Raw genomic sequence first — 288,358 nt, forward strand, 5'->3', positions numbered from 1 at the left:
TTTACAGTTATTGGTACAGGTAAAGAATAAAGAGTTTTTGAACAGAACACTGATAACACAGGCACTAAGAGCAAATTAACAACTGGATCCCGTGAAACTGGAAAGCTTCTGGATGGCAAAGGACACCATCATTTGGACAAAGTGATGGGTACATGGGAAAACCACTGCAACATACTTGTAAAGCTCAAAAATAAAGAAAAACAAGTATTTAGGGGTATTTACTGAAATAAAAAATGATGGTTGATGATAATGATAATGACGAAAATTATGATGATGATGACAATGATGATGAGGACAATGATGATGAAGACAATGACAATGCTGACAATGACAATGGTTAAAAGCTTCATGTAAGAATAAAAACATCAGGAAAATGATTCTCACTTGTAATGGGAGGTCAAGGAAAAAGTCTTTAATTTTTAACAGCCTTGTGTTAAGGTGCAAGTGGAAGCGGAGGCAACTTGTATTGAAACTTCACTACTCCATGATCATCATTTACATTAAGATATGGTCCTATATATGCACATGATTTGGCAAAGGTATATAGGCATGAATGTATCTTTTACATTATCACTCACAATAGTTTGCAATGACTTAAAAATCATCTATCCCCACTTTTTCATCCTTTATTTTCTCCTAAGTCCTTGAAGCTACCAATATCTATACTATCTCTTTTTACCATTTTTAGAATGCCATGAAACTAAAACAACTTTTAAACCTTTAAAGGTTGACTTCTTTCAGTAGTAATATTTTTTCCATTATTTAAATATATCACAATGTGTTTACCTAGTTATCTACTGAATGACATCCTGGGTACCTCTAAATACTGGAAGTTATGAATAAAACATCTATACTCTGGTTTTATATGGCCTTGTCCAAATAAAAAGGAACATTATTTGATAATGTTCCTTTTTTGTAAGCATTTGGTAAGCATTTAGTTCTATAAGAAACAAATAAGCTGTCATTCAAAGATACTGAATAGCATGTTGTATCCTTAAAAAGGTGACTAAGTGTTCTTGTTACTCTGAACTGCCATTAGGTGTTGTCAGATTTTAGATTTGGGCATTCTAGTTGGCCCATTGTGGCATCTTATTGTTGTTTTCATTTGCATTTACATATGTGTGTGTGTGCTAGTCAGCTTCCTGTTCATATAATAAAACATCTGAGATGAATCAACTTAAAGAGAAAGAGGTTATTTGTAACTTCAGATTTCTTAATAGGAAGGCTCCAATTTCCCAAATCTTCCAGTGGAGAACAAACATAGACCACATTGGTTTTCATCTCCTTTAAGAGTCTGAATCTGTTTCCTCTGTCTCTTGAATCTCAGCTGACCCTGTGACTTATTTTGACCCACAATGTGTGGCAGAAATTATGTCAGACCCCATTCATCAGGAAGTGTTAAGATGCTCTGGTAGTTGACACTTACATTCTAAGGAACTATCTTGTAAGAAAATCAGTCAAAGCTGTTGGGAAATGAGAGGACAAGCTGGAGACTATAGTGCAGGTACTGAGGCCAATACCCAGCTCCAGCTGCTTCATCTGAGGAGGCTATTTTACACCTTGGGGAAGTTGGTTTTAACTCCATGAAGCAGATACACAACCCATTGTCTTTTGGTTTTTGTGGGATTTTTTGTTCTTGTTTGCATTTGTGCTGCTCCAGAAGAACTAAGTAATTGTAACAAACAGGGCAGCTCAGAGAGCCTAGTATCTGTTGTTACACTCATTTTTTTTTTTTGCAGGAGGAGTTTGTGGCTGAAAATTGTTTTTAATCCATTAGATTCACTTATCTTTATGCAGCAATATGTAACCTGTGTATGTATAGATTTCCAGGCTTATGTCAGTTTCTTTTGTTTTCCAGCTCTGACAATGTTATTTCTATTTACTCATTTAACTAGGTAGAAATATTAGAGATCATACAACCCTTTCATTATTGCCTTCCATAACTACTTCATTTATCACCAAATCTTATTAAACATGTGTTCTGCCTGTCATGTCTAGCTTTATACAATACTCATCTTCAACATTCCATAAATCCCATCTTTCCAAGATACAGTTGTCTCCTGTCTTCATCATTATAAGATAGTAGAGTGGAACAGATTAACCAAATTCCTGGTAATCATTAGTATAATAGTATAGTGAAAGAAGTTGATTGGTGATAAAGTTAATACATAAAAAAATGAAAATTACTCCGTGAAGGAACAAATCATTTCCTATAACTTAATTATATTTCCGAAAGAAACCTCCAGAGGACCAAATGCCATTGATTCAGAGCTAGTACAATGGATATTTAAGATGATATTAGATTAACAAATGAAGTCAGATATTTTCTAGAGAAACTAAAACTGAGTTGGATTACTAGGTTATCTGGCCTAGATTTGCCAATTGATTTATATGGGGTTCACTTTTCTTTCATTTTTATTACATCTGAGACAGGGTCTTATGTATCCCAGAGTAGTCTATATAGCCCCAAATGGTCTTGAACTTCAGTTCCTCCTGCCTCTACCACCCAAGTGACACCATGCCTCATTTAATTCAGTACTGGGGACTGAACCTAGAGGGATTTCTCAGAGCTAGGCAGGCACTCTATCAACCTAGCTACACAGTGACCATTTTCCAATTAGCTAAATCTGTACTTGTTCTGTTTTTAAAAAATAGAATTATAAAATGCAAAGCAATAAATATGCAGTATTATCAAATAGCAATATATATATATATATATAATTTGAATTTTTGGTAAAAGTTTTGGATAGACTTTCACAAAATTATGAAATTGAATGATTTCCAGGACTCTTTTATTACCACAGGACCCATTTCTACCACCCTACTCTATACCCAAACTTTGTACATTGTTTTCCAGGGTCTAACCTGGTGTGCACCCTCTACAACCCAATACTTGTTTTTCTGTAACCTACCGGGCATAGGCAGGTTCCCCAGTCAGTGCCCAAGCCTAGTCCAGCAATCAGATCCTCTCAATAGCCAACCTCTCTAAAGGGCCCTACATGCTGTGCCTTAGCCAGCAACTAGACTTCCACTTGTCCTCCCTGCATCTACCTACAGAACCCTCTACACTGCTTCCACCACCCCACACCATACACAGACAGCCCACGTACTCCTTCAGGGGTGAGGTACCACTTGGTGAGCACCTAAGAACTCTCCATCCATTCCTTTTCCACAACCTACAGGATTTGGCCTGGGTCCCACAACCAATTCACTATACTAGTCGGGCCTCCCCTGTTTTCAGTGCAAGGGAGCTCTAGGATTGGGCAAGTATTCTACATACCTACCTCACATACCACAGGACTCTCTCTCTCCCACATCATATAAAACCTTTCCACTCAGAACTATCTACCTCTACAATCCTGTCTTGGAACAGGAAGTATGTCCTGTACACCAACGGTGCCACTCCACCCACCTGTTTCATTTCGTCCAAACCGTCTCCAACCTCTAGACCAAACCTGCCCCCCACGTCTTCTCTTCTTTCCCAACTTGTTTTATCCATAACAAACTCAAACTTAACAAAGGAAGATCACATACTTGTAGGAGAAACTCCGACCAGCTCTGCCCCCAGTGCCCAGGCCAGCCCTCATCCGCTTGCGCATGTGCAGCAGGCACTTCCTTTCTCGTGAGCCAAGCCGCCAAGCCTGCCTCTACGCCCAGAGACTGCTGACTAAGAGACACCTGACCCAGAGACACCAATGAGGAAAGGACGTACAACAGAGTCAGCGCCTGAGCTAATAGGACCTTAAGAGTGGCAATAAAGACAGGCCTAACTTCCTTGATAAATAAGTCTGAAGCATAGTCTTCACTCTCGCTGTAGGCACCCCTGCTTTGGTCACTTGTTTGGTGAGTTGGCCCCTGCGTGTTTCATGTCCTTGGTCCTCACAAAGGTAAGTATGGGGACCTTCCTCCTTTTCTGTATTTTCCTTTGTGTCTGTCTGGTACCTCTGGTGCATTAGGTAGGAACATCTATTATACTTAGGTCTGACACACTTCCTGTTTTTGTTCTAGTCTGTCTTTGACTTTGTTCTTGTGTGTCTATGTCTCCTGCCATTAAAAGAATGGGGAACTTACCCTCCCACCTAGTAAGGAGCCTCTCATGAGGACATTAAAATCAATATTAGTTACCAGGGGCCTTAAGTTTAAGATTGCCGATCTGGAGGTTCTAGAGGGTTCTGGGATAAGGCTGTGGTGCTGGCACCCTGGATTTCTCCTGAAAACATGTGTGAGCCTGTCCTCTGGATGAGAGCATGAGGATGGCTCAGGAGTGACCCCCATTTCCTATGCTTTGGTTAGGGGGTATTGTCTTATTACTAATTCTCTTTAAGTGTTTCCTACAGTGTATTTCCACACTCCAGGTTCTACTGGCACTTCGAGACCCAGAACATGGCCCTCCTTGGGAGGTCTCTTGGGTCTGGCTCAGAGAAACTCCTGAGGCATTGTTTGACAGGTGTTCCTCCCACCCATTCATGCTTCCCAGAGATGTCATCCTTCAAGGGCCGGTAGTCAATGATGGGTAAGGACCTGTGAGGCAAGCCAACCTAAGACAGCATGGTCCATCATGCTGAATGTTTTCTGAGGTGGGCACAACAAGGTGGCAGCTAGAACTTCAACTCCGCCTAAGTCGAATGTGATCTGTCCCCATCCCAGAAGGGATTCTTAATAGAAATTGACAAGCTAATTTTAAACTATGTAGGGAAATGTAAGAGTCTAAAATACCCACCATAGTCCTGAAAAAGAAAATTATCCCAGTTGGAAGGCTTGTCCCATCTGACTTCCAAATTACTCTAAAACTATAGTAAGTAATCAATGTGACCCTGGTGTGTGGATAATTAAAATGAATTAATGGTGTCATGTTCCTATAACCCCAGCTAGTCAGGAGAACTCTGAGTCCAAGGCTAGGCTAGATAATATAATGAAACCTAGTGTTGTAAAAATAAAACATCATATGCCAGAACATGAAACATTTCAGAGATTAAACTAATTTATCCGGGGTTTGTTTTTATTTTCTTTGTGTGTGTGTGTGTGTGTGTGTGTGTGTGTGTGTGTGTGTGTGTGTGTGCTCATTATGAATGTGAGCACATGAGAATGTGAGGGTGTGTGTGCATACATTTATATATACATATATACATGTGTGTGTATGTGTGTGAGTGCACATGCTTGAGTGCAAGTCAGAGGCCAGTGTCATTCCTTGGGAGCCACCAACCTTGTTTTTTGAGACAGATTCTCTTTATTAATTCTAGAGTCACTGAATATGCCATGCTGACTGACCAGCAAACCCCCGGACCCTCCTGCCTCCTCTTCCCTCCCCAGTATTGAGACTGTAAGTGTGTGTCACCTTATCTGACATTTTAAATGAGCAGAGAAAGCATGCACTTGGAAGGGGAATTGTAGAAAGAGAAAGAGTTTGGGATTTAAATATTGGTGCTGCTACTATCTAAGAGGGAAAGCTTTCTTACTGTAGAGATAAGCATGCATGAACTATATTCAACACTTAGCACCATATCTGACACAGAGGATATCCTTGATGGGGAATGTACTTCTGTATATGTTTATCTTATTGATTATTGAATAAAGTAATCTTGGCCAATGAAGAAGCAAGTTAGGTGGGACTAGGAGTCAAGGAGGATTCTGGGAAATGTAGTAAAGAAGTGTTGTAATCCAGGCAGGAAGTGACATAGCAAGCAGACTCATATATAAGCAGGGACAAGCAGGAAGGCATCCCTTTTCTCTTGCTCTTCCTCCTGGTTACTGCTCTGGAGTGGCCATGTGATCCGACAGCAAGGGAAGCACCAGTGGAAGGCGTCCTCGATAAGATAAGTCTTATAAAATATAGAGACTTATGATAATTAAGACTGAGCTAGTATATAAGAAATCCTAGTCTTTGGCCAAGCAGCATTTGTACCTAATATAAGTCTCTGGATATTATTTGGGGCCCTAATGCAGAACTCAGGTGGATTGGCGGAAAGTGCCCACGTGGTAGCAGGGCTGGGATGGCTTCGTCGGAAAGACTTATAGTTACAGAATGGTGTCAATGAGTGGGATCACTCCACACTCCGAGGTTCACAGAAGAAGAGTGGAACCTTCCACCACAAGCTGCCAGTTGCTGCAAGCCACCAGGCGTGGTGAGTTGCCTTCCTGCAACTAGTCAAGTGGCAGCAGAACCTGGGCAACTGGCAGTAGTGTAACAAACTTCCATGTAAATGTCACAAAAGATTTAAAAGGGATTTTAGCAGCAAAAGAACAGAGACAAGCACAACTTCTTGGTAACAGCATTTTCTCTGTTGGGCTCTGTTTTGCTAGAGACAAGCAGAGACTCCAGAGGTTCCTTTAAGAGAGGTTTTCTGACTCAGCCTAAGCGGAAAAAACTACAGGGCTCCCTTTTAAGAGGCCTGACTAGCTAATCAGTAAACCATGAGACTTTTGATGTGGATTCCTGCCCCATGCAGCTGGAAGTGACAGTGACCACATCTCCAAGTCCACAGCATGCTCCTTGGTGCCAGTATGGACCAAGGCAATGAGCACAGCTCTCAGAGCTGATGGTAAACATACCTCTGCCATCTTTAAAAGACAGTGGCTAAGAAAGCCTCCACTTTAAATTTGTTGGTGTTGTTTAACAGGTAAAAGACTGAGTGGCCAGAAAAAGGTAAAGATTTACAATTAAGACAGATTCAGTTAAAGAAAAACCTCTAATAGTTTAGACTGTGTTTTAAAAAATGGAAATAGAGTAGCTAGGTGTGGTGGCACATGCTTTTAATCACAGTACTTGGGAGGCAGAAGCAAGGAGATCTCTGTGACTTCAAGGCCAGCCTGGTGTACAGAGTGAATTCAAGAGCAGCCAGAGTTACACAGAGAAACCCTGTCTCATAAAAGGAAAACATAAAAGTAAAAGGAATAGAATAATAAAAAGCAATGTAATACACAGAGAGTCTGGATACTATATGCTTTATTGTTGTCTTTAAATTGTTTGATTGCTGAGGAAAGAGTTACAGCTGCTAAAATACATTGGATTATAAGTGCTGCTGAATTAATCCAATTTCTACATTTTAAAAATGTTTTGACTTCAAAATTTAAGTCTAAGGACAGGCTACTTGGGAAAAGATATCTTACTTGTGTTTTCACAGAAAATGAAAAGCTGGGGGTTCTTTTCAGACTAATATGATTTGATCAAGCAAGACCCCCTGAAGCAGTGGCCCAACTGATCCTACATCAAAAATAGCTCAGATGATGCAGTCAAATAGATGATGACAGCCAGGATTTCTGTGTTTTTATCATGATCCCTATAGGATGGACATCGCCCCCAACCAGCAGGAAGCAGTTTGGAATGAACGACACCCAAATTCCCAAATATTGTTTATAAATGTTTTTCATTTAAATGGGGTTGGTTATAAGCGATAGTGATCACAGCCAATCTCTTTTTAAAGAGAAAAGAGGACGAATAGGATGTGGAGATGAATACTTTACATTGGTATGGATTTTCATTTATTGATACAACTTTAAGGTCAATTTTGTGATATGCATAATTAAATACATAATTAAATAGTCACCTATAATAGTCACAACCTACGGTTAGGTTAGTTAGTTTTTCTAGATATACAGAGATGTTTTTGAGGTAGATAGAGATTCTTCGAACCCTTCAAAGACTTATAGAATATATGACATTTAAATGGTTTAAGGTTTTTCTTGACAGTGAGACACAACTGCTCGTGGCAATCACACCAATTACATCAGAAAGAAGGATGGGCATCAAAGAAACTCGTTATGGAGCTTGCTTTCAATATTGTGAGACTAGCCATTTGGGCAAGAAACTACCCTTGCCTGGACTGTTTGTTGCTGTATAAACTGGATGTGCAGGACCCACAAGAAAGTGACGGCTGAACTTACAAAACAAGATGAACAGTCCTGAAGGGTTCCTGCTGAAATGGAGAGGTGTGCCAGACACACTATGGCCTATAGGCTGAAGTTGAATGCCCCAACATTACAGAGGAACTTTGGGTGACTGTCCAAGTAGTTAGATGTCTCTGTCAATTCTAGACAATATTATCCTTCTGTGGTCTTTGATGAGTTGAAGACCGATAGTTATGTTTATTATTTAGTTATCATAAAAGATAAGTTACCCTTTTTATTTAGACAGAAAAAGGAGATGATGGGGAATGTATTTCTGTGTATGTTTATCCTATTGATTATTGAATAAAGTATTGTTGGCCAATGAAGAAGCAAGTTGGGCAGGACTAGGAGTCAAGGAGGATTCTGGGAAATGTAGTAAAGAAGTGTTGTGATCCAGGCAGGAAGTGGCATAGCAGGTAGACTCATATATAAGCAGGGACAAACAAGAAGGCATTCCTTTTTTTCTGCTCTCTGCTCTTGAGCCACCATGTGATCCGCTGGCAACAGAGGGTGCTTACTGCTGGCGACCTCCATAAGATAAGTCTTATGATTATGGTTGAAAATTAAGACTGAGCTAGCACATAAGAAATCCTAGTCATTGGCCAACAACATTTGTAAACTAATATAAGACTGTGTGTTATTCTGGGCACCTACATGGCAGTGGGGGAAGATTTATCATTACATATCCTCAACTATTTACTCAGACTAAATGTGCTATTTTCTGAATATGAGAACTACAAAAGCAAAACAGACAAACAAAAACCTATAGGATATAGGAAACATCCAGGGACTTCTGAGAGAATTATGATTTAAAAGAAAAATTTTTTAAAAGCTATCAAAGTAATTATAATGATAATTGAGGTTAAGAAAACATTGATTTTAATGAAGATGGCAAGGATATTAACCAATTTTTTTTGGATGAATCTACCATAAATATCAATGCCCCATATCTAAAGTTCTCTAAATTTTATCTTCTAACAATAACTATGTACACCTGGAGCGCTTGCTAACAGATCCAGGGATTCTCTTGTCTCCACTTTCCTTCCCACTGCTGGAGTGCTGGGACTGCAGGTGCACATAAACATGTCTAGCTTTAAATGGGCTCTGCTGATTCAAACTTGGATCCTCAGCTTCTGTGGCTGGCGCTTTTACCTACTGAATTGTCTCTGCATAAGCATTTATCTTATACTATCTCTGAAATAAAGATTCTGTGTCTTTATAAAAATAAAACAAACTAGCCAATTAGTAAAGACAAAATAATTGCTGAAATAGTTTATGAGCTCTTGATTTTGAAAAACTTTGCAGAAATGTGGGAAAGTAAAAAGGATATTATAACAAATTGTACTCAAGACATCATCTAAACTTTGAAGTGAACTATTTTAAAGAACAAACAGGTCATTTGTTGCAGGATATTTCTCTTCCACCCTGTCCTGTAACTGTTTAGTTCCAGATAAACACACAGAGGCATGTGTGTTTATATTAATATCTTATATTAATTATAAGCCTTTTGGCTGATAGCTCAGGCTTCTTATTGGGTAGCTCTCTCTGAATTATGTATGTATGTATGTATGTATGTATGTATATCCAGAGAATGCTCAGGTGTCCAAATGTTGGTGATTATATTATTACAACCAGAATAATTTGGGTTATGATTTTTATAATATTGGACTCAGAACATAAGATAACTGCTGGAGAAATAAAATGTCATTTGGGTTTATTTTAGTTAAGGTTTATATTGCTGTGAAGAGACACCATGACCACAACAACTCTTATAAAAGAAAAGTACTTAATTGGGGTGGCTTGCATTTTCAGAGGTTCAATCTATTATCATCATGGTGGGACATGGCAGCATGCAGGCAGATATGGTGCTGGCTACATCCTGATCAGAAGACAACAGGAAATGACCTGAGACACTGGGAAGTATCTTGAGCATATATGAGATACCAAAGCCCATAATGACAGACACACTTCCTCCAAAAAGACCACACCTCCTCCAACAAGGCCACACCTGCCAATAGTTCCACTCACTTTGGGGACCATTTTCTTTCAAACCACAATAGTGTTCAAATACACTCATAGATTCATACTTCCATTCCCTGTGGATATGGAGGCTTGAATGCATAAAAATTATTTTTAGCATAACTGGAAGAGTTAAGCTTCTTAGCCAATTACTTTCATGTTTTAGGGTGAAGAATGAAAAACAATATGCTACAAAATGGAACCCATAACTAACACTTAATGGGTGATCAAGAACTAGAGGCTAGATAGCCCAGAGACCTGGGTAAAACTTAATACTACTACTGGTCTTAAGAAAATGTAATGTTAAAATTACTCCTAATGATATTCTGCTATACTCATAGAGTTGGCAAATTATGATAAATTCTTTCTCAGCCAAAATGTGCAAATGATTTTAACAAATACAAAACTATATGTATAAGCAAATGAGGTATGTTTATATAAGTCAACATAACAATGTCAAAGTAAAGATATCATATAAAATGTAAAGTAAGGAATATTATTGTACTTTATCAAGAGATGAAGATTAGAATTAACATTCCATAATAGTATATTAAGGAAGGTACCAAGAAGCAATCTGTCAAGAGACAAGGGAGAATAAATTGATCATGTTTCACTCAGGCTGTCTTTTCTTAGAATTTTGCAGAAATTACTGCAAGGTTTTCTTATCTACCCATAAAATAATCAAAATTGATCATTGGTAGCAACATGGAGTGAATGGGACAATGTTATGCTAAGTAGAATATGTCTAGCAAAGAAAGACAAGTGCTACATGTTCTCAAATACTTGTATGAGTCAAAATATTCATCACATACCAATATAGGTCATGATTAAAGGGTGCATTAAGGCTATAGCATTTGCTTCTAATATTTTATTGCACAGTGCAGAGCCATGATTGACCGAAATTACTTGACTACTTCAAAATAGCTCACAGGGAGGATTTTGAATGTTTCCAATACAAAGAAATTATAAATGTCATAGGTGATAGCTATGTTAATGACTTTGATCTTATTGTTACATAATATGCATGTATTCAAATATCACAACATACTCTCCATATATTATATACACATAATTACTGTGTCAAGTAAAAGTCAAGTAAAATAAAATTTATTTAAAATGAAGTTATAATTCTTATTCCTTAGGTGTAAATTTTTTATTGCTGTTTTTTCAAATGTTTAATCTACTGTTTCACATGAACATGGTGTTTTATCATGTGGTGATAATAATAACCCTGAATTGATAATACTACTTGCCATTCATAATATTTTGTATTCCTGATGAGTTCTATGTCTTAAAGTACCATTGCTCATGTTGTCTTTGTACAGGATGCATATATAGCTATAGCATGCACACACACACACACACACACACACACACACACACACACACACACACACACATATATATATATATATATATATATATATATATATATATATATATATATGCCATGTAACATGAATAATTCTATTTAGTATGTGGTATAAAAGCAGTTTGAAAAACCCCAGCAGAAGAGGGATAAAGAGACAGAAAGGAAGAATTAGACTCTAAGGTTATTTTTTGAGAGCAGCCCAATCCTGGCATATTTTATCATTCTTCCATATTCAAAGGCATCGCTACTGGTCCTGTACTCACTTATCACTTAGCCACAGGCTCTCCTGTATATGTTGAAAAATTTGATGTATGCCAGGGGAGAGAAAATAGTAAAAGTTATAACCACATTAGCCTTTTACTTTGTTCTGAGAAAAGTCTCATTCTTTGCTTCAGTGTAACCTGATCTCTATATAGTCCCACAGTCCTTGAACTTGCAACAATTCTCCTGCCTCATCTTCCTGGGTGTTGGGATTTCAGGTGAGAACCACCACACCTGACAGTCATGGCAACCTTTATAATGTCAAAGAAGGATGGAGTTACTATAAATTTGTTAGTTTTTATAGCTTTGCTATTGACTTCCACCCCCCTCCACACACACATACTGTGTGTTAACACTTTATCTTAGCCAACAGACCAAAAAGTAATGTGTGTGAAGCTATCTTCAGAACTCCAGGCAAGATTCCACCAAAAAGTCCTTGACTAGGGCTAAAACATGCAGCACTTTGTTTTGCTATCTGCTTGAGTCTGTAAGGACCTCAAGCCCTGCAAAGAAACCTTGAAGAAATGAACACACTGTCATTTATTCAAATAAAATATGCTTAAGTTCTAAATCAGCAGCAAAAAGAAAGTTACAAAGATGAAAAACATTTTCAAGAATTGTCAAACTATTAACTCCAACTTCACAGTGTAAGACTGTGCTTATGCATGTGTGCTTAAATATATAAATAAGTAAACATATGATAACTGATAATATAGGTAGACAGATGGAAGGATGATGGATGATAGATATTTTTGTCATGGAGTTACAAATACATTTATTTTTACCACATTTTCTTTTGTCATTTGAGTGTAGTGACAGGATGAATAAAATTTCAAACAAGCACTAGTAGAAATTTCAGTGGAAGGGAAAGAGTAGAGTACATAGAAACTCACCAAAAATAAACAATATGGCATGCCTTAAAGATAAGCACATGCTGTAGAGCTTAGTTGACAACTTTCAACCTTTACCCACATTTCTTCCTGTGATGCCATCAGAGAACCACCTCCACACTGTTAGCCTGAATATTTCCTCAGTGCACAGAGAAACATTCTTTTTATTTCCTTTTTTTTTTTTTTTTTGGTTTTTTGAGACATGATTTCTCTCTATAGCTTAGGATCCTATCCTGGCACTTGCTCTGTAGACCAGGGTGGCCTAGAAATCACAGAGATCCGCCTTCCTCTGCCTCCCAATTGCTGGGATTAAAGGGTGAAACGCCAGGTGAAACATTCTTTTTTTAAGTAATATTTTATTCTCCTGGTTTTATTGAAGGTTAATTGGAAAAGCTATAAATATATGGGTCTTATAATGTGATGATACAAAGTATGCATATATTGTGAAATGATTACCAAAGTCAACCTAATTGACACATCCATTACCTCATATAATTACTTTTTATGGTAAGAACAGTTTAGATTTATGCTCTTAGCAAGTTTCAATTATATATTAAAGTATTATTCATGACACTTACCATGTATACATTGGGTATCTAGAATTTACTCATCTTATAACAAAGTTATTATACTTTGAGCAACACCAACATCTCTCCATTTCTTCTAGCTCTCAAATTCCAAAACCTATCGTTCTATTTATTCCCTGCTTAGATATCACATGCACATGAGATCATAAGGTAATTTGTCTTTTTGTGTCAGGATTATTTCTGTTAGCAGAATGTCTTCCAGGGTAATTTGTGTTTCGCCAACGGTAATATTCCCCTCATTGTAACGGCTAAATAGCATTCTATTTTGTATACATACCATGCATTCGCTAATCATTTATCTGATGACAGACCTTAGGTTGATCCCATACTTTCAATGTTATGAATAGTGCTTCAGTGAGCATTGGTGTGTAGATATTTCTTTGCACATAATGATTTCAATTCTTTAGGATATATACTCAAAAGCAGAGTTTCTGGATTGTATGACAAAGGTATTTTTAATTTTTTGAATAACACCCATATTGATTTTCATAAATGTCACAGTAATTTACATTCCCATCATCAATGTACAAGGGGCCCCTTTTCCCCAGTACTTGGTTTCTTTTGTTTTTAAAGGCCATCTTAAAAGATGTAAGATTCATTGTGATTTAGTTTTTATTGATCTGCTCTGTTGATTGATGATGTTAAACACCTTTTCTTAAGTCTGTTGTCTATTTGTATACCTTTTTTTAAAATAGGCCTCTTCAGTTCCTTTGCCTGTTTTTAAATTGGATTTTTTGTGTGTTTTGCTGCAATAGTCACGGTTGTTTATTCTTGTTTTTGCACCTTTTGCCAAGACCAATTCCAAGGATCTTTTTTTCCCTATGCTTTCTTGTAGAATCTCCAGGCTTTATAGCTAATACTTTACTCTATTTCAAGTTATTGCTATGTGTAGTGTAAGTTATAGATAAATTTCCTTTTATTTTCTTCTCAGTGATAGATGTTGAATACATGCTGGGTGAGTACTCTGCCATGAAGATGTGCTTCCAGCGATAATTTCATTTTCTTGTTGGTGCATTTCTAGCTTTCCCAGCACCATTTACTGAAGAGATTTTCATTCCTAATTATGTATATTGTCAGAGTAGTTGACTGTATGTGTATGTGTGTATTTGTAGGCTCTCTATTCTGTTCCATTGGTCTGTGCATCTGGTTATATGCTGTTATCTTACTATTTTGGTTACTATAGATTTGTATTATAATTTGGAGACAGAAAGTTTGTTCTTTCTCAAGATTGTTTTAGCTATTTAAAATCTTTTATTCATAAATGTTCCTTCTATTGAGAATAGACTTTTCCTCATATAATATGGCCTGGTTATCATTTTCCCCTTCCTCTATTCCTCCCAATTCCTTCCCATACCCTCTCCCATCTGGATCCACCCCCTTTCTATGTCTCATTAGAAAACAAATAGGCTTCTAAGGGATACTAATAAAATAAAATATAATACAATAAAACAAAAGCTAACTCATCAGAATAGGACAATACAAATAAACAGAAAGGAAAAAAAAATCCCAAGAGTTTGTAAGGTAAGAAAAGAGATAAATATGAATAAAATAAAAAGATAAAATTGAAAAAAATCCATAAAACAATATTATTATACAAGCAACTTTCAAAGATGACAATGAGTTTATTTTCAATTTCTAGCTATTATGGATACAGCAGCAATGAACATGGATGAGCAAGTATTTCTGTGATAGGGTGAAGTGTCTTTTGGGTATATGTTTAAGAGTAGTATAACTGAATCTTAAAGTAGATCAATTCCCCGTCTTCCTGAGAAACTACGATACTGACTGCTATAGTAAATGCAGAAGTTTGCTGTCTCACCAGCAATGGATGAGCATTCCCCTTACTCAGCATCCTGGCCAGCATGAGCTCTAATTTGTTTTATTGATTTTTGCTACTCTGACAGGTGTAAGATGAAATCTCAAAGTAGTTTTCATTTGCATTTCCTTGATGATTAAGGATGTTGAGCATTTCTTTAAGTGCAAGAAACATTCCTACATCTTTTCCACAACTGGAAAAAAGCAGATTTTTTTCTATCTTATTATATTTTATAGGATATTTTCCTTATAAGTTACTTGTTGTGATAAAATGATCAATGGCAGTTACAGAAAAATGGCATTTTAAAAATTTACTCAGGAAAAAAGAAAAATATCAAGTTTTAAGACTAAACAATCCCTTCTCCACACTTGAAATGGATCGAAGACTGAGGCTTTGTAGAACATTGCATCATACTTTTAAATCATTATATGTGGTGACTTGAACGATGGCTTAGTGGTTAAGAGAGATCTCTGCTTTTCCAGAGGACCAGAGTTCAGTGTTCATTACCCACATTGGGCAAGTCATGACCACCTGTAACTCCAACTCTAGGGGATCCAACACTATCTCTCAGCTCTCTCTCTCTCTCTCTCTCTCTCTCTCTCTCTCTCTCTCTCTCTCTCTCTTTGTCATACACACACACACACACACACACACACACACACACACACACACTTAAAAATTTATATGCAGGCAAAAGACTACATTATTGGTGAAATGCAGATTTAGGGATGCTCTCAATTTAATTTTACATGTCATTCAAAAGAAAGAGTTCTTTTTACCTGTGGTCAGAAAGATATAGGAAGGGTGATAGCAGATGCTGTGAGGAGAAACATGATAAGGACTTAATCCACCATGATTAGTTTTGGTAATGGAGGAAGAAAGGAAAAGCCAAACAAGGCAGGGGGAAAGGTGAGGAAGTAAGTTCTGCCTGAGAGCCTCAGAAATGGCTGGGTCACTACTAATATCTTGATTTGTATTTCAGTACAATATCTTTTGAACTTCTGACTAATAAAATGGTAATAATATATTCTGCTATTTTGTAACTCTGTAGCCACTTATAGGATTAATAAAGAACTAACTCATATTTAATAAATCCTGTGATCAATTCCTTAGTGCCCCAGTTTGGTAAAAAATCACAGTTGTGCTGAAAATAATTTTCACAATAGAAAATTTATCAACATTTTGTGGAAGTTTATAATTTTATATGCAAGAAATATTCACTCAAAAGAAGCCACACAATTATCTTCATAAAAACTCCTAAAATTCAACAGAAAGTTATTTTATAATATCAAAGAATAACCCTCTATGTAAGAGACTAATACCATAAGGTTTTCAAAAATTATGCAAACCTTCATGCCAAAAAAGAACTATTATTTTTATTTTTGTCCATGTCTCAAGAGTCCTAGCCAAATTCCAAAAGGTAAAGCATTTTTAACAGGCTTTAAGATGTCATTGAAATAATGCTTTGATATCTGCTAAATGTATTCAGTTCCAAGGCTTTGCTATACGCAAAGCCTCAAATATTAGTTTCACTGACGGATGTTCAAGGAAATACAGCAACATCTGGAAGGCCACATCATGGGGAGACAGCGGAAACAAAGTATCAAAAATATAGTCTTCTGGGAATGTTTGCTTCCTGGAAACCAAACCCCTATAAAGTAAGAAATGTAAATTAAATCTAAAACCATTACACACACACACAAAAAAAAACCAAAAACTTAGAGTCAGAAGAAAACCCATAGAACTGAAGATAAATCTAATATTCTGTATGATAATGGGATGACATTTGGTATATTCAACTGGAATTCAGAATTAAGGTGCAAAGTATGTTTATATGTTTCCTCTGCAAAGCCAACTTTGAGACGATTTATAAAATGTTTTATATTTAGGAGCTTAAAGACTTTGCAGAAGCAAAGGGATGCAAGTGAGCCGGGAAAGGTAGACACTGCATTGCATGTTCAAGACAGACTGACTACTGCCTTAAAATAGTATGGCAGAAAGGAAGCTGTGAGTATGATTGAAAGTTATACCCAGAAATACCCGAGGTGGCCAACTATATGATACAAATAGAGACATAGTAAGAAAGCCACTTCAGAAAACAGATACATCCTTCACTAGTTCTCAAAGTTGACTTACATGTTGACCATGAACCCAACTCAGCAACTAATCATTTAACAGGAAATTATTGCTAAATGTCTCACCATTCATTTCAGTAAAGAGTTACAGAAGCCTTTATAGGTAGGGAGGGTACCTAGGAGGGGGCTGAAGTAAGAAAGTGATGAGGAAACAGGATGTGATTCCATTTCAATTAATAACATATTAAAATAAAAAATTAATGAAGTCTTTGACAAAAAAAAACCCTTTCAGGTAGTTTTCAATTATTTTTTCAATACAAGTCAAAACAGTTAAAATGAAAAATAAAAATTTAAAAAGCAACATTGGGACAAAGTGAGTAGGGGTTCATAAAATGACTGGAGTTTGATCATGTTAACTAACGCTCCCAGTTTTCTTTCTATTTCTTTGATAAAGATCATGACCAAAGGAGGCAGGAAACAAAGCAGAGACCGTGGAGAAATTCTGCTACAAGCTTGCTCTCTAGGGTCCAATTCTGCTGGACTGCCTGCTCGGGGGTAGCACTGCCCACTGCTTGCTGGATCCTCCCACATCAACCATTGATCAAGAAAATGCTCCACAGACTGGCCTAAAGGAGATTGTTTTCTTAGTTGATGCTCACTCTTCCCAGAAGACCCTAGCTTGTGTAAAGTTGACAAAAAGAGGAACCAGCAGATTAATTCTAAAAGTTCAAATGAGAGCTAGTTATAACAGAAAAGGAGACAATGAGAATATATTTCTTTTGAAATATGCTCTTGTCTTGGAAGAAAGATAAAAGTCCAATGTTTGGCATGGAAGATAAAATTTTTGTATTTGCTTTGAACATGACTAAAGCACGGACAGACAAGCAGACAGTTTGGAACTTAAGGCAGACATTTAGTGTCCTGCTCACACAAAGTGGACAGATTCACACAGGAATGGAAATGCTTTCCTAAAGTCGTGTTAAAAAGAAAAACAAGGAATCAGAAATTCAGTCCCATGGATTCCTGAAGGCTGTTAGAAAGCAGGAAGTCAGAGAAAAGATTAAACAGAGAAATGATAGCAGAACAAATGCCGTTATGAAGGCTTTTAAAACTTTTGTGTGTCCTGTGTAGCCAAGAGTTTAGGTGCAGCATGATGTAACTCAAAGTGGCCTGCCATGTTCTCCTGATTCGCTTGAGAATCAGTTGGGTTTTGATATTAAGCAGGCTAAAGGCTTCCAATTTTTCTTTTCTGGGAACTAAATAAACCAGAGCTGCCTTTTGACTGTTTATAAAAGGAGAAAATGAGCTGTCAAGACAGTTAATAATATGCTATATGTTTGAATTTACCATGAAGGAACTTTTACCAAGCCCCTATGTGACATCTTGTTTTTGCCAGCACTCAGCCAAATAACTCCCTCAATTTCTGATTCTGAAAATGGCTCATAAGAATAGGCTTGTAGCCAGATTGAAACATTAGCCAAGGACATACAGCTTATCTAGCTACTATGAAAAAAAAAAAAAAAAAAAAAAACACTAGTTGCTTTTTGCCTGTTCTCTAAAATGAAGAGCAATAATATAATCTTTTTTATTTAGTTGAAGTAGCTGACAGTACTTTAATATATCAACATGAATTTATATAGAACTTGACTACAAACAAAACCACTTTGAGATGTTATCCAATAGCACAGACCCCGAAGGAAGGGACAGGAGGCAAAGAATGAAAGAGCAAAAGAAGCCAGTTTATAGAGTCTTGAACCTCTTACAGTCCTTTATTTGTTTTAGAGGTTATGCCCAGGGAGAGCATTCACTGACACTCTTATCTCCTGCCCAGTGCCAGTTTTCACAGTCCTCCTTCCTGAATAAGGGTCTGTCAAACACAGACTCCAAGTAGCTATTAGCAATTGTTTTGCATTAGAATGGCAAATTAAGGGGAAGGTTGAGTCTAGTTCACAGTCAACCCACAGTCTATCAGGGCGGAGGAGTTAAGACAGTGGCAACTTGAAGCTACTTTTGATATCACATTTAAAATTACGAAGTGGTGAAGGAAGAATGCCTGTTGCTTCTTGGTTCCCTCTCTCCATTAAGGCAATCCAGCAGTCTCCCAACCAAGGAATAGTGTCAGCCACAGTGGACATGCCAATGGGTATATCCAGAGGCCTATCTCTCAGGTGAATCTAGATACTGAGAAGTGACAGTTAACACTAACAGTTATAATTAGCATGCTTAAATGAATTGCCATTTCCAGTGCATTCAAATTTTTCCAGAGGAAAAGTTTTGAAGGAAACTATTATAGTGTGTGTTCAGAAGCATGAATGATCATAGTTCCACAAATGTAAAATTAGGACACACACTATGCTCTGTTACCTATCATCAGTATTTATCAATCTATCCACACATATGTCCATTTTTGTTATATTTTTCCTTGTCCTGAGGGTTTTTTGTTTTTGAGGCTTAAATTTAAAATGTCTCAAAAGTTGTCATTGTGGATTCCCATCAAATCAATAATTACACTTTGTAAACTCTATGTGCAGAGAAAATCTAATTACGCTTGTCATGCTTGTACACTGGCTCTCTTGTGATGCTTTACAAATCTCTCTTTATCCACCTTGCCCTCAGCTTCTTTTAGTTTTATCATTTCATTTTTTGTTTAGAAACAATCATATATCAACCCACCCTCCCTGTCCCTTCCATCCTCCCATGCCCCCTACCAACCCTGCAACCCACCCCCCTCCCGCTCCCCAGTGATGATGAGGCCTTCCATCGGAGTGGGGTATCAAAGTCTGTCACAACATTTGGGGGAGGGCCTAGGCCCTCCTCAATGTATCTGGGCTGCAATAGTATCCCTCCATAGGGAAAGGGCTCCCAAAGTCCATTTGTGCACTAGGGATAAACACCGGTTCCACTGTTAGAGGTCCCATAGCCTACCCAGGCCTGCTAGCTGGCACCCACATTCAGAGGGTTTGGTTCAGTCCAATTTTGGTTCCCCAGCTTTATGACTAGGGTCTCTGTGCTCTCGCTAGCTAGGTCAGGTCAGCTGGTTCTGTAGGTTTCTCCAGCACAGTCTTTACTGCTTTGTTCATCCCTGCTCCCTCTACAACTGGATTCCAGGAATATGGCTTAGTGCTTAGCTGTCGGTGCCTGCTTCTGCTTCCATCAGCTACTGGATGATGGCTGTTCAGGGGGCCTGGTTTGGTCCTATATTGGTTCCCCAGCTATCAGACTGGTGTTGGCAAGTTCCCACTTTCTCAGGTCAGCTGTTTCTGCAGGTATTCCTAGCGTGGTCTTGACCCCTTTGCTGGTCACTCCTCCCTCTCTGAAACTGGATTCCAGGATTTGAGCTCAGTGCTTAGCTGTGGATCTCTGCTTCTGCTTCCAGCATCTACTGGATGAAGGCTTTAAGATGGCATTTACGGTAGTCATATTCTCATTACAGGCATTTAAGGTAATCTCTCTGCTATTGTTTAGGGTCCTAGTTCGGGTCATCTTTTTGGATCTCTGTATAATTCCCTAGTGCCAGATTTCTCTTTAAACCTATAGTGGCTCCCTCTATTGATGTGTCTCTTTTCTTGCTCTCCTCCGTTCCTCTCTCCACTCAATCTTCTAGATCCCTCATATTCTCTTCTCCCCTCCTCTTCTCCCCTCCTTTTCTCCCCTCCTCTTTCTCCTAACTCCCTTCCTCCTCCCCACATGCTCCCAATTTGTTCCGGGGCTCCTGTCTTTTCCACTTCACTGGGAGACTGTGTATGTCTCTCTTATGATCCTCCTTGTTTGCTTGCTTCTCTGGAGGTGTGGATTGTAGACTGGTAATCCTTTGCTCTATGTTTAATATCCATATATGAGTGAGTACATACCATGTTTGTCTTTCTATGACTGGGTTACCTCACTTAGGATGGTTTCTTCTAATTCCATCCATTTGCCTGCGAATTTCAAGATTCCACTGTTTTTGGTTTTTTGGGTTTTTTTTCTGCTGAGAAGTACTCCATTGTGTAAATGAACCACATATATGCCTAATAATGGAATTGCTGGATCTTGAGGTAGACTGGTTCCCATTTTCCTGAGAAACCGCCATACTGATTTCCAAAGTGACTGTACGAATTTGCACTCCCACCAGCAATGGAGACGCATTCCTCTTTCTCCACATCTTCCCCAGCATAAACTGTCATTGGTGTTTTTTATTTTGGCCATTCTGACAGGAGTAAGATGGTATCTCAGAGTTGTTTTGATTTGCATTTCCCTGATGGATAAAGAAGACACTTTCTTAAGTGTCTTTCAGCCATTTTAGATTCCTTTATTGAGAATTCTGTTTAGTTCTGTACTCCACTTCTTAATTGGATTAGTTGGTGTTTTGGGGACTAGCTTCTTGACTTCTTTGTATATTTTGGAGATCAGCCCTCTGTCTGATGTGGGGTTAGTGAATATCTTTTCCCATTCTGTGGGCTGCAGTTTTGTCTTGTTGACTGTGACCTTTGCCTTACAGAAGCTTCTCAGTTTCAGGAAGTCCATTTATTAATTGTTGATCTCAGTGTCTGTGCTGCTGGTGATATGTTCAGGAAGCGGTCTCCTGAGTGGGAGGTACCCGCAGCTTTTTCTATAGCCAAGTCCTCTGAGTGCCAAACAGGGAAAGTAGAGCTACCATGTGTGCTCCTTCTAGTGAATGCTTGCCCGGAGTAATAAAAACACATGGCTGGAGCAGGAGGTAAGAAGCAACTGGGGCACAACTGAGAGAAAAACTCAGAGAGCAGCAACTTTCTTAGCTGAATGGACATCCTTCATGGAAGAGGTGAGGGATTCCAGAAAGTTGTTGGCAGAGAAAAAGAAGCCTGGAATTTCCTCACAGTATCCCATGGGATATAGAAATAATGAAGTCAAGGCAGTACTTAAGACCAGATGTGAATAGACTCTAGAGGCCAAGATGGGTCTTTTATATTTTTATATATAAGGAAAAATGAGACAGTAGAGTTTTCTTAGGCTGAACATTTGAGATTTGGAGTAGGGGTGAGTATAATTTTATTCTCTGGTGAATTGTGTTTTCTCTACTAATTCTTCGTTTGACCATCAGGAAGTAATATTTATTCATATCTCAAGCAATAAAATATTGAGATGTGAAGTGAAAAATAAAAATCATTTGTAATTTAATTGGTTAAAATCAGTACTGGGAAATATTGGTGGCTAGTATAAAATTACTCTTTCCATGAATTGTAAAAAGTATAAATATGCACATGATATATACATAGACCTAGTGGCTATGTGATTTAAGAATCATAGTATGTATGCACATACTTGAAAAAAATCTGCCCATTTCTCTAAGAAACTTCCTTAATATAGTAAATTCATATCATTTTCTATTTTCAATATTGTGAATGCTGCTGAGCTAATGGTGCTGTATATTTCTCTTTGTAGCTCTTTCTCTGGGTTAGAGGTGACCATTGCTGCCTTGAATCAGGACTGAATGTTCACTCATGAGCCACTCATGAAACTATCTATAAACATTCCTTGGCAGGACCTGAGTATTCTGGAGATCTCTGGGAATTGCAGCGATCACCAGGCTCATAAGCTTTCACAGGTTCCTGTCCCTTACCGGGCCCCACTGCTTCTCAGGATTCATGGCAGGTAAATTGTTACTGTGGGATGCACTCTTCAGTTGTCTATCTGCCTATCAATTACCTAAGGGACGCTGGTGACACAGCTTTTGGGAGTCAATACCTATGCTGTGATGGGATATTTTGATGATATAACTGTTTTGGGGTCACCTATCAGCCTATAAGTAACTTCCCAAAACTCATGGGTTCACCAAGCTGGACTTGACGGATTAATTAATTACATAGATGTCCCCTGCAAAAAAGGAGGCAAAACACATATGCATATGTATTTATTTATAAATGTCTATGTGTAGCAGGTGTGGTGGTGCACACCTTTAATCCCAGCACTTGGGATCAGAAACTGGTGGACCTCTGTGGGTTTGAGGCTAGCCTGCTCTACATAGTGGATTGTAGGTCAGTCAGGGCGAAAGATAGAGATCATGTTTCGAAACAAAACACAACAAACAAAATATGTGTGTTAGTATATTTTTATTTATTTATTTCCTAGCTTAGCCTGAAGCTGTCAGTTAATGATCTATTTATTCTCCTCAATCTCTGTCCTGCATCTAAATTTAGGATACCCCAGAATTCTTCCATGTAGGCAGGAACAACAGATCTAGGAAGATTTATACAGTTTGTGCCACCAGAAAGACAGCATCTTCTCCATCTGCTGGGAAGTAGCTCTCTCATCATCATTCCCCATGCTGCCTAACTTGCAAATGTTCTTGTAGTCCAGCTACAACATGCCAAGTGGGCTTTAAAGGGGCTTGCTATTAATGTATCCTATCAGCAGTGAATAAAAATACATTTTATTATAAGTGCTTCTAAATCTAGTTGTAGTGGGAGGTATGTACATGTGAGGTGTTTATTAATACATCTTTTAGCAATGTTTATAGTTCTGTGTATGTAATGCATATGTATGCATGCATACACCCCGTGTGTGTGTGTGTGTGTGTGTGTGTGTGTGTGTGTGTGTGTGTGTGTGTGTGTAGGCCAGAGTTCTACATCAAGTGTTTTCCTTTTTAATTCTGTTAATTAATTACTTAGTTAATTTATATTTTGAGACAGGCCTCTCATTGAATCTGGAACTTATGGATTGGCTAGAACCTCCCAGAACCCACTTGTCTTCCTCTCCAGTGACAGAATTACAGGAGTGTGTTGCCACAATGGACTGTTTACATGGGATCTGAACTCAGGTTTCCATGATTGTGGAGCAAATATATTACCTGCTGAGCTTTCTCCTATTTCCACGTTCATAGTCTTCAATATAGTAGTCTTGTACAAGTTTTGTTCTACTTGTCAATGGATGTTTGATACTATTTCAGATTTTCCCAGTTCATTGTTAGTATGTAGGAATAACCCATTAGACATGTTATTAGCCTATTAATATTCATATATTTATGTAATATGTTTTATGTACAACACACTCTTTTAGTATTTTAGTGAGGTGTACTGACTGCCTTTAATTATTTATTGTCATCACTCATGAAAAACTTCATAGCCCTATAATTCCTTTCCTAGACTAGTCTGAGATTTTAATTACATGTAAATTATATTTCTCACATATGTAGTCATACTACATTAATTACAGCCAAAATTGATTTCTATTGGCATATCTACATCCTTCACTTCTTCCCATGACTCCACACTCCTATATAGCTCACTTTCTTTTCCTCTTGAGAGCTCTGCTTCCACTGTTAAGATCACTTGTTGCTTTTGGAAAGGAACTAGATCTGGTTCCCATCACCCATATGGTGTTCCACAACTGTCTGTCACTCCACTTCTAGGAGATCTGGTGGCCTCTTCTGGCCTCTGTGAGCACTAGGGACACAGGCATATTTACATACATGTAGGGAAATCATACACAAAGTATAAATTCAAAATCTTTAAAAAAGAACTGTGCTCTTTAATTTCTATGCTATTTCTATACTATATATTTCTATACTCTATACTATGGGGCAAATTTTCTAAAATAATTTATTTTGCCTTTATGACTAAAGCAAATTTTTATTTTTAATAGTAATTATTTTTATACAATATATTCTGATCAGTTTCCCCTCACTGATCTCCTCCAAGATCCTTTTCACCTCTCTACCCATCAAGCTCCATGCCTTCATTTTCTCTTTCTATCTCTCTAGAAACAAACAAGCAAATAAAACAAAACAAAAAATCAGAATTAAAAGAAAAACCCCAAAGAAAAAGCACAGGAAACAAATACCCTGAAGACATTTAAAACTAAAATCCAGAAAGACACAAAATCCGAAACCATAATATTCAAACAAAAGACAGGCAAGATAAAAAAATACCCAAAGAAATATGATACAAAAACATCTACAAAACTATCATTTGAGTTTGTGTTGGCCATCTTACTGCTGGGCATCGGGCCTGCTCTTAAGTGGTTTATATAGCCAGTGAGACTCCATTAAAGAAAGGAGATTTTTCCTTGGAAAACAGCTGTCAAGAAGCAAACAGCTTCTTGGCTAGGGATGGGAACTCCTGTCTACTTATCCACGTGTGACCCCACAAGGCTTGGACCTGTGCAGGCCCTGGGAATGTTACCATCAGTCACGAGGTACCTCCTTTTTTTCTTTTTCCTTTTTTTATTTAAATTAGAAACAAGTTTCATTTACATGTCAATCCCAGTTCCTCCTCCTCCTCTGTCCCCACCAACTCCCATCCCATCCCCTTTCTGCTCCCCAGAAATCTTAAAAGTCTGTCACAGTATTTGGAGCAGGGCCTAGATCCTCCACCATGTGTCTAGGCTGAGAGATCATCCCTCTATGTGGAATGGGTTCCCAAAGTGCATTCACATACTAGGGATAAATACTGATCCACTACCAGAGACCCCATAGATTAACCAGACCTCCAAACTGACATCCTCATTCAGGAGGCCTGGATTAGTCCTATGCTGGTTTCCCAACTATCAGTCTGTGGTCGATGAGCAACCCCTTGTTCAGGTCAGCTGTTTCTGTGGGTTTCACCAGCCTGGTCTTGACCCCTTTGCTCAACACTCCTCCCTCTTTGCAACTGGGTTCCAGCCTTCAGCTCACTGTTTAGTTGTGGGTATCTGCTTCTGCTTCCATCAGCTATTGGATGAAGGCTCTAGGATGGCATATAAGGCAGTCATCAATCTCATTATCAGAGAAGGGCTTTTAAGGTAGCCTCTCCACTATTGCTTAAATTGTTATTTGGGGTCAACCTTATAGATCTTTGGACATTTCCCTAGTGCCAGATTTCTCTTTAAACCTATAATGGCTCCCTCTGTGATGGTGTCTTTTCTTGCTCTCCTCTATTCTTTCCCTGACTCCATCTTCCTGCTCTCTCCTGTCCTCCTCTCCCCTACTCTTTTCCCCTTCTTTTTCTAAGTACCTCTCCCCTCCCCCCATACTCCCAATTGGCTCTGGAGATATTGTCCCTTTCCCCTTCTCCGGGGGACCATGTATGTCTCTCTTATGGTACTCCATGTTTCCTTGCTTCTCTGGAGGTGTGGATTCTAGGCTGCTACTTCTTTACTCTAGGTCTAAAATCCATATATGAGTAAGTACATACCATGTTTGTCATTTTGTGACTGGGTTACCTCACTCAGGATGGTTTCTTCTAGTTCCATCCATTTGCCTGGATATTTCAAGATTCTAGTGTGTGTGTGTGTGTGTGTGTGTGTGTGTGTGTGTGTGTGTGTGTGTGTGTGTGTGTGTGTGTGTGTGTGTGTGTGTTTTCAGGATGAGGAGTACTCCATTGTATAAATGTGCCACATTTTCTCCATCCATTATTCAGTTGAGGGGCATCTAGGTTGCTTCCAGGTTTTGGCTATTACAAACAATGCTGCTATGAACATAGTTGTTCAGATGTCCTTGTTGTATGAATGTGCATCTTTTGAGTATATGCCTAAGAGTGGAATTGCTGAATCTTGTGGTAGACTGATTCCTATTTTCCTGAGGAATCGCCATACTGATTTCCAAAGTGGCTGTAAGAGTTTGCACTCCCACCAGCAGTGGAGGAGTGTTCCCCTTTCTCCATGTCCTCTCCAGCATAAACTGTCATTGGTGTTTTTTTCATTTTAGCCATTCTGAAAGGAGAAAGATGGTATCTCAGAGTTGTTTTGATTTGCATTTCCCTGATGGCTAAGGATTTTGAGCACTTTCTTAAGTGTGTGTCAGCGATTTTAGATTCCTCTATTAAGAATTCTCTATTTAGTTCTGTACCCCACTTCTTAATTGGATTAGTTGGTGTTTTGAGGACTAACTTCTTGAGTTCTTTGTATATTTTGGAAATCAGCCCTCTGTCAGATGTGAGGTTGGTGAATATCTTTTCCCATTCTGTGGGCTGCCATTTTGTCTTGTTGACTGTGTCCTTTGCCTTACAAAAGCTTCTCAGTTTCAGGAAGTCCATTTATTAATTGTTGATTTCAGTGTCTGTGATACTGGTGTTATGTTGAGGAAGTGGTCTCCTGTACCAATTAGTTCAAGGGTACTACTTACCTCCTCTTCTAAGAGGTTTGGTCTGGATGGATTTATGTTGAGGTCTTTGAACCATTTGGACTTAAGTTTTGTGGATGGCAAAAGACATGGATCTATTCTACACACCATCATCCAGTTATGCCAGCACCAGTTGTTAAAGATGCTTTCTTTTTTCCATTGTATACTTTTAGCTTCTTTGTCAAAAATCAGGTGTTCGTAGGTGTGTGGGTTAATATTAGGGTTTTCAATTTGATTCCATTGGTCTGCCTGTCTATTTTTGTGCCGATACCAAGCTGTTTTCAGGACTATAGCTCTATAATAGAGCTTGAAGTCAGAGATGGTGATGCCTCCTGAAGTTCCTTTATTGTACAGGGTTGTTTCGGTTGTCCTGGGTCTTTTGTTTTTCCATATAAAGTTGAGATTTGTTCTTTCAAGGTCTGGGAAGAATTGTGCTGGGATTTTGATGGGTATTGCATTGAATCTGTAGATTGCTTTTGACAAGATTGCCATTTTTACTATGTTGACCCTACCTATCCAAGAGCATGGGAGATCCTTCGATTTTCTGCTATCTTCTTTAATTTCTTTTTTAGAGACTCCAAGTTCTTGCAATACAGGTCTTTCATTTGTTTGGTTAGCATTACCCCAAGGTATTTTATGTTGTTTGTGGCAATTGTAAAGCGTGATGTTTCTCTGATTTCTTTCTCAATCCTATTATCCTCAGTATATACTAGGGCTACTATTTTTTTTTTTTTTTTTAGTTAATCTTGTATCCTGGCACTTTTCTGTATGTGTTTGTCAGCTGTAGGAATTCCCTGGTAGAGTTTTTTAGGTCACTTATGTAAGCTATCATATCATATGCAAATAGTGAAAGTTTGACTTCTTCTTTTCCAATTTGTATCCCCTTGATCTCCCTTTGATCTCTTATTGCTCTAGCTAGAACTTCAAGTACAATATTGAAGAGGTATGGAGAGAGTAGATAGCCTTGTTTTATTCCTGATTTTAGAGGAATCTATTGAGTTTCTCTCCATTTAGTTTGATGCTAGGTGTTGGTTTACTGTATATTGCTTTTATTATGTTCCTGTATGTTCCTATTATCCCTGATCTCTCTAGGGCCTTTATCATGAAGGGGTGTTGGATTTTGTCAAAGGCTTTTTCAGCATCTAGTGAAATGATCATGAGTTTTTTCTTTTTCAGCTTTTTTTTATATGGTGGATTGCATTGATAGATTTTCATATGTTGAACCATCCCTGCATCCCTGAGATGAAGCCTACTTGATCATTGTGGATGATTTTTCTGATGTGTTATTGGATTCGATTTGCCAGTATTTTATTGAGTATTTTTGCATCAAAGTTGATGAGGTATATTGGTATATAGTCTCTTTCTTAGTTGTGTCTTTGTGTGGCTTGGGTACCAAGGTTATTGAAGCCTCATAAAAAGAGTTTGGGCAATGACCCTTCTGCTTCTATTGTGTGGATTACTTTGAGGAGAATTGGTAGTAGATGTTCTTTGAATTTCTGGTAGAATTCTGCACTGAAGCCATCTGGCCCTGGGCTTTGGTTGGGAGACTTTTGATGACTGCTTCTATTTCATTAGGGGTTATAGGTCTATTTAAATTGCTTATCTGTTCTTGATTCAATTTTGGTAAGTGATATCTATCCAGAAATTGTCCATTTACTTTAGAATTTCGAATTTTGAGGAGTACAGGTTTTCAAAGTATGACCTGATGATTCTCTGGATTTCCTCATTGTCTGTTGTTATGCCCCCTTTTCATTTCTGATTTTGTTAATTTGCATGTTCACTCTCTGCTGTTTGGTAAGTTTGGATAAAGGTTTGTCTATCTCGTTCATTTTCTCGAAGAACCATCTCTTTGTTACATTGATTCTTTGTATTGTTTTCGTAGTTTCTACTTTATTGATTTCAGCCCTTACTTTGATTATTTCCTGGCATTTACTCCTCTGAGTGAATTTGCTTCTATTCGTTTTAGAGCTTTCAGTTGTACTGTTAATTCTCTAGTGAGATTGTTCTCCACTTTCTTTATGTGGGCACTTAGTGCTATGAACTTTCCTCTTAGCACTGCTTTCAAAGTGTCCCATAGGTTTGGGTATGCTGTGTCTTCATTCTCATTAAGTTCTAGGAAGTCTTTTATTTCTTTTTTATTTCTTCCTTGACCCAATAGTGCAGTTACACATTATTCAATTTCCATGAGTTTGTAAGTTTTCTGCAATTTGTGTTGTTGTTGAATTCTAACTTTAAACCATGGTGGTCTGATAAGATACAGGGGGTTATTTTAATTTTTTTGTACCTGCTGAGATTTGCTATGTTGCCAAGTATGTGGTCAGTTTTAGAGAAGGTTCCATGTGGTGCTGAGAGGAAGGTATATTCTTTTGCGTTTGGATGGAATGTTCTATAGATGTCTGTTAAACCCATTTGGGTTATAACTTCTATTAGTTCCTTTGTTTCTTTGTTAAGTTTCTGTCTGCTGGTCCTGTCTAGTGGTGAGAGTGGGGTGTTGAAGTCTCCTACTCTAAGGGTGTGAGGTTTTATGTGTGATTTGTGTTTTAGTAATGTTTCTTTTATGAATGTGGATGCCTTTGTATTTGGGGCATCGATGTTCAGAATTGAGACTTCATCATGATGGGTTTCTCCTGTGATGAGTATGAAATGACCTCCTTAATTTCTTTTGATTCATTTTAGTTTAAAGTTTAATTTGTTAGATATTAGTATTGCTACCCCCACTTTTTTTCTTGCGTCTATTTGATTAGAAAATCTTTTCCCAACCCTTTACTCTGAGGTAGTGTCTGTCTTTGAAGTTGAAGTATGTTTCTTGTAAGAAGCAGAAGGATGGATTCTGTCTTCTTATCCATTCTGCTAGCCTATGTTTTTTTATAGGCAAGTTAAGACTATTAATATTGAGGGATATTGATGATCATTCATATTGTTTGTTTTGGATTTGTTGTTGTTGGAATTGTGTGTGGATTTTCACTCCCTTTTTCTTTTGGTTGTTGATAAAGTGGGATTATGTATTGCCTATGTTTTTCTGGTTGTAGTTAACTTCCTTGGGTTGGAGTTTTCCTTCCAGAACTTTCTGTAGGGCTGGATTTGTGGATATGTATTGTTTAAATCTGGTTTTGTCATGGGATTTCTTGTTATAACTATCTATAGTGATTGAAGCTGGGTATAGTAGTCTGGGCTGGCATCCGTGGTCTCTCAGTGTTTGTAGAATATTTATCCAGGACCTTCTGGCTTTTAGATTTTCCATGGAGAAGTCAGGTATAATTCTGATAGGTTTGCCTTTATATGTTACTTTACCTTTTTTCCTTAGCTGCTCTTAATATTCTTTCTTTATTCTGTATGTTTGTGATTTTGATTATTATGTGGTGAGGGAACATTTTTGTGGTTCACTCTATTTGGTATTCTGTAGGCTTGTACTTTCATTGGCATGTCTTTTTTTTAAGTTGGGAAAGTTTTCTTCTATGATCTTCTTGAATATGTTTTCTGCACCTTTGATGTGAATTTCTGTACCTTTTCCTATACCTATTATTCTTAGGTTTGGCCTTTTCATGGTGTCCCATATTTTTGGATATTTTGTTTTAGGGATTTGTTGGACTTTAGATTTTCTTTGGTCGATGAATCTATTTCTCCTAGTGTATCTTCAACATCTGAGATCCTCTCTACCATCTCTTGCATTATGTTAGTTAAGCTTGTATCTGCAGTTCCTGATCATTTATCCAGCTTTTCTATTTCTAGCATTCCCTCAGTTTGTGTTTTCTTTATTGTCTCTGTTTCAGTTTTCAGGTATTGAACTGTTTCCTTCATTTGTTTGACTGTATTTTCTTGGCTCTCTTTAAGAGATTTGTTGATTTCTTGTATTTTTTTGTTCCTGTGGGGGACTGAATAATTCTGTTATGGAATATTTTCAGGCCCAGTCTCTAGCTCCAGTAAACATGGAGCACATGGAGCACCGGAAAGCTCCAGCCCACTATTGTATTGTTAATGCCAGTAAGGCTACTACTGTTTACCATGGCCTCAGGGTAATATGCCTCTTATTTGCATATCTATGTACCTAAGCATCTGAATAGGCCTGCACCTGGGCAGGGAGATCAGAGGTGAGTAACTTGAGGATAGAAGGTTAGGAGGGAGAGAAGGGGCTAGCGCCAGAGCAGAGAGGGAACAAAGAGGGATGGTTTTCCTCATGGTATTGGCAGGACGGTTAAGAAACACCAGAAAACATGGCTAATAAAGAAATGACTCTAGTTCCACAACATGGAACTGAGAGCTTGCTGAAGATGACAAGATGCCTGTGTTTGGTCTTTATCGACGTTGGGTTGCTTGGACCTTCCAGGTCCACACACCCCCACTCAGGTAGAACCTCATGGACTAAGGCTGAGACATGCTGGGTCACGACATGTTCCATTTCTTTAAGGGATTTTCTCATATCCTCTTTGAGGGCCTCTATCATTTTCATGAAGCTGTTTTTAAGGTCATTCTCTTCTGCTTCATCTGTGTTGGGATGTTCAGGTCTTACTGGTGAAGAGTCCCTAGACTCTCATGGTGTCATATTGGGTTTTTGTTGTTGAATGTGTTTTCTTTTTCTTTTTTTTTCTTTTTTTCTTTTTTTTTTTTTTTGGTTTTTTCGAGACAGGGTTTCTCTGTGTTGCTTTGGAGCCTATCCTGGCAGTCGCTCTGGAGACCAGGCTGGCTTTGAACTCACAGAGATCCGCCTGCCTCTGTGAATGTGTTTTTATATTGTCTTCTTCCCATCACTTCTTCTGGTAGGTGTCAAAGGAATCTTTTCCTCTCCTGTTGGGTACAGGACCAAGGTTCCCTTCTAGTGGATGCAAACAGGTCCAATACTCTGATGGTTCTCCTCTTCCCATGGATGGAGGTGGGACTGGTACAAGGGACTTGGCAGTCTCTGGGTAGGCTGGATCCTCTGAGATGGGATCCCAAGTATGCAGTCTCCGGGCCTCAGGTGTCTCCCAGCAGGGCAGAGGAAGGTGGGCCAGAAACAGGCCCAAGCTTACCTAGTCCTGTGAGCAGAGAAAGGGACTAGGACCCTGGCAGTGTCAGGGTGGCCTGGATCCCGCATGTGGTACCTCTTTTAATCTTCCTCCCTTTCCAACCTTTTTTAATCTTTCCTCCCTTCCTCATGACTGTGGGGGGTAGTGGTTGTGATGAAAATACCTCATTTAGGTCTGAGCATTCCAGAGTCTCTCACTCTATAATTGTCCAGTTGTGGGTCTCTGTATTAGTTCCCATCTACCATAGGAAGAAGCTTCTTTGATGATGGCTGAGTGAAACACTGATCTATGGGTAACAAAATGTTGTTAGGAAACATTTCATTGCTATGTACTTTTAGCAGAAGGTATTTGTTTTTCAGCTATGCCCATGGCCTATCTAGTCTCAGGTTCTTGGCCATGAGCAGTGTAGTGTCAGGCAAGGGTTCCCTCTCAGGAAGTGAGTCTTAAATCCAGTCAGATATTGGTTGGTTACTCCCATGTTTGTGCCATTATTGCACCAGTATATAACACAGGCATGGTCACCATTGTAGATTTGAGGTTTTGTAGTTGGGCCTGTTTTTACCTTTCTCCTCTAGTAGCCTGCAAAATATCTTGCAGTACCATGAACACTATCATCACATTTTCATTATCCATTCATCTGATGATAGACAACTAGGCTATTTCCAACTTCAGGCTAGAATGAATAGAACAGCAATGATCATGAATGAACAAGTGTGTCTAGGATGTAGAGTCCTTTAGGTATATGCTGGTTCTTGAGGTAGATCTATTTCCAGCTTCCTAGGAAACTGACACAATCTTTACCATAGTGGCTGTAGAATTTTGAATTCCCACCAGCAATGGATGAGTGCTCCCCTTACTCCTCATCCTTGGCAGCAGGAGCTGTCATTTGTTGATCTTGGCCATTCTGTAAAATGAACTACCAAAGTAGTTTTGATTTGCACTTCAATGACTAGGGATATTGAACATTATTAAAGTGTTTTGAGCCATTTGTGTTTCATCTTTTGAGAATTGTTTAGTCTTGGACATCATTTTTGGTTTTTTTTAATATCCGGTTTTTTAAGTACCTTATAATGTCTTAGATGTACTGTCTGAGGTGTACTTGGTAAATACCTTTTCCCATACTGTAGCCTGTCATTTTTTTTTCCCCAAATGGTGTCTTTGCCATACAGAGCTTTTTAGTTTTATGAGGTCCCAGTTGTTCTTAGTGCCTGTGCTATCAGTGTTTTGTTCAGAAAGTCTTTCTGATTCCAATGAAGCAAACTTTTGTAGGTATTTAATTTTGATTTGACTGTGCCCTTTCTCTTCATTAGTTCTTATTCCTTCCATTGAATTCTGACTCCTGTGGCTTTTCTTTAAGAATATGGGACCAACCTAGGCTCTCTGCATATATGTGTTAGTTGTATAGCTTGGTCTATTTGTGGGACTCCTGGCAGTGGGCACAGGGATGTCCCTGGTGCTTTGGCTGACTCTTGGCAACCCATTCCTCTTGCTGGATTGCCTTGTCCAGCCTGAATTCAAGGGAAGGTGCTTGTTATTGTGGCAGCTTGATATGCCATGCTTTGCTGATGCCCATGGGAGGCCTGCCCCTTTCTGAGAGAATATGGTGGGGTGTATTAGGGGGCAGAGTGAAGGTGGGAGGAGGAAGTGTGAGGAGGAGAGGCTGTGGTTGGCATGTAAAATAAACAATTAAGAAACAATTAGGCTATCAATTTTATTGCTCTTCTTGGTTTATATCCCATTCCTATGGTAGCTTTTAAGATGATTTTCAATGTATTTGGTTGAAAACACATGGTCCTAGATATGCTAAACATTTGCATTAATGGATTGATGGAAGTTTTGGAAAGTATTTGGCAATTACCTCTTCAAATATTGTTTTTGACTATTCTCTTCTTCTGGAACTCCAATTAAGTGAATGCAACTTTGTTTCTGTATATTTTGTCCCATCTTTGCATTTTTCTCCAGTCCACCATGCCAGCTGGTACAGTTTGAGCAAGTAGTTAGTATGTCTGTTTACTAATTTTATCTTCTGCTCTATCCAGTCTAAAATTAAGTTTCTATTTTGCTTTTCAGTTCTAGAAGGTACATTTGAATCATTTTCATAGGGTTCAAATTTTAGATTTTCTCTTAATTCTTTTTTTCTAACTTCAGTAGGAAAGAATTGTGTTGACTTTTTATTCTATTGGTTACCTCCCCCCCCCATATCTTTGGATATCTAGCTCAGAAATTAGGTAAAGTATGTGGAAGAGATTACACCTAGGTTTCGAAGGTATCTTGATGGCAGGTATCTCCCTCTCTTTAGGGCTTTGTCACCAAAGCAACACTAAAACATGGGATATTTTAGTTTACTTTTCCAGGCAACCTCAGTAATCCGGGGTAGTGCAGAACTCAGATGATATAAGGGAAGAATCAATCAAGTTTAATCAATAACACACGAAGTTGATGACTTTGTCACTAGCTGCAGGTTCTGTCAGCATAGAATGAGTCAAATATGCACTCTATACAGAACTCAAAAATATTCCAAAGGAAAAAAATGTACCCCAAATTAGTTCTTCTAGGAAGGTCTCTACTCCGATCTGCATTGTAGTCTTTGATTCTCACTACATTCACAGGTTTTCAATCTATTTTTTAAGTCCTTTATCTGTAATAGTGAATATTTTGCCTCTGTACCTAATCCACATTTTGGATATTGATTTCTAATGATATGTTATGGATGTTCAAAGAACTTATCAGCTTTAGAATTTAGCAGTTTCCTTTAAGTTATATTATAGGTTGGCATTCATACATTCTTCATGGATATCCTCGTTACTCAACCAATATACATGGTTTCCTTTTCCCTCATTCACTGTGGCCTTGAAAATTTATTGTCATGAATATTGTTACAGTAGTTTGTTTTTTGTTCACATTTCCTGGTTATGTTGATGCTTTACCTCTTATTTCCTCCAATGTATTTTATAGGCAGACTGATGGAGCTGTATATTTTAAATTAAACATCTGAAGAGTAAATATTGTTAGAATGAAAAAAAAAAAACTAAACCTCTAGTAAGGTTTAATCTATATATTTTGTAACTTTGCTATATTAGCCATTATTTAACAACTTTGCAATATTCTTTTTGCTTGGCCTTCTCTTCATTACTAATTTTTTTTTTCTCCTGATGGACTAAAATGATACTTTCTTTGGCAATACTTGCTTTTAACATGAGATTCCTAATGTTTATTTCAGCAGATTAATATCTTAAACTTTGTCAATGTCTTGAGTAAATCATCAGCAAGTTTTCTTACCCCTCTGGATTTTCACTAACCCTGTGATGGCTAACCTTACCTACTTGATTGAGAAGTTAGATTAGGAAAGCATATAGATTTCCAGAGAGGATATTTTAAGGAAATAATTCTGAGATCCCTTGAATGTGAGTGACACTATGCTAGATTGACAAAATGGGGGAAAGAAAGTCCATAAAGTCTAAGCCTTCTCTCCCACTGCTTACTGGCCACCATGGTTTTGCGTAGGTATGGGCCCAAGCCTTGCCATGATGGGCTGAAACTTCTGAAATCCTAAACTAAGATCAATTCATTCTCTCTTGTTCTTCCTCAGGCATTTGTCTTAGGGGCAAAAAAGTGCCTAGCACCCTCCTTTCTGCTTCTCATTAACACTTAAAGATTCTTTATTCTTGTATTTAGCATTCTTAAATTTACGTATTGGCCATTGGTTTGGAAGAGGGTGTGCATGTGATTACCTGTTTAAGTGGTGTTCAGTAGACAACTGGATTCATTGATTGAAGACTTGAAACTTTGGTTCTCTCCCAAGGTCAGCCATCTAGCCTGTGACAATTCATCAGTATTTGCACCATGGTCATAAGTGGGTTTGTTGTAGCCAGAAAGCTTTCTGAGGCATTTCTTATTTGTTAGAGAATAACAAAAGAAACTCCTGATCACTGAAATAGTTCTCTGCTGTCTGTAATATACAAGATAATCAGCTCTTTGGACTTTTGAGATTTGTAGAAGAATCTACCACATCATTCACAGTTAAAGTTTTACTGAGTCACTTTTTTGATAACCCAAACCAAAGGCATGGAAAAGATAAAGGTAAAAGTTACTGAGTTCTGATCCCTGAAATCTTTAAGAAAAGATAAAGTACAATTATTTTTTGAGATCTACTTTATTTAAAGCAGAAATAGAAAGGCACCAAATCCTTATAGAACATAAATTCTGTTTGATGGGAAATTCCTACTTCGTTATAAACATAGATATGTTTTTGATGAAGTGTGTTTTAAAGAATTTTAGATAACAGTCTTGAGACTTTTTCAATTATCTTTTGTTATATACCTGATAGCAGTAAAAGAGCAAGGTAGTACAGTAGTGCAATTTTAAGCTTAGTTTTCATTTTAACTTATCCCAGAATGTCATTTTCTTTAGGTTATCTTTGCATAAGCATTACTGTTAAATCTAACTATCTATTTACTGTTAGGACATCACTGATATTTATGCTGGCAAGTTGCATTGACCCAACTGAGCTTAAGTTTTGCATTTATTCTAACAACTAAATCTACTTAACAAGCACTTGAACATTTTCTGTGCAATATAAGCATATCAACTCTTTAAAAAAAAAACCTTAAGAAATAATTTGCATACAAAGAGACTGAGGAAACCAGGTAAACAACCTACCCTATGTTATAATAAGGATGATAACTTGGATTTGAATCTGGATAAATGCAGAAGTCAACTTTATATAAAATTCCAAGTTTGACTTTAGTGTTTTTATTTTCTTATTTTGGCGTCTGTCACCAATGGTTCAAATTTATCATTATCAGGAATTTATACTGTGTAAATTTCAAAGGTTACTGCTAACAAATTACATGTCAGCTCATTCATTTCCTTCTGTAAACAGACCTGTTATATACAAAACTTTGTATTTCATTTTAACATCAAAAGGCAATCAGGTTGAAAGTTTTAAAGATTAACAATTTAATAATGAATATTTAGAAATGTGCTACACACAAACAGCATAGTAATACAAAATGCATACAATTTTAAACTACTTTTAAATGAACCCTTAATATGGATGGATGACAAGTTTTAATAGTTACCAGATATTTTGAGGGTTCATTTTAAATATCATTTGGTCATGCAAATAAAAAAATAAATATGACAAATATATGGATTTTTGAAGTATAAATTGACATACAAATCTATAGATTCTTAATAGTTTCCATTAAAGCATCTTTGAAGCATTCTATAACATGAAGTTGAGAACTCAGATGTAAAGAAAAGGCATGAGGTTTTATTAGAATTGTGTAATTCACATACCAAATACTTACATAACAGTAAACACAAAATTGTTAAACAAAGTGATATATTTATACTTTATTCTCTAAGTCATTGACTTCAGCAAGTCACACACTGGGACTGGGCAAGGGTATGCATGCCAGCGGTCCCAGTCACACAGGGAGTTGGGGCAGGATCCCTTGAGCCTTTTGCAAGACCTGTTTGGGCAACAGCCTCAAAGAGGAGGGGTTGGTAGGTGGGGCTACTTACTAGAAAAATTAGAAAATTCCCAATTTCAAATATTAACAGGGAAACAAAGAGAGTTATAGGAGCAATTCAGAATTGGACTCTATTTTCTGAGAAGTAGTGAAGGAGGGATAGGTCACTGCTCCCTGAAGATTGTCAAAGCTTTGCTAGGACTTCTGCACAGTAGATTTGTAAAACATAAAAAATTAAAACTCTATCCTTTTCCTAGCACACAAACCTGTGATAAGTCTTGTTTTCTTGATTCAGATGTCCCAAGTGCTAAACCATAGGATAGTAAATTGGCCTTAAAAATGTTCACATTCCCACTTCTTCAAAAAGACCTCTTTAAGGCAGCTGGGGGAGAGGGGGATTATCCATTACCTTTTCTTATTTGAATAGTTTAAATAAAATCCCATGCAAGTGAAAAATATTAATTTAACCATAAGCAAGCTTGATAGAATTTACTATTTAAATTTTCATGGAATAAATACTACTTAGAATATATTCTTTACTGGGATTTAAGCCATTTAAACTTAGTTGGGCTACATTGCAAATTTAAACTTTCCTGACCAGTAGCCCTTAACTCTAAGTACAAATCAGAATCACCTGAAGAAGTTGAAGAAAAACTGAAGTCTGGTTCAGTTTCCTAGAAGTTATATTTAATTGTTATGTGATGGGTGGGAAAGCTCCCATATGGTTCACTGATTGGTAATCATTAATTAATAATTGCTACTCAAGATAGATTTGATTTAAATAAATTAAAATTCAAGTAAGAGTACTTTTTTGTGACAGACATTATCATGAGTGTTAATAAAAGGATTTTCCCATAAAATTATTGGATAATATTAATATTTATCCTCATCATTCAACTAGCTATACAAATTTACTAAAATAATCCCCAACTTCTATTATGTTTGCTGTCATAAAGGTTTTCTTTTACCTTACTTACTTAATTGTCCACTTAGAATTTTAACTGTAGTGATTATAAGCAAAACCTTCTAGAGATATATAGAGCATAACAACTTCATTTTCAAGTCATAGCATATGAGGTATTCTCCACTTCATATGTGAAGTCACAAAGCTATACTCTAAGAACTGAAATGAGATATTGCTTTGATGTTTAACAAAATCTCCTGGGTCAAGAATTAATACCCACTGGCATCAGTGCTGGCATTAAATTATCTTTAAAAAAAAAAAATCTATGTCAGATCCTCTGGGAAACTAAAAGGAATGGGTGTTTAATGCAGAACATGTTTCTTGTGACCTATTTATAAAAGATTTCTTAGAAAACATCACAGAAGCCTGTTTCTAAGTCATCTATAATTAGAGATTAGTTAACTCGAGGGAACTAACAACTTAAACTAAAAGCTTAAAATTTTTATGAAAGATCAGTAGTTACAATAAATACTTAATAAAATATATACCACAACATAATTAAGAACTTAGTGTTTAGAAATAAATGTCACATTGTTTTGTGTTGTTAAACAAACTGACTGTAGTGGCTTAGGTATCTAAGAGTGATTAAGGTGTGACTTGAGAAACAGAAAATTGATTTAAGACCAGAAGAAACTAAGTAGAAAGAGATTACTATCATTACTCTAAAGCTTAGAGTTAGAATGACTGGGACTTTTCAGTATGACAATATGTCAAGAAGCAGAACACTTTAGGGAGCAAAAGTCAATGAGTAGTCATGATTATGTAGCTCATGTTAGAATACTCTGTGTGAAAGAGAAAATACAGCATTAGTAAGCACCACTAGGAATATGTATAAAACTTTACCTGCCTAATGACTGCATTTCAGAGTGACATTAAGGACAAATATGAAGTTATGGAAATGCATTCCTAAGCTAATTAGTCATAATGAGTAATGCATGATTATTTTAAAATGTTTTATCCACTATTCCTTCTAAACCTCAATTAAAGAACACAAACATTTGAGTTATAAAGTCCCATGGTTTAAGAAAAGAATTACTGAAGAAAAAAAGAATGTGTACAATGAATACCAATCCACTGCTGGATCCAAGAGGTAAAGAAAATAATGAGAGCTCCTAAATGGGAATTCACAAAACCTAAGACATACTGGATTAATCTCCTAGGGTTCATCCTTGACATCCCATATTATTTCAATTCAGGTTAGTAGACGGACCTGCCAGCCTCCCCCACTTCCCCCACCTCATAAAAAAAAAAAAAAATCCCACATCCTTTCTTTCTATAGCAAAAGTTTCAAATTTGTCACCTGGAATTTAAGATTTTGCCTACAGTCACCAAATTTGTGCCATCTCTTATAAAACAATATATCCTAGGGCAGATAGGTCTTCAATGAAAATCTTGTTTTGATCCTATGTAAGAGGATCTTATACAGTTTCTGAAAAACCAGTATGTATATGTATATATACATTCTTGATATTTTTCAGAGAATCCAGTACAAGCAAACACATGATATAGACTGAAGGTCTTTGACACCATTGTTACATGATAAAGAATAGTATTATTCTCCATTTAAAATACGTTCAATCTCTTCTAGTCTTTTCAAAGCTGCAACTCTTTTCTTCTCAATTTCCTTGATGTCTTTTGCTGTTTTATGGGGGGCCTCAATGTCTGCATTTTTTGTTGATTGCTTGATGGATTTCGAGTTTTTATGACCATTTGTTTTTATGGTTTGTGCTGGACTGGATTCACTTCTGATTTCTTTTACATCCTCAGAAGGGATTTCATCTCTTTCTTCTGCTGTACCTGATGTCTTATCAATTGGGAACACTGGCTGTTCCACAATACCAGAAGAGGAAATTTTATCCCTGACTATACTCAAATGGCGTTGAATATACTCCTCATGAGGTGCTAATGCCAATGTTTCCACCAAGCATCTTTCGGCTTTTAGTAAGTCCCTCTCTTCAAAGTACACCACACAAAGATTGTGCTTCCCTTGCACATTGTTTGGATCCATTTCCAGTATCTTTTCAAAACACTTTTTGGCTCCAGGTATATCTTTCTTCTGGTTCATCAGAATATCTCCTTTTAAAATGAGACCCTTGGTATGGTCAGGGTAGTATCTGAGCAGCTCTTCTAAAATTGGCAACGCCTTTAACTCCTTAGCAGTCTGTGAATACAGGAGAGCCAGGTTAAACAAAGCACTTCTAAAGTCAGCTTGTAATTTGATGGCTTTCTTCATCCAAGCTTCAGCTTCAGAATCCTTTTTGTCATCCATGGCAAGCATTCCCAAATTGAAATAGCCATTAGCATCTTGTGGCTCTTCATTTATGTAGCTCAGAAGCCGTTTTCTAGCTTCAGGTCTGAGTTTAACTTCACCTAAAAGTAATTTTTTTTTAAAAGAAATAAATTATCAATGAATGAACCATTTTCAGGTGTTTTGTTATATTACAAAATACAGCAACAAAGCAACTTATTTCTGTATCTAAATAAATAAGTAGAAATCAAACACATCTTTCCTCTATAGGAAAAACAATGAGCTTCAAATACTAAAATGTTTAGCTTGTTTTCTTGTCAGTCAGTACATTGGAAGCCAAGAGGAGAAATTTCTTTGGTTTGAAACCTAATAGGACATTACTAAGGAAGAACAGATAAGAGTTTAAAGACATGGGATTTCCAAAGATGTGCATTCAAGCACAGTTCTGTTAGTATTTTGCATTTATACACCAAACAAGTTCTTTGATTTCTCTTGGTTAATTTACTGAATTTCCTAAGAATTATAGGCATGCATGTACATGTGCATATGTACTATATTTAAAAACTTAACAAGTATTATAATAACTATAAATATCTCAGTCGAATTTTTGGTTGTAAGCTCAAAAAAATTTAGGAAGTTCCATGGTAAAAATACACCATAAAGTATAAACCTATAAAATGAAGTTTTAGAAATACTGAAATAATTTTAATTAGATTTTTAAAAGTTCTTTCATTTCATACATTTAGATGAGAACTTGTGTTGGATAATGAGCAATTTTCATAATTATTAAGATTCTAAAACTACCAGTTTTTAAATTTGTACTTTTAAATATCAAACATAAAAACCTCTTTATGTTGTTTTTAGTGTATTAGACAAGTTACTATCTACTAGCTATATGAATTTGGGGTATACATTAGGTCCTTTTGTCTTCATTCTCTAGCCTATCAAATGAAAGATTTGGGAAGGTAAGGTCTACTTAAGCTACAAAATATTTCTAATTTTATGTTTCTTTCACTTCTGCAAAGGTTTAAAGAAATGTTTTCAACACAAAACAACATTTTCAACATAAAAGTATTATAAATCATTTATGCTGTCTTATGAAGGAAAATATTTCTAGATAAAACATAGTTCAAAGACACAGATTTATTGTGATGGATCTTAGTTTATTAAACTATAGGAAATGGAAGAAATTACAATACTATTCAAGAACCAAACTAAATATATATAGATTGTGGATTGAAAAATGGTCCCCAAAGGAAGTGGCACTATTAGAAAGTGTGGCCTTGTTGGCGTGGGTGTGGTCTTGTTGGGGGTAGCTGGGGTGGGCTTTGAGATTTCTATGTTCAAACTATGCCCAGTTGTCATAGTTTACTTCCTGTTGCCTGTGGATCAAGATTTAGAACTCTCAGCTCCTTCTCCAGCACCATGTCTGCCTGCATGCCATCACGTTTCCTGTCATGATGATAATGGACTAAAACCTCTGAAACTGTGAGCTTCCAAATTAGATGCTTTCCTTTAAGAAGTTGCTGTGGTCACAGTGTCTCTTCACAGCAATTGAAACCCTAACTAAGGTAAAGATACACAAAGAATTTTATTGTAAGTGAAAGTTAACTAACATGAAATAAAATGTCCTGGGATCCTCAAACATGGTTACAAAATCCTACCCCCCTCCCCCAATTGCTGCACTATTTGGACTTTATACTTACTAAACAAGAAGTTTCATTATGTTTATATGAATAAAATGTATTTTTATTTACTGAATTGTATATGTATACTAGTTAGGTACTGGTTCCTAGAGTATTTAAAGAGTTTTAACACACTCTAGAAAAATGAGCAAGTAATACTGTCATGCATGCCTGTTTGTGGCACTTGCAAAGACTTTATGTCAAATATTTTGATATTCTTAAGGTAAGTTGTCTTATGTACACAATTTTGTTACAAGCAGCCTTTCCAAAAAATGTGTTATGGGTTTTTTGATATTCTGATTGACTAAATATAGACATAGTTTTAGGAAACTTACCTGACTCCTGCATTAAAATAGCAGAATTGAATAATGATAGCTTATGTTTGGGATTTAGTTCCAAAGCCCGATTAAAGTTCTTCAGAGCTTCATTAGGTTCTTTAAGTTCAATATACACAATTGCCAAGTTGTACCACAGGTCTGCATTGTTTCTGTCCAGCTCTAGGGCTTTAAGATATGCTTCCTTTGCCTTGAGAGGTTTATTCATTTTTAAAAGCAACTCTCCCCTGTGGGAAGGAAGAAAACAGACAAGGCTTACCTTACAATCTTACTATGCCACTTCATAAATACCACTTTGGACTAGATTTAGGCCTTCCTACACATTGGCTTTATTTTATTCTTTTACCTTTTATTTTTAAAAAGTCTCTTTTGAAAAATCACTTTGTGAAAAGAGCCTTAAATCTGAACTCTAGCTTGTATATTTTCAAATATTATATAAAAAGTGCATATCTGACTTTGGAAAGGTAACTGTAGAGAAGAAAACAAGATAAGGTGGCAGAAGATGTGTTCACGGATTTATCTTAAAAAGAGACAACCGGATAGGTGTTGGTGGCGCACACCTTTAATCCCAGCACTCGGGAGGCAGAAGCAGGTGGATCTCTGTGAGTTCGAGGCCAGCCTGGTCTCCAGAGCGAGTGCCAGGATAGGCTTCAAAGCTACACAGAGAAACCCTGTCTCAAAAAAAAAAAAAAAAAAAAAAAAAAAAAAAAAAGAGACAACCAACTGCATGACACCATGATAGCTAATTACAGTGCAGATCAGTGAGTCAGATGACATTTGGAACACTTGAAAAAATATGGTTGTTACTGGGAATTTTGGGTCTTTGAACCTAAGTCGCATTGTACAAATCAGCAGAGAGTTCAGAAATGTTAAATCTCTCTTCGTGTATGAACTCAGTCTCCCTGAAAATAGTCTAAATAAATGACTATTGTAAAAAGGGCATTCCCATTGGCTGGGTTAGAGTTCTTGTGCCACCTGCAGGCAGTTTTCAGGGACACACCAGAACCGACAAGCTTAAAAACCCAGCAGTTTTCCAGTATGGTTCCATTCTGAGTTTGAGAACCTAAAAGTCATTTTTGCTTAAAATCTGTGAAGTTGTTTTTTGCTAAGATAAACACAGCAATTCTAGGCATGAGACCAAGGTTATTATTTTAATGCAGAGATTACTGAGAGTCTTTATTGAATAATGCGACACACTGATAACTGGATATGGGGAAAAAAAAAAAAAAACAACAAACCAGTATCCAGCTTAGGAATAGATTTTAATCTTTTGACCTCAAAAAGTTAAAGTCAGAATATACTTTCCTCAGAAAACCAATGCTTCATGTTTAGTATATAAAACAAAGAGTGACACGCAGTGATAACATTTATATGAGAATATACAAAAATATTAACATGACATCAGACTTTTTTTTCTTTACTGTCAACCAATAAGTCTGCTTTGTGGCAAAGGTGACAGCAACAGAGAGACTGATTGAGATCAACTAACACTGTTTACCAGACACAAATGGATCTAATATGGAGCTGCTTCTAGAGCTCTTTTGGCTATTATAATATAATGATTCTCTTGTCAATTTCAAATTACTTATGTGATTGGTAATTTTGTTGAAACATACATGCAGATACAGCTTCAATTTTACAGTGGTAATTCTAAAGTAAACTATGATACCTGCTAATGTAAGCCTGCTTGAAGTCGGGCCTCATGCTTATTGCCTGTCGGTACAGCTGATCTGCTTCCTCCAGGCGGGACTCATTTGCTCGGATGAGGTTGGCTAGATTGATATAGACATTTAGATGATTTGGGGCAATTCTGGTTGCATATTTTTTACCAGGAATAATCTGTTTAGGAGAAAAATGTGTTTGTATGTTTAATAGTACAGTAGCAAATAAAAATAACAAGTAAGTTTTCCTAGTGGCTCATTTCAAATAACATAGAATCTAAGGTTTTGCTGATAGTTTTACTAATACAGCAAAATAAATCATAAAAATATGAAAAGTAAGCAGGGCATGGTTGCACAACTCTAATTCCAGCACTAAAGAGACACATGGAGTTCTGTGAGTTAGAAGACAGCTTGTCTACACAGAGTTCATCCAAAAAACAAAACAACCCCCCCCCCCAAAAAAAAACAAAGGAAAAGCAAGCAATTAGAAGCCCCTGAAGACTAGATAATTTTTTTTTTTTGACACTGAAAGACTTATATTGTTTTCATTCAGGCCAGCTCTGAATTTTTCTGGCTTTCTGTTTAAACTTCTCTTTGTATTAAGTCCGATAAACCAAAAACTTTTACAGGTCAAGGTCTCTTAGTCTCCAAAGCAAGATAAAAACTCATTTCAGCCCAACTCTGTTAGCTCTAATGCTATCAATAAAGTCATTTCTTGGCTACAACAGTAGAGCAGCTAGTTTTATTTCAGAGTCATGGTAAAACCTCATTTGTTTTGTAAATTTGAAAAACAAAATGCTCTAAATACTGAAATTCAAGTATTATATGTAATATAAATATGGATCTTTTGTACTATATATCTAATGACCGTATATCCATATCACTGCAACAACTGATTGTACAACAAAGCAGTAGAGGCAGGTGTACCTGCTGTTTTACCACTTGTTTTAATTTCTCTGATAGGAGTAATTCTGAACTTACTGTTTAAAGTACATAAATAAAATTCTCTTCATTTGGTCCTTTACGGTAATTTATAATCAGTACCAGATATTTAATGTTCTAAGACTCAGCATTTGCATGTGAACTATACAAGGTATTTAAAAAAATCAATTGAGCAAGAAATTATGCCTAGTGAGGAACAGATGGCTTGGGGATATATTATAGTTTACTACCAATGAATTAAGTAAAATTTTTCTAATTCTTGCTATGGACATGACAGTAAATAAGGCAACTTACTTGAGGCATCAGTGATTTAGCCAACATATAAGATTCTTCTGCTTCTCTAGTTCTGTTTAAATTTTTGTAAGTTCTTCCTACATTCATGTGAGCACCAATATCATCTAAAACAAAGCAACAAATTTAATGACAAATATACTAGGCAGTTTTCATTGTAACTATTGAGAAGGCAGGTTCTCAGAAATAAGAGAATGTAAGAGCAGACTGGCTCTGCTCTTTCTCTGAAGTTCTACAACAACTTGTTATAACTAACAACTGACAGGACTGATGGATGGAACACTACAAAACAACCTAGAGCATTATAAGGACACAAACTACATGAAACATGGAAACCTCCTGAGTGCATCTTTGAAGGCTAAGGAAAGAGAGATAAAGGCAATGGACTACTATCTTCACCACATTTTACTACCATACTACAATATGTTCCTATTTCCTTAATCTCACAATTCTGAAATTCACTACAAAATACAGCTCAACTCTACAAGTGAAAATGATGATGGTAATTAGGACATGGGTTTAACTAACAAATATGCACCATGGAAGAATTACAGATAAGAAAAGGAAAAGCTGATAATGAAGAGAAAATGTTGTGAATGTGATCAGAGTGGAGTGTTAGGTTGGTAGGTTGACATAGGATGTTGTAGTCATTCTTTTTTAAATGATGATTCATTCTATGTTACTTAAAGAAAATTTAAAGTTATGTCACTACCAGAATGTCAAGAATTTATCTCATTTCCTGATATGGAAAATAAAATGAACAGTAAATTTATTTAGGGGATGAATAAATACGCATCTTTAAGAAAAATGAGGACTAATTATACAATAGTTTTAAAAAGGTATGTCTAATAATTATTTCAAAAGTTTTGAATAAAGATGAATGGAAGGGAGATCTTAATTAAATCAGACATTTTTACGAAACATCAATATCTAACAGACATGACAGGGTTTCAGTTATGATTACTACTTGCCTGTAACACCGATGATTTTGCAATTGAGGAACAGTAGTTCTCTGAATGCAACTCCCAGGACTCATAGGGGCCAAGCATATATATCTTGGGCATTCCCCTAGGAGGAGAGCAACAGTCCTAAGATCTTGCTATGTGATGTTCATTATGTTTCAACTGAGTGCACTGCATAAAAACTGGCAGAGGAGGAAGTTTTGAGAACTGGATGTTCCTAACAATTTTGCTTCTAACAGTGCAAATAATCAACAGTCCGTGAATATATAAATGGATGGACAAAGAGGCATATCCACATGAAGAAGTGCTACTCAGCCAAACAAAAGTAGTTTTTAAAATTCAATGAACAACACTGATGAGTATCAAAATAATTATACACATCGAGAAATACAGGAAAAAATGAGTCCCTAGAAGATGATTTTGTCCATATACAATTTTAGATAAAAGCAAAGAAATATATAGTAATTGAAACAATTCTAATCTACTTGGTGGAAAGGATTATAAAAGGATAGACAGATTTGGGAGACTGATGGATATTTTTATTACCTTGGTGGCAATGGTCTTATGGGTACAAATACATGAGATGTTTAGATTTCTAAAAGGTCGTTTTTTTTTTTTTTTTTTTAAGATTTATTTATTTATTATGTATACAGTGTTTCGTCTGCATGTATGCCTGCAGGCCAAAAGAGGGCACCAGATCTCATTACAGGTGGTTGTGAGCCACCATGTGGTTGCTGGGAATTGAACTCAGGACCCCTGGAAGAGCAGTCACTGCTCTTAACTTCTGAGCCATCTCTCCAGCCCCCTGTTTGTTTTTTTATAACTACTCTTTGTACAGCTAGTGTTCTTCAAAATTACCTTCAATGATTTATACTTACAACGAATTTTAATTCCTCAAGAGCCATTGTTTCCTATTAGTTCTAATTTCTATGCTTTTTATTTTTATATTTTAACTATACATTTTAAGTATTTAAAAACACATGAATACACACACACACACATTTTTGTTGTGTATGTGTATTTTTTTACATATCTTCTACACCTTACAGCAAATATATTTTTTTGCTATATCCTGAGAGGGCTAATCAAAGCAACTAAGGACCCTAATAAACCAATTTATTCCTATTTGTATTAGTGAAGTAAAAAGCAAACACAGAAAAGTGTTTTCTGAAATCCTTCTACTTGTCTAGGGATATTCTTTCCAAATAGGGAGAAACTAGGAGGAGCCTGATATCTGGCACAGACTAAAAAATAAAGTCTCAAATGGTTGTTACTCAGGAAACTTCATTACACCTGGCTCCCCTCTTCCACAAAGCCCAATCCCCTATTCTGTAGTTACACCTATATAAGTGTAACTCCAACTATGTAAGTATAGCTTCAGTCATTGTTGAAGCTCATACTGTGTTATGACGCCCATCCTTAGACGTGTAATAAAACTTGCATTTTTCCTGTTATTTGTCTGTTGTCAGTTTATATGACCATCTAAAATTATCAAGTGTCAAATAAAATAGAACAAATTCTAAACTACATTTCTGATGGGAGCCTCAAGGCAACAGTAAAATTGCTTTACTCACTGCTGGTTTCCAGCAGTTAAAACAGCACCTGACACATGGTTTGATTTTCAATATGCAGGTGATGAAGAAACTCTTGGCGCCATCTCCTTTTAGCCTTCCTCCCCAGCGTAAATGGTTTTGGACTGTCAGCCAATGGTCATGCATATAGGCTTTATGCTCTTGTGAAGTGGTGGGACATTTAAGAGGTAACTAGTGGAAGAAGTTAGGTCAGTGCAGGTATGCCATGGAGGGAATATTTGAACACAAACCCTTTTCTGTTTCTCACTTTGCTTTCTGGTTGTCCTTAGGTGAGCAACCTCTTCTGCTGTATATCATCATGACTACTGTCTACCCAAAGGCTCAAGCAACTGATCAAGTCACCTAAAACTTTCCTTGTCTTCTTTTACGTTATCATCTCAAATATTTAATACAGCAATGGAAGCATGGATAGTCACTGTATTCCACACCTGTAAATTATCTCATCTCCTAGTTGCATCGAAAATAATGTATGTGTTTATGTAGCTTACATTTACCTACTACTATTATCATGGGTGAGACACTGGCCTAAGGCTTTTATAATGAATATTTAATCTATACAAAAAGAGACCCGACTACTTTTCAAAATGTACAAAATGTAATATATACAAAATTTGTGGTTGAACTCATTTTAATATCAGGCCTATCTGATTCTGAGACCAGGTTCTAAGCATTTTTTTTGTTTTTGTTGTTGTTTCTAAGGAAAAAAAAATGTTTAATGAACAAGTGCCTTTATCTGCTGAGGCCTCTCCTGACCTCAAAGTCTCAAATTCTTGAGCTTTCTGCCCCAGTCTCTCAAGTGCTAACATTATAGGCCCATGGTATCACAAGTGGTTTCAGAGTCCAAGCTTTTAACCACCAAACAGTTGCCTCCTTTAGCTTACCTTGATCATTCTGTTACTTTTGGCAATATCTAGTAATGTCATAATATAACATGCTATTCTACCTGCCAAGTGACTATGAACATACCCACATAGCAAGATGTCAAAAAGCACATCATAAATGTTGTATTCAGAGTTTCCAAGTCTACGTGCTTATCCAAAAGAAACTATAATGATGTTGATCATCTATCTTCTTAGACTATGGCTTATTAAAACCTACTTTTGAACATGATGGAGCAGTCACACATGAGCTATATGTAGGATGTATGCTTAAAATGGAAATAAGTGAAAACTGAGGGGGAGTGACTTCAGGCTGAGTGCTCACACCTGCAATATTCTGTGATACACTACACCATTCACATAAGAAAACTCATCACTCAAAAGTACATTTCACACATGCAACTTGATTTACTTGTTACAAAAATGCAGAAACAGAAATCACTATTCTAACACAGAAGTGAGAAAGACAAAAGTGAAGAGGTTTAAATCTTAAGTGTTTGATATAAAAGTGATAACCTGAGCTGGCAAGGGGGCTCATTTCTATTTTTTTTTTTCCCCCTTTAGAGGCAGGGTTTCTCTGTGTAAAAGCCCTGGCTGTGCTGGAACTCACTTTGTAGACCAGGTTGGCCTGGACCTCACAGAGACCTGCCTGCCTCTGTCTCCTGAGTGTTGGGATTAAAGGCGTGTACCACCACATTCCAACATGATGACTCACTTGTAAAGGCACCAAGCCTGGCAATCTGAATTCCTTCCCTTGGACAAGACTGAAGGAAAGAACTGACTCTCCTAGTTGTCTTGTGACCACCACAGCACATGCTCACACACACACAATGCAACCCAAGTTTTCAAAAAGATAAAAATTCTAGAATGAAAATCTAAGACTTTAAAAATAAATGAATTAGAATTACTATAATTAATGAATTTTGCTTGTGTACAGGACCAGTAAGATGATGCCAGTGTAAAATATGAATCAGATGTTTATGTTGCTACGAGGCAGCTCCACATTTTCAATAAACCAGTATTTCAAACAAAGTAAGAACTAAATTAGTAAATATAACACAAGAAATAAGTATGTGTGCGTATCTTGCAGGAAAGATACGAAAAGAAACTTAAGGGGTCTACAAATAAGTGCTCTTGCTTAACTAGAAGGGAAGATGTTTGGAAAAGAGGCCATATAAAACTGGTTATAAAGACAAGTAGGGTATGTAAAGAAGTATGCTATGGTAGAACAGAAGGGAAGAGAAAGGGAATACATTCTGTGCTCAAGAAGACACCCGCATCAAAGAGGAGATAAAGAACGCACACCCCATATTCCAAGAAAAACTAGCCTACATTAAAAGGTAAGGAAGACAGACTAGCAAGTTACATTTCTATAACCTTTTCACCATTTTCTAATTCAAATTTGTCTTTTTCTTAATGACACAGTTACTTTGTACCTCTTACTGTGGTGACTATGACCTTTTCTTATCCTTTCCAACACTGGGCCTGGAGAAGAGTAGGTATTACCATTAATCCCAGTTTTTAATTACAGATAATCATAAGTCCTTTTAAAAATACCTCTCAATCCTGATGATTATTAAACTGTTTATCCACATCTATTTTTACAGCTACCAATATTTGAATCAAAGATACTCTTGGGCTCTATCCAATATTACAACTGTCAAAATTCTTTAAATTCCTCTCTCTCTCTCTCTCTCTCTCTCTCTCTCTCTCTCTCTCTCTCTCTCTCTCTCTCTGTGTGTGTGTGTGTGTGTGTGTGTGTGTGTGTGTGTGTGTGTGTGTGTGCTTGAAAAGGGTTTCTCTATGAAGCTATGGCCATCCTGTAACTTACCATGTAGACCAGGCTGGCATCGAACTCAAGAGATCCACTTGCCTTTGTCTCCCAAGTGCTAGTAATAAAGTAGTGCCCCAGCACACCTGGCATATACCTGATATTTTCTAACACTGTGGCCTTGGTGTGCTTTCTTTCAATAAATTTTACCTCTCTCCTACCATAACACTTAATTTAAAGGGCACAATTTTACAAAGCAGGGAAAATGAGGCCGTGCCCACAACTACACCATTCATGGGATAGTTAGTATATGGTGATCATTTCGCCATATGGATTGATATCTGGTGGTACTGGTAGCTGGATACAACTTTTGGTAAAACAATTCTGCATACTTAAAATATCAGTAGCACTCTTTTGAAAAATAGTGCTGTTTCAGTTGTATGCTACTCAGATACCAACATTTCTTCAGATATATCTGATCCTGTCACTTTTCTCCCACCCCCTTAAAATCAATTTAGATTATAAATATCGATTCCTTAGCCTTTTCTTCTTTAGCAAAAGAAAAAAATTCTAATCCTTATTAACAGAGTAATTCATGCCTACAAGATCATCACCTTAGCTGGAAAGTTGGAGGAGAAAAACATTTAAATAGATCAACTGGTTTAATTTTGAGTTATTACTAATCTCAAGCAGGATACTAATGCTGTTGGGCAACTGTAATGTTTTTCCAGCTGCCTAGCTCTGCTTCATGTTGATAAATCATATGAGAGCTTATAAAAAATGTACAACTTCAGGCTATATCTAACCCTGCACCAGAGTATCACCAGAACAAGAGCTCTAGGAGACTGACATGCACACTGAAGTTGTGAAGCACTGTCTTCATGACCACTTTGCATTCTCTCCTGTTCATACATCTCAAACAGTCCTCTCCTTTGCTGTCTACTGGTGATTTTACTTTCTCACTGAGGAAACAGAAGCAAACAGAAGGCAACTTTAGGTTATTCCATATTGTTTACTCACCTCCTACCCACTGTCCACACTGTGCCTTCTTTGTTACCTCAACTTATTCTAGGTCCTACAAGTAATGTAGTCTGTATACCAGGTCCTGTCTACCTTCCCATAGCTGTATTACTACTTTTCTCAACTATACTGGATACAATTGACCTCTACCTTGTTTCTCCCACATAAATGAAGCTCTGTCATTCTGTCATCTTTTCACTTAGGACCAAAGCTTTTAGTTGACACACCCTTTATTTCCCCCCCACCCCCCATTGTGTCTTCAATAGTTCTTCCTCTACTCCCTTGAACTTAGCTTAATCAACTGTGTGCCGCTCACTCCACCTAATGTACACATTAGTGCCATCTAACAACTACAATTTTAGTAAAGCCTTAGAAAATAAGCTATTCATCAGTTTATTAATGAACAGGGTTTACCTGGCTGAACATAGGTAGCCTGCAAGAAGTATTTCAAAGCTCTCTCAAAGTTCTTCTCATTTTCCAGAGCATGACCCACATTATTCCATAATTTTGCATTGTTTTTATTCACCTTAAACACAAGTGAAAACAGAATGAGCTATACTCAGAAAACAACAACATCAAAAATTCAAAAAACCTCCAATTCATAGTCATTTGTTTGCCTAAGTATTGGGAAAGGAATATTTTATAGAAATACTCCTAGAATTGAGTCAGAAATCTATGCAATCTCCCTTTCCTCTAACATATTATAAAACCACAGCAGTTTGACTTCATTTATTTGGCTAGAGCATAATCCTGTCTGAAAACTACTGCAGTAGTATTTGTATTTTGTTTAGGAGAGATGGTACCAGAATACAAGAATGTACTTTAGATTGAACATATTTTTAGATTGGACATATTTAAAGCTATTTACATAGGTTACTATGGAAATAGAAATGCTGAGATTAAAGTTGTGAAATCCATGTGTGTGTGTTTGGAGTTCACAGATGGGTACAACATGATAAATAAACAAAGGAGGAGCTGTAGTGACTGGAATTATAGGCTTTATTCAGTCTTCTGAGAATAAAGGCAAGCAAAATTTCTAATAATCATGGGACACCAATAAAATACAAAATTTATGGATTCAGAGCACAGTAACAATGCTTCAATTATCTACACAACTAGGAGGGAAGAAAATTCTATGGTACAAGCATCATCACCCAATCTTAAGTGGGTTTATATAAAGATATCTCACAGGCTACTAGAATGAAGCAAGTAATTCAATAAAGCTAAGTAACTGAAAGAAGGTATTATAAGCAGGGACTGGAGCATGGACGGCACTCACAGAGGACTTGAGTTTGGTCTCTGCCACTGACATCAGGCAGCTATCAAGCCTCTGGCCTCCGTGAGGTCCTGAACTCACATGCACACCCCCACCCTCCGGCAGACATCTGCTCATATATACAATTTTAAAAAAGGAAAGACTCAAAAGGAATTATGGGTTTAGAGATTTGGAAAGGATAAGAGAGAAGAAGAGCTTGGGGGGAAAATTCCATTTTTAAATAAAATTCTTTCTACCAGCTCTCTTCCCAATAGTGCCGCACCAGTGATCGTCCTTCACATAGTAGGCTGACACTTCTGTTATGTATTTCATCTCACTGAATTAATAGTGCAGTGATTATAGAACTCATTATTTTATATACCATTAACTGTGAGATGTTATATCTTGTTATTAAGCCACCATTTAACTGTGAGATCTTGTTATTAAGAAATCAGTTCTTGTACCCAAAGAACTAATATATGTATAAGAAAAAAATTACCATACGTGAATTTAGTATACCAATCACAGAACTACTTTAAGTAGTACTTAGGGAGTTGTTTATGGTAGTATACTATATAAAAACAATTTATTGCTTCTTGGCTAAAATGGAATTAAAAGTCTGCCCAGAAATTTAGTAAAAATGGTTTCACAAAGACACTTTCCTGTCCTCTGAATATAATACTTTACCTTTAATGCTGACATAAACAATGTATATTCAGACTCCCAGTCCCAATTCCTATGGAGTGTTTTCAAGGCATGGGTTAATATCACCATGGACAGACAAATCCAAGAGAGTTTTTTCAATACACTGTCCAAAAATATAAGAAGAAAAAATACTGTCTTCATCACCAAAAGCATTTTATTTTTTAGAAGAGGTAACAAATAATGTTAGATATTTCCAAATTATCATTTTGAATTCATTCTACTGATTTCCACATTTAGAGAGCACGACACCCCCAAATTAAGTATTATGAATATGGCCTTCCAATTGAGGCTTCATTTATATTTTATCCATTCTTTGAGTATTGTAGATATATTACAAAATTCCCATAGGACATCAAAGTCTGAGGATGCTTAAGTCCTCCTCTAAGGTGGTAAATATTTGTATAGAGCCTACACAACTTTCCCATATATTTTAAGCAATAACATTATAAGGAACAATAAATGTAAATAAAGCCTACACACATTTGGTACAAATGCAAATTTTTCTAATATATCGCTCTTCTATTCTCTGAATATTTTTATTCATACTTTAAGTTCAGAACTGTCTTGTTAAAAACAAAAAACAAAAAAAACAGGAAAACCTATAAAACAGATGCAAATCCCAAAACTTTAGGCTACCAGTTGACATCTAATTCTTCATTTACATAGGATGATCACTTTAACCTCTATGATCTCACCTAGTTTATATTCTGAGTCTGTCTGCGCTTTGGGTCTCTAACACAATTCAATAAATTGCATTTCTACAGATGCCCTTATGAAGAACAAGACAATCATATCCCATCAGTGAAAGAATTACAATGTAAACTGTAATCAACACTGCTGTGTGACCTCAGGCAAGTCAGGTAACTTGTATGAGCTTCTATTTTCAGATTTGCAAAGGAGGGCAGGTATGTTAAAATTAAATGAGAAAATAATTCCAAATGTCTATCAGAGGTAATCCTTGGCACATTGTAGGCCCTAAAAATTAGGGGTGATAACAACTGGATACACTAGAAGAAATTACAAGAAAGGTTTGGTAGATGTGGATGCAAATTGTGAAACTAAATAAGATAAAGGCTACTGAGTACGTAGCTAGATGCAAAATGCAGAAAAAATGGAAATACTCAAAAAGTAGATACAGCAAGAAAATTCTGAAATAGAACTTATGAGACAATTAGGTGAAAAGTTTATAAAAACCATGGAAATGATTTTTAAATAAAAGTCCTGGGCAATATGTAAGAGATACTACTAGTGATGTAGACAGTCAACTGTAAATCAAAATGTAGTATCAATATTACTTGACTATTGGAAATTTGCTTGATTTGACAATTTTATTGATATAGTAAATGTACATAATTCCTATGATTAAGTCAGTTTCTAAGCATAGTGTTCCTTAACTGTTAAAGCAACATGAAAACCCACATTATTTCATAATGAAGAGGGTTATAGGAAGTTATGAATGCTTGCTAAAGGCATTTTATATATACTATGAACTCAATATGACTCTAATAGGATGACCATATCTTAGTCACTACATATCAAAGTGGAAATGGTCATCTGTGCTTGAGTTTCAATAATAGTGTCATTGTTTTCACTTGGGTCTGACTCAGTTTGTGGTCTTGGGCTGTAATATAAATTATATAGGGAACACAGAGTAAGCAGTGGTGAAGAGCGTTTCTAACTTGATTTATAGCTATCAAGATGAAAAAACTAAAAATATAACTTATAAAACTGAACTGCATAGACTAAAATACTAACACATTAAATTTGATAATCATTGGACAAACTAGCATTTAATTCACCTTTTATTTGAAATTTTTTGCCATCCATGAGCTACTAAAATACAGAAGCCCATGCTAGGAACATACAGCACTCGCTCAGCAACAACGAATCCAACAGGAAAGAAAAGATTTGATGCAGGAATAAATGGCAAAGCCATTAAACAAAGTGCCTAGAATGAAGAAGAAGACAGCATAGTAAATTTAAAAAGTATACAGATGACAAACGATAAAAGCTTTTCTAATTTGAGTAAATGAGTTTGTAGAATACTTTAGATAATACTATCATGAATAATGAGCATAAAGGCAACAGGGGTAGCAATAATAAACATCAGTGTGTACATAAGCAAGATAAGAAGGAAGGTTTTTGAATTCTAGAACTTTGTGAGACTGGCTACAGACTTTGAGTCATCATTTGAAAATAAACCCTGTACCTTTTATAGCATTGGAGACACGAAAAACATAATTAGTAATACTTCACTTGTTCTGTGAGGAATGCAACTTTTAGCAAAAGTTTACTACCAAGGCTCTCTTAGTCAAATTAAAAATCAGTTTTTAAAAGGATATTTCAAAAATAGCAAAAAATCCAATCAAAAAATGGGCAGAGAAGACATACAAGCAACCAAAAGCTATATGAAAAATGCTCTACATTACTAATCATAAGAGAAATACAACTGCTTTAGAATGCCATTGTCAGAAAGACAACAGAAAGCAAGTGCTGAGAAGAGTGTAGAGAAATGTTAACCAACGCATACTCAATGGTGGAAGCTGAATTAGTAATGTTATTATATGTGCAACAGTATGGGAATACCTCAACATATTAAAAACAGAAGTATACAATCTAGTGATCCCACTAGTATATATCTAAAAGAAAGGAAACCTATACATTGTAACATATTTGCACTTCCATTATTGCACTATGATTCATAATGGCCAGCAAATGAAACCAACTTATTGATGGGCAGATGGGTGAAAAGATAAAGTAGGGCATATATGGACAAGAAAATTCCATTTAGCCTTAAAAGGAGGAAGAAACTATGCCATTTGCAACATGGGTAAAAGTGATGGGCATTATGTAATATGCCATACACCTGATACTTTCATTTGTATATGGACTATAAAAAAAATAGTGGTATCAGAAACTGAGAACAGAATGGTGTTTATCAGAATGAGGCAGGAAAGTATGGGGAGATGTCGGTCAAGGGATATAAACTTTTGATACATAGGAAGAATGAAATAAAAAGAAGAAAAAAGAACCTTACACATCTAGCTTTTGAGCATGTGGCAACAAGAAGTTGAGAAAATGTCAGCAAAACAAAATATGAAAGTTTAGTAACAGACAAAAATGTTGGTTTCCAGAATATTACTACAAAAAACCAGTCTGAAAGAATGAAGTAAGGTATGATTTAGACACTGGTTCTATTAAGAAAGATTTTTCTATATGTTTTTTATTCTTATTTTTATTTCATGTGTATGGGTGCTTTGCTTGCATGTGCATGTATGTGTGCTGTGCCCACATAAGTCAGAAGAGGGCATCAAACGCCCTGAGCATGGAGGTACAAATGTTTGTGAACTGCAACATGGGTGCTGGAAATTGAATCTGGGTCTTCTTGAAGAGCAGCTAGTAACTGTTGAGCCATCTCTCCAGCCCCACCTTATAATTCTAATGGGTCACACAAGAAGAGGTTCATACTATGTATATAAAAATCAAACTGTCCCTTTAAATCAGTAGCTTATTCTTTAGAAGAATCACTAAAATGTTAACACTACATACTGAGAAAACTTTAAGGATATTCAGATTTCCTGTCCTTCAGAAAATGGGATGACATATGGCTTTTTGACTATAAAGTATATAATATATATAAAGCTAAGCATATAAGTTCCCTGGGCGGATTTAAGTTTGATAGTTTAGGACTTGTAGCTGTGAAAGAACATTTGCTTCTATATTGTTTCCCTTCTTGCTTTTTTTAGCCTTTTGTTTTTGAGACAGGATCTCTTGTAGCTTAGGCTGGCCTTGGAATTGCTGTGTTGTCAAGGATGACACTGAGTTTCTGGTCTTCCTGGCTGCACCTAGGGCCTCAGGCACATCAGTTGAGCAACATACCCAGTCAGCTACATCCCTAGGCCCCTTTGTTTTGTTTTATAGCACTTACTTGAATATGCAATTTAATGCTTCCGTTTCAGAAATCTGAAACTTTCCAAAGGACTTGGGGGAAAGACTGCCTCTTCTTAATATACTTCATTAATGAGATGGGGATGAAGATATATCACATCAATCTATGTGTCTGAAATTTCAGTATTTTTTTTAAAATGAAAGCATAAACCATTATGGATATTTTTGGTTACTTCTTATTTCTTAGATATGCATGATTAATTAAAAAAAAAACAGCTAGGGTAAAGCTATTTTGATACAGATAGTCCTAAATCTGTAGTTCACTGAAAAAAAAGTTGGGTGTCCACAAGCAAATTATATTTGAAGGAATAATAGTATTCATTCAGATACACCATAGGTTAATGACTCAATTACATAAACAAGGAAAATGACCAATCAGTTAAAGTCTACCCACTCTGTCTTTAATGATTAAGTACTGAGAAATCTTAATTACTGAATAATTAATGTATGCCATCTCATTAACTATAATTAGCCTATAGTTTTCTTCACCTAATAATAGGAAGTTCTTTTAAGGGTAGGGTTTTAAAAAAAGTCCTTTAAAGAGGAATGTTATAGGCTGGAGAGATAGGAGTTAAAAGCACTTGTTCTTCAAGAAGACCTGGGTTTAGTTTCTAGTACCCGAGGTGGCAGCTCAACCAATCTGTCTGCAACTCCAGTCTTAGGGGATTCAATGCTCTCTTCTGTCCCCTGCAAGCACCAGGCGCATGCATGGTACACAGACAGAGGCAAACCACTCATATGTAAAAAAGAAAAGAAAAAAAAAAAGGGAGGGTGTTAGTGGCAAGAGCCAAGAGTTTAAAGGTAAATGCTAAACTTAATTCTTTTGTAATATAAATTATTCAATCACCTTGAGAATACTTCCTTATAAACAAAGGGGACCAATAACTGTTTGCATTATGTTGTTGCTATATATTTAATAGCTTAACAGAGACCTATATGGAATCTGTCTTGCCCTGCTTCTTCAGAGATCTTCAGAAAAGTCAACATTTAAAAAATTATCATGACTTGAGAGTATATACAAACAGTTGTGTTCAAGGGCATAATTTTTCTTTTGCATATGTGAAATAATATATAACTTATGTAAATCCACATTTATTTCATTGCTTTTATTGTTTTAGATTATCTGCCTATCATTTTTTCATTTGCCAAACTTGGATTCTCCTATCTTTCCTTATTCAACTGTCCTTTTAACACAAGTTCAAAGGTAAATATATCATTTATCTATTTTGTGTGTGAATTTACTTAAGCAACAATAGACTCTCAGAAAAACTATGAAGTCTGGACTGACAAAAACTCATCTCAACATAAACTCAAGGTCACCAACTTTAGATCAATTCCCAGACGGCTCAGGATTTCTAACTTTCTCTGATATGTCTAATTCCATTCTCTTTGGCTGTTTTGAATCTTGACTGCTTTTATCAAACATCTCACCCATGTTTTTACCAGGAAATCATTGTTTTTTCTAATTGAGTGGAGGGTTATGACTAAAAAACAAAAGAAAAACAACTTTCTGCTGCCTTTACTAACCTTACCAACACTCACATTAATGTTCCCACACTTTTTCCATGTAATAGAACAACATAAACCAAATCTTTGCTAGGTGTTGTGCTGATCTTCACAAACCTATCAGTTAGCCCTTCATTTTCTTCCTTCCTTCCTTTCTTTTTTAAAAGTTTTATTTATTTATAATGTATAGTGTTCTGCCAGCATGTATGCCTGCATGCCAGAAGAGGGCGCCAAATCTCATTACAGATGGTTGTGAGCCACCATGTGGTTGCAGGGAACTGACCTCTGGAAGAGCAGTCAGTGCTCTTAACCTCTGAGCCATCTCTCCAGCCCTATCCCTTTTCTTTTTATTCAACCACTTTCTACAGAAATTTAAACGTTGCCTTTGGAACTTAGCATTTTGTATGCTATATTTTAATCTATTTCATCATTTATTACATCCCTCACACATAAAACAATTGAGGGATAAAACTTTTAAAAGTTGTGGTTAAAGTACTTGCTTTAAAGCCACTTAATATTTCAACCAAATAATTTTGAAATTACAAAGCCAATCCATTAGTGACATCTTTGTTTCTAAAAGGTCCCACAACACAAATGAAATGCATTTTAAATATAAATCAATGGTCTAGCTGATATAATCAGCTCTCATTTTCTCATGTTCCAATACAACTGCTTCAATATTTCATTACATCTAACTTCCAAATAGATCTCATTTTTACGTTTAACAACACCTGTTAATGTCAGCCACTAGCTCTTCCCTAAAACATTCACCTTTTTTTTTTTTTTTTGAGTCTGTCTCCTACCTAGATTGTTTTCTTCTCCATGAATGATTTAAATATGAGAGTTTCCAGAATGCAGTGGTAATTCAGCTTCTTTTACAATATCCAGCTACATTAACCAATTTCTAGGAGAGATTTAACATTAGGAACTCGACAGCATCCGGTAAGTTTGAGTGCCCCTCATGGCATGAAGCAGCGGCCTATAAAGAACTAGTAAAAGCCTGTTTGAGAAAGGCTTCATATGCACCTATCTATCCCCTGGTTTTAATTATGACTTCTGGACTAAGGAAAATTGTAAGTGTGGCCTAGGCGTTCTAAGTACTGTTCAAAAACTCCAGTAGGATGTTTTAAAGACACAAACTCACATATTTAAGAATAAAAGCCAACAGATCTTTTTCCCACACTCTGTGTTCTTTCAAATTTTTTCTATTATGTTAGCTATTTGTCACAAGTTTCTCAGACTGCTGTTTGAAAACAAGGACCTTAAAACTCTTCATCACAGAGCCTCAAATGCTACCAGGTAAATAGGTTGCCACTTTAAGTTTATACTGAACAAATGTGTTAATCTAGTGGTGCTAGCCAGAAATGATGTACTGGGCAAACATTAAAATATTTTCACCATACAGTAAATGCTGAAGAAAATACTACCTTCAACAATTAAAAAGGAATGAGGAAAAGTAATTCTTGCAGTCAAGGCTAAAGGAGTAAATTAATAAGACACACATAAACCTACATGAACACACACAAAAATTATTTTGAAATAATCAGAGGTCTCTGGACATAGTCCTACTCAGGGAATAATTAAAATCTTGTTAACAACTTAAGATCTTTATTACTTTCAGCTGCATTATTACATGGCATTATTCACAACGCTAGGGAAACAGGTATACAATATAATCATTTTTTAAATGTGAATAAGAAGTATAGAAAAAGAAAATGAATGATAAAGGGATTTGACTGAGATTTCATTGTTTCTATCAAATTAGAAAAAATATTAGCTCTGCTTTACATAGTTGATTGTACTCGTTAAAATACAACTGCAAATTAATTGTTATTAATTAATTTAATAATATTAGGACAATCTAACATGTTCATAAATTGGGAATGATTGACAAACACACTTCTAGAAGCAAACACTGGATAAATTACAGATAATGTCGCATGTAACTGACCAAATGCAACATTTGAAAAGTTAAGATTTCTTACCATTAGAACAGTCTTCGAGGAATCACCAGGGTATCGGAGACTGAATATTCCCAAAGCCCCCAAAAAGCTAAAGAAAGCAAAAGTGGCAAGATTTCGAATATCTAGAAATGACTCTATAAGTGGTATTGTCCCCATGGTCCAATCACAGCAGAGCTCTGAAGGATTCAAAAGAAGCCAGGCATTCACAGGAAGGAGGTAGTTAAAAGTCAGCTGTCGTGTAGGGGTTGGGCTTACAGCCGCTGGATTATCAAACCTGCATAAACAACAACAAAAAGGCATTAAAAATGCTTTCCCCCACTAAGACTGACTGGACAACAGGCCAGCACTCTATACCGAGCTGCACCTTAGCTGTTGGTTTTTTGAGACATGGTTATAGCTTATATAACTCAGCTAAGCTTAAACTCAGGATTTTTCTGTCTTAGTTTTTCAAGTATGGCAATTACATATGCATGTACTAAATAAATAGCAAATAACAGCTCTGATTCTGAATGTTTTGGGCTTTATTTTTTTTTAATTAGGAGAGGAAGGGAAAATGAATATGAATAAGGGTGTGTGCATGACAGTAAAACACATGGGGAAGTCAGAGGACAGCTCCTAACTCAGGTCTCTTCCCATCATGCGGTTTTGAGTTTTGCTGGTAAGGGCCTTTACCCACTGAGCAAACTCAGCAGTTCCAAACCCCATTTTTTAAATACAAATTTTACTTATTAACTATATAACATACACCATTATTTTATATGCAATGCTCAAACAAAATAATAAATACATTGGGAATCTGCAGTTAGGAGTTCTTGCTGCTCCTGTAGAGACCTAAGTTCGGTTCCCAGCGCCCATGTTGGCAGCTGCCTGCAACTACAACTCCAAGATATCTAACATGTTCTGTCCTCTACTCTTTTCAACACATATGTGGTATGTACATACACATAGTAAAAATAGATCTTTTTTTTTAAAGAATGAAAAATGCTATAGGTACGTCAGAATCTTGCTGTTTAATTAAAAATTTCAATCAAACTGTCTAACCTAAGTTAAATGTCTAGATGACAGAAATAGCATTTATGGAGAACCACTTGAAGAGAAATCAGGTCAGCTCATCTCAGTAATTATTAGAATAATTCAGACAGGAACATAACATTCTGACAGCCTGTAAAAGTACTTTCATTAAATCATGACCTTCGAATTAAGGGTCATAAACAAGTTATATGCAACTCAGATTTACTTGTTGTATAGAAGCTTCTAGAATAACTAGCAATGTTGTCCTGTATGAATCAAAAGTTTAGGGCTAAATACTAATAAAAATTATGGTACCCAGGGAAATGTTTCTTTGTCCTTTCACTACAGACAAAGCTGCATCACTTAGAGCTATCTTCTTGCTTTGGCACAAAACTGAAAGTCATGTTTGTAATACAAAGTATTTAGCATGTTAGCCCACTCAGCATTTTGTATTCTAATTGTTCTAGTAAATACTAACATGTTCATATTTAGTTTTCTCAGACTCATGATGTACTGACTATGAATTTAATTACTACAGTCTACATTAAGAAAATTAAGAAAAATTTTAAAAAATAAATATATGACAAAGGAATATGTTTATATATTTGGTTTTGAATCCAAATACTAAATTTAAATGATAATATTTACAATTAGTTGCTTAAAATGAATTAAGCATCTGTATTCTATTTTACTGGACTTATTGTGTAAAGTATCAAATGGTTGAGAAAAATATCAATACTGCTTGAACAGACACTATCATTTAGAGCTTTTATAGTTGACTGCACAAGAAAAGTAACGTCTTTAGAGTCAGAGCTTGAACTGTAGGTAAACTAGCAGAACTGAACTTGAAGCTTTCTCCTCTTTGAGGAAAACACTATTCATTTTTAAAAATCAACAGATTAGAGTACTTGATTTAAAGAATTCATGCTTTAAAAAAACAAACCATAAAATCAATTTCTCAGGGTAATATAATAAAATCTAATTTATAAGCACATTTATATTTTTTATATCTTTTATTTTGAAAATTTTATTTATATGCAATACATACCAAATAACCACATGCACAAATAATTTTCTAGAATGACTAATTACTGGAAAATACTACAAATGTTTTGGCTTAGATAATAATCTGAATATTTTTCTAATCCACACTTATAATGCAATATGAATCTGAATAAGAAAAAAATTTTTCCCAGCCAGAACCTGTAATGTACTACCATGGGCAAAAAGTCACTATTTGGTTGTCCCCTCTGAATCCCACTGTCCTCCAATTATTTCATGTAATACCAGTTACTTAAAATTTATGGGCGACTATTATAAATTTCATTTTGAATTTCAAGTATGATTGTTAAGTGGGAAAAAAGTAAATGTTAAGCAGGCCACCATAGAATGCAAATTTTAATTTAAGATAGTCACACTAGAGTGGGCCCTTTGATGAGGTGAAGAAAAACAGATACACAGGCAAGACTATATGAAAATGGAGAAAACTTGTATGAGGAAGCTACAAGTTAAGGAATGGATGCTAAAAACTACCAGCAACTACCAGAAGCTAGACAGTGGTATGTTGTTTCTTGTTTTTAGGTTATCTTGTTTGCAGTTATTTGCTTTAGCTGTTATAGCAAAGCTAATAGTCAGAAAAGAATGTCTTGAAGGAAATCGGAGAAAAAAATCTATTAATAAAAACTTAGTGGTTGGGTATTTTCATAGTTTAGTTCCAAGGTAGAGTAGCCAGAAAGCTCTGTCCTAAGCCTTACTATAGTTCCACAAATAAAATTTCAAAGCAAAAATTAAAAGAAAACACAACTTTCAAGAACTGAAATATACCCCAGAACAAACCTCAAGAATATTTATGGGAGTATATCAGTGTAGTCTTAATGCTTTACATACATTAAAAAACTACCAGTTATATGACTAATAAATATAATTCATATTGACAAGAAAATGTATACAACACAAATAGACCAAAAAGAATCAATAGAACGTACAATTAGACATCACAAGAGACAAAAGAACACGTAGAAATATGGGAGACATAAGAAAGGCTTGTCTGAATGCACATCTGTGCAGAAGAGCGTATCTATAAATAAAATGAAACAAAATACATTATTTCTTCAAATTTTGTGACAGTCTATGAAAGCAATGCATGCCAGATGATAGTAAAGCCAACTTTGGAGCAACTCATGGGAATAGCTGAGATAATGTTTTCTATTGAATAAAAGTATTTTCCATAAGCACAAGTGAAATAGATCTTTCTAGAAATAAAAGTTCAGGGAATTTGTTGCTAATAGACCGGGACATGTCAAATAAAATCCGTCATGAAAAGTAATAATGGCACAATAGGAAAATGTTGGTATAACAATGGCATAAAAAGCAGTATAAATAGTACTATAATTTAATATAAAAGATTTATTTTAAATTCTTCCAAAGATAAACATTCCAAGCAAAAATGTATGCCCAAGGAAGCTGTATGCAAACTGCAGAAGTTGAATCTTTAGAAGATAGACAAATAGAAGAGATGAACAAAGAGAAAATCATAACACTGTAGATTTGCATTACATATACCAACAACTATATTAAAAGCAAATGAAGAAAACACCCCATCTAGAAGATCTGAAAAGACAAAAAGACCCAATTATATATATTCTATAAGAAACCTTCATTAAGGCAGAGAGACAGGTAAACAGTGTGTGTGTGTGTGTGTGTGTGTGTGTGTGTGTGTGTGTGTGTATGACACAACAAAAAGATAGCTGGACAGCTATTAACAGAAAACAGTTAACTTCTAAACACACCATTACTAGGCATTTAAAAAGCCCACTTCATAGTGATAAAGGATTAATTCATCAAGATGCCATAATTTCAAATGTTTCAGAGCTTTAAAAACACATGAATTAAAAATGACCAGAGTTGCAAGGAGAAATGGACAAATTTGTAAGTCTAGCTGAGGCTTGAACATTTTTCTCTCAAATGTTACTTGATAAAGCAGACGAAAAGCACTCAGGATATGAAGACAATACTAGTGTGATCTTTGCTGTGGAGGTTTCACGCATGACTGTAAACATATATGCCAGAAATAATATGTCTGTTATAAATAGTATATGCAACTTTATGAGTACATTGATATTTCAGTAAAGCTGTTGAAAAATTTTAAGTATAAACCTAAGACCTACTGAAGCATTATGATGACCTAAAACTTAAGTAAAAGAACAAACCAGGAAAAAGCTAAAATGAAGAACTTCATACCTTGTAAACACTGGAAGTTGGGACTGAATAACTTGGACTCTAATCACGACAAGTAATAATGTACTGAACATCAAGACAATGAGTTTTATTAGTGTCTGCAGCATAGAAAAGGGAATACTACCCTTTCCACGGAGAAACTGTCCAGCAGCTGTACATAATAATGGCAAAGTATACTGAAAAGAAAAAAAGTTTCAGTAATAAATACCAATGCATGCCTTCAATAACACATTAATTCTAAATATACACAGTTAGAACCAAAGTGAGAATAAATTATAAAGTAACATACCACAATTTGTGGAACTGATAAGGAATGAGATCAATCTTGGTAACCCTGGCAAATCACAGGATCACTGGAACTGCCACAAACTCTTTAAAGGTTCCAGTTCTTAAAACATGAAGGTGTCATAATATTTTAATTTTTTGGTGGGTAAGAGTGCAAAAATTCACTTTTTATTATATATTTTGCTATTGTTATAGTAAGCAGAATATTTTATATGTAATGATATACGTAGAGAATAAGGTTATCAAAATCTGACTTAGCTAGGACAAAAAAAAGAAAATCAAAAATTACATTTTTCCTTACCCCTTGGGCAACAAATACTTCATATACACAACAAATTCCAATAACTGTGATTCCTTGTTCTTTACACAATGTTGCAACAGCCACTAAAAGCACTGTCAATGCAATCGGGGTCCACACTACAATTTAAAAATAGAAAAAATAAATCTATACAAAAGTTTTATAATATCAAAAGTATACATTCTTGAAACTTTCTATCAATTTTTTTTGTTTCTTGTTGACCAATACCTTATATATTATGATACATTTAAACTGTGCACCTTTTACACTGTATTGTTAAAGCAAAATATCAAGATGCATAATTTAACCTAAAGAATTTTGTGGAGATGAAAGTTGTCTAGGCTTGTACTAACTTTTAAAATAAAGGTAGCCGGGCGTTGGTTGCACACGCCTTTAATCCCAGCACTAGGGAGGCAGAGGCAGGTGGATCTCTGTGAGTTCAAGACCAGCCTGGTCTACAAGAGCTAGTTCCAGGACAGCCTCCAAAGCCACAGAGAAACCCTGTCTCGAAAAACCAACAAAAATAAATAAATAAATAAATAAATAGATAAATAAATAAATAAAGGTAAATTTGGATAAATTAACAGGGCAGAACACGGTGATTAGTGAACCATCAACCAGAAACGAAGACGAATTATCTGTGATTATACAGGTACTAGCAAGGATATGGAGGAAATGGTACACTTTCACTATTGGTGGTGAAATGTAAAGAAAATGGTATACAAGTTCTTTAAAAATTAGTTAACAGGGGCGACCTGACCCAGGCAGTGAGGGGAAGGCGTGACTTTGCCCAGTGCCATTATTGACTGAGCTTTTCTACTCATGACCACAGGTGGCGAGGGGGGAGCATCTTTCCCTCACCCACATCACCACATGGCAAATGAGGGGGGCCACGACCAGCTCTCCCTCTCTCATGCCCTCAGAGACCACATAGATAGCCAGAACTCCAGCCCCTAACGTGGGCAGCAATCCCCTGCTGGACCAGAGTCCATCCAGGCCATCAGAAGTCCAGTCCTCAACTTGGGCAGAGACCAGCTACTCAACCAGAGGCCATTATAGCCCCAAGACCAGAGAAGAAACAGAAACCAAGAAGAAAATACTGATCCAACAAAGACAAACCCAGATATAAGCACCCAGACCTATAATCACTCCAAATCCAGATGCCTAACTGTCAGTGTAAGAACACAATCAACAATTGCCAGGGCAATGTGTCACCACCAGAGCCTAGCCATCCCACTACAGCAAGCCCTGAATATTCCAACACAGCAGGGGATCAGGGGCTGTCTCTTACTCTTTTCCTGGTTTCTGGGACCCTATTCATCATACTGCCTTGCCTTGTCCAGCCTTAAAACAAGGGGAGGTGTCCAGTCTTACTGCTACTTGATATGCCATGTTTGCTGATATCCATGGGAGGCTTGCCCTTTTCTCAACAGAGGAGGAATAGATGGGGGGAGGGGGCAAACAGGAGAAGTAGGGGGAAGGGCTGGGAGGGGAAACTGTAGTCAAGATTTAAAAAACAGTAACAATAATAATTGAAAAATCATTTAAAAATAGAAAAAAAAACCTATAAGAAACTTTGAAACGTTTTCCACAAGGAAGTCATATTTAGGAAGATAGATTATGTTCACATTAAATATACATATATTGCTATATCATATTGTAACCTTGAGCTGCTGATCTTGCTTCCACCTCCCAAGTGCTGGGATTGAAAGTCTATGCTACTGTATTTAGTTTTATGAAATGCAGGGGACAGAATCCAGGGACTTGTAAATGCTCAGCAACCATCTTCAGGTCCCATTAAGTTCAATTAGATATAGAAATATTCAGTCATAGTACCTTGGTATTCTACATTGAGATGCTAACAGCCAAAAGAAAGCAGGGAAAAACTTGGGAATTTAACATTAACTAAATATAGGTTAAGATTATTTAGAAAGCTTTATTTTCTGTCCACTCTTGGGGGAAAAAAAGGCAAGCTAATGTTTAAATTATATTCTAGAGTAAGCTACATCATTAAGAAATATTCAACTACGATGACACATAATAACAGTTAAATACAATAGGCTTCAAACTTTGCCGGGGTCATTAGCTATTATTTCTCAAAGACAACTAAAGGGTTGGGACAATGTTTGAATGGGTAATGTACTTGCTGTACAAGCAAGAGGACCTCAGTTCAAATCCTCGGAACCCATGCATGCAAGGCACAGTTTTGTGTATGCGATCCCTTTGCTACTATAGCAAAATGGAAAGAGACAAGAAAATTCCCAGACGCTTGTGGCTCAGTACATGGCAGCGAACAAGTCTCAAAGTGGAAAGTGAGGAACAGTATCAGAGGCTGTCCCCTGATAGTCACAAGTGCGTGCCTGTACTCCAACACAGCACCTGAGTGTGTGCACACACACGCAAGTGAAGAATTGATACTTGCATTTTTTTTTAATAGGAAAAAACAGATGAAATTCAGACTGACACTGAAACTGACATTTTAGGGCTATCTGATCACAGAGAGGAATTTTCTGGATAATGACAAAGTATAACTTAAACACATTTTTTAAAACACAGCCAATGTTATATGTCTCATATTTTTATACATGCTAAAACAGAAGAATAAAGGCAAACTCAAAATGTTATCTTAATTGTGAAGCATTTGGAATGAATAAACAAACTTATTTGATCAAGTGTCTTAACTACAATAAGAAAGTTAGGTAGATATTTACCTATGGAATTATCTGGTCCTTTTGATTTAGTATATGACAAAAATGCAGCTAGAAAAAAGACAGATGACAAGAGCTCAGCTCTTCCTACAACCCCTGTTACCTAGAAAAAGAAAGACAGGGCATTCATGTTAATGCAGTGTTCTGAACATTTGTTATGTTTGATACTAACAGCGTAAAACCTAAAACCTCAATTTTTAAGGGCATAGTTCTGTTTTCTTTTTAACATGTGGGCGCCCTCATGTGGTAAATTTAAGTACCATTCATGAATGAAAACCTATCAGAGATTCTTGCAAATAGGTCATTATTTTAACTTGGCAAATATATTAGTTTTTCCGTAATTCTTACCACCTTACACATAATTATAACATCTTAATGTATTACAACACAATACATAGATGAGTTCTTTAAAAATCTAAGTCTCCCTGCATTATTTTTTTACCATGAGTGTTTTTTTAATATGAAACTATAAAATTTGCTAATCTTCAAACTAAAGAAATTTCAAAAGTTCTTTTAATTAAAAACACAAAATTCCCAAATCTTTCTTTTAAAGATATGAAATCTAATGTACAACTTAAGGCAATTTATCTCTTTTGTACATGTATGGAAAAGCTCAGCTGGATACCACATGGTTCCAGAATAATGAGAGGGATAATCATTCTGCAATGATTATCAAACAAAAAAGAATCAAACAAACAAAATCAAAGCTAAACAAAACAAAAACCAAAACAGTTTTCCTTAGGAAGAAAAGCTTATAAAATCAACTAGAGTAGTCTTAGTTCTTCCCTGGAAGGCATTTTTAGTGTGTCATTGCAAACAAGAACAATTATTTTGGATATATCTTCATAGGAAGAAGTATGTTCATTTGCGTTTCTCACTAATAACATTAAATGATTATATATGTAATATATAATAATCTGTTGATAATATATATTAATATACACATTATATTATGTGATAATATACATATTATCAATGTTGAGTGTCTTCTTCCATTGTTCTCTAGTTTTCTTTTTGGAAGATTTATTTTATCTTTTATGTACAAGAGTTCATGTTAAGTGTACTGCTTGAAGAGCCCCAGCAGTTTGCTACATCTTCTGGAACTGGAATTACTAAGGTTAATGCTGCCATGTGGCTGCTAGAACCAAACCTGGGTCTTCTGCAAACACAGCAACGGCTTGTAAGCCCTGAACCATCCTTCCAGCCCCTCTATGTTGCTTTCTAGAGAAAGGTTCTCTGAAGAAGCCCAAAACTCAGGGATCAGCTACATCAAGCCCCAGGGATCCTCTTGACTCTACCTCCACACTGTGGGATTACAGGTATCTGCTACCACATTTGGCTTTTTACATAGGGGCTGATGAAACTCAAGCACGCACGCTTGTGATGTGATCACTTTACCTATATGTACATTCTAGAATGAACACTGCTTCCAAAACCACTTTAAATGTCAAACTTTTATATAATCGGTAAGAAGAACTATGTGTGGGACAGAGTAAAACTGCACTAGATTAGGAATATCTAAGTGCTTTCACAGTTTTACTTACTGCTTCCGTGTGGATCGGGTGCACTGCAAAGAGCAGGGCAGCAATCACACTGCTCCTCTTGTCCAGAAAAAGTTTGCAGACTTTAAGAAATACCACACTAACAATAGCATGAAAAACCGTGTTCAGGAGATGATAAGACATTGGTTTTAGTTCACTAAGTAGATAATTTAAGCGAAATGTCAACACTGTTAAGGGCCTGTATGACTTGTGGCTTCTCTCCTATAAGGAAAAACAACCATTGATTATTAAAATGCCTTGGAACTTCAGCTACAAAAAAGCAGTCATTGCTTTGATTATTAAAGTAATAATCAAAGAGTTACAGAAACCAAAAGAATCATGCTATCATTAGAAGGATGGAAGCATGAAAAAGTTCTTGATTGGGGGGAATGGGTACATGTCATAAAAGATAATTGAGAGACTATGTGGAGTATTACAAAACAAGTTTCAAAACAGTTTACTCAAAAGTGACTTGATAGGCACTGTAGATAAATGCATTCATTTATTTATCCTCAAGGTATCATTTGTTTTTATAGAACAGAGAAACGCTTTGCCATCTAAAAGCTGTAATTTATTTCACACAGCTAATGAATGACAGATCTAAAAGTAGAGCCCAGGCTATACGATCCAAAGATGAAAAGGGTGTAATCCAAAGTAAGTTAACACTGACTTTCAAAATGATTTTAAGTAAACCTTTTCTTACTGCAGAGTAATGGGCAATATGTACTTATCTTTAAAATCGAATCTATTTATATTGAATTTACCATGTGTTAATGGTCAAATTTATCAGTCACTTGCACTGCCTGACTCACAAGACAAGAAAAATAGCAAAAGACTTGTAGTAAACGCCTGTTGCCCTCCCTACATGTGCACATTATTCTCACATCTATCTAAATATTGTACACTGCCAATGAAACAAATCCAGTTTTTAAGATAAGGGAGTTGTAGGACACAGACACATTCATAGCCACAGTGGTTTTTAGAGGGGAAGTATTTTTTTCAAACACTGGAAAAAATCTGGAAACTGATTTTCTTAAAGCTCTTTCTTTATACTGATGTTCCCTACAGTAAATCTTCATGATATCGAGGCTTGAGTTGGACATCACTGGTATATTGGTTAGTTAGCAATTAAATAACTATCTAAATATACTAACTTAAATGATGGGTATTAATCTATATTTGGTTTTTTAGATGCAAATGAATTAATTTTTTTATTAAAAAAGCTATGTTTTATATGAAAACATAATTATTTACCTCAGACATAGGCGTTCCCCAGAAATCATTCTGAAATAAAGTTTTTATAGGAGTAGATGGATGCAGATCTTTATTATCTAGAATTGCTGAAACATCATCGAAAACAAACCCACAAAACAGACTGTTCCAGTAGCAGGCAGCAACCACACCGACTATTAAAGTCACTTCTTTGAAGTTAATATCAGCCATCTTTCCTTCAAGCATCGATAAGCAAAACTGGAAAAACAAGCAAAATAAAAATGAAATAAACAAAATTTTCCTCCAAATAATCACAATTTTAGTGTTAAATAATATTTAGAATAAATATTGCACACTAATACTTCCAGAGATCAGCTTAAATACAATCTATTTTAAAAGAAGAATTCACTGCTTTGCTCCATAATTTTAAGGCAGATTTCTTTCTTTCCCACCACCTAACCTTTTGACTTCTGTCTCTAGTTAACTAGACAGTGAAATCTCATCAACTGTCACTGGCTGGCTCCCTGGGAACAGACACACAGTGAGTCTTGTGGAAAACCTACACAATGAGCATGAAATTTCCAAAACTAATAGCTTTTATTTCAGAACTTATATATTTAAAAATTAATCAAAATCAGAGTTTCTATAGCCTCGTTGAGACTAGAGACTTGAAAAAGTATTTTTGAGTCCTTTCATTCACACTAGCAATTACATAATCCTAATATTTTTCTTATTGTATTTGTGGGATTGTAATCATTTTTCTTTGCCCACTGTCCTGAAGGCTTTTAGCTTAGAATTTCAGTGTTATAGATGACATCCTTACCTGAGTAAAAACACAATGTTAAGAGGCACTGCTTTAGGAAATACTGAGTTAGGGAAATGGTACAGAGGAGAAAGGGCTCTACTAACTGGAAAATATAGAAAAAGAAAGTCAGCCACATAACAAAGTGAAAAATGAGTTAAAACTAAACTAAGCTGGCCATTTTCTGCTCTGGGTAGTTTCACCAGATCCTGAATATTACATTAGCACTTGTAAAATGCAGATTACTAGTTCTTAAAAACTCTTAATATACAAATACCAAATCTGTGAATAAGGTATTTAGACAGCAAGTGACTTTAGTTATGAAGATCTTATCAGAGGAACTACCTAGGTAGGCCCAATACAATAGCAAAAAGTTGTTAGAAGTGAAAACACCTGAAGTATATGATTTCTGTCTGGGGATCATAAGCCAATAAACCACAACAGCAGCCCCTGATATGTTGGAAAATGAAAAATAAAAAAATCTGGATTCTTTATTAGAGCTTTAAAAACAAGTACTGACACTTTGTTTTTTATCTAACTACAATCATTTTGTACTTTTGTTTTTCAAATTGGTAAGAAAATAAATTTAACTGAACTATATTTGTAGCACATCATAATAGTGATGGGTACTAATGTACTACTCATAGAGTTAGAAGGTTTGAGATCTGAGATTATCTGCAGGAGTTCTGACCGGATCAGAAAGGGAATGAGAAATAAAATAAAAATTCCAGTTAGCAATAAATTGACTAACATGGGCACAGATTTAAAATTGGATGTAGAACTTAAAGGCTATGTTTAAACTATATGAAGTACATATTATGTTAAAGCATGAAAATACTTCTATAATCATAAAATGCCTTATACTAACAGAAAACATAAAATTCCAACCAATAAAGCAGAAAGGACATAGATGTAACCTTTAGGAAGTAGTTTTCAAAAAAAATTACTTAAATTTCATCTTCACTCCAGAAGTGACTTCCCATTTCTGAAGGGGATGGAATTGCAGGGTCCTGTTAGCTCACACCAAAAAGCTGATGGTGTCTCTAATTCAAAGAATGGGTTCAACTAGCATTTTCTTCAGCTCTTGCCAAATTGGAAACCAGAATAAGAGGTATTGTTGTTATGGGAAGGACATACATATACATATATAATGATAAAAACTACTATGGAAGCCATAGAACATTCTGGAAGCTAGAAAAGTGAAAGGATTAGTAAAATCAGAGGGTTGCTAGAAATTGATTTCTACATTGAAAGAGAAGCTGGAGTATTTTGTTCCTCGCATCCCTCCAACAGCAATCACAAGCTGATCCTAAAGATTTTTAGGACTAGGAACAGATGAATTGGTTAAAGTCTGTCCTTTCTCCCATTCTAAGCAAAGACTAGAGATTTCTAGAGTATTAAGACACAGGGTCTCTTATATAGGCTACACAGTGACGAGAAAAGAATCCTATTATAAATGAGGGTTAAATAAGTTTGTCTACACAATTTATCCTGAGACACCCCCCAGCTCTCTTCTCTAATGGGGCAGATAGTTCTCTACAATTTTACACCATTGGAAACAGAGGATTCTAAAAGCTTACAAAAATAAAATGGGTTTCACACCCCCAAACCAGGAATCAAAAAAAAAATTTTTTTTTTTTGCCATCAATGAAGCAATTTAGAATAAACACCCCACACAATACAGAAAGGAACAGTGCTTCACATTTCTACGAGAAAATGATTTCCAAAGTAAAAATTTTCATTCAGAAACCCAAGTTACATACTCTCAGGTATGGACTATTCCTTTACACTGTGTGAATATATGTCACTGTGATTGGTCTAATGAAGAAGCTGACTCGCCAAAGGCTGAACAGGATAAAGTTAGGTGAGAAAGTCAAACTGAGAATGCTGGGAAGAAGGGCAAACTCTGAGGAGTCTTGAAGAAAGAAGCAAGATGGGCATGTTGTACTGAGAAAAGGTACCAAGTCATGTGGCAAAGCACAGGTAAGAAATATCGGTTAATTTAAATGTAAGAGTTAGCTAGTAACAAGCCTGAGCTACTGGCCAAGCATTTATAATTAAGACTCTGTGTTGGCTATTTGGGAGCAGCTTGCAGGATAGAAACTTCCACCTATATCAGCCAACTGGGACAACACTAACTAAATAGTGTATACTAGTAAACAATAGATAGGGAAAGTGGAGAACTGAATCCCCCTGTGGCAGTCAAATATCTAAGAGAACAATTTAAGGAAAGAAGGATGTATTTTAGCTCATGGCTTCAGAAGGTTCAATAACAGTTCTGGTTCACTGCTCTGGCCCTGTGGCATGGGAGAACAGCATAGCAGGAAGGCATCAGGGAAGTAAGCTGCTAAGCTGAAGGCAGGTAAGAACAGGTAAGAGAGAGACAAAGAATGGACGCAGGGGCAAGTCAAATCCTTTAAATGAATGCAGACCCACATCCTATCAGGCTCCACCCACCAACTTTTACTACTATCCCACCTCTCTGTTGAGACAGGGTTTCTCTGTGTAACATAGTCCACTCAGCTATGGACAGATTGTTTATATTATAGAACTCATGATCCAATTACTTCTAAAAAGCTGCTCCTCTATATACTACACATGGGGCCAAGTACTCAGCCCATGAAGCTTTGGGGACATTTCATATCAATTACTAAACAGTGTAAAGCAGTGACAAACCAATATGCAAAATGACAACCACAGCATGTTAGAAGGTTTCTGAATGATGATCCCAAGAAGATATAATGTCCAGAGCACTTAAACAGAGTGCAATGAAGAACTACTGCATGACTAAATTATGTGTACACACACACACACACACACACACACACACACACACACACACACACACACACACACACACACACACAAATAACCTGTAAAGCAGGAAAGCAATTTAGGTATCATTATGAGGTAGTTTTTTTTTTTTTTAAAGCATTACATAAGGTTGGCAACCTCTCACATTACAAAGCCTTAGTTAGGTTTCAGACCTGCTAAGACCAATTTACTTGTGATGAAAATGTGTTCTTTGTTTAAAGGTTTTAATAATACAAACATGTTAATAGAAGACAATGTGGCATATTGGAAATTGACAGGCTAGTTTCATAACTATAACTTAGAATATCTATAATATACAATATAAAATATTAGTTAACTAATTTCTATACGAATGAATTATAACATACGAAAGTTGTTAGTTTTGAATTTAATTCACTAGCTTTATAAAAGTTAGTGAAGTTGTCATGCAATACACGGCATTGTGATCAACAAAATACATGCTGTGTATTGCATGACAACTTTACTAACTCTGTTACACAGAGAAACCTTGTCTTGGGGGTAAAAATATGGCTCTTTTAAGCTACAGCAGTTCCATTTAGTAATTATAACGTTCAGTTCTAATGTAATCATCAAAACTCTGAATTTGATTTTAACTTTGAGAACTGTCCACTCCTCTCCCCTGCTCCCACCCCCCAGGCGTAGGCTCACTGAAAATGGGATATGATCTGCACTCCCTCATGTAGATATGGTACCTCATATTCTTGTTACACACACACACATTTTTGTTATCAATAATTTTAATGTAGAATAAAGAGACAAGGAGAACAAAAAGATGTTTACTTGACCACTATATTCAGACTCTCATGGGTGTTTGAGGGTTCTCTGAAGACCAAAAGCCCATATAAGGGCAGGGAATGTAGTTCAGTAGTAGAGCGCTTTGTTAACATATACTATGTTTTGTTTGTGTTTGAGTGTGTGTATCTTAAAAGATCCTATTATGTAGTCCAGTCTAACTCAGGACCCTTCTGCTTCAGCTTCCTGTCTGGGATTACCATTATGTCTATCTTTGCGGCTACTTAAAAAAAAAAAAATGTCATGAAGTGAGATCTGGAATAAATTCAGGGTAATTACAAAAGGGGCCAGGACACAGGCTTTAAGGACTTCCCAAAGGTGTGTACTATGAAATGGAGAGTAAGTCCTAGTACAGGTCCTGAGTGCAGTTGTGGCTTTGTTCAAGGTTTTCTGCAGGATAGTGCTGATGAGAAAGTGCATACAAAGTACTCCTTACTAGACAAGATTCACTCGGGGGTATTAGCATATATACACATGCATGCAGCATAAGCAAATGGGATACCCAACTTGTTTGCTCAAAAAAAAAAAAAAAAGATAACAGCATGCATGCATATAAAATCCAACTGTAATCAAAGGTCACTCATGAGCTTATATTATAGATATAAATTCAATTCCATCAACAAAATTACATTAACTTCTTCTTGGGGTAATGATCTAATGATATACTTGGGGAAAGACAAAGCTATAAGGCAAAGCTAATTCCTTCCAGTTCTGTTTCTTGGGAAATCAACAAATCATTCAGACCTTCTCTACTGCCTCTATTGCAATCTTGATATCTACAGATTTTTGTATGCAAAGTGTGTGTTCACACTGAATCATACTTATCCTTTTAGCTACCGTATGCTGAAGAGACAAGTGTCTGCTTGTTATAACACATTCCTTTACCTGAACATGAAGTTCCTTCTGGAAAAAATTTTTTTAAAAAAACCTTTACCATAAAAGGCATTAGTTAATAAATTTCTTATGGCCCTGTATTATTTTAGAAACTAGAGCAGTAAGTGAGCAATAGGAAGGACACAAATTTAAGTCCATTGGTACAGAGGACAGAGGTAACAATTGCAGAAGCAAGGCTTTCTCACAAAGTGATTTTGCTTAGATAAAACTGTTCATACAAGCCCAGGTTAGACATCACACAGGTCCAGGCAAACCCTCCTGCAACAAGGCTATTTACAAAACTCTCCAATGAAACTAGCTCTTGGAAAAGTTTGAAAAATAAAGAAATTCTGATGGAAAAAAAATGTTAGCCATTTAAAAATTATCTGTTAAACTGTAGGATCAGAACTTCGGTTAAATGTCCTGACTCACAATTACATACAATATATAAAGACCTGGTACACAAACTAATTTGTTTTTTGCTATACTCTTTAAGTCAAGCTCAAAAAAACTAGACAACGGAACTTAAGAAAGCATATAATTTAGTTATGATTGTCACTGAGATCCTTAGTTTTGTGTCAGTTACCAATTAACTACTTCTTTGAACTTATTCTCGATTCTGAAGAGAATAAAATTTATCAAAAGCCTATGAACCCTTGAAGATATTACAAATATGAACGAGAGAGGGAAATAGGGGCAGAAAGACCAATACAAACAACACAAGACTAGTAAATTAGTAATGGAAAATAAAGTATGTACTAAAATCAAGAGAAAATATCAAGGTGTGTGATTAAAAAACAAATTCTTAATATATTACACCAGTAAACATAGTAGTATATGTGCTCAATAAATAGTTTTCATCTCAGTATTTTTTGACAAAAAATTTTAACATGAAAAATATTCCATATTTTTGAATAAATAAAGCTATAAAATTAAAGCGTGCAAAATAAGATTAAAATTAATATTAAAGTTTAAAACAGTAAGACTGCACCTATTTCACCTATTTCACAAATACCAGTTTCTAGAATGGCTGTGGAAAGAAAACAGTGTTTAGCTTCTCCAATCTCTTAGATGGAGAACAAGGACAATGTAAGCACTCATTTTGCTATACCTCTTATCAAGAATAATCCAGAAATTGAACAGTATTTGGAAAAAAACAAACATGGTCATCAGTCCTACAAATCTGATTAATGTCTTGAATATTTGTTCCAAATACCATTTTTTACTGAGCTATTTCTTGTTTTTCTCAACCACACGTTTTGTACAGAAATTTTTTCAAAAGCAAATTTTAAGTGTCTACAGTTTTTCTTTGAATTACTGCCTGTGTGCGCGCCTGTGTAAACGAGACACACTGTTTTAAATAGCCTACACCTTCCTAAGTTACCTGTTGGTGTACAACAGCTGTGGAGTGGGCAAAAGTTGCCCAAGCGAGAAAGCGCTTTCGCCTAAGAGTCCCCCCACTGGTACCCAGCAAATGACAGCAGAATGCCTGAACTTGACGTGGACCCCCGCCACCCCCCCCCCCCAACTGCAGGGCTCCCTTTCTCCGGCCTTCACTCCACACTTCACAACCTAATTAAGGGCTACAATCCTCAAGCTGCTGCACGGGGCGGGCGGGCCGAGAGCCTGCTCCCCTGTCCCCCCCCCGCCCCCCGCGATGCTCCCCGCACCCCTGACCGTGAGCTGGGGGTGGGGGGGCCCAGCTCCACTTCCCCGAAGCACAGGTTAGATCCCAGGGAAACAGGAAACTTTTGTTTCTACTTCCTTCTCGCGGAAGTCACTCACTGGGAACCCCCAGCACACACCTGAGCGGAGGGCGGATCCCGCCGGCCCTGCAGCCCCCCCCAAGCCAGAGCGTCCCCAAAGCCCCAGTGCTCCCTGGATCTCCTCCCGGCCGCTGACCCCGACCTCACCTGAAGGCGGGTCAGCCGGGCGATGGTTCAGGGAAGCTTCCGGAACGGTGGACCGGAGAGGGACTCCGCGGAAAACACTGTCATAGTCCTCACGCCAGCGCCCCCAGGGCGGCCGCGCCTCAGCCGCCGCCGCCGCGCCTCCCGCCTCCCAAGCCTTCCCCAGCTTCTCCGCGGCGGCCGCAGTTTCCCGCGTTGCACGCCGGGAACTCGCTGCTCTCTTTTTCTCTCTCTCTCTCTCCCCCCCCCACACGAAGACTTCTAGTCCCAGAATGCACACCCGCACTGCCGAAGTGCACTCTGGGATGTAGAGTCGTCCGCATGACTTTGCCCTCATCCAGAATAAGGCCAGAATAAGGGGGAAGTGCAGCCGTAAAGCCTTTATCGTCGTGAAATGTAGTCGCCCGCAGTATCCGGGCCCTAGTTCCGGCCTTGGCTGGGCGGGGGAGTGGTGTCGCCTAGCAGCGGCCACCGCTTTGGCTTGGGCAGGAGGAAGAGTTGGCGGGAGCGGGAGTGCGCGAGGACTGCTCTTGGAAGAGACGCCCCGGCGGCGGCCGAAACCGCGGTGGTGGTCGCTGTAGATGAGCGACTGCCGCAGGTTGCAAGGTTCGGTTTAGGTGGGTGGATTCCCGGTGAGCCCGCAGCAGCTTAGTGTCTTTCACAGGTTCCTAATCCTCGGGGACAGTGTGCAGTCTGCCTACCCGACCCTTCTGTTCTCCTGTCCGCAGTTCCCAGCCTTTTGATTCCGCTTGCTTCCTCGCGCACTTCGTCCAGTTAAGTCTTTATTTGTACACTTAAAAAAATAAAATTAAATTTCTCTCGCCCCTTCTCAGAATCGGAGGACGTTTTCAAACTTCCAAACATCCTGGGAGTTGGTATCATCGTTGATGGTAGGGAGCTTGGAAGAGGAGACTCGGGATCTCAGGACTTCGTTTTAGCAAACAAGTAATAATTTAACGTGTACATTATCGGATAATCTGTGCCGGGTGGATTGACTCTCATCAAGGCTGTTTGCCCATGCATCTGTTTTGCGGTTCAGGAGCCATAGCTTTTTGCCAATACCCAGAGAGTTTGAATGATAATGTAAACACTGCAATGCCATTTTCCTTGGAAATGCTAAAACCCACCTGTCACCTTGTAGGAGCTGAAAAACAGTGAAAGAATTCAAGATGCCACCTAGCATAAACTGGAAAGAATTAATCAAAGTTGATCCAGATGACCTTCCACGCCAAGAAGAGCTGGCAGATAATTTATTGATTTCCTTATCCAAGGTGCTTTAATGAATAATTTGTACATAGACACTTACAATGCGATAAAGTGAAATTGCTTCCTACAACTACAGGGTATGAAATAATCCATTTTTTGTTTCCTTAGGTGGAAGTAAATGAACTAAAAGATGAAGATCAAGAAAACGTGGTACATCTATTCAGAATTACTCAGTCACTGATGAAGGTTTGTATGCTGGAGATATTTAACAGTATAGGAAATGTAAGAATGTATTTCTATGTAAGCTAATCTTTATGGAAATATTTGGAATGCCTGTGTCACCCCTCAAAAATGAGTTAAGTGTAGATTTAAAGGCTGTGGGTTGTAATATGTGTAGCAAATATAGTTACTATTCTAAAAATTCTTGGAGAGTGTATAGGGGAAAATGAGTGCTTTTTTAAAAGTAACAAATATAAACAGAGGTTCAAGTAAAAATGCACAATGTCTCCTCTAGAAGGTAATGGTGAAATGGAAAGAAGATTCTAAATTCATCACCAATGAATAATGAGAAAGGATATGTACTTGCTCTTTACATTAGGGTAAGTGCATGCAGCAAATCTGTTGCAGGCTGTGGACAAACAGATATTGGGTTGGTAATTTGGGATATACTATCTGAGGGTTTGAGGCTGTATTTTTTGTTATTAGCAGTTTAGGATCAAATAAAGGTTTTGAATCATAATTGACAGATACAGAAATGTGCTTAAGAAGGCAAAATTAGATGTGTTACAGATGTGTACAGATTGAAGGGGATTGGAGCTGAGAGGCTCCAGTTGTAACAAGGACTTAACAAATAAAATTATGTACCAGAATAATAACAATTGAAATAGGTAAAAAATAATGAAAAACATTTAAAATAGTGGTTATAAAACCTAAAGGAAAAATCAGAGATGATTCAAATTGCTATTCCAGAATTTATAGGTTAAGTATTTATTCTGCAAATATTCACTGAGTGTCTCTGTGCTAGCTGTTGTACACACTAAAGACTGATATAGCAAATGAAACAAAATTTGCATTTTCACTGTTTATATTACAGTGTAAGTAATACAGATTTCCTCTCTCATTTTCATATTTAGATGAAAGCCCAAGAAGTAGAGCTAGCTTTGGAAGAAGTTGAAAAGGCTGGAGAAGAACAAGCAAAATTTGGTACATGTCTTGTAAAAAAAAAAAAAAAAAAAACTGTTGTGATTCTATTATTTATTAGTCAGTACAAAATTAATTTATCATATTCTATGAAATACATACTCAATTCATGTTGAAAGATGCTTCGTCCTTGCACCGTTTCAGGGACTGACCCGACTAATGTGGCAAGAGGGTGAAGACAGCACAAAGACACAAAGAAAAGTTGGGTTCGGGTGGACTAGGCTCTCTGATGGAGAATCTGCAGCACCCCAGAAGCTCAGTGTTGTTATTATGTACACTTGAAGAGAGGCGGGGTTGTTGCCTATAGCTGAACATGAAGTCAGGTGACACCTACAGATAAGTTAGGAGGTGGGGTTTCTGTACACAGTTGAACAAGGAGGCAGATCGAGCTAATCTCAGTAGGAGCAGACTGTAGGGAAGCCTGAGCATCAGGGGGAAGAAAGGAGTAGATTCTGCCATGAGCATCAGGGGAGATGAAAGCTGTGGTTGACATTTTCTGCACACACTGTCAACATCCACATTCAGACATGGGAAGGCTCTGCCATCTGCCATAGTTCTGAGGCTTGGGAGTTCCTGACATGGCTTTGCCCAGACTCAAGACTTCACTCACTCAGGTCAAGATATTTCTAGAATGCCTGTTCCCTGGACTTGATATGTTGTACTATTTTATTGACATCCACTTAAAATCTGATTACAGGAAATTTAACAATTGAAACATTTGTATTTTTTTAATAGAAAATCAATTAAAGACAAAAGTAATGAAACTGGAAAATGAACTGGAGGTATGTTCTTCTTTGTTTCCTTGAGTGTGGTTGTTATTAATTACATTATCTTATGTTATTTTTAAATGTTTCTATTACGGGGGTTGAAAAAGACAAGGAAAATTTTGTGTTCAAGACTTTGCTCATTGTACAGCATGTGTGTTGGTGATTGGATTTCTCAGAATTAAGCATCAAGTAAAATAAAAACAGTTACGATCTGAATGGAGCTGTCAGTCTAGAAAAGTATATAGAAAGCGTGGTAGTGATTGAGGTAAAGGGGTGTGGGAACTATCTGCATTGAGATTCTGGAACAGTAAGAATGGATGTGCTACAAAAGGATCAGCCATTGAAAGGAGGAGATAGGGAGAAGATGTGGACAGAACTTTTCTTGCCCATGACTTTAGTGCTTAGACATTGAGAGACTGGAAATGAGGTCATCTGCAAGATGAAGAATGAAGACAGTACACTCAGAATTTAAGAATGTCAGATAAACTTTGAATATGGTGGAGAAAGGACTGAAGACTAAGGGATATAGAGTCAGATTGGAGTCTTAGTCTTCATTATTTTGACTTAACTGTACTAGGATGAGTAAGTTCATATTTCCTGCTATATTTGAAGCTCCTGGGAAAATGTCAAGCACTTTGAGTAAATATTTTTTATAAAAAATGATCTGTGAAGTTATTATGCCCGCCACCCAGCTCCCAAGTAAATCTTATGAATGCCCATCCTTAGCTTGGCTTGTTTCTTTCCACCTTTTCTTAAATTATCCTATGTACCTTTTCCCTCTGGGCTTTTAGCTTTTTTCTTTTTTTTTTTCCTATATATCTTACTTTCCTTCTCTTCATGGCTGGCTGGCTGGCTGGCCCCTGATGTTCTCTTCTTGTTCTTTCCTTTCCTTTCTCCTACTTATACTCTCTGCCTGCCAGACCCGCCCATCCTTGCTTCTGCTTTGAAGCAGAATAAAGGCTGTGAAGCTCTTTATTAGGACCATCCGGTGTTTTAGGCAGGGAAAGAATCACAGCTTCACAGAGTTAAATAAATGCATGTAAAGCAAAGTCACACACCTGAAACGAATATTCTACCACAGCGATCCTATCTTGACTTTCTTTTTTTTTTTTATCATTTTTTATTTGAATTACAAACAAGATTGAATTACATGACAATCCCAGTTCCCTTCTCCCTCTCGCCTTCCCCTCTATCTTGACTTTCTTAGGAAGTACTAACCAGTCATGTGCTTTACATTTGTATTTGTTAAAACTAAAAATTCAATTCTTTAGTTGCACTTGGCACAATCCAACTGTACACATGACTCTGAACTAGACAGTGATGGACACTACAGAGTATTTCTCCTATGCTACAAAGTACTGTCTGTTCTAAGTAGTTGGTAGTAACAGGGAAAGGGCGAATCAAGAGCACCAAGGTGGTTTTGAAGAGTCAGGCACAGTCTTCATAATTCACAGCCCTTTGTCTCTCAGCCTTTGCAATGTAGTCTGCACCTATGCCTTCGTGACTGTATCAGACCCTGCAGCCAACTTTTAATGTTTCTTTTGGTGGCTCAGGAAAGCGCATGGATTTTTTTACTTATAAATAAATTCAGGTTTGTTTGCTTTTTATTATACTTTTCATTATATAAAATTATATAAAACTTTTAAATTTAAATATATTTTGATCATATTCTTCCCCTCCCTGAAGGCCTTCCACATCATTTCCACCTTGTAAAAGGAGGTTTCTCTCCCATCTTCCAGTTTCTGAATAAACACTCAGAGGCTTAATATTAGTTATAATTGTTTGGCCAATGGCACGGGCATATTACTGACTAGCTCTCACAATTAAATTAACCCATTTTTACTAATCTGTGTATCACCACATGGCCATGGCTTACTGGTAATGCTCTGGCATAGAACTCCTTCCGTGGCTACATGGTGTAAGAAGACTCTGTCTTCTTTCTCTCCATATCTGTTTGGATTTCCCACCTGGCTCTATTCTGTCTGGCCATTGGCCAAAACATCTTTATTCATTAACCAATAAAAGCAACATATATTCTCAGCATACAGAATGGCCTCCCTCATCACCACCTCTCTAACCACCCAACTTTAAGTTCTTTTTAAATGTTGTTTACATGTTTCTCATTTTAAGTATCTGATGTTGAAGCATAATGAAAATTTAAAGTTGAGTTCTTTTTGGTGATTCATTTGAACCTTCAGTTAAAAAGGAATTGCTTATATTTGGAAGAATTAATCCTTGGCTTATGACTTTCAGATGGCGCAGCAGTCTGCAGGTGGACGTGATACTCGGTTTTTACGTGATGAGATTCGACAACTTGAAAAGCAATTGGAACAAAAAGATAGAGAATTAGAGGATATGGAAAAAGAGTTGGATAAAGAAAAGAAAGTTAATGAACAAGTAAGACACATTTATCTCAATGAATCATAATTGCTTAAGACAATTCTATGTGACTAATCTTACTTTTTATAATTACCTTTGATATCAGTTCTTGGTTTAATGTTATAGTTGACGAATAATGTGCACCTAGCTAATTTTTGTAGCAGTGTTCATTGTGTCATCACGTTTTAAAAATATAATGGAATTACCTGCTTCTAATGATCCAACTTGGAAAGTAATTCTTTAATTTTGTGGCATACTAAGGATATTAGAATAAATAACATGAAGTTAACTTTGGTCTTGAACATTGGTGTGCAAAAAGGTATTTCACGTTCATAAATAAGCAAATGGTTTTTCTTACTGTCAATTTATTTTGGTGAGGTTTAAATGAATTAATGAATTTTGATGTGGTAAAATTGGAAACCATGAATGCATGGCCCCTATACTTCTTCAGTTGCTAGGGTGTAAATTCCTTTTTCACCTTTAACTTTTGGTTATTACAGCACAAGCAAAACTTTGCTGTGTAGTATGAACTTTCTGGTTCTAAGGTACTCACAATTTATAATAAGAATAACATAGGGAGAATATCATACTTTATGGGTGCATCAGGATGTAAGACTATGTTGAGATATGCTGTGGAGGGCTATTTAAGCCAGTCTGGTTGTTCAGCATGTAATGCGTTACCTGAGTCTGGAGGTAGAGGTGGGTAGGGCAACAGCAATTAAAATGTGTGTAGTGTCAGAGGAGAGAACACTCTCGATAGAAGGCACATCATCTACTAAGACCAGAAGTAAGAAATATTCAAGAACTACAATTACTCATTTGACTGAAATGTAGATCAAGATGGAGTCTTCGTCATTTGTCAGGTACTTCCCATGCATTGATTCATCATTCCTTATTTGGTACTTAGCATATGTGGGATAGGAATCATTTCTGATATGTAGCAAATGAAGAAATGAAGGGCTATAGAAAGAACAAGTGCCCATGGTTGCATCTATTGAATGATAAGTGAGGATTTGAATGCCACAGTCCCACTCAAGAATGTGCTGATAACCACTCTCCCGTCCCACGTTCCCAGCTCTAATACTTGTGACCTTCTGGGAAAGGCCAGGTCCTAAGGAGCGCTTCTAAAAAGTCAGAAGAGAATGTTTGAAACAGAATAGGTCAGACCAATGCTTGTAAAACTTATTCTGCTTTGCGGAGAGGGCATTTTATTAGTTCCTACAGGTTCTAATGGTGGCCTAATTAAGGGAATAACTGATGGGATTAAGAGACAGAGGGATACTTGAGAGAAAGAGACATAATTGGATGTGATGAAAGATTCGTGAGGGGGAGGATTGGACAGTCTACCTATTTTTTTGTGCATGGCTAAATATCATGGTGCTGTTTGGGGCACAAAGTAGTTTAGGGTCTGAGATGATTGTTTAAGTTTGTACACTTGGATTTGAGATTCTTGTGGACATATTCAAAGAAGAAATATTTGAATATCATATTCACAGTAGACACTGAACAGATGTTGAGAATGTATTGGTTTTTAGTACAGATATTAATGAAGCCAGAATGAGTGTAAGATGTACCTCTGACAAATGTTTAACAAAATAATGAAGTAGGTACTCTGAAAGAAAGCCATTATGAGTGTGGAGTTTGAGAAAAGGAAAACAATAGAGTAACGTTGAATGCTTGAGTATTAAATTCTTAACTTTCTAATTCAGATTTTGATTAGACAGTACTAGATAATATTAATAGTCATCATTTTAATTGGCATCAAACTTCTAAAATTTGAATTGTGCCTTCCTTGCATGTTACTATGAGCTTTCTTTAAATATTTTATTTTGGAAAATGTATTTTCATAAAGGTTGTCTGAAAAAGCAATAAATATTCATATTCTCATGTATATTCATCAGTTCAGATTTCTGTCATATTTTTGTATACATCTTCATCTCTCACACACTCATTTTTCTTTTGTTCAGCCATTTGAAATTTAATTTTAGACATAATAATTCTTTACATTTAAATAGGTCACCAAAGTGAGTATTCCGTTATACAACCCAAATAGAATTATGATGCTCAGGAAATGTAATATTGATTCAGTAGTCTTAGCTAGTCTATAATTAGTTCCCCTGCTAACCCAATGTCTTTCATTTCCTACCTGCTGCTCCCTAGTGTCTAAAGATCCATCATATGCCTCCTTATAGAACCTTCCAAGTTTTTTTCATGTCATTGTGATTGGATTTTTTTTTTTTTTTGCTTGAGTAAGGCAGAAAAAAGAAAAGTAAAAGGCCATCAAAAGGATGTTTTATGGAGACTAGGTAATAAAAAGCCATTATATTGGTTATATATACTTTTTTTCTGCCCAGAATAAAAAAGAAACTGCTACAAATAAGCTGTCTTAGGTGAAGAAAACAATTGACATTTTCTGCTATTCTGTTCATTGAGTATGATATAAATGACTTTTCATACTTAAGTAGGAATTGATAATAAAGGATGTAAACCCAGGTCAATCTGACTTCAGGTTGCTTCAATGAGCAATTCTTCTGTACTGTCATTTCCTAGGTATTTCAGAGTTTATAAAGAACACTAAGAGTGCCTTTTCCTTGGCATAAAAAAGGGAGAATGATCTTAAACATGTAAAATATTGGGCAGTATTAACTTTTAGATGTTTATCTCTTTTAGCCTTTAGCTTGCTTTTGGTACATATAGTTGTTATTATTACTATTACTATTATTATTATTATTATTATTATTATCATTATCATCATCTTAAAATTGAGCCATTCTTTGTACCTTTTTAAATCCTTAGTTTAAAATTCTGCCTTATTTGTGTTTCAGTGTGATATGATCTCTGTCATAGCCTTTAGCAGTGAAATGTTCTCTATTTTATTGGAAAGGATGTAGAATTTAAATCAACAAGCTAATATGGGATGCAGATTGAATTACTTTAGACTTTTATTTTTCTTTTTTACTGTTTTAGTTGGCTCTTCGAAATGAGGAGGCAGAAAATGAAAACAGCAAACTAAGAAGAGAGGTCAGTAGAAGATTTCAGTCTATGTGGTGGGTCAGCAAAGACTCTCCTGTTTAAAATGTTCACTTAAAATTTGTATTTTAATGTCAATGTAATCCGTGTAACTGGTGATAATCATACTAGCTGATTTTAGGATGATTTTGTCCCAGGGAATTACAAGGCCAACCAAAAGATGAGGCCATTAGGTAGTTTATCCCTTTCTTGGATCTGTGTGGGTCCGTCTTGTTTTCTGGTACATAGCATGTTCCTAATCAGCTAATTGAGTGTTTGACTCAATTTCTTTTCTTATGACTCTGTCTAGCACTCTCATAATTTTGTTTCTCATGAAATCTTGTAAGTTGTATTATTATTTTTGTATAAGTGCTAAATAATTTTCTGTCTTGTAATAAATATTTTAATTACCATATGATCACATTATTTTTCCCATCTCTCTTCTTCCTCCAACCCCCATCTACCATGTTCTCTTAATTGTTTTATCTAAAATTTCCTTTTAACCCAGTCCAAATGTTCTTTCTTTTGGCTCATACTTAGTATTTTAAGTTCTTTGGCTATTTTAAATAATATATTCTGTTGTCCTAAGTTCGTTATTTCTGTTTTCGTTTTAATTATGTATTGCCTTTCTCATTTCTGATTATCCTTTCCCTGACCTCTACTGAAGAACAAACGTCTAAAGAAAAAGGTGAGGCTGTAGGGTAATGACATCTTTGGAATTTAGAGATATGCTCTGGTAGCATTAGTTAAAACAGATTTTTGTCATTGTAAGTAGTACTGTCCTGCTGTTTTCTTTTGGCTCTGGGTAGTATTTTAATGGACAACTGCTGTGTTTTTGCTCTAACATCAGAATGAACAGCTTCGTCAGGACATTATTGACTATCAGAAACAAATAGATTCACAAAAAGAATCACTTCTATCAAGGCGAGGAGAAGACAGTGACTACCGATCACAGTTGTCTAAAAAGAACTTTGAACTTGTTCAATATCTGGATGAAATTCAGGTAAAATGAGTAAGTTAGTTCAGAGCAATGGTTGTACAAACTTGAATATCAGGGTGGTATAAATCTAATATCTACTCTTCTTGGAGACTTTCAATCAAGAGTTTACCACTGTGTATTTCAAATGCTTTAGTTTGTGTGTTCACAGTACTGTCTGTACATTTGTGTGGGTGAGGGAGTGCCTGCACGTTGTAGAGCTCAGGAGATAGCCTCTGCTATTTCTTGTCAGCTTCTGCCCTGTTTGAGGTAGGATCTCCGTGTTCACTACTCTGCATTTCAGACTAAGTCAGCAAAGTCAGGGATTCAGTTTTTTTCTCTCTCCCATCACACAATAGGAACTCTGGGAATAAAAATAAATAGTATTGTATCTGACTTTGTGTGCATTCTAGTAACTCAAACTGAGTTTCACATGTTTACACTGCAAGTCTTTTACCCACTGACATATCTCTGGCTATATTATGTACTTTTAAAGCACCAAGTAAATTGTGTCTCTGAATTGCAATTACTTATTTACTCCTTACATTTGTCTATATTGGGCACCAAGAACAATTGAGATCCTGTATACAATTCTCTTGACATTTAATCTGACTTAATTGGCCAGTGCTACATTAATCCTAATGGTCTATGAAGAATTATATTTTTTTCTCTAGAGGGCCCGATGGCTTTATTTAATTTTAACTTAATATCAATTTTAGTTTCTTATAAAACTATTTTAAAGTAATAGTATATTTAACATTTTTAGACCTTAACAGAAGCTAATGAGAAAATTGAAGTTCAGAACCAAGAAATGAGAAAAAATCTAGAAGAGTCTGTACAGGAAATGGAGAAGATGACTGATGAATATAACAGGATGAAAGCTGTTGTACATCAGACAGATACTGTCATGGACCAGATAAAAAAAGAGAATGAGCATTATCGACTTCAAGTAAGAGTTCCTGTTGAAACCCAGTCTTATTCGCATAAACTTCATATGGAGTCATTGCTGATTATTTGAAACTAGAAATACTTATTTATTAATTTGAAACTAGGAATAGTTTTCTAATGTGGATTTTGTTGCTTTTTTAATATAATAATATGTTGTCATCCTAATAATTGTACACAAGGTTTCCTCAGTCCTCTCGTATGTCCTGTAATACTTGACATTTAAGGAATGTAGATGATGCCAGAGTCAGTATACACAGCAGTGATACAAATAATTGTGGGGAATGAAGATTTTTTTGCTAAAGTCTTAAAAATCCAGTGACTATAACATTTAATTTTATGTCTTAAAAAAACAGTGAAAATATATTAAAGATCAATACATTGTTTATTATTTATATGGTAATACATTGTTTACTATTTATATGGTATCAACTTGTTTCAAAAGTTAATGTTTAAGAATATGATTCTCTAATAATGAAATAAGTATTCAACAATATGTTAAGAATAGCTTATCTGAAATGTTGGGATCAGAAATTTTCCTGATTGTGAATTTATATACATAAGCTATCTTAGGGATAAATTAAAGTTTAAACACTAAATTCATGTATGCTTCATATGTCCCTGATATGTATACCACAAGTACAATATTCATGCACCTGTCTTTTGACTAAAACAGCATATGAAATATGATGTGTAATTTTCCACTTATGGTACCATAAAGAATATCCAATTTGGGATCATTTCAGATGTTAGCATTTTATTCAGTATTCTACAGCCATTTAATGTTACCTTTAACTATAGAACTATGTCCGCAATAAACAGCATATGAAATATAAGACACCTGCAAGCACGCACTTGTGCATTATAGATATGCGTATATAACAACATTAAATTGCACTAATTTGCACCTTTTCTTAACTGACTGCTACTCTTAGGTACAAGAGCTTTCAGATCTTCTGAAAGCAAAAGATGAAGAGGATGATCCAGTCATGATTGCTGTCAATGCAAAAGTAGAAGAATGGAAGGTGCTTCTCAATTGATACAACTTCTTCCTGTTTTGTATTTTGATTTAACTTGAATTTTGATTTTTAAGGACTCTCACCTTAAAAATCGTATTTATTTATGTTGCTTTTTAAAAAGTTTATTATATATTCTGGCTAGAAAAGCTCTAAACCTCTCTAAGAAGTGCTTGAACTCATTTATTTAGCAGATAAGTGCTTTAAAGGCAAGATTAGTCAGGAAGGGGATTAGGTAAAGGATTTGTCAGAATCATTCAGAAAGCCTTTTGTATAGTTAAATTTATCATATTTTAATGCTTTTTGACAACTCATTATAATTAGATACTGCTAATATTGCTGAGCCAGAGGGCATATGCCTAATCTATTACTCAGAAAGTTGAGGGTTCTGAATTGAAGATCAGCCTGGACTCCTGAGTATTGAGACATTATTGCCACATAAATCGATAAATGAATGAATATTTATTTTGGCTAATATGCTTTGCAAAAGGAAAAAACTTTTCTCTTATTCCTAGTATATTCTAGTTTTATACTTTATTTTAAAATTGAACCATGTATATAAATTTTAAAGTGTAATGGATACAGCCAAATGACTTCTATTGAAGTAATATTTCTTGAATAGTTCATATTTCTCATACTGAAATATTGTTCTCTTTTTATTACATAAAAACTAGTATTGAATTTGAGTATTTTGTGCTCTCTTTTATTCATTTGATTGAGCCATTTTCTAGCCCCATATACTTTTTTCTACATACACTTTTAATTGTTGCATGTCTAAATATCTGAAAACCTCGTTTTGATTTTTAGACTCTTATGAACATCTTTATGATTTTTTGCCTCCCATAGCTGAGAATACAAAATATTCTTCTATTCATTCAAGGTGTTTTGTACTTTTCTGTGACATTTTAATGTTTACTTAATAGATATCTTGTATGAAATGGTTTTTGGTTATATAACTTTTCTTTTAGAAATGAGGTCTGAGACCCAGAGAGATTTCTTTAAGGTTGAATTATTAATTTCAAACTGTATATATGGTAGTTGTAGTTATTGACTTTTTTTATTGAATGAAGTTTTTATTCATTTTCTGGGTTGGGAAGATGACAAAATCAACACATGACCTGCTGTGGTGGCATGGGGCTGGAAGTTTGGATCCCTGGCCCCTTGTAAAAACATTCTGGGGAGGCAGAGACAGGCAGTTTCATTGGCCAGTGTGTTTAGTTAATCTGCAAGATCTAAGCTCAGTGAAAACCTATCTCAAGAGAGTGGTATCCCATGTCAACCCCTGACCACACACACACACAAAGTCAAACAAACACATTATACACCACACACTGAAAAACTTTTAAAATAATTTTATTTTTTGTATTGTTTTAAATGTATTTATTATTTTCTATAAATGAAGAATGGTTTGTTAATTTTTTATAACAGATCTTGTTTTGTTTATAGTTAATTTTGTCTTCTAAAGATGATGAAATCATTGAATATCAGCAAATGTTACATAGTCTGAGAGAGAAACTTAAAAATGCCCAACTTGATGCTGATAAAAGTAACATTATGGCTCTGAAACAGGTAAAAACTTCTCAAAATTCATGGTATCAGCAAATTATGTTAATGTCTGACCTGTCGTGTCTGTTTATCATTGGGCCTAATTGGTGGCTTCTACTACTGATTGTGTAACAAACTGAATTCTCTCATATAATCCTAAATGGGGATGGTGAAACTAGAATTAAGTTTAGAGTGAGAGGTATACTTCAGAATAGAATTATTTTGCTTTCTTATATTACTGTATGTTGTCAGTCAGGAATTACTGAGGATCTTCTAAAAATCTGTAGATTTTAAAATACCTTACTATGTTTTTATTAATGTTTGTTATCATATATTTCATGCCTGTACTGAGTAAACTAAGTGTGGTTGTATTGTTAATGTGCTACACAAACGGTTTCTTTTTGCAAAACAAACTCATTCAGAAAAACAACAAACATGAAAGAGAGAGAGAGAGAGAGAGGAAGAAAGGAAGAAAAAGACCTTGCACTTCTCTTATGTATGTTCTTTCCACTTAAAGTACTAAAGTCAGAATAGAATTTAAGATGTACTTGATGACTAAGAATAATGTTGAAGATGTTGTTTCTATGTGGAATGCAAAAGGCATAAAAGCAAAACTGGATGAAAAAATCACAGAGAACACAACCATATATAAAGTAGTAAATATAAGATTCAATGGATGATGAGGAAAAATATGTTAGAAGTTATAAAAGTCACAAATATTATGGAGTTCTTGAATACATTTTTCCATCCTTATAGCATGATAACAGTGAACTCTACGTTGGGGAATACAGTTTGATGAATACATATGAAACCTACTTTTCTGGGTCTGGTGCTACCTACCAAGGTGGCACAGTAGGTAAAAACACTTGGTGTATTGCCTGACAGCCTCAGTTTGGTTCCTGGAACTGATGTCATGAAAACAAAGAGAACTGACTCTTACAAGTTCTCACCTGACCTCCACACTCCTGCCTACACCCATACACACACCAAATAAATGAATATAATTTTAAAAAATTGTTTAAATGAAACAGTTTGGCCACAAGAAAATATATTCTCTCATTTCTTGGAAAAAATGTGTGTTCATAACAGTATTTATTTGATACTTCAAAATATTTTCATAGGGTATCCAGGAACGAGACAGTCAGATTAAGATGCTTACTGAACAAGTAGAACAGTACACGAAAGAAATGGAAAAAAATACTTTTATTATTGAAGATTTGAAAAATGAGCTCAAGAAAGACAAAGGTAATTTAATATTTTACAAGTATATGACTTTAATATATCATTGTGTTTCACAGACTGTTTTTATCAAAATAAAATTATGTTATGCCACTAAAGGATTTTAAAAATTATAAATGTTTTTAATGATTATACAAAATATTAATTATAGCATATATTCCTAGTGTTTAAACTTGTAATTCATGCTTTTCTGTCATCTTTCTTATGATGAAAATTACTTAGCCATTAAAATTAGATTGCGTAAAAAGTTAAAATGGTAATGCCAGTTGTCTTTATTTTATATCTTTTATAATTAACAAAAATGCTTTGGTGGATGTGTTACCTGTAGTCAATAATTTTCAGAAGTAATTTTGTGTGTTGACAGTTGAAATAATTCTACAAAAATCTCTCATCTGACTCTTTGACTATTATACTATTTTGCCTATCACATCAAATCCTATGAATTTAAGCCCTTGAAATACCTGTATACTGAGGTATCATAGTTCAAATGGATTTACAATACATTCATGGGCATACTTATAATTGCTGAAGATAAAAAATAGGTATGATGGCCGGGCATTGGTGGCACACGCTTTTAATCCCAGCACTCGGGAGGCAGAGGCAGGCGGATCTCTGTGAGTTGGAGGCCAGCCTGGTCTCCAGAGCAAGTACTAGGATAGGCTCCAAAACTGCACAGAGAAACCCTGTCTCGAAAAACAAAACAAAACAAAAAATAGGTATGATGTATAGATTGTAATATAGATAGTGAAGCAAAAGTCTCACTGGACATGCTAGAACAAAGTCTTAAAGGCAGTGTAGGAGTAAGCAGTGTGTGTGTGTGATTGAAACTGGTGGGAGTGTGTTCAAAACCACTGTTTAGGAGTCAACAGTTTGTAAATGTTGGTAGCTAAAGGAGAGTGAACAGTGAGAAACAGCAGAAAAAAGATCAAAGAGGATATACTAAAGGCTCTGTTATTAAGTCTTCAGTTCATTGTAAAGACTGATTTTCATTGTAGGTAAAAGAGATGGGAATGATTTCACCTCACTTAGATTGTGTTTTCAGTAGACTGTAGCGATTATAAGGCACAGGGAGAGGTGTTACAGGCTATGGGAATAACCTCATAGTCAGGGCATTAGCTAGCAGTGGTGCTAATGGTAGTGAGTTTTAGCTGTGTTTTGAAGGTGGTAGAAGTTGAGTCAGTTAGGTGGGGGATTTGAAGCACTCATTAGGACTTTTGATGTGTATCCTGGAAAGGATTGTGAGAAGCAGGTTTAGAGAGGAGGAGGTCCTGTTTTCAACATGTTACATTTGAGATGTTTATTAGACATCTAGCTGAAGGTCTCAAGTAGATACTTGTGTATGGCTTTTAAAGTTCTTAAGCACAGTTTAGGATAAAGATAAAAGTTTGGCGTTCATCTCCATAAAGACTCAATTTGAAGTTATGAGACTAGCTTAGATCATCAGGGCAAGAAGTATAGGTTATGTAAAAATCTCAAAATGAGTCTCAGGGAATACTTCTAATTTGGAGGCTAATGAGATAAAATGAAATAACCAAAAAGACTATAAAAAGCAATGTGCAGAGAGATGAAACACCATAAGATCCCTTCAAGATAAGCACTGAAAATGATCATCAAGCTTACTAATGGCCATGTTTAAATACAACAAAAACAGAAAAAGGAAAGAAAAAATGTAGGAAGTCTTTTCAGATTTTTTTTTTTTTTTTTAAAGGGTAAAAGAAGGTAGTAGCCTGAGGATAAAGGAACGTTAGAAAAAAAAAAAATTGTTTTTTTGTTTTTCGAGACAGGGTTTCTCTTTGTAGCTTTGGAGTCTATCCTGGCACTCACTCTGGAATCCAGGCTGGAAAAATGTTTTTAAGTTTAGAAGAAATAACTAATTTTATAGATTAATGGAAAGACTCCATTGGTGAAGCAGAGGAGAAAGAGGAGTTCTGGAACTTGAGGCCGCCCATTTGTCCAGCTGACAAACCTATTCTGCGGTTAACGGTGGTCAAAAGAATTTCAATTATTGTTACCAGTTAACATCCTTTGTCATAGTAATATGATTTTTACAACCTTTGTTACAATCCACATCCTTCTACTTAGAGTGATTGTACTCAATTCTACTTCTTAGTTGATTTTATTAATAAAATCCAAACAGTACCTCAATCCTTGGTTATACAAATATAAATTCCAACATGTAAGAAGCTTTTGTGCCATACCACTTCTGCCCCTGTTTGGGAACACCTGATTAATAGGAAGGAATACTCAATTGAGTTCATTCATGATTTCTGTTTTCACATTGTAGGTACTTCAAACTTTCATCACCAGACTCACTATATGAAAATTCACTCCAAAGTACAAATTTTAGAAGAGAAAACAAAAGAGGCTGAGAGAACAGCTGAACTGGCTGAGGCTGATGCCAGGGAGAAGGATAAAGAATTGGTTGAGGCTCTGAAGAGATTAAAAGATTATGAATCTGTAAGTACTTTTACCTTCTCAGCCCAAGAGCTTGAAATTATTCTTGACACCAAGGCTGTTCTGTGGCTTTCCTTGTGTTCCATGTAGAAGGCATGTTATATCTCCATTGGTTTTAAACTTCAAACTTTGGGGACATTTGTTTTATGTCAAGAGAATTGTTTCCAAACATTTTCTTTTTAAAAGTTTATTTTTATTATTTTTTCTTTTATGCTTGAGATTATAATTACATCATTTCTCCCTTCTTATTCCTCCCTCCAAACCCTCCCCACATATCCCTGTTTACTCTCATTGCTTCTTTTTCATTGTTACACACACACACACACACACACACACACACACACACACACACACGTATATATGTATAAATTCCTAAATATAGCTTAATCAGCCAGTATAATTACTGCTATGTGTTTATTTGGTATTAGATAAGCAATTGTTGCGCTTGTTGCTGGAGAAGACTATTTTTCCTGCTCAGCATTTTTTTTAATTGCCTGTAGTTCTTTGTGTAGGGTTGAGGCCTTATGGACTTGCCTCATCTACTTTGGTCTATCTCTTGTTGTCTGTTTAGGTGGTCATGTTGATGAGACTTCATGGAACAGCTTCTGACATTTACTAGGATATGCTATCTCATAGCATTCTCCCTGATTATCCCACTCTTAAAATCTCACTCTTAAAATTATGATTATCTCAATCTTAATATTATGCCTCCTCTTGTGCAATGATCCCTGAGCCTGACTGGTCTCCACAACTCTGCATTTTGATTGGCTGTGGTTCTTGGTAACGGTCTACTTCTTCTGCAAAGAAATTGTTATTTAGCAAAGTGGTGGTTTTGGGTTCTCCTCCAGTAACCATGACTTTGCTAGCCCTGAGTAGTTTCCCTTAGGATTACTGGACCATGCTGGTCGTTGTGGTTCATAAGCTGCAGAGCTGTGTAGGTCTGTTAGTTGCTTCCCACCTTTGCAAGCTTGCATGGTGCCTTTTGGTATCATGAAAGCTAGACCTTAGGGAAGAGTCTTAAAAATGAGTTCCAGCTAGGGATCTCTTAACTGCTGAGCCATCTCTTCAGTCCCCCAGCTAAGGGTCTTTAGGTCCTGTTCCTGAAATGCATGATGTGATTGGGACTTTACTTCTACTTCTGGGGGACAACCAAGGACAATAGCAACAGGCTGTACTTTTTGAAAGTCTCTGGGACAACTCTACCAACAACTCAAAAGAAGGCATGTCATGTCTGGTAATGAGGTTTTTGTTAGGTGATCTTTGGCTCTTCAAGGGAGCGTTGCCAGGACAAATGAGAAAAGCTCATTTAAACCATATATGTATATTTACTTATCCACAGAATTATATTTGTTAACAGGGTTTTTTGTTTGTTTTTGTTTTTTGTTTTTGTTTTTAGATAAACAGTCAATAGTATGATTTCTTGTGGCTTTTTCAGACATCCTTATTGATATTTTGCCCTCCCTCATCCTCCTGTATTTACTTTCCTTCCCAACCTTTTGATGGAAGTGTTCTGTTCAGATAAGCAGCTCTGATGAAGTAGCAGGATTCGATTCCTTGTTACCTATGTCCCTTGTGCCATCATGGAGGTGTGACATTGACTAGCTTGATGAACTTGTAATGGGAAAGGCTTTGATGGCTACTATATCAACTGAATCTACTTGGACTATTCATATTTGATTTGTCATACAATTATATGCTCTGATTGGTATACCTGATTTTATCTTTATGTTTTTATCTGTACCTAAATATGTATGTCTATGTCCTCAGGGTTTCATATGTATTATTGTGAGGCAAATTGCTTAAGTGTGAAATGTTCGTATTCTGCCCTCATTACCAGATTTGGTTTATAGAAGCATGGTAAAAGACCCCATTAATATGTACTATTTTTACTTTTATGTATCAGTTATAAAATATCTGCCATATAAAATACAAGTGTAGGTAAGTTTACCTATCCATTTAATATAAAAATTAAATCCATACATTTGATTTATTTATTCAAATAAATTACCTTATATTTGAGTTAGATGGGGTATTTTTCAGGGTGTATATGGCTTAGAAGATGCCGTTATTGAAATAAAGAATTGTAAAGCACAAATTAAAATAAGAGATGGAGAGATTGAAGTATTGACCAAGGAAATCAATAAACTTGAGATGAAGATCAATGATGTTCTTGATGAAAATGAAGCCCTTAGAGAACGGGCTGGTAAGCTAATTTTTAAGATATTTCTTTTTCCTATACCCTGCTTTTCAGTTCTTCGTTGTTTACTTTGGGTTTGTTTATACTTTGGTAGGGAAATGGTCCTGTTCACCAAATCAGAGTCCTCACATTCCACACACATGTTCTTCCTTCTCCTGTGCTTTGCCTCTAACCTTTACATTACATTTGTTTATTTACTTCTCAGCAGTTGAAGGGTATGTTTACCCAAATAAATATTTCTGAGGGAATACTTAAACAAAAGTGGAGGTACCCTGAATGAACTGGGTTTGGGAACCTCACCATGTTGGGATGGGTGACAAGGAACATGGCTTTTGTAGGTCTGGTATGTCTTCAGTAATAACTATTTATGGAAAGGTGAACGTGCATATATTATGCTGCATACAAGAAGTCAACTGTATTTCTGCAAATATGAAACATCTGTATGAAATGTTAGCTTACAAACTGATTTTGTTCAGATGAGGTCATTTAAAAGTACTTTGTAAATCTTTTAAGGACATGGAAATACAATTTAAATTGCTTAATGTTTTACTTGAGTATTTTAAAAAGTTCCATTTAGTCTACGATGTAATTTCCAGATATAACTTGGGAATTGATATATTTTTAAAATAAATGGTAAATTGGTACTAGCGCTGATTTATATTGTAAGTTATAACTAAAGTGCACAATCTACATTGCTTCCCTAAAATTAGTAAATATGATTTAAGTATTATTTCATTATACTTGCTGAATATCAATTAGTGCTTCGAGTTAAACTGACAGTCTATAAAATATTTGTGTAGAAGAAAAATTAATACTTTATGTGGATTACTTATTTGTGATGCATATCTAAAATTTAGGACTGTATTAGATATTCACGTTAGATTTCTGACTAACTTGACCAGTCAGGTCACAGCTAGGAATCTAGAAGTATATATGAGTAACTTCTGACCTATCTAGAGTGCTGTAACAAAAGCCATGTTTTCTGTCTTTAGGGGTTTAGCTGGTTTTTTAATTTTTTTTTTCCCCAAAGTCAGGGTTTCTCTGTGTAACCCTGGCTGTCCTGGAACTTGCTCTGTAGAACAGTCTGTCCTTGAACTCAAAGATCTGCCTGCTTCTGCCACTTTAGTGCTGGGATTAAAGGTATGCGCCCCCATTGCCTAGCTAGGGGTTTAGCTTCTAATTATCAAAATCTGGTTTACAATTATTTTACACTGGTCATTAGTGGCACACATCTTTAATCCCAGCTCTTGGGAGACAGAGGCAGGTGGACCTCCATGAGTTCGAGGCCAGCCTTGTCTGCAGAGTGAGTTCCAGGACAGCAATGGCAGTTGCACAGAGAAACCCTATCTTGCAAAACTAAAAAAAAAAGGGGGGCGACCAAATTATTTTACACGTCTTGATACCTGATTTTCACCTCAGTAACGGAGGCAAATTAGGAGACAGGTTAGCAGAAAGGAGTAAACAAATAATGACATCATTAATATTAATAATGATTTCTACCTGCCAAGCACTACTCTAAGCATCATATTTAGCGTAATCTTAGTATACTCTAGGCAGATTGAAATAATGTCATCTCTGTATCTAAGTTGTGAGTTTAAAGTGGGAATTGAACCAAATTTATCTCCAGACTAGGTGCCTTCATTAATGAATGTAGCACCCATATGTGTTTGCCTGCATTTTCATAATTAGTTAACTTTTAACATTCTTTGTAATATAATTGTGTGGAGAGCTCTTATACAAGAAATCTTGTTTCAAATGATATTGGTTGGTGACTAATCTTAGCTACTTGGTGTTCTATGAAGAATTTGTCATTTGTTTGTAGGTTTTTAAGTTGTAATTATATTGCTTTCTATTTTAGGCCTTGAACCAAAGACAATGATTGATTTAACTGAATTTAGAAACAGTAAACGCTTAAAACAGCAGCAGTACAGAGCTGAAAACCAGATTCTTCTGAAAGAGGCAAGTGATATTAAATTGATGGCTTTCTTGTCTGAAGCAAGGAGAACCACTAATAATTCCTACTTTGCAGATTGAAAGCCTAGAGGAAGAACGGCTGGATTTGAAAAGAAAAATTCGTCAAATGGCTCAAGAAAGAGGCAAAAGGAATGCAGCTTCAGGTATTCTCCGTCATCCCATGCCTGGAAAAGCAGCATCATTTAGGAAGGACTTACTTGCATCTGGGGTGTTCTATGTGTTGCAGATGATTTTACTCTCTTGTGCTCTATTGCCCTGCATCTGGTCCAAGTAATAGGAGAAAATAGTACCCTAGGTATAATTGGTGTGATCCTACCCTGCAACAGCTAAATAAAACAACAACCAAGTCTGGGAATTGCACATTTTTGAAAAATTCAGGGTACAGTCTGTTGGCTTTTAGACAGCTCCGCTTTGTTGTAACTAAGCTTAAAACTGTAATTTTTATATTACTGTATGTCATCCTTAGGATGGTACTTTGTTTTAAAAGCTGTACATTGGAAGGGTTTTTTAAAATTATTTACTTAAAAGTTTTAATTAAACTTAATTTAACATGCATTTGTTTGTTTATTTTTGGAAAGACAATAGTCCCAGTAACAGTCATTGTAGTTCATTTTTAAAATGTTTCCTTGTATTAAAACTTTACCTTGCTTTGGGTTAAAGGAGAGTTTTTTTTTTTGTTGTTGTTGTTGTTCATTTGTTTCTTATTTAAGTCTTTTATTTTGTAGGATTAACCACTGAGGACTTGAGCCTAACTGAAAACTTTTCTTGGGAAGATAAAATGGGGGAAAGAAACCTAAGTTTTATGAGCCTCAAAAGTATGAATGAAACACAATCAAAGGTAAACAGTAATACTTTGACAAAAAGAATAAAGGAAAATGCAAGCAGTGCATTTTATCCCTCACTTAATCTCATTCTGCTCTTTTATGTTATTAAATAGTAATTTTTGCTTGCTTAAAAAACTTGGTGATCTCAAGATGCATTAATGAGACCTTATGTACTTTGAATACAGATTAAGAGTCCAGCTAAAATAGAGCTGCTGCATAGGAGACCGTCATTCAGTATTCGGCAATCAGATCAGAATAAGACAGAGGAAAATATGACTGTACAATCATTATCGAGAATGTTGTCTGGAACTCATCGTAGTGTAGAAAGTGGAGTGGATCCTATTGTCTCTTTAACTAGATGGTCCTCATTTGTGCAAGTAAAAGATGATACCACAACTCCAGAGGCTATTACAATAAGGGAGATTTTTAAAGCACCGTGTCTACAATCTTTAAGAAATCAAGACTCATTAGTCAGTACCTTCAGTAAGGGGAGCAATGAAGAAATAAGGGATTACCTATGCTCTCTTTCTGATGAGTGTATGAAGAAAGTGTCAGGAAGCTGTCAAGCTCTAGAGAAAACCAGGCTCTTACAGAAAAGCAGTTCGTCTTCTCAAGCATCACCAACAGCTTCAGAACAAATGCAGAAATTATCACATAGGCAAAAATCTGCAGTATTTTCTCATCAGTCGTATGACCATGATATTGATAAAGTAACATCAGCAGATGAACAGGTCCATTCTCAAATAAAGAATGCTGATAAAAGACAGAGTGAATCACCTTCACAAACTGAGATGATGAGAAGTGCGATTGAAGCTAATCTTTCAGATCCTGTGCCTGTTGCTGCACAACCCAAATTATCTCATATAGATCCCCTTGAAAATCTTATAGAACAGCTACAGAGAGAGCTAGTATTCCTTAGATCGCAGGTGAGCTTTCTTCAAACATATTCGTGCAATCTCTTATTTTTCTTACCAGAGTTCTGTAAACAATTCTCATATGATTTCTTTTTATGTACATATTAAAATTTATCTATAATGGATCTGTACTTAAAAAAGAACTAAAATTGCAGTATATTTCAAAAACTTGTTTACTTGCCTAATATATTAAATGTTTCTTTAGAATGAAAACATAGCACAGGATTTATCGATCCAAGAAGACCAGAGTAGAAATGCAGAAATAGAGCTTGACCGTCAGAGAAGCCAGGCAGAACAGGTAGTATAAAGACAGACCATCAAGGGCAATTGGTAGTAGGACAGAAAACTGCTGTGCATCTCTGCCTCCTGCCTGCCATGGGGAGTGCGGAAGAAAAGGTGGTAGGAAGATGCACATCTCTTTTGTTCTTGGGACTTTATTTTGTAATTGCTGTGCCTCTATAACCTCTTTTCTATTGTACTAAACTTGAATTTATAAAGCATTGTATTAACTTGAAACCTATTTTTTACTGTGATATTTTACAAAACATGTTATTCCCTTTGTTTAGAATGAATTTCTTTCAAGAGAACTAATTGAAAAGGAAAGAGATTTAGAAAGAAGTAGGACAATAATTGCTAAATTTCAGAATAAATGTAAGTCGCTATTATTTCTCCCTTTTTTATACCCATTTTCCTTAACTAAAATTTAAACCTACAGGATTTTAGTACATTAGTTACTTTTTAATCTTTATAATCAATAGCTCAGTCCCACAAAGATATATATATATAAGAAAATGTAAGATATATATATATATATATATATATATATATATCTTTGTGGTTTACATTGCTATTTTTATTGTTATAGAATTTTAAGTCCAGTTTTTCATGAAAATACATCACATATTTTATATGCTTAAGTGGAAGTAATGTGATAAAAATTTAAAGATTTTACTATGACAGCTATGCTGTGTGTGTGTGTGTGTGTGTGTGTGTGTGTGTGTGTGTGTGTGTGTCTGTGTACGCACACATGAGTAAAATAGGTGTGGTGTTTAATTCAGCTGTTCTTGTTTCATTTATAGTTAAATTTTTATTTACATTTTTGTTTTCCAAATGTTTTTTTCTATCTGAAATATCTGTCATGTACTTGGAAAATGTAAGTTGTAGAAAAGAACTATTTATTCACAGTGAAAAAACTATAATTACAGTAAAAGAATTAGTTGAAGAAAATAAGCAACTTGAAGAAGGTATGAAAGAAATTTTGCAAGCTATTAAGGACATGCAGAGAGACCCTGATGTGAAAGGATGTGAAACATCTCTGATAATCCCAAGTCTTGAAAGACTGGTTAATGTAAGTTAAGTTTGCATGTTAATGTCTGCCTTTAGCCTGCCCTTCCTGCTCTATGGGTTTCTTTTTTTTTTTTTTTTTTTTTTTTTTTTATGCTTGATAAACTACTCAGATAAAAAGCAACTTAAGAAATAGGATGAATTACACATTTCAGGTATGGCCTGTTATGGTAGGAAAGTGTAAAGCAGAAGGTGGCTTCAGCCCATCACAATGCATCCACAGACTGGCATAAGTAACACTTTTTCTTTGTAGATGCTGAAGTAAGGAACCTAAGTTACTTGCCCAACCAACAAAAAACTGGCTCATGTATGAATGCTGATTATCTTATTACTATTCTCTACTTTACTAATCTATAATATTTACTCAATGTTATTTATTTTAATGAAGTAATCATTATGTATAGTAACATAAACCAAACTTAAATTTTAAATATTGTTTAATAAATAAGAAATTTAAATAGCAATTTTATTAGACATGCCAGTGAGCACAGAAAGATGATTAAGTTATTTAAAGACACATTTTTGTCTATGATTTTACTGTTTTCCACTGCATTTGTAATATCTAATGTAAATATACTAGGCTATGGAATCGAAGAATGCAGAAGGAATCTTTGATGCCAGTTTGCATTTGAAAGCCCAAGTTGATCAACTTACAGGAAGGAATGAAGAATTAAGGCAAGAACTCAGGGAATCTCGGAAAGAGGCTATAAATTATTCACAGCAGTTGGTAAAAGCAAACTTAAAGGTGAGAATTTTATTAAATACAAGATAATATTAAGCCTATGACTGTATGTTCAATAGGAAACTTGGTTATTTTTTTCTGAGACAGCTTCTTCATGGCTGTCCTTCAGACAGCTCCAGTGGCTGTCCTGGAACTCACTTTGTAGACCAGACCAGCCTCGAACTCAAAGAGATCTACCTGCCTCTGAGTATGTGCCACCACAGCCTGGCTAGGAAACTTTTTTTTAAAGACTGCTTTATGAGAGGAAAATGTTCTTTGAGTTCTTTCAATGCTAAAACAACTTTTTGGAGATTTGAAAAATATTTTTATTTATTAATTAATTAATAATCTATTTTTTTCGAGATAGGCTTTCTCTGTGTAGGTTTGTAGACCAGGCTGGTCTCAAACTCACAGAGATCCTCCTTCCTCTGCCTCCCGAGTGCTGGGATTAAAGGCGTGCGCCACCACCATCCCACTCTCTTGTATTTTTATAGTAAATTTTGATCATATCCTACCCACATTTTGATCATATCCTACCCACACATGCTCTGTTTAGGTTCTCCCTAGCAAACATACTTTGTCTTCTTTCTCCCTCTTAAAACAACAACGAAAAAGAGACAAAACCATGGAATCTGAGCTGTGATAGCCAGCTAACGACTCCTGAGCACAGTGCTTTCCCTGGATTATGGCTGATATACCCAGTGTCGCTCTACTGAAGAAATGGATTTCTGCCTCTCCAGGCAGTTATTACAAATGGCTTCTTGGTTAGGGGTGGGATTATGTGAGCACTTCTTTCCTCTGTCCTGGGATTTGTCAGGCTCAATCTTGTGCAGGTACAGTGAGTGCTGTCTCAACAGTCTGTATGGGCATCTGCCCTGCTGGGGTGAAAAATGCCATTTCCTCAGAGTCATCCATAACCTCTGGTGCTCTCCATTTCTTTGCCCCTCTTTCACAAATATTCTGGAGCCCTATTTAGGCTGAACATTTCAATGTCTTCCACCCTCTGCACATTTTTTTTTATGGATTCCTTATGAAGTTATGTAAAAAATAAGTTCCTTATGCTATAATAGAGAAGATAAGAGCCCTAAATCTTGTATTAGGCATTTCCAAGTAAAAATTAAAGTTCAATTTAATGGATTTCTGTCAAGTTGTTCCCATCCATTTAAAAAGATACTTGGCAGAGAAAGCACGAAGTATAACATGCTGCTTTGTAGTTTTCCTACATGTGATTATCATTCCTGGGTTGTTTCCAGATTGATCATCTTGAGAAAGAAACTGATCTTCTACGTCAGTCTTCAGGGTCCAATGTCGTTTACAAAGGTGCAGACTTGCCTGATGGGATAGCACCATCTAGTGCCCATATCATCAATTCCCAGAATGAATATTTAATACATCTTTTGCAGGTACTGGTAATTTATGTGTTAACTATAGACATTTTTGATAGTATGTTTCTTAATTTATTGTATGAATTCCTTTGCGTTCTCAGAATAAACAGGTATGCTATTAGTAGATTGTGAGTCAGCACAACTAATGTAAATACAGGATGTTTATTCTATTTACCTACATGTAAAGCATGTTAAAGAATCTTGTTCATCTGTGTTCATTTGAAATTTATAAGGACATGAAGAATTATAAGCAGATACTATCAAGTAGCATTGTATTGTGTTTATTGTTGGTTACAAAAGTGAGAGAATGAGATGACAAAGCTTCTCAATGCCATTATTAGAATTTTGGCTCTTTTTGTCCTAGTCACAGAAAAGCTTGCAAGTAAACCTGACTCTGACCTTTTCTTTTTTTGTGTGAATTGTTGATCCACTGCAAATTAGAAAGGTACTTGCTTTACTGTTTGCCATCTACATAATAGGATTAAAAATAGCCTGATTAAAATAGTTTTTCAGAATTTCATTTTGATGTTTAATATTTATAACATCACATATGCTATAAATGTACATATAAAAGTCTATTAAAAATACATTTCTGATTGTAAGCATCATTGCTTCTCACTGCTAGATTATCCATTGGTGTGATACTTGAAAAAAATCTTGGTTTTGTATTTGGACTTAACATTAATCTTTATTTGAATTTATATGTTACCCAAGTCAAGTAAGGGTAACTTGACAACATATCAAAAACATTTCTTTAAAATTCTTCCTATATCACTACTTTTAAATTCAGGGCAATATTAATGATTTATTTTTGTACATTAGAGGAACACCATCAACAAATAATGGCGACATGATATGCTTGATCTAAGATTTGTGATTTTTTTTTTTTTTAGCTGGGGGCTCAGCAAGATGACTCAGTGGGTAAAGGTACTTGGTACTGGTCATGATGACCAGTGTTTGTGTTCAGTCACTGGACCACACAGTGGATGGAGAGAACAGACTCCTCAGGTTTTCCTCCAGCCTCCACACATGCACTCACATGCATGCAAATAAATGCTTTCATTAATTAATATAAAACTCAGTTTTCCCTGAGTTTTCCTATTTAAAAAGAAATAGGCTAATTTTAGTCAAGGCACAAAAATGTATACTGGCAAGAGAATATGTGGCTAAGTAATAGGAGTTGAGTATTTAACTGTTCTGTCTGATAAACATTTATGCTTAAGGTGAATACTGTATCTGATAGTCTGTGTGCTTACTGAAGCTACCATATTTGAAAAGAATAATTTTGCTTGTTTTATAGGACTTTTATGTATAGTGCCCTCATTCTTTGTACTTTATATTGAAATGTTGAAAATATGGAGTTTTAATAATCTTTTTGGAATGTGAATCTGTACCTTTGGATTCAAAATATAGCCTAATGCTATTTAAATTCTAATTCAAATTTCAGGAACTGGACAATAAAGAAAAGAAGTTAAAGCATGTAGAAGAGTCTCTTGAAGATTATAACAGAAAATTTGCAGTAATTCGCCATCAACAGAGTTTACTATATAAAGAATATCTAAGGTATTTATATTTTGAAAACTTTATAAATTTAGTTTAATATAATGCTTTTTGGACCATCAAAAAAGAAAGTATTGATCCACTCCTCATAATTACTATCAAAACCATGCGTAAATGTGTTTCTGAACTAGTTCAGTGATCTCAACCCTCTTCATGTCTGGGATTGGTAGAGGTTAACCAGACTTCAATATTGGGTAGGTGTGAGGCATTGAGAAAGTTGCTTTTCCTTTACTCTTTGTGCCTTAGTTTCTTGTAAAATTCTATGATAGTACTTTTGTTTTTACCCGAGTAGGTTGTAATGCAATCTAAGTGAATTATTACAAGAAAACATTCAAGATAGTGCATAGCACAACTGTACACTATAAGTATTAGCTGTTGTCATCACTATTCAAACATGTTCATATGGAATTAACATGCCTCCCCTTATCTCTCTCATCACATCAATCCAATCATTGTCTTAGTAGAAATTATGATTCATAATCAAAGGCAGTTTTAAACACTTAATGGTAGCATCTGATTGACAGGAAACCCAGAGGTAGTTAGAGGATGATCAATTTGTATGGATTTTTATAATTTATTATTGTTATAAAATATTCCTAGAAGTTCATAGATCAGAGATTGATGTCCACTGAAAAAGAATAACATGATTTTCCATATTTTGACACATATCACAAAATTAAGTCACATGTTCAAATCAAAACCATTTAGTGGCAAAAGTAATGATGCCACTAAAATTGGCTCATGCCAAGCATAAATTAATAGTTATATGGCTTTTCAGTAGGCAACAATGACTTATATACTTGTAAAAATGATTAATTTGGATTTCTTTTAATCCATAAGTAAATCTACATTTGTTTATGCATGTAAAAAGGTATTTTTATTTGTGTAAAAGTGGAATAGATAAGTCAACCTGTGTAATGGGCTCATCACTCATTCATTGTTTTGTGGTAAGAACACAATAATCTACCATTCAATAAATTTTCAAGCATATTATACTAAGATCAAAATAGGTACAACAGATATTAAAATTACTCTTGTTTGAGTTCTTTACATGTCTTCTTTTAAGTCTAAAGGTTTTTTTATTTAAAAAATCCTTCTCATAAAACGTATTTTGATAGTGTTTCCCTTCTCCAACTCCTCCAATACACATTCTGTCCTCACTACCCAAATTTATGTCTTTGTTTTTCTTTCTCTTTTTATAAACAACAACAAAATGAAATAGACACAGGGTTCCTGCATTTGATACCCAGTGATAAAGAAAAAAAATCCGTTTTCTCCAAATCCAGTGGTTTCTAATATTTCCATTCTAAATATTTTGTGTATATTCATTGTTCATATTTAAGAATTGGGCTAGAATTTTGAGATTTGATTTTTTTCAGAATTTGTTTAGTATATTAACTATATTTATATTCTTAATCCTTTTCTCTTTACAATAATTTTTGTAAATTGTATATTCTAATTGGGTAGTTACTCAATTAAAGATATATATATATATATGCATAAATATATATTTCATGTATAAGTACATATGTATGTTTTTAACAAAACTTAATCCATTGGGTGCTCTGTAAAGCTAGCTTTTATGCCATTTTAATGCTAAAATTACATTTCAAAGAATCCTTTTCAAATGAAATTTTAAAGCTTGGAGTTTTCTTTTTTTTACAATTTCTTTCTGATTGACAGAAAATGTTGAATGTTAGGTACTATGTCTTTTGTTCTGAGAAAATTTAAAGCTTCTATAATCTAAATTTATCACCTTTGCAGTTAAAAACTTTATTCACCTTATTATCTTTTTAATTATTATTGCATGATATCATAGCGAAAAGGAGACTTGGAAAACAGAATCTGAGACAATGAAAGAGGAGAAGCGAAAACTTGAGGATCAAGTTTCACAGGATGCTGTGAAAGTCAAAGAGTATAATGTAAGCACAACTTAAATATCATTGTGCCAGGTACAAATGAGGGTAACTAGATTCACTCAGTAATGTCAGTGTGATTTTGTACAGAATTTGCTGAATGCTCTTCAGAGGGATTCAAATGAAATGAAGAAAATGCTTTCAGAAAACAGTAGGAAAATCACTGTTTTGCAAGTGAATGAAAAGTCCCTCATACGGAAGTATACAACCTTAGTAGAACTGGAACGGCAGCTTAGAAAAGAAAATGGGAAACACAAGAATGACTTAATATCAATGGAAGCTGAAGTTACTGAAAAAATTGGAAGTTTGCAAAGATATAAGGTATTTCTGCCTTTTTGTTTTTCCTTTGGCTCAGGAACCTTAGTAAGACTCATGCACATCCATCCCCAGGATTGATGGTTAATGTTTATTGATATTTGCTGTAATTACCTCATCCACTTTTTTTGTAGGAATACTTAACTTGCAGACATTCTTCCCATGAATATTTTTAGCACACATCTCTACAATAGAAAGCTGTTGTTTACATAACCGTAATAATGTTATTTTACTGAAAAATTGACAGTATTTCCCTAATTTTCCTACTGTGCAGACTATATTAAATCTTCTTTAGTTGCTCTCGGCTTTGATCATGAATAATGCATTTATTGGATTTGACAGTTATATGTCCTATTTCCTGAAGACAGCAACCTGTTTTGCTTTTTCTCTTTTCTTTGAAGAATATTTGATTGATCTCTTATTTTGATTTTTATCAGTTTTAGCTCTGAGGCCTTGATTTGATTCAATTTAAATAATTTTAGCCAGAATACATCTTAAATAATCTATGTTATATATCCCTAAAGATAGCATATCTGTTTGGATGGTGTTTTGTGGGGAAATATCTACATTTTTAAGTAGTTTACCTGGTAAGATTTTTAGCATGCTATATATAAAGAATCCTTTGATATTTTTCCCAATAATTTTAGTATTTATGATGATTATCTGGTGTGGGTTTTCATGTTTTTCTCATATTATTAGTACTGCTACATTCTTTTGAAAGTACAGAAAGTTTTTGTCATTAAGTCCTGCTGAAGTATATTTTCCATTGTAACAACAGTATGAGAGCTGTGATCTTTCCTTTTTACTACCAGTTACAGAAGGGCAGGGTGTGTGTGCTCTGCTTTTGGGTAAATTTATTTGTTTCCTGATAAGATTCTTCTTCTTTGGTTATAATGATAGATACACAAACTTTTAAACATTAGGTAAATTTTACTCAATAATTCTAAACTTTGTCTACTAGGAAGCTTTTTAGTTTTTTTTTTTTGTTGTTTTTTTTTTTTGTTTTGTTTTTTTTTTTTCAGCAAGGATCCATTAGTTTGTGGACCAAGCTTGATTTGTTTTTTGACATAACAAAGTTTTCTCGACTTAACTTGCACACTGCTTCTACTTGGATGTAAAGTAATCCAGTTCTTTAAGGAGCCCTGTTGCGTTTTAGAGGGTAAAATATTTATATACCACTGATTACACAGTGTCATTGCTCTTGGTATGTCATTGCTGCTCATCTCTTTCCTTGGATAATATAGGGAATATAGTGTATAATTTTAGAATACAAGCTCATATTGTGGTTTCCAATTCAAAGTTACCATTCTAAGGTAATTAAACACTATGTTTTATTTCCTAAACTCATTTAACTTTGTAATTTTATTTCATTGTTTTACATAGAGAACTGAAAGATCAAAGTAATTATTTTATCAGATGTTATCAAATTAATTAAAAATAATAACATCTGTAATACTTCTTAATATATCCTAAAATTTCTTTGCAGTTGTTACTTTCTTGAAATCTAGCCTATTAAGTAGGTGTTAGCAAAATTAACATATTCTAGTAATTTGAAAGAATCCTCAAGTCTTTTTATTTTCCTTCTGGTTTCAATATTAGGATTTTAAAATGTGAATTGGAATATATAAAACATTTATGTTTTGAAAGATTTACTGAGAAATGTCTGGCTGCTGCCCCTGCCCTGCTGTCCAGTAACAGAACACCCTCCACATGGTTCTTCTACAACAGAAACAGAACCTTAGAGTGATTACCCATTCACACGTGTCTGTACCTTCACATGAGAGCTGTTTCTATTAGGACATGAATTAAGGGAGTTTTGAGACCTAGGCACATTTTTCTTTTTACCTTTTTAGCTTTTAGAAAAGATTATAGTCCTTTGGAGTTTTACCAATACACAAAGTGCTTAAAATATGAGCTGGAACTGTTTTTTGCATCCTCTCTTTCTTAAAACACAGTTTCTGCATTTTGTTTTTGTGTGTGTTTTATTTTTTATAATAGAAAATATGAAAGGGGATATTTTAAAGGAAGCAAAGCATATTTCCATGTCTTTTATCTAGCCTGTCTCACAAAAGGAAACCAAATCCTTAGACTAAAGTAGAATAGTATGTATTAATAGAGGAGAAGCTGTTGCAATTAGATATGAAATTCTCTGTACTCAGGAATGATTTAAAAATCACAACTTCTTCATCTCCACTTCATCAGTTTGGTTATTTATCACACCATTTGCTTTCATCACTTCATTGTGCTCTTTTATGTACCTTTGGCTTATCATAGAGCATTTTACTGGAAAGAACTAAGACTCCCAGTACCTTGTTTGTTTTGATAAAACTACTTTATTGCCTTTAATGATTTTTCAGAGCTATAGGAGAACATTGTGCTATTCTTCTTTAGGACTGTACTAAATAAATACCTAGGATAATTAAACTTGAAAATAGGAAAATTTGTTTTGGTTCAGAAATTTGGATGTTTGGGAATATAATCTCATTACCTTTGGCCTGTGGTGGCACGAGTACATCATAGTAGTGTTAGACCCCTGAAAACTCAAGTATCCGGGGTCCCAGGCCACCGGACACCCCAATCACCAGGCGGATTCGAGAGCTTGCTGCAAACTGCACGAGGCTTTATTGTAATTTAACGAGCTAACCCCATGTTAGCTCGGGTCTTTCACCCACCTGCCATGGCGGATGGCTAGAAAAGATGGCTCCTAGGGTCTCCCAAGAGATCTTATAGGACAGCGTAAGGGGGTTGTCTAGGGGTACGCACAGGCTCACGATTGGTGTGCCTCCAGGCTTGGAGGGCTTGCCCTGTGTTGATTGGTCAACTGGTTGTTATGGCCCATAGGCCCTCCCAGGGTGGTTGCTATGCTTTGTGCGTCATTGCTGTGCGCTTATCCTGCGCTTATCCGTAAAGCACACCCAGGGTCGTAAAGCATAGCGCCACCAGCTAACTTCTGATTGGCTCCTTGTCACGAGACAGGCATCTGACTTTCTAGTGACTAACTTCTGATGGGTTCCTTGTCACGAGACAGGCATCTGACCTCTAAGTGACCAAGGCAGGTTTATGGCAAGCACGTGTTCGGCTGTTATGGCTGCCGAAAGGGGAGCAGGTCCCTTCAGTAGGAGTGTGGGTAATAGAGGCCTTCTTACTTCATAGCCAATTATAATAAAAAGAAAAAGAGAGCATGAGGAACAGAGGTCCCATAATCCTATTGGAAAGCACACACCAAGTGACTTAGAACTTCCCACCAGACCCCACACCTTAGTTGCTTCAATTCCCTAACCACACCATGCTAGAGAACATGCTTTTAACGTGTGTCTTTGGAGGAATATTCTCTATTACATTATAGCATACATGAAATAAGTAACTTAAATCTTTAATGTTTCTATTTAGTTATTTTAATCACTCAATAATAGGAACCAAAAAACGAATTTGTATGACTTTAAGAAAGATTAAACATAGCTAGAATGTACAGGTCCCCTTAGTTCATGCTAATTTTGTCACTTAAAGTGTTAAATGTTTAATTGATTTTAATCTTCTAAAATTTAAAATAGGCAATCATACAAGGATGATTTCTGATTGTTTACAGCTTATTAATACTTTCTCAAATTAATTGCATTTCATTTACTGTGACAGTTTGTAAAAGGACACATTTAAATTGATAAAACTTTCCATATATAATTTCCTATATAAAAGAATAACGTGAGAAGTATTGTATAGTTTTCAAATGCCTTTAAAATACATTTTGCTTTCAACTGAATTATCTTTCTTAAAAGTGACTAATGCTTTACCAGAAAAAAAAAATGTACAAATCTAACTAAGTGTATCCCCCCCCCCTTTTTTTTTTCAGGAAATGGCTACCTTCAAAATTGCAGCTCTCCAGAAAGTTGTAGATAATAGTGTTTCTTTGTCTGAACTAGATCTAGCCAATAAACAATACAATGAATTGACTACTAAGTACAGGGACATATTACAGAAAGATAACATGCTTGTTCAAAGAGCAAGTAACTTAGAACACCTAGAGGTGAGTGTGGATGATCTTTGAACCTTGTTATACTAGCCACTTTACACTGAGGGTATCCTGGGGTCTGTAGGAATTTTACTGATTTTAAGTGATTAAAGTTGGCTTCTATTTATGGAATTGTGGTGGAGATATGATAATAGGTATAATCTAATTGTGGTTTGTCCTGGATATCAATGCATATACCTATATGTAACATATTATCTATTTATAATTGCAAATACCTTAAAGGTGACTTTCTAGGTAATCCTCTTATGTATTTATCTTCTATGGTTTAGCTGAGCCATACTGCTTTTATAGCACACATGGAATTAAAGGGAGATTCCATTCCTTTCTTTTCTTACTCTGATCTCAGAGTCCCTACATTGGTTTCTTATGATGGATTTATTTGATTCTGGATGTATTATTAATGACATTTTCCTAGACATTGGATGAGATCTCCAATTCTCTGTTCTTTTATGGTTTAGAAATGCTGACAATTAGGGTGGGGATGAAGGAGATGGCTCTGAATATAAAAGCACTGCCCTGGCAAGTAATTTGGATTCATGGAATGCATATGTTTTAGTTTCTTTTCTGTTTGTGTAATAAATCACCCAACAAAAGCAACTTTAAAAAGAAGGGTTTATCTGACTCACAGTTCATGGTAGAGTATCATGGGAGGAAAATCAACATAGCAGGAGTGTGAAGCAATTTGTCACATGTCTACAGTCAAGGCACAGGTGAATGAATGTTTCCTATGTCTCAGCTTGCTTTCTCTATTTTATATAGTTGTCGCCCTGTCATGCCCGGCATGTCCCAGCCACAAGCCAAGGCAGCCATGAGGTTGGGCCTGAGTAGGGGACCATGGACTTGAAAGTTCCTAGCAACCCAACAGCAATAAAGACCAAACACAGGCATCTTGTCATCTTTAGACAGCTCTCAGTTCCATGTCACAAAACTAGAGTCTCTTGTTTATTTAGCATCCTCTTGGCTGTTTCTTAACCATGTTTCCACAGCCACAAGGAGGCCATTTCGCTCCTCCTGACCCCTGTCTGCTCCCTGGCTCCTAACTCTCTGTCCTCCCATGTTACTTACACATCTAGCACCTCTGCCCAGGTGCAGGCCTATTCAAATGCTTAGTTCTGTAGTGATGCAAACTAGGAGACATTCCCCACTGAGGCCATGCTATTCCTCACTCCCTACATCTCCCCCAGTAAGGGAAGTAACCTGCCCACAGTCAAGATGGGCTTGCCTAATGCAATCCCCATAGTCCCCACAGGGGCCGTTCCCCAGCTGATTATAGATTCTGTCAAGTTGACAGCTGCTACATCGTGGGGGGAAAATAGCCAGTCTGAACCCATAATACCATCACTCCTACAGCCAGAAGGGAGACAAAGAGATGAGAATTGCCTTGCCTGGAAACTGGTGGCCAGGTAGCCTGAAATATACAGCACAGAGGCAGAAACAATAAGAAAATATCTTGCTTGTTTCAAAGTAAATGGCAATCACAGGCTTCCAGAACTAAGAAGTTGTTCTTAGTTCTCTACACATTTCATTACATGTGTGCCTATACTCACACACATCACACAGAGACTAGAGTGGTGCAATGTCATAAGCTTCATTAGAGTATTTGTGTACATAGTCCATTATTCTGTTTACTGCTCCTTCCTTTTTATTTCCTTGCTGGTTGTGGTGGTGTGTGTGTCGGTGTGGGGGGTGTATGTGTTTGCATGTATATGGTGGTGTGTGTGTCGGTGTGGGGGTGTATGTGTTTGCATGTATATGGTGGTGTGTGTGTCGGTGTGGGGGTGTATGTGTTTGCATGTATATGGTGGTGTGTGTGTCGGTGTGGGATTGTATGTGTTTGCATGTATATGCACTGCCTTCTGCAGATGGATATGCACATGTGGTGACCTGCAGCTGATGTTGGATATCTTCCTTAACCACTCCTCACTTTTTATTTAGTGAAACAGAACCTTAGGTTGGCCAATTTTAGCTAGTTTCCCTAGCCACCTTACCCTGAGGGTCCATAGGCCCTCCCAGGGTGGTTGCTATGCTCTCTATGTCATTGCTGTGCGCTTGTCCGTAAAGCACACCCAGAGTCATAAAGCATAGCGCCACCAGCTAACTTCTGATGGGTTCCTTGTCAGGAGACAGGCATCTGACTTTCTAGTGACTGACTAACTTCTGATGAGTTCCTTGTCACGAGACAGGCATCTGACCTCTAAGTGACCAAGGCAAGTTTATGGCAAGCTGAAAGGGGACCAGGTCCCTTCAAAAGTTTTATGTGGGCCGGGCGGTGGTGGCGCATGCCTTTAATCCCAACCCTTGGGAGGCAGAGGCAGGCGGATCTCTGTGAGTTCGAGGCCAGCCTGGTCTACAAGAGCTAGTTCCAGGACAGTCTCCAAAGCCACAGAGAAACCCTGTCTTGAAAAACCAAAATAAATAAATAAACAAAGTTTTAAGTGTATGAGTATTTTGCTTGAATGTATATCTTTGCACAACATCTTGCTGTGTCTGCAGTGACAGGAAAGCCTATTGGATCCTTTAGAACTGGAGTTACTGACAATTACAGTCAATGTTTTTCCAACCCAGTTTTCTACATTTTTTAAAAATAAGCAAGTTGTGATTTTTGTCAGTAGAAATTGAGGTATAAGTCTTTAGGCTTCTCAGTAGAAATTGAGGTATATGTCTTTAGTCTTAATCTCCTTTTTTTTTGTTTTTCGAGACAGGGTTTCCCTGTGGCTTTGGAGGCTGTCCTGGAACTAGCTCTTGTAGACCAGGCTGGTCTCAAACTCACAGAGATCCACCTGCCTCTGCCTCCTGAGTGCTGGGATTAAAGGCATGCACCACTACCGCCCGGCCATTAGTCTTAATCTCCTTTAAGATCCTCCCACAGCATGGAATAGGAAATATTTGGTTAGCTCACAAGCTCTTACTTGCTTAGGGGAATACACTGAGTAAATCAAACATTGCATTTCTGATGACTTCTGCAAAATAGCTTGAGTCATTATGTATTAATATGATCAAGAAATATTCATGATCCATTTCCTTTATACTGATTTTGCTGAAGATCACAGATGATTCTGTTACTATTTAAAGATAATTCTGACTCTGTCGATGTAGTAATAATTTCCTCTCTTCATTCTCCATGTCCTTGTTCTATTTCTATTAACAAAGCTCTCAATGACAAATCTGTAGTTAGCTATCAGTGAGCTGTTTCTTTCCTTATTTTGTATTGTTAAAAATTAAACTCAGGTCAGAGCTGAACCTCTGAACTTCATCTCTAGTCTTCAATACTAGCTCTTTAAATTTTATTCACTATTACTGTTATTTGTGTGTGTCTGTGTCTCTCTCTGTGTGTGTATTTGTTTGCATGTGTGTTTAAGTCGAATAACTTCCAGGAATGAGTTCATAGTAGTTTCTGGCAATGGAATGAAGATTGTCAGCATTGCACAGCAATAACTTTTACTTGCTGAGGATATTGTTTGCCTTCAATAAATAACATTTAGCTTAATTCTTCTCTTTTCCCTAAGAACTTTTTTTAACCATTCCTCAAAATTAGTATATGTGTATGAGATGTGGCTATAACTAGGCTGGAGGAAAAGCACGACAACATCCTTGTGGGGTCCTATAGGAAGAAAATGTTAGTATAGTGAAAGTCTTGAATGGATTGTATCCAGTCCATGTTAGATGGGATTCGCTTGATTGAAGATCTCGCTTGAAATCCTCAACTTGATTGAAGTCAGTACCCGAACCTCTGGTCAGAGTGTCAGTTGAAATGGAGCAGGTTGGATCCAGTGCAGTCAAGGAGATGTGGCCCACTTTCTTTCCAGGGTGTCCAGGGATTACTGTCAGGCAGGTCTTCATTGGCTGTGTGGGACTCAAACATAAAGAGCAGAGAAACGTTTGCTTGTGTATGTACACATACTGGGAAAGGCAACCATGGGAGAATAACAATTATGAGAGGATGTATACCTTGAAGGAAAGAGCCAAGAAAAGACAAAGACAGTCCCCCAATTCTTCTCTTATTCTGTATTACATCAATTGGCTTCTTGGTACAATACAGAAACTCTAAAGTTTAGTTAAACAACGCGCTTGGATTTTAGAGGAGGAAAGCCAAATCCACCTCTAAATCCAGCATTGGTTTAATTGAATAGGGACTAGGAAATAAAGAGAAATAGAGTTTTCTGAGTGACAGCTATAAAGTTTACAGTATGGCATGTTTCTGTTTTTGATGGTTATAGCTACCTTCTCTTCTTAAGTATGTACCCCTGCAGTGTCCTTTGCCTTCTGGAGATGAGTTTTCCTGTGAAGATAAAAGCAAAACACTTCCCTTTCCTTTGGGAGGTTTCTACTTAGTTTATAAGATATAACTTAGTAGAATACCAGTCATTTGTCCTCATCGCGAGGTTTTTCCTTTTCAACTCGAATCTTGATCAATTTTGATGGTATCCAAAGTTTTTCTTCTGTGGAAACCAATGCAAAACCCCTACCCCATCGTAACACATGTCCTGGTTTCCATACAGAGGTTAGTACATCTTTGAAGTATACCGGCTAATTCAGTTCAGCGTGGTCAGGCACATCTTTAGCCAGCCCCTAAGCAGGTGTGGCTACAGCTTCCCCCTACAATGTGTGAGAAATTATAATTTCTAAAAAAATATTTTTGAATCTAGTGAATTTGAGTGTGTGACTTTTTATTTGTACCTTTTTATAATAAAGCTTAATTTTTTAATTAAGAGTTTTAAGAGATAATGCATAAAGTTAAAGTAGTGTCTCTTCTATGGTACTCATCCTCATTGCAGTGTAGTTCATCTATATGTCTTTCATTCAGTGTGAAAATGCATCTTTAAAAGAACAAATGGATGTTATAAGTAAAGAACTAGAGATTACAAAGGAAAAACTTCATACCATTGAACAAGCTTGGGAACAAGAAACTAAATTAGGTAAGTCTTAAGACTCAGATAATATCAAGTGATTAGTATCTAACAGTGATTCTTTTACTGAAAATTCCTTTTCTATAGTACAATTTGGGGATATAGATTGATGTAAAAAGGTGAACTGTACCCTTACAGTTTAGTATACAGATGATGACTAACATCCTGGGTGTTTGGTTTATAGTTCTCACATGAGATATTTTCCCTTGTAAAATCATATATTATAAATTTGTGATTAGATACTAGATATTTTAAATTATTTTAACAATAAAACCTAGTGATAATTTTGAAATGTGCTTTGCCGAGTGCAAAGTTTATGTGTTGTATATTATCTGATACCTTTAAATGAAAAGATCACCATAAAATATCAAAGAAAATTTGAGAACTCTTATTGCCTATATTTTCAGTAATGTCATATTTTTCTTGTTTTTATATTTTATGTACTTTAAATAATAAACATTATTTGTTATATACTATATCAACTTAGTAAAATTTAAAAGTATTTCTATATCTTAATCATTTATCTTATAAAAACTCATGCAGTATCCTATTATTTGGGTGATTTTGAGTAAAGTGTTTTGGTGATATCTTGTTTATACTCTAACATATAAAGCTTGCCTGATGATCAGAGGGCAGAACTAGCTAAACAGAGAGGTCAAGAGGTTTGTACAGACAGACAGGAAGTGAGATGGCTGGACGGAGAGAGGAACATAGGTGGAAGAGACAGGAACTCAGTCTCTTTTCAGTCAGATGATTTCATAGAGGTAAGAACTCTAGTGGGTAGTGGGTGGATTCTCTGCTTCTCTGATCTTTCAGCTTTTACTTGCTAATATCTGACTCCGGGCTTTTATTATTAAAACCTATTGGAACTCGTGTTACAAAGTGTTAGGTTTTTTTTTTTTTTTGCCATTATTTAGACTGCTACAAAGATTACCTTCATTTATATCTGACTTGCCATATTACTATATATAAAATTATTGTATAAAAATTACAATTTGATAGTATTTGTATTTGATATTACATGTGTATAAGTTCCAAAATAATTCTCATGATTTGAGATTATACTTGTAAAATTTATTAATGATATAACTTCATATTTTACATTTGAGCTTGGTGCTTGATAATGTTAAAAATCAAGTCATAGCACTTACATGTCCAAAGTGACACTGCTATCCTATATTGCCCCAGTCCAGTTAACATTCTTCCCATAACAAGTGGTTCACTTACCACTTGTTACAACTCTCTAAACATGTCCCATCCCTGCACTGACCTTCACATTAGTGTTTCAGTAATCTCATGGTTGTAGTAAGACTTTCTTTGGAGTACCAGCTCCCAAATAACGATGGAGACTTCTTATTAAGTATAGAAGTTTAGCCTTAGCTTAGGCTTGTTCCCTATTAGCTATTAAAACTTAAATTAATCTGTTTATTAATCTGTGTTCTGCCGCATGTCTTGGACTGCTTTTCAGTACTTTGCACCCTATTTCCTCCGTGTCTGGCTGGCGAATCTCTGACTAGCACCTCAGATTCCTCCCAGAGTTCCTCTCTCTCTGGAAGTCCTGCCTAGCTCTCCTGCCTAGCTATTGGCCATTCAGTTCTTATTAAACCAATCAGAAGGTGTCTTAACAGAGACGCATTTTCACAGTGCACAAAAAGATTATCCCACAACATATAGTTTTTGTTGTCATTTGATTAATGGAGAGATTTATTCTAGAAAGAGTAAATGGATAGACATCAGACATGTAGTAATAAATAATGAGAAGAATGCAGATATGTCTTAATTCAAAAAGTTCATTCCTTGCTACAGAACTATACTACCTTTTTCATACCTTTTCTAAATTATCTTCTGTGTAATGTATTATTACATACAGGAACTGAATCAAACATGGATAAGGCAATGAAATCAATAACAAATAGTGACATTGTTTCTATTTCAAAAAAAATCACCGTGTTGGAGATGAAGGAATTAAATGAAAGGCAGAGGGCTGAACACTGTCAGAAAATGTACGAACACGTAAGGACTTCATTAAAACAAATGGAAGAACGTAATTTTGAATTGGAAACCAAATTCACTGAGGTTCGATTCGATTTTTATCATGTAACTAGACAGAATTAGTGATAGTAGATTAAGAACTTTGTGTCTCTATGGTAGCATATGCATTCAGCATTTGTTTTTCATTTAATGGATATACAGACAATTATTTTAAAATCTGAATTGCTTTAGATTAAACCACTTGTTTCTATTAAAAAAAGCTCTTTCTCACCAGTGTCATGGGATTGGCTTTAATGAATAGAAGGATATTGTCTCTTAAAAAGCAAATTGTCTTCCAATCCCATGTCTTTCTTTAAAAAATATTCATTGTCTTTTACACACCAGAACTTGTTTGGGAGCAAGCCTATAGAAGCCGTAAAGTGGTAAAAAATCTCTGCTTTCAAAAAGTTTTAATAGGAGGATATTGAAGATTTTCAGTGTGCTCTGAATTAAGCAGTCTACAAATATTCGACAACTTATGATTAAACAACAGCTTTCCTTAGGCTGATACGTTTTCCAAACTATTTTTATTTAAAGCCACTAAATATTAATAAAAATTACATAATTTTGTAAAATTTATAAAATTTTAACTATTTGTAAGCAGTTTGTTTATAGTTAAAAAATTCCTAGTGATTGCCTAAAATAAATAATATATGATAGGATTGGAGTATTGCTACATTTTTTTTATAATTGGTTCTTGATGTTTTTTCTTTAGTCTATTATTTTTTTCCATTTTGTACCTATTTTTGGACTAAGGGAAAGTAAAGAAGTCTAGCAGTTATGTGTGTAGGCTGGAGCTGTAGTTCATTGACATGCTTATTAGTTTACATAGGCTCTCTGTTTTGGTCCCAGTATAGGGTAAGGCAGAATAAATAAATTAAATAGTCCTAAGGAATTGTTGTTAATTTTTCCATAGCTTACCAAAATCAACCTGGATGCCCAGAAGGTGGAACAGATGTTGAGAGATGAGTTAGCTGACAGCGTGAACAAGGCAGTGAGTGATGCTGATAGACAGCGGATTCTAGAGTTAGAGAAGAATGAGGTGGAACTCAAAGTTGAAGTGTCTAAGTAAGTGCACACAAACATTTCTGCCATTTGATGTGTCTATTTGATTGTAAGAAGATCAACTACAGACATGGAGCAGTATCCATACCCGTTTTGTTTGTTTGTTTGTTTGTTTGTTTTTTGGAGCCAGGGTTTCTCTGTGTAGCTTTGGAGCCTATCCTGGCACTCGCTCTGGAGACCAGTTTGGCCTCGAACTCACAGAGATCTGCCTGCCTCTGCCTCCCGAGTGCTGGGATTAAAGCCATGTGCCACCAATGCCCGGCTCCATACCTGTTTTTTAATGAAAGGATTAATATCAGGGCTGGTTTTTAACTAGGTGACATACATTGAAGAAGAAATGACCTCTCAAAGCCTCTCCCACCCCCCAGAATGTAGGGATGCAACTGTAGAAGGCACTAAAGCTGGAACAAAATTCTGTAGTGTCCACATCTTACTCACTGCCTGGTTTTCAGGGGAAGTAGAATTAGAAGTGCAAGGGTCACTTAGCATTTATTCTACTGCTTTTAAAAAGAAAGGAATTTTACTTTTTTATGAGGTTGATGTAAACATATAATTAATTCATATTCTAATTTAATTCTCATTTCTTAGGAACTAGCTATGTGGTAGGTATTGTGTAAGACATTAGATATTAATTCACGAACTCTTGCTTACTGACGCTGAGGTCAAAGTTTTTTCATTTGGCCTTAGGAAATATGCCCAACCACTTTAGAGAACTAAGTCTTTGCTGAGCACTCCCTTTCTATTGGAGCACTAAGTCTCTGCTGAACACTCATTCTCTATTAGAGCACTAAGTCTCTGCTGAGCACTTGTTCTCTATTAGAGCACTAAGTCTTTACTGAGAACTCCCTTTCTATTGGAGCACTAAGTCTCTGCTGAGCACTCACTTTATTAGAGCACTAAGTCTCTGCTGAACACTCACTTTTCTAGTCAGGTGCTCCTTCAGAGGGTAATCATGAGGAACATCGAGTTAATGTGTCAAGCACAAATAACATTTTTTTTTGTGTGTGTGGTTTATTTAAAAAATTATAGCCATTCCTTTAGAACATGGAGAGTCCTTTTGGGAAAATTTGTCATTTTTAGCTCTTCCCATAATGATTGACTTTGTTTCTTTCTTCTCATAAACCTTCCTTACCTGGTAAGATGACTAATTTATAGTTATTCATTTCATTATATCTTATTAACCACCAATTATAGATGCCTTCCGATCAGAATGAGGAACCTGATGTATATATGCCCATCCCACTTAGCTCAAATTAATCTACTCCAAACAACAAGACTATTTCATTTGGCTTTGTTATAGAAATCATAAGGGAAATTTGTGCAAATGCATGATTTCTTTTTGTGTTTCAACTAACTGATAAATCAAAATAAACTAATTGCTCTTTCCATTTATAACGTAACTTTCAAATATAAAGTTATATGCATGAAGCACAAATATAAGTTAAAATGCGGATTTTACATTGATTTTTTAGCTGTGCAGTAGCAATAGGTTAGCCCAGTTACACTAATCTACCATTTCCTAAATATAATAAAAAGTATGTTAGGAAAATGTGTGGGAGCAGGTGTTTCCTGACCACCTGCATTTGGAATATTACATAAACCATTATTTCAATTTGACTTAGCAGATGGCATTATCTTTCAAAATGTACATGTTATTCTATACCACGGGTGACCTACTTCACAGAGTAGGAGATGTTAAAAATCACTTTCTGGTCTCTTATGGAATTAGGTTTTATAACTATGAGTCTTTCCACTATGGCCACCCGAGCCCTGCTGCCACGTGGGTGCTTTCTGCCAGGCCACACAGGTTCTGCCCACCCCACTTTATGGTCCCAAGTAAACACAAAGAAACTTATATTAGGTACAAATGCTGCTTAGCCAATGACTAGGATTTCTCATCTCCTAGCTTAGTCTTAATTATCAAAAATCTATGTATTTTATAAGACTTATCTTATAGAGGACGCCTTCTGCTGGTGCCCTCTCTTGCGGGTAGATCACATGGCAACTCCAGAGCAGAGACCAGGAGGAAGAGGGAAGGGGAGGACTTCCTTCTTGTCTTTGCTTATATACTGAGTTTGCCTGCTATGTCTCTTCCTGCCTGGATGTTTTACTACATTTCCCAGAATCCTCCTTGACTCCTAGTCCTGCCTAACTTGCTGCCTCATTGGCCATACAGTAATTTATTCAACAATCAATAAGATGAACATAAACAGAAGTACATTCCCCATCAAGATTTCATGAAATTGTTGAAGAGACCTTGAACTCTTTGGAATTGATGCAAAGAAGACATGTTATAAACTAATTGCTTTTCTAATTGCTTTTCTAGAACAATGTTTCAAAATTAGGGCTTCTGGTGTTTGCTGAATTGTTCCTTAAATATTTTATCTCTCTCTAGACTGAGAGAAATTTCTGATATTGCCAAAAGACAAGTTGATTTTTTGAACTCCCAACAACAGTCCAGGGAAAAGGAAGTGGAATCCCTCAGAATGCAGCTGCTGGACTACCAGGTACATATTGTACTGCCTTCTCCATTTTGTCTACTGTTGGCTAAGCTCACCTCCGACACTGATGGAAGCATAGAGTGCTAAGCTGAAGTCGTTGCAGCAATAGAAACCTGTTTCTGTTAGAAAACCTCTTTATTTATTTATTTTTGGATTTTTGAGACAGGGTTTCTCTGTGTAACTGTCCTAGCTGTTCTGGAACTCACTTTGTAGAACAGGCTAGCCTTGAACTCATAGAGATCCTCCAGCCTCTGCCTCCCAAGTGCTAGCATTAAAGGTGTTTGCCACTACCACCAGGCACTAGAAAACCTCTTTATTTGAAATACGTACAGATTCTTTTGACAGCTGCCAGTCACAGTTAACATACTAAGGAGAAATAATTAATGAGTCTTTAACACACTAAGGAAGAATAATAAATAAATCTTTACTGACTGTATTTTCTCTTGTACATACTTGTAGCTTTATATAATCCCATGTTCTGTAATTTTTTAGAATATATTTGTGCTGTTAATGTTATCTGTGAACTAAAAGGCAAAACACTACTGTGCTGTTAATGTTATCTGTGAACTAAAAGGCAAAACTACCATTCCAACTATCTTTTAAGTATGTTTCATTCTGGATATACAGTTGGTAACTATTATGTTTAAGTAAAATTAATGGTTTGTTTAAAAAAAAAAAACTCCTATGCAACAGTGTTTTAAATTTTTATTTAGTAAACTGTGTCTTTGAATCCATGATGTATTCACTGAAAAAAACCTGAACTTTACTGTAAATATGTATTTTTTACTGTTAGGCACAATCTGATAAAAAGGCACTTATTACTGTAAATATGTGTTTTTACTGTTAGGCACAATCTGATGAAAAGGCACTAATTGCCAAACTGCACCAACATGTTGTCTCTCTTCAAATTAGTGAGGCTACTGCTCTTGGTAAGTTGGAGTCAGTTACATCTAAACTCCAGAAGATGGAGGCCTACAATTTGCGCCTTGAGCAGAAACTGGATGAAAAAGAGCAGACTCTCTTCTATGCTCGCCTGGAAGGCAGAAACAGAGCAAAGCACCTGCGCCAAACTATTCAGTCTCTACGAAGACAGTTCAGTGGCGCTTTACCCTTGGCCCAGCAGGAAAAGTTCTCCAAAACAATGATTCAGCTGCAAAATGACAAACTGAAGATCATGCAAGAAATGAAAAATTCTCAACAAGAGCGCAGAAATATGGAAAATAAAACGATGGAGATGGAATTAAAATTAAAAGGCTTAGAAGAATTGATAAGTACTTTAAAGGATGCCAGGGGCGCCCAAAAGGTAAAACTTGATCTGAAACTCAGTATTTCTATGTTATGTAGTAATATTACTCTTAATTCATAGCTTCATGAAAAATATTCAACCTGCATTTAAAATACTAGTTGTAATTAGCTTAGATCTAACACAGTGGGAATTTGCACTTTCCTATGCAAGGATCTTTAGCAAAAATACTTTTATTGTGTGTGATAGCACAGAATCTTAAACATTCTAAGAAAGGTCAAATAAATGTTAAGTATAATAATTTAAATGACTTAATAGTTATCAGTTTATTTCTACTCCACAAATATTTTCTGTTTATTTGTTTTTCCATGTTTTTACTTATAGATCTTCCTTGTGTACACTTATAGTTTTCATAGATGTCCACATTTATGTTTTAAAGTTTAGTTTTTGCCATCATTTGGGAAGAATTAAATGGTAAATAATACCTTCTAGTTACATCCTTTTCTCTATGTAGAACAACTTAGAATTTCTTTTTTTTTTTTAATTTTCATTTATTGGACAGATTTCTCAAAATTTATTCTTTTATATGTTTATACAGTAGATTCTGGTCACACTTTATAGTAGCCTCTTCTTCCTCACCCCCACCACTTCATCCCATCGAATCCTTGTCCTGTGTTTCATGTGTTTTCATTTTCATTTTGTTACTGACTGAGCATGTGGGTGTGAGTGAGCAGCTGTGCCCTGGAACATGAGTGTGTCACCAGTGGCTACATCACTGTAGACAATGGTGGGAACTCAGAGCAGTACCAACGTGTCACTAAAAAACAAGTGACACTGAATGAAAAACTGAAAGGAAATGTTACTGATATCTGTTTATTCATTTAAAAATAATTTGAAGACTGTTTTATTTTAATATTGTACATATTTTAGAATAGTCTTTGGAAATTCTAAATAGCTTTGCCATATGTCTTGGCTATAGACTAACTTCTTTCATCTTATTACAGTTTGCCATTAATTTCAATTAAAACAATAATATAGCATTTATGTGTATATATAATTTAGGTAATCAATTGGCATGTGAAAATAGAAGAACTTCGCCTTCAGGAACTTAAGCTAAATCGAGAACTAGCCAAGGGTAAAGAAGAAATCAAATACTTGAACAATATCATCTCTGAATATGAGCAAACAATCAACAGTCTTGAGGAAGAAATTGTTCAGCAGAGCAAGGTTTCCTTCTCTTTTTACTTCTGTTCTTTTGTTAAGGCTATAAACATCAGGTCATTACATTTAAGCTGTATTGTTGTGATGAAATATAGCTCCTGTCATATTGAGAAACAAAATAACCTGTTTCTTGCTTCTTAAACTCCAAATGTGCAAATTGACTCAGTTGTAACAGAAGTCTTAAGCTTAAAACAAAACAAAAAGACAGTATGTCATCAAACTTACTAGTAAGTTAATTTTTATTTTGATAAGTTATTTGACTTCTTCAGGCAAGTTTCTGCCTGTTGTCATTGTTGATTTAGAACACAGCATGGGGTAGAAACAGTAGATGCTTGAGAGCCAGATGACACTCAGAAAACACATACTTGCCATAGAGACAGAGACTGTGTTCCCTGTGCTTAGGTCTGTCTTCTGTATCATAGATACTCATGTTCACACTGTCACTGCCTTAAGATCTTCACTCACATTTCTTCTTGCAGATGGAACTGCAAAGGCTCCTTGGTATTGAATAGTCAATTGTGCCATCAAAATTCCCTACATAGAGAGTACTTGCTTTCATTTTCTAGTGTTGGCCATCCTCTAGTGTCTTACATAATTGTTATTGCCTGTTTCTTACTTCCTGGGATATAAGTTCCTTGGTGACAGATGAGGTTTTGTTTATTGCTATGCTTATATTGCCCCAAATGGTGCTTGAAAAATACATGTTTGGAATGCATGGATGAATGGATTCATGACTAGATTGAAATTCTGACTTCATACCTGCCCACCTCTGTGATCTTAGGCAACTTGGCTTGACCTCCTAAGTTTGTATCTTTTCCTATGTAATAAGAGTGATAGTTGCCAAAAGATGAGGATTAAATAAGAAAATGTACATATACCTGTTACATGCTCAGTGTCACTGTGTATGGCCTAACCAAATGTCTTTTTTAGTTTCATGAAGAAAGACAAATGGCTTGGGATCAACGAGAAGTTGAGCTAGAACGCCAACTAGACCTTTTTGACCGTCAGCAAAATGAAATACTCAGTGCAGCACAAAAGGTATAAAAAATGACTAATTGTGTTTGCTGCTTCTTGGGATTAGGTATATTTTTAACTGTATGGTGCTTTAGGTGAATTGTCATGGGTTTCTTTGTTTATTAAAGAGAAGTAAAATTTAGCTCATGATTTTTTTTGACACATTTAAAAGATATAATATTGTTTTCTCAGTACTACACTGCTGTTTTTAAAGCATGTTATTTTTCAATAGTTTGAAGAGGCTACAGGATCAATGCCAGACCCCAGCTTGCCCCTTCCAAACCAACTCGAAATTGCTTTACACAAAATTAAGGAGAATATTCGAACAATTCTTAAAACACAAGCCACTTGCAAGTCACTAGAAGAGGTAATTGGAAGAATTTGTATTTTGATTGGTATATTATTGGGTATGGTTTCTGGAATTTTCTAAATAATATTTAGTAATGGCAATAAAGTATAAAATGTTAGATTTGTTCCTAGTTTCTCTCTTTTTCAGTTCTTATATACTATTTCTAATAGCTGACAATGAATAGTCCATACAGTTAATTTGTATTTACCATTCATTTGTTTACTGTATTCTGCTTTGGGAACACTAAACATAAAAGTGAGAACCAAGTGTAATTAAAAACATTTAATTGTAGCTTTCTGAACAGTATAGTACCTTCCCTTAACTGTTGTTTTCATTATTTATTTTTATTATTTGTTTTGTAGTTTGCATTGCATATCCTTTAGTTTCTTTGTTCATTTTATTTGTGAGTAGGTAAAGTTGAAGCAAATAGAGCTATTTAATCTATGTACAGAATTTGATTAATAGGTGGTCAAATCAGCTCATTAAATTATTTATAAAATAATATAAGATGAATATTATTTAAATTTTAGTTTATGTATAAACATTAGTAAGTGCACTTAAGAAAACTATATTGTGAGCCGGGCAGTGGTGGTGCACGCCTTTAGTCCCAGCACTTGGGAGGCAGAGGCAAGTGAATCTCTGTGAGTTCGAGACCAGCCTGGTCTACAAGAGCTAGTTCCAGGACAGGGCTCCAAAGCCACAGAGAAACCCTGTCTCGAAAAAGCAAAAAAAAAAAAAGAAAGAAAACTATATTGTGTATACTCCTGCCTATCTAATCAATTTAGGAAAGAATTTAACATTTTTGGTTTATGTGAAGTACTACTAACTTACTAGCTTTGAAATATCTGCTGTAGTCTTACTGAAGATTAAACCTTCTTCTCTGCTTTGGAGTGGTCAATAGCAGTGATTCACTTGCTTGTTCCATGAAATCCCATCGTATGTCGAGTAACTCCTCTGATGAGTTTGCTATTGCTCTGCCACTTTTCACATCACAGGGGTGGTTTAATTGCATTTTCTTTCTAATTCCAACATCACCATTCATTTCTAGTTCTCAACTGCAAGGTATAAATGAAGTTAATTCATAATATTTTGCTTTCAACCTAACAGTTTTTAACAAGTGATATCTCATAAGTAAATTAAAAAAATGTATGCAAATAAATAATGCTGTCACATAAAAATGTAATAAATAGGACTTTATTGTCAAATGACTATGCAAGTATGTAAAGAATAAAGTGAAACTCTTGCTTATAATTCTAACTAAAATTCACATGAAGCATTTTAAAGGATAAGCTGTACATTAATAATTTATTGTGACTTTACTCTAGAAACTAAAAGAAAAAGAGTCTGCATTACAGTTGGCAGAGCAAAATATTCTGTCAAGGGACAAAGTAATCAATGAACTGAGGATTCGATTGCCTGCCACAGCTGATCGAGAGAAACTTATTGCTGAGCTAGACAGAAAAGAGCTGGAGCCAAAATCTCATCACACGATGAAAATTGCCCATCAAACGATTGCTAACATGCAGGCCAGATTAAATCAAAAGGAAGAAGTACTGAAGAAATACCAGCATCTTCTGGAAAAAGCCAGAGAAGTATTTTGTTATGCTGCTTTACTTACTGTGTTTTTTAGTCAAATGCCACGTGCTTTTTTTCTTAAAGTGGTAGTTCATTTTTAGTTTCAGATGATTCTGTTTAGAATTGTTGCTTTCATGTGATTGGATTACAGATTTGTTAGTAAAACTGACAGTTTGTGTACATGTATCTTCCTCCTGTGGACTGAGGTAAACAAGAGTATCTGTTATGGTGAAGGAAGCTGGATGGTTTAGGAACTGTCAGGTGAATTTATGTATACAAATTGAAACAATAAGGTAAACGATGTTGCCACAGGGGTGATCTGTGGAGACTTAATTTTCCAGAACAGTAGGAGAGAGATCTAGTATTTTAAAATGTTTTTAGGAACAAATTAAGGGTGATAGATGCTGTTATTTTAATGTTAAGAATAAATTGTAATGTAAGACTTCGGTCGTCAATATGAGCACATGCTAGCAGACATGTAAAATGGGCTAATATATATAAATATGCATGAAGAGATCATGTCTTTCCTGCTTTTGAGCTTTTAGGAGATTGAAGGTTAACTGAAATATTTTAGAATATGCATCTACTTCATTCATAGTTTATAGTACAGCTTCCACTTCTTGTGAAACAGGAGCAAAGAGAAATTGTTAAGAAGCATGAGGAAGACCTCCATGCTCTTCATCATAAACTAGAGCTACAGGCCGATAGTTCACTCAATAAATTCAAGCAGACAGCTCAGGTAAGGTTCTGAGAACTTTGCTCTATTCCTAACTGAGATTTGAGAGCACTTAATTTCAAATTTATCTCTTCATATCTTGCAGTAGAACACAGCCCACCTTAGTGTTGACAAAATAATCTCATGACAACATCTCTGATCATGAAAACATGATCATTTTCTTAAACCCAAATCCAATCCTCAGTAATTGTCGCTGCTTGTAGAATCATATTTATATTCCTTTACCATGAACTCAAAGCCTCCTGTTATGTCGACTCTTTGTTTTCAAATTCCATCCACAAATGTATTTGTATTTATTGTTCAACTTGTGAATTAACCTCCTACTGCCCCCTTTTGATCATTCTGTTCTTTATATATGAAAAGAGGCCCTTCATTTAGCCCTCATTAGGCTCCTCAACCATCTGCTCATTACTCCATCATCCTAACCCTGCACTGCACTTACACACTGGCTAAAATTACAGGGTATGCAGAGTACACTCTGCGTGCTATCGTCCCGAATCCTTCTTTTCCTCTTAAATTGTAGACTTCATTGCTTCATAAAGAAATGTATGGGATGAGTCATAGTCTCAGACTATACTTACTCATTACTAATTCATTCATATTTCATAGGATTTAATAAAACAGTCTCCTGTTCCAGTGCCTACCAACAAGCATTTCATTCGTCTGGCCGAGATGGAGCAGACAGTGGCAGAGCAAGATAACTCCCTGGCCTCACTCCTGACCAAACTAAAGAAAGTGTCAAAAGATTTGGAAAGTCAAAAAGAAATCACTGAGTTAAAAGTCAGAGAATTTGAAAATATGAAATTACGGTAAATCTTAGAAGTCTTTTATAACTGAGCAAATAGAAAATAGGCTCTGATGAAACCTGTGTGAGCACTGTCGTAAGACCTTGATATGTATCATCCTATTCTGTCTCCAGGACTACCTGCGACTCATTGCACCACATTAGGAATAAGGCCCCGGGAAAGCACAGTAACAGGACTGAGTGGATGAGGGACAATCACAGTTTGTAACGAGTCATTCTTACTCAAAAGCCAATTTATCTTCTTCTCTAGAGGCTTATTTTTAACCACTTCCATTGCCCTCTTCACCCTCTATAGATGAAAATGCCAGTGTTTAGGACTCCTTCAGAGTGGTTAGATGAAGTCCCTGTGGTACTATGTACAAAAGTAACTTGAAAATGCTAAATTCATATATAACCTGCTTTTGTTTAAACACCTAAGGGTATGTGATAAAACAGAGGCTCAGTAAATGTTTGTTAAATAAAGTTACAAAAAACTATAGTGTTAGAGTGTTTAGAACATTCTGTACATTAAATATTATAATTTAACTGGGTGGTAGTGGTGCACACCTTTAATCCCAGCACTCAGGAGGCAGAGGCAGGCGGATCTCTGTGAGTTCGAGGCCAGCCTGTCTGCAGAGTAAGTTCCAGGATAATTGGCCAGGGCTGTTACATGGAATAATCCTGTCTCGAAAAACAAACAACAAACAAAAAAAGGATTATAATCATTGTTTAGCCAGTTTTTAGAAATAGACCTTTAAAACTAAAATTGGTATAAGGTTGTTCAGTTTCTGATCATAGAACCATCTTCCTGGGCCTCAGTTTATATCTGATGAAAGTGAGAATGTTGGCCCACTAAGATTCTATTCTATTTCTGATGGCCTATTAGAACTTTGACTGTTTACTCTTGGACCCAAGATACGTCGAAAAGTTACCACATATTTGTGAATATGTAAGTAGTAGCCACTTGAGATTTTTTTCTCTTGAGAATAGTATATGGTGTTGCTTTTGTCTTGGGTTTTCTCATTCTATTGAATATACAGGAGAATTTATTTTTGTATATTAATTAATCTCATGCCATGTACTAGATTATAAATTGCATTTTTTAATGATCTTTTTCATTTCTTTGTTGAGACATGTCTCAAGTCTAGTCCAGTCTGGCCTAGAACTCACTGGATAGTGTAAGCTATCCTCAATCTCGTCATACTCTTGTGTTTCAGTTGCCTCAGTGCAGAGATCATAGATAAAAACCACCTTGCTGTACTGAAATTACTTAGACTTTTTACATCTAATTCCCAAATATAACAAAATGATGTTGTTTCTGAAATAACTTGCATGCATAGTCTTTTACCATATAAAGTACTTGTAGTCATGACTTCATACCTTTATAAAGTTGCTTTGGTTTTTTTCAATCAAAAGAAAACACCCAGTCTGGCAAATACATCTGCTTGTTTCTTTCAGTCTCCAGGAAAACCATTTAGGGGAGATGAAGAAAGTGAAAGTGGAAGTAGAGGACTTAAGGCGTGCTCTCCTCCAAGCACAGAAGGAGTCCCAGGGTTTGAAGTCTGAGCTCCAGGCTCAGAAGGAAGCAAATTCAAGAGCTCCAACAACCACAATGAGGAATCTAGTGGACAGGCTAAAGAGCCAATTGGCCTTGAAAGAGAAGCAACAAAAGGTAAGTGGCAGATGGCCACTCAAGAGAAAGGCCTAGAGAAGATCTGGCGATCTGGGAAGGCACAAGCATAGCTGCTACAATCAAAGAGTGAACTTCATTGCATGCTGTTGCAAAGGACAGTTCTTTCTTATGGCTCTGCAGTGGTAGTGCTATTTTCAAATGCAGATAAAGTACAATTTATCTTTTTATGTATGGTGATTTGTTGAGCATCTGTAAGGAAGGAAATCTTAACTTCATTTATTTCTCATTTTCCATTGGATTTTCATGGAGCTGAAACAATTTTGAACAATTTAGGGGATTAGGGGTGATATGATTAAGAGGAAGAAGGATTTAAAAAGGTGGCCACAGTAGCTTTGTGGGAAGATTTAATCCCATGTAGTAGTTTTGCTGTTTTGTTTTGTTTTTATTTATCTGATACTTGGAAAATGGTTTAGAAGATGCTATGTTTTCCCATCTTAGTTCATGAATTTTATAGGCAAATATTTTAAACAATGTCCTGTAACATTACTCATCTGCCTAAATTCAGTAAATTTCACATGAATGGATGCACAAAGTGATTATTTTTCTAAGTGAAGGATTTATTGCTAATATATAACTTTGGAAATTTTCAAACATAACATGCTTTGTTTTGTAATATGAATTGCTTTGCATAGTGCATAGTTCTGAAAATAATTGTCAGGGTTTGAACTATTTGTGAATAATTGAGTAAAATTACAAAGGACATTCATTTGAAAAGGTTCAGGAATTTGTAAATTATATTTAATTAAATTCTTTTTGTTAATCTTTCATTTTTTTATTGAGACAGGTCTCTCTCTCACCAGGCTGGCCTTGAACTCACTAGGTGTAAACTGTCCTCAAGCTTGCCGTTATCTTCTGTCTTAGCCACCTTGGCGCTGATGAGATCATAGGCATGGGCTACAGTGTCATACTTACAACCACTTAGGATTTTTAATCTAATAGAAAAGTAGTAGAAAGTAATGCTGCTTATTTTGTATTTTGCTCATATACAATGTTAATTTTCCACTAAAAATGTTTGTGTATTGTAATTTTAGGCACTTAGTCGAGCCCTGTTGGAGCTCCGGGCAGAAATGACAGCAGCAGCTGAAGAACGTATTATTGCTGTAACTTCTCAAAAAGAGGCAAATCTCAATGTTCAACAAGTTGTTGATCGACATACTAGAGAGCTAAAGGTGAGCATCAGCACAGGTGTTAATATGGCCAGATGTGTAATCAGTTCAGAGAATGTTTTTTGAATTGTCTAATGAGACAGATGCACACACAGTTTTAAACAGTATATATCTTGTCGGGCGTTGGTGTCACTCGTCTTTAATACCAGCACTTGGGAGGCAGAGGCAGGTGATCTCTGAGTTCGAGGCCAGCCTGGTCTCCAGAGCGAGTGCCAGGATAGGCTCCAAAGCTACACAGAGAAACCCTGTCTTGGAAAACCAACAAAAATTAAAAAATAAACAGTATATATCTTTATGTTTCTCATATGTTGACTATCATCTTGAGGGTTTTGAAAGATAGGCCACTATGAGTTATGCTTACTAATAGAACTCATCTAAGAAACATTTTACTAAGAAAATTTTAAAGCATTTTTAGTACATCTTAAGTATCACCGGATTCAGGTCCAAAATAGGCAAACACTCCACCTCTGAGCTAAACTTCCAACCCTCAGAATTGTTTTAAGGCTGTTTTGTTGCAATAATTTCAGTTTCACAACAAAACTGAGAAGACCAAGAGATCTCACAAGCACAGCAAACGTATGTAGCTTCTTCCATAACTGCCATCCCCCCAAACCCCTACCCCAGTATGGCACTAGTATTTTTATCTATAGCACTGCCTGGCTCTGAAGCCTTTTATTCCACCAAATTAATTTTACCAACATACTTTATTATTTTCTTATCTGGTCATTATGCATAGTGATTGAAACTTTTTTCCTAAATATATATTTCATAAAAACTTTCAATTTCTCTTTCCCCCAAAAAATTTCTTTACAGAAAATTTCATATATATTGTGATAAAATGAAAAATTAATTTTTTCTAAGTTTTAGTTTCTTTTCATTTTTTTTTCATATATGCCTTTTACTACCATTAAACACTTTGGAAAGTAGATTTTTCAAAAATGTTTAAAACAGCTTATACTTTTCAATGTGGTCATAGTTAATAATAAAAAAATCTGTTAACTAAATAAATGTATAAAAGGAAGAGTTCGTTACTAGTATAGTTTTAGTATTTTTCTATTCATATGGTTCTGAATTTTTTTGTCTTTTCCAGTCTTTCTCTAAGATATGATTTTCTTTTAAAAACATTATAATAATCCTGATTCATATTACTAATTTATTCAATAAAACACTTATGCCAGGTAGTGGTGGCCCACATAGGCAGGTGGATCTCTGTGAATCCAAGGCCAGCCTGTTCTACAGAGAGAGTTCCAGGACAGCCAGATTTGCACAGAGAAACCAAACCTGTCTCAGAAAACCAAACAGACAAACAAAAAAAATCCACTTACACACTTAGTTGAATAAGCCATTACAGAACAAATAATAACATGTTTCTCTACCACTACTGTCTTTGTTGAGAACAGCTAAGAATTCCTGTGTTTATATTCACGGCTGCTGTCTCAGGCTGACCTCCCATGTCTTGTTTTCACAAAGTAATTCACAAGTGTTGGTGTCAGAGATTTATGTTATGTTAATCTTACGTTTTAGAATCTTTAAAACATTGCTGTGTATTTGGAAGGTACTGGGTTTTTATTATTTTATTTACAATGAAATTTTTTTAAATATAATTTTGTTTTGGCTGTTTGTTGAAAATGATTTGTTTTATGTTGATGCTTAGTTTTTTTTGTTGTTGTTAGTAACTTGTTTTATTTGACATGAAAGGGGAAAATATCTGAAGTTTCTAGTTTTCCCTTGTGTGCTGTATTTAAAATTTTATATTGGAATTGTGTTTCTAATGAATATTAATAGTGTAACTTCAGTTTCCTGTTGCTTTAATATTAATACTTTAGGAAGATTTGTGAATAACATTTTTATCTCTTGTTAGTCACAAATTGAAGATCTAAATGAAAATCTTTTAAAATTGAAAGAAGCTCTTAAAACAAGTAAAAACAAAGAAAATTCACTAGTTGATGACTTAAATGATTTAAGTAATGAACTGCAAAAAAAGCAAAAAGCTTTTAATAAAATCCTTAGAGAGAAAGATGGGATTGATCAAGAAAATGAAGAACTAAGAAGACAGATTAAAAGGCTGTCCAGTGGACTACAGGTAATACTGCATTTAATTCAGATAACATATTTGATCTGTAATGTATGAGACATGATGCTTATTCATTTTACAGTATATGCTAAAACTGCCTTTCAGTTTCTTTTACCTTTTCTTTTCATGAGATTTCTACTCTTTTTTTAAAAAAATTATTTAATTTTATTTTTTGTGAATTGGTGTGAAGTTGTCAAGTTCCCTGAATTTGGAGATACATACAGTTATGAGTTGCCATGTGGGTGCTGGGAATTGAACCCAGGTCCTCTGGAAGAGCAGCCAGTGCTCTTAACTGCTAAGCCATCAATCCAAACCCCTCTTTTTTTTTTTTTTTTTTTTTATAATTTTACATACTAACCCCAGGTCCCCTTCCATCTCCTTCTCCTGAACCCTCACACCTCTCTTCCCATCTCCCATCTACTCCTCATAGGGGTAAGGCCTTCCTTGAGGAGTCAACAAAGTCTGGCATAACAAATTGAGGCAGGACCAAGCCCCTCCCCACTGAATCAAAGCTGAGGAGGGTAACCCACCATAGGGAATGGGCTCCAAAAACCAGTTCCACGCACTAGGGATAGATCCTGGTCCCACTGCCGGCCCTCCCCCCAAAACAGATCAAGCCGCATAACTGTCACCCACATTCAGAGGACCTAGTTAAGTCACATGCAGGTTCCCCAGCTATTCGTCTATAGTTTGTGAGCTCCCACTAGCTTGGGTTGGCTGTCTCTGTGGTTTTCCCCACCATGATCTTGACCCCCTCTTGTTCATATGATCACTTCTCCCTCTCTTCACTGAACTCCAGGAGCTTAGCCCAGTGCTTGGCTGTGGATCACTGTATCTGCTTCCGTCTGGTACTGGATATAGGTTCTATGATGACAATTAGGGTAGTCACTAATTTCATTAAAGGGGAAGGCCAGTTTAGACACTCTCTCCACTATTGCTAGGAGTCTTAACAGGGGTTATCTTTCAGGATTCCTGAGAATTTCTCTAGCACCAGGTTTCTCCCTAACCTCATAATGGCTCCCTCTATCAAGATATCTTTCATTGTTCTCTCCCTATGTCCCTCCCCCAACTCAGTTTTCCATCCCCCATCCTCTCCCTTCTACCTCCGCTTTCAGTTTATCTAGGAGTTCTTAACTATTTTCTCTTCTAGGGCCCTCTATGTGTATCCCTATTAGGGTCCCCCTTTTTGCCTACCTTCTCTGGGGTGGTGAATTGTTGCCTGTTTATCCTTTGCTTTAAGTCTAATATCCACTTGTGAGTGGGTACATACCGTGTTTGTCTTTCTGTGTTTGGGTTACTTCACTCAGGATATATATTTTTTTTTTGTAGTTTCATCCATTGTCAGTGTGTTTCATTCATTCATTCATTTTTTTTTTTTTGATTTTTCCAAAATAGGGTTCCTCTATGCAGCCCTGGCTGTCTTGGAACTCACTTTGTAGGCCAGGCTAGCCTGGAACTTAGAGATCCACCTGTCTCTGCCTCCCATGATCTGGGATTAAAGGCGTGTGTCACTGCCACCCAACTCTTTGATTAGTTCCTTGAGTGACCTCTGTTGTATTTCTTGTCTACAGTGGGCCATGTACAGTTGTAGCTTCCTTATTATAGTGATAATCAGAATCATGTAGAAAACATGATTAATGTTAGCTGCACAAAAATTTCTGTAATTGGAATATGTAATGTGTCCCTTGATATTTATTTGTCAAGTAATGTTGTATCTTAATGTTTTCAGAGCAAATCTCTGCTAGATAATAAGCAAAGTTTAATTGATGAACTTCAAAAGAAAGTTAAAAAACTTGAAAGCCAACTAGAAAGAAAGGTGGATGACATAGACATAAAACCTGTGAAAGAAAAGGTATGTGAAATGCCCTCCTTAATAGTTTTAAACTAAGTGAAACATGTATTGATTGAGAATTTCCTCTAATAGTTTAAGGGCCTCAGACCCACTGTTAATGGCCCTGAAAAAAGTTGACAAGTCTTTAAGACAGGTTTTTGACCTTTAGGAAGTTACACTCTACTTGAGGACACAGCTGCAGTGCACCTCCATGGCATTTCCTGATGTTAGAGTACCGTCTGTCTCTTCACATCCTGTGTAACCCATGAGTTTACCGTTCCTCCCCATATCTCATCTGCTTGCTCAGTCCCAATGAAGGGTTCCATTACATGCTGCAGAATTATTTATGTACATCATACTTCATTCTCCCAGATAGTATTTATATTTCTGGAGGTCAAATTATTCTTTGGATACATTAAAAAATCATCAATCAACAAAGATTATATAGTTTTAAAAGGATACTTATTAGCTGATTTGAATAAATAAGGTTAGAAACTAATTTGGAGAAAGCGTATTAAAGGAGCTCTAGTATTGGATACTAGCCTCTAGTATTGGAGGAGATTGTTTGAATTTGATGTCAAACCCAACTCCCAGCCTTTTTAGACAAGAAATCCGATTTATAGTAAACATGATGTTTCATAATATTTCCTATATTATTCTAAATGAAATTTAAAGTCAGTATAAGCTTCTGTAATTTCAATAATGTTATAAATGCACTAAGTGTAATTAGTAGAAATATAAAAATAATTTATGAACGAATGAACATGATAATACGTTATTTATATATCAACATGTATATGATCTACATTAGAAAAATAAGGAAAAAAAAGAAAAAGAAGTTAACCATTTGTTTGTACCTCATGCAGCATTAATATGAATTTAGAACTCCAAATATAGACGCTGATATATACCTTTTAAAATGTGTTCTAATGGCAGTTTATATGATTCTAAATCATATTGCTGCTTGTTTTCTAATTTCCAACATAATAAGCAGTTATTGCTACTATTTTCAGTAAAATAATGTCTAGGCTTTATTTTTAAAAGGCAGTTGTATTCTTACTAAATTCAATGCATAGGGAAATATAAAAATGTTTGGTGTTAATATGGTGAAATGGAATTAAATTCTTAGTCCATACAATTGTGAGAACTGTCTTAACTATGTAAGCATCCAGCAGGACTTGTTCAGAACATGGGACTATTGTATATCACACAACTTTCTTTTGTAGCTTTTATTGTAATACTAACAACGATAACGCTACCATCACTGTTACCAGATAGGTTACAAATGTAAGACCCGAGATCTTATCTTTTCCAATTCTTAATAGCACTTATTACAAGTTAACTTACTCAGTATATTTATATCTTTTTCTTGTGTATATTGCCACCAATGAAGTTTGTTCACAAATAAAAATTGTAAGATTTGCAAACGTCTACCCTTTTTTCTGGTTTACACATGTTCTCTGCTCCATTTCTAGAGCAGTAGCAAGCACATAGGCAACACTAAGTAAATACAGGTCGGATGGTAAAGTAATGTGCATTTAGATAAGAGTGAGTTATAGTATTAGGAAATTATCATGCTGTAACAGGATTGCAGTGGTCATTCACACAGAATTATTTTTTAGAAGCTTAAGTAAATCATGTATTTGAGCCATCGAAATTTCACTTAACTTCTTAAGGATATTGGCATTAGTCAGAATCTTTCCTGAGACTTATCTGTCGAGTAATGCATAAAGCCTACTTAAATTGAAGGTCTTTTTCCTAATAGTGTGCCATTCCTAAAGATTCTACCTATTATTCTCTTGAAAGTATAGTTTAAAATGTGGATCAGTAACTGAAATGAGATTAAAAATAATATTGATAGCTTTATAGCCCATTTGTTACTATTTACAGAGTGCTAGAGAAGAATTAATTAGGTGGGAAGAAGGAAAAAAGTGGCAAACCAAAGTAGAGGGAATGCGGAACAAATTAAAGGAGAAAGAAGGGGAAGTCCACAGTCTCACGAAGCAGCTGCATACATTAAAGGAGCTTTTTGCCAAGTGAGTTAAATTTCATTATAGAACTAATACTATGTAAATTTTTATTTTGAAATCATGTAGTTTATTTTACTTAATACATGACAAGTTTGCTGGTTTAGGTTATTTATGATTCACATTTTATTGTCTTAAAATGTGGTATAATATATTTTAACTTTGAATGCATTATTTATGATTTTTCAAATAAATTCATACCAAGTACAAAATGATACACTTACTACATATGATTATGATGATTACTGAGCTATGCTTTAAAAAGCCAAACAAAAATTGTAAAAGATACATTTTTATCATTCCTTTTTAAACTCTTCAGAGCTGATAAGGAGAAACTTACATTGCAGAAGAAACTGAAAACAACAGGCATGACTGTCGATCAGGTCTTAGGAGTGCGAGCTTTGGAGTCAGAGAAAGAGTTGGAAGAGTTAAAAAAGAGAAATCTGGACTTAGAAAATGACATACTATACATGAGGTAATCTATTGCATGGAATTAGTGTCTGTGGTGATGAAGAATTGCTGACTTATCCACATGGAAATATATTGCTTCAAGTATGGGTTTTATTATCTTTTTCATGCATATCCAGCTCCAGAGTGAGCCTAAGTCATAAGGAACTCCTTGCTGTTCCTCTCTGGAACTTCCCATGCCATCTTTGTGATACTTACAGTGTCTCTTAGCATTGTTGTTTCGATAGAAGTGGGCTTTATGTTGTATACTTTAGCCACTGAACACATGTACCTAAGCAGGCATGAGACAGGCAGAAAGGAGGAGCAAAGGGAATTATTCCATCCTCCAAATTAAAGCAGTTCGAACATCTGAATTTTATTAATCAAGTGCATATATTAAAGAGAGGAAGGATATGACATAGACAAATTCTTAGTAATGATATAGAAACAAGAAGGGATTTTATTGTCTTCCCATTAAGTGTACATTTATTTGTTGAATGGAGAAAGAGTCCTGGATAATAAGGTTTCATAGATTTGTTTGTGCCAGAATAAGATAGGTCTTGTAACCAAGCTTGGACTTGATATGACAACATTTACTGAAAAAAATTAAAGCCTTGTTGGATCCTGAAGCTGTTTGAGAATGAAATAGATGGTATATAATTACTATGCAATGTTCTTAAAAGAGTGGGCATTTTAGCTATTCTGCATAATTCCATTTAAGCAAATACATGCACTTTAAAAGTGTTAATATGTTCCTATCAGATGGTATAAAGTCGTCTTTGGTGGATGCCTGATAGTAAAGGATTATTTTTAATATAAATTATTATGTCCTAATTTATTTCTTGTGAACTTTGGAAATTTAAAATTTTTAAGTTATAGTATTGATGTACATGTAAAATTTTTTCTTTTCTCTATTACAATATAATAAATTAAGAAAAAGTAAGGATTGTATAAGTCTGATTGTTGTTCATAGGACCCACCAAGCTCTTCCAAGAGATTCTGTTGTGGAAGACTTACATTTACAAAATAAATACCTTCAAGAAAAACTTCGTACTTTAGAAAAACAACTCTCAAAGGATGCGTATCCCCAGTCGTTGGTAAGTATACATCTCCCACCCCCCCCCCCCCACCCCAGTGTTAAAGGCATAAAGGGCAATGGGTTTTTTCCATTATCTGGACAAAAACATAAGATCCTCCTCATTGATGTTGATACAACACTTATACTAATCAATGCTGAATCATTTCTTTAATCCTATCTGATAATGACTGTGGTTAACTTTAAATACTTAGGCTTTGTCTAAACCTTCATTGCAAAGATTCCTAGCAGTTCCAGCTCAAGTTGGAGATGCTGCTGTGTATCATATTTGTAAGTAATGATTAGCAAATTTGCTGTATCCCTGTTTCCTTTCTGATATGGTCCATCTGGTTTCCACCATTGTGATTAATGTTGACAAATATAGAAACAATGTTTGTCATAAAAATCCAGCAGCAAAAAAAAAAAAAAAATACCAGCAAAACTAAGATATGAACAGACAAAATGCCACATAACTAATTTCAGAACCAAAACTGAGAAAAAAACAAATGTCACTGATTTACATCACTAGCTATCTACAAATCTTCTGTGGTATTACAGAAATGTTGTAGATTCCACTGAATTAAGTATGGAACAATACCAAATAGTAAATTAAGCAAATTTATCTCAGCTCTATGGAATTTTTTAACTTGAATTATGAAAATATATCAGTTCCTAAAGTTAAGAAAATAAATAATTTTGTGAAAATGAAAACCTGAAACATAAAAAGGAGAACAAGAATAGGGTTGGTAAGGATGGGAAAATAAAAGGACATGTAGCCAGAAATGTCAGTCACATAACATCGGTCAAGGTGAATCTGAAGAGGAGGACCATGATGCTGCCACCATGCTGATGCAGGGCACTAGTGTGCAGATGTTGTTTGGCCAGATAGGAAACTCAGTTGTCAGTCCTGAAAAATGCCCTGATCTGAAATGCCCTGATCCTTTACATCATTAGTTGAGTTTACTTAATGAAAAGTCATATGCATACATAGTGACAATTTAACAAAGAACACAGAATTTGTAGAAGGAAATATACCTATTAATAAACAGTTTTCCATAAATCTGGACAATTTACACAATTGCTTTTAGCTTTATTTTCAGAAAATAAGAGGGAAAAGTTGCAAATTCATTGTATAGTAATTGCATTCATGGTTTAATAAGAAATATGTTAAAATAGTTTCACGTGAAATCTTGAGATATTCTCTTCTGTAAGTCATAATAAATTGTTAGGAAATAGTTATTGGTTATCATTAATCAGATCAACTATCTACCAGAGATAGACAAAATTCATGAAGAGAAAATAGTTTAGAAACAGAGAATTAAAGATTTCCATGTTTGTTAAAACTGTCCTAGATGTAAACGTTGTCAGCTTTGTAAATGACAGGATTTATTTTGTAGTAGACTGATGTAGAACAGCCTAAATACATGCGTGGGCTGTGTAGTAAGTGAGGACCTGTTGCTAAGTGTGGCTTATGCCTATCACCAAAGATTGTATCTTTTTTCTTGTCATTGCATTTATGCATATATATCCTGTAAACAACAAATTTGAATCAGTGCTGCCTTCCTGCCAGTGTTCGGTTATATGTCCATGAAATTCATAGGTCTATTCAGAATGCTTTTAACTTTGTGTCCTTTTTATTTTTTAATATTTGGTCTAAGAAAATATCTATTTTTTTTGTTTCAAATAGATATGTATCACAAGTACAGTATAATGTTAATAATTTGAAGCATATTATAAAGGCAGGCATAAAGAGCTGTTTATACAGTATTATTTTAAGCAGAATACCTAGGGAGCTACTGACTTCATAGCCCATTGCTCTCGTTGAATGATGGTGGGAAACAGCCGAAGGCACGAGGATGACTTCCATGGGTTTCATACTTTGTACATAACAATCCTAAGAAGTAGATGACAATCTCATTTTCTAGCCTATTTAGAATCATTTTAAAGATTTGTCTTTCAAAAAAACAAAGTTTAGAATAAAAAATAAGCATAACAACAACTCAAGATAAATATATATTCATACCAAGAAAAAATGCAAATTCAGTGTTTAGTGTATTTCAGAGGACAGAATTGATAACTGTATCTCAAGGAATTACTGAATGCCTCCTGGAGAAAAAAAATTGAAGCAGTTATAGACATAAATTTTTAAGCCCCCTTGACTTTCTTTCTGTTTAATTTTGGGGGGGGGGACAATTAATTTTTATTAGTTCCTAGAGAAGTAATTACTACCATGGTTGTAATAGCCCAAGGAAATTGCCAAATGTTTCTCACCCACTTCCCACCTGATAGTGTTACTTTTTTCTTGGCTCTAATTGTTCAAATTGTGCTTATTTTAATTTCAACTTTATTCATTCAATGAATAAATGTGTTTAATGTTTATCTCTACATGGAATAAAATCATCTTTTAAATCACACAGTGGTGTGACAGAAAGTGGTGATTTCTTTTTTTTTATTTAGAGAATACTTTATTAGTTTTTGTAATCAAATCCACATAGATAAGACCTTACATATTTAATACAGTGCGTTACCCCTGTACAAATGGAAAAAAATTAAGTTCAACATTTCTAGACCAATATGGCTGTTAATTTCTATACAATGCCAACTCAGTAAACTAGGATACTTTTTTCCAAAGTTGACAGCACAGCTAAAGTTTCCAAAAATTCAAATTATATATATAAAAAGACCAATAATAGCAGTATGAATAAAGGAACTTCAGGAGGCATCACCATCCCTAACTTTAAGCTCTATTTCAGAGCTATAGTCCTGAAAACAGCTTGGTTTTGGCACAAAAATAGACAGGTAGACCAATGGAATAGAGTTGAAAATCCTGATATTAACCTACACACCTACGAACACCTGATTTTTGACAAACAATCCAAATATATATACTGGAACAAAGAGAACATATTCAACAAATGGTGCTGGCATAACTGGATGCAAACATGTAGAAGACTACAGATAGACCCAAGCCTTTCGCCCTGCACAAAACTTAATGGATCAAAGACCTCAACATAAACCCAGCCACACTGAACCTACTAGAAGATAAAGTGGGAAATACCCTTGAATTAATCGGTACAGGAGACTGCTTCCTGAACATAACCACCAGCAGCACAGACACTGAGATCAACAATTAATAAATGGGACCTCCTGAAACTGAGAAGCTTCTGTAAGGCAAAGGACATAGTCAGCAAGACAAAACAGCCCACAGACTGGGAAAAGATATTCACCAACCCCACATCTGACAGAGGGCTGATCTCCAAAATATACAAAGAACTCAAGAAGCTATTCTCCAAAACACCAAACAATCCAATTAAAAAACGGGGTACAGAACTAAATAGACAATTCTCAATAGAGGAATCTAAAATGGCTGAAAGACACATAGAAAGTGTTCAACATCCTTAGCCATCAGGGAAATGCAAATCAAAACAACTCTGAGATACCATCTTACTCCTGTCAGAATGGCTAAAATCAAAAATACCAATGACAGTTTATGCTGGATAGGATGCGGAGAAAGAGGAACACTCCTCCACTGCTGGTGGGAATGCCAACTTGTACAACCACTTTGGAAATCAGTATGGTGACTCCTCAAGAAAATGGGACTGAGTCTACCACAAGATCCAGCAATTCCACTCTTTCTGTTTAATTTTTAAAAATTACCTTTTCTGAAGGCTTTGTAACCTGTCTTACTTGGTTTTGGTTTTATGTAATGTATGCCATTTTCCCCCAACATTCCTTTTAAAAAATTCTTTTTTGGAAATGTTTCCTTATTGAGTATGTCTCTGAGGCTTTTGCTAAATGTTGAATATATTCTAAATTTCATTTTCAGACTTCAGAAATAGAGTCAGATGATCACTGTCAAAAAGAACAAGAACTTCTGAGGGAAAACTTGAAGTTGTCATCTGAAAATATCGAGCTGAAATTTCAACTTGAACAAGCAAATAAAGATTTGCCAAGACTAAAGGTTAATTTGATTTTATTATAGTGCCTAAATTCACCACACTCTTAAATTTACTTATATCCCTTCCTGAAATGGATATTCATAGGGTATCTTTGTGATGTTGCATTATATATATTTCCTCATTTAAGAGGCATTTATTGAGTCCCTGTTTATATCAGACTTGCATTTATTTTCGATAGTTAGCAGTCGTTAAAAATCCAAGCATTAATAAAACATCTTCTGATAAGAGATGCCAATCAACAAGCAGACAAGTTAGTGTGTAAACAGCTGATGTGAAGTGCTAAGGGAAATTAGGAAGCACCATTAGTTGAAAGGGATTAGAATAATGAGAGAGCTGGTGGAGAAGTGAGGAAATGGGTCATATAGACACTAAGAAGTCTACACAATAGAAGGTTGTACTGATAATAAGAATCCCAGAAAATAGAAGTGTCATTTTCATGTGATCCAAGGAAAGAATTACAGGAGATTTCTTATATGTCATTAATAATTGTAATAACTGAAATGTAATTGTTTCTTTAGAAGTGTTACTTCTAAATTACTTCTGATGATTCTTTTTATCTTTGGTGTTCTACATTTTACCCTATTATGGTGATAGCATTTTTCTTGGCTAGCAAATTGTTTCAGTCTTATTTTCTAATCAAGAACATCAGTATTCTGTCATTCTCACTAGGAGTGATGTTACTTAACCTTCATGCTTCTCATTCTGATTTATACTCTGAGAAAACCAGTACAATGACCTCAGTTCTTCTTCTGCATAAGGTATCTAGGGATGTGCATTATGGAATAACAACTCAGAGTTCTTAAATGGTTATATGCATACTAGTATTTCATTTATTTAACATGTTGTCTTAGTTGGGGTTTCTATTGCTGTCTTAAACATTATGACCCAAAGCAACTTGGGGAAGAAAGGGTTTATTTCATTTTAGACTTTCACATCACAGTCCATCAAGGGTAATCAAGGCAGGAACCTGGAAGCAGGAGCTGAGGCCAAGGGGGAAAGCTGCTTCCTGCTTCCTTCTCAGAGTTTTCTCAGCCTGCTTTCTTGTAAAACTCCAGGACCACCTACCAAGGTTGACATCATCTACAGTAAGCTGAGTCTTCCACATGCATGAAAACACTGCAGGTCTGTAGCCTTTGTGGAGGCACTTTCTCAGTTGAGGTTCCTTCCTCTCAGGTGACTCTAGCTTGTGACAAGCCTACAAAAACTAGCCAGCACATGTCTTACATCAGAATTTATTTTGAGACACAACTGTTGAGTTTGGTCCTATAGCTGAGATTTTTAATTCAGATAATGTTTTCTTCCTCTCTTTTTCAAGGTCTATAATTATCGTCATAACAGATTGCTATTATTTTCTTTTACCTTTTAGAATCAAGTAAGAGACTTGAAGGAAATGTGTGAATTTTTGAAGAAAGGAAAAATGGAAGTTGAACGGAAACTTGGTCAGGTCAGAGGGGTGAGTTTACGTTTTTTAGGAAACTAGAGCCAAAGGTTTAAGCTCCTATTGATTTTGTATTGTAGAGTGGTATAAATTGAAGCCCTCATGATACAAAAGTTCATTGTGTAATAAAATTGTAACATACATGATGCATTCTGTGAAAATACTGAGAGTATTAATAGAAAGTACTTAGAACAAATATTGACAGTCAACATTTGAAAAGTGAAAATATGTAATCATGTATGTACAATAAATATGCATATAATTTTGTCTTTAAGGAGTACAAAAATTGTAAAGAAAGAATATTTGACACTTTGAAGGTATATATTAAAGTTTTATGTAAATATTTGTTTTAGGATTTTTCATTACATATCATGAATGGTAACTAAAATTTTAGTATTTTTATTAATTCTTAGAAAATTTAGTATAATTTATTTTGATCATATTAACCTCCAACTCCTTCCTTTTACCTTCTCCCAAGCCCACACCCCTTTTCTCTAACCCTCTAACTTTGTATACTTTTTTTTTTAAGTTAATAATCCACAGACTCTGATTTCTGCTGTCTGTATACTTCTGGGTGTACAGTCATCCAATAAAGCATGGTCAACCTACCTGGAGCCATACCTTTAATGGAAAACTGGCTCTCCCCTTCTAGAACTCATCAGCTATTTATAACTCCTAGGTTAAGGGGTGCAGGCTCATGAGCCTCTTCCCTATCCATGCTAGATAGTTAGCTGCCTTCATCTGCTGGTTTTTCATAGGCAGCCACATCTGTGTGAGTTCATGACTGTAGTAAGCCTGTCCTGCCCAGAACTAAGTGTTCATTTACTCAGCAGTTGAAAATAGTGAATAACTAGTGAATTATCTTTGTTGATTTCTTCATTAGGTCATTTATTAACAAATTAAATTTTTATATTGACAGAATTTAAATTTGTTAATATATTACCTATTAAGAGAAAATTACCATTACAATGATTATGTATAAGCACTTAAACACATCATTTTCACTTTTTTCATTTTGAGACGTTTTATGTGCTACGTCAGTGGTTCTCACCCTTCTTAATGCTTCGATCCTTTAATGAAGTTCTCATGTTGTGGTGCCCCCAACCATAAAATTATTTTCATTGCTACTGTTATTTATTGTAATGTAAATATGTGTTTTCCAATAGTCATCGTTGACCCTAGTGAAAGTTCAACCCCCAAAGGTTATGACCCATAGGTTGAGAACCACTGTGCTTGAAAGAACCCTAGCCAAATAAGCTATTTTGATTGACTTACTTGATCAACATCAGATACCATGCTTAAGCTGTTACTATGATTTAAAGAGTGGTGTTTAAGGAAGATTTAAATATATCTAAGCCCTGGTTTTCTTTTATGTGAAGTGGGTTTATAATTCCTATCTCACTTATTTTAGAAATGCACTGAATTAGCATGATCTTTAGAATCAGATATTAGCAGTTATTAATGATAAGTACAATAATTGTTGTTGGTTGTTCTTTATTCTTTGCTCTTTGGGGCCTGCCAGTCAGCTCCCAAATAAATACATGAAGACCTATTATTACTTATAAATGCCTGGCCTTAGCTTGATTTGTTCCTACCCATCTTTTTTTAAATTATCCCATCTACTTTTTGCCTCTGGGCTTTTTACCTTTTTCTATCTTTGTACATCTTTTCTTTCCTCCCTGCTCTATGGCTGTCTGTGTTGCTGGATGGCTGGGCCTGTCATTCTACTCTCCTTCTCTTCTCAGTCCTCTTCATGTGTTTCTCCTATTTATTCTCTCTGCCTGCCAGCCCTGACTATTTCTCTCTTCTGCCTAGCCATTTACCATTCAGCTCTTAGATCACTAAGGTGTTTTAGAAAGGCAAAGTAACACAGTTTCACAGAGACTTGCTGGGTAAACTGGGGGTAGGAGGGTGGTAAACTGGAGGGGATGAGAATGAGAACATGAGGGAACAGGATGGTTGAGCTGGGGGAGTGATTGGGTTGGAGAGCAAGGAAAGAGGTATCTCAATTAGAGGGAGCCATTAAGGGGCTAGGGAGAAACCTGATGCTAGGGAAATTCCCAGGAATCCACAAAGATTACTCCTAGCAGCTAAGACTCCTAGCAGTTGTGGAGAGGGTGTCTAAACTGGTCTTCCCCTGTAATCAGATTGGTGACTTCCCTAACTGTCATCATAGAACCTTCATCAAGTAACTGATAAAAGCAGAGGCAGAGATCCACAGCCAAGCACCAGGCTGAGCTAGCTACAGGAGTCCAGTCAGAGAGAGCGAGGAGGGAATACATGAACAAGGGGTGTCAAGATCATGACAGGGAAACCCACAAAGACAGTTGGCCTGAGCATGTGGGAGTTCTTGGACGCCAGACCTTCATCAAGAGAGCCTGCAGGGGACCAAAACAGGCCCTCTTCGTGTGGGAAACAGTTTTGCAGCCTGGTCTGTATGTGCGTCCCCTGACAGTGGGACCAGGATCTATCCCTAATGCATGTTCTGGCTATATGGTGGGATGTCTTACTCAGCCTTGAATTGGGGGTGGACACTTGGTCCTGCCTCAACTGAATGTGCCAGGCTTGGTTGAGGACCCATGGGAGGCCCTATCCTTTCTGAAGAGTAGATGGGGATAGGTTGGAGGAAGGAGGGGGGAGAGGGAGGGGGAACTGTGGTTGATATATAAAATGAATTAAAAATAAAATAATAAAAATGCAACATGAAAGAATGTAACACATCTTTGCATCGTTAAACAAATATTCTAAAGTTAAAAATATAACACATCTTTAACTAATATTCCATAACACATCAATAGACCTCTTTTGACACTAGTATATTATAGTCTCTAGTATACAAAATTTTAAAAATTTGTATATTCTCTTGTAGTCTGGTAGAAGTGGAAAGACAGTCCCAGAGCTAGAAAAAACTATTGGGTTAATGAAAAAAGTAGTTGAAAAAGTCCAGAAAGAAAATGAACAATTGCAAAAAGCATCTGGAATACTGACTAGTGAAAAAATGGCAAATATTGAAGAAGAAAATGAAAATTTAAAGGTAATTTTTATTTGGTTTTATATGAATGTTTTACTATTTTAGTTTACATTGCTTTTTAAGGGAAATATTAAATATACTCACACTACACCAAATGTCCTTAATGAGTGCAGTTGTATTGCAGTCAGGACAGATTTATTGTCAAGAAATCTAAAGGTAGCTAGTGTGGCCCTCTTTAGTCTTCTTTACTGTTTCTGGATCAGTTGCTCTTTTCTGGGGGAAGGGTAATTATGTGCATCTATTTAGATTTGATTTGTAAACAGAGGACTCTGTGTGGTTTCTTGTATTTCCTTTAAATCTTAACCACATTTTAATGTGTAGGCAAGATTGGATAGGAACATTGGTTATAGGCAAGTCGTTTGGAGAAAGGCTTTGATTGTAATCATATCAAGTACGATATATCTAAAACTACCTACCTTGAATTAAGTTTTATGGGTTTAAATAATAATCTTTATTTTTTACAGTTAAAAGAATTAAAATGTAATTGCTTCATTTACCTGTATCTATTTCCTCCCCAATCACTTCCCATTCTTCCCTACCTTCCTCTCAAAGTCATGACCTCTTTTCCTTATTGTTACGTATAATGTGAATAAATCATAAATAAACTTGCAAAGTCCACTTAATGTTGCTTGTATTATTTCACATAAATAGGCATTTTATTGATTTTTGTCATAATATGCTGTTTTATTATTAACTAGGTTGAATTAGAAAAGCTTAAAGCTCACTTTGGACGTCAGTTGAGTATGGAATATGAATCCAAGAACAAAGGCACAATGAGAGTTATTGTCGAAAATGAACGGCTTCGGAAGGAACTTAAGAAAGTAAGACATTCGTGACAGGTTACATTTATTCTCACTAAGTGACATATCTTGGCAAAATTAAAATTGATAGATCCATGATGTAATATCAGTAGATCTTGAGAGTTATACAATTTATATGAAAACTTAGAGTTAAGATGGTATCATGAAGAAACTGCTCACTCTGGTTTCTGTTACTTATTGGGAATTGTTCCAACATGGATAATGTCTGTCTGTTCCTCAAATTCCTCGATATATGAAATTGGGAGTAGTAAATATACCTATGTCTTAGCTGGGCATGGCGTATGTCGTTGAAAGCCTATCATCAAAGTACTCAGGCAGAGCAAGAGAGACCAGCCTGGGCTACATAGGGAACCCAACTCAAAAAAGAAACGTACATACACATATTAAAGATCTCACAGGGATGTTGAGAAGTTTAAATGAGTTAATATTTATGCACATGACTTAGAGCAATATCCAACTTGTAGAGCAAAGAACATAACCATTTTGTTGTTAACATTCCTTTCTATTTAAATGTATTTTCATCTTTATTTTAAAATATTCTTTTCTCATTTTACATACAAATCCCAGTACCTACTCCCTCCCATCCTCCTGCTCTCCCTACTTTCTCCCTCCACCACACTCCCGTCCACATCTCAGAGAGGGTAAGGCTTCCCATGGGGAGTCAACAAAGTCTGGCACATCACTTTGAGATGGGACCAAGGCTCTCTCCCCTATATCTAGGGTGATCAGGGTATCCCTACAAAGAGAATGAGCTCCAAAAAGCCAGTTCAAGCAGTACTGATAAATCCTGGTCCCACTGCCAATGGCCTCACAGACTGCCCAAGCTACACAACTGTCAGACATATATCTCTTACTCCTGACAAATAGGTATTATTTTCAACAGACATTATCTAGTAAGTCAACTGGGATTATAATCCTAAAGAAGCCAAAGCCATACTGTGTTGAATCTTCATGTTCATTACTGGAAATAACCTGTCACACACTTTTTGTGTTAATAACCAGGACTCCTTTAAGTACTACACAGTCAAAACAAACATCTTTTAAGGTGTAGCCCGGTTAACTATCTCATTGTTCTCAACATTTTCCTGAGAAACAAATAATAAATTTAAAGTATCCACTAGATACCTTAGATAATAAATACTAGTAAATACAATTTCTCTGCCTTCATTTACTTGATCTTTTGTACTAATTACTATGAATAGGTTGCTGTTTTAGAGGAAAACAAACTTTTTTGCAGTCTTAAAACAATATAGCTGCAGCTAGTTTTATATTTTCCAGATTATAGTGATAAATTTGAATATCCAATATCTATGAGAACAGTGTTGTGTTTCTTTATAATATGCTAAGAAGCCTTTACTAATAGGAAATGGAAACTTCGGAGAATCTTCGGATAGCTAAGAACAACTTAGAGCTGGTCAATGACAAGATGGTGCTTCAACTAGAAGAGACTTCGAAGAGATTACAGTTTGCCGAAAGTAGAGGGCCACAGCTGGAAGGTGCTGACAGCAAGAGCTGGAAGTCAATTGTGGTTACAAGGTAGGATCAGAGAGTTTCAAACTTGTTCAAAGTGTAATCAATTCTAACTCTAGCATCATTGACTTAAAAGATGACCATATGCTGAATAACCTAGTTATTTCCTGATGAACAGCTTGGTTGTTTATCAGTGTCTCTTCATTCTGTTTTAGAGTGACCAAAACTCTGTTTCTTCCTGAAGTGTTTAGCTAGCTTTATTGACAGACTACAGAACAAAGCACAGATGAAATGGGGCTAATTTCCTGGAGCTAGGTGTGCATCATGAAGCTGCTGTCAGCCGTGGGCTAGGGCCAATGCCTACCCAGGCTTCTCCTGGATGATACATTGATGCAGCTACAGCTACAGCTTCTTGATTTTGTTCATTTATTTCTACCACAAATATGTGCTAAACAACTGGGCTGTTTTATCCCAGTCTGTGCTGTTCTAGATCTGGAATGAACTGCATTGTTTTTATAATGGTCAGAGCCCAACAGATGAATATAGCAGCAATGTTAGTGTCTTACTGGCCTCCACTTTCTCATGCATTATGTCCCTTCCTGTGAACACTTTTATAAAGATATCAGATTTATGCCTTTGGCACTAACTGTTGTGGTTGTGAAAGCCAACTTTATTTTATCATATCTTCCCAGTTACTTGTATTTATACATTCTCCTGTGATGTTCTTGGAGGCCACATATGTCGTATCTGGAATGACTTGACAGGAAATATGACACCCATTGTTACTCCAACTAAAAAGTGAGCTGTAGCACCATGAGATAGCTTGTTTCCTAGGGAGCTTTATATTGCATGTGCTTCTGTCAGCCAATTTTAAAGAGAAAAAATAAAAAAAAAAAAGGCTAAGTAGGCCTATTCGAGAGCACTCAGATGGATGGCTCTAATCCTGGAGAAGAATCCTTTTTCCTACCCTAGAATACTAAAATAGTAAGAGTCCAAACTTCCCTATAGCTCACTTTCCTGTCTGCAGATTGGGAACAAGAGCTCTGTATGAATGCTCACATCAGGATGAAAACAAGTGTAATAGTGTGAAGGGGAGAAAAGCCTCATTGTCTTGGACCCTGTGGCCTTGAGCCAACAGCTGTCAGTTGACTTTTCAGGGCCTCTATTTTCTTATGTTGTCACATATGTTGAGTGGCTTAGTCCACTATTATTCACTCAACGTCTGGTCCTGCCACATTGTGTTTGTCAGGTTATTTCTAAAAAGCCAGTTGACTTAGGTTCCTTATAGAGACAGCTCCTATCACTTAGAAAGACCTGCTTTTCACTGTGACATTGCATAAATGATATCCCTTCTGAGGCTCAAGATGTTTTTAACTGTGGAAAAGAGTGACCCTGCCCTTATTTCTCTGTGGCTCTACAAGGTAACAAAAATGCTTACTGGCATGAGAAACTTTCCAGTTTTAAGACAGTTATGGGTTGATGGCTCTTTAACTGTAATTGAAGATGACTTTACATGTTAACACATACGTGAGTTCTTATTCTGAGAACTGAACATAGGCAACATCTTCAATAAACCTAAGTCCAACTTGTTTTTGAAACATTCTTGCTATTTATCCAAGCTGAGCTCAAATTCTACGTTGGCTTTCCAAGTGCTGAGTGTTCTACCTCTAATGACTTCTAGGAAGGGCGAGGGGACCTAGAAGATCTTTATTCTTGGGTGGTTATGGTAATCACTCACAGTTCTATTGCTGTGAAGGGACACCATGACCAAGACAATTCTCATAAAAGAAAGCATTTTACTGAGGGCTCACTTACAGTTGCAGAGGTTTAGTAGTCTATTGTCATCATGGCAGAAACATGATGGCATACAGGCAGGCATGTGTGGGGCTAGAGCAGTAGCTGAACTATATCGTGATCTGTAGGCAGCAGATTGGGCCAAGGATTGTAGCCAAGCAGATCTGTAGCCAAGGATTGGGCCTGGTAAGGGCTTTTGATACCTCAAAGCCCACCCCCTGCCCCCAGTGACATACTTCCTCCAAGACCATGCCTCCTAACTTTTCTAATCCTTTCATAGTTCTACTCTTTGGTGACTAAGCATTCAAATATATGAACCTATTTGGGGACTGGGGGTCATTGTCATTCAGACAATCACAGTGGCTTTTGAACAGAGAAATGGATGAAGTAGAGGAATGAGCTTCAGATATTTAACAGTAACCTTTGGTATATCTTTGGTCGTTAGGCCTTGTCAAGTAAGCACACCCTTCTAATCTGTTTGTAAGGTCTGTCCAAAATTACTTGACAGAACTTATGTAATTACTGCCCTTCCTTGTGTTGTCCTTGTCAGATACTTTTCCGAACCAATACTATCTTTGTTAATTTATTGACAAGACATGACATACTATTTTCCTCTGGAAAAATTTGAATACTGTAAGCATTATCTTCCTGTAAGTGTATGCCTGTAAAACTACTGGCATCAAATTTTTGAAGATTTCTTTTGAGACTGGATTTCTCATTTATCGTTTCCTTATTGGTTATAAATCTGTATTGCTTCATCCATTCCACAAAATGCAGTGTTTCCCTCACTCCTGCTTTTGAACAACTTGTTCCTTCTGTAGTGCCCCTTTGGGACTTTTCTACATGAACACCTGGGTTGGGGGAGGGTTCTAGATAGGAGGGAACATTTGGTAGTCTGATGAGTTAGAAACGTTCTTATGTCTGAAATAAGATATCAACCTAGAAGTTTTACAGTTGCTGAAGTCAATCTCCACCTCAGATCTTAGGCTCTTTAGGATCACTTTCATTTTCTATTTTAATTAGCACATGTTAATTGGGATGCTTATTCATCAATACCATTTTTTTTTACTGCTAAATATGTAGCCAAAGATTTGACTAGAATAATATAGTCTTGAATATTTTACTGTGCTTTAAGCTAAATTTTAAATTAGTGAAATTACATACTAATGCCCATAGTAATTTTTCTTTATATTTCTAGAATGTATGAGACCAAGATGAAAGAGCTCGAAAGTGATATTTCCAAAAAGAATCAAAGCATTGTTGACCTTAAACAGCTTGTACGAGAAGCAACAGAGAGAGAACAGAAAGCTAAGAAATACACAGAAGATCTTGAACAACAGGCATGTACATGTAATAGTCTCTAAATGATAAAACAATGTAATATATCTCAAGATAATCCCTGAATTGCCTGAAGGTGAATACACTGAACTCCTGAATAATGTCTCTCCTAGGAGACTCAGCTAGTGAATGGTACTTAACTCATCTTCTTATGCAAGCCCAAACTAGATCATCACCAATTTCATTCTCTTATTTTCCACATCTAGTGCTCAGTGTGGAAGCCATTGTCTTATACCTGAGTGACTGCAGTCATTTCCTAACTAGTCCCTGGGCTTCCACTTGCATCATTTCACCTATTCTATACTACTATTCTCCACAAAGTTATCAAATAATCCTGTAACACATAGAGCAAATTATAGTTTTATTCTGAGACTCTTGTAGTTCCCCATCACCCTGGAATGAAACTTGGTAACATTTTTTTTCATAGCCTGTGTCTATGTACAAGGTCGAACACTTTGCATCTTCTACCAGGTGTCCCAACATTAACTCTCTCAAACCTCTGAACAACTGCAACTCTATTAGGCTTCAGTTCTTTATACCTGCTTGCCATCTAGAACACTCGTCACTATCCCGAATATTCTTCTGACTCCCTTCAGAGACTAGACCAGCAGTCTGTTACCCTGTTCTCCCTGGATTCTTTTTCTGGACAGTCCTTTCTCCCCATCCTGCCCTGTCACATTCCATCTCATCATATGACAGTACAGTTGTTGGTTTTTACTCCTTGGCTCTGTTGGGGGGCCCACTACCCAAGTACCCAAATAAATCCTACATGTAGGCTTATTCTTAGTTATGAATGCCTGGCCTTAGCTTAGTTTGTTTTTAGCCAACTTTTCTTAACTTATCCCATCTACCTTTTGCCTCTGGCTTTTCCCTTTTCTTACATCTGTATATCTTACTTTCACTCTTACTCCTTGGGTGGCTGGGTGGCTGGCCCCTGACATCCTCCTCTCCTTGTTCTCTTGCACCTCCTTTTCCTTGTTTCTCCATTTATATCTCTGCCTGCCAGCCCCACCTGTCCTTGCTCCAGCCTCGCTATTGACTGTTCAGCTCTTTATTAGAACCATCAGGTGTGTTAGACAGGCACAGTAACACAGCTTCACAGAGTTAAATGCAACATAAACAAAAGTCACACACCTGAAATTAATATTCCTTCCTGAGTAAAAGTCAAACGCCTCTGTAAGATATTCCAGCTATTCTATATGCTGTGTCCTCACTACCTTGGGCAGCAGTGAGTTGCTTAAGCATTGATGGCTTGAGTGTATAGACTGGAACACAGAACTGTGGTTTCATGTTTCCAAAGACCCAAATGTTATTAAAAGTTGGTCTTTTTAGAGCCTTTTACTTCCATGCTAATCTTTTATCTCTTAACTAATGTTTCTCTGTCTCAAAGATTGAGATCCTCAAAAACGTTTCTGAAGGTGTGGAGACAGATCAAGAGCTTATCCAGGAACTCCAGCTCCTTAGGTACATGTTATTATGTTTAGTTGACTACTTAAGTATTTTTTTTAACATGTTTTCTTTTTCCTTTGTGTGTGTGAATGCACATGTGTACACAAGTACATGCTGGGGGCGGGGGTTTGGTATGTGCAGGCCACCTGTGAAGGAAAGTCAAAGGACAACTTGCAAGAGTTGGTTCTTTCCTTCAAAGAATTGAAATCCACTGAACTCCTTATTGTTCATTTGTTCTTAGAAAATTATTTTATACAGCCAAATTTGCCACACCTAAAGATGAGGAACCCAATACTAATATTTCCAGAACGTAACTTAAGTTTTTCTAGAAGCACAGAATTAAACTTTGGCATTGCAGAACCAAACCATAATGAAAGAAAACAAGTAATCCTACCTTCTGGGAGTTTGTGCAGCCTCCTCTCATTGTAAGAAAAGCACTCTTGAAAATAACATCAGGAGTGAGATTAGGATAAACTTAGAATTTGTGTTGTTTGGGAATGAAGCAATGAAGCCCAGAGAGTAAATGTTTTCCCTTGGTGATCCTGCTGCCATCTCTTAAGCATATCCTCCCAGCATACATGACCAGACTCAGCTGTGCCCTTGGTAAATGCTGTTTTGAGTACCGTATACTACTTTATAGGAAATGCCTACCTACTTTATGAACTGGCACCCAGTGCTTATTTTTTTAACATGCTGTCATTGTGTTCTAGATTAGCCAATAGTAAGCTGGATAAAGAAAAGGCAGAACTAATCCATCAGATAAAAGCTAACAAGGACCAAACTGGAGCTGAAAGCAGCACACCTGGTAATATATTTCATAAAACGTGTTGGCTATCCCAAGTTTCTGATTTAAGGCTTGTCTTTTGTTTCTATAGTATCAAATTCTTGACAAGAGTATTTTGAGCTATTTTCTCTCAGGCTATGAAAATATTCCCATTTAACACTTAGATTGCTTATACTAAGTGGCCTAAGTTTTTCTCCTCGTGATCCACCTAGGTGTTACAGTCTCAATCATAGTATATTATCAAGCACTAAATGCTGTCCTGTGCTTCCACTTTCTAAATGTAGGTCTCTGAATCCCTATGAACATATTCTTCTGAATGTTACTAATTGTTGTTTTAATTCTAAAACTACAGTGCTATTTTTTTCTATTGCAAATAAAAATGTTATTTTTATTCCTTTCAACCCCTATTCTGATATTAACAGTCATTCCCCTGTATAACAGTTACTTACAAAACATCTGTGTGTGTACACAAAATCAATTCAATGCTTTTGCAAACAGGTACAATGACAAGTTTAAACAGTCCCCCATCTTCCCACATCAGGGCCAACAAGGTAGTGCTTGGCCTTCTTGTTTCAGTTTTCCTCCAGAGGTGATCTAGGATGGAGTCCTGGGTACCACTATAGACTAATAGGAATTTGAATCATAGCTTTGACACTTTCAATGGGACAACCTCAGAAAGGTGGCTCAACACTTAGGAATGTTTTCTTTTGAGACTAAAGAAAATATAATAGGTCAGGGTGAGTTGACAATTCTAGTTATGTATATGTGTTTGCATGCATTTGCATTTCTCCTAGGAACTGTGGTTTGATATTTGCTAATTGCACCAAGATTACAGGATAAAACTTTTAACAGTTAAAGAGAACTGGCCTTAATGTATATTGATTTTTTTCTGGATTCACACTATGTATTTATAGCTTCTCTTGTAGTAAGACCTGTGCATCATATTTTTTTCATAATTCTGTAGTACACTATTGAATGGATAGTGAGTTTACCCCAGGATGGAATTTTAGTATAGTTCCAAAGCTTCTGGAATAACTACCCTGTAGCTTCTAACCTAATCATGCCATTATCTGATAATCTGATGGAAGTGTCATGTTCTACCCTACAGGATTATACCAATTTATATCTGAATAATTTTAAATTATTTCATAGAGCTACTGTAGTGTCCTGATGCTACTTTGTATTAATGCATGGTATGATTTGTGCCAGACACTATGCTAAGGACTTTACAAAATTTTCACTTTATTCTTATAATGCCATAGGATAGATATTGTTGTCTTCATGTTACATTTTATAAATGATTAATAACCTATCCTCAAGATCACAAGTAGGAAGTGGCACTGGAAGGTAATTCTCTGAAAGTTCAGAACTCCTTACCATGGCAGAATCTTAACCACTGTGCTGCTGTGCTTTTTGCTAACTAAAAATGGCATTCATCCATCTGGAATAGATTATGTGACTGCTAGGGGATAGCTGGGTGTACTTGTAACAAACACAGTAACAAAGACCTATCCTGTTGGCATTAGGCAAGTTCTCTAACTTGTCTAAACCCAAGCCCTTATGTACTTAAGAGAAAGGAGGTAAGAGAAAGGAGGAAAGGTTACATTTCAGAGAGTACCTGCTTCAACATTAACCTGTTTGGACATTGCTAAATCAACATTTAAAGATGTGGACATTTAAAACACTTTTGGAAAATGTTGTATTTTCTTGCTTTATTGTTTCACCACCACTCTGTATATAATATAAAGGAGCTCACTGACCATGGACAAACTAACAGATATGTGCATACTCATGTTATTGGGGCACTACTCATAGTAAGTAGATGATAGGATCAGCCTGTGTGTCAATCAACAGATATACTCATAAAATGTGGTGCACATTTTTAGGAAAACAGAACTACAGATCATCTTGCTCAGTAAAATAGGCCAGTCTCAGAAGACAAATATCAAATATTACATCTTTATGAGCACTACAATACACTTTTCTGTCCTTGTCATGAAACCTCACACTACCTTTCAATGATTGCAATAGTGTGATATCTTAACCCTTGTGCCCCTTGTCAACAGCTGATTTCCTACCAAACCATCAGGGCCATACTCTATCTGTGCCACACACCTTGCCTTGGAAGTTTTGCACGCAGTGAAAAAAAAAAAAAAAAAAAAAAACTAAGCTGGCTGTTATTGCCTTCTACCTCAAATATTTCGTACATAACAAATTTTACTGGTATTAGGAGGATTTTGCTCTTAAAAATAGAAATTTCTCTTATGGAATAACCCACTTTCTGTTTTCTTGCTATGGAATGACCTTACTTACTAGTGGTAGCATGCAAGTATACCTGAGAAGTGTTCCCACCATACAGTGCCAGATGATTATAGACTGTAGGCTTCATAAATTTCCTTTTTATTCTGAAATTAACCCTCTATCTTTAACTCATTCTAATTTTATGACTATTTTTGGCAGATCCTGATCAACTAAAGGAAAAGGTAAATGACCTAGAGACACAGCTCAGAAAGTCAGACCTAGACAAGCAACACTTGAAGGTAATTCTTACTTATGTCTGACTTAAGAACAGCTGTGGGAAATGGAATGTGCCCAAAAATTCATGGACTTAATTTACTTACTTTAATATAGAGAGCTTTTAGTTAGCAACAACAACAAAAAACAGACAAATAGAAAGGTCTAGAGAATAATTTATTTTTAAATTATAACAAATGTATCTCAACATGTTTTTTTTTAGTATTTTCTTAATTTGTGGGTCGTGGGTCATGGCAACAGTTTTTCTAAGTACCTTTTGGAATTACGTTCAGGATCTTTCCCTTAAAATACTTCTGTGCTTTACTTATGACGGAGCTCATGCTTGGGTAGTGTAAACAGCCAGTGTAAAACAGCCATTGGCACTCACATTCCCCTCACACGCCCCGGGATTTCCATGATCATAAATATTATAAAAGTAAAAACAGAACTTTAAAGAAAATACGACAGTAAGAAAATAAGACAGTAATCTCAATGCAGTGAAGAGCGGAGTCCCTTTTGTTTGCCTAACAGAATATCTGACACAGTTCAAAGACTCGACCTCACTATAATGGAAGCACACATATTAAGTTATTCATATGGTACAAAGGTAAATATTTTTGTATTTACTGTTCAAGTTATGTGGGTTTTCATGTTTGTTTGTAATCCAATCTTCCTATATGTGACTTTTAGGAGGAAATTAAAAAGCTGAAAAAAGAACTGCAAAATTTTGATCCTTCATTTTTTGAAGAAATTGAAGACCTGAAGTACAATTATAAGAAAGAAGTGAAAAAAAATATTCTCTTAGAACAGAAGTTAAAAAAACTTTCTGAGCAATTTGGATTTGAATTACCTAGCCCTGTTGCTGCTTCGGAAGATGGAGAAAGTCCTGGAGAAAGTCCTAATAATTTCCCTATTTATTAAAGACCCATTTTTACTACAGAATTCACATGTCAAAATACTGTATATTTGCTTAAAAATAAAATCATATTTAGTTTTAACTTGGTAGAAAAGTATATTTTTGAAGATGTGAATAACTTATGACTATACAGTACACAATGAGCTATGATATTCCTATTTTCATAATTAAATTTTCTAAAATCATAAAGGTAAGCTGTAAAATTGAAGCTTCAGATGTAATTATTTTATACTTATATTTGTGTTAAGATATTCAAGATATTAAAATCCTATAATTTTGATAAATAGATATGTTAGTTTATAAATATGTTAGTTTAGTTATGACATGTTTTACCAAATATCTAGCAAAATTAAATAGAACCTTCAGTTACTTTAACCTCTGTAAACATAGCAGAAGACTCATCAATATTAGAAAACATTTTATACATCAAGCATTATATCTTTAAGCCTATCAAATTTCTGTTTATCTTTTTTCAAAAACTGATTAAACAAACACTCATTATCAAAAGCACAGTCATATTTGTTTAGGTTCATGTTAACAATAACTGGTTTGGAATTCATGTAAGTATCTGGAAGTGGCCAGCATAAACCAAGATGATGGCGATGAACCTGTAAAGAGGAAAAAGTGGCATAAGCTTTAGTCTTTGAGTGCCTGCTACCTGCCAGGTACAGTGTAAGGATCTATATTATATTACACTTATTTTAATTAAATGTCATAGCTGTTCTTTGACATAGTGCTGTCTGCCTTTCCCATTAGAATATGAGTATTCCCATGAGAATAGAGTAGAATCAAGGGCTCCTCCAAAATGTAATGACTATAAGTCTGTTGGAGAGCTAGACTCGTGGAGTATTAGTGTAGAATGGTAGGGTGGTCAGGATCAAAGTTGGCTGGGACATTGCTGTAGCTGTTTCCTCCACATGAAAACATCCCCTCTGGAGGGAGGCTCTGGACTCATGAAGTAAGCAAACCTTCACAAGTCCTGAAGCTTTTAAGATTCCAAGATTCTCTGCAAGGGTACAGGAGCACTAACAATTGGAGTGAAGGTTCTCCTTACACCAGAGCAGGGAGTCCCCAGTATGCTGCTTTTGTGAGTTGTAACTCAAGCTGGGGAGGGCTTCTTACTGATCCTGCTGCCTCCGGGTCCTCCATGCTCCTTACCCAGATTCCTGTAAGTAGCCCCAATAAAGGCACTGGCCCACTAAGCCCCACTTGGATGGAATCCTTTCTTTCTCTGTCTTCAGTTAGATCTCTCGCTACAAAACTCCCTACCTAGTAAGTTAGAAGTGCTGTCTTAATCGGAGAACACAGTGTGCCAAATAAATGCCCTATCACTAACTCTAGAGCACATCCTGTACATATAGCCAGTGCCCAGCCCAACACCACCATCTGTATATAGTGCTGTCTGACACTTCCCATAAACTCAATTCAGTTTTACCCTATAAGAACTATAGGGAAATATACTAACTGCATGCCAGAACTGTAGGGGAAGCTGTAGCCACGCCTTCTTAGGGGCTGGCTACAGGAGTACCTGGGCAGGCTTGTGAGGGCGTGGTCAGAATGAGTAGGGGGGTCTGTGTTTTCCGTTTCGGTTTCTCTTTGCTTCTTGCTGTACAGACTATCACCTGCTGGCTGGTTCGCTCTGTAAGCAAGGCTTTTCCCTATTAAATACCCTTATATTTCTATCTGACTCCGTATTGGTAATTTCCTACTATATCTGGGATGCCTCAGAAGCAGAATCACTCCAATCCCAGGCACCTACTCCACCCAGGTATCGTGACTATTCTTCTAAGATTGTTACTCGTACACCATTAGTGTACCCAGCTACCATAGTAGAAAAGCCAGCCCCTAAGAAGGCGTGGCTACAGCTTCCCCTACACAGAACTAATAAAGTCTATAAACAGAGTCTGAGTATCACATCTTTAAGAGCAAAATCCACTACAAGCTGTTTTTGTCCTTACCTTAATTAAACAGCCATCACCACAATGCCATACAATCCCTTCAATTTTACCCTCTCTGCAGTCTTCAAACCAGGACAGCAAGTCATTGTGTTTCAGTGTAGGCAGATTTCTTACTGGAAATGCTCCATGTGGTATAAGAAAGTGCAATGGCGATTTCTTGCTTCCTAGCCCTAAATGGTAAAATTTGCTATTAACCATGTTCAATCATATTCCTTTCAGAAAATCTACCTCCCCAAATGTATAAATGTATAAACATTTAGGAGTAATGTTATCAAAAAGTTTACTTGATTTTCTGTAGAGAATAATCCAAAGTGCATTACATCTTGTTCTCACTCAAATGTGACACTTTTTCCAAGAAACTAGAAATTCCACTTTCATGTACTCTCTACACTGGGAGCTGGCACACTGACTGCAGCCTTATCCATTCATATAAGTACTACTGATATAGTCCATATCAAAGATACATCTTTAAAATATTTATTTTGAAATATTTGTTAGCCAACATTTTTACAGAAATTTGCTAGCATGTGCTATCTCATTAGCTATATTCTGCTTTATTCAGTGCTTAACATCATCTATGATCCTGTATTAAGCTTAATACCCATCAATCAACCTACTTAAATTTGTGTGTGTGTATGTATGGTCACATACATGTTTCTGTGGAGAACAGATGTTCTCCACAGACAGGGGCATGGCACAAATTTCCAAAAGTCCAGGCTCATCAGGATCATGCCTTAGTACCAGGGCAATTCCAAACTCGTAATTCACTACGGAGGAATGCCAACAATACTGCTTGCTGTTCTTTTCCACTGGTACCCAACCTGTTATTTAAAAAAAAGATGTGTGCATGTTTGTGCAGCTGCATGGTGGAAACAGGTGGTCAACACTGAATATCTTGTTCAATTGCTTCCCACCTTATATTTTGAAAAAAGGGTGTGTCTCACTGTACCTGAAGCTCAATGATTAGGCTACATTGTCTGCCCTAAAAGGCTCACATAGCCTCTTATCTGTTGCCTCTCTGGCTCTGGGACTGGCATGTACCATCATTGCCCAGCTGTTAACATAAGGTGTTAGGGACCTGAACTTTATGGCCTGGGCTACCTCCCTACACCTTCAATCTGCTTTTGATCTCTCTAGAAATACTGCCCCTTTAGAGTCTTTATTTTATGAGTCTCCTTTCAATTCTGTACTCCACAATGCCACTGATTTACTCAATTCATTAGGGTATACATTCTTTATGCAGTATCTGTTGCCAGTTCTTATTCATGCCTGTGTTTATTAATGTTAAAGTAATGACCTAACAGAGCAGTGCATTTTCACCCAACTAACTTGCCTAAAATTTATAAAGCCATGAAGAGCTACACCTCAGTAATTACTTTTCATGCACAGTTGTAGAGCTGTCAAGGGAAATAATAGGATGAAGTCAACCTTTCACATTAATAAATCAAAATGATTAGTCATACATAAATTTTCTCTTGAACACCAAAGCTGCAGAAAAAAAAAAAAAACAAATGTGCTCCTAGGAAGCAGATGCAAATGCATCGGTCGTTGCTTCTGTATGCTTCTTAAGTTGACCAAAGGAAGTTCTCTCTGGAAGACATCTTCACTTACCGTATGGGTTTCCATTGATGTTCGTTCCTATCAGCTCCAGGGTCTGCTCTAAAAGCTCTGACAGGGGCACGGCACAAATTTCCAAAAGTCCAGGCTCATCAGGATCATGCCTTAGTACCAGGGCAATTCCAAACTCGTAATTCACTACGGAGGAATGCCAACAATACTGCTTGCTGTTCTTTTCCACTGGTACCCAACCTGTTATTTAAAAAAAAGCTACTTCTATCACATTGGTCTATTAAAATATACAGGCATTTATTTATTTACTGGTTATAAATATTCCTTATTTTCTAAATTCCCTGTCATACAGACACTTAAGATCAGTGGGAAAGTTAAGAATTTCACTATTTTTCTTGATAGTCATAAAGGATTCATTTGCTTATTCTGTTGGGGTATTGCCATGAATTAAACACATTCTTCAAAAAATTCTCTTGGTTCAGGAATAACTAGGCACTATACTGAGATAGCATTAAAACTTTTTTTTTTTTTTAATTTTAGTACTTTTTTGAACTGCCTACGCTCCCTCCTGCCTGGAAGTGTCATTTTTTTTTTTTTTCATTTAATAAAGCAAGTTCTCTGTAGCATCCTTCCAGTGTCAAAGACAACAAATATGTGTAGCAGGCACTCCATAGTTTATATCATGGTTCTAGTCATGCTGAAGAGTTTATTAGTTCCTTATTTGTTTTTACTTTTATTGCTAGAATCAACTCCCTCAATATGGAAAACTTGCTGCAAATGAAACACAAGCCATTCTGACCAAAAGATGCTCATCCTTAAAACCTGAAAGGCCATTCCTTCCATTCTTTCCTAGGTCTCTGATATAAACTGTTAGACTTTTCAATAAACTTGAGTCAGAAATTTTGCACTATAAATAAAATGAAAAGCTAGATTAAAACAAATTACTGATTGAACCTTGATTTTTATACTAAACACAAAATGATGATGTGATACCAGGAATGTGTCCGTTTTCATCAGGTACTGGCTTCCCATTCTGTTGTTCTATTTCCTTTGCTGGTATCCAGCACTCTGGGACAGGCTTGAAATCTTCCTCCATGTTCCAAAGAAACGCTACAAAGAGTCAGTTCATCTTTATGCTGTTACTTTAAGACATCAAATAGAACAGATGCAAAGTAGAAGTAGGAAGTACAACATCGCTGTTCAGATGGGAAAGGTACTCAATTATCATTGCCATCTGCTACATTCCAATTTAGGGAACTAACACTGTAAAATTGTCAACTCTCAGTCCACTACCACTTATACACTCTACAGTCTAAAGTAGCCAACATTCTGTGAGGATTTATGAGTTTTTAATTTTTTTTTATTTTTTGGGTGTTTCAAGACAGGTTTCACTGTGTAATATTGGCTGTCCTAGAACTCGCTCTGTAGACCAGGCTGGCCTCAAACTCTGAGATCCACTTGCCCCTGTCTTCTGAATGAGATTTATAAGTTTTCATGTACCTTTTGTACAGTACTTTATAAATTACATCTATAAGTATAAAAATATATAATATAGTTATTAATGCAATAATAAAAAACATTTTTATATTTATAATAAAGCTTAGAAAAATTTTTTCATGCAAACCAAATGAAAATGTATCTCTTATTACAACACTGTATGTTTAAACAGAATAGATTGGTACTAGAAAGTAGTTAAAGAAAGGTTGGGAAAATGTTTTCCAGTATATGAGTGAGTGCGTGCATGCATGTGTGCGTACGTGCATGGTTTTGTGTGTGTGTGTGTGTGTCCACTGTGCCAATGGTTTTATCCCTAAAAGTGAATATTTTATACATAAGTAAACATATATGTGTGTGTGTGTATATATATATGTGTGTGTATGTACATATATATATATATTATGTACTATATGCATATATATATATATAACTATATATATATATATTTTCTTCAAGGTGGATAGAGAAGAATCATAGCAATAAAACACAAATTTCAACTCTTTAAATCTAAAAAGTATGAAGAAAACTCACTAACCTTTTGAATTATCTTTTGAATGTAGAAATTTTTTAAATCTTTTGTCAGCTTGCTTGTTAGGTTTTCTGTCTAGCCGAGCCCAAAGGTATGGCTGGCCTAAAAATGTAGCAATAAAAGAAAAAGTCAAAAGGTAACAAAATTCATGTTGCAAGAGATTTCAGAGTGAGAAAAAAGCAATAAGCTCTGTAAGAAAGCATCCTAAAAGACAAATGGAATACATGATGCTCAGCACTGAGCCCTCATCCCAGTGTGTGAGGATGTACTTTGTTAAATGAAGAGGGTGAGAAAATGCATGGTGCTTTTATCAGAGTGTGGTCCTTTCCTAAATTCTCCCAGTGAGAGCAGAACCAGGGACTGTATTCACACCCCACAGCCCCTGAACATTATCACACTGCAGTGTGGGCTTAATTCTGGCACACACAGAATCAAGCTGACCCATCTGGCATGGCCAAGTCATTAGATGCGTTGATGATGAGGGTCGCTTGTAACCCTGGGTGTGAGTAGTCTCAGGGCACTGTGCCAATATTCTGTACTGCTCAAAGTGTGACTTTTTTTGAATCACCTCTGGTTCACTGAGACTCCGGCTTATGCTGTTGCCAATGCTTGCTTAGCTGAAAGATGCCTAAAGGACAAGCAACAGCAGGAAGTTCCCCAACCAGGACTCCACCTTTAGTTCCTGATTCTGAAGTGTTACCTGAACACATCAGTGGTCTCTACCCTGAGGAAATGTGTCCTGCTGTGGCTATAAAGCAGGGCAAAGTACAGATCTTCCCTGGCATCTCCACACCTATTGCTCTGTGGCAGTCTTAATTCTGAAATCCTTATTTTGTTATTTATCTACCCGTTTGTCATGTTTGGTCCTGTGAGCATTCTTGAGCAGCAAAGCTCCAACCCTCTAATTGCTCCCATCATGCACATCACACATAATGATTCACTGTAAGTTTTTTAATATAAAGCCTGATAAATCTTACTCAAATATATAAATTAGAGGTTCATAAAAATTGTTAGTTATATCATTATGTACTAGCTATCCATAATTTTAACTAGATTAAAATCATACTGTTTCTGGTTGTAGACATTTTGTTCTATTTACTGGTGAACATATAACATGAATTCCCCTCCCATCCATTAGGATGGCTAGACAAAAATAATAGTAGTAATAATAATAATAGTCCTAGTGGGGTATGGAAAAACTGGAATATCTTGAAGCTAGAACTTCTGTGAGACCATATGAAAAATGTAATGGGTACTCAAATTTTCTCAATTAGAATTAATCCCATGTATAGGTTCACAAGCCCCAAAAACTGGAGGCTAATTTAGCATTATTAATTGCATTATCTATAATAGTTGTAAAGGTTGGAGCAACCAAAATGCTTATCAGTGACTGAATGGATGAACAAAAAGTGCTATGTACATATTGAGCAATTTAAAACAGTGTATACAACCTGATAGAATCCAACATGGTAAAATACTGAACTGAAAGAGTAAACCAGCCACAAAGAGACACTTATATGACTTACCTATAGTCAGAAAGTTCAATGGACTAAGAGGACTGAGGGAATGGGCTCTTAGATGGGGGAGTGCATGAGGGGGTTCCCAACAAGCAGTTTTAGTTCTAGAAGATGACATTCTGGAAATGAATGGTGGTGACACTACAACCATGTGAATGTCCTTAATGCCACTTACACACCATTTTAAAGTACAATTATGATGGCAAGTTTTATCTTTTCACAGGTGAAGGATTTTAAAGTGCATTTCAGGACATTTCTAGCTCATTTACCAATTTTTGTTACTGGAACTGAGAGTCAATCTCACCATCCATTAGTAATTACAAACAATAGTTGTCTCCAGTGTACCTTTTCCCCTTAATACCATCAATGTGAGCTTTCTATTTAAAAGTTTATAACTGATGGGAGACCTGGCCAATGGTAATGAGAGCTCTAGAAACTCCAGGGGTAGTGTAATGAGAACAAGTTTCAGGGCTGGGCCACCCCAGGTTCTGTTGCTATTCAGCCATTCATTAACTGAATGGTCTTAAGACAAATTACTGAACCTGGTTGAGACTGAGTTTCCTCATCAGTGGTATGGAAAGGTTTATGAAAATGAGAACATACAAGACCTGTTTATTAGGCTGCCTAGCCTTTCATGGGAATTTCAAGTTAATGTTAGTCACATGTCTTTCTTTCTCAAAGGTAAGTAAATAAAAGCACTGTGATTTTTTTTTTTAACTTTACTACAGTTAGGTTTTTAGAGTTCACAGGTGTCCAGGATTTATACAATAATTGAGATAATACTTTTAGTAAACATGACAGTTGTATTTTACCTTTGTAGTTAGTAACATAACAACACGTTCCATCCACTTTTTCTGTTGCAATTGCATTGTATACATCTGCATCTAACGCCTTTTCACTTAGAGTCTCAGTTGCCAAAACTTTAAATGGCTTAAAAGAAGAGGAAAAAAAAAAAAACTGGTATAAGACACATAGTTTCAGTCGGGCAGTGGTGGGGCATGCCTTTAGTCCCAGGATTCAGAGGCTGAGGCACGAGGATATCTGAGTTCAAGGACAGCCTGGTCTACAGAGCTACACAGAGAGACCCCGTCTCAAAAAAAAAAAAAAAAAAAAAAAAAAGACACAAAGAAAGACACAGCCTGTGCCTTCACTCACAGGCTCACCTGAACTGCCTAATTTCACTTGTTCTAAACAGTTGTCCCCCATGTCTCGATCAGCAGCCCAAGCTGGCCTTGAATTCATGATCCTCTTTTGCTTTACTTCCAAGATTCCCCTCCTATCCTACCACAACTGCGCCCCCACAGGCCATGTGATCACAGTAAAATTTGATTTTCCAAGTAGACTGTTATTTACATGCTTCTCATCCACCACAATGAAACCGGGAGTCATGCCCTACACTGTGTTGCATCCTCAGCACAGGCCCAACTTGCACAATCCTATTGTGTGACTATGCACTAACCACAGTTAGCAGTGTCCTTGACACTGGAAACCCAGAGAAGTACCCACCTTTAGTGAAACTTACACTGTAGAGGGTTATGACAGAAATAAAATGCTAACAGTATTACACTGCTGTGTATTAAAGAGGAAAACAAGGTAGAATGACACAGGGAAGTCTGAGCAGATTTGACATACAGGGAGTAAAGGCCCACAGTCAGGACATTCTGTGGCTGAAGAGGGCAAGTCAGCCACTGTGTTTGGAAGGGAGTACTGGTAAAGCTAGATCATAGGCTTATTTCATTCCAGAGTGTCCCTGGTGGCTCAACACATGGATTCACCTATTAGTTCTCCAAGACTTAGTCTACTCTTCAATGAGATCTTTACACAGTTTCCTTTTTCAAATCACACTTAGTTCTTAGTCATAGGGAGAGTCTAGTGAGGCCCTCTGTCTTGGGCCATTTTCAGAAAATGAAAAGGTGAACATGGCTCCTATTTTTAGTTCTCAAAAGGCTTTCTTGCAAAGCTGAAATCCACATGCCTACTTTAGATGACCATCTAAAAATCTCTGTGGCTCCCCATTCAACTATGTTTGTGACTCTTCTTTATGAAAATGCATTTTCCTAGCATGGAGGCCAGCTTTAAAGGATCAAGGCTCACAGCCATTGCCTCCTGGCTGAAACTTCCAGTAACTACTTTATAAGTCTACCCCAGGTGACCAAAAGTGGCCCACAGTCCCTCTTGGGACTGAAACACCCAGTTCCTGGCAGAATGTGTATTCAACATTTGAGGTGATTTTAGTGTCTATTTCTACTCAGGTTCCACTGTTAAAAAACTACCAATTATCACTTGCCTGCTGTTTCCCTATGGAGTTTGCTTGCTTTGCCAGGTATTCCCTTCTTGTTCTTTTCATCCTTACCAACAATGACCTGTTTACAAGTTTCATTTATGACTTTGCTGTTGTCAGAAAGAAAATGAAGCATCAAGGATAGAAGAAATGACTGCTTTTGAGTCTTATAACTTCTTAGCTATAATTTTGGTTTCTGAGAAAGACTACTATTTTATAGTCTAAATCTGAGCATTCACTTTACAAAATAAATAAAAGTACACAAAACAAGAAGGAAATGGTAGTTCAGACAAAATTAGGGACTATGAGGCTATACTCATTTCATTACTGATTTATTATTTGTGTGAGATATAGGTATGTATGTGTGTGTGAACATGTGTGTGTGAATGCATGCATGCATTAGTGCATGTGAAAGCCAGAAAAAACTGGGTGTCAGACTCTCTCACTGAACTTAAAACTTAGTGGTTCAGATAGGTAAGCTCTAGGGCTCTGTTGTATCCCCCTCTACAACTCTGAGATTACAGACATGTAGGTGCTGGCTATCTGAACTCAGGTCCTCAAGGCCTCTGTAGCAGCCATCTCCCAGGTCTAGGGTCAACTTGTCATCTATATATGTATGACACTGGTACCAAGAGGTATCATTCTAAGACACTGTGGCAAAATGCTAGTCTAAAAGCAGGTGTGTGCATGTATGTGCACGCTCAAGCATTTTTAAATTTATGAAATTTCGAGGATTACTATGCCCATGAAGTTGTTAATGAGTACAAAGTGTTCCTTCCATAGAGATCATTGTCTACTACTGTTTGCTATTTAGTCCTTCACCTATGATATCCAAACATTTTACTACTGCAAAAGCAAGGGCATTTGTGTATAAAAATAGGCAATGAGGATCAATTGGGTGGTGTGACATTTCTGGATACAGCTAAACACTGGGATGACTAAGCTAATCGAGTTCTATTAAGATCTACCGAAAAACACCGAAGGTGATTCAAAGAATAGAAAGCCTGAAAAAAACATTAATGCACAGGAATGTGCTTGATACATTCATAAGATGAAAGACAATGCAAAAACAAGAACTCCACATTGAGATTTTAAAATAGACTGAACCTAATTAAAAAGGGATTTTGAATAATTATTTGGACACTACTGTAAACACTACTGTAAGACAGTTTTAACTGCAAAGAGATGAGGCTTTTTCCCTAGTATTTAGTGCTTTTAAAATTATGTCCCATCCCCAATATTCAAAGCTGAGAATCACAATTAAAATGAACTATCAAACTTGAAAATGAGTTATAGTACTTGGGCTTGTTATGATTTTTTGTTGTAAATAGCCAACAATACAGACACTGAGTACTAACTTAGGGCTTTACTAGAAAATATAGCGATATTCAGTACAACCTATTAAGTAGTGTAGTAATGATTGCAATAGGAAGAAATATGAAAAGATCAGATGTTAAAAGAAAAAGGTAAGAAAACAACAACTTGATGGAAAACTGCCACGAAAACTCTCAAAGTGCTTTGAATTAAAATTAGACAAATATTAATTCATGTGTCAGTTCCTGGCAGCAGGGACTAAAAGATAACAGGGCATCTTGGTTTAAGTCCATTTAATCTATAGGCAAGAAAGGGGCCCCTGAGAGAAGAAAAATGAGGCTCTAAAAGAGGGTGAGTAATAGAGCTCAAAAGTGAAAGAAGTAATGGCCGTGGGGAAGGGGGTGCCAACTGGAGACTTGGGGGAGACTGTGAAGACTGTTGAGGTGAAGAGGAGACAACATAAATTATGTACGAAAATGCCTCAGGGAAAAACTCCTACTTGCATGGTAATTAAAAACAAACAAAAACACAAGAACAAGAAAAGGATGGCCTGTGGTACAGTCGTAACGGTGAAGAGTAGAGCTGATTCCAAATGCACACACTGGTTGCGTTTGAGGTTAAAAACTTGGCTACACATCAAGGCTCACTATGAATAAAACGCCTAACAAGATGGTTAGAAAACCTTAGGACGGGAACTCAAAGTTAGAATTATGCAAGAAATTACACGAGGTCTGATTTTAGCAACTTGGTTGGTTGGGCTAGCAGTCAACACTGCCATGGGGTCCTAGGACACAACAGGTAAACAATGCCTTCTCGTCAGACTCTTGATCGACAGTCGTTCCTAGTTAAGACTCCCATGACATCTCACTCCTCAGGTTCTTCACTCAAAGGTACTGACGTGGGAAGAAAGGCATTAATTGCGATGTGGGTTTCCAAACCTGCAGAGCAAGTCTGAATCACCTCATCTGGGAGGGGAAAATAAAAAGGGAATCTCACCCACACTTCTTACAACTAACGAGGTTGAAGGAGTTAGAGCTCAGGGCACACGAGAGAACTTCACCCAAACCTCCCCGGGAAAACCTACAGGGCTCCCGGGGCGCAGCGCAGGACGAGCCCTCGCCCTGCAGCCCACGCCGCCGGGTACCTGATGCTCCCGCTTGGCCGAGGGCTCGGCTTTCACCTCCGTCACAAACACGCACGGCATCTTCCGCTGCACCGAGCCCAGGCGGCTCATGGTGCCCACGCCCAGCGTGTGTTCAGTTCGCTGGGTCCTGGCCTGAGGAAATCCTAAAACCAGACAGCGGGAGAAAAGTGCTCGGTGCAGCCCGGTGAACCAAACAGCGCTGCCAAGGTCTACGAGGGTGGGGACACACTCCAGGAAACGACCGCCTATTCGCGGCGCATTCTGGGAGTTGTAGTGCGGCTACAGAGCTGGCGCCTCTATGTTTTGATGAGCAATTTAAAACGAAAAGAAAAAAGATCCATTACCCGGTGTTGTGTTCTTGGTCACAGCTTTGTAACAATGATTTTCTTGGAAATTAACACCCAGTTGTAAGTGATGAATCACTTTAGGATGCAATTTAGAGCGTTTCTCTTGAAACTCATTTGTCTGCTTTTTCTTTAAGAAATTAAAGGGATTATAAACCCGGAGAAGTTTTGAAAGAATTTCCAGACATTTCCTAACGTGCAGACAGAAAGCCTGATTTCCCAGGAAGAGCAATAGAAAAACGCTACAATGAACAGAACTGGATTTTGTTTTTTAAGCTTCTGTTTGAATTAATCATCATACAGTGTATAATTTGGTCCACAGTGTCCTTTCCAATGAGTAAAATTTAGTCAAATTCAAAACCAGCACTGTAAAGTTTTTTGTGAGAGTCCAACAAAGGCTTGAGTTGTTGTCAATCAACTATAGAGCTAAATATATAGCTTGCTTTACTTGACTGTCCAAAATGACATTAGATGGTTAAGTAAAAAAAAACTGATGCTTATATAAGAAATAAATAATACTATATTATAGTATTAGACCTATCTCACTGAAGCCTAAGACCATAGGGAGAATTTTGACCTTACTATCTTAGGTAATTGGAAAAGCCAATTTTTATTTCTATAATTGTTTTTATAATTCCAATTTATATTTCCATAACTGGTTTATCAGCATTTTTCCAACTGCCCAGCATTTTACTTAAGATTTTAGAAAAAAATAAATAACTTATCTCCCTTGGAAGTATCTATACATCAGGGGACTCTCAAAGAATAAAGTATCCCTAAAAACAAGTTCACCGTTTTGTGATTGCTGGATTCACAATGGAGGGAGAGAGTAAGGAAGAAGTTGGCCATTTCACAATATTTCTCTTCTGGTATATAATTTTTTATCATAGGCAAGCACACCCAATTTTACACAAAACAAAAGAAACTGAGGGGTTGGGGTGGGGAGAACTGACTACCCACATGGTTCTGGCTCTGTGGTGTTGAAACCAGAATTTTTTTAGCCTTTTGAAGTCAAGCACTGGTAACTTCTTTAAGCCTCCAGAGGAATCCTAAGCAACAGCTTGTCTCTTGGGTCTCAGACAATCAAATGACCTTTCCAACTCTCAACTGTCACTTCCCAAACTGTCACAGAATATTCTAGATCCAACATTCTGCCATTTCTTAGAAAAGATGATCTTCCAAAAACATTCTACTTGCTTTAAGCCTGTCTTTCTGGAAGAACCAGCAGCAATATTCCGGTCCCTTCAATGCCTAGAGCAAGGTTTCTGACAGAAACAGAAGAAGCCTTACCAGGATAACATCATGGGATCAGGTTACAGTTATAAACTGTGTCCCCACTCTGAAGGATGACAGCCATCAGCTTCCCCCAATTCAGATAGAGCAGAGCTGGTAGTAGGACCCCTGGCCACCAACCTTAAAGTGGTGCTACAGGATAATAGGAAGATTTTTCTTCTCTGATCTGTTAGTAACCTAGCACACACCAACAAAAATTCCATCTGTCTGTCTTGGCCTACACAAGCCAGGATTTCTGTTTTTGAAGACAAATTTCCTATCACTTTTTATTACAGGGAGATTCACAGGTTTCTGTAAAAGACTAAAATGAAATCCACAATAGGATGGAAATGAGGTGAAAGTGAAAAGTAAAACTAAGGGATAGGAAAAGGAAAGAGGAGGGTTCTGGATATCCCAAACTAACAGAAGATACCCATTGTGGGCTGCACAATGAAAGTTTTTTTTTTTAATCCCTTTGTGATTTTGAGCTGATTTTGCTATGTCTAGTGGAATGTGGGCTAGTCATCAGCTGTCGAGGTAAAAGGATTTTTCAGTCCTTTCCCTGTGAAATCACTTAATTCCCCATTAATAGTGTTTTATGCAACATTTTCAAGTCACCTAATGAAACTTCACACTTAGTCATGAACTTCTCTGGGGATAGATGAACACTTGAAGACACACACACTTAAAGGAATGTCTCCAACTTGCCTACTAAGATGGGCACCTTGCTCTTCCAGAGTTAGAGAAAGGCAAACCAAAATGCAAGGTTTATGTTTATCAAAAATTTCAAGGGGTTTGCCAAGTCTTTATCTATTCTTTACCTAAGACATTGCCTCGTTCCTTTTATTAGCATTATAAGCAAACTAACTTTTGCTAAATTTAGTTTAGTTTTAGATTACTCTAGACCACTGGACTCAAAAAGTTCAAGGCAATTTACCGTTTCACTTAAAGTGGAAATCCATGTTTGTCTCAATCATTTGAGATTTCAGTTAAAAGTCTGTAGTAATTTAAAAACATACTTTGATCCAGTGTACTCAGTCATCTCCAGCTGACTTCTAAGTGACCTATGAAGAATGTTCTTCATTTCTGCTGGGTTATTTTTATAGGAAGGATGCTCAGATAGAAACTTTAAAAACTGATGATTGAAATATCTCCCTCTGGGAATCAGAGGCTGCACTTTGTTTTCAACAAATTCTCCAAGTTTTCAAGCATGCTGGAGCCCTTGCTATCAGATGAAGCTAATCCTCCTCTTATGATGGATGAAAATGGAATAAAGTCACCGGATGAATAGGTACTCCTACTTATTTCCCTGTACATTTATTACTGTTACAATCTGGCCATGATGTTTCCTAAGTCGATGTATATAGTGCCAGGAACCTATTTAAATAAGTATATCTATTTTCCTGGAATATAGATAGCATATTTATGTTAGTTCCATTTCCAAGCCAATATAGAAATAGCTATTTCCTCATGAAATACTTACCAATTTTAATTTTGAAAATACGAATTTGTGTTCCTTCTTTAACCATCACACTGAAAGATAAAAATACAGTGTTAAATTTATGGATAATCTGTTTTCATTCTTGTTACATATTGGGTAAGGAAAATATTCCCTTAGGTGGATAGCCTACAGTTGCATATGAGGTCATTTATGATGAGCAAACAATGGATTATGTAACAATGGGGAAAATTCTGGAAGTTTGAGTTTGTGTGATTACTAGTAACCACTTTCAACATTTCTGCAAAGCTAGAGAAGGTATCTTCTAATTTCAATTTATTTAAGAATTATCTATTGTGTAATATACTGTCACCAGGAGGTCAGTTTTAAAGGAATACTGCTGATAGCCTGAAAGGCTGTGGAAAAGAACAATTTTCCCCCTTACACACTGATAGTTCTTATACTTGCGTTCCTGCAATTTGTACATATTTATAAAAAAACAATCATTGGATTAGCAGCAAGAGATTGAAAATGGCAGAAGTTGGGAATGACTGCTATTTCTTTGTTAATTCCACATGCATAAAGGTAAATATTGTACAGCTTACAGTACACATGCTTAAGCTTTGTAGTAGAATGAAGGAAGAAACAGCAATAAAAAGATACCTTAATTTTGAAGTAAAAGCCTGTGTATTTTTGATATCCTGAATTTACGTGAGGAAATCTGGATTAATTTAAAAGTATTATATGTTTAAAACTTCTTTATATATATATATAAATATATAGTCAGTTTCATGACAGTTTTCATATCACATTTTTGCATATATTATTCTTTAAGCATCAAATTCCTAATTATGTGCGCTATATGATGGTATTTACAATATAGCATATTATTTTGGTGAATATAACTTCAGTCGTATATTACTAAACACTTGAATTCAGATCACTATCAATGCTGTAGTTTGTTTCCTTATTTGAAATTTATTAAAACAGTGGTTGCATTTTTCCTGTCAGAAGTTTTGAGTAACAGCAAATATTTAAATACCATGTGAAGAGAGATAGAATGTAGCATAAAGAAATCATCCACAGTTAAAATGTTAAGTGGAAAAATTTAATTGGGATTAATGGATATTAAAAATGAATAAATTTGTTGCTCATGTCATAAATGAACATAAAAAAATGATAGATGTTCTGTTTGGGCAAGCATCTTTCAGTTCTGCTAGAAACCTAAACTTAAACTCTTTGGCCATTAGTATTCAAACCTTAGTGGTTGGTAGAACCTGTCTTCACATGCAGGATGTGGCTAGTACATTGCAGATACTTGCCAATAGAAATAAAGCCTCCCTGTCGCTATATTGCAATCAAGGGAGTCTACTCTCACACTTTTGCTCTTGTGGATTCTGTGGGCTCATTTGATGCAAAGGACAGCTTTTTGAGAGTAACTTTGTGATGAGTCAACTTGTGGTGAGTTAACTTGTGGTGTGTTGTACTGTTTGATCATGACCTTTTCTTACCACTTTCTCACTAAAAAGAGAATTATGACAACTTAGTCATTACAAGCCTGTATTGACAGTGTATTTTTTCATGATTCCAATTTTACAGACTCCTTCTTTTTTTAATTGGTTAGCATGTTGTCATCAAACACTAACATTAATGTAGTGTGTCTTCTGCATTGTTGATTTCTTAGGGTTCCCAGTGCCGATTCCGACACTGTGAAGAAGCCCTTGGCAGTGACACTGTGTGCTCATTATGGAGAGAGAGAAAATGTTTAGATCCACTTTGCAGATTTAGACACATGGAAATGCAGGTAAAATGGCTGATCATTTTCACTAAAATAATCTTCCTTCCTTCCCCGTTGCATTAAACTTTTATAACAAAATAGGGAAGAAATAGTTCTTCCCCCCAAAAAAATTTAAGTGTTTTTCACTTTGCTCAAACTAAACTTGTAGGGAAAAAAAGAACATTTTATCTCTTAAACAGAAAAGTTTAGAGGTGGTAAAATGGAGGAAACAGATAATTTTCAGTCAGCAATTTAAGCTATTCTTTGTCACATAGCATTGTGTTCTAACAGCCTGCATTTATTCTGAGTACCTAAACATTGTGTTTTCCCACTTCTTTTCTCTAGCAAAACTGCAGCATTTCATGCTTCTGGGAAACCCAACCTCTTGGTTGTGTGAAGATCAGTTGTATCTTTTACCACAGCAAACCCCGAAATATCAATGGATTATTTTTGCCACCAAGTAGCAGTGAGTATATCTGTAATTACTGCATATCATCTGGTCTTGGTGTCAAAGCTTAAGGAGGCACAGTTGCATACAACGAGGTGAAAAGCTCAGGAATCTGTCATAGGTTCGGAGAGCAAAGGCATGCTCTGGGTTAAAGGTCAATATTCTGTCACAGCAACTGTCTGCAGTGATAAGAAAACGACCCTTTGTGGTGAGGCTTGACATAGATTCTTCCCAGAACACAGAGGACCTTGTATTTAAGGGAACCTTGTTAGAGATATTGCTGATTTCAAGGTCTCCCTGATGCTGTAGCAACCTCATTCTGCTATGGTCACTATTTGTCTCTGGTGGAATGGTCTTAGATATGAACAGAATAAGATATTAGTCCTTTGGGAATGAAAAGATTAGTTTTGTGTAATTCAATAAGTGGGTAGCTAAAACTTTAGCCCTTTTATTACATACTTTGGGAAAATTTTGACCTCATAAAGCACATCGCATATGCAATACTTTTGTTACTGTTTCTCTTTCTCAGTAGACTGAAAGCATCTGTAGACTGGGGAGCTTAATTTGTTTGCCATTGCTTTGTAATATCTGGACCATAAAGAAAATAATGTGCAGTAAATTGTTTGCTTAGATAAATGGGTGGGGTGTGAAAACTTACTGGGATGAAAGTACTGAAGCTACGAAAAGGATTAACTTAGCTTTGTTAATTTACAACAGTATGGTTTTTATCCAGTAAAAAAACAATCCCAGGACATTATTTTTATCTGGTAGTTTAATCCCATGGATTTCACTAGCTCTTTTAAGACTTCGGGAAACAAAAGACTGCTTCTTCTCAGAGCAGAGCTGTGTGAGATGCCTGTGTAAACGACAATCATTCATCTTTCCACTGTTAAAATGAGCTCTGGGCTAGGTGCTGTAGTGCTCTTGGTTGAATTGTTGTTGTGTATTGTAAATAGAACTTGCCTTTCTGGTAGTACCAACCTTCCCAACAGGTGTTATGACACTTGGTGTAAGCCTCCCTTCAATAGGGTCAAATCTACACCCATGCACTGAGTCTAACCCTTTCCCTAAATAGTCTATCTCATCATGAGAAAATATTAAAGGGATGTGTGAACAAATAATGCCCCGTTTCCTTAAATCTCCTTGACTTTTTGGAAGACAGGAGAGAGCTCCCCACAAAACGTTATCTATCCAGCATAGGTTCACTGTGTGCATTTGTGTGTTTATATTTTGAGTACAGCTAATTTCATGCTGGCTTTTATTTTTATGTCAATCAATGTAAGGGACTATAAACTGGTACTCACCTGTCCTTCTGTCATTTTCACTCATTCTTCTCCAGTTTCTCTTTGTCAGCATAATTCTGTCTTCTCTGAGTTTTTCTTGCATCTTTCACACTTTTATGTGAGAAGTTTTCCCTTGAGGACTATGGTTCTCCTATGGCACTCTTTACTGTTGGCCAACAATTCCCCACCCCAACTCTCTCTCTTTCAAGTCTCAAGTACCACCAGCTCTAGTGTGAGATGAGGGATTTTCTTGGGTTTTAATGCCAATTTCAGACTGTTTCTGACACTTCTTTCTAATTCTGTCCAGTCTGAATCTGATGTTAAATATTTCTATTATTTTGTTGCTTAGTGTTGTGTCATTGTTTTTGCTTTTGCTGTGTTCATCTATCTTTCACCCGTTTTCAACAATATGCAACTTGTAGATCATTGTTTTTATATTAGTACCACTTTATTAATTCTTGGTAACTTCAATGTGAGAATGTGTGTTCGCATCACCCTAGCTTCTCTATGCTTTCAACTCTTCAATCACTTAGCCCTGTAATATCTTCTCATGAGTCTCCCTGGCAACCAATGTTTTTCACACACTTCCCAATCTGTTGCCATTCACTAACTGCAGCAAACCATCCCTACAGCCATAATATTGGTACATGACTCCCCAGCAATATTGTGTCTGCACACACTAAACTGCTCGTGTCTAAAGAAAACACGTGACCATGCTGATGGAGTTTCAATTCTTGGCCACAGACCTCATATGAGTCCACACTACTGACTTCAACCATGCTCTCTGTTAGTCCCCATGTACATCTGTTTTCTTCTAGAATTTGATTTTGTATTGCTTCCTTCTAATTCATCTTCCAACATTTCCTCATCCCAGATGGTGACCTTAATATCTTATTGAATAACTTAAGAAGTGAGTAGGAATTTCTACAGGTTTCCATCTACCCACATAACTACCATAACAACTACTATCCCTTTTACACTTACCACAATGAACTATCATTGTCTATCTAGTCTATCTTCCCACTTGGTAACTAAACAAACATAAACTCAGCAATTCTTCCACACAACCATTTTGAATCTTACCAAGTCATCATACAAAATATGTATTTATCTCTTTATTAACTAAATAGTATTTCTTATCAATCCAATCTCTCACAAGTAGCTACTCCATGTTTTTTTTCCCCCTCACTGCAGTGGCTCTTAAAGTATTTGTTTATTCTTGGCATAATTATTTTCCTCCCCGTTTCCTCCTCCTCTGTCTTTTTAATCTTCCTCTCTTTTCTAATAATCAGGCTTCTTCTTTGGCCCCTCTACATTATAAAGTACACTAGTCAAATCTGAGTCCTTTTGTAACTTGAGCTATTAGAAGTGGACACATTTGACATCTCTTTCTCCCTTCATCTAATTCCTTAGCATCTTGCAAACCTAAATACTGCCTTCATTCTGTGTCTGGTGTGACTTGCCCTTGCCAGTTATGCCTCATGGGTAGTATCCCAGGAGGTTGTTGATTCTTTTTTTCTGTCTCCTTTCCAATCTTATTTTTATTTTTAATGTTTTTATCGCATGTCAATTATACATAACAATGGGTTCATTAATATTGTCACACTTGTACATAATGGGTCTCGATCACAGTCACACCTCTTTACTATTTTGTCACTTCTCATCACTTTAGTCCTCTTTCCTTTTCTTCACTAGTATTTCATTTAGGTTTATTTTATATTTATTTGTGCCCGGCCCATGTCTTTGTGAGTGTATGTACATGTGTGTGTTCGAAGTGCTCCCACCTGAGCGCAAATAGAGCCCAGAAGAGGATGTCAGATATGATAGAACTAGAGTAATAGGCCATTACAGGACTCCAGCTTGTCACATGGGTGCTAGGATCTGAACTCCATTCCTCATGGTTGTATAGGACATAGTCTTAGCCTCTGAGCTATCTCTCTCCAGCCTCAACTTTATGGTTTCAATGTTTCACACATCATTGACTCTCTTTGTATACCACTCCAAATTGAGACCTACCCCCAACCATTTGATGTCTGAATTCAGTTTCTTTATCTCTTGACTTATATGACTAATGAACATTTTACACTTCACATGTTCAAGACTGACATCATGATTTTATCCATACCCTCTCAAAACTGTGTGCCATCCATCACTGTTTCTGACTGATTTTGACTGTAAGCCCAGTCTTGCAGTTGCTTGGGTCATCTGAATCATCCCCCAAATTTTGGTCATATCCCACATCTAATTCATAAAGAGACATAATTCCACCATCCAGCTATATCAAAGCCAGACTTCACCATCATCTGTGTAATCTCCACATGGATCAAGCCACCGTTATTGCCTCATAACTGTATTGTTACAGCAGCTCCTGCTTTCCCTCCTGCTTCTTCTCTTTATGTCTATTCAAAGTACAGTACCTGCAGTGTTATGATCAAGCAGGTTTTAGTCCTCTACTCCAAATCCTCCAGTGTCTTTTCATCTAACTCAGAGAGGTCAGAGTCCTAACGAGAGCTTGAATTTGGAAAGTTATTTGATCAAGTTCTCTGCTAGTTCCCCCAAACTCAGATACTTCCCATTCAGCTCCAACTGTCTGTTTCCCTGTTTGCCTTTCCTGGAGCATGTTAGCATACTCCTGTTTTCAAGACTTTTCAGGAAGTGCCTTTTCATCAATATATTTGTGGAGAGCTACTTCATTTCCTCAAAACTATGCTCAAATATTGTCTTGCATGAGGTCTGTGCTTAGCGCCATGACTGAAACGTAGCCTGCTGCCCCACCTCCACAATATACACTTCCAATTCTCCTTGGCCCTTCTAGTTCATGTTTGCCACATCCATTAACTTGTCGGATGCAGTATAATTTGTTTGCTCTGTGCATTGTTTATTGTCTATTTCTTCCTTGTAGAATAAAAGCACCATGACACCAAGAATCTCTACTTCACTTATAAATTCTACCCTGGGAAGTCTTGGATATTAGTTAATCATGTTAAGCTGAAAACTCATTCATGTTAAGTTTTCCTCTAGGGAAATCTCTAGAGATCCACAAGGATGAAACCAGCTAAGAGTCTAAGCAATAGTGGAGAGGCTACCTTAAATACCCTTCCCCTATAATGAGATTGATGACTACCTTAAATGCCATCATAGAGCCTTCACCCAGTAGCTGAATGGAAGCAGAAGCAGAGATTCACAGCTAAGCACTGAGCAGGACTCCTGGAATCCAGGTGTAGAGAGGGAGTGATGAACAAAGGGGTCAAGACCATGTTGGGGAAACCCATAGAAACAGCTGACCTGAGCAAATGGTAGCTCAGGGACCCAAGTCTGACAGCTGGGCAAACAGCACAGGACCGAACCAGGCCCCCTGAACATGGCCTGGCAGTGGAACCAGTATTTATCCCTAGTGCATGAATGGGCTTTGGGAGACCATTCCCTATGGAGAGATGCTCCCCCAGCCTAGATGGGGGAGGGCCTAGGTCTTGCCCCAAATGATGTGCCAGACTTTGATGATCCCTCATGGGAGGCCTCACCCTCCTTGAGGAGTGGATGGGGGGATGGGATGGGGAAATGATGGAGAGAATGGGAGTTTGGGAGGGAGAGGGAACTGAGATTGGTATGTAAAATAAGTTGTTTTAAATTTAAATAAAAGAAAAATCTGGAAACTTGGGGCTTATGTAATCAAAGAGATTAAGGACAGGGCTGATCTCAGATGCAGGTTTTCCTTCACTACTTCTTGGTTCAGAAGTGTCTTTCCATAAACTATTGTTGCTTCAGAAACACCAGACAAAGACAGTGGAAGTAGAATTAGCAAAGACAATGATCACTCCAGTTTACACTGGGTTAGAATCTCAGCCTGCCTGACACACTTGACTACATAACCTTGGGCAACTCTCTGTGTCACAGTTATTTCATCTGCAGGATGCAGCAATGGTGTCTGTGCCATGGGGTTGTTTCCAAACTGTATCAGCTTCATACCTATTACTCAACATAGCTGCCATTATCATTGCCATTGTGAATCAACCATCTTAAAAATGTGTACTTGGAAGAGGGTGTTGGAAGTCAATGCTAGAAAAAGCCTGATTTTCTATGAATGAACTTTTAAAGGCAGTTCTAGAAAAAACTCAGAAGCGAAGAACTGTAGAAGGAGGCAGTTTTAGAAACCACATAAGTGGTCAAGGTCACAATGCTGAAAGAGGCATGTGAGGTTAAGGGAATTCTGATATGATCTGAGACACAAACGAGAAACATTACAAAGACCTCAGCTGAATTATAGGCATGCTCTAAGACTGTGGAAGGCAGAACTTGGGATGGTAAATTAGGATATCCTCCAGAAGAAACAACTATGTGCTCAAGGTACCTTATGCTTTCTCCTGGCTGTTTATTGCCGATTATGAAAAGAGAAACAACTTAAAGATGGCATTTAAAACAAAAACAAAAGGAGAAGGTGTAGGTTTCCAAAGTTTTCAGACTTGCAAGGTTACAAAAGGATGGTCAAGAGATTATCAGAAAGTGGTTTCCTGTTGTCAAAAGTTCAGAAATGGAGGAAGCAGACATGTTCACAATTCCTGATCACCACATTCCCTCATGCATTGGAATTCAGTTCACTCTAGCATGGACTCTGCCAATTTTAAAGTTAGCTGATTAGCAAACTTAATTCCATCTCCAGCCTGGAGTTGTTGGATCCTTTGTTCTTTTGGACATATATACTATCCAACTGCCTTGTGGCATCTCTCTTTGTAATTGCTAAAATGTGTTAGGCTGAGGATGTAGCGAAGAAAAAAAAATGCTCACTGTTCCAGCTCCTCCTATCCACATATAATCCTAGCACTTGGGAGGACATGGAAGGAAAATGATACAAGGTTTAAGGTCATCACCAGCTATTTACATGTGAGCATGAGTCCAACACCGGCAGGACTTCATGTCTCAAAACAAAACAAAGTGATTCAAGTAAAGTCACCCTCCTCTCACAGATCTCTTTTGTAACTAAAAGTAACACTTGTGATCAGTTTGCACTTAACAACTTTCGGTTTACACTGGGGGTTTATCTCAACAAACCAGTCATAAGCTAAAAATGCATTTAGTACTCCCAACCCACTTCCTTTGCTTCTCCATTATGTTGCAGACGGAGATCTGTGCTCACACGCACTGCCCAGTGTCAAAAGGATTATCCTGAGAATATTGTCATCTTGAGAGAAGATTAAAATCCAGAGCTCAAAGTACAGTTTCTGCTCAATGCCTGTTACTTCACAGCATTGTAAATTTGACCCATCCTAAAGCAGGGACCAAATGCATAGTGATATACCACACAAAATGTGTGATCTCATCATCCAGTTCATCACAATGACAAAGTATAGCAAATGACACTTTTCCCCTTAGTTACTGACAAAATGTTGATATTTATTAAATTGGCCTAATCTTTCTAAAAATAAGAGAAATGTTTTAATATACAGTTAATTAAAAAGATAATGGTTTAAGGGGACAGGGCTATATCACAGTTGGTAGAGTGCTTGCCTAGAATACACAAAGGCCTGGGTTTAAACCCCAGCCCCACATAAAGCATGTGTAGTGTACCCAACTGTAACCCCAGTTTTGGGGAATAGAAGCTGGACAATCAAAGCCACTTAAAAATCAATGTGAGTTTGAAGCCAAGAGTGGATACCAGACCCTATTTCCTTTTTCTTTTCTTTTTAAAAAATGGTATTTTAAAAATTGTATTTGTTTTATTTGTATGAGCTTTGTCTGGATGTACATTCCTGGTGCCTGCAGAGGCCCTAAGTGGATGTTGAATCCCTTAGGACTGGAGTTACAGGCAATAACTGCCATGTGAGTGCTAGGAATTAAACCTGGGTTTTTCTGTAAGAGCAGTCAGTGCTCTTAATTGCTGAGCCATATATCCAGCCCCTTCTTTTTTAAAAAAATTGTTTGCTTTTAAATATATTTTGTTGTTTAAGACACTTATATAGTGTATTTTGCTAATATACAGCACCCACGTCCCCTAACTCCTCTTAGATCCACTCCTTACTTCCCATCTTTCCACCCACAATTTTTTTTGTTGTTTTGCTTTTGATTTTGTTAGGTTTTAAATAACCCATCATGACCATATACTCATGGATTACTTCTGTCCATATACTCATGGATCAGGGGCAATCTACTGGAGTGTGATCAACCTACCAAGGACCACACTAATAAAGCAAAAGAATTTTTCCATCTTCAGAAATCATTAACTGTCAAGCTCTTCAGTTAGGAAAGGGGCCTTGGAACCCTTACCCCTCCACACTGGGATGTTGATGGGCTTGATTTTGAGCAGATCTCGCTCAGGCAACCGCAGCTACCATGATCTGATGAGTCCAACAGTTCTATCACATCCAGAGGACATGAGACTATTTCTGTTTTCTTAAAGAAAGAAAGAAAGAAATAAACAAAAAACAACAAAACAAAAAAGAATGGTTGGTCATATACTGAATATATCAGTAAAAGTGGTTAAACAGACTAAAGCATTGTGTTTTCTCTGTAGACACCACCTTACAGAAAGAAAGTCAGGAAGGAAATCCACCCCCAAGCCAGAGTCAAGAACCTCTGAAACCCATGGAGAATGTATCACGGCCCATTCATAATCCATTAGTTTTAAAAACTAACTTCGAAGAAGAGGAGGAGGAAGAAGAGGAACAAAATGGTTAGTACCCCTTTTCTTGGATTACAGTACACATGTAAAACCCCTCACTATTTTCTACATGCTCCTCAGCTTTTAGATGCTTAGGCATGTATATGTATGTGTATATATATATATTTGTTGAGAAAATACTGATATTATTAAAGAAATGAATTGTATTTTATAATTCTCTGTCTATACATGCTTATGCTTCTTTGGACTAAGAGGTTTTGTTGTATGATGGCTGGGATACATATGCCATGTTTAAGGGCATGTACTTACAGACAGACATGCAGATACCCTCATAAGAGACAACTGTTGTGACACTGTTGTACATACATCTATTTCTCATGACATTTAGTCCTTTGAGATTTAAGGATCCAGGGAATAGCTTGGAATTGATAAAGTACTGTCTGCCATCCGTATCATCCATGATATTTTGTAGAGAAATATGGACAGAATTAGTACCCATGTGTTCTGCATCACGGTCCTTCCCTTTTCTTACACATCCTCACAGCACAGTGGAGTCATTCACATAAACTTCAGATGAACACCACAAAAAGCAAATTTACTTTGTCTCTGCCCTGTATCTTTCTGTGGGTACCAACTGCCATAGCTTCTGTGCTTAGGAATGTACAGAGCTCTTCACTGTTTTTGCCAGGTATCACCTCTTCCTCTCTCTCGCCCACATGCTCTACCACACATCATCTCAGTGAGTCTGTGCTTTCAGCTACTCATTTTAGGACACAGAGCACAGAATATATAATTTCTCTTTGATGATTCTTTCAAATACTAAACATGGAAGCATTTGGAAATACAAGTTTGTACTTTTTTTTTCTTCAAACGTTAGATGAAGAACAGTCCATTCATGAAAACAATATTTGGGATTTTTCTTTCTGATTTATAAATTTTCAGATTATTTGGATTTGGGACAATTTAATTTAAAAAAAATATATCCTATAGATGCTTCTAGTTTATGGACAAAGACCCCAGAAGAGATTGAAGAGAAAAGAGCAATAAAGGAGATGTGTTACAAATCTGGTAAGAAATCAAATATTTGTGGACTTTCTGATGATTGACAGGCTCCCGATGCTGACCATTCTCTTCTCACGGGAGTTTAGGTGAATACTATAGATTCCATGCTCCTCCAGATGTTTCGTCATCAAAAAGCGTAGCTCCTACAGTGGAAAAGGAGTTAGAAAAGCCTTTGGAAAATGGCAGTGAATTGCAAGAAGGTAAGAAACGAGACACTAATATTCAAGGTGATGTGTAAGTGATACTTCATGTGGACCCTGATTTATTTTGTATGGTGCACACCAGAGCAGGATTGAATGATAAATTATACATCTGTTTTGAGAGTGAGGAGGATGCTTTGTACTGGATGACCCAAATTTCCCCTGAAAGGCTGCTGTTAAGAGGTACAGGCAACTCTCATTCCACACAGGAATTTTGTAAATAATTTGTCTTCCTGTGTCAGCCGTACATCTTTCCTGTGAAATGGGACTCGCTGTTTTGTTTTGAATGGAAGGGGTAACCCAGATCAGGATGTGGACAAAAGTGAGGTGGCAAAATGTTGTCAGTGACAAAATAGCAGTCTGTCTGTTGAATGACTGACTGTCTTTTGTGTATCAAGCGATTTTAAGGCAGTTTTGATGGGAAGTCCTAGGCTCTTTCTTTCACGATGCATTTCCTGAATTTTCTTCTGGTCAGCATCTTGCTGTTGAAGGCAAGACAAAGAGCATTCATTGTATTGTGTATAGAAAAGCAGGACCTTGAAGAAAAGTCCACAAGCATTTAAAATTTATGTAGGTTCCCTGGCTTCAGAGTGAGCTTGTGTATGTATTGTAGTGGTAGAAAGAGAATTTCATTGCTCCTGATACTCTAGAGGGCAGGAAGGAGGGAGGGCATGCAGAGAGAGGAGCTACCAGAGAGAAGGGAGAACAAAGACAAGAAATGAAGAAGGCTGAGAACGATCGGATGGATACAGAACAGAGCATCTGTACTGCCTTCCCTCTGCATGTGGCAAGCTGTTTAAATGGCTGGCAGAAGGTGGCAGCAATAGACCATCCGAAGGTGTAGCAGACTGGCGCCTGTACTAAACCAGACACCAGAAACCTTAAAACAAGCATTAAACAAAAGACAAAGCTACCAATTAAATTTAAAAATGGAAGATTATAAAACAAATGATGTATACAAGTGCATACATATAAATATTGCCTTGTGGTGCTTTCAAAAAGTTAACTGCTGAACTCCTTCTTCGCTTAGATCAGTGGTTCTTAACTGTGACCCCTTCACACAGTTCCTCATGTTGTGGTGATCGCCAACCAGATTATTTTTGTTGCTGCTTTTATAACCGTAATTTTGCTACCGTTAGGAATTGTATTGCAAATATCTGTGTTTTCTTGTGATATTGGCTGATGCCTATGAAAGGGTTTTGACCCCCAAAAGGTTGAGAACTGCTTAGATAGAGCAGTAAATGTAAATATTTTGCTACTTCTGGGGTTTTTATTTACTATCAGAGTAAATATGAACACTGTCATTACTATATTCTGAACTGCTGCCAGTGAAGATAAGATGCTCTTCACTCTTACATAACCATAGCACAAAGATTAAGGTGAAGGAATTTCCTGTGAAATGGTGTTATTGTTTATACCTCCCAAACTTCACCAGCCATGCCAATAATATCCACAAAGTGAATTCATTCTTTTTTGTATACTATCTAATCCAGAAGCTCACACTGCTTTAGGCTACTATGTCTCTTCTCATTCTGATGCCAACAGCTTATTTTCAAAGTAGATTTATTTGTTTATATACAATGAAAACTTGGAGAATAATTTAAGTATCAAATATCAGTAATAAAAATGACTTTAATACTGTCTGCTAAATTAATCATGAAGTGGCAGAAACAAAAGAATTATTTCAAGTTTATTACAATGATACACCAAATAAACTAAAGATATTTCCCTCATACAATAGTGTAAGATTGTTTAAACCTCACATGGCCATTTAGTTATCAATCCAAATAGGATGATACACTTCTGCTTTTTTGTCATTTACAAAATTAGCTTGAAATAAATGTGCTTATAAATTGCTCACCAGATCACTATGAAAATTGAGTATATATTAATGTTTAAGTTACTTAACTATCACTGTGAATTCTATCACAATCTTACTTATAATGTAGGTTGCTGGAGTAAATTTTTATTTCTCCCATTGTAGGGGATGGTCTTACAGTTCCAACAAAGTTTAGCCTCTTTGAAAGGCCGGGTGAGGCAAAGACATCATTGGATAGGAAACCAAGGACTGACATTGCTGCTTTTGAAAATGGAGGTGAGCTAGATGCTTCCGAATGTGTTACTCCCAGAACTCAGTTTTTGTCCTTGATTTTTTTTCTATTTCCTGTTTGATGCAAGGCTTGGAAATACATCATAAAATAAGATGTCATAAAAGGCTGGCAGCTGGTGGGAAGCTATCTTTGTGGGCCTTTAGTTGGATTCAGCTGACTTGCTCTGTCTGTACCTGAGAGGGGGAGTGTGGATTGAGAAAAGGCGAATAAAGACTCAAAGAAGACAGAAACACAGGATAGACTCAGGAGGTCAATTCAGTGAATACTGAACTCCCCAAGTTTATTCTTCAACATTCTTAAATATCCCAACCAGAAGGAGACATGGCAAAAGACTTATATTATCATGTATAATGAGCACAAACAGACTTTCTTCCCTTAATCTTTCAAGCATTTGGTAACCACACCAAATCTGCCCTTGAGGGTAAAGACTAAACACAACTGAGCCCAAGTCTGTTGTTATTTAGATAACCTCCACTAAGGTCAAAACACATAGTAGCCTAGTCTTAGACTACTGAAGTCTTTTGACTTATTAAGGACAGTTTTGAACTCTGACCTTGAGGCAAGATGAAGCAGAGCCATTTTCTGTGCCCAGACAGAATCTGTACCAAATGCCTTAAGAGAATTTATACTCCATGTACAGGGCAAGACATTCCAGTTTCCATCTCATTATGAGAAATCTGGCGTGGTTGTGTGCATGCTCAACTTCAGATATAATTCAGATATTAAGCAATGCAGTAATATACTAACATAGATCCAAGTGGAAGGAAGGAGGTTGATAAGAACTTGGAGAAAGTTATGGCAGTTACATTTGAGTATATATGTATCATTTACTCCAAGACATACATTATCATTGTTTATCATAACTTAAATATTGTAAGACTGCTACTTATTAGCATATGGGAAAATTTTATCCTCTGTTAGAAATAGTAAATTCTTGAGACAATGTAGACACCTTTTACTGATGCAGAGAAAAGACTGGCAGGAAGAATGTATGTCAAAGACCAAAGGAGGCTGAGAAAAGTGCTAGTGTGTACCAGCATAGCTGGAGCATGTTGGAAATGCTCTCCACAAGCCTCATTGTCACCTGCTTGCAGCCTTTTCTTCTGTCTACCTTTCCCCCGTGTGCTAATTTGATTCTTTCCTCTTCTCCTCCTTCCTCTTTCCTCTTTTTCTTTCCCTCCTCCTTCTTTCTTCTTCATTATATCTACTGTAGACTGGTGACATCATTGGTTACTTTGAAGCAACAAGTTCCAGCTCTAGTGAGAGATAGAGCAAAGCTTGCATTGGCAAAATATTACTAAACTGTTTTGGTTGGGAAAAAGTTATTTTCAGTCATTGATACCCTAACCCTTTCATGTAAAACATTAGCTTCCTTCATATGTATGCATTGCTTTCTTGAGACTTAGGAAATGTGAGAATGGCATTGCACCTTCATTATTCTAATAATTCTGTGGATAATCAACAGTTTAACAGCAATATGGAAGGATGTTAAACCTCTCAGTCTCCTGGGAGACTGGCTTCCTGACATAGTGAGTCTTGCTGATTCTCCAGCTATCATAATATTCTTTGTTCAATTACAAACATCCCTAGGGGGTCTGCATATGCTAAATTTATCATTTGATTCTTTTAAATAGTTGATAGAACATCTTGAGAGGAAAATGGTAAATTTTACAACTGTAGCTAGTGAGTCCATATTTAATTTAAGCATATGAAGCGTTACTTTTAATTTTATCATTTTAAATGTCTTCTTGAACATTAAATTTATTGAAACATGTTATTCTGAGGTCTATAGCTTGGGGGAAAATTCACATGCATACCCACCTATGTGGTCATATATTTTTTTATGAACTCCTTGGCTACCTTGACATCCTCTTTTTACACATTGTTCTGTTATATTCCAATGCCACGTAAATCAGCTTTTTATTGTCAGTCACTAATGGACTAACAAAGGCAATAGTCACCTCCCTACTCTGAGCTCTGCCCCCACAGTTTAGTTTTACATTTTTAATTGCTATGTAAGTGGAAATGTACATTTTGGGCTCCTTCAATTTGAGTATTTTAGTTTAGTATTTAAGTTGAATTGTGTGAGACATATCCACATCATTGACTGTTGCAGTAACTCCTAGACATTGCTGAAATTTTCATACATATACATGTAATTTTCATACATATACATCCATATGCATACAAGGAGATAGAACATATATACATTTACATGTACCTATTTAAAACATATTCTATGTATGGATGCATTTCTTTCTGAACACATACACACACACACACACACACACGCACGCACGCACGCACGCACGCACGCACGCACGCACGCGCGCACACACACACACACAAACACACACACACACACACACACACACACACACACACACACACACACACACGAGAGGGATGTGAGGTGGGGAGAAAGAATTCCCATTATTTGCGGCAGCTGTAAAGATGGCATGAACACTGAATGAGCAAACATTAAACTGTCTATATTTTCAGAGAGAAGACTGAGTCCAGAAGCATTAAGTGACTCTGCTCGGGCTTGTCACTAGGCAGGTGCCAGTGTTAGGATTCAGATCCCTTGCAGTTTCCCTTGCATTAGAGAGATGGCACGATGCTGCGATGCTGCATTGTCCCCCTGAAAGTCCCATCCTGTGTTGTATCTCTGCATGAAAACACAGGCAAGAATGCTGAACCTATCACCTCACTGGACCTCATTAAGGAATGTGTGCAGCTGAGAATTCAAATTTCTTACCTCCCTGTGTGGTGTTTGTGAAAAATACAAGAAGTAACAACAATAGACTTGGTTTCCAGCTTGTGGCTATCCCTCCCTTAAATTTAGCTCTTCTATTGGATACCTTGTAATACCTCATTGTCATTTTAATTCACATTTCCCTGATTATTAATGACATTGGACACATTTTCATGGGTTTACTGTCTACCTTGACTTATCTTTTGTCAAGTTTTTTTTTTTATCTCAATACCATTTAAAGTTCACTTTTTATTTTGAGTTACTCTAGATACAACTGGAGCCCTCCTGCTGACCTGAAGTCTTGCTTGCTAGTGCTTTATTTTTGCCCTTTTAAAATATAATTCTACCTTTGCTTTGACCTTTTAAAGAAATCTCCACCTAAAACTTCTGAATTTTTTTTGTAATAGGCATGTTATTATTTTTTTCTACCTTGCTGTTTTATAATACTTAGATCATTTTCAATTTACTCCAGTTTTGATAAATGTGTGTTTTTCCTAGTACACCTTCGCTTTAATTAGATGCTGGACATTGCAAGTAAAATACTACAAAATGTCTGGCTGGGGCTGGAGAGATGGCTCAGAGGTTAAGAGCACTGGATGCTCTTCCAGAGGTCCTGAGTTCAATTCCCAGCAATCACATGATGGCTCACAACCATTTGTTATGAGAGCTGGTGCCCTCTTCTGGTATGTAGATACACATGGAAGCAGAATGTTGAATATATAATAAATAAATAAAATCTTTAAAAAAAAATGTCTGGCTGAAGTTGTTTTCCCATTGAGAAGGTGCTTCTCCATGGGCAGCGAGTACACCAGCTTGTACCATGTGGTTTTGAGCCTTTATTGAAAGAGACATAATAGGTGATGTATTGTTTGTCCTTTCTTTAAAGTTACAGTGGTCATTCCAAAGACAAGGCCATCACTCCTAAGACATAATCTTTCTGGATTTTAACTGTGAGCTCATTGGACTAGTCATTAAGCTCTCTCTACCTTGGGAAGGCATACACTCCAGATTGTGCCTTCCAGGCAGTACAGGACTGCTGAAATTTTGGACTAGGTTTTGAGGCTCTCAAGGCTATTTTTTCAATGGTACTTTTTTATTCTTTGAGTATTCCATTCATGCATATGCGGTCTCTGTATAAAATCTACCCTTATTGGCTCCATTCCAGTGCCTTTCTGTTTGCCTGTACCACCTCTCCCCTCCTAGCTTCATGCGTCCTTTCTAAAAACTCAGAGTCCACTTGGTCTCCTTGTGAGTGTATGGGTGTAGAACCGTCTTTTGGAACATAGATAGCCTCTCCAGGATCACTTCTCTGAAGAAAACTCACTCCCTATATACCTCAGCAGCTTTCACTTTCCAATAGTTCTTCATCTAGGGGTGGAACTTCATGAGCCCCTCTTCCATTCATGCTGCCATTTTGATTGGCCTGATTTTATGCAGGTTTTGGGCATGCAGTCACAGCTTCTGTGAGTGTGTGTGTGTGTGTGTGTGTGTGTGTGGTGTGTGCAATGGTGCTGCCATGTCAGGCAAATATTGTTTTGCTGAAGACATCCACTACCTCTGCCTTTCACAATCCTTCTTCCTGTTTTTACTTGATGATCACTGAGCCTTGGGTTGATGGAATAGATGTCATCTTCTGAGTTGTGCACTCTATCATCTCTTATTTTTTCCATGTCAACTACTTGTGAATCTCTGTATTAGTCTCCATCTACTGAAACACACACACACACACACACACACACACACACACACACACACACACACACATGTGCAAGATGGGAGCTGTAGACAGGAGAATATATGAATGTACACATAAATACATCACACACACAACATGAATATTTATTTTAAATTTATTTTAATTTTATGTGCACATTTGTCTGTGTGAGGGTGTCGGATCTTGGAGTCACAGGCAGTTGTAAGCTGCCATGTGGATGCTGGGAATTGAATCCAGGTCCTCTGGAAGAGCAGCCAGTGCTCTTAACCACTGAGCCATCTCTGAGCCTGAAGATGGTTATCTAAAACAAATAATTTTTTTACTCAGTAGAATAAATTGCATGGTGAATGAACTATGAATATTATCTGTAGCATTTAAAGTTAATATGTGTATTTAGCTTGAAAAAATATAGAAGACCTTTAAGGAAAGCATAACTGCTTTTATATATTTGGAGATTTCAAATGAAGGGTAAGTTACATTTACTATGGATATCTCTAAAGATCACTATATTAGAGGGAAGTTAATTCTGTTGAATATGTGAATTTTCTTGCAATTATCTATATGTAAGCTTACACACTGGCCGCTCAAATAACATAGCTAATACACATGCACTAACCTAAGCATGTATGATAGAATATGTATTGATATGGGAATAGAATAATCAGAGACATATTTAAACAAAAGTGGACATCAGAGATATGAACATCATTCCTCTATTGAAAGGCAGTCATGTGTCTCTTGTCACTATTGCTACTCCTGACTGGAATGTTTTTTTCCAGGAGGTGACTGCTATGCTCCACAGAGGATCATATTTCTTGGAGTGAATGAAAGTGAAGCATTAGCAGAAGTGAAAGATATCACCTCCAAATGTTCAAATGTCAAAGGTAATGAACCATGTTATAAAATTGACTCATCTGTACATTGGGTAGATAAATTAAATGGACATCTTAGTTGTTATGGAAACCAAATGTAACCAAAAAGGTAATACGACGAAAAGAACTGAATGGGACACCAGAGCCCCAAGGCTCTGAACTGGCTGTGAGCTTAATTGTTTTAAGTTTTATAGCCTGTTTCCTACTGTGGAAAGTTCATCTATTGGACAGTGACATTCCAAGGAGGAGTCGTTCAGATGTAAAATTATCGGGCTCCTTAAATGGGAATACCAAGACCATTCAATTTTTTAGCAACTTAAAACAGAGTGACTGTATCTGCTTAGAAGCATTGTTCATGAACATTTTGGAGAGATTCATTCTTGTGATGACATACCCATTATAAAATAATTGCTAACAACAACCTGTGAATATTCCAGAGACACTGTTAATGTCTGCTTGAGAGCCTTGTGCTACTCTGTCCTGCAGCTGGGCATGCTGTGGTGGATGGGCAAGCAGGAAAAGACATCTATGTCAAGTTATTTAGTGGAAAATTACATGTAAATCTGTCTCATATTCAGAGTTAACTTTTCCCCCTAATCCATTACAGAAATTTTTTTGGGGGGAACCCCAGCTATATTAATTTGGAGACCATTAGCTAGCTATGTATGAGTGCCTAAATTTAATTGTAACTAATAAAGTTCTAAATTCAGCTTTCCAACTGCACTAGCCCCCACACCAAGTGGTAAAAAGACACGCATGGCTACTGGCTATTATGTGTAGTGGCACAGACTGAGAACATTCTCATAACTGTGGAGAGATTATTGGATAGTCCCTCTGCTGAGCAAAGAGCAAATGAACGTGGTCCTATTGAAATTGTCTTGAGAACCTAAATGGGTGTAATCCCTGTAAAATATGCAATATACTTAAAAATTTCAAAGAGATATCAAAACCCAGAAATTCCACTTGTGCATTGAAATGATAGTCACAGTTTTTAGAGCTTTTAAAGTTTTATCAATACTTGAGGGATAGTGTGGCAATTAGATAATTTTAACATGTATTCTAGAAACTGACACATACACATAGTAGACGTGCCCATCTGAAGTGTTTCTCTTACCAATATTGACATTTTAATGTTTTCTTTATTTTATAATTGTATAAATTATATTAATTACATAATTAATTTTATAATTTTATGTCTATGGGTGTTTTGCCTACATGCATGTCTGCATTCTACTTACATGCAGGACTCACTGAAGTCAGAAGAGGGCATTGGATCCCTGGAACTGGAGTTAGAGACAGTTTCAAACTGCCATATGGGTGCTGGGAATTGAACCTGAGACCTCTTGTAGAGCAGCAGGTGCTCTTAACTGCTGAGCCATCTCTCCAGCCCCCTAATATTTCATTTTCTTAATTGGTTTCAGAAGAAAGCAAGGACAGTCTACATCCAAAGCGTCCCCTAGCTACTCGCCTAGTCCCTGCAACACATGTATTAAATGCTACTGAGAACATCGGCGTGAAGTGCAGAGAGAACCCCTCTTCAAGTAAGACAGCGCTTCTGTCACTTTTAGAACTTGCTTTTGTTGTCTTATTATGGGTGTAATTTTCTTATTTTCAATAAAGTCTGAAAAAGGAAAGGAAAGGAAGAAGCGTGGTTTGAAAAGTCTGCTGTTTGAAGTAGTAAATGAACAATATTTTCCTTCTAAGTCCAGAGTATAGATTGCGATATAGGCCCTAGTAAATCACATCCACCAGTTTAAGGTACATAATAACATAATAGTAAGCTGCCTGTGCAGAAGGTCATTGGCACAGCATGTTAGTTTTTGCCCATCGTAGACCATACCGGCAGCTTTGCAATTGTTCTGGATCATTTTTCTCTGTTTGGCTTCTCCTGGGCATTGGTGCTCTGAGCTGCTACTTTGATGGAATCTGCCTCGTTCATTCTCTCCTTCCCCCGTGCCTTGTTTCATTTGCTGAACTCATGTTAATATTCTTGGCTCTCAGGCACTGAAGGAGAACCACAATAACTTCCCTCAGGAAACTCATGTTAATAGTACTTGTTATAACTTTGGATGTTGGAATCTGAGGTGTGGGAGTTTGGGAGTGAGATATGGGGAGGAGGCGAAGATTCTGAGGGCTTAACGCTTAAGCTAAGTTTGGGAGCTAAGGCAAACACAGACTCTTTAGCCTACTAAGGAGAGTTACGGTGTCTGTACACTGATGCTCATTTTCCTTGTAGTCATTTGTGAATAGCAGAATGCTTCTAAAAAACTGGCTTAAGAATTTCTGAAAACTATTCCTTAGAAAGCCTTGAAAACTGAGAATACATGCAGTCTTTTTGACATGCATATATCCATATAACATGTGAGACAAATATGACTGAAGGCTTATAAATTCTTGTAGTCAGCCTTGCTCTACCAAGCTATCTGTGTACTCAAGTGCATAACACTTTAAAAAGAATGAGGTGACATTCAATAAAAATGCTTTGTGTATTAACCTAACTCATTAAGAAATAGTAGTTTGGGCTTATAAAGTACAAAAAGATTTATTTTGAAGATCACAATTATGACCTTAGAATAGCATTATGTTGGGATTTGTAATTATGATTGGAGTGCACTTTTCTGTTATTTTAAGGAGCCCACGCATTCCTTTGGAGAACAATAAAAAAACATTTCTAAAGGAAAGCAATTTATTGAAGGTTTTTTCTCTCATTAATGTATTTCCAAGAGGGAATATTTTTTGACAGTTAAAAACCAGTCACTCTTTGTTCTAAAAGCTAGTTTTAGAGTGGCATACATGCTTGATGTGAGAACGCACAGATGGGTAATTATCACCTCAGTCATCTTCAGATAAAAGCATCTCTTAAAAACTGTAAAAATTTGTATCTTCTCGAAGTGAATGATGTCCAGCCAGTGAGGAAGCCTCATTTTAAAGGTGTGAAGAAAAGAAAATGGATTTATGATGAACCAAAGAACTTTCCTGGCTCTGGAATGCGGAGAGGTAGAATATCCAAGTGTTTGGTATTTCTAATTATGATTTCTAATTATGATATTAAATATTTCCCACTCCAAGGAAAAATGATTGCCGTATAACTTGAAGTCTACTTTAAGGTTAACCCAGCTCTTCTCTGAATGTCATTCTTTAGCTTAGATTTTTTTTCTATTTTGCTACCCCATGCTTCATATGCTGTGCATTTTTATGAATGAGAGCCTGGCTTGTTTTATCCCTCTTCTCTACCCTTTTGATTTACAGCAGGACACACCCCAAATCCCAAACACAAAATGAGTTACCATCACCATAATAAGAACCGAAATGCTGAGAACGCCTCCTATATGCATGTCCAAAGAGATTCAGTAAGGACTGTCACACTGAACACCCCACCCCGAAGCAGGCCCACAAGTGGGCCCTACAACAAAGATGATGTCAACAAGGAACCCAAACTCAACCTCTGCCCAGGTGAGGTTCTTTATTGATGTGGTTCGCTCTTGACTGCACTTTGCCTTAGTGTAGCATTCCTCATGGAAAGCTGAACTCCACTTCTCCCTTTCGCTGCTTTTCCTGAACTAGCATCATTCTAACATCTTCGATACTAACTATCCCTGCACATGATTTAAAGGACATGGAAGAATACTCATGCTGGGTGCTGATGAGGTGACACCGTACCTCCTTAGAGATTTGCCTCCATGCACTGCACTTTGTTCACCCTGGGTAGTTTTATTTCACCGGGGAGGATTATTTTTACGTGGTTGACATTTTCTTGTTCTACTAAGTGCACTGTTCAATTATGACTGTCAGATTACCGCCCTGTCTTTTCTTGAGGACATCATGATTACTTTCTGAAAGGGTTGGTTTGAGGGTTAACTGCAATATTTCTGACAACCTCTCATCTCTCCCACCATGCCCTTCTAAATCGTTTCATTATGGAAGGGGAAAAGGCATGGCGTATGTCAGGAAGTACACGGTCACAGGGGAGAATTTCTTTTTCTTCCTGCTTTAGATGAATTTTGCTCTTTTGAAGTTGGGTTTCAGTTCTCTGTAATTCATGTTGTAGGTTTGTATTTACAGTGTAGTTTGTGAGTTCTGGTAGTCAAGAACTTCTGGAAATGTAGGCAAAGATTCTGTCTGTCTTTAACAACTTAAGTAGATGTTTCATTTTAATTGCTTATTTTAGAATATAATGGTGTATGGATATGTATAGCAAACGTGTATGCACTGAGAAGAAACTTGTTTTAATTGCATTGCCAAACTAGTATGCGATGTGTTCTTTTTTCCTGCAATACTGTGGTAGCTATGAAAACAATGTGCACTAGCACAGTGTGTTGCCAAAGTCTAGATCTGTGTGAACTGGATGTGCTGGCAACTCTACTGGACACTTCTGCACCTCATTCATGCAAATATCAACATACAGTAATGACACAACAAAGAAAACTCTTGATACTATTATGAGCCAAACTCTGAGAACTATAGATATGTGCTAATAACCCTGAGAATGCAAATCTAACAGTGTTAGGGAGTAGACAAAAGCATGTCTTTATAGACAACTTTGTGTGTGTGTGTGTGTGTGTGTGTGTGTGTGTGTGTGTGTGTGTGTGTGTGTGTGTGTGTACCTGCTCTGGCTTCCTGGGGCCTCAAGTTCACAATTTCTGTGGTCACTGTTTTCTCACTGGAAGCAAATGCGACTTGTCTTTAAAATAAAGTTTAAAAAATGTTACACACAGTGGGTGATGTATTGTTCGAAACATTTATTTTCTTTTATTTTTAAGATTGTATAATATAATTATACCATCTCTCCCTTCTCTTTCCTCCTTCCAAGTCCCAACCCACACATGCCCCTCTTTGCTCTCTTTCAAATTCATGGCCTCTCTATTCCTAAGACTGTCACAGAAGAAAGTCTGTGAAATACTGTATCCAGATACAGTTCTGTCTTCTAGACTAAGCTCATGGGATATAGAGCCTTATTTAAGGAAATGAAGAGTAAACTAATAGATCTGTAACCATGCTTGCTGATTATTTAAACGGGCTTAATAAACCCACTTGTATCCATTGCCTTAGTTTTCAAATGGTAGAGGAAACAAGTGGGGGATGATTCTTACTGCTGAGATATTTATGGCTATGAAATGCTCTTGGAATATAGTTGTTGAATTCAGCAATATTTATTTGCTAGCAGTCTTCTTTTTTTATTTTCTCAGATAAACATATGCCCACGTCATATAATGGTTCAGCCTGGCGAAGAAGAATTCCTTTTTCAAAAACATATTCAAAAACTGAAAAGATATATCCAGGTAAGTACTTGCTGGTAACTTTTAATGTGCCATGTAGTCCTAGAAATAAATTACAAGTTCTTAGGTCAAGAAACAGATTTTAAAACATTTAAAGTTAAAAGTTTCAAGATCACGTCGTTATATGTAACGTTATAAGTCCCCTAGTATAGTGGCAAGTTAATAATACTTTGTTTCATGGGTTCAGCTTTTCCTCTTTATGTGTTATCAGAAAACCTTTTGATACTGTTTATCCTTCTCTGGGTCTTTTATCATGTTACACTCTTTTTTTCCTCTCCATCAAACAGAATAATGTAATAATTGCACATGCTAAGCTATAATACAGTACAAATATATAGAAGCATATTTAGCATGAATAAGATACTCTCTTGCTGTATTTACCATAGATAGATGTAGTTGGTACAGGCTATCAGTCCATGAATTTGATCACCAAAGAGGTTATCAAATGACTGTATTCTCCCCCTTGTTATACACTTGCTCACTAAGGGAGCAAGAATGTTTGGAATCTCAGGTTAGACATTTATAGAGGTCCTGACCACAGGTGGGTCTTTTGCTAAATAGGATGATGTCTTCATTTGCTTAGAAATTACAGTGAATACAAATTACTCCTCAGAAATGAATCTTTCAGAAGAAATAACTCAGGTAGGGAACTTGTATCCAAATGAATGTCCTAGTAATTTTAAAATATTCTGGTTCCATAAGCTCTTATAACAAAGCCTTACAGAAGGTTCATATGAAAACTAGGTATTTTCCTTTCTCCAAACTAAACAGTTTATATGACATTTATCTATCTATCTATCTATCTATCTATCTATCTATCTATCTATCTATCTTTACTTATTTATTTATTTATTTATTTATTTATTTATTTATTGGTTTTTCGAGACAGGGTTTCTCTGTATTGCTTTGGAGGCTGTCTTGGAACTCGCTCTGTAGACCAGGCTGGCCTTGAACTCACAGAATCTGCCTGCCTCTGCCTCCCAAGTGCTGGGATTAAAGGCGAGCACCACTAACACCTGGCTTATATGACACTCTTTAAAACCTCATTTGGGGTCAACTGTGAGTCAGTAACCAGGATTGGTATACATTTATATACTGCAGACAGCTCCTATTTCAAACCAAAGTATGCTGCAAGAGAATGTTGATACAGCATTATTTAACTGACTATATTTTCTCTTAACTTTGGCTGGACAGTTACATGTGATCAAACACAATTTAAAAGGGAAGAGAGGAAAGAGAAAACAAAAGTGAAGTTACGATGAAAATCCTTGAAGGAACTAGGCATTTCTAAGTTACAGCTTTTCTTGCTATAGTTTCCTTCTGAGAGGGATGCGTTTGGAATTTTAAGGATATGTGCTTTGCTCTAATACAGTCAGAGTGGTTAATTTCGTACCTCAGCGCCCCCCCCAAACCAAATAGTCAGACAACAGCAGTAGAAATATTTGGGGGATGGGAAAGTACTTCAGAATGTGAGTACACACCACCTATGTGTAGCAGAGAATCTTTGCATCCATGCAGGGCTTCATTGTGCTTCAGGTGCAGAGCAGGGGGAAGAGCTCTGGGAAGAACGTCTCAGAGTCATATGGTCATGGGAAAGGCAGGCCCGGTCTCACATGAGAGGTTGAAGACAGTGTCTTGAGAATTCTAAGTGTCAAGGTTACTCAGGTAGGCATCACACAGTCCTGTGAGGCTTCACTGGGAGACAGCCCTTGAAAGAGAGAGAGGGAGACCAGGCTACAAGTGAAGGGATGAACTTCAGGGAGACATGCTTGTTGTTGAGCTCTATTGGGGCGAGAGTGGCACCTAGCTGTAATCTCAACAGATAATAGAGACATACCTAGATTGAAGCCCAGCATCCATCGAGCAAACTCTTGTTCACTCGAGCATAATCTGAGGATCAACTGCAATGTCATCCCCTGGGAACTCATTAGAAACATGAAATCTCTTACACCTGCTGGGCAGGATCCCATCTTAGCAACATGGCCAGGTGATTAGAGTGCATGCTAAAGTTTATGAAACCCTAGGCAGGTCAAAATTACGTATTCTCTCTTTGACAGCTACCATTCTTCTTGTCCCATCCCAGAAATTAGGAACAGCAGCACAAAGATTAGGGGAGGAACAAAACTCCAAGAAAAATCTTTAAATGGGACTGAATTATGAAAGGGAAGTGACTAAGAAATTACTGAATTTGTGTATAAAGGTCTATTAACTCAGGAAGAACGAGCGAGTTCTTATATTTAAGATCTACATATTGTAAAATACTTTATAAAATGAGTAGTATCTTATAAAGTGCAAATTTGTTTTCTTACATGCCTTTACTGAGAAACTGGTAACTCCCAAGTCCATCCTTTCCAGTTGTTGTTGTCATCCTCAGAAGGAAAAGAGGAAGATTAGCTTGTGTTTCTTCCACACATATTCTTGCTAGGGCACAGAACAGCCATTGTGACATTTCCCAGTGGGCAGATGGATTGCTGGAGGGAAGAAACAGAAAGCACAAGCTGCCACTTGCCATTCCTCTGAGGCGCAGCAGCCCAAACCAAGGGAATGTAAATAGACCTGGGAGTCTTTTGGGAAAATGTTTGCAGGATGCTATGGGTGTATTGGGAGAGGCGAGGAAAGGGTTGGTTGCCTATGACGATCTGGGACAAAAGCTAAAGGTGGCTGGAGATATTCTCATTGCCAGTCTTCCCCTGTGGCCACATGTCCATCCTGATAGGCACATAGCAGAGGGAAAAATGGCAGTACCTGTCTTCATATCATAGAATGTTCATTCCATTCATCCTGGGTGTCCCCCTAAATGCAGACTTATGTGCAATATTAATTCAATCTCTCCTTAACCCTCCATCTAAAATGCAATGCTTCAAAAGCATTGAAAAGATATCTAGTAAGCTTTAAGGTCCTTTTTAAAAACAATAGAACACTAAGCGTGGTTTTAGTTTTGCATTTAGATTTCATGGTAATTAACAAAAGAAATATGAATTAGTGATGCCCCAAATCAAAATGTAAAGAAAATGAAATATTTTGTATGTTTTGTTATTAGAGCCAAGAAGAAATGGGAGTAAGTAAACTTGGAGGTTGAGAGAAGAGAAAAATGAGAAAAGAGAAAAGTGCCAGCCATCACCTGATTTACAATCAAAAATGAAAATTCAAAGAATGAGATATTCAAGTACTCCATAGTATTAGTGGATAGCCAACGATGATAAAATGCAATTCTGAAAATAAGATGCAGGAAGAACATTGTGCTCTTTCAAAACTGATAAAATGGAAATTGCAAACAGCTGCCTGTTTATTTATGTATGTCTGGGATTCATTCAATACATTGCCACGAACATTTAATAAAATTTCAAAGTTTGACAATTAAAATCATTCTTTAATCTTATGCAAGTTAGATTGCACAGAGTAAGTAGTAGAACTGCGTTTTGATCTCTGCTGTTTGTGATAGTCTTTGTGGAAAACAATTCTCATTTTCTTTCTTTTACTGGATTTTAGACAGGGCTCTCAGCAATAACTCATAAAGCAAATACAAATTCAAGAAAGTCCAAGGCTTGCAGTTGGTGATGAATACCTTGGAGGAATTTTAATAGAAATACTCTTTGATGTATCAGAGAGAGACAAAGTTAGTTGATCATGCAGGGAAATTGCTGAACAGTATCTTTTAATTGGTAACTGCAAAATCTGTCTGCTGAGGGGTGCTGCACTCAAGACTGAAAAGTGAACATTTTCCTGTCACAAAAACAAAAATTATATGATCATAATGAAGCAATAGTTCCCAGAAGTATTACTGAAGTTTCAAGGCTTCAGTAACTCCAGAAATACAGACCCAAGTGAGATGCCAGGCAAGTGGTGTCTCAATCACACACTCAGTTGGCAGAAGCATGGAGGTCTCTGAGTTCAAGGTCTACCTGGTGTACAAAGTGTGTTTGGGCCAGTCAGTCAGGGCCACACAGTGAGACTCTGTATCAAAAACAAACAATAAAGTGAAGCCTCACCCAGAAGCTATTTAATAATTACCTTTCCATTTTAGGATTGTGAATTTTGAATAATAAGTTTTCATATTAAGTTTTGGAATTTTACTCAAAATTATGTATTTTCAATATGACTAAACAAAAGTGTGTTTAGTTTTCAATCTTAAAAAACATGCATTAAGTCAACTTAAAGCTTTTTTTAATGAAGTGCTCTAGCATTTACACTTCTGTACTAGGATAGCTTATATTTTCCCAAGTTTTCTTTTTCCCAGCATCATTCTTCAAAGTCATTTCACCTGATCCAGTTCCCATTTGTGAAGTGATGAACTCCAATTCTGTTCTACCGAAATTCATGCTCTCACTTTGAATAACAGTGGCTGTATCTGTTTTTCTGAGTAGAGAATGGGGAAATGAAAACTAATGCAGATGTGCATATTGACGAGACACACTAGTTAGCAGCTGATGAGGGACATCCGTTACTCAAACAACAGATTCATTTGGCTATAACCAATAAATAATGACTAAATATAAAATATACTCTTATTGATATATGGATATTAAAATGATTTTCTAAAAAACTCCCACATCAAAGATGAAACAATAAAGTTTTTATTATGTTTGGTAATAGATGTTAAAATTCTGCTTACCAAATTAGTGGAATGCAGCTCTCAATTGACCCAGAAAAGAGGAGTCTCTTAAATTCACGATAGGTCTCTAAAATTCTCCAACAAACATATTCATTGCCAATGATGATGAGTTTTCCAAGTTAAAGATAAAACAGTTTGGTATCACTGCCTCGATTTACTATTGTGCTAAAATTCTTAATAGACAGAGTAAAATGAGAAAAAATTTCATTCACAATTGAAATTAAAGGGAAACATTTATTGTTATTAGGTGATATTATTTCCTTCTAGAAGTGCCAAAGTATTTAAAAATTATCAGGCTTATCAAGAGTGGTTAACAAATTTTGTATATCAGAATGATATAAAAAGGTCATTTGCCATTTATTTTGGTTTTGTTATTTATTTTTGAGATTGTAATTTAATCATTCTATTTCTCCTTTCCTCCCTCCAAACACTCCAATACCCCCCACCCCGTATTCTTCAAATGCATTAATTGTTATGGAACACAGATATGTATTTGTATATACACATGTATTCCTAAGTAGAAACTGTTCAGTCCATATAATGTTACTTGTTTGTATGTTTTCAGTGCTGACCATTTGGTACTGGATAATCAATTTGTGTAGTCTTTCCTGGGAAAGACCAACCCTCCTACTCCTAGCTTTTCTCAGTTGCTTGTAGCTCTTTGTGTAGCTCAAGGATTGAGGCTTTTCCCCATCCAGTGTGGCATGTCCATTAGTGCAATCCTTTTGTTTGGGTGGTCATGTTGGCAAGACTTTATGCGTTTAGCATTTTTATAAACTAGCACATATGTTTAAAACAATGCAGGTGAAAATTGATATTTTTTAATCAACATAGATTTAAGGAGCAAAATTAACAATTAATTGCAAAACAATGTCATTCAGCTACTAAGAAAGATGAATTAGTCATTTGTGGCATCACAGATATATCTGTAGGACACATGTGACATGAATAAGCCAGATACAGAACATAGATACCATGTTTTATCTTTCCTGTGGAGGCTAAGTAAACTACTGATCTCAATTCAGGATAGCAGCTATTAGAGGTTGGCAATGAGATGGGGTGGGAGGTGGGGAAAAGAAATTTTGGATAAAAGGCACCAAAATCCAGATAGAAGGAATAAGTTCTAGTGCCCTGCAGCATAGAATGGCAGCTAGGGTTCACAATTATGTAGGCTGTGAAATATAAGCTGTTTGAAGCTTCCAATGTAAAGTAATGGCTGGGAGCTTGCTAGCTAATTTGTTAGATAGCGATTCTTGCCTCTAGGCCTGGTGACTTAAATTCTTAGGGGCCAATGTTTGTGGAAGAGAACTGACTCTGTTAAGTCATTCATGATTTGACCAGTGGACAGTGAAATATCATAATCCAGTTCATTAGTAAGTACAGTTGTAAATTAGACATCTATCAAAGATTCTAATTATCAGTACCCTACCCATCAAAATCCTTTGGTTTTTCTCAGGAAACCTCAACCTTCTAAAGTGAATATGAAATCCCAGAGTGTCCAGAGTAGCTTAAGATAATTAGCAACAAAGAAGTTTAAGATGTATGCTGGCTCTGAAGGGCAAGAATGATCTTCAAATTACCCATAGTTAAATTTTAATTTCTTACTGGATAGTGTAGGCACTGCTACAGTATTTGTGTCAACACTAAAGGACAATATACAAAACATCTTCCATGAACTTTCATGCCCATGTAAGGCCATACACAGCAGAGGAAGCACTTCGGATAATGCAGAAAGGAGTGACTGCTAATTAAATGTGAGGGGATTTGTTACCTAATTGTGGGGAATGAAGACAATGGTTTCCTAAACTCAACAACAACAAAAATAGTTTTTTCAGATGAATCAAATACTTATGTAACAAACCAAAATTTATAAATGCTCTTTGTTGGATATGTAACTGAGTCAGGGCACATACATAAATGGACCCCTGAACAAAATTTTGACAAACTCAAGTTTACAGTTGTGCTTGCCAATATTTGAATAAAAGAAAAATAAAAGCATGTTTCACTTTTTCTTTTCTTCTTCTTCTTCTTCTTCTTCTTCTTCTTCTTCTTCTTCTTCTTCTTCTTTTCTTCTTCTTCTCTTCTTCCTCCTCCTCCTCCTCCTCCTCCTCTTCCTCTTCTCTTTTATCTTCATCTTCTTCTTCTTCCTAAATTCTCTTGTGTTCACTCAAGGGGCCCAACTAATTTGTTCCCAGCTTTAGTCTTTAGGTGTATTGATGCTATCATTAAGGAAGGCTCACTACACAAAATCTTTTCTTTGAAAATAATCCTTACCACTGGCTATGATTTGACCTGGAAATACAAGTTCTAGGTCTACAGTTTGATTAGATTTGTAATTATTTTGTCACAAGTTGGTGTCTATATTGCCCAGAAAAAAAAAAGGAAAAGAAAAGAAACAGCATTTGGTTGGCTCCTGGCACAAAGGCAAAAGGAGAATTGGTGTCATTTGTGAGGCAATTAAAACAGACCATCCCAGGAAGGCAGGGAGAACTCTCTGTTCCAGTCCATCTGCTTGGAGCTGCTTTTGTGTGTGTGTGTGTGTGTGTGTGTGTGTGTGTGTGTGTGTGTGTGTGTGTAGATAACTGAGCCCTTTTCAGAAATGATGCTGAAGTTTTTTCTCCTCAGGGAAAGCATGGCCTTACAGCAAGTTATAGGAGCTAAGTGGGCTGGTTGGGGAATTTCCAATAAAGTTAGTAAGCGCATAAGGCATGCAGCTGGGACTTGAGGCTCCTGGGTTTTCCATGTGATAGCTGTTTGACCTTGGAGATAATACTTCAATCTTTCCATTAACCTTTTCATCAATTTTCTTATTATCAATAATAATTTTCTGACAGGAATGTGCTGGGCATTTATAAATAATATGAGAAATATTATGAGCTGTGCCTGGTGGGTTTCAGTAAGTGGTAAGAAACCCTTAATGAAAAATATATGATGGGGTTTCCCCACTCGTTTCCTGGAGTTATAGCTACAGCCATTCCACATGAGATCAAACTGAACCAAAAAACTGAAATTTAAAAATAATAAATTTGTTTAAATACTCCAAATATAAGTAAAAATAGTTCACGAATACAAATAAGTAAATATAGGGAGAAGCATACAGTAAATCTAGCCTTTTATGTTAATTTTGGCTGCTGAAAATGCAAATCTCCTTTATCTGGTATGCTTCTCCATTATGCTGATGTCCTTGAATATTTTAATTTTAAGTATAATAGTCCTATTATTTTCACATGTAAATTTTATGTCAGATACAGAGGATAAAATTTTTTAAAAGGTCAAATCTGGATCATGATGGCTAATCATTTTGATATAATCTCAGAGTTTCTTTCTTAATGGCTTTGCCAGCTATTCCTTTCTTCTGAAGTGGCTGTGCTGCCCACTACTCAACTTCATCTACACCAGATCCTATGAATCATCCTTCCTAGCTTTATGGGACACTATAATATTGTATAAATAGTATATCCACTCCACCCCCTCTGAACAAAGGGTGATACATGTTTCCAACAATGTATTTGAAAAGTGCCTCGATTTGTTACTTTCTTTGTTCTATTACTATAAAAGCAAGCAAACAAAAAACTTCACAAAACTGCTTCCATTTTGGAATGTGCATTGTGGGTAATCTAAATCTGTCATGTTTGGCTCCAGAATAAACTCTCTCTCTCTCTCTCTCTCTCTCTCTCTCTCTCTCTCTCTCTCTCCTCTCTCTCCTCTCTTTTTTTTTTTTTAAGAGTTGTGCCTGGTGGTGTTTGATAAGTAGTACCTTTTAATGAAAACTATCTGATCAATTGTCAACTCTCAATGATTAATAGAAGATTAGTATGATGATGCTTTTTCAGACTTATTCTGATATTTAACTTGCATGATATTAAAAGGCAATTAAATGTAGGAACTAGGGATTACTGCTGGAGCATGGGTTAGAAGGAGCCTTAAGGTTTTAGGCAACAGATGCTTAATTCTCACACTCACTTTCCTGTTGTCTATGAGCTCCTCTGCTAACTGCAAATGTACATTCTGCTTTCTTGCATTTTTATTCAGAAACAAATCTATTTCTAGTACTGTAGTAAAAATATTTCTAAAGCATAATAAGAGAAAAATAATTCAATGGGGTATACTTCTAGAAGTTAAACAATAAAACACATGCTGCTGAATTCCAAATGCATTTTCATTTTTCTTTTTAAAATTCTGATTTAATAATTTATACTCCATAGGCACGCAGCCCCAGAGAATTCTAGCTCTCGGCACTGTAACTCTGCATATAGCCAAGTAAACGGTTTCCATGTGATTTTCCATGGGGAAGTAATTTCAAATTTTCTTCCTTTTGACACCCAGGAAATTCTTTTTCTCCCTCTGTTGCATACTTGGCTAATATATTTAAAGGTTATAAAATGGCTTAGCACCATACTGAGTAATTCTCAATAGGAACAAAATGGTTTTATCCAAGATGTCTATTTTAAATTAAGTAAAAAATATTTATTGGTAGGTAGTCTTGGTTATGTTTATTCATTACTGGAAGAAGTCAATTCTATTTAAATAATGGTACATTTTGAAATCATCTACAACCTAACACTACACTAGGTAATTGTTAACTTAGCTTTGTAAAACATATTAATGTGCTATATTAATGCACCATGCAGATATATAATATGCTAATATGATAGTGTTTATTTCCTTCCAGAAGAGCTTAAAATTCAGATTTTGTTATTTGCCAGACTTCACTGGTTTTCTGGTAAATGCTTAACTTATTTGCAGCAAAAACAGTCCTTGCGTGTAGTGCTGTTGATTCCGGTGGTGGAGGCACTCCCAACATGACGGATTTAAAGCAACTAAAGTGAAATCACTGATCCCAAAGTCAGGAAGAAATGCATATCACTGGTTCTTTTGTACTGGTAAAAGCCTGCTCTAGCATTTTTGCTTTTTTTTTTTTTTTGAGTGGGGTTAGCCCTACAATTTTAAAAATAAAATGAATTCATTTGGAGTGACTATTTTTTTATTTGAATTACAAACAAGATTTAATTACATGACAATCCCAGTTCCCTTCTCCCTCCCTTCCTCCTCTATCACCTCCCCCCCAACTAAAACCCTACCTATCGCATATCCTTTCTTCTAATCTACACCTGACTCAACCTTTCTGCTTTGGAGCGACTATTATGAACCAGTTTTTATCCAACATGTTAGAGGTCTCTCTCCAGCATTTTATTGATGTTATTTATCACTGATTTTTACACCATAACAACTTTAATTTTTTTTTCAGAATGCAGGATAGATTTAATGCATGAACTTGTAAAGAGTGACAGCCAAACCCGATAGCTAGTTGTACCCTGATACCATATTTCACACTCCCATGGTCTTAACTATGCCACCCCTAAAATGTCTAGAAATCCACTTCTAAAAATGTCATCTTCTCCTTGATCTCTCCATGCAGAATTCTCTTCTGGCCTGTGAGTTTCTCCTCCAGAATGGGGCAAACGTGAACCAAGCAGACAGTGCTGGCCGGGGCCATCTCCACCATGCCACCATTCTTGGCCACACAGGGTAGCAAGCAGTGCAGGTGCCACCGTGGGGAGGAGGTTTCCTGGGAATGAAACTGGCGGAAGGCTGCTGCAGCTGAATTTACCTGTCCTCTTCAGGCTTGCTTGCCTGTTCCTGAAACAGGGTGCAGATCTGAGTGCTCGAGACACAGAAGGCAGGGACACTCTGACCATTGCAATGGAGACGGCGAACGCTGACATCGTAACCCTGTGAGAATGCCAGAGGGTCGGGCTAGTGCTTGGACAGTCTGTTCATCTTTGGGGTGGGACTAAGGCCAAAACCAGACCTGGAAGGTGAGGCCTGGGGATCAGTGAAGTAAAGCTCTCTGTGGGTGGTAGGGTGTGGAGCAGGGTGAAATAATGGGAGTTCATCTTGGGAGCCAGTATTCGGACATCAACATTGCAGAAAAGTAAGTTCACGTGTTTGCTTTTTAAAGCAGTAGTCACCAGGGAGGCATTTTTTTCCCCCAGTGATGTAACTCAACGGATGGGAGTTGAGCAAAAGATAGAGAGTTAGGGAGGAAATGTGCAAAGTCTTTTATTCCTTAATTCCCAGCCTTCAGGCTAAAATTGTCAAAGATGAGGGAGGCTGAAGCGGCCCAGGGCCAGTCAGGTAAAGTAACCACTTATTTATCTGGACTCCGGGTCTACACCAGAATCCTGGCCCCTTGCTTACTTGTCCCCTTACTGTCCAACTGCATTAATGCCGTTGTTTATTCAACAAACATGTTTTTGGGGCACGAACGTGCCTGGCCCTCGGAAAGAAAGGGAAAGGCGTGAGGCTGCGCTTACGATGCACCCACACATCAGGAGCTTGCCCTGTCAGACCCACCCTACTGCCCGGTGATGCTTTTCGGAGTAGGCCAGCTGTCCAGCCTTCTCTCTGTCCTCCTCAGGGGATGAGACATATCTCGACATCTTCTGAGACTTCTCCCTTAAGGCATCGGACGACCCGGAGAAACTGAGCCATCTCAGTCATGACCTCCATACTCTTTGATTCCAGGCCCCTCCCCACTTTGTCGTGGCCTGTTCTCCATTAAAGTCTTTGTGCTTTGCTTTTTCTTTCTCAAATCATTCACTGTGCGCCTCCTGGGGCCCAGCAAGGTGTTGGGTGCAGTAGCCACTAACGTGCAGGACTTCTCAAGAGGTTAGGATTTCTCCAATAAAGGGGGAGGCTGATTAGCACCCAGTGGCTTGGTGGAGAGTGGGTGTGAGCTTTCGAGCTCAGAGGACAAGGGAAGCCACCCGCGTGGGGACCTGGGCACTGCCGGGCTGGCCCAAAAGCATCCCGGGAATTCGATGGCTCAGCACCCTGAGGCCTGGGTTTTCTCAGAATGGAGGGATTGAGACTCCTGCCAGGACCAAGTTGTACTAGTGAGGTCATGCACACCTACAGGGAACGCGGGACCCTCGCGGCCACATACATAGTGAAGCCTGTGAATCATCCCACCCCCGATCGCATCGGCAGGTTCAGCCTCACCATAACAACTTTATAAAAGGAAAGGCTTTTTGGTTTTTAGTTGTTATTGATTCTTGTTGAATCAAATGGAAAATCAAAGAATGGAGATATAGCTCAGTGGCGTGGATACTTGTCTAGCTTGTGTACATTGAAGCCTTAAGACAGTAAAATAAGGGCTGAGAAAGAAATCAGAGAAACACCACCCTTCACAATAGCCACAAACAACATAAAGTATCTTAGGGGTAACTGTAACCAAACAAGTGAAAGACAAGTATGACAAGAACTTTAAGTCTCTAAAGAAAGAAACTAAAGAAGATATCAGAAAATGAAAAGATCTCCCATGCTTTTGGATAAGTAGGATCAACATCGAAAAAATGGCAATCTTACCAAAAGCAATCTACAGATTCAATGACCCCCATCAAAATCCCAGGACAATTCTTCACAGATCTTGAAAGAACAATTCTCAACTTTATATGGAAAAACAAAAAACCCATGATAGTCAAAATAATCCTGTACAATATAGGAACTTCCGGAGGCAACATCATCCCTGACTTTAAGTTCAGCTATAGTAATAAAAACAGGTTGGTATTGGCACAAAAATAGGCAGGTAGACCAATGGAATGGAATCTAAGACCCTGATATTAATCCACACACCTATGAACACCTGATTTCTGACAAAGAAGCTAAAATTATACACTGGAAAAAAGGAAAGCATCTTCAACAAATGGTGTTGGCATAACTGGATGCTGGTGTGTAGAAGATTGCAGATAGATTCATATCTATCACAATGCACAAAACTTAAGTCCAAATAGATCAAAGACCTCAACATAAATCCAGCCACACTGAACCTCTTAGAAGAAAAAGTGGTAAGTACCCTTGAACATACTGGCACAGGAGACCACTTCCTGAACATAAAACCAATAGTACAGACACTGAGGTTGACAATTAATAAATGGGACCTCCTGAAACTGAGAAGCTTCTGTTAGGCAAAAGACACAGTCATCAAGACAAAACGGCAGCCTACAGAATGGGAAAAGATCTTCACCAATCCCACATCTGACAGAGGGCTGATTTCCAAAATATACAAAGAACTCAAGGAGCTAGTCAAAACACCAAATAATCCAATTTAAAAATGGGGTACAGATCTAAATAGAGAATATGGAGGAATGGAGGAATCTCAAATGACCAAAAGACACTTAAGAAATTGCTCAATATCCTTAGCCATCAGAGAAATGCAAATCAAAACAACTCTGAGATACATCTTACACCTGTCAGAATGGCTCAAATTAAAACCACCAAATGACAGTCGATGCTGGAGAGGATGTGGAGAAAGGGGAACACTTCTCCATTGTTGGTAGGAATGCAGACTCTTACATTTGTACACTTTGGAAATCAGTATGGCAGTTTCTTAGGAAAACAGTAATCAGTCTACCTCGAGACCCAGCAATTCCACTCTTAGGCATATACCCAAAGGATGCACTTTGATACAACGCGGACATCTGTTCAACTATGTTGATAGCAGCATTATTTGTAGTAGCCAGAACCTAGAAGCAACCTAAATCCCTCACAAGCCATCAGCTGTGAAGAGCTATACTTCAGCATCTTTATTATCATTTTTATGGACTCTGGTTAATAGCTTCCTGTTTGGACCATGTCTTTTTTCCTTTTCCTATGTATTTTTGGATGGATTGGGGAGGTTGTCACCATGTCTTTAATGTTTCCCATTCTCAATTATGAGTACCCAGTCATCTATACCACTGCAAAAGAAGCTACCTTGCCCATAGCAGCCAGCCTCAGTATGGATCATGGACTCCCACATGACCACCTGTAACAGCCAGGACCATGAACATCAACATGATCCATGCACAGACAGACCTCTGATCTTAACATGGCTTCCAGTAGCATCAGGGACCAAGGACTTTAACATGGCCTGTGATAGCAGCAGCACAGACCATGGATGCCAACTTGGTCTCCTTCAGCAGCCCTGATCACAAGTTTTCCAAAGTAAGAATTCCAAGGAAATGGAGATTAGAGGCCAGGGTTAGTTCACAATCTGCTTAAAGTTTAGATAAGCTCATGAGCATTTTAAAGCCTTTTTGGATATTCTGTTTGCTAGAGAAGCTGCTCAGAAGTCGTGATGACCAACCAAGTAAGGGAGTATGTTGTAGGGGAAGCTGTAGCCACGCCTTCTTAGGGGCTGGCTACAGGTGTGCCTGACCACGCTTGTGAGGGCGTGGTCAGAATGATGTAGTGTGACTGCTTTCAGTTTCTTTTTTGCTTCTTGCTGTAGAGGCTGCTGCCACCGGCTGGCTAGGTCGCTCTGTAAGTAAGGCTTTTCCCTATTAAATACCCTTATATTTCTACCTGACTCCGTATTGGTAATTTCCCACAATAGTATGTGGCATAGAATCATTTAAGCATAGGGTGTGTGGGTCAGCTCTAGAAGTTAGACTTTCTCTGAGAGAGGAGGGAAGGCATTTGAAAGGTATTTGAGGAGGAATGCTGCAAACCACTTTCCATTTCTGAGGGACTATATATAGTGTCTGCTGAGACTCAAGTAAGCTAGGTGGGAGGGGAGCTGTGGCTTCAGGGAGACTATGTAAAACTTATCACCTTAACCCAGACACCCCTTGTGTAGATCAAGAAGGTGGTGGCACAGGTGAGAAAAGGCTGAGTTATGGCGTGCTTAATAGCAGCCCACAGGCTTGCTCATGGAAGTATTGAGGAAGAAATACATCAGGGTTAGTCTGAGCAAAGGGAAGAGTGGGGACTGTGGGAAAAGTATGGAATTGGCTTGGAGCTGTTTTCTGTTGTAAGTACCTCCAAGCAGGGCCGAGGAGACAGTTTTAGAAGGAGACAGTTTAGAAGGTACAGTGCTTGCTGTGAAAACACAAGGGCCAGAGTTTGAACTGAAGGAAATGCTACAAATTTAGAAACCAAACAACAACAACAAAAACCTTGGTGTGATAGTATATGTTTGTAATCCCAATGGGTTGGAGACAAGTGGATGCCTATCCTACTCCATGAGTTTCAGGGGAGGGAGAGGTTCTGTCTCAAGAAACATGATGAATAGTGCTCAAGGAAGTACATCTGAAATTGATGCATGAGCACATGAACACACACACACACACACACACACACACACACACACACACACACGTAGGAGGATAGTTGGGAAGAGGGAGGAAAAAAGGAGGGAGGGAGCCAGAGAGAGCTTGTGCACTTGAGAGGTGCCTAATGACAGTTAGAAATGCTTGTGAATAGATCTTAGCAAATAAAAATATGTATTCGCATCTTACAAAGTTGCCAACATTTATTGTGTTATTTACTACTTAAAGCGTAATCATTGATTTCTGAATATAGACCTTATAAAATCAGATTCTCATAATAACAGAGCCAAACATACAAAGAGAGCTTGGAAATAATAAGATTGAAATGTGAAAGGTAAAAGTTACCAGAATAAAAATGGAACTGTTTACATCAGGCCTGACAATAAAGGGGAGAGACTACAAAGGAAGGGCATGTTCTTACACATGGTCTCCTGACAAGAATAATCACAAGGACTCTTTCAGACTCATAAATTTACATAGAGGCCTCCACAATGTTATATGCCACAACTTGTCTGTGTATAACAGTATTTGTCCCACAAGCAACTGGTCAACCTCAGATTGTTTTACAGTCTTCTCATTAATTGTCATGATCAGAATTGTTTCCAAACATTTGATGTAATTCTTAATTTTGTTTAAAAACTTCTCCCTTTGCATCTTTGAGCGCATATATAACTTACAATGACACATTGTATTCCCACTGCATTGCTATTCCTAAGTCGTTATCACCTTTCTTTGGGGAGTCCCAGTTTTTAAGTGGTCAGAAGTTGAAGAAAATATCCCTGTTCTGAACACTAGAGGGCAGCACTGTCCCAGAAACGGGACATATATCTAGATGGCCTTCCCAATAAGACATTTTGTTTGGACATATTTATTCCTACCTCACCGATGCTAACAGTAGGAGTCTTCAGAAATGAAAATAAACAAAGCATAACCTTTTCATCGCAGAGTCTTTACAGAAAGAAAAAATAGTCTGTTTTTATAAGGATTCGAAAGAACTATAATGTAGCTTGAGGGCTTCTATACTATTTGAAAATAAAAGCATAAAGATGGATAGAGCAAGGGACACTCGGAGGCATATTTTCCTCTTGATGCCTTGGCTGAAATCATGATTGCAGGGACGAATTGCATTATGCTAGAGAAGAGGGCAGCTTAAGCTGTCCCAGTTCAAATTTGGTATTCCTCTTTAGGGCTAGGCTGCAGCTTTGGCGTATGTGCCTCTTCAAAAAAAAAAAAAAAAAAAAAAAAAAAAAAAAAAAGTGAAATTGTTGCCTGTGGCCTTACTAAAGTCCGCTGTCGCTGGAAAGACAAGCACTCGTGAATGCCTGAGATGGGCTGAGAGTCTTCTTTCCATCAGGGAACACAGGAGGATGCAAGAAACAAAATGAGAAAAGAAATAGAGTCAGGAAGAAAGAAAGTGCAGAAGGGAAGCAGAGCTAATAAAAGTGTGAAAATGCCAGGAAAAGGAATATTTATACTGTAGCATACCAATAGAACTAAAGGGTAGCAAAAATATATAAAACTGGGAGTAAGTTTTTTTATTAGAAAGCATAAAATTATTTATAAAAATAACAATATATAACAAAAATTATCAGGAGCTAGCAAATCTTTAATTTTTAGTTGAAGGATGTTGTTTAGTGGAGTTTATATTAATTTACGATATAATAAAACAATTAAGGGGTGTGTCTGTGTGTGTGTGACAGAGTCAAACACAGAAACACACACACACATACACACACACAAAAGTGGGGTGGGAGAAAGAGGCACAGAGAGACTGAGAGACTATTTTCCATGTTCTACTTCAGCGTCATCCTTTAACAGTTGGGCCTATTAATATAAATCCAAGGCATGCTTTTTGACAACAGCAATTACAAATGCGATGCTCACAAAATGGCATTGTGTATAAAATTCACTCCCTTCTTTTCTCAGTGGAATAGAGAAGGCTGTAAATACATTTTTGTTTTCTTCTAATTTTAAGTTTATAATAAAATTACATCACTCCCCCTTCCTTTCCTTTCTCCTAACCTTTCTATCTATATATGAACCTCTCACACTGGTGCCTGGAATACGTGAGCTTGTAATAAAGTTCAAACTCTCATTATTTCTATATTTCTTTCTATTTTCTTACTAAATGTTATTAGGCTTCTGTTACACAGCCAAGTTCTGTGGACTGGGAATAAAATAGTAGGTCAAAACAAATTCACCTCTCCTCCTTGGATGTTCTGGAGGTATGTGAAAGTCACAAATTACATAACCACACTAACAAATTATGGTATAACGGGAGCTATTTGGAGCTATAACATATAGTTCAGGATTTCAAGAGGCCTATCTGTGTGACTTTTGCTGGAGAGACATTAACAGATGTCTATTCATCCTAGATAAGACACCAACAACAGATAAAATAAATGAGTTCACCTAAGTCTAGCTCAATGCACCAGGTAGTTTGTTGGGATTATTTACAGAATCATAATGAGTGGTTACTTTCAGAGAGAACATTGGTGACCCAAACATAAGTGCATCACCAAAAGGCAGCATGGGTGATGGATGAGTCATGAAAGCCTTATCCTTGGAGGTCCCTGTACAACTAGTGTGCTGGAATATCTCCTCCCCCACAAATTGTTTACTGCTTGTAGTAGTTTAAATGAGAAAGGTCCATCCCCCTCTTGCCTGTCCCCTCCATAGTAACAGGCATTTGGGTCCCAATTGTTGGTATTTGGCAGATTTAGGTGGTGCAGCCTTGCGTGAGGAAGTCCATCACTAGGGGTAGACTTTGAGGTTAAAAGCCTTGCACCACATCTAATTGCCTCTTTCTCTCTGCTTTCCACCTAATGATCAAGATGTGACCTCACAGTTTGCTGCTCCTGTAGCCATGTTTGCTGTTATTCTGCCCACCCATGATGAACTTTTTTAAAATTAATTTTTATTTAAATTAAAAACAATTTTATTTTATATACCAACCCCAATCCTCTCTCTCTCCTGCCCTCCCGTTGCCCCCACCAGCCCACCCCATTCACTCCTCAGGGAGGATGAGATCTTCCATGGGGGATCATCAAAGTCTGTCACATCATTTGGGGCAGGACACAGGCCCTCCCCCATGTATCTAGGCTGAGAGAGTATCCCTCCATAGGGAATGGGCTTCCAAAGCTCATTCATGCACTAGGGATAAACACTGGTTCCACTGCTGGAGGCCCCATAGGCTGCCCAATTCCCCCAACTGACACTCAGATTCAGGGAGTCTGGTTCCGTCTCACACTGGTTTCCCAGCTGTCAGACTGGGGTCTTGTTCAGGTCAGTTGTTTCTGTGGGTCTCCCCAGAATGGTCTTGACCCCTTTGCTCATTCCTCCTCCCTCTCTACAGCTAGATTCCAGGAGTTCGTCTGAGTGTTTAGCTGTAGAGCTCTGATTCTGTTTCCATCAGCTACTGAGTGAAGGCTCTATGATGGCTTTTAAGGTAGTCATCAATTTCATTATAGGGGAAGGTCATTTAAGTTAGCCTCTCCACTATTGCTTAGATTCTTAGTTGGATGATGAGATGGACTCCCCCAACCCCATAGGGTTTCTATGTACTGTTTTGGAGGTTGTCCTGGAACTCACTCTGTAGACCAGGCTGGACTTGAACTCACAGAGATCCGCCTGCCTCTGCCTCCTGAGTACTGGGACTAAAGGCATGTGCCACCAACGCTGGGCTCATGATGAAGCTCTTAACCTCTGGAACCACAAGCCCAATATATTCTTTCTCTGGAACTTGTTCAGGATCATGGGATTTTGTCACAGCCACAGAAACTTAATCGATTGATACACTGCCTTTATAGTCTTTGAGAGAGGCTCTGAGAATCCTTTAATCTCAGGGGCTTCTGGCACCTTATAAGTTTCCTTTATGTCCTGAGTATTAAGGCTTCCTCTTGGAGGAAATAGTTATAAACAATAGGGTCCTTGGAAAATTTCCTTATCAGTGCAGAAGCTTTGAGACTTTACCTTTTGACAGTACCCCCACTCCCCACCACTTTCAACATTAAGAAATGATCACAGTGCTGGTTAATTAAAAAAAAAGTTCTTATTTTTAAAAAAAAACTTATGTATATATGTGTGTCTGTATGAGTGTAGTGGCTTTGGAGGCCAGAGGAAGGGATCAGATTCCTTGCAGTAGTTACAGTTAGCTGTAAACCACCAGTCATGGCGGTGGTGAACAAACTCAGGTCTTCAATAGTAGGAAGTTCTCTAAACCACTGAGACATCTCTCTATCCCCTGAGCTAATTAGAATTAAATTTGAACTTGCCTCAATGTAGAATAACCTGGGAATAGAGGCTCAACTGAAGAAGTATTTAAATAGAGTTGCCTTTGGCTATGTCTTGTGGGAATTCCCCTGGTTGTTAACTGATGTAGGAAGAGCTAACATACTGTGTGCAGCATTAGTTCAGGGCACAGCTGCCCTGAACTAGGCAGGGCAAGAGAAAGCTAGGAGAAGTAGAAACAGAAGCAGGCAGTGTGTATATATTCATTCATCTCCACCCTTTGTTGTGCCAGGTTTGCAGAGCCCCAGACCAACCCAAGGAGCGGACACCTCCAATGCAAAAGCAAAGGTTTATTATTTTTTTTATTGTTCAAGCTGTCCAGCTTGAATCTTACTCCACAGTGGGGAAATGAGATGCCAGCTGGACAAAAAGAGAAGCTTTTAAAGGGGGAAGACCATAAGGTTGAAGGCCACAAATTTCAGAGTTTCCATGGTTACTTAAGGTCATACAAAGTACAGAGTAAAGCAATGACTATATATTTTAAGCAAGATACATTTGAGTAAGATAAGACAGGGCACAGGGTTGCAGGGTTACAGAGTCACAGGGTCTGTCAGTTATCCCCTGAGTGATCTTTACAACCTTATGACCAGCAATTAGCAGACATAGGAATGCTGACACAAGTGGAGGACAGTCACCTCCCTTCTCTGAGAGTGGGGCTCAGGGGCCAGCCATGGCATTCCCAGTATTTAGAAGTTCCCTTTTCAGGGCCCAAGTTTTTAAACTTTTATTAATTTTAATTTTTGGTCCTTTACCTTGACTGTAGATGTGATGTGACCAGCTGCTTGAGTTTCTGCTTTGTTTTTATTCTCTGAGATGGAACGGGAACTGTAAAGCCAAATAAACTCTTTCTCTTCAAAATACTACCCTTTGTCAGGGCGTTTGTCATGGCAACAGGAATGAAACTAGAACAGTCACTATCACTACTATACTGTTCCCACTGAAGAAATAATTTTTACATGTTATGACAAAGGGAGAAAATAGCAATGAAAAATGTTCTTTTTAAGTTTCTCGTCTTTCTCTAGAATTTATGTCTGCTATTTGGTGGTTCCTGTCTTTTCCTTTAGAGAATAGAAATAACAACAGCAAAAATCTCATTGCCTATAAGTGCCCTGAGCATTAACCAGATGTTTTTCTTAGATCTTATTACCACTAATCAGACAATTTACAAAAGACTGAGCTGGACAATGGAAGGACAAAGATTACACCTTCAGTTTGGATGCAGCTGTCAGGTAATACCGGTGGATTAAGATCACTGTTGTACATCTTTTTGCCAAAGACAGGTTGAGGTTAGGGGGCTCTTACCTCATCAGCCTCTTAAACAGATGAAGGCTAAGTCAGTAAAGGCAGCATTTGGCTGTGCCTTAATACTATCTTACACAGAAGTAAAAGAAACTCGGCAGAGCCCCCTTTCCTGACCTCTCTAATGGTTTCATTATTCGTCTTATAACTTTAGAAAAACGTTCAATCCATCTTTAGGGCCTGTGGCAAAGACTTTTAGCTGCCCTTGGAAATCCATTCTCCCCTGTTCCCCGGCATAAAGCTAAACTACATTTAATAGCTTCCTTTGCAGTTAGGTGAGGACATGTGACCAAGCTCTAGGCTATCACCAGAGTGATGGATGTTCTTCTTCTAGGGCTCGCACATAAAGTATGCTAAGCTGCTTCTTCATGTTCTCTTTCTTTTATGACCTTACAGGATCATAGTCGCCAGATGAAATGGAAGACTCATGCCTGGATGGTGGCAAGGCCTTTGCAATTCTGAGTCCTTAATTGATTATGTAGAACTTGCTCCTCAATCTTACTCCAACAGGCATCTTTTGGGGTTTATTGCAAGAAAAAGAAATATATTTCTTATGCATTAACCATTGAATTTTGAGGATTTTTTTTCTGTGTGTGTTGTTATAAGTCTGCTGTACTAATTAGGATGCTGCCTCATGTAAAGGTAGGACTCTGCCGTGATTATGAAACACTGTCAAAGCATTTGCCAATCCAGAGTATTCTTCAGGAGAAAAAGATGAGACAATTTGATCATTATTGTTATAATTTCATCTTTTTTCTCTCATATATTATATCCAAGATCTCAATATACCCTCCCTCTTCTCCTCCTAGTAGTCCTCCCCTACTGCACATCCCCTCTTCCCCAAATGCACTCCTCCTCCTTTCTCTTCAGAAGAAGGCAGGCCTTGTAGGGATATCAACCAAACAAGGCATATCAAGTTATAATATAACTAGGCACCTTTCCTCATATTAAGGCAACCCAGTAGGAGGAAAGGGGTCCCAAAAGCAGGCAGAAGAGTCAGAGACAGCCTCTGCTCCCACTGTTAGGAGTAGGAACCCCAAGCTATGCAACCATAACATACTCGAAGATGATGTAGGTCAGAAGGTCAGAGACATACAGACTCCAATGGTTGTCAATTCAGTCTCCATGAGCCTCTCTGGGTCCTGGTTAGTTGATTCTGTGGTGTCCCAGACTCCTCTGGCTCCTACAGTCCTTCCATGCTCTCTTCTGCAGGATTCCCTGAGCTTCACCTAATGTTTGGCTGTGCGTCTCTGCATCTGTTTCCATCAGTTGCTGGAGGAAGCCCCTCTGATGACAATTATGCTAGACACTGGTCTGGTTGCATATAATTGCCAGTTCAGATTCTGCATCCTCCATTCCTAGGACTCTTGGCTGGGGTCACCCTGGTGGATTCCTGGGAGTTTCCATTGCATCAGGTTTCTACCTCACTCGTGAAATGCTCCCCAAATTCCAGTTGTCTCTCCCAGCACTCTCTCCCTCCAGTCCCCTACAGGTGAACCCTTCCTGTTCTCATCTGAGGAATCTATTCTATTTCCCCTTCCCAGGAAGATCCTTGCATCTCCCCTTGTATTGCTACAATTTCTGCAAAACATACTGATTCTGAAATATTTCTGCATTCATATATAGGAATGGACTACAAACCAGGCACATGCCTTTAATTCCAGCGCTTGGGAGGCAGGGAGAGCCGGATCTCTGTGAGTTCAAAACCAGGCTGGTCTACAGAGCAAGTTCCAGGACAGGCTCCAAAACTATATAGAGAAACTCCATCTTGAAAAGCCGAAAAAAGAAAACCAGAAAAGAATGGGTTAAAAAAGTAGGTTGATGGGAGTCAAAGATCTTACCTCATATCTATGCTTTCTGCATGGTCATGAGGATGAGGCCATCAAAATAATTAGACAAAACAGAGAGGCGGTAGTGATCTCAAACACATTTCTCAAAGCCCTTCCTCTACAGTCAGATATGCATCACTGGTCCAGAGCAAAGGAGGCATTTACACATGTTTTGCTGGTTCCTCATACAATGAGGAGTGCTAAAATCATACATATACATTTGCATTTTCAATCCATCACAAGCATACCTGACTGATATCCCTCAGGGAGCCATGCCTTTCAGACCTTGGGTCTTAGTCATCACAGACTGTCCATGTTTAGGGAAATTAGAGACACTTCTGAATTACAGGATGTTATAGAGATAAAATCCCTTCCACGAATATATGAAGAACCTTTATTTAGTTATTCCTGACATTGGGTTTAAACTAACTGGGGCTTCAGACCCTTTTCTTTGCTCATGAAGAATGTGGATATACCCCAGCCCCACTAGCTCTTGTGTTAGGAGTTGTATGCATATGTATGTTTGTGTCAGGCCAGGGTCAATCTTAGGTGTCATTCCCTTTTGTTTTTCTCTTTATTTGCTTGAAGACAAAGTCTCTCACTATGACCTGGGGCTCACAGATTAGGCTAGGCTTTGCTTTCCAGCAAGATCCAGGGATTTTCTTGTCTCCACCTCTGTGGCTGGGATTGCAAACCTGTGTCATCACTTCTAGCTAGGGATTGCAACTCATATCCTCATATGTGAGCAGTAAACACTTTATTTATCGAGCCTGCAGCCCATCCTTCTAGTACATGTCTTTAACTTCTCAAGTACAATTTTATAACTCCATTGGAAATGAGTAGTATTTTTGGATTTTTTTTTTTTTTTGTGTGTGTGATTTTGATCGTGTTCTGACAAATAAAGCTTTCTTGGAGTAAGAGGGCAGAACTGTCAACTAGCAGACCAAAATTAACCACAGAGGTTTTGGAGGACTGTAGACAGATAGGACAGAAACAGTAAGGCAGGGCAAAGAGGGATCTCAGGCCCTTTTGAAGGAAGGAAAGGAGCAGGTGGGAGAAGACTTGTGGCTTCTCTGCTTCTCTGATCCTTCAGATTCTTAGGCTGATATTTGACTCCAGAATTTTTACTGATAAATAACATTTAGATTAATGTTCCAGATATTGACAAAGATTGCTTTAGATAAAGTTAAAAGAAAAATGTTTTACAATAGAAATGCATTTATTAAATCCTTTATTTTGTGCTTGGGTGTGCAAAGCTTAGAGACCAGTTAAAACTACAGTGTTTACAAAGCAAGTGAATTAGTGGAATGAACAGGACTCCTGGATTGCATCCAGACTACCTAAGCTTTGTGTTTCTGTAAAGTAAGTTATGTTCTCTAACTTGATTTATTTCTGCAGTCAGTGAAGTGTGATCCTCTGACCTCACTTAAGTTACCTTTTTCTGAGATCCATTGACTTCTTTTGGTTGAAGAAAGGTAGTGTGGTAATTAGTCAAGTAACTAGAGAACTACTGGTTATCTATCCCATGGACCCCCAGCTTCAAAGCTCAGCATCATGTTCTCCAGAACTGACTTTGAGAACAATGAAGCCAAGACCAAAGAAAGACAAGTTCTTTGAAGAGATGAGAAAATTATAGTACAAATTAGGAACATCATTCTTTTTAATGTATATACACATTAGTTAATGACATCATTCTGTTTAATGTGAATGTACTCCTGGGTATTCCTTTCCATACTTACCATTTCCTTACTGAATATGATGGGGTCCCTGAGAACTGAACTTGTGCAGGGAACTGAGGGAATACAGCCACAGTTTCATGATCGTTCCACCAACTTTAACAGACAACAGTGTGTGTGTGTGTGTGTGTGTGTGTGTGTGTGTGTGTGTGTGTGTGATGTGATATGTTCAGTTGTAATACCCCTTCTGATCTTCACACAATTGATGCCATGTTACAGGTAACAAGGCACCATTCTGACCTAAAAGCTTAGCATGTAGCCCCCAACACCTGCTGAAATGAGAACAATGATCTTATCCATCATAGTGCATGGGTCTGGGAGAGTCCCTAAAAGTATTAGATTTGCTTTTGATTTCTGTAGTTCTACTTACTACTGTTCTTACTAATTCAAGTGTATCAACCATGAGATGGTTTCTGTGCCTATAGAGTCAAGAATGGTAAGGCTCAAGGCTACATGATTTGGGCAAGTTCTCTGTGTAGCCATCTGGCCAATAATGAAGACTTTATATTGGCTTTAAAAATCCATGTGCTCTCTGAAGGAGTTACCTTGCAGCACAACATTCCAGTCAATATTTAAAAAATATGAAAAGCTGGAATGGCAATAATTAGGATAATATTGCACAGGTACTGAGACACAAACACACTTGAGACTGTTTTCAAATTTTCTAAGAACGCTTTTAGAATAAAGATGTGTCTTATTCCCATATATTATTAACACAGTCCAATGCCAGGATCATAACAAATATACAGAGAACTTCTGTAATATTGGAATCTTTCTAGTTTTCCAAGTCTATATTTGTGGGCTTTCTCCCACACTAGCAGTCATAAACCAAGCAATGGTCTAGGATGTTCCTTCAGATATAGGAATTTTGTTTAGTTTCTTTCTGATGTCTTGACTGTAAATGAATCTCTGAGTTTTTGAACATATTACCAGAGAAGACATTAAAAAAAATCTCTTAGTCAAATACATTGAATTCTTATATTAATATAGTATTTAACAATGTAATGGTTTTCCTCATTTGAATTCTCATTTAAATTCAATATAAAATTTTAGGCATTATTTTAAGTAAGTTTTACACCAATTAATTTTATAGTTAAAGTTAGAATTTAAAGTTACCATTGCTTGATGTGACAACATATCTTAAACCCCAACTATTGAATAATAAGTTTGAGGCCAGCCTGGGCTACACCGTAAGACCCAATACATTGCTTCTTAGCCCTTTGGCTAAGAAAAATGTAGGAAAAAAATAAAATTACCATTGCTTATTTAAAATTTAAAAATTATATCAAGAAAAAATTAAAATGACCCATCATCTCACTACAGAGATGCCTGTTAATATAATTCTATCTTTCCTTCCAGTATGTTTCCCATGTTTGTAAATGTATATTTGGAATTAAAATAATATATTTCATTCAGTTTTGTATTTAGTTTTTAAATAATTCCCGGCCATCCAAGTTTTGAAATCTTGAACTGGCTGTGGCCAATTATCTATTATTATTATGTGTACTAGAATAATAATGCCTAGGTTTTTCTAGGACACTGAGTAGTAAGGAGGCTTGTCATTTCAAAACTAATTGCTATCACCATGTAGTACAGCTTAGTCATTATTTTAAGATTTTTACTTTCATTAATTCACTTAATCCCTATGTAACTTTCAATAAGGTGGACACTGTTTCAATAATCATTTAGCACAAGCAACAAAATAGGCACAGACAGATGAATTCTCTTTCCAAGGTCACACCAGGTAAAAGGGCTAACCACCAAAGCTGAATTGCCTGAATCAAGAGTTCCTTATCACCAGTAGAGCCAATCTCTTGTTAGAATATTGATTTGCCTCCAGGATGGTGTTCTGAAGAAATAAATAGTTGTATGGAAACCTCAAACACTTTCAATGAAAAAGGTTTGGAATCTTACATAAAGTTCACACATGGAATAGCTTAAACTTAGGAAAGAAATGTTGCCAGCTGAGAAAGGGTTATCATTAGTTGGCTTAGGAAGATACTGGCAGACCTGGGAAAAGCACAAGACATCCAGGCTGTAACCAAATGTTGTGCACAGCGAGATGGGGAGGAAAAGCCCCAGTGGTGGCTGCTATAGACAAGTGGATACTATGATGTCTCCCATTCTATGGAAGGAAGTCTGATTCGATATTCTTTAGCTTTATAAAATCCATATAGATCTTTGGAAAGAGAGTGGACTTGGGGTGAGGTGAAGCAGAAGCACCTCAAGTGAGTGGTAGTTTATATTTTAATGCTATGTTAGGGGGAGTTTTGTAACAATTCCAATATTACCAGAGTTATAAATAAATATAGTAGATACAAGAAGATCTACCAAACTTTGAAATATTTGCCATATTAAAGGCATGGATATATGGATTCACCAGACCAGTAAATTTAAGTGGAGTTTATTAGTAAATATCTTACAAGGAAAGCAATCAGTAACTGCCTTAGCACGTTCCCGCTCCGAGGAGACAGACCTTGCTCCCCAGTGCAATGCTCTCTGAAATCAGAAGGAGCTTCCTACCCCTCCCCACCACCATCCCTGTGACAGTGCTATAGGTGTGGAGGCAGATCTATCACCAAACCATATCATTAGATATTTATTTTATTGGTCTAGAATGCTGTAATAAACATGTTTGAAGTTTCCTGTTGCAGAACAAGGATCTTGCAAGATCACTGCATTATCAGAATGGCAGTTGTTGCTCTTTTGGGGGGTCTGAGTAGTATACTTCCTTTGTGTTACATTTCTTTCGCCATATGTCCATCACTGGACACTTAATTCCATATCTTAGTTATTGTGAATACTGATGTCAATCACATGGGACACATCTGTTTGGTACATTAGTTTCATTTATTTTGGGTGTTTAACCAGATGTTTGAAGGTGGGATCTTTTAGTTATTTTTTTCTTATGCATTTTTTTTGAGGAGCCTCTGTATTCCTTACCATAATAATAACAGACCTTCTTTCAGTTCCCAGCTTATGAGTGCTTCTTTACATTTTATTTTTCCCATCAAGGCTGGAGAGACTGGGTCAAGTGTTGCCAAACTGTAGAGCATGTTTCTAATATTCTGATATCTATAGTTACAGGTAAACTTTTATTGGAAAACACCCATGCTTCGATTTCATATCCAACTCTTTCAAATTTCCCAGGCAGAGTTAATAGTGAGATTGAGATGACGGTGCTTCAAGAGAATGGTATTCACTACCTGCTTCTTTATGGAAGGATATTTTCTGTCCCTTTGTTGAGGTGAACTTTCTATTTCCTTCTCATACTGAAATTTTATGACTGTGTAAATCTGGAGTTCAGGGCACTTTCTTCTAGAAACTTCTCCTGAAGTAATGCCAACAACACTTAAAATTTATTGTTTATCAAGAGAAATAAAGGGACCATAATCGTTGTTAGTTTTTACCTTGAGTCTCTATTTTATACTTCTGTTGGTAAAAAATAAAATGATAAAGAATTTAGAGAGTGTAAATACTACCAGAGTCTTTACAATGGTTTGGACTGAAATGCACACTAAGAATATGAAAGCTGGCTTGATTTTTTTTTTCCATCAGAAGGAAGTCAGTGAAATCCACAATAGGGCATAGCAGAATCAGAATTTTGATTTCTCTCTCTCTCTCTCTCTCTCTCTCTCTCTCTCTCTCTCTCTCTCTCTCTCTCTCTCTCTCTCTCTGTTATAAAGGTAGAGAAAGGAAAATGCTGGGAAAGAAATCACTCTGAGAAATCTCCCACCCCCGAGGCTGCAATGTTTCAAGTCTAAAAGTTGGCGAATGCTGAATATTTCTTCTTCTGAGGCCACAGATACCTGCTGCTTGATTTAAGGCATTAGGGAAGCGATCAGCTTGCTCTGTGATGAAATTGCTGTGGAATAAACAGCCTCATGAGTCTAGCACTTCTGAACTTTTATTGTATTACTCACCCCTTCAGTTTCCCTGGCCCTTTGCTGGCTTCCCAGGGTTTCCCAGCATCTGCTACTAGCCTAGGATATTAATGATGCCAATAGGCAAGCTGTAGAGAATGCACTTTTAGAAGGCTACACTGCAGCAATCTTTGTGTAACTCTCCCAAGTTTCTTGGGGTTTTTGTTTGTTTGGACTCTTCCCCCCTTTCTCTCTGTAGAAGTTTAATTTACCATTCTCACTCCTACTTAGGCTTTCTCCCCAGCTAACACCTTGAATTAAGGTTGTTATTTGGTCACCTTTCTTTTACTTTTGGACGACCTTACCATTGTAAGGAGGAACCTATTCAGCAATCTGTTGCCTGTAACAACAAGGTCCAACAATTCCTCTGTTCTCAATTCAGACATTTTGAGCACCTTCTAAACCAGAAGCATCCCACTCAGGGTGAGTTCATGATATTAGTCTTTGAATACATGGTAGCTCTACTGAAAACCTATGTCGTTAAAATTACTTACTTGGTGAGGCAGGAGAGTAACAGTCTCTAACAATGGGGTCTGAAAACATACAATTAAGACTATCTGAAAAATGATTTCTCCAGCTCTTCAGCTATGACTTATACCTCCCATTTGCTCTAGTTTGGTCTTGGAGAATAGTTCATGGAAGCTTGAAACTGTAATTTTTTGAATCTGGTAGTTTGTTGTTTATTCATGTTCCTCATAATCCTGTTCAAGATAATATCTAGCATGCTGTAACTCTCTGAAGAAGCTATGTTACTCTGGGCTGGAGAGATGGGTCAGCTGTTAAAGACTAGGCTCACAACTAAAAAATATAAGAAAGTGTGCTCCTCAGGGATGCCAGCTCAGAGCTCAGAGTAGTGGCTGCAGATGTACTTTAGAAAAAGTGTGTTAGTTGCAGCTTCATAACAAACACATGGGATAATTAACTTAGATAAGGTTTGTTTGGGCTCATAGCTTTGGGAAGTTCAATGGAAAGTCTGCTTTCTGGGCACTGTGTCTTTGCTTTTGGCAAGTTTGAACATTATGGAAAGAATACACAGTTGATCAAACTGCTCACCTCATGGTAGCCAGGAAGCAAGAGAAAGTAAAAGATGCTGGAGTCCCCATATTCCCTTCAGATCATACCCTCCATTTTTATATATACTTACAACACATATGTTTTATATATTTATATATATGAATATGAATAATTACTTATGACTAGTAATTATTTGTACTTATATATGCAAATTAAAATTTGTAAGAGGCTGCTCCTTTTAAATGCACCACCATCTTCCAATATAGTGGCGGAAGCTGGAGAGATGAGGAGACAAATTCCTTAACACATGGAAGAATAACACCACTGATGTTATTCCTAATGAAGATAATTCTGAGAGTGCTGGAAAAACTGAGAATGGGACACAGTTACTTTCTTCTTTGAGAACTGAGAGCATTATGGCTTGACCAATAAAATAAGACAGACAGCCATCTCGGCATCAGTACATAGGGAGACTGGGGAAGGAGTATACTTCCCTTGGTATCTCTAACTTCTCAGTCTCCTCTTGTCAAATGGGAAGAAGCCACATATGCTGGGATGAAGAAGCTGATTTATTGACATGATGCTCTCAATAGTTGGGAAACTCATGAAAGGCAATAGATAGATATTCCTTTTTTCTCCCACCATTTTAACCTCTAGATTTTAATCTTCCATATTATCAATATTGTAATATGGCCACAGTTTATGTTTAAGAATTTTGGTTTTCACAGCCTCATAAAAAAGGAGAGTTGGGCAAGACTGGTTTGGAGCAAAAAGGACAATCACTTAATAAGTATTATAAAATATAGTTATTTCCCCCACAAAGTTCCATTAAGTTTTGTGGCTAGCATTGGAATAATAATAACTACAGGGGAAAGTGAAATACTTTCCCAGCATTCTGTGGATCTTTTGTCTAACCCAGAGTGACATAAAGAGAAAGTAGGAGGGCTCTATAGACATGTGATAGGCAATGTCTTTATGAATAGTCTGGATTATTGCAGGCTATTTATGTGTGCTGGGACTAAATAATGAATAGAAAAAAAGGTGCAATAGTTTTACATAGCAATATGACCATTTCCCACTCTCTCTGTTTATCTTTTCTTCACACCACTGTAATCCTCTGGGTAGAACACGATACATAATAATATATAAAATAAGCTAAGCACCTTTGATTAAGAAAGGCATAGTGAACATATGCTTGTGATTCTTCTGCACGCATGGAAGCCTCAATGTGGTTTCTGTTTATTGTATCCATCTAAATGTTATGCAGTTGGCTGTCATCTGGAGCGTCAGTTGGTGTAGCACACAAATGGCTTTGCTGTCTCATTTCCCACAGGCAATATTTGTAATGGCATGATTATGTGTCCAGAATTCAATAAGCAGGAAGAGAAAGGGGAGGAGGGGAGTTATTGTAATAGGAGTCACCAGTTTCATTGACAAGTGTTCTTCACTACAGTTGACAACACGAAGACCACCATGCCCTATACAAGGAATGGGGATAAAGGGAAACAAGGTATTATAAAATAAATACAGCAAAAAATATTTTACACTTTGAGAAACATACTAGTTTCAGGTATTTAACAGAATTAATGCACGGTGGGGAAATAAAAGGCTAGGTAGACCAGTTAGCTACAAAGCACACAATTCATTTTTCCAGTGTGGCATGATGAGGTGCTACAGTTACATGATGAATGCAATTTCCTTTGCCATGTATCTATGGCAATATAAAATACAGACTTTAGCAACTGAGTCTGAAATGCAGCTTTCTTCAAAGGATTTCTCCTTTACTTCAAACAGTTTATTCAGATTATTGTTTTGACATTTTAAAATATCTTTAGGATGAAATTGGCCACCAGTGTACCTTTAAATACTTCAAAGAAAATATCTTCTGCTTCTGACCTTTATGAGTGAGAAACTTTGGATAAGATATTTGAATATTTCTGAGCTCTAGTTTCCTTTGTAAATGAAGATGAGAAAAGCAAAGGTGAGAGATAATTGTTCAATACTGTGACTTAACCACATGTTCCAGGAAAATAGCTATTTTTATATGTCACTACAATTCTATTATTATGCTTATTAATGTTACAATTGGTAATAGACGTCATTGCTATATTTTGTTAGATACATCCATTATTATTATTATTAATTTTTGTAGCCAAGTGCATACTTTTGACTAAACGCAATACTAGTCTTTCTGGTCCATGTGTCTTGCCTGAAAGAGCACAAGCTGGAGAAAATAACAGCTCTAATAAGGAAGTGATCAGGAACCTGTTTGGCAGCTGTTTTGTATAGTGCCAACACACCAGTAGGCAGCATTCTGTTTCCAGTTTGAACTCATTTGCTGGGTGGTGTACGAGTGGGCCAATTTGTTTTGCATGTCTGATGTAACATATTTGTGATCAAGTATACATTTAAAATTCAAATTTCCATCCTCAAGAAATGTCTATGGCAATGAAACAAGCATTTGCATTATTATACATGAGTAATCATCCAGCAAATAATTTAAAAATGATACTTGACCGAATGATTGTTGAGGAATATGCTACAATCTATTGTTGGATCAACACTTGAGAATTTTGAACTTTGAGCAATGAAAACTAATGAACAGTTCCCAATTTATTCATATTAACTCTTAGGATACTGCAAAAGCTTATGGTGAATGACTCGAAAAGGCTTTTTGAGCTCCCTGAATAATAACACACTTGGGAAATACATAGGAAAGGTAGAAAGTTGGGACACACAACAATGTGACAAGGTGGAAATAATTTGGAAGAACTTCGTCAGGTTTTGGCTAGATTGCTTAAACTAATTGGTGATCTGTTTCCTGGAATGTCAAAGAACTGTGACATGTTGAAGTGATGTGTTTGGCTTTAACCACTTGTAAGTGGAGTTCTGGGCTCTAGTGTGGTTCTTGTGCCAAGACTGTGACTAATATATGTTGTTAGAACTTCTGGGAAATGAGCTAATTCTTTGGTATTCTATTTTTGGTGATTAAAAATATCTTCCCATTTAGTACTCACAGTATAGAATATTCTCTCATCTATTTCTGTATATATAGGAACTACAATCATATTTATTATATAAAAATTTACACAACTAACCTAAAATTACTGAATTTGTGAAGGAATCTGATAGTTTTAGGGAGCCAAGAATGGCTTGGCTAAGTGACTAAGTCATCTTAGACTCCAAACCAATGGAAATGAAATAAATGCATGTGCAGTTTTTAAATCCTTTGGAGTTGTAGCAATACTGCTATGTAGTGGAAGAAAACTAATGTAACAGGTGTTCATCATTAAGACTGAATAAATGCCCCATATTCTAACACACCTCTTTGGCCCTGCACAAATTCATTCTCTTCCTCGTAGTTACAGCTCCTTCTCCAACACATATATGATTACTTTGATTTGTTGCTTAAATCCTATTAGTGAGTCTATATACCTCCTGAACACCATTCATTATCTGTTTCCATAAATCAGGAAGGCTTTATGTCAAATGATGGTCTTGGGTTCTATAAGAAAGCAGACTGAGTAAATCATGAGGCACAAGTCTGTAAGCAGTCTTCATGGCTTTTGTATCTCCTGACTTTTGCTGGACCACTTTGTTTCTACTTGACATCTTAAAAATACATCTTCTGTCTTTTTCCTTTATGTTCATTGTCCACTTACCTTTCAATAGACAGTAAAAAATACCACTACAAATGACTGAATACTGTATACTTCATTTTCCTACAAGTGTAGAGACATTTAAATCAAGCCACATTAATGACTGGTGTTGATTTTGTGCCTTGATTTTGATGAACAATGCTCCATTATTTCAAGAATAAAAATGTAAATGTTTAAACTATGGGATTATTACAGTTGTTCAGTCATTTGGGCCCAAATGATTCAAGTGTGTCTTTCCCACATTATGTGAAACAACTTCTAATATTAAGAATTCTGACCTCCAAAGGGGAGAATCAGGAAGGCTTTATGTCAAATGATGGTCTTGGGTTCTATAAGAAAGCAGGCTGAGCAAACCATGAGGCACAAGTCTGTAAGCAGTCTTCATGGCTTTTGTATCAGCTCTTGCTTCTTGGTTCCTCCCAACATTGGTTTCCTGTTTAGCCTCCCTCAAAAGACTATGATTGAGGATATAGTTAAATCTTTTTCCTCCTCAACTTGCTTTTGGTCATGGTGTCTTATCACAGCAATAGAAACCCTACAGTATCTGTGGGAAAACTAAGTTTCAATGGGCCTGACAGCTGGCCTAGAGCATATGCAGTAGATATCTCTTGACAGCCAGCCTGGGTCTGTCAGAGGGCCTTGACAACAGCGGAGGAGAAATGATGTGGACCTATGGACAGCGACCACATCACCTCAGCAGATACTGGCTCAGTAGATTGCCTCCCTTGCGGACAGGGTTGAAGAGTATATAAGTCTTACCCCTTCCTGGAATAAACTGAGCTTTGTGTTTCAACTTGTTTCTGATGCCTGTGTCATTGGTGTCATGCCTACTGTCCCTCACACCCAAGGAACACCCATCAGGATCCTTTAACAAGTAACTAATACAGAATTGGTAACATAGTTGTGGGGTGTTGTGATAAATATGATCAGGTGACTTTTATGCTTATTGAATGTTTTATGGGAGAATTTGGAACTTTGGTCAAGAAAATCCCTTGACTGTTAGAAGCAGAGCTGAATGGGCCATTTCAGTGGGAACTTAGAAGATAAGAGTGCTGAGAAATTAGACTGTAGAGGCCTTGCTGCTGAGTTTGCAGAGGGGGTATCCAGACTCTGTTAGTAACAGGACTAGGGTACATTCATGTGATATTTGGTCAAAGAATTTACCTGTGTCCTCAGAACTCAGAAAACATTGAATTTAAGAGTAATGGAGGAATGACACTTAAGTCAGCTGATGATGCATGTGGTATAGCTCTTTCCTTAAGGAATACACAATATAATCAACAGAAAACTTGTGTGAGGAATTTGATTTTGAATTGTGTGTGTGTGTGTGCGCGCGCGTGCGCGCGCGCGCACACACACACACACACACACACACACACAGAGAACAGAGAACAGAAACTTCAGATTTCCTTGGAGCTGGAGTCACAGATGCTCACAGATCTTAAAGAAAGATGCTGTGGACTGAACTCATGTCCTCTGTTAGAGCGGTGCCCTTAGCCACAGACCTACATCTCCAGTCCCATGTAAGACTTCTTTATTTTGTGTTGTTTTAATTTTAGAGGAGATCCTGGAAAGATATTACTTTGAGAAGGGGCTTTGGGCTTTTGAATATCACTATTATAGGCTATGGTAATTTTAAAGGTTGAACTAACTATATTTTGCATTATGAAGTAGCCATGAGGCTATGAGGGTTAGTAATTAGATTGTAGTGGTTTGAATGACAAATGTCCCAAATAGGCTCATATATTTGAACACTTATTCACCAGTTGGTAGGGCTGTTTGGGAAAGTTATGGGATCTACAGGAGCTGTAGTCTTGCTGAGGAAGCATGCCACTGGAGTCTGGATTTGAAGGCTTACAGCCTGACCTACTTCCTGTTCTCTCTGCATGCTTTTTATGTGGATATAATAATATTATCACCCAGCTTCTGGTTTCTACTGCCACACCTTCCCTGTGTGTTGTCATGCCTTCCCCATCCCTCAGTGACTGTTAGACAGAACCCTTCTTTCCAAATCAAATAAATAAATAAATTCTTGATACCACTTGATTTTAAAATTGCGTGACAATTTTTACCTCTTCTAATAAAGAACTATAAATATTTTATCATATCATGAAAGTGGATGATTCGGATCTGATTACTTAGAAGTAGTAAGATAAGAGAGGGGCCTTTACTAGTAATTTGTGCCATTTACTTTACAAATGCCTTTGTGACAGGTCTGGAAGAGTCAACTAAACAGTTGTTCTGATCTTGGCACCTGGAAATGACCAGTTGGTTGGTCTTTTGGCTGGAACTTTCACATTCATGAGAACTCCAAATCACTGAATTGTTGTTGTTGTTTTTGTTTTCATTTGTTTGTTTTTAATCGTAGAGCTCTGAAGTAAGGGAATAAATTTGTTACAGAGGCCCCTGAACAAGGTGAGAATTGTAACTATGTGCTAATATCTTAAGAATCATTTTATCTTCACATATTACAAAATAGTAGTTTCTAAGATAGTCTCTTTTTATAACTGCTTGAGTCAGTTCTCACAAGAAAGTTCTGCCTTCACCAGGATCTTATAAATGAATGAAACTTCCTTCTTACCCCTTTTATTCCACACCATCTGCTTCTACTTATTAGTCATTGAATATTCTGCTATTGGCTTGAATGCAGGAATCCTCTAAATTTCATTGCATTTTTTTCAGTTTGCTATAGCTAACGTTGATTCCCTATAGTTCCCAATCCTGTTAATTTCTCTTTTATTAATATCAATATGTGATATATTTATTCTTCACTTTGAATTTCTTTATTCTGCTACCCTTTGATCCTTTCTTGTTTTTTCTTCCACTAAGTTGCATCTTCATATTTCCCTCTTGTTTCCTGTCAAGCAAAAGTTGTGCACACTGGTCCTCTCATTAACTGCAGTTTGGCCACATAACAGAAAAAACATCTGTTGTCATTGAGAAAGAGTCTAAGCTAAGTTAGCCAATTAAAGCACAGCAGGTTTATGAGATAGCTTCTAGGGTTTCCAGAAATGACCATTGTAAGAGTATTGACAGAAATCCTTGTAAGAGTATTCATTCACTTTGGCTGCTTCATGGAGATGATTAATGGGTTCTAATAGTTGTGTCTGTATTTTCAACAGTTGATTATTTGTCAACCTCAAATACAGTTTGGAGTTCATTTGATTGGGTCTCTTCCATTTCTAGACCACCCTGGAAGGAGCCAGGGAGAGAAAGGTCTGAGAAAGTCATCAACACATACTTGGATCCCAGCCAAGCTTCAGCAGCAACAATAGTCAAAGTGTGACTTTTGGGGGGTATAAAACAACCCTGTGCTCTAGATTATCAATTTTGTTTAGTTTCTATTCTATTCCAAAAAGATTGGTTGATCTTGCTACTGTGGTTAATGTGCAGGGTGGGAGAACATAGAAATAAACTTAGGCAGTCAAGAAGACTTTAATTTTGGGAAAATGGGTCATTACTTCAAAGATCCCATTCTTTATTCTTTATTACCATCTTTGGTTGATGAGAATGATAGGCAATATTGTCTCTCCTCAGTTTATCCAAACATATTGAAGAGTTTTTTAGTCTTAGTCATTTGTTAACTATCTATAGGTATTTCCCTTAATCCCCACAACTACCACTTAGTTTTGCTGATGCAATTATGAAGAGTCATGTGCTAAATTGGAAAAGAAAAAGGTAGCTGAAAAATCCTTTCCATAGTTCCCCTGAAGCTTTAATATGTCCCTCTTCTTTTTTTATTTTTTTTTTAAATTTTATTAGTTCAAATTAGGAACAAGCTTGCTTCAGATGTCAATCCCTTCTCCCTCTCCCTCCCCTCCCCCCAACATCCCACCTGCCCCTAGCCATCCCCCCTCCACTCCCCAGGCAGGGTAAGGCCCTCAAAAGGGGCTCCCCAAAGTCTACCACATCATCCTGGGCCAGGCCTAGGCCCTTCCCCATGTGTCCAGGTCAAGAGAGCATCCCTTCATATGGGATGGGCTCTCAAAATCCCTTCTTTTTTTTTAAGACCTTACATATTTAATACAGTACATTATCCCTGTACAAATGGAAAAAAATTAAGTTCAACATTTCTAGAACAATATGGCTGTTAATTTTTGTACAATGCCAACTGAACACGGTAAACTGGGATACTTTTTTCCAAAGTTGACAGCACAGCTAAAGTTTCCAAAAATTCAAATTATATATGTATATATATATATTTATATTTATATAAAAGACCAATAATGGCAATATGTTATGCATCAATAGCAGCAACAGTTTTTCCAGGTTCTGCAGTCATTTAAACAAAATTGTAGATACATCCAGCACTCTCCATTAAAAAAAAAAAGTGAAAAACAAAATCCCAGAAAAACAGCACAGTTCTTTTACCCTTGTGGTACCTGGCACCATTTTTTTAAATTAGCTTCTCAATCATCATCTGGAAGGAAACCATTTGAGCAACATCATTAAAAACAGCTCTGATAAAGCATGGTCACTACTATGTATCATAAAGCAGGTTCACATATGAGTGAGTACATATCATGTTTGTCTTTTTGTGATTGGGTTACCTCACTCAGAATGGTTTCTTCGAGTTCCATCCATTTTCCTGCAAATTTCAAGATTCCATTGTTTTTTTCTGCTGAGTAGTACTCCATTGTGTTAATGTATCACATTTTCTGTATCCATTCTTCAGTTGAGGGGCATCTAGGCTGCTTCCAGTTTCTGGCTATTACGAATAATGCTGCTATGAACATGGTTGAACAGATGTCCTTGTTATATGAATGTGCTTCTTTTGAGTATATGCCTAGGAGTGGAATTGCTGGATCTTGTGGAAGACTCATTCCCAGTTTCTTGAGGAGTCGCCATACTGATTTCCAAAGTGGCTGTACAAGTTGGCACTCCCAGCAGTGGAGGAGTGTTCCTCTTTCTCCGCATCCTCTCCAGCATAAACTGTCATTGGTATTTTTGATTTTAGCCCTTCTAACAGAAGTAAGATGGTATCTCAGAGATGTTTTGATTAGCATTTCCCTGATGGCTAAGGATGTTGAACACTTTATTATGTGTCTTTCAGAATATGCCCCTCTTCTAATTAGAAAAAAAAAAAAATCCAGGGAGCTTTCTAGAAGACATTCCAACAGCCACATACGTTGTCATACAACATGGCATGGTAGCCATTTGAGGGCTGTTCGGAAGAAAAGCATTCATACAACTCACTCCTCTGCCTTCCCTTGTACATTCCTTGGTATTATTAAGATCCTACCTATTTTCACAACATTAATGTAGGCACTTTTCTATCACTAGTAAATGCTAGCTCCTGGGCATTCTTTGAGAACACTTAGAAAGGAATAATTTCCTATTCAATGAAGGCATTATATGGGAGAGAGAAACACATTTGTGAGAACTGACCTAATTAATGTACCAGAGAATCTGCCACTTCTGAAGTAAAATATTGTGAATATTTTAGCATTTTGATATTAGTGACATGACTGATACCCTTAAAAGGTCCTGTAGTTTTTAAAATGTACTAGAATATAGAGTAAAAATTAGGGATGAGGGAAGGTAATTGCTTTATCTACTTCTTTTCTTTAACCATACAATGTGTTTTATACCATCATAGTCCTAAATTAGATACCTTATCAGTTGACTATCATCGATTGATTTTTAAAGTTGTTTTGTTCTACAATAGATATTTCACCAAATTTATATCCAGCACCAGAAATAGAATAATGAAATTTACCTGCTTTTTATTTGAACATTTTTAAAAAACATCTATACAGTTAGATTTCAAAACCACATTGTAACTTTAAAGTTCAAATGTAACTCATAATAAGGAGAAATTTGGACTCTTGGTTGTAGGACCAAGAATTCACATTGTTGGTGACATTTAACCTCAAGATGTTGAGATTTTCTGATTATAACGAAGTTTTTTTTTTTAATGTGTAAATAGCACCCCACATATACTTTCAGGTTTAACAATTCTTTTCCTTTCTTTCCCTCTTTTCTCTTTTCTTCTTCCTTTAACTTGCAAATCAATATTCTCCAAGGATCTTTCAGTAGATTTTCTCTTCTGCAAAGCAGAGGCTTTAATCAAATTTGCTTGTTTTTCTTTCTAACTCTCTTCTCCTTAGAGACAGGTTCTCTGGAGCAATTGTTAGATGGCAAGTATTGACAATGGATGCACACAAAGTGTCTGGGAACAGTCTCAAAAGCCAGAATTACTTCATGTTGATTATCACCTGTTGGGTGAGTGTATGCTGGAGATGAAAGGACAATGCCTCTCAAAGCAGCATAATAGCATTGCTGGGTGCTCATGTCATTACAGGTTATTTCTTTGAGAAAGTCTCATGAACACTGTGGTATCCAGGTGAAAATATCCTGTAAAATCTTGAAGCATATTTTAATCTTTAAAAGGACTCACTGGGAACCTCTGTAGGCATCTATTTATTACTTAATACTGTTAAGCAATATACAACTTCATATGGTATCCTTAAAAGAAGACAGGGTCTAGAAACAGGGACTTATGTTTTGTCTTCTTCTACACACTATGCTTTCTTCTCATTTTTTCTGTTATTTGTAGATACACCATTTTATGGATTTTGGGTGAACACTATTATAATAATGCTGTTTTGTGTTTGCTTATGGTAGGCATATGATCATTCCTCTGATCACAAGGTTTTTAATTAATTTATTGAGACTTTCTGGGGAGACCCAGGTAGATAGTTATATCAACCTGAAATTGCTTGAACAGATGGTACCCATGGTTTTTGATGCATTTTGTGTAGGTAGTTCTTTTTTTTTTTTTTGTATTTTCACTGATACCAAGAATTCTCTGCTGTCCCCCAGAGCTCTTAGTTGAAGTCCCATGGAGGAGTCATAGCTGTGTATTGTGTTCTGCTGTTTCTTCTACTGTCGTCTACCTATCTAGTTTTTCTGCTCCATGGAAAGGTGTAGTTTCCTCTCCCATTGTAGTGCCTGTATCTTTCTTTTGCTCTGATCATCCTCTTCTAACACCTTACCTTCATGGCCCTTTGACCTTTTGTCTCTTGGGTATCCTAGTTTACTTAGAGGAGTTCCCAATATGCAGAATATTTGTGCCTCCAGGCACATCCCACCCATTTATACCGTAGTTGTCTTTTCCTTACTATGTGGTCAGGAACTGCATTGGTTAGCAGTTCACATTGTTGCTGAATCGTGCTTTTCCTTCTGCATTTCATCTCACGCCATGCAGTCTCTGCCATTTTACTGGACTTCATCATTCAACTAGACTAGGAGATAGGACCATAACCATGACAACTGCCTTTAGCTGGATAAGAAGGGGGATGGATGGAAGAAAAAGAGGCCAAAGAATTGGTAAATTTGGAATGATAGAGGTCTTTTCTGACTTTGAAAATCTGCATTTTCAGTGAGTTTTAGGAATACAATCTTCATCCAAATGAAATGGGAAGAAAGGACAAGGAGACTGTTTAACAAGAACAATACTTCTAAGGAATTTTGCAGAGAGGGCAAGAAAGGGAGGGAAAGAAAAGGAGGGAGGGAGAGAGGGAGGGAAGAAGAGAGAGAGAGAGAGAGAGAGAGAATCATTGGTGGCAAAGGTAGTGGTTTTGACTAATAAGTAATAAAAAGCAGATGTGTTTCATATCACAGGTGGGAGGGTTGGCCTTAGAGAGGATCAGGAATCATTCATCCTCTGCAATAGTCTGGAAGGCGGAAGGAACAGGGAAAGAGGGACAGATGGTGGTTTTGTGGTAAACACTAGAGGAATTCTCTTCTGATTACTTCCATTTTCACAGTGAAATGAAAACAGAATCACTGGTGTGTACTTATGCAGAAAGTATATGGTTTACGCCATCCTTTGAGCTAAAGCTTCCCCAATTCTCCCTTGGAGGTCAGAATTCTTAGTATTAGGATTTGTTTCAAGTAACATGGGGAAGATTCACTCGAATCCTTTTGGACCCAAACGAGAAATGACTAATGACAGAACACCTGGAACAATCCCAAAGTTGAAATATTTACATTTTTATTATTGAAATAATTGGGCATTTTTCATCAAAATCAAAGCACATGCTTCCCTTAAAAAAAAGTTGCACAGGTTGCCTAGTAACACCAGGTCTGTGTTTCTACAGAACACCAGTAGGATGGAATTGAATCACATTGTCCCTTTGGATGGTCACTGTAGTGTTTTTCAGTCTCCAGTACACTGGTTGTTATCTTATCACTGGCTTGGATAATTCCCTTATGTTAGTTTTCTGACATCTACTAAAGAAATTGAGACAAAGGCTTTACTTACTACTATTCAGGGGTGATTTGTAGTGTTATTCTTCTAAAAGGGGGCTCCTGGCTGCAGTGCAGTGTGGAAGTCTGTATAGCTCAACAGATATTTGCAGTTCTTCCTTTGACTGTCATAGAGAACTGAACAACTACAGAATAAGCCTAGGAGGATGACTCTCATAGCTAGGTTGATTTCCATTTTCTGTACTGCAATTTCCTTAAGAAACAGCTCGGTGATACTATTTCCCTTTGAAGCATCTAAGGAGATATGTTTGAGTCTTAACTTTCTCAATATGCCGTCCTTTGGAAATAGGGTTTCAGATTAAACTTTTAAGTATAAAATGGGATGGGATCTTACTGGGTTAGACTTGCTTTGTGAAGTCTAACTCTCATAGTTAATAGTGTTTCAAGAGTGGCATGGAGATATAGAGAAATAAACACACTTATAAGGGAGAAGGCCATAGACTGATGGAAGAAAACTAGTTGGACATAGCCCCATGTTGCTGACAACCACCAGAAACAGATGAGGCAGAGGACCAGTCATCCCATAGCATTTGAGGAAATCTGACCTGAAGATTTATTCATTTTAAAATTCTAACTTCTAGAACTATGGCAATAAATTTCTACTTTGTATAGTTTGCAACTTGTAATAATTTTTAGGGCAGCCATAGCAAATAATACAGGGTAACACATACAAAATTCTCTTTCTCCATTGTGTTCTCCAGCACACTTTAGCGATACTCTGCATTTTGTATTTGGTTTCAGCTCTTTATTTGAAAGAAGCATATTCTTATTTGAGGAAGCAGCCTGCCTTTGATTATGCAGATTGTCTTTTATCAATGCTGAATTCATTTAACTCCTTAGGCAATCTAGACTCGCTCATTTTGTCTTCATTGAAATCAACGCATGTCTGTAGGACCCACATTACACAGTTCAGATTTCTGGAAGTGTGAGGTACTCTGGTGTAGTTTCTCCATTTTGAACTGTACAGCATGTAATTATACTACCTAGGGATTCATGGTGGGGTTATCCTATTGTTCTATACTTATGGAAGACTAGGAGTTGATGGTATTTAAGCATTGTTCTTAGTGGATAAAGACATGGACCAAAACCAGAATAGTTACTTGATAAAAACTAAATAGACAGCAAAAAAAGTGATGTTTAAGTGATTGCCTTGGCCGGGCATTGGTGGCACAAGCCTTTAATCCCAGCACTCGGGAGGCAGAGGCAGGCAGATCTCTGTGAGTTTGAGGCCAGCCTGGTCTCCAGAGTGAGTGCCAGGATAGGCTCCAAAGCTACACAGAGAAACTCTGTCTTGGAAAACCAAAAAAAGGAAAAAAAAAAAAAAGAAAAAGAAAAAAAAAGAAGATTGCCTCAAAGTATTTTATGAGATACAGAATTTGTGTATGAAAAGGATATCATTTTATACAGAAAAAGAGATGCCTTTGAAATGTGTTAAACCCTTTTTATGTGCTGGTTATATTTTTGCTTCAAAGGTTGGAAGTACCCAATAACAGCAACACATTCATTCAGATGACTTGAAGTGTCACTTCAAAGACAGAAATAAGATGAAACAAAGAGTGGATATTGAGCAAGCTCAATAATTGAGGATAGCTCCTCATTCTCCAGTGAGAAATGTATGGTTTTAATTTCTTGTACATAATCACAAATTCATGATACAACTAGAAAGTAAATCATGCAGATATATAAACGCATTGGATGCTGAACTTTGTGAAATCAGTTACATGATTAATTACATGACAAATATATGAACATTTTATTAATTTAACAATTTGGTAACTGGAAAATTAATTATAAGATGAAAAGTCTGTCTTCCAAATGAATGACTCTTTTAAAATATTTAATAATCTTCATTTCACTGAAATATATCCTACTGTTAGACAAAAGTGAATAATTAAGCTATTAGAATGATTGCAAAACTATATATTTTTATTATTTTTCTTAGAGGAATATATAAAATTAAATGTTGCATGTTTAGATGTATGAATGTCTAGTAATAGGAGAAAAATTATTCTTTAGAATACAAAGTTGGTTTTTTTGCAAAAGTAATCAAGTGATAGGTATATTAATTCTGGTAATGGCAGGAATACATATTTTTCAGAGATGTGTTAATATTCAACCTAAAGTAATAAAATGTTAGTATAGTACAAAGCTAAATTCTTTCATAATTAAAAACTCTTTATTTCCATGGGGAGATTTTATTTTAAAGTCACATAGACTCTGTGTTAGTTTCTCATCACTATAACAAAATATTAAAGGTTGTAAACCATCTTACAAAGAAAGTTTGTTCTGTTGTACATGTGAATTTAAACAGGTTCCCATCCATGATTGAGTAGAAACATGGCTTTCAAATCTCTAGTCAGGTGAATGGTGGCAATGACGGAGAACAGACGTTGGGGAGTTCGTCTCCTAATGGCCAGGAAGCACATGTAAGAAGGGGCTGAGATCCAACAACAGCCTTCAAAGCAGCATTCCCAAGTGCCCTGTAGACTGTCCACAGGGTTCCACTTCTTACATGTTCCACATCCTTCCTTTAACATGTGTGTCTTTGTGGACATTTAACATCAGAGTCAGAGACTGTTCTTGCTCCTGACTGTCCAGGGAGGAAGTAGCAGTTGAAGAACTGTGGAAAAATTTTCACCTGCAGCAAGCCTGATTGCTATCACTAACAACCCAATAATGGATAGAGAGTCACTAATAATTATAATACTGTAATAAAAACAAACACTGTTGTCTCTGTAGCATGACCATATGACTCAGAACTAGCCAACTCCATTTAGGAAGGCCACCCTTAATAATTGTAACATGCAACATTTTTTTTTTTTGACATACCACAAACACAAAGTCAATAGTTGACAAGAAGTTATTTAACTTAGCTAGATGTGGTAGCTGCTACCTATAAACACCCCACTTGGGAGGCTGAAGCAAAATGTTCACTTCAAGTACTAGGGTGGCCTTGGCTACAGAGTGAGACCTTATCTCAAATAGCTAAAAAGCTGGGTGGTGGTGGTGCATGCCTTTAATGCCAGCACTCACGAGGCAGAGGCAGGTGGAACTCTGTGAGTTCGAGACCAGCCTGGTCTACAAGAGTTAGTTCTAGGACAGCCTCCAAAGCCACAGAGAAACCCTCTCTTGAAAAACCAAAACCAAACCAAAACAAAACAAAAAAAAAACAAAACAAAAAAAAGAAGTTGGCATTGGTACATTATTATTAACTAAGATTCTTACTTCACTAGTATGTCACCTTCCACTCCAATTCATATCCATGTTCCAGGATCCAACACAGGATACCACTTTGCATTTACTGATATATCGATTTTGTGATTTCCTTAGTGTCAAATTGTGTCTTTCAATTGGCTAGAGATAATACAATTTTTCTCCTTTTTCCCTTCATATTCATTTCCTCTTTCTACCTCATTTCAATAAAATTACTGTGATTTTTTCAAAGACTTTAATATTTTTTTCAGTAGAGCAACTGAATAGATTCATAGCTTGGCAGAATTTTAGGCTATAAGTTCTTTTACTTAAATGAAAACTCAGAGAGACATCTTTAGGAGGGGACAATAAGATCATAGACTCTTCTAAAGTTCATAAGACAATTGAACATCTTAAGATCCAGTAGAAGAAATTACTTTACTTCTAAATTTCCAGAAAAATCTTTTGTACTTCAAAGTTGGAAGTAAATTGATCTGATTGCTGCCTGACCTCCAATTCATAGTCTCCAAAAAGACTGAATTTCTGTTTGTAGAAAGTCAAAGAAAAAGAATTTATGAAGCACATGATCGGACTTGGAGGAAGAGCACAGTGGAAAAATATTTGAGAGGATACTGGAATCTTTATGTGGGACTTGCTGCATTGTCTAGACTAATGACGTGTGAATGCCATAAATATTAGCCAGATGTTGAGTGACACTTTCTAATTTTCTCAAGATTATTGAGCACCATTTAATTTTAGTAGTTTGAAAATTAATTGTTCACTTTCAATTCATTATGGTTTGTTCAATCCATAATGAATTGTTACAAAAGTGAGTGGCCCCACAATTTTTCACTTTCCCCAAGATAAATATTATATTGTTATATTTTTCACACAACTGTGTTCTATTTATTCATTTTGTTAGTATTCTTTATAAAATTAAGGAAATGGTGCATATTAACATGAATGTATTATATAATGGAATTGGTAAGAAAATAATAGGTCCCCTCCTTTCTCTTTAACTCCATCCTCAAAGGTAAACTATCAGAATCATTTATATTTGGCTCTTCTTGTATCTATTTTTGACAATATTAACAATATGTCTGTAATATTTTACAAATAATTTATCAAGTTTTCTTTGGCAACTATGGAATCATACTCAATATCCTTTTACCTAACTCTAGTGTTTCAATTTAGTCTCTATTGATCTCCTTGATTGTGATGATGATTATTTTTATTTTCCAACTTGATATATTTTATATTTAGTACCTCCTTATAGACCATACTCGTTGTCCTTTGTGGGCTGTGTTATACCCACCTATGTACAATAAGATAGTTACAGCACCATTTCCTGCTTAAAATATCTATTAAAAGGTCTGGTTTTATGTTGTTGAAGCTAGTGTCACTATAATTATTTTTTAATTTATTCAGAGTTTAATATAAAGCCAGCATATAGTATTTATATGTATTTATAAGGTCAGTTTTATTTCCTGTTGAACCCTGTAGAGATACGATGATTATAATTCTATCCTTATAGAGCTGAAATAATGAGTAGTTTTCAAAAAGCTCAATTTCCTATGATTGATAGTTTAGTGCTTGCATCTTACAATTTTATTCACAAATTGGCTTAAATGTTTATCGAATGAATGCGCATTTTATCATAGGTACAGTTTAGAGGACTGAAGTCACAGTCTTGAATAAAACAAGTGGAAATCACTATCTCCATGAAATAAGGAGTGGTCATAGAAGGCTAGAGGAGGATGTCTTTGTACCTTTCCTTTATCTTCTGTGTGCCTGTTTATCTTGAGGCTCTTGCCTGCTCATAAAAACACTAGAAGAATGTGCAGCTTGCTCTAAAGCCATTGGAATATTAATAGATTACAGGCCACTTCCTTTTCCACTTCCTCATTTATAACTTACATTTGAAATTTGTCTTTTTGAGATAGTTTGCAATGTTTCTTTTTCTAGTGAAGATCTTTATCACAATTGAAACTGGAGTTACAAACTGTTGTGAGCTACCTAAGTTGTACAAGGAATTGAACCTGGGTTCTCTGGAAGAGCAGCCAATGCCCCTAACCACTGAGCCTGCTCCAATCCTGAAAAGTCATTTCTTATAAACAACCTTAATATGATGCCTATGGATATTACACAGCAGCTGTAAGGAGGGCATTACTTTTTACTGTATAATACAGGGGTCTTAGTGTCAACTTCCCAGACTATGCCCCTGACTTATTTGAACACGAAATCCAGTATTAAGTTTCTTTTAAAAAAGTTTTTTATTTATTTTCTTATCTTACATACCAACCACAGTTCCCCTTCCTGCCCCTCCTAAGGTGGTGGTGGGTAGTGAGCAGGAATTGTTTTCTTTTTAGACAATGTATTATTTACCATTAATTTTGGTGATCTTTATTTTCTTATTTAGTTATTCATTTATTTCAAATTTTCACAAAAAGTAATACTAATTTGTTACACATAATTTAATGAATTCATTTCCTGTCTTTCTTTAAACTATTAAAATTTGTGTTTATATTGGCACAGAAAATGTGTGAATGTTTCAAAATTACCATCTAAATGGAAGACACAACTTGTAGGAAGAGATATTTGAGTAAAAATGCAGTGTCATTTTCATCATTATACACAAGCAATACATTTTCCAAGTGCTAAAATAGGCCTCCAACTATGTTAATACCAAGTGTCTTAAGGGAACATAGACTGCTTGTGTCTTTTCATCCAAGTACAAGAAAGATCTCTACAATGAAAACAGTAGAAAATCTTATTAGATAGATTGAAGTGGGTAGTATGTAATAAATAGGACGACATCCCTTTATTATCACTATAGAAAAATGATACAGTGATTAAATCAGAGACCAACTTAGAGCCAGGACAGTGGGCTGAGTGATAAAGGAATATTGATTAATCGCCTACATTTTAATCAATAACTTGAAGCACGATAGAAAATCTACTACTAAAGTTTGTGTCCAACATAAAGTTAGATGAGATATCTGATAGAATGAATGATAAAATGAAAAATTCAAAGCAATGGTGATAGTTTAAAGATCTGAGACAAGATGAAACTTAATGGGAGGCAATGGTGTTAATGTAGAAATGAAATTACCACAGTGTAGGATGAGGCTACAAGCCTTTGTTCGCAATAACAACAAACTGAGACAACATTTTATGATTTATGTCTTTTAAAGTGATAGCTGGAGACTCAGCGCATGTCTCAATGGTCATATACTTAGAATATAGTGTATCCCATACCATACCCCTGTGTTTTAGTTGGTGTTACTATTGCTCTGATGAAACACCATGGCCAAAAGCTAGTGGAGGATGAAAGAGTTTATTTGTCTCACATATCCTCAATCACAGACCACTGAAGTTGGCAGAGGCAGAAATTCAAATTGAAAGGGAACCTGGAGGCAGTAGGTGATACAGATGCCATGGAGGAGTGCTGCTTACTGGCTTGCTCCACATAGTGTGCTTAGCCTGCTTTCTGTCTTTCTTTCTTTCTTTCTTTCTTTCTTTCTTTCTTTCTTTCTTTCTTTCCCTTCCTTCCTTCCCTTCCTTCCTTCCTTCCTTCCTTCCTTCCTTCCTTCCTTCCTTTCTTTCTTTCTTTCTTTCTTTCTTTCTTTCTTTCACTATCTTACTTCATGTGAATTAGTGTGAAGGTGTCAGATCCCCTGGGACTGGAGTTACAGACAATTGTGAGTGGTCACGTGGTTCTGTGATTTAAACACCAGTCCTCTGGAAGAGCAGCCAGTGCTCTTAACCCTTATGTGTGTGCACCCGCGCATGCGCGTGCACACACACACACACACACACACACACAATGCACATGTGCACACACACATGCACACACACACAAATATAAACAATAAAATAGTTCAATATAAGTTATCCTGTATTGATAAAGTTCAAAGAACATGGAACATGTGCCAAGAAGAACAGAAGGTACAACTTCTACTTGACAAACTGTTTTTGGATTGTTGTTCTTAGTGTCAAATTACATTTTAAGTAGGAAAATTGCTATTTGCCATATAGGCATTTCGATTTTAGATTTGAGGAGTGCTTAAGTCATGAAGCCATGCTTTGTACTGAAGCATCTGAAATTTTATATGTGTCTCCTAAAAGGCCAAGGTAAGCTCTCAGGCCTTCCTTTTGTGTCTACCCGGTGGCTTGGATGCATTCATTCCAATATGAATTATAGAGCATGCATGTGATGTCCTAGGAGCTGTCCTACCTCCTGGGTTACAGAATGGGGAAGAGAAAAGACAAGATTCCTGCTCTCACAGAAATGGCTCTGTGGGAGTTAGTTACAGATAAACAAATATTCAGATCACTGACAAGCACTGTGAAAGAGAAAATGCTGTGTAGAAATGCAGCAACAAAGCAAGGAAACTTTAGAAGGCCTCTCTCTGTGGGGAGTTGACATTTGAATGGAATAAATTACAGAAGGAATCAGCCAAGATACAGATTGTCCATTTTGTAGCAGGATAAGGAGGACAAAGTTCTGCTAGATGAAATGTGCTTGGTAGGGATATGATCAAGACATGCTGTATGAAATTCTCAAAGAATTAATAAAACATTGTTAAAGTATTTTATGTAGTGTGAGTGTGTGTGTGTGCATATTTGTGAGTGTGCATGTAACTTTGCATGTGCAGAGGCCAGGAGAAGGCATGTTATCCCTTAGAGCATGGGTTACAGGCAGTAGTGGGACACCTGGCTTGTGTGGGTGAGGGGATTTGACCACTGTTCCTCATGTTTATGCAGCTATAACACTGCTAATTGCTAACCCTTGTCTCTAACCCTGTTACTTAACTCCTATAAGTTCCACTTGCATTATCCTGAAAATAGTTTCCATGTATTATAATACCTGGTGAAAATTTACGCAGATAACACATCTAGTGTTTTATTATCTTCTGCCCAGGTAGCCTTGATAGAGATTAGGTGGAAAAAGAAAAGCCTAGGCAAGTGGGATTCAGGGTGATGTGTTTTAAGAAGAGAAAAAAAAATGAATTGTCATGTCCCTAGAATATTTTAGCCTAATCACTCCATATTGATTGATTAGAATGACACTGGAGCCGATGACTACTGCTTTGAAATCTAGTCCAACTGTAGTCCCAGAGTAGTAATTTATGCCAAGTTGACATCTGTCACCAGGTGACACCAGCTACACTTGGGACCATGATGGATCCAGTGAGCATCATGATTCATTTTACTCCATTGAAACTTCTTCATGATCAAACTAATTACTTAATTATATTTTTAATAATGCAAATTTGTGTTTTATGCAGGTAGAATTTTTATGTATCAATTATTTTAACATGGTAGGATTTTACAATAATAAAGTCAACCAAAAAGCTACTGTGAAAAAATCAGATTGTGTACATGCTTTTTATTTAGAACACTGCACTCATGATGATATAAAATAGCCATCAAACATTATCTTCAGAACTATGGTTATTAAAATTAGATATCTACACATATTAAATTTGGAGTACAGGAAGGGGTTGGAGCAATTGGGAATAGAATTAATACAAATAGCGAGGTGAGAATTTGCAACTCATATGTTACCCAGACTAATGTGTGTTGGATGCATATTTGATGTTTTTAACAGAAGAATTGGCTGTGGTTTTCCTGTGTTGGCATTTTTGCCCATACTTATGCTCCTCCTATGCCTAGAGATAGTGTTATTTTTACCTTCCTGTCATCACACTGCTCTCTTTTATAAGAGCAAACATCTCAAAATATGAACATTTGGGATTTAGTTTATTCATCTTAAAACACTCATCTTTTTAACTTGTATTCATTTCCCATGATATATGAAGCTGGTAGACTTTGTGCTCCTTAGGATTTGTAAAGCAATTATTAAAAGTCTTTGATATTTATAAAGGATCTGAAGCTTTCAGAGTGATTAATTATTGATTACCCAAATGAATCAACCTATCAGACTATAATAAATTTTTAATATTTTTGAGTGAAGTGATGCATTTTTTGAGGATTTTTGAAGTTATATTGTTCTTCAGTATTTTAAATACCACATTATGATTTGACAATATTTGGTAAATAGAAATTTTTGGTTCTTATATAATATTTAATTTGTTATTTGAAGTAAACCAAGCATATGATATAGTCAATGGCCTTATAACTACAATCTAAACACTGGTGGTTTTATTTATATTCATATTTTATTGTGTGTCTGAAGCTTTGTATGCAAGATTTCTTTTTCCATTAAAACAGTTAGGATAGTTTTGCTGTTTTGACTGCATTTGCCAGTTATATGAAATTACTTGTCCTGTATACAATGGCCTTTTTGAAATGTAGATGTCTAGGAGAAAATTACTATTCAGGCATAAAAGAGAACTGTTTTATTTAACAATAAATCAGTTATATCAAGACTTGTGGTCAAACTACAAAACATCTGTGTCATATTCTTTATTTAAGAGATTTTGAGAATACAGTTTTGTTACCAGTGCTGTCCATTTATTCAATATACTTTCAACACTGGAGTATAAATTTTGTGTATACATGATGGATTCTGAGAATTTTACTGTTAAAAAGGAAGTCATTTAAAAAGAAAAAGATGACATGATGTTGGGAGGGATAAAGGGTAGGGGGACACAGGAGGAACTAGAAAGGAGGAGACGGAGGTAAATTAGATCAAAACATATACGCATGTATGAAATTCTCATTTTTTTAAAACAGAAGGCAATTGGATAGTTTTTAAATGTTGGGAAGTTTAAGTATTTAGTCATTCTTGAACTGACACCACCAAAGGTGCCAGGAGATGCTTTTATATGACAAAGAAATTGTATTTGCTGAAAGTGAGAAGTTCCTAGACTGGTACTAGTTAATAGTTAGTAACTGATTACTTTTCAGTCTGAGGGGTTAGTTTGCTTCCCTGAGAGCTCTAGGTTCTGAAGTTCTCTCTGCATTGAAGCCTCCATGTGTATTTTTAATAATGAGAAAGAAAATGTGGCTGTAAAAGTCAGGAGGTAGCCAGTCACTGGTTAAATGCAGGAAGTCAGGAAACTGAGGGAGGAGGAAGGTCATGAGTTGCATTTTATTCTACATAGTGAAACCCTGTCAAGAGGAATAAAACAAGGAAAGAAACAAAGAAGGGGGGGAGAGGAGGGAGGAGGGAGGAGGGGAGAGAGGGAGGAGATGGGGCTAGAGTGATGACTCAGCAGTTAAGAACACTTACTTGGGCTTAGTTCCTTTCTCTCTCTCTCTCTCTCTCTCTCTCTCTCTCTCTCTCTCTCTCATACACACACTCTCTCTCTCACACAGACACTCTCTCTCACATACTCACACATACACACACACTACACACACTCACATACACACACACACTCACACTACACACACACACATACACACACACACACACACACACACACACCGTACACCAAAGCATAGCCATGTTTCCTTTCTCCTAGAGCTCAGAGGGGGAACAATAAGTGTGAGATCAATTATATAAGATGCTGTGATACTGAAAACAACTGGACCTAAAATTACTCACAATGAGTACTTCTAAATCCAAATGTGTGTGGAGGATTCAATGGAGTTTGCAAAGTGAAAAGACTAGGAAAAGAATACTGGAAATGCCAGGCATTGGTGGTGCACGCCTTTAATCCCAGCACACAGGAGGCAGAGGCAGGTGGATCTCTGTGAGTTCGAGACCAGTCTGGTCTACAAGAGCTAGTTCCAGGATAGCCTCCAAAGCCACAGAGAAACCCTGTCTTGAAAAACCAAAAATAAATAAATAAATAAATAAATAAATAAATAATAAAAAATAAAAAATAAAAATACTGGAAATGAAAGAAAGGGTCCTGTGGGAGTTTGGAAAGGGGGAACAGTAACAGAGAAGGGATAAAGAATGAGAAATAACGTATGCTAAAGAAATGTGTTGAATACAAACCAGTCTCTTAGATAAACATGGATAGATAAATGAATAAGATGAATAAGGTGAAACCAAGTAAGTGAGTAAGGAATAGAACCACACAGAATAGCAATTATATACTGCTGGAGAGTTGGCTCAGAGGTTAAGAGCATGTTGCTCTTGCAAAGGACCCAGGTTTCATTCCTAGCATCCACATGGTGGCTCACAACCACCTGTAACTCCAGTTCCAGTCGACCTGATGTCTTCTTCTCATCTCTGTGCATACCAGGCATGCATGTGGTTCACATACATACATGCAGACGAAACACTCATACACATAAAATAATAAAATAAATCTAAAATATTAAAAACCAAAAAATAAGAGAAAAACACTGGAGAATAAATCATTATTATATGACAAATATGAATCATTAAAAAGGTGTGAGAACAAAATCTAGGGTTTGTGTGGTGTATTTTTCTGGATACCATTGTATATTACCTTTAAGAAGTTTCCATTGTAGTGTAGGACTGTGAAAAATTGAAGAGGTCTTCACAGTGCCCTTAATAATGTAATAAACACTGAGATTCTAAGAGGAAGCAATATATCACGTTTCTCCCTAAGTTTATGGATCATAAGCTTTTCTTCTTATGAGTATCTCCAGAGATGGCACCACTGACAAAGGGGACATATCAAGAGAGATATATTAAGAACTGGAAGAGAAGAAGGAAATAAAAATTTAGATAAACTATTTTTTGCCTGGAGCTTCTCACCTTGCAAACTCTTGACTGGAAGGTACTCTTATCTTTCTACCCAGTATTCACTCTTGCAATTTTTTTATGAACAGAAACTTTGTGACCTCTTGCATGTGTAATTTTCATATATGTATGTAGACATAAAGGAGTTTGTGCATGTATGTGAAGATAAATACACACATGACCAAATGCATATATATATATATATATATATATATATATATATATATTCAACTTCTTTTGTTTTTCTTAAATATTACTTTTCTTATATCAAAAACCAAATAATAGCCACTAATCTAAATCACTTGACAGTTTCGATTATGGTCACTAATTAAAAAGTTCTAGTGGAAATCTCTTTCGATTTAAAGTGAAAAAATAAATAAAAATAGAAAAAAATCTAATAATGTAGGAAGTGTTATAGAAATGTTGTCCCAGTCTGCAAATGTGTTACAGCATAGAAACTGTTTGGGGATCAATAACAACAGTGTTTATGAATGCCATATGGAAATATTTCTTCAGCAGTTTGCCTGCATTGCTATTTAAATGGAGAATAAATGTTATGTTAGCAATATTTTTATATAGCCTAGAATGTTGACTTTTTATTTTCTCTTCCCCACATCTGGATATTAAATAAAAGATAAAACTCACCTATCAAAATAGCCATTCATATGATTTATGCATCACTATTAAGTGTGAACTTTTTATGATGATATCTTGAAAGAATACTCATTATTTTTCAAAAGTATTAAGTCCAATTATAGGTAAATATGTACTTCACAAAACATGTTTCAGATCACTGATCTTTAATTTGTAGCCTGATACTGGGATTGACAATGAACTGTAAACTTCAAAATGGAATGTAAACTTCAAAATTCCAAAATGTAATTTTGGAATTTCCCAAGCTTTTTCTGAATTGTGCTCCCAACAACACTGACCATGTACCCTTTCCTTTTTAGGATCATTTCTACACAATAAGAAAATAAATAAACTTCATTTTAAAGTTTTAAGCTTCTATGTAACCAAGTACTGAATTTTATAAAGCAGAAATTTGAAATTCCAAGTTTGAAAATGCAGAAAATGACACAAAAAATACTACAGTTGCACAGTTGCCACCTTTGTGTACGTATGGGTTCTAGTAACCTGTCTCAACTTATGAACTCTGGGTTTGCATAGTTTTACTGTTCAATGTAAGAACATACTATGGATGTCATGCCATTTGTTCATGCCACATTTTCTCCTAGCTGTACTGGAGGAAGACTTAAGTCTGCAGATTGCTAAGTAGTGTACTCAGCTTGTTTCCGGAGCTCTGGCAGTTGTCTGTTCCTAGGCTTTAACACTCTCACTGCATGTCTTTTGAGTGGAGAAACCAGCAGAGTAGATCATTGTGCAGTTACCAAAGCTTGATACCATTTTGTATTCAGGGCAGGGAGGAAGAAAAAACCCTTTTGTAAACTCTAAATAATATGTGTTTACTCAAACACTAAATCTTTAGTAGTGCCTGGGTACTAGGATATTCCTTTAGCTGACAGAATTGGAAAAACAATGCTCTCTTATTTAAAAACAAAACAAATAAAAATCTAAGGAAGTTAGAGAATTACACACAAAGAAATTCATGATGCCTAGTGATTGGATTTAAAACCTAAGTGCACATTTATTTACCAGCCTCAGACATTGAAAGTAATCTCAATGAGAATCATTCTGGATTTCCTCATTTTATCCAGATTTGTGATCCAGATTCACCCATATCAATTCAAACCGATTTTTCAGTGACTCCTAACATAGCTTCAATAGAAAACTTTTTGAACCCACACTTCATGGGTCTCCAAAGTAGTTAATTAGATTGGGTAATTATTTTTTTTTCTGTGAATGGGAATAAACAGTTCTGAGCTTTTGGTTTTAGTTCTGAGAAAGAATGCAATGGGCTCTGCTGCGGGAACAGATTGGTGTGACTCAGCTGTGTGGTTTGTTAGCTGAGAGTTTTCAACAAGCAGAGGGTTTCACACAATACATTTTACAGTACAAATAGAATCCCCACTTAATCTTCTGGATTTGTTAAGGCAACGGTAATCATATTTTGCCGTGGTACAATCATCTGTGGATCCTTTGATGAAAATGAACACTGTTTGCTTTAGTCCAGGACCTACAAAAAAAATCCAGGCTAATCTACATGTAAACACTCCTATACATTCAAGGTAATTTTACATGCTGTTTGAGAACCCTAGGTTATTAAGTCACTTGTGCCATATAGCCCAATGTACAAAACTCTCCATTGTTTTATTATACTGTAGGACCTTTCCAGTGATATTAATCTTCTAGAATCATTCTATGTATTTTACTAGGTCAAAGTGATGATTTTGCTTTCATGTTTATTGGGTGTGGGGGTTTGAGAGCAAAGCATGAAAATCCTTGAGCCCACAGATGTCCACAGAAACCAGAAATGTAAAGCCCAAAGGTTTGTCTTTCCAATTCGAAAGATGAAAAACCTGGTTTTCCATCCAGAAAGCTGAGAATTCAAAGTGATTAACAGCCTGGTGATCTGTGTCATTTGTCAGGTCAGGCCACATCAAGCTCTTAACACCACATGGCTAGTAATCTAAATGACCCTTGTAGTCAGAGGCTCCCCCAGGCTCCCACAAGCAGGATCAGAGGTGACCAACAGCCCAAATGACCTCTGTGCTACCTGTGTGACTGAAACCAGGCCAGACACTTAAGCTACTATACAGGTAACCTGTCTTCTTAGAAGGAATGACATGTACCCTGAGTTGAGTTTGAATATAACTATGCTTCCTTATCCAATGTATTGCACCAGTAAACCTTTTCCAAACTACATTGGGCTTGAATACTTGAGAATGAATTGCATGTTATTAGACTCTCTGAAGTCTGATCCAGGTTGACAAAGACAATCTACACCAGGTCTTCTTCTTTCCTTCCTTCCTTTCTTCCTTCCTTCCTTCCTTCCTTCCTTCCTTCCTTCCTTCCTTCCTTCCTCTCTCTCTCTCTCTCTCTCTCTCTCTCTCTCTCTCTCTCTCCTCTCCCTCTCTCTCTCCCTTTCTCTCTCTCTCCCTTTCTCTCTCTCTTCCTTTCTCTCTCTTTCTTCTCTTTTTTTATTAATTCAAGTTTTTCATTTATTTTACATCCCTACCACAGTTTCCCCTTCCACCCACTAACACTCTGCCCCCTCCCCATCCACTCCTCCTCTGTTTCTCTTTAGAAAGCAGCAGACCTCCTATGGATGTCAACAAAGCATGACAAATCAAGTTGAGGTAGGATTAAGCTCCTACCCTTATATTAAAGCTGGGCAAGGCAACTCAGCATGAGGAGTATGTTTCCAAAAGCCAGCTCAAGTATTAGGTACAGGCCCTGATCCTATAGCTAGGAGTCCCACAAATAGATCAATTACACAACTGTCACATATATGTAGAAGGTCTAGCTCCACCCCATATAGACTCCCTAGCTGTCGGTCCAGAGTCTGTGAGTTCCTATGACCCTAGGTTAGTTGTTTCTGTGGGTTCCCTTGTGAACCCCTGGCTCATACAATCCTTACTCCCTCTCTTCAACAAGATTCCCATAACTCCACTCAGTGCTTGGCTGTGGATCTCTGCATCTGCTTTCATCAGTTGCTGGATGAAGGCTCTCTAATGACAATTAGCTAGTCACCAATCTGATTACAGGAGAAGGCCAATTCAGGCACCCTCTCTGCTATTGCTAGGAGTCTTAACTGGGTTCATCCTTGTGTATTCCTGTGTGTTTCCCTGGCACACAGGTCAGGTTTCACTCTGACCCTGAAATGGCCCCCTATCAAGACATCTCTTTCATTACTCTCCCTCTCTGTCCTATGTCTAACCCACCCAACTGCAACCCTCATGTTCCCATCCCTCTCCCTTCCCGCACTTTACCCAGGAGATCTCTTCTATTTCTCCATCCCAGGGAAATCCATGGCCCCTCTTTGCGCCCTTCTTGTTACCTAGCCTCTCGGGGCTGTGGATGGTATCATGATTATACTTTACATTACAATTAATACCCACTTATGACTGAGTACATAACCATGTTTGTCTTTTTGGATCTGGGTTACCTCAATCAGGATAACTTTTTCTAATTCCATTCATCTGCAGGGGCTTTGCCCATCAAGTCTCACCAGTAGGAGGCGCTATTGGCAACTGATGACTGATGGAGGAGAGGGTCAGTTTTCTTCAGGGATTCAGACCTGAGAGGTTGCTCTTACTGTAGTAGATGTCTTATACCCTGCACATGCAGGCAGCTCTAAGCGGACTCATTGGTTATAAAAAGTGAGAGCATGAAGTTGGATGGAAAAGAAGTATACTGGATGGGGGAGTAATTAGAGGGGAGGGCTCAGGGGATGAATACACATGTATCACATTTCCAAACAATAAAAAAGGGAAAAGCTTACTAGAGTGAGAAGGGAAGAAAAGGAAGGATGCAGAGGTCACAAGGAAGCAGAAATTTTGAGTCAGGTGTAGATTAGAAGAAAGGACATATGACAGGTAGGACTTTAGTTGGGGGGGTGGTAGGGGAGGAAGGGAGGAAGAAGGGAACTGGGATCGTCATGTAATTCAATCTTGTTTCTAATTCAAATATATATATATATACATATATATAATAAATAAAAAAGATAAAAGGGAAAAGCTTAAGCTAATAGCATAAGGGAAAAGAAAAAGATGTTCTAATGTGCTTCAGTAAGGTTTCAAAATTTTTTCTCTCTAGCCATTCTTGTTAAGCTTCTCTCTACATGTTTTAATCTTCTGTCAATTCCACTGAGCCATCAACTTTTCTAATTCATGTTGCGCGCAATGGGAATTTGTTGCTTTTATATTTTCATTTTGTGATATTTCCTGTTTGATTTTTAGAACATTGCCTCTAATAGTTTCCTTTAAAGGTGATTCTTTGTGTTCCCAAATATTTAGTCATGTATAAGGTACATGATAGTTATTTTGTCTTTTTTATTTTCAGTTTTATAGTTAAATATAATTAAATATTTATCCACCCCTCTTCCTCCAGCCTCTTCTGTGCTCTCTCTCTTACTCCCGCTCAAATTCTTTTGTATGTATACTGCTGGATGCCTTTAGTGTTGCTTTCATGCATGTTTTCAGGGCTGACCACTTGGTAGATTCTCTGATTATCTGGCTCATAACTAGGGAAGACTGGACCCTCTCTCAGCAGCAGTTGGTTGACTGTAGCACTTTGTCTATGGGTGAACCCTGTGAGATTTCCATCTTCCATATTAGCATGTTTATTGATGCTGTCCTTGTGCAGTTCTTATTTAGAAAACCAGTTCTTATTTAGATACACATGTGTAGCTCACCTGTCAATTGCAAGAGACACAAACACAGCAGACTTCTTTAACTGCTGCAATCATTTTTCACCTTCTTGAATGATATAGCCTGAGCCTTTGGTTTGGGGATTGTGTTGCAAATAGTTGGGGCTTAGTATCCCACAATCAGTTTGTTGTGGATTTCTATAATAATCTCCTCTTGCTACAAGCTGCTTCTTCTTCTTCCCCTCCTCCTTCTCTTCCTCCTTCCTTTGTTTTGTTTTTTGAGACAGGGTTTCTCTGTGTAGTCTTGGCTGTCTAGGAACTCACTCTGAGGACCAGGCTGGCCTCACAGAAAGCCATCTGCCTCTGCCTGCCCAGGGCTGGGATGAAAGGTGTGCACCACCACACCCAGATTTTTCAAGGAGAATCTTCTTTGATGAAGGATGGTAGTAGCTACATGACCCGAGAGTGTAAGGGTAAGTATTTAGAATGTAGTTAGGATTTACACTGGTTCAGCATAGTGGCAGAAGTACATTCTCCTATAAGATCATTTTTTCTCTTCTTCGTTCCATATGTTTTATTTTTTGATTTTCTTTCCACACTGCCTGACTTGCAGAAGTGTACTTTAATATTCCATAATATGAAATTGGTTCCCATAGGGGTCCTGTCTATTCCTCCAATCTCTGACTTATGCCCATAGCTCTTATCAGTCTAAGGAAATCATGGCAGACTTTTCAGAGCTATGCCCTTTAATTCTTGACAAATCATCCCTGAAGTGTAGAGAGTTCCACATTCTCTCTATTTGCTCGCAGGTGCACTGTATTTGACAGATATTTTTCTCCATTTGCATTTTACATTTCCAGTTTTTATTTAATGGATGAGACTATAATTTTTGATTCTGTGTTTTGGTAGAATTTCAGGTTGGATATGAAGAGCAAAATGATTACTTTTCTGCAGCTAATTATTGCAACATGTCTTCTCCATCAAATTTTCAAAAGCTGAAAAAAATGGCCTGTGAGCTTTAGTTTCTTTTCTTTCACTAAATTTCCATATCAAATATGTTGAGTTTTTTTCCTGCATAGCTTGGGCTTATCAATGTCACAAAAGGTTGCAGAAGGTGGGACCATTGAAGCTGGATAAGGGCACACAGGGATTCATAATGCTATTTATCACTGCATTTTACATATTTATAAATTTCTAAAGTAAAGTAATAGGTCTCTGTCAACTTTGAACTTTAGAGAATTATTGCCCAAAGTTTCATTTTAGACATTTTATTTTTAATTATTACTTTCATTGATTTGGAACTAATTTTTGTGATATTGCATGAATATATATTTTATCTACCAAAGAGATAGTTAATTTTTTCATTCTGCTCATTTCATATTTCTTCTGTCTGTCATTCTGTTCTCTGACATATTTAGGGTGCTAGTTTATGGTGTCCTAAAATCATTGATAAAATCTGTTTTTTGGGGGGGATAATTTATGACATTTTGCCTCTCTGTACTTGAATATTAATCTTCTTAGGGTGTTTTTGCAGCTAATGATTTTAATACTAATGAAAGGAAAATATTCTTCCTTATTTTTTTTTACCTTTTTTTTTATTAATTCAAGTCAGGGAACAGGCTTGTTTCACATGTAAGTCCCTTCTCCTTCTCCCTCCCCTCACCCCCAACCCTCCTCCCCCACCCCTAACCTACCCCCCACCCCATCCACCCACCACTCCCCAGGCAGGGTAGGGCCCTCAACGGTGGCTCTGCAAAGTCCACCAAATCTTCCTGTGCTGGGCCTGCGCCCTTCCCCATGTGTTCAGGGCCAGAGTGTATCCCTTCACTAGTAATGGGCTCTCAAAGTCCCTTCTTACACCAGGGCAAAATGCTAATCCACTTCCAGAGGCTCCCTGGAGTGCAGAGGCCTCCTTATTGGCATCTATGTTCAGAGGGCTGGATCAGTCTTGTACTGGCCTCCCAGATAGCATCTGGGGTCGATGTGCTCTCCCTTGTTCAGGCCAACTATTTCTGTGGGTTTCTCCAACCAGGTACAGACCCCTTCGATCTTCATTCCTCCCTCTCTTCAACTAGATTCCAGATTTCAGCTCAATGTATTTCTGTGGATGTCTGTCTCTGTTTCCATCAGCCACTGGATGAGGGCTCTAGGATGGCATAAAAAGTAGTCGTCAATCTCATTTTAGGGGAAGGGCTTTTAGGTTATCCTCTCTTCCATTGCCTGGATTGTCAGATCATGTCATCCTTGTAGGTCTCTGGAGATCTCCCTAGTTCCAGATCCCTTCTCGGACCTATAGTGACTCCCTCTAATATGGTGTCTCTCATCCTGCTCAGGAGTTCATGCCACTTCCCATTTCTGGGGTCTATTTATCCCTTAGAGTCCTTCATATTTCCTAGTTTCTTTGGTGAAGAGGATTATAGGCTGGTAAACCTTTGCTCTATGTCTAAAATTCATATATGAGTGAGTACATACCATGTTTGTCTTTTTGTGACTGGGTTACCTCACTCAGGATGGTTTCTTCTAGTTCCATCCATTTGCCTGTGAATTTCAAGATTCCATTGCTTTTTTCTGCTGAGTAGTACTCCATTGTATAAATGTACCACATTTTCTTTATCCATTCTTCAGTTGAGGGGCATCTAGGTTGCTTCCAGGTTCTGGCTATTACAAACAATGCTGCTATGAACATGGTTGAACATATGTCCTTGTTGTATGAACATGCACTATTTGGGTATATACCCAAGAGAGGAATGGCTGGATCTTGAGGTAGATTGATTCCCATTTTTCTGAGCAACTGCCATACTGATTTCCAGAGTGGTCTTACAAGTTCATACTCCCACCAGCAATGGAGGAGTGATCCTTCTTCTCCACATCCTCTCCAGCATAGGTTGTCATTGGTATTTTTGATTTTAGCCATTCTGACAGGTATGAGGTGGTATCTCAGAGTTGTTTTGAGTTGCATTTCTCTGATGGCCAAGGATTTTGAGCACTTTCTTAAGTGTCTTTCAGCCATTTCAGATTCCTCTGTTGAAAATTCTCTGTTTAGTTCTGCACCCCACTTTTTAATTTCATTGTTTGGTGTTTTGGTGTCTCGTTTCTTGAGCTCCTTGTATATTTTGGAAATCAGCCCTCAGTCAGATGTGGGGTTGGTGAAGATCTTTTCCCATTCTGTGGGTGGTCGTTTTGTCTTACTGACTGTGTCCTTTGCCTTACAGAAGCTTCTCAGTTTCAGGAGGTCCCCTTTATTAATTGCAGACCTCAGTGTCTGTGCTTCTGGCGTGATGTTCAGGAATCGGTCTCCTGTGCCAATTTGTTCAAGGGTAATTCCCACTTTCTCTTCTAGAACATTCAGTGTGGCTGGATTTATGGAGAGATCTTTGATCCATTTGCACTTATGTTTCGTGCATAGTGACAGGTATGGATCTATCTGCAATCTTCTGCATGTCCGAATCCAATTGTGCCAGCACCATTTGTTGAAGATGCTATCTTTTTTCCATTGTATGGATTTAGCACCTTTGTCAAAAATAAGGTGTTCGTAGGTGCATGGATTAATACTAGGTCTTCAATTCAATTACATTGGTCTATCTGTCTATTCTTGTGCCAATACCAAGCTGTTTTCAGAACTATGGCTCTATAGTAGAGCTTGAAGTCAGGGATGCTGATGTCTCCAGAAGATCTTTTATTGTAGAGTTGTTTTGGCTATCCTGGGTTATTTATTTTTCCATATAAAGTTGAGTATTGTTCTTTCAATGTCTGTGAAAAACTGTGTTGTGATTTTGATGGGGATTGCATTGAATCTGTAGATTGCTTTTGGTAGGATTGCCATTTTTACTATGTTAATTCTACCTATCCAAGAGCATGGGAGATCTTTCCATTTTCTGGTATCTTCTTTAATTTCTTTCTTTAAAGTCTCAAAGTTCTTATTGTACAGGTCTTTCACTTTTTTGGTTAGTGTTACCCCCAGATATTTTATGTTGCTTGTGGATATTGTGAAAGGTGATGTTTCCATGATTTCTTTCTCATTGATTTATCATCTGTATACAGTAGGGCTACAGATTTTTTTGAGTTAATTTTGTATCCTGCTACCTTGCTGAAGGTGTTTATCAGCTGTAGGAGTTTCCTGGTAGAGTTTTTCAGGACACTAATGTAGACTATCATGTCATCTGAAAACAGTGAAAGTTTGACTTTGTCCTTTCCAATTTGTATCCCTTTGATCCCCTTTTCTTGTCTTATTGCTCTAGCTAGAACTTCAAGTACAATATTGAAGAGATATGGAGAGAGTGGACAGCCTTGTCTTGTTCCTGATTTTAGAGGAAATGCTTTGAGTTTCTCTCCATTTAGTTTCATGTTGGTTATTGGTTTGGTGTATATCATGTTTATCATGTTTAGATAAGTTCCTGTTATTCCTGTTCTCTCCAAGATCTTTATCATGAAAGGATGTTGGATTTTGTCAAAGGCTTTTTCAGCATCTAGCGAGATGATCACGTGGTTTTTCTTTTTCAGTTTGTTTATATGGTGGATTACATTGATGGATTTTCGTATGTTGAACCATCCTTGCATCCCTGGGATGAAGCTTACTTGATCGTGGTGGATGATTTTTCTGATATGTTCTTGGATTCAGTTCGCCAACATTTTATTGAGTATTTTAGCATTGATGTTCATGAGGGATATTGGTCTGTAGTTCTCTTTCTTAGTCATATCTTTGTGTGGCTTGGGTATCAAAGTGATTGTAGCCTCTTAGAGTTTGGCAATATCCCATCTGCTTCTATTGTGCGGAACAGTTTGAGGAGTACTGGTATCAGCTCTTGTTTGAATTTCTGGTAGAATTCTGCAGTGAAGCCATCTGGCCCTGGGCTTTTTTTGGTTGGGAGGCTTTTGATGACTGCTTCTATTTCATTAGGGGTTATGGGTCGATTTAAATGTTTATCTGATCTTGGTTTAATTTTGGTAAGTGATATTTATTCAGAAAACTATCCATTTTCTTTAGATTTTCCAATTTTGTGGAGTACAGGTTTTCAAAGTATGACCTGAAGATTCTCTGGATTTCCTCCATGTCTGTTGTTATATTCCCCTTTTCGTTTCTGATTTTGTTAATTAGCATGCTCTCTCTCTGACTTTTGGTTAGTTTGGCTAGAGGTTTGTCTATCTTGTTGATCTTCTCAAAGAACCAACTCTTTGTTTCATTGATTCTATGTAATGTTTTCCTAGTTTCTACTTTATTGATTTCAGCTCTCAGGTTGATTATTTCCTGGCATCTACTCCTCCTTGGTGAGTTTGCTTCTTTTTGCTCTAATGCTTTCAGTTGTTCTGTCAATTCTCTAATGTGACTTTTCTCCAGTTTCTTCATGTGGGCACTTAGTGCTATGAACTTCCCTCTTAGCACTGCTTTCAGAGTGTCCCATAAGTTTGGGTATGTTGTGTCTGCATTCTCATTAAATTCTAGGAAGTCTTTAATTTCATTTTTTATTTCTTCCTCAACCCAGGAATGGTGCAATTGGGTGTTATTCATTTTCCAAGAGTATGTAGGTTTTCTGCCATTCGTATTGCTGTTGAATTCTAGCTTTAATGCATGGTGATCTGATAAGATACAGGGGGTTATTTCAATTCTTTTGTAACTATGGAGGTTTGCTTTGCTGCCTACTATGTGGTCAATTTTAGAGAAGGTTCCATGTGGCGCTGAGAAGAAGGCATATTCTTTTGAGTTTGGATGGAATGCTCTATAGATATCCGTTAACATCAGTTGGGTCATAACTTCTTTCAGATCCTTTGTTTCTTTGTTAAGTGTCTGTCTGGTGGTCCTGTCTAGTGGCGTAAGGGGGGTGTTGAAGTCTCCTACTATACGTGTGTGTGGTTTTATGTGTGGTTTGAGCTTTAGTAATGTTTCTTTGACAAATGTGGGTGCCTTCATATTTGGAGCATAGATGTTCAGGATTGAGACTTCATCTTGATGGACTTTTCCTTTGATGAGTATGAAATGCCCTTCTTCATCTCTTTTGATTGCTTTTAGTTTAAAGTCTAATTTGTTAGATATTAGGATTGGTACACCAGCTTGTTTCTTGAGCCCATTTGATTGGAAAATCTTTTCCCATCCTTTTACTCTGAGGTATCGCCTGTCTTTGAAGTTGAGGTGTGTTTCTTGTAAACAGCAGAAGGATGGATTCTGTCTTCGTATCCATTCTGTTAGCCTATACCTTTTTATGGGTAAGTTAAGACTGTTGACATTTAGGGATATTAATGTACATTGTTAGTTGGTTCTTGTTTGTTTTGGGTTTATTGTTTGTGGTGTCATTGGGTGTGGATTTCGCCCTCCTACTTCTTTTTGTGTTTGGTAAAATTAGATTATCTATTGCCAGTGTTTTTGTGTGTGTAGTTATGTTCCTTGGGTTGGAGTTTTCCTTCCTGAACCTTCTGTAGTGCTGGATCTGTGGACATGTATTGTTTAAATCTGTTTTTCTTTTCATGGAATATCTTGTTTTCTCCATCTATAGTGATTGAAAGTCTTGCTGGGTACAGTAGTACTAAGATACTGTTTGTATCTTAGTACTGGGTAGTGCTAAGTAGTACTGGGTACTAAGGGACATCCATGCTCCCTTAGTGCTTGTATGGTATCTATCCAAGACCTTCTGGCTTTCAGAGTTTCCATTGAGAAGTTGGCTGTGATTCTAATTGGTTTGCCTTTATATGTTACTTGGCCTTTTTCCTTTGCTGCTCTTAATATTTTCTCTTTATTCTGTAGATTTGGTGTTTTGATTATTATGTGTTGGGGGGACTTCTTTTTGTGGTCCAGTCTGTTTGGTGTCCTGTAAGCTTCTTGTACTTTCATAGGCATATCCTTCTGTAGGTTGGGGAAGTTTTCTTCTATGATTTTGTTGAATATGTTTTCTGTACCTTTGAGCAGTGTTTCTTCACCTTCTTCTATACCTATTATTCTTAGGTTTGGTCTTTTCATGGTGTCCCATATTTCCTGGATATTTTGTGTTAGGGATTTGTTGGACTTGAGGTTTTCTTTGGTTGATGAATGTATATCCTCTAGAGAGTCTTCAATAGCTGAGATTCTCTCTTCCGTCTCTTGGATTCTATTAGTTATACTCACCTCTTTAGTTCCAGATCGTTTATCCAGTCTTTCCTTTTCCAGCATCGCCTCATTCTGTGTTTTCTTTATTGTGTCTATTTCAGCTTTCATGCTTTAAACTGTTTCAAGAGCTTCCTTCACTTGTTTGGATGTTTTTCTTGGGTTTCTTTATTTATTCTTTAAGAGATTTGTTTACTTCTTGAATTTTTTGATTTGTCTTTTCCTCCATTTCGTGTAATTTTTTGCTTTCTTTTTCTTCTATTTCTTTAAGGGATTTTCTTGTTTCCTCTTTAAAGGTCTCTATCATCTTGCTGAGATAACTTTTGAGGTCCATCTCTTCTTCATGCACTATATTGGGCTTTTCAGATCTTGCTGGAGTGGAGTCCCTAGATTTTGGTGGTGTCACATTGGTCTTTCTGTTGTTGAGTGAAATCTTATTCTGTCTTCTTCCCATATCTTTTTCCAGTGAGTGCAGGAGGGGTCTCTCTGTCTCCCCTTGTTACCCAGTAGTGTGTGTGGGCCAGGAATTCAATGTGCACAGCTCTGGATAGTCTTGCCTCTCCTGGTAGTCTCCTCACTCTGAAGGAGTTAGGCCTCCATAGGGGTCAGGTGTGTGTGTTGGGGGGACAGGAAGTAAGAGTGGGGTGTTTCCAGGCTCTGGGACTTCCTCACTGCCTGGGCAGGTCTACCCCAAACAGGAGTAGGCCCGAGGAGATCGGGGTGAATGACGCTTTGGACTGGAGTTGGTAAGAGCAGGGGGTCACTCACCTCGTTGCGATCAGTCGGCGGAAAGGGAAGGAAGAATGGCCTGTACCCAGATTCAGGGAGCTCCTCCCTGCCTGGGCATGTCTACTCCAAGCAGGCACAAGACCGGGGAGATCTGGGTGAATTACTGTTTGGAAGGGAGTTGGGTAAGCGCAGGGGGTCACTCACCTAGTTGCTGATCAGTCGGTGGAAAGGGCAATATTCTTCCTTATAAAATACTTATTTTAGTAAGGTAACTCAGACCCAAAAGACCCATAGGTATTATCTTTGAATTTTTATTTTATTTTAATAAATATAGTATCTTTCAAAATATACATTCCAAAAATGCCGCCAAATATATAAAGCTGGGCAGAATTACACCTTAACTTTGTTAATTACTCCCTCTTAATTTTGCTGTTTTTATCCTAGCCTTTTTATTTATTAATTTATGTTTCCTACCTCTTTTTAACATCTCAGCTAAACATTCTGTTGGTACCATATAAGTTCTCAAATTGGAAAATTAAGCTTTCATTTTCATACAAGTATTCTCTAAATTAACACAGGCAGTCATGTTTTCATCTGGGCATGGCGCATGCCTTTCCATTTATTTATGGTAGTTGTTTTTAGAATTGTATAATTCTGTATCTTAGAGTTGTCAAGAAAAGTGTTAAGAAACTATTGTGAGAGCTGAGCGTGGTGGCACTTGGGAGGCAGAGGCAGGCAGATCTCTGTGAGTTTAAGGCCAGTCTGATCTACATAATGAATTCTAGGACAGCCAAAGTTACATAGTGTAGTTTTTATCTATACCAGTTGTCTATGAAATTTATCAAGTTTCCTGTACTAACATAGAATTAGCTTTTATGAATATCCCAAGACCATTCATACATAATAAGAGAGAAAATATTGTATACATGTATAGCAAGTATGTATATATTATATTCATACTGAAGATAAATACTAAGGGTGAAATATCCACGATAGTTGTATTAATTCTATTGCTATCTAACAAATTAATACAAGCTTAGTAATTATGAAATAACAATTATCCATTATTTCATAGGAGGTTTTGCTTTCTTGACAAAATAAGATGTAATAAGATAAAACAATAACTATCCCACTGTGTTGGTGCCCATAAAGATGGCTCCTCTCCATCTTGGCTCAAGGGCAGAGAGTTAAAAAACTGTCCTTAGTAAGTCATAAGACCCAAAAATCAAAAGCATGGCTATAATAGGATGTTCGATCTTGGCCTTAGATGTCTTATCTAAATAACAACAGACCTAGTCTGAGGTGTGGTTGCTTCTGACCCTCAAGGCCAGGTTGAATCTAAGGTGTGGTTACTGAATTCTTGGAGAAAAGAGGAAGAAAAGTCTGTTTGTTCCGTATACATGATACCATGTTCCTCTTTTTGGTTAAGGTATATAAGAGTGGCGAATAAACTTGGGCACATTCAGTATTAACTGAATCTCCCCTCCTGATATCTATTCTCTGTCTCCCTCTTTCCCTTTAACTCCTTTAGCTAGCCTTTCTTTAGTTCACACTCCCCCTCTCAGGTACGAACTGTGGGCTGCCTGGCTGGCTCCGACTACAGCCCTGCAAAGACAGCTTCCCACAACACTGGTGCTGGACAAGGCAAACCAACAGAAGAAAAAGAACCCTAAGAGCAAGCATGAGAATCAGAGACCCACTCTTTCACACACTCAGGAGTTCCATAAAAACACTAAGACAAGCTTTAACATATATGCAGAGGACCTGGTGCAGACCCATGTAGACCTTATGCTTGTAGCTCCAGTCTCCATGAGCTCATATGTGCCTTGCTTAGTTGGTTCAAGGGGGCTTGACCTCCTGGTGTCCTCCATTCCCTCTGGCTCTTATCCTCTTTTACCTCCTCTTGTGCAGGGTTCTCTGAGCTCTTCGGGAGATTTGATGGAGACTTATTTAGAGCTGTGTATTCTGAGGACTCTCACTGAGTAATGTCTAGCTGTGGGTCTCTGCATTTGTTCCTATCTGCTGCAGAGGAGGCTTCTGATCTATAGCAGAATAGTATTAGGAGTCATTTTATTAATACTTTTTTTTTTTAAAGACCAGTAGTGTTTGGTTTTATAGTAGGTCTCTGGGCTATTTAGTCTCTGGTCCTTGGTCACCCAAGAAGTTTCAGGTGTGGTTTCTGTATCCTGGAATGGGCCTTAAGTCAAATCAGACGTTGGTTGGCTACTCCTTTAAGTTCTATGCCGCTGTTGCTCTAGCTTATCTTTTAGGGAGAACAGAATGTAGGTCAAAGTTTTGTGCATGGGTTAGTATTTGTGTTTCTCCTTTGGTAGCTTGCAGAGTATCTATTCCCACACGAGAAGTTAGGGTCCACTGCAGAGAGACATTTGATTCTGGAGACTGTTAAACTAAACCAATGTATAAGTTATCTGCATTTCAAATATTGAGTCTAAGGATATGTTGCTTTAGAAAAGAGGTTTTGCATTTGTTTCCACAAATGATGGAAACCTATGGATTCCTTCCAGACTGATGTGGTTTGATCAAACAAGGCACCCTGAAACAATGGCCCAGGTGATCCAACATCCAAAACAGCTGAGAATATGCAGCCTCACAGACTACTACAGCCTGGATTTGGCCATGGTTCTGAGTTTTCTCAGGATCCCCATGAGACTGACAGTGTCCAAAATCAGCAGGAAGTAGTCTAGAGAACTATGCCCAAATTCCCAAATATTGTTTATAAATGTTTGTTTTCATTTAAATAGGGTTAATTATAAATGGTTGATGATCACAGTCAATCTCTTTCTAAAGAAAAAAAAGGATGGATATGATATAAATACTTTGTATTGGTATATATTTTGGTTTATTGATAGGTATTTAAGGTCACATATATGTATATTTCTACTCTTGTTTAAGGTATTACATTTATACATCTCATTTAAAAATGTAATATATAATAAAAAATACAGATTTTTAGATAGTTAGCTATAATATTCAAAACTTATGGTTATGGTAGTTTTTCTAGATATACAGAGATATATTTCAAATGGATAGGTATTCTTCAAAACCTTTCAAAGACCTACAGAATACAGCATTTAAAATGGCTTGTTAACTTAGGGCTTTTCATGACAATGAGACACATCAGCTCCTCGCAGCACCAATTATGTCAGAGAGAATGATGGGCATCGAAGAAACTCATTATAGAGTTTGCCTTCAATATGGCAGGGAGAGCTATTTGGACAAGAAACAGCTCTTGCCTGGATGGCTTGACTGTATGCTGTATAAACTGGATACACATAAGAACCCACAAAAAAGTGACTGCTGAACTTGCCAAGATAAGATGGGATGGTCCTGCAGGGTTCCTGCTTCACAGAAGAAACTACCAGACTTTCTACAGGACACACACACACACACACACACACACACACACACACACACACACACACACACACACACTTTAGATTTCCTACTTCATTAAAAAGTCTGCCACATACTATGAGCTTATGGGCTGAAGATGGATGCCCTGGTGTGGCAGAGAAACTTTGGATGACTGTCCAGTCAGTGAGATGCCTCTGTCAATTCTAGAATTTATATTATATTCTTCTGGGTTTTTAATGGAGTTGATGTCAGATCGTTGTAGCAGTTTTCCTTAGTTAAAATAAAAAGATATATTAGATATAAAACTTTAGACTCACAAAGATAGGATAGATAATAGAGTAATTTCTTTAAATTTTGCCAAACGTAAATGGATTAAATATTGTAACTATAACTCTTGCTTGATAGCTGTCTTGTTATATATAATTTTACTATGTTAAAGTTAAAACCTTCCTTTTTATTTAGACAGAGAAGGGGAGATGATGGGGGATATCCTCCTGTATTCTGTAACTATGTGTTTCTCTTATTGGTTGATGAATAAAGCTGCTTTGGCCAATGGATAGGCAGAATTTCACTAGGTGGGAATTCCAAAGAGGCAGGGAGAAAGAAGACAGAGGAGAGATGCCATGTAGTCTCTGAGGAGTCAAGATACCAGGGCATGACTGGTAAGTCAAGGCCACGTGATGATACACAGATTAATAGAAATGGTTAATAATTAGCCAGTAGAAAAGCCTAAGCCATTGGCTAAACAATTGTGACAGATATTAAGCCTCAGAGTCGTTATTTCATTAAGCGGCTTCAGGGACCCATTAGGTGGAGAGAAACCAGTCCAGAGGGCCTGAGAGAGATGGAGAAAGTCAGTGTGTACAGGAGTCAAGAAGCCTGATCCTTCAGGAGAATGCAAGCCTTCCACTGCAAATCTGGTGGAAAACTAGTTTGTGGGTGAGGTCACAGGTTATAGGGTGGAATCAAGTATTGAGTGGACACGGTGCCAAACTGCATTCTAATCCCTGCCCCACCCCACACACTCATAGACTCTATCTTCTCTCAGCCTTGGTCAGAAAAGTTTTTTGTTCCCTTCCCTCCATGGTACGTAATAGCTCTTAACTGGTCTAATTGGTGATAATAAATACTGCTGTTGAGTTATTTATTATCACCTAAACAGGACATCTATGTATCTCTATGGCCCAGGTCATGTAATAAAAGAGGGGACAAAGATTTTAAGAAAGGAATGCTATGGAACTCTCTTCTCAGGATATGCCATACCCATGGCAATCATGAACATGTAGCAGTTATGGCCACCTGCAAAAAAAAAAAAAAACTTGCTACAAGACAAAACAAAACAAAACATGGAAGTAAGAGGGGACTATTTAGGAGGAAGAGTTAGTAGTAGTGGGAGGGAGATAAGATAGTAATGGAGAGAATATGATCACCACATACTGTATATGTGTATGAAATTGTCAGAAAAGTATTCTAAATTTAAAGTGGTATTGGTGTTATAATACTTCACATATGCTTCACTGAAAACATTGGATTGTGCAAGTGGGCAATTTGTATGCTACATGAAATACTAAATAAATACAATTTTATTTGAGCAGGGATTTATTGGATATTTTTATTCACTCATTCTTCTTGATAAAATTTGGAACTGTTCTGTCAATTCTAAGGCAATTGTGGTGATATCTTGCTTGTATAAATAAAGTGTGTCTGAAGGTCAGAGAATGGAGCTTCCCATTAGAGGTCTGGAGGTCTGTGCAGACAGACGGAAAGTTAGGCAGCTGGGTAGAAACAGTATATAAGCAGGGAGAAAGAGGAAATCACTCTGTAGTCTCCTGAGATGCTAAGGAGGTAAGGTATGGTGGTGGTTTTCTCTTTCTCTCTGATATCTTAGCATTTTCTTCTCTATTTGACTTTGGGTTTTTATTACTTAAACCAATTAAGAACTCCATTTACATTTTGGCACCCAACCTGAGGCATGAACCCACAACACTGAGATTAAAAGTCTCAGGCAATCACTTTGGTGTATGATTTAAATATCTATAAAGCTCCTTAGAGGCCAGGTCAGTGTTTTCATCACAGTGAGTTTCTCTCATGTCTGTTTAGAGTCCTCTGCTCTTCTGCCATCCCTATAGATGGGGAGAGAATACTTGCTGCATGGGGCATTGTTACAAGATATGGAATAATTATATAATTAACCTTAATTTTTAAATGTTTGATGTTATTTTTTTCTCTTTGGGTCTTTTCCAGCAGTAGCATTGTAAGTATAACCGGGCCACTTTGCTGTCCAATTAGCTACCTACTAAAATCGGTATATACACCCTAGGTTGTAGTAATTTGAATGTCTTATATAGTTTAGCAGGGAAATAACTTAGAAATGAATTACTGAACCCTAACTGAAGTGATGAATGTTAGTATGCATACTCGGATGTGAAGCAGACACAACATCTACTTAGATGTAATTAGAATGGAGTCCAAGTTTTCATAGCATTTTAAGCTTTGCTCATCTCCATGTTAAGTCCTCCTTACTCCTCGATGATGGTAACAGAACAATCTTGGAGGTTTCTGTGCTTCCAAAGTATATGCAATGTCTTCCCAACGTCTTCAGAACATCGCTTCCCTGGTACAATTCATGTCATATGTGACTGAAGTGTGGACATCAAAATTCATTGAATCAACTTGTTTTATGTATGCCAAAAATGTGGGATTTCAAGTGATTAGTGTTCACCTAATGAAAACAGGAAGTTTATTATAAAAGAAATAAAAGAATCGAATGACCTTAGAGTCTACAGTTTCCCCACTCTGGGAACCATGACACTTTGTACTTTCCTTTGGAAAAAATGGACATAGGTACATTTAATTACTTATAAAATATTAGGTATGCCACTATAAAGTCGTTATGATAGTTTTATATGGGGAAAAACCCTGGGAAAATAAGATACCGATATATAATGCTATAATAAAATGTAGTAAGGCATGTAAGATTTCAGTCACCAAGGTTTTGTTTCATATGGAGTTATCATTAATTCATACTCTGTCTCTCCTGTGTTTGGGGAAAAGTAGATAAACAAGAGCAGTCTTCATTCCCAACTGCTCTACTACCATGCTCCAAATGAAATGAAACCAAAGGAAGCACATTACAAATTTGATTCAAAGGAAACTTCAGACACTACAGCCATTACCCACATATTTCTTAAATAAGAAATGAGTAGTCTGCAAGCTGTCTTGACACAGCCTGCAAAGGCTCACTGCATGAAACACCACTTCAGTAGACTGTCAAGAGAACTCCTGAGATAAACAAAACCCAAATCAAACTGCTCCCTTCCTGTCTTTTTAGCTCAGCTTCATCTTGACATTACATAAAAAAGTGTTCCTTTATTCTTTAGAAATGCCATGACTATCTCTGTATGACATTTGCATGGTGCCTTTTGATTTCCAAATAAAATTGAAAAAAAAAAAACCCATGAAGTAATGCATAGATTGTATGTAAAAGACACACGATTAGCAATACATTGGGAGTTTTAAAATGAATCAATCTTTTGTAATATGAACTTCTGGTAATTACAACTCAGATTCAGAAAAGTTTGTAATGTAGTTGTAGTTGTAAAAATCAAATATCTAGAATCTGTACTTCATAAATATGCACAATTACTACACATCAGGTAATATCATTCAAACAAAATAACTGCTAACATAAATATCTACATTAAAGAACTGTGCTAATTAGCAATCAGCATTTGTTTGAAATGTTTCCTTTTTGTCTGAAGGTCTGTGCCATTAATAATGTACAAAAACTGTTTGAACTTGTGCTCTATTCTCTGTCTTTTTTTCCATCTCTAGCCAGTGTTGTTAAATTGCTTATTTGAAAGTTTGGTTCATTTGAAAAAATAAGACTCAGTTGGAACACACACACACACACACACACACACACACACACACACACACACACACACTGATTATATAACATTATATATTGCATCTTATGTATTATTTATTATATACATGATATATATGCATGTAAATTTTAAATATTGTTTCAGTGTTTTTCATTCTGTACTCTTTGTCTCTTAAAACACAGGAATGGTGACTTTTCTGAGAGATTGTGTCTCCTAGGAATGTCAGAAGCTATATCCATAAAGTCTCACCAACAGGAATGCCTAAACCAGTGGTTCTCAACATATGGGTCACGACTCCTTTGGGGGTTGTGTAACAGATAGATATCCTACACATCAGATATTTACATTGCAATTCATAACAGTAGCAAAATTGCAGTTCTGAAGTATCAATAAAATAAGTTTATGGCTGGGGGTCACCACAACACTAGTATTAAAGTGTCCCAGCATTAGGAAGGTTGAGAACCACCGGGCTAAAGTGAATTGAACAAGGATGACCACAATATTAAACATGCTAAGACAAACTGGGGAAATCCCATGAGGTCTCAACAGTATACCAAGAGCTGTAAACAACGAAGGGTGCTGACAGTGGGAGAAACTGTCTTCTTCAGAGGAGCACACCAGTTGGTCATCCACTTTATTTTAATTTTTAAATTTTGTTTATTCATTTTACATACCAACCACAGTTCCCTCCCTCCCCATATCTTCCTACCCTCTCCTACCTCTCCCTCACCCCCCCATCCACTCCTCAGAGAGGGTAAGGCCTCCAACAGGGAGTTAACAAAGCTTGGCATATCAAGTTGAAGCAGGATTGAGCCTCTCCCCGCTGCATCAAGACTGAGCAAGGTATCCCACCATAGGGAATGGGTTCCAGAAAGCCAGTTCCAGAAAGCCAGTTCACCAGGAATAAATGCTGATTCCACTGCTGGGGGCCCAACAGACAGACCAAGCCATACAGCTGTCACTGACATTCAGAAGGCCTAGTGTTCTTATAGAGGTTCCTCAACTGTCAGCCGGGAGTCCATGAGCTCCTAGTAGCTCGGGTCAGCTGTGTGTTTTTTTTTTTTTTAAATGAATTCTGTTTCAGTTTTGAGACCCATTGTGGTTACTTTCTAAAATGATTTATTTATTTTCATGTGCATTGGTATTTTGTATGCATTTCTATATGAGGGTGTCAGTTCTACTGGAGGTAGAGTTACAGGTAGTTGTAAACTACCATGTGGTTACTGGGAATTGAACCCAGGTTCTCTGGAAGAATAGCTAGTGCTCTTAACTGCTGAGCCATCTCTCTGGTTCCTTTTTAAACCATAGTGCTTCATTATGTGCTCCTCCAAGAAATGCTTGAGACCAATTTAATCATTGTTAGAGTACTGTATTTTAATTCTGGAGCTTAGAGGTTTATTCTCTCTTGGGAAAAGGGGTGATCTGGCCTATTCTTATATATTTTATGATAAGTTTGTCTTAATTTGTTCTGCATTTCCCAGTTCATATTTTGCCATCTTATAGATGACCAGTGATTTTATTTATTTATTTTAACATAATTTGTTTTATTGATTCTTAGGCAATTTCACATCGTGCACACAATTCTGCTAATTTCCCAGTGCCTCCACATTGGTCCCTTACCCTGTAGGGTCCTCCCCAAAGAAAATTTAAAGAATATTAACTAACAACAAAACAAACAAAAACACCACTTTGCTCCTCCATCTTTGCTGCCTCTCCAATACCTTTCACTTGTCTCAGTGGCATTGTGTGGTGTGTCACACAGTATACCTTTTGTCTACTGAGCTTTACTTGCAAATGTTCATTGTGCAATGTGTGTCATGTGATTGTTTAAAATGTTTGCACTGCTCACCAAACTTCTCCTCTTGTTGTGGAAATACTTCTTCTGTAAAAAGGAAGCATGGGATACAGAGATGTCCCTGTGGGTTGAAATGTTTTCTACACAGGTCTAAGGACCTGAGTTCAGGTCTCTAATACTCACATGAAACTGAGTGTCATGGTATCCATTTGTAACCCAGCATTAGGGAGACAGAGACAAGAAAATCTCTGAGGTTGGTCAGCCAATTTGGCAAAGCAGTAAGTACCACATTCAGTTCTATGTTGGGTTCAAACACAATGGAGAATAGAGGAAGACACTCAATGTCAACCTGTAACCTACATGTAAGAATGTAAGATATGTGCACCATACATACATGCACAAACATACACACACACACACACACACACACACACACACACACACACACAGAATGAGGGTCATTTTTATAAAACTAATAAATGGGAGCTAACTAAGATCTACTCAAGAGGAAGGTGGAAACTGGGCAAGTAGCTCTTAGCATAACCTCAATGTAGCTGGCTGCTTTCATGGAAATATATAGTGTCTTATTCTAGGGACTGTTTTTAGGGCTCACACTAGATTAACAGTTAGTCTAAATTAAATCTAGATCAAAGAAGGCTTTATAGGCTGTGAGCGAAACCATAGTTATCAATCTTTTCTCTAAATGAGAAGCCAGAATGATGGAAACTGCACTGGGCTAACACATCTCCAGCTAGTCAGTAGTTGGTGATTCAGAAGCAGAAAAGCTTCAGTGACTTTCATCTGTACTCAGCAGCCTCTGCCAAATGTGTGTTATGCTGGGAAAATGACATTCTATTAAATGCTTTAGCTTCCCTTTGGGGTCCACAAGAATGCTAATTTACTTCCATTTTATTCATGGACACCATGGCTCTGAGCTTGACTTAAGTAGAGATAAGTTGTCCCTATATTTGGGTACCCACTGGAAATCTCTTCAGTTTTCTTTTTATAATTCTTCCCAGAATATTTAAAAACACTATATACTTTAATTGAATGATGAAACTATAGCAGCTAACCAGCCTTTGGTGTTTCCCCAAATTACAGTTTCCTAGGTTTTACATGTTTCTTAAAGTCTGAAGTCCTGGGTGGGATTGTGCTGCTGCTGCTGTCTTCTCTAACTTGCCAGTTTTAGAATTCTCATCTGTCTCACGATGTACTCTAGATGACTATTTTCTACCAATGTAGTCTGGCCTCATGATTGATCCCAGAAGCGTGAAGCCACATTTCCCTTTCATGCTCTTGAATGCATTCTCAGGGCATACAAGAGACCAGAAAATAGAAATTTATTGCTCTTCAGGCTTTCTTTTTCACCCTTATTTACTCATTTTCTTTTTCTTTCAACCAACTTTATTAAAAATGAGCACTGGAATATTGAAGGCTTGGGAGAAATTTATAGTGTGATCAAAAAGAGGTGTATGATGGATGTGGGGAGTGTGTAAGAACACAGGATGGCACAGACGGAAGGAGATTTTCCCCAGTTATAAACGTGCTTCTAGAAGGTTTTCTGGCATTTGAAAAATGCCTGATTGAGGTTGGCAGTTAAGAAAAAGAAAGCAGTGAGACAGGAAAAGTTAAGAAAAATACCCCTGACTGAAATTTGTGAACCCTCTTCTCCAATGTTAAAAGAGATAAATTGGATGCAAGACTCAAGTATTTTCAAACTGAGAGAGAATGCATGGGTCGATGATAAATTTTCCTGGGATGAATGGAAATGCATGAAAATATCTGAGATATCAGAATTGGGAGAGTGCACTTGAAAGTTGGTGGTGTTGGGGCTTATGCAGCAATTTCAATATGTGAGATTATCTGAGTATATGAGATTAAGGGGACTTCCGTGTGTAAAATGTGTAAATAGAAGAGTAGACAAGGTCTGTGTGCCCTTTCAAGCATACTCTGTTACTGTAGACTACTCAGTACTTATATTCACTCTGAAATGAAGTGAGACTAGCTGTGAAATATCCCCTGCCTTTCACAAAGAACTTTGGCTTTTAAAATATCCACAGATTTCTTGAAGCTTCCAAACAGCCGAAAGGAGAAACATTGCAGACAGGTGCAGATGTTCTCAAATCAGAGAGACAGACCTCCAAGAGCCAACAACCTACTCCAAACAAATTACGATTGTGTTGGAAAGATACATTCAGAGGAAAGTGCCAAAGGCACACTTGGAGTTAAAGGGCTGAAAATATGGGCCAAGAACTCAGGCATGTGTGAGCTTTGAGCCAACACATAGCAGATGGGAACATACGGCACCTTGGAGTTTCCGGTATTTTCATATAGGAGAGCCAGATTCCTAGATTTCAGCAACAGTTATTTCCTTTAATCTTATTTCATTTGCTCTATTAATTGTGACACAAAGAAGAGGAATGATAACCATGAATTTCAGCTTTCTTTAAGGCAAAAGCAGCTACGTGAATTTCTCTAAGCATGGCCTTCTAAACTCCACATGCTGGTCAGTAAGAGCAGGCATAAGAGTAATAAGAGCATTGAAGCTATGGGACACCTCAAACTACGCTGAAATAAGTACATAAATACAAAACTGTTATACTTTAGAACAAATTAATTCATGGAGACCCAGTCAGAACCTGGGGAGAAAATAGGGAAGGTAAACAGATGCAAGATCCAGAAGCACTCACAGCATCAGGCACATCGAGTCAATAACCTGGTTCTAGAAATACCGAGGACAGCCCGAGACTTTGCTGGTCACACCTCTGGCTATTGGGAAGGGAAAGGGTTTTTTTTTTTTTTTCAATTGAAAGGGCACAGAACTAGAGGTAAAGGTTTCAGAAAGGCCCTTTCTGGAATACAGCAAAGAGATGGGGCAGGAAGCCTACAACAATAAAGAAAAGCAAAACCAGAGAAAATATCAGCCATTTCCAACTCTTTTTTTTTTTTTTTTTTTTTTTCGAGACAGGGTTTCTCTGTGTAGCTTTGGAGTCTATCCTGACACTCGCTCTGGAGACCAGGATGGCCTCGAACTCACAGAGATCCTCCTGCCTCTGCCTCCTGAGTGCTGGGATTAAAGGCATGGGCCACCAACGCCCAGCTCCAACTCTTGATTTACCCACAAAATATGTCTCCCTCCATTGAAGAGAAGCTCACTTCATACTTCATATACTAACATTAACACAGGAAGGTGATCTTAAGCAAAAGCCTTAGTAAGTGATCAAAACTCCCAACATAGGAACCTAATATCAACTAAGAAAATATCAAAAGAACATAACCAAATAGCATAAAAACTAGAATAGAAAAGCCAGATCTAGTTATTAAAAGAAGAAAAAGAAACACAAAAATGGAAGCCAGAAATGAAATAAGTTTTGCCATGCTGCAAAGCTTAATAAATAGCTATGAGAAAGCATTTACAGAGTAGAGAAACCGCTTTATGCATACAAAGATCTTGACATAGAAATAGACTATAGAATAGGGAACAAATCATGAATACAGAGCTCATTCACTTAGGAAAGCAGTAGAACATAAAAGACAAACTATTTTATAAATTAAAATAAAGCACAACCAATCTCAGAATAATTTATGAAAAACTCAAGGAAAATTCATTTGATTAAAAATATTGGTGATGTTCAGTGGGGAAATAAAAGTTGGAAAATTAAAATTAAAAATGAAGTATAATTCACAGAACACAACAGACCTATGTGTTCATAGTTAGAATGCCTGAAGCAGAAAATAGACAGCAAAGTAGGCCATGGGCTAATATTTAGGGAATCAAGGAAAAAATTCAGAATATAAAAGACTTGAACTTATTATTAAAAAGGAATAACATATCTGGAACAATAAACTAAGAGTAGCATATTAATTCAGCATGAGTCTGAGAGACAGCCAGATTCAGGTCATCCTGGATTAAAGAGTGAGTGCATACCTCAAAATACTAAGAACACGGGAGGCAGGAGCATATTTGAGCTCTATTCTCCCAGGTAGGTTACACTTTTATTATCCCATTCATTTGGAATGTCACACTGTAAAAACACAGATGAAATGAACCCTGAAGCAATCACCTTTTGCAAGACAGAAAGGAAATTGGGCATCAAACAAAGTTAAAGCACATTTAAAAATTTGAGGGTTAGGGTTAACTATGAGCATGCAATTCAATCCCCACCCTTCAACAGCGATATGGAGCACACATAAGAACTGAAATACATTGTCACAAAGTTAGGTAGCATAAATAGCCTTGGATTACCTACTTATCAAAAAAAAGTCTCAGGGTAGTTCATGGGGAACATTAAAGTCACTTTGGACCAGAAATATCATTGGGCATAAAAGGTTACAAAAAGAAGATATACGTGGTATCAGGCAAATACATAGCAAAAAAAAAAAAAAAGAAATATTTAATTCTGATGTTGGAAAGATACATTTCAGAGCAAACATTACAAAGTGATGACAAAGAAGGCTGCTCAATAATATAATACTGAAGGACAAAACTCATAGAGCAGATACAATGGTATTGGACATAAGGCAGATAATATTACACTTACCTTTAAAATATAGACAAAATGTTTTTCTAAAATGTATTTGTATGTATGCATCCATTTTTTGGTGTGTTTGTATGTGTGCATATAGGTGCCAGATGTCAATCTTAGTTATTATTCTTCAGGAACCATCCAGTTTGACTTTTTAGACAGGGTGTCTTTGGTACAAAGCACAGAGATAAGGTCAGATAAGACCGATTATCAAGCTCCAGAAATATATTTGTCACCATCTTCCAAGCATCAGGATTTCAAGCACATGTCACTACACCCACATAATTTTTGTGAGTTCTGGGAGTTGAAACTCAGGTCCTAATTCTTGTAGTCAAGCATTTTACTGACTGGAGTAACTTCCCTGCACTCTAGACCGTACTATGAAGTTAATAAAACTAGGTTCAACTAGTATATATGAGATACTGATTTTTATTTTTTTATTTTATATTTTGCAAATAGGCAAGTAAGTGAATGTTTATTTGCAAAAATAGAAATAAAAAGGAATGGATAGCAGGAAGAATAAAAGTGAAACCAATCTATGATGGGTACTATGAGCCAAGGAAATATGACATTCCGGAAGTATAGAAGGGAGGAAATGGCTTCTTCACTAGAGTCTAAGTCACAATGGTGTACCAAAACATCAGTGATTGTAGGGAGTGGGAACACTAAAAGTTACTTTCTCATCATTTAGGAGGCTGAAAGTTTACCATGTTGGTGCCAGGATGGCTGCCTGCTGTAGAAGGGCCTCTTCCTAACTTTCAGATGGTGCCTTCTTGTGTGTTCACACAATTTCTGTGTGCATGTGTTTGAAGAGACAGTTAACTAATTTTTTTTTAATACAGCTTCCCTCTCATTAGGGCAGAGCTACTCTCTTGGCTAATTAAACTCTGTCTTCCAAAGATTCAGATCCATATACTGTGTCAATGCAGACTAGGGCTTGTCTATGCATATTTTAGGTATATGCACCTTCATACCCCTTTAATATGTAACAAATACTTGGTGGTAGTTTAAATGAAAACAGCCTCCATTGGCTCAAATGTTCAAATGCTTAGTCTCCAGTTGTTGAAACTGTTTAGGAAGGATTAGAAGGTATGGTCTTATTGGAGGAGGTGTGTCACAGCTTTCAAAAGCACATGCCATTTCCAGTTAGTGTTCTCTGATTCTGATTGTTATCTCATCTATATACTCTCAAATGCTTCTCCAGTGCCCTGCCCACCTGCATGCTGCCATGCTCCCCTCTAGGAAGGTCATGGATTCTTCTCTCCTCTGGAACTATGAATTTCAAATTAAATCTCTTTCATAAGTTTCCTCAATCATGGTGTTTTTGTCATTGCAATAGAGGAGTTACTGCAACATACATGTAAATTTTGTGCCGTGGTTTATGCACCACCTTTGTTTTACAAAGTAAAGAAGCCAAGGCTGATACATTTAAATATCTTGATCAAATTAGAGGAAGAGCCAGGTTTAGATTTCTGTTTTGGGTCCTACTTCATGTTTTATTACAATAACATGTTATCAGTAATAAATTATCTTATGGAAACTTTAAAAAAACAAAATAAAATTTTATTCTGATAAAACAAGATTATGTTCACATGGTTATTAGAAGAAAATGCTTGAAAGACATTTAGAAACTACAGTAGAAAAAAAATATGGCTGTGAAATCACCCAATCTTAATTCTTTAATCTGAGTGTGCTAGGTTGCATGGCAAAGGTAAATTGAAATTGCAAAAGCAGTTAAGGTTGCCAGTCACTGTACCTAAAAATAAGTAGTTCTGTTTTTACCAGTGGGCTCAATAAATTGACAAGAGTCCTCAAAAGTGGGAGAAAAGGGAAGGGCTGGAGATGGCTCATCTGTTAGAGCCACTCGCTGCCTGATGACCTGAGGTAGAACCCTGAATTTCATAGTGGAAGAAGAGAATCCATTCCTAAAAGTTGTCCTCTGATTTTCACATATCTGATGTAGTGTGCATATGTGCACAAACATAGCTTAAGACATCCATGGTAGTGTTCACTTGTAACTCAAGTGTTGCAGAGGCTGAGAGTGACAGATCTCTGAGTCTAGTTTACCTTGTGTGCACTGGGCAAGTGACAGATGCTGTCTAAAAATTATATAAATAGAAAAATACAAGAGGTTGATGCTGCATGAGAAATGACACGAGAGTGAGGCACACACAGAGAATTAGAAGCATAGCACTGCAATAAGGATAAGAGTTTAGAGAAGGCAGATAGCAGGGAAGCAGAGGAGCATGGGAAATTATTTCTGGGCATCCTTGGTGGAATGAGACTGTGACTTAAGTGCTTTGTGGCTCTGGTAACTAGTAGAGGAAGAGAGAGTTTCTCCCCTAGAGTTTTCAGGATGGCAGCTCCCCAGAGCGCTGACTACAGTAGACATAAAAGCCCAGAATTCTAAGATGGTCACAATCCCATGCTGTTTACACCCACTGTAGTTTGTCAAGCACCACCACAACAAATTAAAGTGATTCAGAGACAAAGGCTTGTATGGGGAGAGAGGAAGTGGCTTCTTTGGAATCAGTCTCCAAGAGTTAGAAGTGGATGAAAATGCTGATGCCATCAATTTGGAAAAAGTTAAACCATGTTTGAGCTGAGCAGTTAGTATGTCTGACTTTGGGATAAAAAAATTATATATATCTAAGCTGGGTTTTATAATTTGATCATAACTCTTCTTCAGTTTCAATAACTTTCACATTTTCTCTTACATCTCTTGGAAAAGAATCAAAACCTTTGTAAAGAAATATTATTGTGCTGAGAAAAGAGCAGATGAGAAAAATTCTGTTTAAATTAAAATGAATTGAGAGAAAAAAATTAAAAGGTGAATAGAAGAGCAAGGGGCTTCTTCTGATCTCATTTTTCTTCTAAGTCCCTCTGGCCTGCTGTGCCAACAGGGTCACAGAGAACTGTTTAGCATTCTCTTTTGTGAATCCCCTTGAAAGGGCGCAAGAACAAAAAAAATCATACTGTCTCCGAAATTTCACTAACTCTTTTTAGAAAACTTCAGAGACATGCATGAGAGAAATGGAGGATATTTAAGACCATTCATTTGTCTTGAATGCCAGATAAGATTTCAGTGGGCTGACCACATGGTTTCAATAAAACTGAGAAGACCTGCTGGGCAATAGGTGATTGACTGAAACATTTCCCATTTCCCATCTTGCAGTATATACTTTCCTTTCTCTCTTGTAACCCTTCAGATTAAGAGTCTCTAGGTCTAAGGGAATACTGACATTTTGGATCTGATCATTTTTCACATTGTCATAGAAGTTGTAAAGTATTTCTATCTTCAGATGTACTTGTGAAAATATGATCTTCTTTTTTCTAAAGGTGCAATTATAGTGTTTGTGGTACACTTTCATCTAGACATTATTTTCCTTAGGAAATTTAATAGATTGATAAAGATTGTATTATATAGTGGTTGAATTTATCATTGGTATTGGCTTAATGCAGATATAATACAGACATTCAAGTCATTGTAATGGAAACAGAACTATCACTTCAAACAAATTAGGGTATGAAAAACAAAACACACACACACACACACACACACACACACACACAATTTAATTTCCCAGATACATAAAGTTCTCTTAGGTGGTTTTGTATTTTCACTTCTTTCATTACACAGCTTAGACTTCACTGTGGATATTCTTGAATGGTAGATCTAAGTTGCATCATTTCTGGCAAGTAGTGATAAGCACTTAAATCTGGGGGAGCCTGAAGGCTGTACCAAAACCCTCAAAGAATTTGTTCACAGAGATTGCAAATTCCCATTTATTCTTCAGAATCGTGTTGCTGCCAGCATTTAACTGAGTCACACAAAACTGCAATCCAAGAAATTTTCTTTGTAGTTACACTTGGATCCAGCAAATGAGCTTCAGAAAAAATAAATTTTAGCTTCAAGAAAAAGATACCTTATGTACAGAGAAATATTATTAGGCAAATATGAGAAATGGATCACTTGTGCTATAGTGGAAACTTGCTTATAAATTATGGATTCATAAAGGTATGTATCCTTGAGCCTTTTGTAAGAAAGCACTGTAAATTATCAAAGGGTTAGCCATTGGAGATATTTTTTAAGCTAAATTTGAAGCAAGCTTAATTTTTATTAGGGTGCACCCAAGAACTGGCCTGTGACTGCCTCCTAAGTCAGGTCATTTCTCATGAGCACAAAACCTAAGGTGCATTTTGAATGCCTAAAAGCTATTTCTTGGTATAATTGAAAACATTGGGGATTTTATTAAACCTCAGACTTTTGATCTGAATAGGGCTAAAATGAAGCTTTAGTGACTGAGTCAAGTGTCCAGTTAAATGATACTCAGTGTTATAATCTTACAAGGCCATGACGTGTGCAGTGTTCTAACCATCTGTCCCATCCAAGGCCTACATTTCCATCACTGTTCTAAATCACATCACTTCTTACATTTTGACTTTGCTTCAATAATTATCCCCTTGACTTTTCAAGTGGGCATATAAATAATCCAAACACATATCTCCTTTTTTTATAGAATTAATTCTTTTAAAAACAAGTTCTTGCTGTGTACCCATGGCTGACCTCAAACCACTCCTTTTAGAGACTAGTTATTTGCAGCTTTATAAAGAAAAATAAAAGTCAAAGGTTTCATTGCATCCAGCAACCCTGTACAGTTGTTCTTTATAGTTTTATACCTGAATAACATAGTCAAAGGCCCCAGAGAGCAGGCTAAAGATGGGTAAGAGAGGTATAAATAGTTGAGGAAAGGTAGGCACTGGGGAATAGTAATCTGTACCCGTTACCCAATGCCATGACTGATATCTAGCATATAAAAACTCAGATCCAGTTTCCAGAACTTATTTTTCAAGAGAACATTAATATCTGGATTTTAACTAAAATATCTTAAAATGCTACTATCTACCGATGAATGACAGTGAAGAAAAAAAATCAAATACATTCATATCTATTGAGGACTTCTATTGCTAGAGTCTGGGGAGAGGGGCTCTTTGGGTAAAGTGCTTCCCACCTAGGTATGGTGACCTGATCTAGAAACTCAAGCACCTACATAAAGACCATGCTCAGTGGATTGGGTCCTTAACTCCAGCCCTGTGGAGGGGAGGGGAGAGACAGGCATAACCTGGGAGCATAGTGGCCAGTCAATCATTCTCGGATCAGGTTCAGTGAGAGACCTCGTCAGAAACATAGGTGGACAGGTACCGAAGAACTCATCCCAAATTAATCTCTGATTTCTACAGGTACAATCAACCCATACATATGACAGGCACACATACATGCCCCCACATTCCACATCTCTTTGCCCCAACTAAAAAGAAAATTTATATAGACTGAATTCAGTCTATTATCTGGTTGGTACAATGCAAAACAAAAATCACCTTGGATTAGTTCCACTAGTTACAGGGATATTGCCACTATCTCTTTTTTTTTTTCTCTTCCTAATTCTTAAAATAATCATAATAGAGCCTCCTCTCCCTTGAATCTGAATTGTTGCTGCTAAATTTACTTATGATCTAAATACTTAAAGCAATGAAATGGGCAGCATTCAATATTCCAAGTCCCTCCTTTTATGCTGTTTGATCATGGACTCTGATGTCATAGTCATTCTCAGTGCAACCTTCCTATTCTCCTTCTACAGGTCCTTAGATACCAATACTTATTCTAAATTCTACCAACAATCTTTACCTCCCTGTTCTCTTCTCCTTGCCTTCCTCCTATTCTTACTCTCCCTCTTCCTCTTACTTCTCATCTCCTCTCCTTTCTCCCCCTTCTCCCTCTTTACTCTTATTGTTACTTTATGAAATTAATCCCGACGGGTGTCATAAAATTCATTACTCCAACTTCTACCCATATAATAGTGATTTCTAAATGTATTTCAGTTCCAAATTTTTTCTTAGTTACTAAATTTACAATTGTCTATTATATGCCTATATTTAGACATTCTGCAAGCAGGTCTGTGTACTACATATATTTTCTGTTATAAATCTGAATTACTAACTGTTCAGTTTATTCAGGGCTGAGGAATTTCCAAGGGCAGAGAACTTTAAGTACTGATACTGGTACAGGAAATTAAAAAAAAAAGAATCCAACCAATAACAGTAGCAGCAACAACAAAAAACAGCTAGTTACTTTAACCCCTTTTAATTTTATTCTCTTTCTCTGATTTTAGGTTAATGGAATTACCAAGTCAGCTCTTCAAGTCAGAAAACAGGGAATCATCTCAAACCTTTGAGAACTGTGGTCCTCAGAACCTCTGGGTGCTAATTGAAAATTAAGATTCTAAACACACCGCTCATTTTACACTAATTAAAAAACATCTGAGGATGGGGCATTTAAATTTGCATTTTAATAAGTTTCCCAGGAAATCATTAAATCACCTATGGTTTAAAATCCTTGCTTTATTCCTCTTGTTCTGCCCAAACAATCAATTAATTAAAATTACCATTGCTTCCATCTCCTTCCTGCTATTCTTATACATACCCTCTGGAGTGGGATTTCATCATTTAAAATTTATATTAGGAGGGTTGTTTTCTTAGTCCTTGATCAAACTCCAGAGTGACACTTTTTGAAACTATGTAAGTCTAAAACATTTGAACCGGACTTGTATTCAAAATACTTCAGTGACTCTCTATAGCCTCTATATTTAAAGATAAATTGTTTTTATGTCAAGTTCATTTATTTGGAGTTAGATTATCATTTACACTCATCACAATGCTTTTATACCATCTGTGAATAATTGAGTCCTGATGTTCATTCATATGTCTTGTGTAGCACAGGATAGACTCAGAGCTAATGGAAAACTCAGTCCTAAGTGGTTGGAAAAGTGTGTTACATAATCCCATTCACTCTCCTTTACCCAGACCCAATCCTTAAGTACGATATGCATGTACATGAAAGGAAGCATTGTATCTGGCGGACCTGAGGGTTGGAGCAACTGTGAAGTTCATGCTTGCTAATAAAACCCACATGGAAGAGAAGCCAGGCTAACAATCATCGGTGATAATATCCTTGGAAACCTTAGGTTAATTCTAGCCAATGAACCTGCTGAATTTAGCTAATCTGCCTCAATTCTAAATCTTTACTTATGAACTTATCTGTCACCCTGAAAACTAAGATTGCCATCCATTTTAACTGGCAATTTCACATGAACATCTGCCCCTGAAAGGCATTCGAGCAAAGAGAAGGAACTGAGAGATCAATTCTTCTCCTTCATCTTAGCTCCTGGCAGCATATGTCGAGGAACTGGAGATGGCTAAGGTTTAGTCCTCAGTTTGTTTACTGATTAGCAGTATTAGTTTGGTTTTTTGAGACAGTGTTTCCCTGTGTAACAGCTCTGGTTGTGCTGGAACTTACTCTGTAGACCAGGCTATCCTTGAACTCACAGAGATCCCCCTAGGATTAAAGGCGTACACCACCAGTTTGTTTATTTTTATAATATACTTTAAAATACACTTCTTTCTTTTAGGTATGTCCAGATTCATAGAAAAACTGAGAATAAGACATACTGATTTTCCATTTTACCCCCACTGTCACTCACCCACATATATGACCTCTTCTATGATCAACATTCAGAGATATATTTTTATTGTCATTGAATGTACTTAACATAGAAGCTAACATTTAAGTGCAGTATTCAAAAGATTTTTATGAGTTTTATATTTATATGAAAGTGGAGAAGATAGCACAGTTCAATTATATCATTCACATCTTATATTGCAGTGACGCATTTAATCTAACTACTTAACTAATGTAGATATTGTATCAGTCACTTTTCTCATCGTTGTTATGAGATGTATGACAACAGCAGCTCAGTGGAGGGAGGGAATTTTTGGCTCATAGTACAGAAGAACAGAATTCATTACTGTGGAGAAGGCATAGCAGCAGGAATGTAAGCCAGCTGGTCACATCGGCTCCCCAGTCAGAGAGGGGGGGCACTGATGCTCAGTTCGCTTATTCTTCCCCCCTTTCTTCTTTCTTTCAGTCCATGGTATAGTTCCATTAACAGTGCATCTTCCTTCTTCATGTAAACATCTCTAGAAATACCTTACTAGATATACCTAGAGGTGAATCCCCAGGATGATTACAAATCCAGTTAAATTGACAGGGAAGATTAACCACCACAAATACATTATGACTCATTAAAATATCTGGAACTAGGGAAATGTTCAGGGATCCACAGGGATGACCTCAACTAAGAATCTAGGTAGTAATGGAGAGCCTGCATTTGATGCCCTTCCCTTATAATGAGATTGATGACTACCTTGGTTGCCATTCTAGAGCGTTCATCTAGTAGCTGATCGAAGCAGAAGCAGACACCCACAGCTAAACACAGAGCCATACTCCTGGAATCCAGTTGTAGAGAGGGAGGAGGGATGAGCAAAGGAGCCAAGACCCTGTTGGAGAAACCTACAGAGCCAGCTGACCTGATCTAGTGAGAGCACAGAGGTCCTAGTCGTAAAGCTGGGGAACCTACCGTGGACCCAACCAAGCCCTCTGAATGTGGGTGCCAGCTAGGAGACCTGGGCAGTCTATGGGACCTCTAACAGTGGAGCCAGTGTTTATCCCTAGTACACAAATGGACTTCAGCAGCCCATTCCCTATGGAGGGATGATGCTATTGCAGCCCAGATACAGGAAAGAGGGCCTAGACCCTCCCCCAAATGATGTGACAGACTTTGATGATCCCCCATGGAAGGCCTCATCCTCGGTGGGAAGTGGGTTGGGGGGATAGGTGAGGGCATGAGAGGATGGGAGGGTGAGGGAATAGGGGAACTTATATGTAAAATAAGATTGTTTCTAAAATAAAATAAAAATATGTAGGGATTAGGGAGACAGCTCATTGGGTAGGAATGCATTCTGTGCATGAATGGGCTAAGTCTGGATCTCCAGAATCTACACAAAACATGTTGGAGTGGGCATGCCTGCCTGTATTCTCAGATTGGGATGGAGATAGGCATATCCTAGAAGCTCATTGGCAGGCAAGCCTGGCAAAAATGCAAGCCCAGGTTTAATATGAGACCCAGACTCAAGGAAATAAAGCAGAGAGTTAAAGAGCAGTGCACTCAAATAATGACTCTTGCCTCCTGAAATGTGGAACACACACACACACACACACACACACACACACACACACACACACACACACACACACACACACACACACACACACACACACACACAGAGGCATTGGCATGGATGGGCATGCATGCACACACCTCTAGTTTATTCATGTTATTTATGACTCATTTTCACCAGTGTCTTTTCTGTTTCATGATTTCTTCCATGATGTATAGTGTATGTCTTCCTGGACTTCTCTCATCTCTAACATTGCCTTATATTTTTGTTACTTGTTTTGAGGCCCTTGAAAAATTTGAGAAGTACTGAACAAATCTATATGCTCTTATTGCAATTACTCTAATGTATTTCTAATAATTCAATTTTAGATACAGTTTTTAAGTAGGAAGACCACAAAGAAAACATGTCTTTCAAAATACCTTATCTTACTTGTCATTGTTCATGTTAATCTTGACCATCACCTAATGGTAGGCTTGTGAGATTTATTCACTGTAAATATATTCTCCTTGCATTTCTCCATCCAATATGTGTTTAATTGTATCCTTTGTAAATAGTCACTACATGTAGCCCATACTTACATAATCAGAGGACTTGATTCCTTTGTGATGGCAGATTGGATAGAAAAAACATTTGGAATACCCCTGAAAGAAAACCTGTACTTTTTTCATTGATCCATCCATCCATCCATCCATCCATCCATCTATCCTCCAACTATTCACTATTTCCTCACATCCGTTGAACTCATGGGTACTCTCCTTTTCTCATTTTCCTTATAAGATGTGTTGTATTATTTCATATCTTCAGTGGACACAAGAGAATTAAACTACATTAATTTTACTGCCTGGGATATTCTTGTTCTCTGTACTCACAGGGAATATTACCAGCAATTCTGATTCTCAGTAGACATGAGATGCTTTCTGTAACTCATACCCCATTTCTGCCTGTCCCAGGCATTGCTTCAAGCCCACAGCACCCTTCTAGTGAAAGCTATTAATTCCTTCTCTATCTCCCTAGGATATCTTCTGAATATTGAACTTTTCCCTCATGAAAATGCATCAGCTTTATTAAATGGATATTATAGTGATTTACAGATCCTCTTTCTCTCTAAAATCTCCCAGTGACTTTAAATTATTGATATTCTAAAAAGGCCAAGAGAGCCACCTCATTTATACATTTGCTTAGTAAAGATGAGGTTCTCTGAGCATACATTTCACTGAAAATATTTGACTTATTGCCTAATTGTAAAAGATGCTTCTAGTTT

The 288,358-nt window shown here is 36.9% G+C and overlaps 4 protein-coding genes and 1 long non-coding RNA gene across 15 annotated transcripts; 3 read left to right on the forward strand and 2 right to left on the reverse strand.

Moving 5' to 3' along the window:
• Positions 1–36,896: 36,896 nt before the first annotated feature.
• On the reverse strand, positions 36,897–78,827 carry Tmtc3 (transmembrane O-mannosyltransferase targeting cadherins 3). 2 transcript variants are annotated; one of them, XM_027394146.1, is made up of 14 exons: positions 78,673–78,827; positions 71,500–71,715; positions 70,249–70,467; positions 68,708–68,807; positions 65,988–66,115; positions 65,417–65,589; positions 61,187–61,439; positions 55,547–55,695; positions 53,730–53,850; positions 52,202–52,313; positions 45,568–45,671; positions 44,340–44,509; positions 42,671–42,897; positions 36,897–40,772 (listed from the first exon to the last, which is right to left on the reverse strand). In XM_027394146.1, the coding sequence occupies exons 2-14, from the start codon at positions 71,701–71,703 to the stop codon at positions 39,955–39,957; spliced, it is 2,778 nt and encodes a 925-aa protein (XP_027249947.1). In that variant the 5' UTR covers positions 71,704–71,715; positions 78,673–78,827; the 3' UTR covers positions 36,897–39,954. The 2 variants fall into 2 exon arrangements, with proteins under 2 accessions (XP_027249947.1, XP_027249948.1); XM_027394147.2 differs by having other exon boundaries at positions 66,000–66,115; positions 78,673–78,826.
• Positions 78,828–79,014: 187 nt separating this feature from the next.
• Positions 79,015–159,917, forward strand: Cep290 (centrosomal protein 290). 6 transcript variants are annotated; one of them, XM_035450956.1, is made up of 56 exons: positions 79,015–79,286; positions 79,503–79,614; positions 79,811–79,940; positions 80,044–80,121; positions 81,009–81,078; positions 81,811–81,857; positions 84,096–84,239; positions 87,189–87,242; positions 88,081–88,233; positions 88,973–89,155; positions 90,087–90,176; positions 91,614–91,736; positions 92,834–92,957; positions 95,236–95,408; positions 97,446–97,608; positions 99,461–99,561; positions 99,632–99,719; positions 100,302–100,414; positions 100,586–101,326; positions 101,520–101,612; positions 101,881–101,965; positions 102,520–102,662; positions 103,239–103,403; positions 104,633–104,782; positions 106,212–106,327; positions 108,144–108,246; positions 108,331–108,561; positions 112,403–112,576; positions 117,387–117,498; positions 119,360–119,565; positions 120,437–120,588; positions 122,981–123,092; positions 123,934–124,389; positions 125,392–125,556; positions 126,481–126,588; positions 126,797–126,931; positions 128,239–128,505; positions 129,120–129,227; positions 129,834–130,033; positions 131,467–131,680; positions 132,733–132,870; positions 134,729–134,950; positions 136,671–136,793; positions 138,663–138,808; positions 139,119–139,274; positions 140,220–140,343; positions 144,148–144,282; positions 145,647–145,733; positions 148,588–148,752; positions 149,448–149,570; positions 150,934–151,106; positions 154,033–154,174; positions 155,563–155,636; positions 156,332–156,426; positions 158,866–158,945; positions 159,610–159,917. In XM_035450956.1, the coding sequence occupies exons 3-56, from the start codon at positions 79,839–79,841 to the stop codon at positions 159,838–159,840; spliced, it is 8,256 nt and encodes a 2,751-aa protein (XP_035306847.1). In that variant the 5' UTR covers positions 79,015–79,286; positions 79,503–79,614; positions 79,811–79,838; the 3' UTR covers positions 159,841–159,917. The 6 variants fall into 6 exon arrangements, with proteins under 6 accessions (XP_035306847.1, XP_035306848.1, XP_035306849.1 ...); XM_035450957.1 differs by having other exon boundaries at positions 79,015–79,275; XM_035450958.1 differs by lacking the exon at positions 79,503–79,614.
• On the reverse strand, positions 159,078–171,869 carry C1H12orf29 (chromosome 1 C12orf29 homolog). 3 transcript variants are annotated; one of them, XM_027394151.2, is made up of 7 exons: positions 171,681–171,869; positions 167,718–167,835; positions 165,395–165,490; positions 164,356–164,472; positions 163,405–163,602; positions 161,794–161,963; positions 159,078–160,443 (listed from the first exon to the last, which is right to left on the reverse strand). In XM_027394151.2, exons 1-7 carry the CDS (start codon positions 171,732–171,734, stop codon positions 160,255–160,257), a joined length of 942 nt encoding a protein of 313 aa, XP_027249952.1. In that variant the 5' UTR covers positions 171,735–171,869; the 3' UTR covers positions 159,078–160,254. The 3 variants fall into 3 exon arrangements, with proteins under 3 accessions (XP_027249952.1, XP_027249951.1, XP_035306853.1); XM_027394150.2 differs by having other exon boundaries at positions 171,645–171,869; XM_035450962.1 differs by lacking the exon at positions 165,395–165,490 and having other exon boundaries at positions 171,645–171,869.
• A 4,621-nt stretch (positions 171,870–176,490) lies between these two features.
• On the forward strand, positions 176,491–201,875 carry CUNH12orf50 (chromosome unknown C12orf50 homolog). Of its 2 annotated transcripts, XM_027394115.1 has the most exons (12): positions 176,491–176,502; positions 176,821–176,941; positions 184,712–184,870; positions 185,810–185,887; positions 185,968–186,081; positions 188,066–188,176; positions 193,441–193,545; positions 194,958–195,074; positions 196,426–196,530; positions 196,783–196,986; positions 198,720–198,812; positions 201,850–201,875. In XM_027394115.1, exons 1-12 carry the CDS (start codon positions 176,491–176,493, stop codon positions 201,873–201,875), a joined length of 1,245 nt encoding a protein of 414 aa, XP_027249916.1. The 2 variants fall into 2 exon arrangements, with proteins under 2 accessions (XP_027249916.1, XP_027249917.1); XM_027394116.1 differs by lacking the exon at positions 194,958–195,074.
• Positions 201,876–212,679: 10,804 nt separating this feature from the next.
• Positions 212,680–219,674, forward strand: LOC103159177. 2 transcript variants are annotated; one of them, XR_003480966.2, is made up of 4 exons: positions 212,680–212,727; positions 218,038–218,093; positions 218,943–219,034; positions 219,501–219,674. It is a non-coding gene; the product is annotated as an uncharacterized LOC103159177 (long non-coding RNA). The 2 variants fall into 2 exon arrangements; XR_003480965.2 differs by lacking the exon at positions 218,038–218,093 and having other exon boundaries at positions 212,690–212,727.
• Positions 219,675–288,358: the final 68,684 nt, after the last annotated feature.

Source organism: Cricetulus griseus (assembly GCF_003668045.3).
Source record: "Cricetulus griseus strain 17A/GY chromosome 1 unlocalized genomic scaffold, alternate assembly CriGri-PICRH-1.0 chr1_0, whole genome shotgun sequence".
Classification (NCBI taxonomy): Eukaryota; Metazoa; Chordata; class Mammalia; order Rodentia; family Cricetidae; genus Cricetulus; species Cricetulus griseus.

Excerpts from the sequence above, each read along its gene's own strand:
- Tmtc3 (XM_027394146.1), bottom strand. The coding sequence starts at position 71,703 with ATGCTTGAAGGAAAGATGGCTGATATTAACTTCAAAGAAGTGACTTTA. Across the intron at positions 52,314-53,729 it reads TGTTTATGTCAGCATTAAAG|GTGAATAAAAACAATGCAAA; the intron begins GTAAAGTATTAT and ends CTTGTGTTTAAG. Across the intron at positions 42,898-44,339 it reads AAGCAGGCTTACATTAGCAG|GGGAGAGTTGCTTTTAAAAA; the intron begins GTATCATAGTTT and ends TCCTTCCCACAG.
- Cep290 (XM_035450956.1), top strand. The coding sequence starts at position 79,839 with ATGCCACCTAGCATAAACTGGAAAGAATTAATCAAAGTTGATCCAGAT. Across the intron at positions 92,958-95,235 it reads TGAGCTCAAGAAAGACAAAG|GTACTTCAAACTTTCATCAC; the intron begins GTAATTTAATAT and ends TTCACATTGTAG. Across the intron at positions 120,589-122,980 it reads CTCAAAGTTGAAGTGTCTAA|ACTGAGAGAAATTTCTGATA; the intron begins GTAAGTGCACAC and ends ATCTCTCTCTAG.
- C1H12orf29 (XM_027394150.2), bottom strand. The coding sequence starts at position 171,734 with ATGAGCCGCCTGGGCTCGGTGCAGCGGAAGATGCCGTGCGTGTTTGTG. Across the intron at positions 164,473-165,394 it reads TTCAAAAGATAATTCAAAAG|CGTTTCTTTGGAACATGGAG; the intron begins GTTAGTGAGTTT and ends GACTCTTTGTAG. Across the intron at positions 161,964-163,404 it reads CATCAATGGAAACCCATACG|GGCTAGGAAGCAAGAAATCG; the intron begins GTAAGTGAAGAT and ends TTTACCATTTAG.
- CUNH12orf50 (XM_027394115.1), top strand. Across the intron at positions 184,871-185,809 it reads GGAAGAAGAGGAACAAAATG|ATGCTTCTAGTTTATGGACA; the intron begins GTTAGTACCCCT and ends TATATCCTATAG. Across the intron at positions 185,888-185,967 it reads GGAGATGTGTTACAAATCTG|GTGAATACTATAGATTCCAT; the intron begins GTAAGAAATCAA and ends ACGGGAGTTTAG.